General features: G+C 45.7%; 1 protein-coding gene across 1 annotated transcript; it reads left to right on the forward strand.

Annotated features, from left to right (window-relative positions):
* The first annotated feature begins 65,402 nt into the window (after positions 1-65,402).
* KHDRBS3 (KH RNA binding domain containing, signal transduction associated 3) lies at positions 65,403-237,872 on the forward strand. The gene is made up of 11 exons (XM_079118540.1): positions 65,403-65,631; positions 118,114-118,232; positions 147,527-147,643; positions 152,244-152,390; positions 162,750-162,889; positions 166,720-166,915; positions 189,307-189,389; positions 227,998-228,056; positions 229,898-231,018; positions 231,436-231,493; positions 237,476-237,872. The coding sequence occupies exons 1-9, from the start codon at positions 65,544-65,546 to the stop codon at positions 229,987-229,989; spliced, it is 1,041 nt and encodes a 346-aa protein (XP_078974666.1). The 5' UTR covers positions 65,403-65,543; the 3' UTR covers positions 229,990-231,018; positions 231,436-231,493; positions 237,476-237,872.
* The last annotated feature ends 50,486 nt before the right edge of the window (positions 237,873-288,358 follow it).

Below are 288,358 nucleotides of genomic sequence, written 5' to 3' on the forward strand. Positions count from 1 at the left end.
AATGCTCTGTCCAGGAAATATTTCTCTCTTCTAATAGATGTCACCTTCAACTACAACTGTCTACGTAACAAAATGTGCTGGGAGTCCTCTGTCACTCTCCCTGCTCTGACCTGTTCAGACTCAAAGACTGAGACTCAGGAAGACGGAAAGGGGGAGCTGAAAGCAGAGCCCCTGGTGGACCCAGATTGATGGCCAGAACGGTGACATGGAAAGCACAGTTCATCTCGTGGCGACGGATAAGTCCTGTGCTCAGCCGGGTTCCACGCTCCTAGTCAGCGCCGACTCCCAGAGACACTGCTTCTGGGGCTCCTTGCTAAACAGCACAGTGCAGCACAGTGTGCAAGAAGATATGGTTTAGACTCACCAGTGAGGCAAGTGGTTGAACTTATTTTCTCATCTGCTAAATCACTTAAAATTGCCAGGGGGCTCAAAAAGTTCAGGAAAAACACTAAGAAAAGTATCTTGCATATAGTAAACATGCTGTTATTAAAATATACAAGCATGAAATAAGGAGTATACAATGAGACAATGGTTTATAGCAAGAGAAAGACCAACAGAACCATCATTTAGTTCTTAGTAGCGATCGAACTCTCACTCAGTAAGATCAATTACTTGACTGAGTGACTGAAAAACGGAAAATGCAGGATCCTACAGACACACATACCTGTGTCAGAGCCACATATATTGACAATTTAGTTTTGGAAACTGTCCCATCTTTGTACTCAGCCTTTTAAACAGGTTTTTTAAAGTCCTCTTTATGGGGTTCATATGATAATCAAAGTAAAAATATAGAGTAAGTGCCAAGCCTAGAGCTAGGTACATGATCACTGGAGTCATGGGTATTAACATCAATCCTTCTTGGGTTCTGCCAAAGTTACCCTAGGGAAAGCACTGCACTGGGAGAGGAATCCTGAGTTTGATGTGTTAGCCTCAGGACCACCAAGATGGCAGAAGTCCATTTTATCAGAATATACCCTGATAAAGTGCACCAGAGCCTCCCTTTTATGAGATTCATAAAAGCATGTGCCATGTTAATAGCCCCACACCAAGTGTGAGGGTTGCCGTGTTCCAGTACGGATACCATGCCTGGTTTGGTAGCTGAAACTGGGACTGTCTTGGTCAAATTTAGGGCCCTTTTCTCCCACAGAAATCTTACTAGTAAGTCAAATGTGGGACACAAGGTACAGAAGACTACATCTGCCTCCTCTGTGCTGGTGGCGGCACACATGTTGCCATTCACTTGGAAGGGGTTATGATTTTAAAACCTTCATTACTCGTCTTCCATGAGCCTCCAATTTAACAAGGGAGCAGGTATGACAGAATTTTGGTTCTCCTGAAATGACTGCCAGTTCTTAACAATAACTCAAAACTGCTGGGTATTTTCTATCCCCTGTGCATGTACTCTGGTAGGAATCCCTCTGAGGAAGGCTCGTGGGCTTGTTCCTTCTGTTTACTTGCAATGACATTGCAGAATGAGAGAGGGAGAGATATCTTGAAGTCATGAACTGACTGAGCTCTGGAAACTGGATGAGAGATGGTGCTTTTTCCATTGTACTTGCCAACATTCAATTTCTTCTGGCCCTGTGAATCAAGCAACCATCTCTCTTGCTCCCAGGAATATCTCAGTTGATTAGCCATTGTCCCATGTCCCCCAGAGCCAGTGATCCCTGGTTGTACTCTGCCAGTGGCAATGGTTGGAACTGCTTTGTCTCTGATGTCTTAGTGCTGCTGTTTGATCTCTGCTGTTCCAGAATTTGACCTTCTTCATTAATGCAAGAGAACTCATGCATTAATGAAGAACATCTTCATGGTGGACCCAGCCTGGAGTGTAGCCACCACAGAGATTCTCAATAAAACCATTGTCCCATTTCTTGTTTAAATAAAAGGTATCCCCTGGGTTCTCTAGAGGAATGCAGTCAGATGGTGGGTTCCACATTCCTGCAAAATAACCCATTCCAATACTCCCACTCGGTGAGCTGTCTGTCTCCTTCCTCAATATTCTCTACCTGTTTACTAGAGCTCCTGTGGTGTCCAACTTGACAGCACCATCCCAGCTGTGTGTTAGGACCAGCTCCGAGCATCTTCTGGGATGCTGAGTCCTGAGTCACAAGGGTTCCTCCATTTCAATGCACTTTCTCTGTCCAGCTTCACAATCTGCACCCACCCCAAGCCCATCCTAATTGCCTTCCCCCTTTCTGTCAATTGATATACATTGGCTAGCTCTTCCCCTTCTTTTTGCATGTATGAGATTTCCACCTGACTTATTAATTAGACTCAATTCTTCGAGTTATTAATTGGGAGGCAACAATGAGAGCCACATGGATCATGAAGAAAACAGCTGTCATTTTGTGAGATACCCTTCTCAAGTGTAATTTTTCCAGGGTCTCTAGAGAAAAAGAGAGATTTTTCTCTTCTAACAAGGAGAGGGGGCTGCTTCAGCCTGCTCAGAACCTTCATGGAAATCCAGAGGTTTGAAGTTCCCGGATTCATCCTCCTGACTTAGGTCTCAAGGTTATTAAATCAGTACAGGAGCACTCTTAAGGCTGAGTGGGGCTTTACCTAAAGACTAGCACCCTTAGAATTAAATCCTGAGTCTAATTTTCATTTCAATGTCCCTTACAGATGCAAGAGATAAGGGTGTCTTTCAATGGAAGTAGAGACTTTCTTGTTTTCACAGTGAGCCGCAGGGTATTAAATGGCTGTCCAGAGCCTGTCATTTCCTTTTTTCCAGGTTACAAAGTCATTTTAAAAAGTAACCAATTCCCAGCTCTTAAAATTACCATTGCTTCATCGCCTCACAGTCCACAGCCCAGCTTCCTTCTGTCCCTCATTGCTGTCCACCACCAGAGCAAGTCTCTGGAATCAGATGCTACTGCAGACCAGTGGCCATGGCCACCCAGGCACCCCCTGCATTTCCTGTCCACCAGTGAGCTACCCAGTTCAAGGCTCTTGTCCCCAGAGACTGCTTCTAAGGCCACTCCGGCGACCCACTCTTTTAGTTTAGCCTCCTCTGCCGAAAACCAGAGCCTGAGACAGGACAGGTGAGCAGGCAGTGTGAGCGAATCCAGGGGAGGTGGCTGGAGATTAGTACTAAAGAGGGCTGTGCTCAGGGCTCTCAGAGAAGGCTAGAGCAGCTGAGGACCTGAGTTCAACAGGACCTGAAGCACAAGCACAGGGACATTCTGTCACTCTTGCACTGTCCACCTCACCATAGCCAGGGCCAAGGAGGACTCAGCCAGGTTCAGGAGACTCTGAGCCATTATGTCAGGAATCATCTTGGATTGACATGGAGCATTTGAACCCACACATTCCCTTCCAGTTCTAAAACTTTGATTTTCTTACCCTGAGTTGAAACAACAAAAACCAGGTGCTGAGTGAAAATATCTTTCAATCAAGTATGTGATGACAGATTTCTGAAAACATCTGGGTGCTTGATGAAATTTATATTCAGTTTGCCCGGGCGCTCACACACACATACACGCTGGGGCAGCAAGGGGCAAGGGAGGGCAGCAAGGGGCAAGGGAGGGCAGCAGGAGCTGAGAGCAGGACCAGGGAAGGGGAAGTGCCTCCCTCACCCCCCACCCGCTCCTGCCAACTCCCAGGCCAGTGCTCTTGAGTGTCCATGGCACTGGGGCAGAGCAGAGGGGCATCCAGGCATTGACTCTGACTAAGTCATTGTCCTGAGCCTTTGAAATCTCTTTCTTCCAAGCTTCTAAGAAGTGTTCACTATGAGAGAGAAACAGCTGAATTGACCTCTGCAGACTGCCTTCGTCACAGGGAAACGGCTCCGCAGGTCGAGGAGAGGAGCACAGCCTTCAAGCCTCCCTTCCCTGTGGCCCACAGCTGTGCAGGGAGACCCTCCTCTCGGTGCACAGTTTTACAATGCTCTGCACCCCAGCAGTACAATGAATCCGACCTGGGAAGAGTCAAGTGCATGTAACCTGTGTTTTCCAGACAAAGGTGTTGCTCCTTTCTTTTCTTTCTTTCTTTTTTTAAATTCTTCTTTTCTTTTTGGTTCTATTTAGTTATAAATGACAGCAGAATCCACAGCGATACAATTATACAAGCATGGAATGTATCTTATTCTAGTAAGGATCCCATTCTTATATATGTACATGGTGGTGGGATTTGCTTTGTTGTTCTCATATATGTACATGGGGAAATTATGTCAGATCTATTCCGCTGTCTTTCTTTTGCTTATTCCCCCTCTCTTCCCTCCATTCCCCATTGTCTAATCCAATGGACTTCTGTTCTTCCCCTCACCCCCACCCCTTATTGTGTGTTAGCTTCCACCTATCAGAGAGAACATTTGACCTTTGTTTTTATGGGGACTGACTTACTTCACTTAGCATGATAGTTTCCAGATCCATCCATTTGCTAGCAAATGTCATAAAGTCAGTCTTCTTGATGGCTGAGCAATATTCCACTGTGTATATATATCACATTTTCTTTATCCATTCATCTATTGAAGGGCACCTACATTGATTTCATAGCTTAACTATTGTAAATTGAGCTTCTATAAACATTGATGTGGCTGTGTCACTGCAGTATGCTGATTTTAAGTCCTTTGGGTATAAACTGAGAAGTGGGATAGCTGAGTCAAATGGTGGCTTCATTCCAAGTTTTATGAGGAATCTCCATATCACTTTACAGAGTGGATGCACCAATTTTCAGTCCTACGAACAATTTATGGGCATACCTTTTTCCCCACATCCTTGCCAACATTAATTGTTGCTTGTATTCTTGATAATTGCCATTCTGACTGGAGTGAGATGAAATCTCAGAGAGTTTTGATTTGCATTTCTGTAATTGCTAGAAATGTTGAACATTTTTTCATATACTTCTTGATCATTCATATTTCTTCTTCTGTAAAGTGCCTGCTCAGTTCCTTTGTCCATTTATTGACTGTGTTGTCTGCTCTTTTTTTTTTTTGGTGTTTAGTATTTTTAGTTCTTTATATATCTTTGAAACTAATGCTCTATCTGAGGTATAGGTGGCAAAGATTTCTCCCATTCTGTAGGCTCTCTCTTCATGTTCTTGATTACTCCCTTTGCTATGAAAAAGCTTTATAGTTTTATGCCATCCCATTTAATGATTATTGATTTTGCTTCCTGTGCTTTAGGGATCTTATTAAGGAAGTCAGTTCCTGAGCTGATATGTGGGGTGCTAGGCCTACATTTTTTTCTAGTATGTGGAGGATCTCTGGCCTAAGGCCTAGGTCCTTGATCCACTCTGAGCTGAGTTTTGTGCAGGGTGAGAGACAGGGTTCTAATTTCATTTTGTTACGTGTGAATTTCCAGTTTTCTCAGCAGCATTTATTGAAGAGGTTATATTTTCTCCAATGTATGTTTCTGGCTTCTTTGTCTAGTGTGAGGTAACTGTGTTTGTGGGTTTGTCTCTGTGTTTTTGCTTTTGTTCCACTGGTCTTCTTGCCTATTTTGGTGCCAATACCATGCTGTTTTGTTACTATAGATCTATAGTATAATTTTAGGCCTGGTATTGTGATGCCTTCTGCTTCACTTTTCTTTTTAAGGATTGTTTTGGCTATTCTGGACTTCTTGTTTTTTCAGATGAATTTCATGATTGCTTTTTCTATTTTCATGAAGAACATCATTGGAATTTTGATGGGAATTGCATTGAATCTGTATGTTGCTTTTGGAAGTATGGCCATTTTGAGAATCTTAATTCTGGCTATCCAAGAACACGGGAGGTCTTTCCATCTTCTAAGATCTTTCTCAATTTCTTTTGTCAGTTTTCTGTAATTTTCATTGTAGAGGTCTTTCACCTCTTTTTTTTAGATTGATTCTCAAGTTTGTTTTTTGAGGCTATTGCAAATATAATGGTTTTCCTAATTTCTCTTTCAGTTGATTCACCATTGAAGAATAGGAATTCAATTGATTTATGAGTATTAATTTTGTACCCTGCCTCTTTGCTGAATTCATTTATGAGTTCTAGAAATTTCCTGGAGGAGTTTTTGTTTTGTTTTGTTTTGTTTTTTGTCTTCTAAAGATAGAATTATGTCATTGGCCAACAGTGTTAGGTTTAGCTCTTCTTTTTCCATTTGAATCTCTTTTTTTGTCTTTCTATGGAACCTGTTTATCTGGTTCTTGGCATGTGCATGTTTGTGTATGTAAGGAAGTGAGACCCTGAAGATCTAGGAGGGACAGGTGCCCTGGGGCCTCATCACCATCTCCACCTACCAGAGAACCTGCAGTCCACCAGGCTTAGCTTGCTGAGGCCTCACCTTAGTACCAGAGCCAGCCAGCTCCAGGAGGATGGCCGAAAAGCTGCCTGTACTGCTTTGGAGTGAGTGTATTCTGGTGGGATCATCCTGCCTGGAAGACAGCAGTACAAGTCCAGCTCATGAGAAATGGGTCAGGACTGCTAGGAGCAGGCCTGAAGTCAGAGGAGAGGCATCGGCAGGCAGACCTGAGATGAAGAAGAGAGGAACATGGTCCCAAGAAGGAACAGAGATGTTCTTGATGTCTCTCTTAGGTGGTGTAAAGAGGAAGGTGGACTTAAGCTAAAGAGAGGGGCCAGGATTAGTCACAAGGCCTTAGTACAGGACAGGATGGTGAGGCAGGGGCAAGGGTCAGGCATCAGTGGAGGTGATGAGTGAGGGGAATCAACTGGTCATCAAGGAGAGAATGTGTTGCTGATGGCGAACTTCTGAGACTCAATCCTCGCACTCTGGGTTGCTAACAATTAACCTCCACACTCCTGCTCCTGGTCACATACAGGAGGAAGAAAGAGAAGAAAATGCTTAAAGAGGAGGTTCTGGGGTCTCTAAGAAAGCAAGTCACAGCCCTCCCATGGACTTTTGGCATTGAGGCCCCCTCCTCTCCAGAGGAGTCTGTTCTCTATCACTATTTTAATAAAGCTTGCTTGCTTGGCTTGCTGTGGCATTCCCTGGGTGTCCATTCCTCAACACAGGGGCACAAGAACCCGTTCTCAATCCGTGCCAAACCAGAAGCAATGGGAGCTGGGGAGAGGCGCTATCAGCGGAATGTCAAAGCGGTTCATGGGGCGTCCGTGCCTCTGAGTTGCAATCATTCTGTTTTGCTCAAGCCTGCAGACAGGTCTGCTAAGCAACACAGGACCACACATCTTGGGACGATGGGGACGATGGATTAAAGAGAGCAGTGTCCCTCCTTTGCCCTGAGAAGCCCTGGGTCAAGAAGGCTGTTGCTTCCAGAACCGCAAAGACGTCTTCAGGGAAAGCCAAGGGCATGGAGGGGACCATCCCAGTGGCAATGAGAGACACAAGTGCTGCAGCGGGACGCACAGGAGGGCAGCGGGTGGGCAGGAGGGACTTCCTGCTGTACTGTGACGAGGGATTCTGGGAGCTGCAGGACTGGGATGTTCCTCTTTTCCTTTCGAAGTATTCACAGTTCCGCTCAACTCGTTACCAGCCGAGTCTCCTGTAAGCCACCTGAAGCACTAAAGCGGAGCTCCTCGAGCTGGCTGACTACCTGCCTGGTCACCACCTTTAGCCGACGTTGAAGTAGTCAAGGAAAACCACATCTCCATCCCCAGAAGGCAGCCGCTTCCCCCTTCTCAGCTCCCTGTCCCCATTTAACAGAGAAGTTGAATCTGAGATGAGCTTTTAATTAAAATTCTCATGATACATAAAATCCAGAAGATAAGGATGATCATTTTAAATATGCATTTTCCCTTCTTCCTTCCTCTCTCTTCCTGTTGTTTGCCTTGTACAAAGTTCATTAGAGCAAATGAGATGGAAATCTTTCGGTGTAATGAAGGTCATTGCTGCAGGAGGTTACGGGGTGCAGCAGAAGTCCCCTTGCTTATTCACAGAACCAACCCAGGGCCGGGCATACCCTCCTATACCCTGGGGCTGTGGAGACGGGACCCAATCTCAGCTTGCTGAATGACCATCCCCGCCTGCAGGGATGGGGTGACGGAGGTGAAATGGACCAAAGAGTCGGGGAGACTGCGGGAAAGAGACACTCGCCAGACAGGAAAAGAACCGGCCCTGAAGCTTAAGAGGAACGCCGATTATGGACACGCTACCTTTTCTTCCAGGATAGGGGATACAAGACTGCAGCTGCCAAAGTAACAGTAAAACTAATCTTAGAAGATTTGACTTTTATGAATAACATTTGTTACCTCAGTTCTGAAGAAATTTCCACAAAGAGAAAAATAAGATATCTTTGCTTTGTGGAAAATACTGATAAATTATGGAATTATCATTGAATCCAAGGTTTTGTCTTCTTAGTAAAAGAATTACTGATGAATAAAAGCCCCTGAGTTTGCATTTATGGCTGAGTAATTTCTTCAGGGTTCTGGGACTAGAAGCCTGGAAGTCGGGAACCTGAACCACTTTGTGGTGTGGTGCAGAGCCAGTTCATGGCTGGTGTAAAGTCGCAGGAACTTCCACTCTACAGTGACCATCACTGGTGTCAAGAAGCACCAGGAGCTCAAGGGCAGGTAAGTCATGTCCTCCAGGGGTGGGGAGGGGACCATGGCAAGAAAGGCTGAGGAGCACAGTGGCCCTCGGCTTGTGTGAATCCGGGAGGACACATTTGTTTATTGTGTTTGTTTAAACTCAACCTAGTTCTGAAAATAATTTGAGGAAGTTCTTACACATAGCACAGCAAGATAAAAAATAAAAATAAATTAGAAAACTGGGGCAAGGAGAAAATAAACTGGAATAACAAGATGAAAACTAAATAACAAAGTCATCAAGCAGCCAACATGCTGTGAAGTCTGCGTGATTATTCCAGTTGGGCCACAGACTTATTTCTTAGCAGGACGCACTAATTTTTTTTTTTTAAACAGGTAGAGGCACATAGGCCAGTCCCAAAATTAGCATGTGGATTCATTTCCATGCAGGATATGAAGCTAGACGGAGACTTTATTTAGATGAGTAGAGATCTGTCTCTGGGGAGGAGGGGGAGCCATATATATTCTTCCTCTTAAAAATGCATCTTTGAAGCCTTGGTTTTCATTCAGTCTGGGAGAGTGTTCCAGAAGAAACCTGAAAGCCAGTTGATGTGTTGTAGATGGCGCGTTCATTCCCTCATGCCACAGTGATGGGTGGAATCCAATGGTGCGTGGAATCCAACGGTGTGTGGAATTTGTTTCCATTGTGTGCCAAGCAGAGCGAAGGAGAGGAGGAAGAGAAATGCACAGCCCTGCCTCCTGGAGGCCTGGCCCAGTGGAACCTATCTCCCCGCTCACAGGACCCGGGACCTGGTTCCTGACTGCCCAGTGAAAGTCGTTCCCCATGTGAAAATCCTCCCGACTCCCTCCTGCCGGGGCTGCCAGACACGGTCATTGCCCTAGGAGACAGTGAGTCTCCAAAGAGGGTCCCCAGTGAGCACTGGTCCCAGCATCCCCACCACTGTGGAATCCCCTTCAGACCTTGCACCGCGGCTGACCAGAGCCTGCGGGCATGTGATGCCTTCCCAGGCTGGGCTTCCAGAGCCTTCGGTTTCCCTCCTGCCACCTGGGAGTTCTTTTAGGACTCAGCTACCATCCTGTGAGGAGCCCAGGTCACATGCGGAAGCCACATGGCAGAGGACCAAGGCCCTGCCGTCACTGGCCCAGCTGAGCTCCCTGTCAGTGTGCACACCAGCTGCTGAGCCCATGAGGGACATCTTGGGTATTCTGTCCCCCATGAGCTGAGCCCTCCTGTGACTGTAACCCAGCTGCTATCATAGGAAGAACTGTCTCGCTGAGTTCAATCCAGTCAAAGAAGTGAGAGAGAAGGGGACGGTGGTTGTTCTAAGCTTCTGTGTCTAGGGAGGGGTTTGTTACAGCCACAGATTATTGAAATAGCTAGTGTTGGTGGTGGTCTACGTCTACGTTTGACCCAGGGGCACCCAAGTGGCTCTCTCAGAAACCCAGTGTCCACAGCAAGTGCTGGCTGTTAAAGGTCCCAACCCTGCCAATGTCCTGCCTCCTGGGCAGAGGTAGGACGGTTACGTCTGCCTTTGACATTAGGGGTGCACAGCAGTTATTCCTGAGCTGAGTCTCAGAGCCCCTCACCAAAGGACTCAAAATCAGTTCAAGTGGCTGTAGTGGGAACTGCCAGTGCCTTGCTTGTAGGCCTCGGGTCATACTGGGCACCTCCTGGGACCTGCACCTAAACACCCTGGTGGCCGCTCCTGTGGAGGAATATTATGGAGGTGTGCATTCTGCACCATTTTATCCATGGGAGGAGGATTCAGGGCCTGGTATGGTAGCTGGTTTAAAACACACCATTGGGTGCCTTCCTTCTCTGGGGAAACTCAAATTAAGTCCCTTGGGTGACAAAGATAACTTCTAAGACTTTTGCAGATCTTAGCACATATGAATTCAATTTAAAGTAAGCTAACAGATACTCACCTAAAGGTAAGGTACAATCTCAGCAAACTCAAGAACTGGGCTGCAGTTTTCTTATCTGTTCAAGGTATGTCATAATAGCTACCATGCAGGCTTCTCTGAGGTCACTTAGTCTCAGCAAGGGTGTCTGTAAAACCCCTGAGCTAGCCCATTTTCCACTGCTATAACAAACTAACTGGGAGTGGGTGATTTGTAAAGTAAAAGGGTTTATTTAGCTAACAGATCTGGAGGTCCAGAGCACAACCCCATCCTCAGCCTGGCTCTGGGGACGGTCTCAGGGTGGATGGCAGCACAGTGGCAGGAGTAAGACCTGAAGTCAGACTGGGGAGGGGCCAGTCCTCCTCCTTTCATAACAACCGCCCTCTTGGAAACCAAATGATGTCCCACAGGAACTGCCTGAGTCCCTTTAGAGGGTAGCACCTTTCCATGGCCTAAGCCCCACCTCTTATCTGGGGAGGGAGAGGCAGGTGGTGGAGAGTCCACACGACTGAAAAGCACTTAGATGACTTCAGTGCTGCTGCCCTCACTCCGGTAGGCACATTGTAACTTATACTCAGGCAAACTCAGCCAGAGAGCCTATCATTCAGGGTGTTAGTCAACTTTCTGTTACTGTAACAAAATACCTGAAATAATTTACTTAAAGAGAAGAAACATTTATTTTGGCTCACAGTTTTAGAGGATGCAGTCCAGGACTCTTTGGGCCATTGTTTTTGGACACGTGGTGAGGCAGCCAATCATGATGGGAATGTGTGGCTGAGGAAGTTGCTCACCCCATGCAGCTTGGAAATGAGAGAGAGGAAGGTCTGGAATGCCACATTCCCTTTACCCCACACCCCAGGGGACATAACTTTCTCCCACTAGGCCCCACCTCTTAAAGAGTCCACCACCAAGAGCACTGCAGTCTGGAAACCAAGCCTTTCACACATGGGCCTTTGGGGGACACTTACCCAAATCACAGAATCCAGGATGTGTTCCCCAACCTCTCTCCCCACTCCACCTGGGCTAACAGCCGGCCCTGCTTACTGTTTCCATAGTAACCACCATCCTAAAGCAATCATCTGTCCCACTGCCCCAAACACAGAGCTCTCAAGGACAAGAACCGGACCTTCTAGCTCTCACCTTCTGGCTGCAGGCCCACTTGAGAGCAGGCTCTCAGTGCGCATGTGCTGCGTGAGTGTCTGACAGCATATCAGCAGGTGAACCTGAGTGCATCCAATGCCTGGAGCAGTCCACACATCTGAACTGTGGGAGCTCAGTGGTGCATTTTGAGGCCTTGCAGCCACGTGGTCTCTGCCACAGAGGCTCATCAGCCAGGGTAACACATGAGCAGTCAGAGCCAGTTCATGAGTGAGTGGCGTGGCTGGGTTCCAATCACACCATTCACAAAGCCAGCCATGGTCTGAGTTTGCCCACCCCCGACCTAACAAGTTGTCTTGTTAACTCGGACAGACTGTCAGGCTTGGTTTTTTGTCTTTCGTATTTACATGTCAACAGCTATTTTGCTGGATCATTTCAGACCTGCACGGTTCCTGGACAGGAGTTTAACTTTCTTGATCCTCTGTGATCAGGGCCGAGGCAGTCAACTTCCAGCCTCCTAATGCAGCCTCCTAATGCAGCCTCAGACACACCCACCTCAAAAGAGTGGTGTTCCTCTGCACATAACCAAGGCCGAGACCTTGGCCTTCCCCTCCGATGTGGCCTTGGTTCAGGCCAGTCGCACTCTCAGCTTTCCAATGACTCCAGGATGAGCCTTCATCTCAGAGAAGCCAAATCCCTGTGAGGAGTCCCCAGCCTCAGCCTCTTCTCCTTTGCTAGGATAGCTCAGCGAGTACAGGGCAGATAGTAAACAGACTGCGCCTGGCAGGCATGCTGTCCTCCTTCACGTCTCCTCCTGCTTCCTCAGCTGCAGGATCCCCTCGCCTGCTGGGTGGAGAACAGGGAGGTGCTAGGCCAGGTGTCTTGGCTTCCCTGGGAGAGAGAGGGAAAGGGTGATGAGAAGCGTGACAAGCCCACAGATGGCACCCTCTTCTCCAGCTGCTCCCACCCGGGTCCTCAGCAGGCTGCGCATGACAGGAGGTGCTCCATGTTAATCAGTCAGCTTCAGTCTCACACCCACATCTCATCTAACACTTGGCACTGTGCATTGTCCTACGGCCTTCTTGCCCACTCCTGTGTTCCCAGCTCTGGAACAGAGAGCATCTGTGAAGTTTTCACCTGTCCCAGGTGAAATGGGAGAAAGTCTCCAAGAGCCGTGTCCTGTTTCCACCATTGAAATGTACCCATTTATTCCAATTCTCGTGGCTCAGGGACCTTGTCAGAATCTTTGGTTATGGATTCATGTGTTAGTTCTCTCATTTCACAATCTTCCCACCCTAGGAGACTGTCCTTTCCATGGGGAAAGGCCTACATTTAGTTTATCTGTTTCTCTGAGTCCAGTGTGAAAGGCAAGTTTCAAGATACTTCACAGCAGGCGTGGCGGGACAGGCCCCGATGATGTGTCCCATCGTCATGGTCAGCACACTGTCCCCATGGAGTCCAGCTCTCCCCAGCCTTGCCCAAAGCCAAGCCTGACACATGATAAACACTTGAGCAATGTGTCCGGAATGAATAAATCAATGCAGAAAGTTTTTCATCAAACTAAGTTCAGTCAATTTAAAAACTTTATTCTGAAAGTATGTCCTTCCCACTTTCTGATGCCAAAACACTCAAAAATTGATGGTGCCAATAGATACTGAGATTTTTCCTGTTAACATCTTATTTATATAGAAAAAAATGCTGACACTATTTAAATAATCTTGAAACATTGAAAAGTCATCAAATACAAGATTAAGGGAGACTCTGTCCTACAATATCTTTCACTATCACTTATTAAAATATAATTCTCATAACACAAAAATTCGCCCTTTAATACAAGGTTTACTGGGTTTTAGTGTCTTCATGGAGTTGTGCAACCATCACTACTACTAATGTCTGCACCCCCAAAAAACCTCGGTGCCTGTTGGTAGCCCCAGTTTCTCCCTCTCCCTTTGCCCCAGGCAACCTCTAATCTACATTATACTTCTATAAGTTTGCTTAGTATGGACATTTTAGATAAATGAAATTATAGACTCTCTGGTCTTTTGTTTTGGCTTCTCTCAGTTAGTATAATGTTTTCAAAGTTCATTCATGTCATACCATGTGCCAGAAGTTCATTATTTCACTGTGTAAATATAACATATTTGTTTATCTGTTTACACATTGTTTTGTTTTCACCTTTTGGTCATCATACACAATGCTCCTGTGAACATTCACGTATAGATTTTCGTTGGACAACTTCTTTTAAATCCTTTTGAGTGGGTACTGAGTATGTATTTAGGAATAGAATTGTTGAGTCATCTTAAACAATTTATGTTTAATTATTTGGAGAACTGCCAAACTTTCTTCCAAAATGAAGGCACCCTTTCACATTCCCACCAGCAATGTATGATATTCCAATTTGTATACATCCTCACCAATATTTGTTATTATCTTTTGTGTGTGTGTGTGATTCTACATTGTGTACAACCAGAGAAATGAAAAGTTGTGCTCCATTTGTGTACAAAAAAATTAAATAATTAAATATTTTTTCACCCCAAAATATCTTGGCATTTAGGCATTGGGTAAAAATTTACATATATTTATCTTTTTTTTTTTTTTTTTACCTTTTTTTTAATTGTAAGCAAATGGGATACATGTTGTTTCTCTGTTTGTACATGGAGTAACGGCATACCATTTGTGTAATCATAGATTTACATAGGGTAATGTTGTTTGATTCATTCTGTTGTTTTTTTTTCCTTCCCCCCACCCCTCCCACCCCTCTTTTCCCTCTATACAGTCTTTCCTTCATCCATTCTTGCCACCCTCCCTAACTCTAACCCTAAACCTAACCCTAACCCTAACATTAACCCTTCCTACCCCCCATTATGTGTCATCATCCACTTATCAGCGAGATCATTCATCCTTTAGTTTTTTGAGATTGGCTTATCTCATTTAGCAAGATATTCTCCAATTTCATCCATTTGCCTGCAAATGCCATAATTTTATCATTCTTTATGGCTGAATAATATTCCATTGTATATATATGCCACAGTTTCTTTATTCATTCATCAATTGAAGGACATCTAGGTTGGTTCCACAATCTGGCTATGGTGAATTGAGCAGCTATGAACATTGATGTGGCTGTATCTCTGTAGTATGCTGATTTTAAGCCCTTTGGGTATAGGCCAAGGAGTGGGATAGCTGGGTCAAATGGTGGTTCCATTCCAAGCTTTCTGAAGAATCTCCATACTGCTTTCCAGAGTGGCTGCACTAATTTGCAACCCCACCAGCAATGTATGAGTGTACCTTTTTCCCCATATATTATCTATTATAACCACCCAATGAATGGGTACGCAGTATTTCATGATGAATTTGATGTACATTTCCCTAATGGCTAATTTATGGTAAGCATCTTTTCGTGTGTGTGTGTGTGTGTGTGTGTGTGTGTGTGTGTGTGTGTGTGTGTGGTGGGGGGCAGGGACTAGGGATTGAACCCAGGGGCACTATACCACTGAACTACTTCCCCGGACCTTTTTACTTTTTACTTTGAGGTAGCATCTCACTAAGTTGCTTAGGGCCACCTCAACCTTGCGATCCTGCCTGTGCCTCCCCGGTTGCTGAGATCACACACGTGTGCCACCACTTCAGGTTTCAAGTGCTTTTTGATGACCTGAATGTCTTCTTTGGAGAAATACCTATTTAAATTGCTTGCCAAATTTTTCTTTGTCATCTTTTTGTTCACTCGTAAGAGTTCTTTATGTATTCCTGACACTAGTTCCTCATCAGATGTGAGATTTGCAAATATTTTCTTTCTTTCTGTTGCCTTCTAATTTTATTGACAATGCCCCTTGATATACAAAAGTCTTTTATTTTGATGGAGCTTAATTTATCCATTTAATTTACTTAAATTTATCTATTTAATTTAATTTATCTTATTTTCTTATTGTGATTTTGGTACATATTTAAGAAATCATTGCCTAATGCAACATAACAAATATTTACACCCATGTTTTCTCCTAAAATTTTTATAGTTTTAGCTCTTGCATTTGGATCTTTGATTTATCTTTGTCTATGACCCATTATGAGTTAATTTTCTATGTGGTGTGAAGGACTTAACTCTTTTCCATATGAATTTAATGTTGTCCCAGCATCATTGTTTTTAAAAAATTATTCTTTCCCTCATTAAATTTTTTGGCATTCTTGTTAATAATCAATTGAGCATAAATATATTGGTTTACTTCTGACTCCCAATTCTATTCTATTCATCTATATGTTATCTTTACTCTTTATAGCACCTGGTCTTAACTACCATACATTTGTAGCTAAGTTTTGAGATCAGAGTGTGTGATCTTGGAGACTGTTTCTCTTAGAGATTGTTCTGGATAGTCTTTATATTTCCGTATGATTATTCTGGATAGACATTTTATTTCCTTGTGAATTTTAGATTCGGCTCATTAATTTCTACCTGGCACTATCTTACTGAAGCTTTGCCATAAGTGTGGATATTTCTGAATCGGAATTTATTCAGGTCTTGAACTGTAGTAGTGTGTTAGGGGGCCCAATCGGAGCCTTGTGTTGTTCTGAAGCCAGTTATTTCTCTAGAAAAGTGACAGAAAGGCTGGGGAGGCTGCGTGGACGGGCCCCCACACAGTTAATACACAGCTCCTTACCTTGAATTCCACATTAAGGGCCTCTGATTCCTCAGTTTCCAAGGCTTCTCTGCCCTTCCTGCATCTCTGTCCAAAGAGAGATGCCAGTGACTATAGACGCGTCTCACTGTTGTGGGTGCCCAGAGCACACATGCCTGTCATGTCCCTCCTTGCACTATTATTATGGGTTAATCTTTTCCGCATTTACCACAAGCCCCATGAGGGCAGAGGGCCTGTCAAGTATCCTCTGGATGGTTCCTGGCTCTCTCTAACCCAGATTGATCCCACTTGCTCCAAGTACTCACTGGTCCACACAGGTGAGACAGTGCTCCACACAATCTGCCCCGAACCTTCAGCTGGCACCCAGTCAGCTTGCACTTATCCTGGTTCCTTGATGGAATTAGACGTCTGATTGTAACCACAGCCTCAATCCCCGCTCCTCATCCTGAAAAGCAGTTTGAGCCTGTGCACCCCAACTCCAGGCCTCACCTGGCCACTGCACCCTGGCAGCTCCCAGGTCACCCTCTGACTCAGCCAAGCTAAGGGACAACAATCCCACTCCCAGCTCCTCGGCTCATATCCTGCTAGATCAGCCCGAATTTTCAATGCTTCTCCACAATGGGGTCACCGCAGACTACTGTTATCAGGTGAACTTGGGTGGAGGGACAGTGGGAGAGGGGAGAAGAGGGAGGGACCTTGGAGGGAGCACAAGTGGGCACTAATGAGAGCTGCCTCACTCAGCAGGGAATAAGGAGATTGTGGAATCTGAAAATGAGCCAACTTGGAAAGTGCCCAGTACGTCTGAGACGACGTTCATTAACCACGTAATTTGACCATGCACTGTGCTAGGAAGTGTGTATGTGTGGAGTCAGTTTTGCCCTCATGGAGCATTTAAAAACTTAAATTCACCATTTGGAACATTAACACAGTCAGCTCTAAATTCTTTTGTAGTAGGTGTGCAGAGGAATGGCTCAGAAGTGTTTAGAGCACACAGATGGCTCTGTGGCCTGGCTGGCCCACAGCTACTCGCAGCCACCTTTCCCTCTCCATCTTCCAATCTGGAAGCTGGAAAGCCAGGTATTTTCTCAGCCTCCCTTTCAGTGAGGAGTGACAGCAAGATGAGGTGCTGGTCAACAGGGTACAAAGGGAAGGCTGCGGGGGCCCCTGGAATAGCTCATGCTTTCCTGATGAAAAGGATCTCGCCATTTGGAACTGATCCCGCTTCCTCCTTATTTCCTCCAACAAAGGTGCAAGTCCTGGCAGCCACATTGCAACCACGAAAAGACCAGCACAGAGTGGAGACGGATGGTGGGACGGAGAGGCAGAGGAGCCTGTGGCTCTGACGGCTTCTTTGAGGAACCACGCCATGTCAGCATCCTCCACCCAACACTGCTAGCTGATCAACGAGTCCTAGCAGGAGACCTGGGAAGAGACCCCAAATGGCGCCATCTGTGATTCCCCCAGTGCTCTGTGTTCCGCTGGTCAGTGGCCCTGCCATTCCACACCACACCCAAGGCTCACGGAAAACACAAACCTCCCAGGCACTGAGAGGTGAGGGGCTGCTTGAAGAGTGGATGGCAAAGCTGAAGTCAAAGCCCTTTGTATTAGCCATGACTGTCTTTCCAAGCCACATCCTGGGCTCTGACTGGTAAACAGCAGTCAGTCAACGCTCAGCTTTGCCCAAAGCCCCAGGCAGGATGCCTGGGAGGAGCTTCCCTTGGACTCTCAGGGAGCCTGTGCGTTTCTGTGCTTTCTCCCAAGAACTGCTCAGATATATATTCATTGAGTCCAGGTATGCTTGTGGAGTTCCCACTGCTTTCCAGACATTGCACCAGGCCTGGGGGTTCAGAAATACATGGTCTCCACTCTCAGGGTATTTGGGGTTTGGTGGTGAGTAGCTCTAAAACCCTTACTGTGTTCCAGGCACTGTTTAAAGTGCTTTACAGAAACAACTCCATTGAATTCCCACAGCATTATCAACCCCAGTTTACAGATGAAAAAAAAGAAATCAAGGCAAAGAGATTGAGATACACTTCCAAGATCGCCCAGCCAGCACAGGTTAGTCAGTATCTGAACTCAGGGAGTGTGGCTCCAGGGTCTACCCATGGCATCATAGCCCCAGGAACGTACCCAGAAAAAGATCTGCGAGAAGCAGGGCGTGGGGTGGGGAATATCCAGGGGACCTGAGTGGGGGAAGTGACTTGTGGACAGTCCTGACACTATTAAACCTCAGCCAGGTGAACTGGACAGTCCTTCCCCAGCATAAAGGGCGAGCCCATGCAAAGACCTCAGGGAAGGCAGGAAGCACCTTCAGAGCACCGTGCGCTGTGCACGGAGGCCAGACCAGGAGGACTCGGGGAGGAAAGTGCTAACAACCAGGCAGACAGCCTACGAGGGACTGAGCATTTCCAAAGGGTGGGGAAGGGGCATGGGAGTAGGAAGGACTTTGTTACGTCAGGTACACATGTGACTGCTCAGCCGATGTGATCCTACAACCAAGAAAACGAGAAACTCTCCTCCAGGTACGTATGATTTACCAAAATGCACAAATGCATTCTACTGTCATGTATAACTAATTAGAACAAATAAAAAGTCAATTAAAAAAAAAACTAAAAAAGAAAAATTCCTGGACTTTCCTTTGTAGGGCAGCTTAACACAGCTTAGGAGCTTTTTGTCCAGGTTCTGGGTCAAGGACTACTGGGCTCAAATCGCAGCCCTGAAGCTGCTGAGCCATGAACCTGATCTCACCACGTCTCCTCTCCTCATCTGCACAATGGGGTGAACCGTGCGCCAGCCTCGGAGGGCTGTGGAGCTTCAGAACGGTGCTGGACGTGGGAGGCGCTCTTCACCCGCCCCGCCGCCCACCATTGGTTCATTCATTTGCTTTGCAGGCCAGTGTGTCCTTCACCCTGGGACTGAAGGATGGAGGAGGTGAGCCCTGAGCTCTTATTCTGAGCTGTTCTTGCTAGAAAGTGAACCCAAGGCTAGTGAAGGGAGGAATGTGCTTCCAGTCTGTCACTTGGAGTAATGCAAAACGAACCCACATGTCCCTTCTGATGACAGCAAGGCCACTGCTGAAAGACAAGGACTTCTGTTAACAAGGAGCACAAAGGAGCTCGGCATATTAACATTTGACTTTGCAGAAGGAGAGACAAGGGCGTGGAGTAGGTTTTGGAGTCAGATTCGGTTTCAGAGGACCCTGGTGGGATCACGGGAGATAGAGGGTTGCAGGTGACCCTGAAATCCACAGGAAAGCCCCTGGTAGCAATGAGCACATTATCATCGTTGCTACTTTTGACAATTTGCATTTCTAGGTTGCTTTACATCTGGTGGGAACCTACATCACCTAGTTTATCTGAACCTCACCAAGGCCTTGTGGAAGCTGTTCTGATTTTTTGTCTTATTGACAGGCTTAGTATCAAATTCAGAATCCTAATCAAAACTTTTTTCTGCTCAGACCGAAGATCTTTCTCCGATTGTTCCCGAACTGCAGACAGGAACCAGGCGAGTTCAGGTTCAACTTGCAAAGGAGAGTTCCCCCTCCATGCCACGGAAGTAGCTGGAGCCCACACATGGGTTGCACTAGATCAGGGGACCCAATACTCTGGGATTTGATGGATCAGCAACTTTCCAAAGTATATTTTTAAAGCAAACATAGGATTGCCAGCATTGTGCTTTGCAAAGTGATAACATAAAAATCAAACAGTGAGGAAAAACTCTGCTATGTAATATTACAAAGAGGATCTTTCAGAATATCCACCCCCAACCCCTAAAAAGTAGAAAGACTCAATTTGGGATACAGAATGTTTTTTGTAAGAAAAGCAAGGTGAGGACTTAAACCTGATGCATATCCCATTCAGGGCTGCTGTGTGTGACTCTCCAGGTTGCACACTGCACAAGGCCAGTGTTGGGGTGTGGTTCACAGGAACTGCTTTGATTTTTCCCTTACCTTCTCATTTTCACAGAAGCCAGAAGAAAATGCTTTTAGGAGGTTAACTGGCAGACTGAAGTTCTTTCTAACAAGTCAGTCCTATAGTCTGTAGGGCTCCGAGGGAATAAAGAGACCATCTGGACCAGCATCTTCAAGGAATCCACTGAGCCTTCCCCAGGAGCACGCCTTAGCTCCTTTTAACGCACTATCCTCTGTGCTGTCATCTCAGAAGGAAGGTTTTGCAGCGATACGTGGCATTAGCTGGGGTCCCTGTGCTTCCCAAATTTCCGTGTCTTCACCCAGCGGCCCTCTTCTCTGCCAGGACTCCCTGCAGGATGCCAAGGGACCTTTACTCCTCAGGTCTCCCCGGCTCCTCAGCTGTGACCGTTTCTTCCACTTGCCTTGTGTTTGAAGATTCGACAGTTCTGAAGAGGACTGGTCGGGTACTTTGCAGAAGTTCTTCTGTGTGCGTGAGAGTGTGGCACGGGCACTGCAGCCAGCACCTGCTGCATGCTCAGCTGGTGCTCTGCTGCTGAGCCACACCCCGCCCTGTTATTTATGTATTTTAAAATTTGGAGCCAAGGTCTTGGTACATTGTCCAGGTTGACCTTGAACTTGTGATCCTCCAGTCTGGGCCTCCCGAGATGCTGGGATGACAGGAGTGTGCCACTACACCCCAAAAGAGTCTCTTTAATTTGGATTTCTTTGATATTTGCTTCATGATCAGCCCAGAGCCGTGACGCGGGGACTACAGAGAGAGAGAGGCCATCATATGCCAGGGTGTGCATTACCCACAGGACACCACTGTGGGGCTGACCAGGGTCACCTGGCTGAGGTGGTGTTAGAAGAGCTCTCTACTGCAGGGTTATCTCTTCCCCTTCCATGCACTCTCCATACACTATCCTTCCATACACTATCCTTCCATGCACTCTCCATACACTATCCTTCCATACACTACCCTTCCATACACTCTCTTCCATACACTATCCTTCCATGCACTCTCCATACACTACCCTTCCATGCACTACCCTTCCATGCACTCCCTTCCATACACTATCCTTCCATGCACTCTCCATACACTATCCTTCCATACACTACCCTTCCATACACTACCCTTCCATTCGCTATCCTTCCATACACTACCCTTCCATACACTCTCTTCCATACACTACCCTTCCATACACTCCCTTCCATACACTCTCCTTCCATACACTATCCTTCCGTACAATGTCCTTTGGAAGGAAGTCCACGCCTGAGGAATGGGACTGTGCTCTGCTTCCTCGAGGGCAAGTTCATGTACACAAATGGTTCACAGTTTTCACCTTCTGCCTGCACCTAAATCTAATCCCTCATTTATGTTAGTATTAGCTTGTGGACATTTAGTTTACCTTTAGGTTTATACCTCAAGCTAGGTTTGTACCAACATTTCTTTCCTGATCGTTAAATCCCAGTATTCCGGTGGTGGTATGGGAAATTTAGCCTGTGTCCCTATAGAAAACAACACCTCCACTGAAGTGCAGTGCTTTTGTGCTGCTTATTTAGCCTTCGGCCTTACAGACTCCACGCGTTTCTAAAGCTCAAAGTCAGCAACTTTCCCCTAACCCCTTCGGGAGGTTGTTTCCTATGTTTGTAAGACAGTTTCTCTGTGTTAGTTGGCTTTTTGGCATTGTGACAAATGCCTGAGAAAGATAACTTAGAGGAGGGAAGATTTACTGGACTCATGATTCACAGGTTTAGGTTGTCCATGGTCTGCTGGCTCCAGGGCAGAAACATCATGGCAGAAGGGCTGGTGGAGGAAAGCCGCTCAGCTCATGGCAGACAGGCTGGTGGAGGAAAGCCGCTCGGCTCATGGCAGACAGGAAGCAGAGAGAGGAAAGGGGCCAGGGACAGGAAATGCCCTTCCAGGGCACGTCCCCAGTGACCTGCTTCCTCCAACCAGGATCCCCTCCCAGTCCCCACCACCTCTCAATAGTCCATTCAAGTTATTAATCCCTTGAATGAACCCCTCCAGTGCTAAGGTCAGCCCTCACGAGCCCGTGCTTTCCCCAGGTCACCTCAGAACACTGCTGTGCTGGCACCAAGCCTGCAGCGGGAGTCTTGGGAATACCTCATCTCCATAGCACAGTGAGATGCCGATCACACTCTTTACTCCCTTCTATCCTCTGCTGACCTCCTAAACGACTTCCAGTTGCATATGTTAAGGTCTACTTTTTGTGCTGTAAAATTCTGTGAGTTTTGAAAAATGCATAGTGTTATGTGTTCACCATGACGATACCACAGAGTAGCACCTCTCGCCAAATTTCTGTTTTCCTTATGTGAACCCTCTCTTTTCCCTGCCTCCCAACATTCCTGGCAACCATTGGTCATTTAAGCTTCCCTCTACATGGAACCATATAATATTTAGACTTTTCAGACTACTTTCGCTTATCAAAATATATTTAAGTTTACTCCATTTCTTTCCTTGCCTTCATGTTCATTTCTGGTCCATTTCTGTTCATTGCTAGATAATATTCCACATCATTGCTGTATCCCAGTTTGATTATTCATCTACCTATTGAAGAATATCATGGCCGCTTTCAGCTTCTGGTGAATATGGGTATAGGTGCCGTGAACCTCCATGTGTGGGCTACTATGTGCACAAACATTTTCAGATAATTTTGTTACTTACCTATGAGCACAATTGCTAGATCATGTGGTAAGAATGACTTTCACTTTGTAAGAAACTGAAGAGTAGTTGTATCACTTTGCATTCCAGTCAGCAATGAAGAATTCCTGTGTCTCCACATGTCTGCCAAAAATTGGTGTTCAGTTTTTTTTTAAACCACTGTACTAGGCAAATAGTGATAACTGATTATTTGAATTTGTAATTTCCCGAAGACAAGTGATGCTGAACATTTTTTCATATTAATTCCCATTTGTGTATTTTCTTCTGCGATGTGTTTGTTCAGACCTTTTGCTCATATGTTATTGTAGTAAAAAACACATGGTATAAAATTGACCTTTCCAACCATTTTAAGCATGCATTCAGTGGCATTGACTGCATGCATGTCATCGTGCAACCAACATCTAACTCCCGTACTCTTTAGCATTGCCAAACTGAGACTCTCTACCCATTTGTTTTAGTCTGCTTTTTCACTGCTGTGACTAAAAGATCTGACAGGAACAATTTTAAAGGAGGAAAAGTTTGTTTGGGGGCTCACGGTTTCAAAGGCTGTCCATAGACAGCCAGCTCCACTCCTCAGGGCTCAAGGTAAGGCAGGACACCATGGTGGAGGAGTGTGGTGGAGGGAAGTGGCTCACATGATGGTCAGGACACAGGGAGACTCCACTCACCAGATACCAAATATACACCCCAGAGGCACACCCCAATGCCCACCTCCTCCTGCCACACCCGCCTGCCTTCAGTTACCACTCAGTTACTCCCGCCAGGGGATTAACTCGCTGATTTCATTAAGACTTTCACAACCCAGTCATTTCTCCTCTGAACCTTCCTGCATTGTCTCACATGTGAGCTTTTGGGGCACACCTCACATCCAGACCTTAACACCATTTAACAATAACTTCCCTTTCCCTCCTGCTCCCCACTTCTGATAACTGCCATTCACTTTCTCTGTGAATCTTACTAGTCTAGAAACAGATGAGTCCACTATTGTGCTCTGTGTCTGGCTTATTTCACTAAAGCATGATGTCTTCAAGGTTCATCTTGTTGTGGCAGATGTCAGAATTTCCTTCATGTTCAAGGCTGAGTGATATTCCATTGCATGTATGTGCCACAGTTTGTTTATCCAATGTTGATGAACACGTGAGTTGTTTTCTCATTTTGACTATTGCCAATAGTAGTGCTGTGTACATAGGTGCACAGAGATCTCTTCCGGGCTCTGTTTGCAGTTGCCTTGTGTATACACTCAGGAGTGGAATTGCTAGATACTAAGGTAATTCTGTTTAACTTTTTGAGAATCCACCCTACTGTTTTTCATGGTATTTGTGCCATTTTACATCCTCAACAACAATGAACAAGTTTCCCCCCCACATCTTCACCAACACTTGTTAGTGTGTGTGTGTGTGTGTGTGTGTGTGTGGTAGTAAATGATCAAATGGGTGAGAGGTAAAATCTCATTGTTTACATTTCCCTGATGGTTAGTGATTCTGAACATTTTTTAATATGCTTCTTGACACTTATATACCTTCTTTGGAGACATCTATTCACATCCTTTACCCATTTTTAATGGGTTGTTCATTGTTGAGTTATTGGCCCATTGTTGTCTGCTGAGTTAAAGATCTCTTCATCTATTTTGGACACAAGGGTTTTTTTTAATTAAATATGTGTTTTGTACATATTTTCTTTCATTCTATAGCTTTACAATTTCCTTAGCAGTATCGTACAAGTAGCAGGAATGTTTAATTTTAATAAAGTTCCATTCATCCATTGTTTCTTTCCTGGATCATTTTTTTGGAGTACTACATTGAAAAAGTCATCCACAGGAAAGTACATCTTGAAATTGGACACTATTTGCCCTCCAACTTTCTTTTCTTTCTTCTTCAGTATTATGCTGACTCTTACTCGTCTTTTGCCTTTTCACGTAAACATTGGAATCATTTTGTCGACATCTACAAAATGCCTTTGTGGGATTTTGATTAGGTTGCACTAAATCATTAGATGAGGCTGGGAAGGACTGACACTTCACCAACATGGAGTTCTCCGTCTTGGGAACTGAATATTTCTCTTATGGTGTGGACATTCATCCAGGAGTGTTCCGAAGGGAAATGATTGGATTGCGAGAGCCATAGCCTGGTCAGCCCACCTAAGGTAGGTGGGTGAGGCTGGAGCAGGTGGGGCCCCGAGAGCTGCCCGGAGAGCTGCCCCGGACGTGCCCCTTTCCTGTGGCCCTTCCCGTCTCTGCTTCCTGGCTGCGGTGAGTGGAGCAGTACCACGCCACCCCAGCCTTCCAACTGATGCTCTGCTTCCCCTGGGCTCCGAGCAATGGATTCCACCTCCAAACCATGAGCCCCAAGAAAGTTCCCTCCAATAAGCTGTTCTTGTGGTGTATTTTGGTCCCAGCAGCAAAAAGCTGACTAACCCAATCTCTTCATTTAATTTAGATTGTTTTATTCCTCTCATTAAAATTTTGTCATTTTCATTATAAACTGTGGTCCTGTAGGTATTTTGTTGGTTTTTTTACCTAATGATTTCATTTTGGGGGTGCTACTGAAATGGCGTTTAATTTTTAAATTTCAAAGTTTAATTGTTCACTATTGCGATACAGGAAAGCAACTGACTTTTTGTATTTACCTGTTGTCCTGCAACCTTTCTATAATCACTGATGATTTCCAGGAATTGTTTGGCTATTCTCTACCTGTGAACAAAGAGAGTTTTGGTTCTCCTTTCTCAGTTTGTACCCCCTTTATGCCCTTTTCTTTATCTTTCTTCTGTAATAACATTTATTATTATTTATTAATTATTATTATTATTTGTCTGTTGCACTACCTCTGACTTCTGGTGTGAAGCTGAATGGTGTTGACAGAGGATGTCCTCACCTGCGTCCTCACCTTAGCAGGAAAAACACCAAGCTCCACTCCATAAAGTACCATGTTGGCTGCAGGCCTTTTGTAGCTACTCTTCTTAAGTTGAGAAGTTTCTTTTAATTCCTGGCTTACTGAGAGTTTTATCATGAATGGGTTTTGTCAAAAGCTTTTCCTGCATCAATTGATAAGATCGTATGATCTTCTTTAACCTATTGATATGGTAGTTTCTTTTTTTTTCTTTTTTTTGACATGGTAGTTATTAATGACATTTTTTCAAATGTGGAACTATCCTAAATACCCAGAATAAATCTCCCTTGGTCAAGCTCTCTAACTCTGTATGATTCTGCTTATACATGTTTGAACTGTATTTGCTAATTTTTCGTTGAGGATTTCTGTGTGTGTGTAGAGTCTGCACTTTTGTTGTAAATTCTTAATCTAGTTTTGGTTTGGGGTAATGCTGGACTCATGGAATGAATTAGACAGTAGTCATTACGATTCTGTTTTCTGGAAGAGGTCATGGAGAACCGGCGTCAACATTTGTAGAATTCACCAGTGAAGTCTGACGGTGGTGTTTTTATTTCCTTGAAGGTTATTAGTTATTGATTCAAATTCAGATTATCTATTTCTCTTTGTGTGAATTTGGGTAGCTTATGCATTTTTAAGAAGTTGGTCTATTTGATCTTAATCATCAAATAAAAGTATTCACAATAGTTCTTTCTATCCTTTGGCATTCATCAGATCAGTAGCAACGACCTCTCGTTTCTGATACTGATAATTTGTATTCTCTCTCTGTCTTTCTGGCTCCCTCTCTCTCTCTCTCTCTCTCTCTCTGGCTCTCTCTCTCTCTCTCTCCATTTCACTCCTCTCTTTTTCTTTTGGTTAGTATGAATAGAGACGTTCATCAGTTTTATTGATCTTTCCAAAGAACTAAAATTTCCCCATTTGTTTCCTGCTTTCTATTTCCTTGATTTTTGCACTGTTTCATTATTTCTTCTTTTCCAATATAAAAACATAATTCTATAAATGTCTTATAGTGATGCTTTCACCATATTAAAACATTCCTGATAAGTTGGAATTTCACTTTTATTTAGTTCAAAATATATTTTACATTTTGTTCAGATGAGGAAAGCTCTCAATGCAAGGGCTTTTGGGGCCATCAACAACCAGGAAAGGAGTGAACCATGTGTGAAAAACACAGATTAACTTTGTCCGAGAGTTTCCGACCGGAGAGGCTGAAGAGGTAAAAGGCAGACCACAAAGAGCCAACCTCATGTGCCATGCAAAGGCTGCAGGGTTCACTTCAAAGCAATGGAAAAGGAGACGTTCTGCTTATGCGCTCTGGATCCAGATGCTGAACTTCAATCTGAACACTGTTGCTACCTGTAAGTTTTGCTGGCCTGCAGAGGCCAGCCTTCACAATACCCAGGTGCCTGGCGCTGTGTAGTACTCATGCGATGGCACTTGGAAGTTTGTGTTGAGGAAAGAGTGAAGAGAGCTCCCTTCCCGTTCCCTGGATCACACCAAGCTGTGCGGTTGTGCACATGGTGTGCTCAGAACCTCTCCTGGGAGAACGTGCATAGCAGTTTCTGTGTGGCCTCCATCTCTGAGTGTTCAACGAAGGATACCTTTTCTCCTCAGCACTTCCAATGAATGAGTGAGATTCCAATTGCTTGTATTAAATACCTTACTGCTCAGAGTATCTGGAGGGATTTCTCTTCTCTTGAAACCCCAGTTTCATTATTCAGTGTAGAAATAGATCCAAGAAGCAGGACATCTCGTGTGGGCTAGACTGGAAATAATAATGTCCTCCTCTTCCGTAGAAAATGAAGTGTTGGGAGTGCTTGACTGATATTGGCTACTTGACAAGGCATTGCAAAACCAAGATGTACTCAGGGGACCATAAGCTGGCTTAAGGGCAAAAATGAAAAGGAGTAGAGAGAATCCAGAAATGTGGGACTTCAGAGGATCCAAAGAGCTGATTCTAGACACTCCAAATGGCAGAAATAAAACTGAGAAAATCTTTGATCTAAATAAGCAATCAGAACAAACTCTACCACGAAAATCAGATTAGTAATGTGGCCACTTCTCTTAACCCTGACAGCTTCAATGTGCCATGAAGTTGAGAGAGAAAGGAAGTGGGATAAGGAAGCAAAGAAATAAAATAGATTGAAAACATGTCCCAGAAAGAGCTTGAGTTATGGTTATTGGTACATGGAACTGACTGAAAGCAAAAAGATCAGAAGTCCACTGAGGTTTGCAGAGGATTATATCACCAAAAATACCACAAGCTCAGACTAAGGGGTCCTGGACGACCATTGGTCCTCCTATGGTCCAGTGGCAAAGGGCAGGCTCCAAACACTGTACAGCTCCCAAGAAGAGCTTCTCCCCAATGCCATTGTAGATGTCTTCATGGACGATCAAGAAACACCCTCCCGAAGAGGTTGGAGCCTGGGCCATCAAGGAGAACGGGAGCAGTACCTCGGCCCAAAGAGTAGAAGGAAGTCTGAGGAGCCTCCACTCTGCCGGGTGAGGAAGCTCCACAGTGTCAGCCCTGCAGAGTTTCCCGTCACCACGAATCACCATGCACAATGTTCTCCCTTCTCTTCATGAGAGCTCTTACAGTGGAATTTTTGCCCCTTTTCCATATTTGCACATCAGAAGGAAAGAATAATTGATAATTTTAGTTTCTAAGTCCTTGGGTCCCTAAGCTGTCCCTAAGCTGTCCCTTGTGCTCCCCCATGTTCTCTCCCTCTTTCCCACTGCAGATTGGAGCGTGATACCCAAGATAACCTTGAGAGTCATGCACCAGAGATGGAAGCACCCATTGATGAGGCCTGATGCGCATGGGGAGAGCCCTCTGCTGACCTACCTTGTTAGTATGCCAGTATCATGGAACCCTTTGTTACAGCAACTAGTTAATCACTAACTCACTGAGTGACTATCTCAAGCCATTCAGCAACTCAGATAAAACAGGCCACGAGCTCAGGTCTCTTGACGATCGTCCAGCAAGTTTTCTACTCTTGAACTGTGTCTTGTGCTGAATCTAAAATGACAGGTCACTTCCCCAAGGCCAGCCTTTATTCTCTAGAATAATGACATGGTCCTGTTGTTTTTCAGCCAAGTGATCTTGTCCGGGTTAGCAAGCACGCCGGTGGTACTGCCCGCTGACCCACTTTCTCTCCCTCTGCTGTGCTGAAGGATTTTTATGAAGGACTGTAACTACACAATCACCCGCCTCCTTTATGGGCTCAGACAACGTGCCCCCTTTTATTACACTGGCTGTCCTCCCTTGCTAAGGCACTTTTATGGCTGTGGGGACGATTGCCTCACTCCTGAGAACTCGGGAGTGTCCCTCGGTGCACCACATAACTTGTCACAATATTTTTAACAGCAATTCTTCTTGCGCGTTTCTGTGGGGGCCTCTCAGCAGCAGCTCCCCTGACGACACCGTGAGGGATGGCAAGCTCTGGCAGCAGGACCCACCTTCCCGCAGCCACAAAGCTCTTTCCCAGAGCAAGATCCTCAGCAGCTCCTCTGCCCTTTTAAACTCACCACCCGGGATCTCCATGTGAATACAGAGGTTCAAATTTGGAGTTTGAAGGCCTGGGGCTTTCTTTGCATGAGTAGAGAAAAGAACCAGCCTGACACAGGCTTTGAGGTTCAGAGGAACAAGAGCAAATGTATACCCTTATCCAGAGACGTGGTACAGCAAGAATAATGACATGGGTTACAAAGCGCTTTCATATGCAACCCATTTCTACCGGGTACAACAGAGTGGGGAGGTGGCATTGTGATTTGGTATGTTGTTTTCGAGATCCAGCTTCTACTGGCCGCTCTGTCGTGCCCCACCACATCCTCTCCATTTTATTTAGGTGTCTTCGCTCTCCTTTGTTCTCCTGTAATATGCAAAGCTTATCTCTCTTGCAATATTTATCTGCTCTGAGAACAAAACAGCCATTCATCTCTGAATCCCAGACACCTAAACCAGTGCCCCACACATAGCAAGCAATCAATGTTCATTAATCCAACATCGACTGAGCACCTGCCATATGCCAGGGCCTGTACTAGGCATGGATGATACAAGGTTGAATGATCCGTGCAAAGCCCCTCATCTCACAGTGGTTTAATTTGAGGAGAGGGAGACAGACAAGAGACACACTTAAAAATGAAAAGGAGAGCATCCAGGAGTGACGACTGCCATGGAGACCAGAATGTGGTAATGGTCAAAGGGGTCAGGGTGGCGGGGACAGCCTGTGGCCCAGGAGCCTCTCTGAGAAGACGTGCGCGTGGAAAGCTGGATGAAGAGAAAAGGGGAGCAGGTAAGACCTGATGAAGGAATGCCCAGGCAGGGAGACAAGAAGACAAAGGCGTTAGAGAACAGCAAGTGCCGTGGTGCCATCAGATGACTGGGGGAGAAAGGCAGAGGGCCAGGCCAGCCAGGCCAAAGGCAGGCCAGGCTGGGAGCCACAGGTCCGTTCTGAGACAGGGAAGCCACAGGAGGGTCCACGCAGGAAGCCACTGATTTGACTCCTATTTATCAGACAGTCCAGACTGCAGGGTGGGGAATGGCTGGTGGCATTCAGAGTGGCCACAGGACACCAGAGAGGAATTTGCTGCTCCCAGCAGGGCTGAGGGCTGGATGAGGGCACAGCTGGGGTGTGCTTTTGAGTAGAGCTGACCAAAGCGCCCTTTCCATGGAGATGGAAATTGTCCAGCCCAAACACTGGATGGCCGTTGAGCATCCGCTCCACGTCACGTGCTATACATTTGTTATCTCATCCTTGCTCTCATTAGACATTACGATCCTCCACAGGTCAGGCCCCAGGAAGCAGAAGTGTCATCTCCACTTCAGTACTTGAGAAACTCCACGTCACAAGGGGGTTTAGGCCAAGTCTCCCCACCAGGACAGGATACAAGCCCAACACTAATAACCATGCCATTTCGATTGCACTAAACTACATTCCTTGTGAGGACTCTCAGTGAGATAGAAACTCCTGGGTTTTTCTCTCTTTCTTAAAAGTACTAAAACTGCAAGTAATAACCAGACCTGACATTTCCTGAACACTTACTAAGTCCCAGACACTGGGCCCAGGGAATTATATACATCATCTCTTGACAACTCTTGGCATCTACCCTGTGTAGTATATGCCAAAGCTGAGGCTCAGTGAACTAATTAACTTGCCCAAGGTCACTTCAACTGACATTGCATGATACAAAGTATACAGAACAATAATCTAGGTAGTAGAAGCAGGTTTCCAAACCCAGCTCTGTTGGACTTTGCGCTATCATAGTTTTCTGTCTTCCAGTGATAACACAAATAAAATGTGCATTGCTCTTTATAAGGGTACAGAACTTTTACAGAAGCCACATCAGCTCCTGGAGGATTTGGACTGTGGACCAGTACAGGCTCAGGAACCAAATGCCCTGTGGCCAGGAGCAGGTAATGCTGACACTCATATTTGCTGAGATCTGTCTCGTCCTGCACCTTGCTCTCCAGGAGGAACACAGCCCAGGGTTCACTGTGCAAGACAACCTTCAATAAGTACATCAAAGCGCCTGAAAATATAACCCAGACAGATCCTTTTAGACTAACATAGCAGACCCACCCCAGAATGATATTGAAAACATTGCCAATAAAAGTGATGAACCACTTTTGCAAGTGACCCAAGACTAAAACTTTTTTTCTTTGCCTCGAACAGCATCCCCTTCATCTGTCTTACATTGTAATCAGATACAACCTTGATAGAATGAAAGCGGAGGTCACACTGAACAAACTGGCACTTTACGTGCTTGGAAAAAGGCTCCTTTGTAACAGGGAAATTACAGCATTTCTAGAGAGGGGTTTTTCTTAAAAGGACAGGCTGCTTTGTTCAAATGCTGCTGATTTCAGCGCTCCAAGGAGATAGCCCTTTCAGACTGTCGACCTGCTGAAATTTGTGGGGTTCCTTTTGTTGGTAGAAACCTGCATATATTACAGGGGGTATATTAAAATAGAAATGGTAAACCATTGCCAGGAAGTCTCTTGATTGTCCAAAAATGTCAGATAAGACATAAAACGACTCCCAGCTTGCATTTTGTTTAGTATACCTGTACGTGGGTGTAGGACATAGGGTTCAGCTAATCTCAATGGGTCCCAGTCTCACTTTCTGTTCTTAACATGATTCTCCTGGGCAAAGAGCTGACACTAGTAAGCAATAGTTTTTCAGATCACAGCATTAGACTTGCTTTCAAGAGGAAAGCAACAATAACAGCAAAACCAAACTCTTGAATTTAGGTAATACACAGGGAAAACCGGAAGGTAACTTCAGCCTGTGAAGCTTTGCAAACCACCTGGAGTCAGGTCAAAATTTGTGAAATCATATTGCAAAGCAGAGTGTGAAAGCATAAGATGTGTTTGAGTGAAAAAAAAACAAGGTTTGTGTCAATCGAAATGCCAGGCATGTCAGGTCTCAACATGTAATGTTATCAAAAATTAAGCAAAGTGTTTCATTTTCCTGGTGTCAGATTTAACACTTAGCAATATTTTTGGCATTGTGATTACTGTTTTCATTCCATTAGGCCTTCTGTGCGAAGGAATGTTTTGTCTACAATTCTAATAATCACTTATATTTTTGCAAGGAGATGTATTGCTTCATTAAACCTGATTGTTGTGGCTAATAATGAAAGTTTTACCAAACCTACTAAGCCTCTTAATTTGTGTGTCAAGTGTTTGTTTCTCGCTCCCTTAGTTTGTCGGGAATGAAATCAGCATTGTCACTGTTCACAAAGCAGTTGTACTTGTGGTTGGGCAAAAGAAGGTGTTAAGAAGAAGAAATGCCCTGATATTCTTTAACTCCAGTCACATTGCAGAATGCTTCCTAATCTCAGTCTGGGCTGGAGGGGGCTGCATTCCCCTAAGACCATCATATTACTTCCCAAGAATTTGGGCAAAAGTTGGATTAATAAGAAAATTATGACTATCCTGTGTGCACAGGACCATGGGAAGGAGGGATGAATCAGTCCTAGATTCAGCAAGATGAGTCTGGTTTTAGACGTCAAGAGAGCCCTGGACTAATAAAGTCACCTCTGGACTACGGGGTCAGAGAGCCTTTTGATGCAACTGTGTGAAGAGGGGTTTCTCTCCGCTCCTCAGTCCTGCATCTGAGATAAGCAGCTCCTGAGATAGCCTGGTCCTGGCCCAGGGCCCTTAATCAGAAAAAGCTTTCATGGGAGGTGGAGTGGCTGTGGGCAGGGACAGCTGTGAGGTCTTAGCAAACCACTTGCTCAACTCAGGAAATGACTTCATAAAGGATCAGGAAGGGACTCAGCCGTTTGTTCCCTTCTGAACGCTAAGGGTGGGGCTCTGGGTTCAAGTCTCCCTTCTGCCTTGGAGCAGCTTCTGCCCTGGGAGGTTCTGCCCTCCCTAGGCCTTCCTTCCTCACACACTGGCAGAGGGAAGCAGAGGGAGCTTTGAACATTTCATGCAGCCGTGACTCTAGTAACTTTGCAAGTGAAATCTTGTGCAGAAACCCAACAGGAAAAGTCTAAAAGTAGAAATGACGAGGTTGAAACAGGACTGGGAGACCGGCTGACAGTCACCCACTGGCCCCCAGGCAGCTCCGCAGCGCCCTTGCTGTGCAGTTTTGTTTGGGCACAGATGTGTCAGGTCCTTGGAAGGCTGCTCTTCTGTGACATCCTACCAAAAACCGCCGCTTCCTAGCCCGGGTTGCTTCAAGCGGCTCCGCAGCTGCTTCTCTTATGGAAAACCGCGGCTTCTTTGCCCGGCTGCTCCAAGGGGCTCGGCGCCACAGCTTCTCACTCTTACCGCCCCACCAGCGGGAGGAAAGACACGTACACTTCAGAGGTTCATGAAGCAGCTTCCCATTTATTCAGATAACACACCCTCAATATATAAGCAGTCTCATGCATAAGCAATTGTAACCAGATATGTCCATCCAATCCTGTTAAAGGTCAAGCGATCACTCCCTCGAGCATACATGTGAAGTATATCTGTCCACGCGCTAGGCGGCTGAACTGATTATCATACAGCCAATTGTAAACGCTTCCTGCTGATCTCCATGCATAATAAGGACGCCGTTTGCTCTCTGCCAGTCGCCATCTTTAGATGCACGTGGCGTAACCCTGGGCCCCAGGTTTCGCCCGCCACAACATCCGCAGTCCCTTTAATGTGCATTTTCCACCAGTGGCAGCCTGGAGCTACCGGCTCACGAGGCTCTTGTTTGCAATGGTCAGTTCGTCTCTGGCTTTACTCACATCAAAAGATGGGATCCTTTTCTTTGAAGAGACTGGAAATGGACCATTTTAACAACTCTGAACCAGTCCGGGCCCTGAGGACGGACCCCACTTTGCAGAAAGGAAGGAGATAATAATGGAGCCACTCCCTGAATGGAATCAACATAAGCTCAGAGCCTTTGCTCAGCTTAGGATATGGAAAAGAAGGAGGAAGGCGAGTCTCTCTCTTACTGTGGGGAGCTGCGCAGGTGCCCCTGGGAGAACACCTGGGGCTCCTGAGCCTGAGGAGGCTCTAATCTGCGCCTCTGTCTCTTCCCTGAGTCTCCTCTCTGGCTGCTGCTTCAGAGAGGAGTGCCAGTGTTTTCGCAGAGAATGAGCCAGATCTTGCCCTGGTCTTCCTGAGACAGCGAGACTCACCCCATGCTCATCCTGGCTCCATGTAAGCTGGCGTTGGGTAACTGCTCACAGGCACCCCGACCCAGGCACCAGCCCCTGCCAGGCTCTGAGCTTCCCTGGCTACCGAAGCTCTGCCCCATCCTTCCTGCACCTACAGTACAGGAAGGTGCTGTGCCACGGTGACCTTGACTTCTGGGAACAGTAGCTTCATTCTCTAGTCTGTAATAAGCCTTTGAAAAGTGTCAGGTCACCTCCAGTTCCAACTGTGATGCCTGAGGTGAGGCTGATTCTGTTTGGAAGACATGGGAGAATAGGAGGAGAGACAGGAAAAGGCTGCTTTAAAGTGCCAAGCTGCAGAAGACATGTTTGGGTAACCCTAAGATGGCGGCTGGCGTTGAGCTAAGAGGTGTGGCGCATAATTAGTGTTAACACAGCGTGATCTACTTTTGCCTAATTAGTTAATGTCTCCTTTGTGCTAGTGGTCAACAGATGTTCCTCATTCTTAATTAGTACCGTAGCACATGCTCCAATCATGCTACTTAATCCTAAGCTGATTGGCTGCCTTAGGTATAAGACACGCTTATAGGAAGCACCATCGTATAAGCAGAACCTCTGATAGATCGCAGAACACAGGACTAAGCCACACCTCTAGATCGCTGGGCGGAGGATAAGCAGCACCTCTGAATGATGGCAGAACGCAGGTTGCAGATTGCAGAACGGAGAAGTAAAGCCACACCTCTAGATAGCAGAGTGAAGGACGCAGGATGCAGGATGCACCTTTAAGAAGAAAAAGCAGAACTAAGAAGATATAGATCTCTGAATAGTCTTTCTCTCTCTTAAGCAAAGATTCTCCTTTAAGCAAAGCCTTTTCTTCCTCTCTCTCTCTTCTTCTAAAACTTCCTCTATAAGCTAGGGAACAAGTAAATAAGCAAGAAAGCAGCCCACTAAAGAGAAAGATAGTAGAAGTAGCTCAGTTTCCAGTCCACCTCCAATAAATACTCACGCAATCATTGCTGCAGGCGGTAACAATATCCGTGCGACTGTTGCCATGGGCGGCGACACCAAGCATGGTTCTGTCCACATGTGTTCACTGCGCGTATCCTCTGAGGACACTATGAGGCAGGCACTGCTATGATCCCAAACACATTCTTCTCCCAAGGTCATGTATGGGACCTTCCTTTTGTAAGACAAATGTTGACTCAAGTTCAGCTCTGTCATTTTTTGCCCCTTTTACCCTGGATAAGTCACTTCACTTCTCTAAGCCTCTGTTTTCTTGCATTCACGATGGGAATCAGTGTTAAAAAAGAACTCATAAGGTAGTTGTAAGGGTTAAAAGAGATATTCACATAAATAATTGGCACAGTATAAGACATAATGAATAAGCACTGGTATTTCTTTTGTTCATAAGTTTATTAAATATTTGAGTACTTCAGAAATTAATAAAACCAATGTGTTAGTCAACCTTTTATTACTGTGATAAAAATACTTGACAAGAACAATTTAAAGGAAGAAAAGACTTTTTCAGGCTCATGGTTTCAGAGGACCCGTCCATAGTCAGCTGACTCCATCACTCTCTGCCGAGGGTGAAGCAGGACAACATGGCTGAAGGGTGTGTTGGAAGAAAACTTCAGCTTATGGCAACCAGGAAGCAGAGAAAAAAGGGAAGAAGCCAGGGGCAAAACATATAATCTCCAAGACAAACCCCTAGGGATACAGTTCTCCCAGCCATGCTGAAACCTGCCTATAATTACCACCTAGTAATTATTTTATTAATCCATCAAATGGGTGAATCCTCTGACAGGTTACAACTCTTCTCATAATATAATCATTTCTGCTTCCAATATTCCTGCTCCCACATGAGCTTTCTGTGGGGATACCTCATCTCCAAACCATAACATTTCAACCCTGGTGCCCAAAAACTCATGACCATGTCACAGTACAAAAGACGTTTACTCTATTTCTAAGAGTTCCCAAAATCTTAACAGATCCAGCACTGCTCAAGAGTCCAAGTTTAAAGTCTCATCTGAGTCTCAGGGCAAACTCCAGGCTGTAAGTCCCTGTAAAAATCAACAGCAAGTTACAAATATCTCATATCAAAAAGCACAGAGTAGGGCTGAGGATATAGCTCAGTTGGTAGAGTGCTTGCCTTGCATGCACAAGGCCCTGAGTTCAATCCCCAGTACCAAAAATAAATAAATAAATAAATAAATAAAAAGTCACAGAGTGAACATTTTCATTAGAAAAGAGGAATAGGAGCATAGAAAGAAGGGATGGAACCAAAGCAAGGCCAAAATCCAGCTAGGCAAAGTTCTGTAACTCCACGTTCAGTGTCTAGAGCACATGGTGTTGAGATGTGATTTCCAAAAGGATTGGGAAGGCTCCCATCATTGGCCTCTCTCTTAGGCTGGCTCTGTCTGTAATCAGCAGCTTTCCTTGGCAGAAATTCCACATTACTGGCATTTCTCAATTCCTGGGACCTCCATTCCAGCTTCAGCTTCATCATCCCAGCTTTATTCAGCACAGTCTCAGAGTTGGTATGAACAAGCTACAACTCTGCTACACTTTGCCTGGCCTCACAGGCCTTTCTTAGGAATCCCCAAGGAAGTCACTGTGACTCCTTAACTCCAGCATCCTGCATTTCTGCAGAACCAGCACCACTTGGACAATGCCAAGGTCTACTGCCAGCTTGATCGGTAAGTAGGCCCTCTTGAACTATGGTCACAGTGGCCTCTGAGTGCTTGGGAGGCTGAGCATAGTGAAACAAATTCTGGGGGAAATGTTTTCTAAGCACCCTTGGACAAGCAGGATACCTCCATGATCTCTTAAGGCTTTTACTTCTACACCCTTGAGCCCATGATGCGTGTGGTCTGACTGATTCCTGAGATGTCCTCAAGGCATCTCTCCTATTGTCTGTCTGCAAAGTACTTAGCTTCTCTTTAATGGTGATGATCTATTCAGAAACCACAAATTCCTTGGTTTCAATATTACACGTGCCTCTACTTTAGCCAAACTACAATTTTTTCAGATATTCCTTTCTGCTTTTTGTTCCTGATTCCCACAGTTAACCTTACTAAAAGTTGTCAGCAATACCCATGCCATCACCTGAGTGCTGTGCTGTTTTGAAATTTCCTCCACCAGATTAATTAGCCCAACACCTCTAAATTCAACCTTCCAAAGTCTCAGAATAGCCAAATATAGACAACTTCTTTGCCAGAATATAGCATAGATGTTTCTAGTCCAGTTTTCGATAGAGTCCCTGTTGCCCTCTGAAACCCCACAAACACAGTTTTTACCATCAGCATTCCTATCAGCATTCTGGTCTTCTGAACATCCACCAGAATTGTCCATTTTGCTTACAACATTCTATGACTTTTCCAGCCTGCATCTCCAAACTTTTCCAAACTTCTTCCACAAACTAGTTCCAAAGGCTTCTGAGCCACATGGTCAAGTTAGCCACAGCAACTTGACCCCACTTCTCAGTACCAATTTCTATGTTGGTCAGCTTTTCATTGCTGTGACCAAATTACCTGACAATAACAATTTAGAGGAAGAAAAGTTTCTTTTGGCTTATAGTTTAAATGATTAGGTCCATGTTTGGATGGCTTTATTGCTCTGAACCTAAGGTAAGGCAGAACATCATGGAGGAAAGGTGTGGTAGAGGAAGGTTATTCAGCTCATGGTAACTGGAAGTTGAGAAAAGGCAAGGTACCCAGGGGTGAAATATAAATCCCAAAGCCATGCCCCTAGTGACCTACTTCCTCCAGCCATTTCCCACCAGCATACATGTATACCAGTAGTCCATTCAGATTATTAATTCATCAAATGGAATAATCCACTAATTGGGTTACAGATCTTATAATTCAATTATTTCATTGTGAACATCCCTACATTAACAGGAGCATTTAGAGGATACCTCATATTCAAACCATAACACCCAAGTAACCCAGTGGTAAAATATATACATTAAATGAAATGCTCCAAATTATCTTGGAGCTATATGAATCCAGAATTGTTCATTCCTTAAATAGATACTTTCTGAGCACCATTGACAGATTGGGTACTGTCTCAGGCAATAGGAATATAGCTATACACAAGACAGAATCATGTTAAGTGTTTTGAAGTGGATACAGCAGGGACAATTTATGCATCTCCATATGTCAATACACACACGTATACATGAACACACATACACAGGCACAGTTACACACACACTCACAAACTCACGTTCCTTCACATGTGAACTGAAAGAAAATTCCTTTGTTGATCTTTACGGTGTTCATCCCAGAGGAACTCATTGCCTTAGGGAAGATTAAAACACTGAAAACAGGAACACTGAGAAAGAATCCAGAAGGAACTCATGATTTCCAAAAGGCACCAAGAATATGAAGAGCCTGGAGGTAGTCAGGCAAGGGATGTGCCCACTGGAGAAGAAGCCAGACACTTGCTTTCTGTAGCAGAGGCAAGAAAGAGATCTGGAGGATCCTCACCTGGGATGGAGATACTGCGAAGCGCTCATTTTGGTTCCTCTGTGAAGTCCAGGCAGAATTAGTCATAACTTAGAGGACACAAAGATTGGTAACCCAGTTCTGGACCAAACTGACCACACCATGGTGGAGATGCCAAGTTAGGAAGTCCACAGAGGTTCCTTCTAGTATTAGGGAAGACAAAAATTCCTTCAGTACCTAGATAGTATATAAGCAAATAATGGAGAAAGGAGACAACTAAAAGAAGAAAGGGATTATTCAGATGGTTAGTTTGGACTTAGAATGAATGGAGTATTTTCACAAAAGGTACAGAATTTGCCTAAAATAGGATATCTTGGACTTTTTTTTACATGGGAAGACACTGAGTTTGTATCTTCCACATGATGACATCTATTATTACCTCCAACATTTGGAACAGGAGGGTTATAAGGACAACATGGTATTATCTACAGATAAAAAAATTATGAAATCATTTTGTGCATCTGAGATACAGTGTGTAAATTTTAATTACATTGTAATTACATTGTATAAACAATAGCAAGAACAAGATTTGAGGGAGAGAATAATGAGGAAAAAAAAAACGGCAGATATTAGCTAGTGTGTTCAGGACAGTTCTCACTGAGATGGGAACATTGAAGCTCTGACCTAAAGGTCAAAAAGTATCCAGATACACAAAGAATCTAATATAAAGGAATTTCAGGCAAAAAGAATAACATGCAAAATGGCCCTGGGGTGGGAAAGAGCTTGATATGAGAGACAGGAGATGAAAGGAAGACAGTGGGAAACAAGTAGTGAGCATTTAAGTCCTTGTAAGCCACAGTGAGCTCAGAGGGCCTCTCTTGGAGTGGAAAGGCCATGAAGGACACAATTAGTATTTTTAAAGATGTCCCCTGGTGCTGTGTGGTTGGTACTGTTGGGGAAGGAGAGGAGCAGAAGGTCTATCAGGAGGCAATGACAGTACACCATGCAAGAGGCAACAGTGGCTCTGACCAGGGAAGTAGGAAAGAAAGGAAGATGTGGATGGATTTGCCAAAGCTTTGAAGGAAATTCACCAAGGCTTGCTGATTGTGATGGATTGGATGTGGGGACGAGGGAGAGGGGGCACTGAAGAGTGGTACCCAGGCTTCTGGCTTGAATAGCTGCTGTCCTGGCCATGAGGATCTGAAAACATGGCCGCAAACTCTTACCTCCCCCACAGAAAGAGGTGGATTCTCTCTCATCTCCCCCTTGACTCTTGTCACCGATAAAGTGCAGCAGAAGTGACGGACTTCCAAGGCCAGGTCATAGCAGACTTGGAAAACTCACTCTTCTTCGCAGGAGAGCACATGCCTGGATTTCTGACTCGCCACTCTTCTACTAGTTATGGCTACAAAGCAAATGACACAGAATTTTAGTTGTGTCAAGGAACGATATGTGATGCTTATGAATTCTGAATGTCAGAAATACACAGAGGGCACAGTGGAGAGTTCTCACCACTACTGGGCCATCCTGATGGCTCAGATGCTGGAGGCTGGGCTGATCTTTCTTACTCATGGCTCATACCCAGACTGGGAAGACTGCAACATCTGGGGCTCAAGCAGCTGGGGTCCTCTGGGCATGGCTAAAATTCGGTGTAGTCTCTTCAAATGTTTTCTCCAGCATGACAGCTTCAGTGTCACCAAACGTGTGTACAAGTCCAGGACTCCAAGTTGTGCTCTGGGAGAGCAAATTAGGCCTTAATTGTGTTACTGTTTCTAATCTAGCCCTGGAAGTCACAGAGCATCACTTGTATTCATTAGAAGTGAGGCATAAGGCCAGCCCATATGTGAGGGGAGCGTCTGAGTCTATTTGTGTTACCTTGGAATGAGTAATTGGTAGACAATAGACAACTATTTCTTACAGCTCTGGAAGCTGGGCAGACTAAGATCCAGGTGTTATCTGAGACAGGTCTACTGAGGGATTGTCCTCTGATTCCAAGATGGTACCCTTGCTGCATCCTCACATGGCAGAAGTGCAGAAGGGGAATAGGTGGTTCTCCTAAGCCTCTTTAACAAGGAGCTAATATCATTCTTGGGGATGAGCCTTCAAGACTAAACCTCTGAATACAGTTGTCTTGGGTGTTAAGTTTAAAGCTCTTGAGGCCTTTAGTTAGGAGGACACAGCTGTGGCCAGGTAAGAAGGCTGAAGACCTTCATAGAGCCCTGCTCGAGACGCCAAGCATCAATACTCCCGTCTTTCCACTATCCCCACCACAGCACCAGACATGGGAGCGGTCCCTGTCCCTGTCCAGTCATCTGGGACCCTCAGGACAGTCCATCCAACTGAATACCACCTATGACCTCCATCAGAGCCCATGAAGGGAGAATGGCTCATCTGAGTCTGCCTGAGTTCCTGGGCCACACGGTGATATGACATAATGGAATGATGGTTATTTTAAGTCACTAAATTTTTGGATGGTTTGTTATTCAGTGATAGATAACTGGGGCAGTGGAGAAATCGACGCTTGGAGACAAGACGACTGGGGAGAGAAAATCAAGTCACTTGTGGGCCAGTTAAACTTGAAGTTGATGTTCAACTTGACGTTGATGAAGGAGATTAGAGAAGAGAAGCTGCAGCCAGCTGGCTTGCACAGGGGACTGACACTTCAGCATCCGGATTACCCATCCACCCTGTCCCTCATTCATGCATTCACAGGTGGGCCCAGGTGAGAGAGAGAACCTCTCTGAGAGCCACACTCCTCTCTTAGACACCTGGGAGGGTTTGTGCACAGAGAGCCAGTGCCAGCAACGGAGAGCTGGCACCAGCCTCCTTTACCCACCTCCCTCCAGGACACAGCAAACAGCACAACAGGCGACGGGAAGACCCTCCTTCCCAGGGGTGCTAATGAAGCAGAGAAGACGGCTGTTTACGTTAACCTTGTCCAAATAATACCTTGAAAAGGACTACGTCCTAAAATAATATGCAATTTCTAAATAAAATTTAAAACATCCAGGTCTCAGGTGATTTCTCCATCTTACATAAACGACTAGGCAGCACAGGTTAATTCCTTTTTCTTTTTTTCCCCTCAAAACATCTAGGAGAAAAAAAATCTCCTTTCCTTTCCTTTGTATTCCCAAACCATATTCACATCCCTCCCCATCAGGACTTTTCTTTCTCTTTTTTTCAGTTGCAATTTACAAATGTGAAAAATGCCCCACCCCACTCTCCACCAGAGACTTTGTTTAGGAACAAGAGGGAACCAGGGCCCCGCTGTGTCCTCCTTCTGTCTCTGTCTTCTTTCCTCTTGCACAGGCGACAAAAAAGAGAAGAAAGAAAATTACACATGGAGAAAGGCCCCAAATGCAGAAAACAGAAAACAGACACACTGAAACCAAACCAGGGTCAACGGCCTTCCCTGAAAACTGGGCCTTTGAAGGAAGGTGCAGATCAAGGCAGCTGCCTCATTCAAATGTGCGCTGGCCTCTGGGTGCCAGAGATGAATACAGAACCCCTGCCCAGCCTTCCCACCACCCTACAAAAGAATTTCTGGTGTAGAAAAACAAGATGATATGGCCATAGTTGTTATTTTTCTGTGGTAAGGAAAACGTGAAATACATTAGTGGTATCCGAGGCACAGGGAGATTTGGCTGGAGGCTTGTGTTAATTGGATGTTCTGGGTTCATCCTCCAGGTCCCAGAACACCCCTGCCCTGCAAAACATCAGGGAGGTCTCCCAGGTGGCTGTGAGGCTTTTGCAGAGGTGTGGAGATGAGCCCGTGGAGCCAGGGTCTGAGGATTGCTGAGGTTTGTGCCCTCGCCACGCTCACAGGGCCATGGAGCCTTTCTTCTGCAGGAGAGAAAAGTGTTGAGGACAGGGCAGGGTGGGGACAGCACAGCGGAAGCCACAGTGACTCCGGCTGGGGCCAGCGAGCAGACCTGAACCTTAGAGAGGGCTGCTCGTAAATGAGCTCAGCCCTGGCATGATGTCCGTTGCCCAAAAGCCGCCAGCCGCCAAGGGCCTTTGAAGTGAGACAAATATATCTCCCGGTGGCCTGGAATGAAGAAGGAAAAGGTTCAAAGACAGAAGCAACAGGCACAAAGTTGAGACCTCATCCTGCTGGTCTGGCAAAAGCGAGGGTGGGGAGGTTTGGGGAAAGAGGCAACCCTGGGCTTTAAAGACCCATCGGGGAGGCTGACCTTCCTGCACCCCGGTTCACCTGTAGGTGAGGGTTGGGAACCTCGAGTCGCTGGCAAGCCTCATCTCACCCGCCTGCCACAGCCCTGCTGGAGTCCTTACAGAGGGACAGCTTGCCTCTGGTATCTCCAAGGCTCCCAGCGAATGTGCAGAGCCCTTCCGACAGATGAAGGCAGTGTCCCCACGGCCCCGCCTGCCCCCGGCACTCTGTGGCCTCCAGAGGACCAGCTCCTGTGCACCATACTTGGCCTGGAAGGGAAAGCTGCTGGAGGGCCCAAGTTGGGCTTGCAGGCCATTTATGAGGAGGGCACGTCTGTCTGGTGTCCAGTGGAGACTCAACTCTGCCACTGTAGGAAAGCTCCTCCCCTCTCTGAACCTCTGAACCCTCCTTGCCCATCTGTGAGATGGGAGGGGCTGGGTGATCCTGGTTGTTCTCAGCCCTCTCACTCCAACAAGTCTCTTTTTGCAGGAGGGGTTATTGAGCTCAGGGGCACTCGACCACTGAGCCACATCCCCAGCTCTATTTTGTGTTTTATTTAGAGACAGGGTCTCACTGAGTTGATTAGCGCCTTGCCGTTGCTGAGGCTGACTTTGAACTTGCGATCCTCCTGCCTTAGTCTCCCTAGCCCCTGGGATCACAGGCGTGCACCACCCGGCCCAGCCCAATGAGTCTCTCTTGCTGCTCCCATTTCCAATAACTGGGCATTGAGCTGGTGGGGTCCAGCCAGCGTGGCTCCTCTGTACCAGTAGGCTTGTTGTTCGTATTAAATCATGACTCTGGAAGGACTGAGAGCAAATTGTAGAGAAAACAGGAAGCATTTTCTCAAACACCCCAAGCAAGGAGCTGTGGAGATAGAGGTGGACTGTGTTATTTGCTATTGCTGCTGTAATGAGGTGCCACAGACTTCATGGCCTAAAACAACAAAATTTATTATTTTACTAACTTGGAAAGGTCAGAAATCCAGCAAGGGTCTCAGGGGCTGAGGTGAAGGTGCTGGCAGAGCTGAGCTCCCGAGGCTCCTGGGGAGCCACCGCCCTTTCCTCATTCTTCAGCTTCTCTGGGGGCTCCTGCATTCCTGGGCTTGTGCTTCTTCCTCATTTTCAAAGCCAGCAGTGTGGTGTCTCCCATTCTCTCCAGACTCTGCTGCCACCCGGGCCCCCTCTCCTGCTTTACAGCATGCCGTGACCACACCGGGCCCACCCAGCGGATCCGGGGCTATTTCTCTAAGGTCAGCTGATGAACAGTTCCAGAGACCTGCATACTCCATTCCCTTGCCCTGTAACGTAATGCAGCATCAGATTACAGAAACTAGATGTGGGCATCTGGCAGGGGTCGCTGTTCTACCCACGTGCAGATCCCAGCTCAGCCCCACAGGCTGTGTGTTGGACAGGTCGAGAGCAGCCTGCAGCCTCACGTGTGGCCACTGACCCGCCCCTCATGGAACCCCGTGACTGGTCAGTTCATGTGTTGACTTGGCGGGACCATGGGGCCCAATATCTGGTCCAACATTAACTTAGATGTTCCTGTAGGGCTGTTTTTGGGTGAGATTTACATTGAAGTCAATGAATTCTGACTAGGACAGATTGGCCTCATCAGGTCACTTGAAGGTTTGAGTAGAATAAAAGGCAAGAGGGGATTCTCCAGCAATCTACCCTCTGACTCCAGCTGCAATGCCAGCTCTTCCTTGTCCACTAGCAGGTCACCATTAGACTGAACTTCAGTTCTTTCCTGAGTCTCCAGACTGCAGGCCTCCCCCCTGGATTTTGGACTTACCAAGTCTCTCCATGAGCCAATACCTTAAAATAAATTTCTTAATTTATTACACACATGCATAAAAACACATACCCATCCTATTGCTTTTATTTCTGTAGACAATTTCTGTCTCACATAAACCACAAATAATTAACGATAATTAATTGTCTACTATCTGTGTTCTTCATTTCATTGTAGCTTTCACAAAACAGAAAATGTATTCATCTGCATCTGCCATGGTATCAACAAGCTCCACACCTCAGTGAGGTACAACACTTTAATGCATGTTGCAGATTGGACTGAGGCCCTCTCCACATGTTTTCATATTCAAAGTTCCAGACAAGGGTAAGACAGACTTCTTTAGCCTAGTGCAGTGTAATACACCCATAATCCAGCAACTTGGGAGGCTGAGGCAGGAGGATTACAAATTTGAGGTCAGCCTCTGCAACTTGGTAAAGCCCTCAGCAACTTAGCAAGACACTGTCTTAAAAAAACAAAAAGGTCTGGGAATGTGGCTCAGTGGTAAAATACCCCAGGGTTCAGTCCCCAGTGTGATGAAAAAAAACAAAAAAAAATGATGTATAATCCTTTCAAAGGAAAAAAGCAAATAATTGAGAATCATCTGATCTATTCCACTAGGCTAATGCCTGATGTGGATGTCGTTTATTGAAGAGATGAGTTGCATCTGCACATGAAGGAAGAGTTGAAGGGACTGGACAGCCTCCATCCATGGCAACCTCTTTCCATCTTCATATCTAGTTTGCCAGGAAGTCTGTAGCCTCCATTTTACAAATGAAGCAACTGTGTGCTGAAGTGAAAATTAAATCCAGCTCTCCCTGGTGTTCAGATAGTCACTCTTCTGATCCTGGGGAATTACAGGTAAGATAAAATGTCATCTTAAAGGATTGACATTCATATGAACACACACATTATCATTAGTGGTAGGAAGTTTGATTTGTATGACTATCTACTGGAAAAACAATGAAAAGCTGATTTATAAAACCCTCGTTTTTTAAGTCTCAAGAACATAAAGTGACCTGTGAAGCGCGGGCTGGACTCAGGGATCCCTTCCTGTGGCACCGCTCTAAGCCAGAGCCGCTTCTCCTCGTGGCGACACTGAGGAGTTGACACACTACTGTGAAACTGCATTTACCTTTCACTGTCTACCAGGACACAAGTAATCCAATTGCCTTGTGCTGATTTCATCTGAAATAATCGCTGATAAAATCAGAAAGAAAACTTCAGCAGATCTGAAAGCGGATTACGGCAGAACTCAGTGGCACAATGGGCTGATATTAAATATTGTTTCAGTGCTTGGGATCGAACTTCACACTGAATCTAGATGAAGGGTGGGTCACGGGATTTGGATGAAAGCCAGGCAAAGTCCAGGCTCCGATCATCCGTGGTGCTTGGATTCTGAGGAGGGAGCTGATTCCAAACACAACTGGTCTGTCTCCGCCTCAAGTTCACCACTTGTAAAGACTCGGGTTCCAGAGCAGCACTACCTGAATAGAGAATTCTTAGGACTTTCTCACATTCATGCTCAGCTCACTCTTCTGCCTCACCTCCTAGGAAGATTCCTCATGTAACAAGGGAGAATTTGTTTCAAGTTCAGGAAGGTAGTAAAGCCAGAACGAGGATCCAAACTGAGTAGTTTGCTCTGAGGGACTTGATTCTCCCGCTGAAGCACAGCACCTTTTAATATGTTTTGAAGGATGGCAGTCATGTCATATAATTCAGGGTCAAAATCTACCTTGGATGACCCTTTTAAGCTTTTTACTCTAATTAGTCTAATTATATTAACTGCCACCATTCGCTTCATAATGCTGCAAGAGAAAGCCAAATGTAATTAAAATAGCCAACTACTGAAACAGATGTGCATCTGCAAAGCTGAGCACAAATTGAATTTTTAAGAAACATATCTTGTTTTATATGCAAAAACATCTCCATTAATTTGTTCATTCCACAAACACTTATTAGTATCTCAATACCAGACGGCATCCTAATAGACCCCAGCAGCACAGAGATGAATGTGATCCAGTAGTTTTGAGAAGCAGAGATCTCTGTGAGGGGTGATGACCAAGGAAATCAAGTAATGGGGAGGCACCTCCTCATTCTCTCCACACCCTCAGCTACACCTCTCACCAGGCTCCTACCCCAGAGCCATGCGCAGTGCTTTCAGGTTCCCCGGCTCTGTCCATTCAGCCCACTCTGTCCTGAGACTGTGGCTTACTGAGGTCCTGACCTATTCAGATGCCCTCTGCTCCATCCTGACCCTAATAATCAGTGCTGGATTCTCTACTCCAGTAAGCCAGATGTCAGCTGTGGTCGCCTGCACCTCGGAGACCCAGATGCAATGGTGTCAGACACGTCACTGCTGCTTTCTTGAAATTCAGCACCTGCCTGTGCAACTTTGGTGAAGTTCAGGGTGCCCCCTCCTGAGTTGCTTCATCCTCTTAGGCTTCACTTTGTGTGTGGAGCCTGTTCCACACCAGGCAGACCTGGCAAGCTGCTCCTCGCGCCTACGTGTGTGCACACCAGTACTGCCATGGCTTGAAAGTTCCCCCCAAAATTCGTGTGTAAGTTTAATCCTGCTTAATTGCCATTGCAGCAAAATTGAGAGTGGAGCTTTGATGATGTGATCAGATCGTGGCAGCTCTGCCTCGCACATGCTGTGATCATAGGGGAGCCCCCGCCGCAGTGACTTCTTTCCTCTTTTGCACATGCTCACCCGCCCTCTGCCACATTATGAGGCTAGGCCCCCGCCCGGTGCTTTTGGTGTCATGCTTTTGGACTTTCCAGCCTCCAGAACTGTGAAACAAAGTTCTATTATTTATAAATTACCCAGCCTGTGGGGTTCTGTTGTAGCAACAAAGAACAGACTAAGGCAGGTAAGCAGACACTGGTGGTTTCTGTAAGGGTCAACTTGACTGGTTTAAAGGATGCTCAGTTGCTGGCAAAATATTATTTCTGGCATGTCTCTGAGAGTGTTTTTGGAAGAGATCATTGTCTGAGTCAGTAGAGTGCAGAAGTCCCACCCTCACCAACATTGGAGGGCATCCCTCAACCCCTTGAGGGCCCTTTGAGAGCACAAAGGAGGAAGAAGGGGAAGCTCTCTTTAGCTTCTTGTGCTGGAGCCTCCCTTTCTTGCCCCTGGGCCTCACAGCTCCTAGTCTCTGACCTTTGGACACTGAGATTTATACCAGTGGCTCCCAATTTCTCAGGCCTTCGGCCTCAGATTGAGTGATACCACCAGCTTTCCTGCCTGCAGCTGCGTAAAGTGTGTCTTCTGGGCCTCCATTACTGCATGTGCCACCTCCACACTACAGGTTCCGTTGCCTGTAGAACCCTGACTAATACACACACACCCCCATTCTGCTCACAGTTGCCTTTCATGGGCTTGGTAGATTTGGCGGCTACATGGGGATTGCACCACACCGCACAGCTCCCTGCTCTCTTACTTCCCCATCACCCTTCCTTTCTGCATCTCTCTTCCCTACATATCCTCCAGGATGGCCCTGGGGCCCTTCAGATTCTCCTTATGCTGTTATGCAGAGCACCTCAGCCTCCATCCCTACATGTCCTCACCAAGCTGCACCCTCAAACCCAGGTAGCAGAGTGCAAGGGTCTCCCACCTGAGTCTCACCTTCCATACACTGCCCTGAGAAATGTTTCTCCCTGCTGTCTTCATTGATTCATTCATTGACAGATTCAGGGAACACCAATGCACATTAGCATATTGTGAGCATTAATCCATCTAATACAATAACCTAAGAGGCTGCTGGAGATACGCATTCAAAGGAAATACCCCCCTTTCTCCTCCTGTCCTAGTCTGTCATCACAAGGGGCAGTACTTAGTGTATGCCCTCCCTGGTCACAAGCTCAAGCTCGGTCCAGAAACCTGTCTCAAAGAGCTTCCAGATCCAGTACCAGGTACGGGCTGGCCTCAGGAGACTGACCAGAGAGGCAGCTCTGGAGGCCCTGGAAGCAGAGCTCAAGAGGGAGTATGGACAGGGAACTCCAGAGACGATGTGACCCAGAACATGATCTGGAAGAGGTGTGGCAGATTCCTTTGATTCCCTGGGAAGGTTGTGGCAGGAGGAGGCCAGCATAGAGCTCTCTGGAGCCCAGGGCCCACACTGCCCTGGTATAAATCAGTACAGGTCACTATCATTGTCTCCTTTCTCCCAGATGAGCAAACCGAAACACAGAAAGGTTAAGTAACTTGCCCAATCTCTCAAAGCAAAGGCAGCAGTAGCATTTGAACCCAGATGGTCTTTTCCCCAAGACTGTTCACCATTATACTAGACTCACTCTCCAAGACTGAGCCCCCTGCCTCCCAAAGCTCAAGTATTCAAGGTGTGTGTGTGTGTGTGTGTGTGTGTGTGTGTGTGTGCGCGCGCGCATGCGCGCGCGGGTGTGATTTGAAGCAATTACTTCTCTGAGTTTGGTGGGCTGCATGCTAGGAGAGAAGGAAGCAGAGGGCTGCCAAGAGAATCCCTGACTTAAATGTGACCAGGGAGGTAGGTCATACAGCAGGATGTTAGACCAACCTTCCCAGGGTTGTGACAGGGAGACTGAGTTTTAAGGGAAGGTTAGTGGCCCTGTAGGGAAATGAGTGTAGACAGAAAACTAGCATGCTCAAAGACTCAGAGACATGAGAGCAAAATGCTGTATTCCAAGATGATAATAAAGCTAGTTGATATGTATGGAGCCACTTACTTTCAGTCTTCGTTACGACCTATGAAAGAGCTACTGGTGTTGACCCTAGTTTAGGAAAGATGGAGACTCAAACTGGAGCTTAGAGACTACAATTAAGCCAGCCAGAAGTGGCCACTCCAAAGTCACTTAGCTAGTAAAGGAGGCAGCCCAGAGCCTGTGCTCCTACCCACTTTCAGTCCTGCCTCCAGCCAGTCACAAAACGTTTGCAGAAGCGAAATGGCTTGGTTGAGTGAGGCTAGGAAGTAAGTAGCAGCCAGGGAACCATCAGCCAAGGAGTTAGGCTTGACCAGACACAATGACCCACTGAAGAGGGAACCATCTTTGAACTGTTAAGTTTATGTTAAAAATTCAGTTTGCACACTAGACAAGAACATCTCAGAGTTTGGTTTAACAGTTATGCTAGATTCACTCATGTCAAACACAACTGTACCCCTGGAGGATGCCCGGTGTCCTGCCCTGCCCATGCTGAGTTCTCCCAGAGGAGAGCAGCCACATGTGGACAAAGGCTCACTGGACATGTGATTACCTCTTGAATAAGTGTCTTTTCCTTGGGTTACCTGCACGGATCAAACTAGCCATTGGCCTCCTAAATTTTGAGGGGTGTATTCCAACAGGCTTCTGCCCACAGATGTCCCTTTATTCTTCAGTCTTGCAAGAAGCTACCTCAGTGAACTGTGGTCGAAACCCGTCAGAATCAAGCTTGCGCTGGAGCTGTGAGTTCATTCTACCCTGCCCCCTACCATTTTAGCAACAGATGAGTGCAAAGCCCCGGCAACTGGACTGGAGGCATAGGAGCCCAATCCCCCATCTCATGATGTGCCTGGTGCCCCAGCCTCAGCTGGGTTCCTGTTACACCTGCCTCTCCTGACTCACTGCCTTAACACGAAGGCCCAGTTATATTTTCTCCCAGAGATTTAAATATTTGATGTTACCCTCTTCCTGGGCTGTAGGACCCTGTCTGTGCAAGGACATGCTGCATGTATTTTTTTAAATCATCCAGGAGCACTATCTGTGACGGTCTGCATCAGTTCCTTCCCTCCCTGTCTATGAAGTGCCCTTCCATCACAATGTTCTGCCTCACCTTGGTCCCGGAATAATGGACTCTGTTGACCCTGGACTAAACCTCTGAAACTATCAGCCAAAATAAACTTCCCCTCCTCTAAGTTGTTCTTGTCAGTCTTTTGATCACAGCAGTGAAAAGATGACTAACACATTTATCATCTTTCCAAGCTGAAACTCTGTCCCCTTTGCACATGAACACCTCATTTCCTCCTCCCTATGCTCCTGGCAGCCACCACCCTGTCTTCCGTCCCTAGGAGCGTGCGTACTCCAGGGCCGGGCGTGTGGAGTCAACAGTGCTTGCCCTGGTGTGTCTGACTTCACTCACTTACCACGATGTCTTCCGTGCCCGTCCAAGGTATGGTAAGTGCTTGAGAGGTGGAGTACAGGCCACGTGGGTTCTAGCAAAGGAGACTTGGGGACAGAAGGACAAACCCAGGCAAAGGCTAGGGCAGGACGGCCTGATGATAGGAGCGTGGACCAGAGAGGACCTGTAGGCCTTGTCAGGACTGACCTGTATTCTGACTGAGGTGGGGGACTTTGGAGATGGCTGCAGAGTTGAGAACATGCTCTAGGGAGCACAGGCCAGAGCAGAGGCCAGAGCAGGGAGATGACAGACTGGCAGCAACTGTCGAGTCAGTGGTGAGGTCAGGAGGCGGCCTCAACTCTGGACTTAATTAGAAGGCCAAGGCCACGTGATCTTATGAAAGACTGGGTGGAAAGAATGACAGAAAACAACTTGCATCTGGACTCAGATGGGAACAACTGTAGGACTTGTAGGTGTCACCTAAACAAGCCAGTGGTTTGTTTGTGTGTGTGCCGTACTGAGATTGAACCCAGGGTGCTCTGCCACTGAGCTGGAGCCCAGCCCCTCACTGTTCATTTTGAGACAAAGTCTCATGGAGTTGCTGAGACAGGCCTTGAACTTTTGCTCCTCCTGAGCAGCTGGGATAACAGGTGTGCGCTACCCGACTTGAGGAAGCAAGTTGTGATTTACAGGGGTATTACTTTGGAATCACAATAGGGCTCTGCTTCTTACTCATGGTATAGATCTGGTCCGATCATCTAACCTCCCGAGACTCATTTCTTCGTCTGCACGGTGGGAGTGACAGCAACGATCTTACAGGTTTGCTGTCTGGATTGACAGTGATTTGGTGAAGCATCTTGAATGGCACCTGGCACAGGAGAGAAGCTGATTAACGTCAGCTGAATGAGTGCGTCAATCAAAGTGTGAGTGAAAAAGTGAACGAGGGGAATATCGGCAGACATGACGACGAAGTGGGAAGCACAGAGCTGTCACACTGTGGGTTCGCTCTTTATGCATTCAGAAACGTGACGTAGGCAGGAAGCTGTGACTCTTCTTCAGCCAACACTCTGCACATGGGTGCACTGCTTTGATGGTAGATTTTAAATCTGTAAGAAAATGGGAAAAAGAGTTGCTAAGCTTCCTCTCTCACCTTGTATGGTGGTGGCCCATGAAGATGAGGCAGCAAGTGTTCTCATTTCTTAATCGATGTTCCGGAAAGAGAAGGCAGGCTGTTGAACTAAACCATTTCTACCCTTCTTTTCATTGGCATCCAGGGGAGCTTGCAGCTGGCCCAGTTTGTTATCAGATAATGAGATGGCTTAAATGATCTATTCAAACATAATGGTTACTTCCTGTTGTAGATCGTTCTTGCGTCCCGTGGAGCAGCGCATTTGTAGGTGGGGCAGGTGCTTACCAAACGCCAGGGCAGGAACTCATCGGGGGTGCTGCAAGTTCCCACCCACAGCCTCCTCTTCCAGGTGGAGGCCACGCAGCACTCGCAGCTGGCAAGACCTGATGGGTCAGAGCCCAGGGAGACCTGGGTGTGAGCCATCTCCATCCTCACAGCGATCCAATGAGGTATTGGCACCCCTGCTTTGAGACAAGACATGGAGGAATGAGCCTGGGAGATTTGCCCAAAGCCTCTCCATTCCTGTGAATGAGAAGTCAGGATTTGAGCCACGTCTGCCTGATACTTTTCACTGTATCATAACAGGAAAAACCTTATCCCCACCAGAATGAGTGTTTCCTCAGCAGCTAGAGGAGAACAGCAGGAACAGATCAAACTCCTAACTCCCAGCCAGCAAGCTGGCTCAGATTCGGCTCCCCTGGCATCATTGCGTAACAGCTGGAGGACACCAGGAGCTGCTGCAGGCACCCTGCGGAGGCCAGGGACAGGGGAAGACAGCCTCTGTGGCTCTCTACTGTCTGGGTGAGTGGAGCTCAAGAGCTGTCCTGTCCAGAGTCCTGTAGGCCCCTGCCAGCTCTGAGAAGAGGAAAGGAGAGAAGTAGCAATGCTCCTTTCCCCCCGCTTCAGCCTGACATGCTGAGGGGTTCTGCTATTTGGGGTCGAAGGGAGCTGAGAATGGGCAAGGGTAGAGATAGAGGGAAGGGACAACGGAAAGAGCTATGGAAAGAGAGAGAATGGACGGAAAAGTGGAAAGAAAGAAAAGGCGAGTGAGGGAGGGAAACATGAATTACCCCGGCAGGAATTTCTGTTCAATTTAAAACAAAGTATTAGATACAAATAATGAGACCTCCATGGGAAATCCCAGAAAATAGTCAGTGAAAGGAGATAGTGTTTGGGGATCCAAGGCACAATCCAGAGATGGCTACAATTGTGGCACAAGGACTCTGCCATTGTGGGACTCTGTGCAGTCACAGGGGGTTGGGGTGGAGAGAACAGAGGGATCAGATGCATTGTGAGAAAAGTGCCTCATATGAGAAGAATAATGGTGTTGAGACTCTGTTAGATCTTCAAGTGTAATTTGTCCCTTTGCTTAATTAATTGCAGACTGCAGAGAACTTACTCTGGGACCAGACCATTGACAATACCATTCTATTGCTACCTGGTGAAATATGGATAGTTTTAGACTATTTCAGAAACCTCTTCTGCATATAGATGCTGGTTATATAGATAACTAAAAAATTTTTTTAGTTGTAGATGGACACCATACTTTTATTGATTTATTTATTTTATGTGGTGCTGAGGATCAAACCCAGTGCCTCCCACGTGCTAGGTAAGTGCTCCACCACTGAGCTGCAGCCGGGGCCCTGATCATATAGATATTAAAACAAGCATGACTCACCTGGCTGTACTTTTCTTTTGCACAATTTCAACCCCATGGGTCTTCAATCAGTTGTTTTGTGGTGCATCTGCACCTGTTAACATGACGTGCTATTTCAGGGACAAATCATGCTGTAGAACAATGCAGTTTTATAAATATTACAAGAAAACATGTATGTGTGTACCTATACACACAGATGGATAGATGGCTATAAAGGATAAAAGTAATTCCCCCAAGGAAGTCACCATGATTTATAATTGCTTCAGAACAAAAGGAAAATATTGGAGGGGTGTGCATTTGAGTGAATTTAAAAAACAAGTCCATACACTGCAGGAGGTGGAAAGACCTCAGCACCAACCTAGCGTAGCCTGTCTTTGTGAAGGTGAGCTGGCTAAGTGAGGCAGGTGCGTGGCACACGTGGCAGGTGAGCGGAGCAGCCTCTGCTGGGGCAGGGGGACTGCACCTGCTGTCTGTTCCCAGCCTCCCTCCAAGGGCCACGAGCACCAGCTGCCCCTGCCACCCATGCAATGAGGACTCAGAACCACGTCACCTCTCTCTAGCCCCTCACTTTCCTGACCACCTGACAGAAGCGGTCACTGACAGCATTTATTTGTCCCCATTAGTAACTTCCATACTGGCACATGAGCTCAGTTGCTTACCATATGTCTTCCCCAGAGGAAGAGAAGAGGCAATGCATGTGCTCCTCAGTGCTCGGCACATGGCCCTCAGTAATCTGTAAATGACTAAAATTCTAAACTCATAGTAGAGGAAGAGACAATGTCCTGAGCTCCTAAGTATCAGCTGCTAGAGGAGGAAAAACACCGCCACTTTTCAACTCACATGGATTTCGATTTCACTCAAATAGATGTGGGTTCTTTAAAATGTGACTGCCTTTCTGGACCTGACATCTATGACAAACTACTAAGTATGTCAACACCTGTTTTCACACTGGTGGTTGCTGAAGCCCCGAAACTTGATGCTTCTCTTGAGCTCAGGGAAAGGATGCTATGTTGATAAAGCCTGCCCCACGCCCACCTCCTTAAATGTTCTCTTGGTGATAGTTATAAAGCACTTTCTCTAAATGCTGAAACTAGTTACCTATAACTAGTTTTCCTCTGCTTGGCATTTGAAACTACCAGAGCTCAGAAAATATCAGTCCAGTATACACATGGTGGACATGAAAGGATGAAGATGGTTTAAATAGCACAGGTTTAAATGTACATTCTTAATGCATGAGAAACTGACACTAGTTCATGGCTAGGCGAGTGACAAGTCATTTGTTTAGTTATCCAAGTAACACTTACTGCATACCTGTGGCCTCTGGCTCCAGCATAGCATAGCCCTGCGGTGGGATGGACACGATGTGCAGGCTGCCATGCATGAGGACACCCAGCACTCTTGGAGCCCTGTAGAGGCCACCTCACCCAGGGCAGGAAAATGTGGCTGTGCCAGATTGTAGAGTGACACTCCAGGCAGACACACATTCACGCAGCTCCCAGTCCCTAGGCTAGGGACAAGGAAACAAGATGAATGTTTTACCAGGAAAGCTTTAAGGACTCAGGATAATTGAGAAAAGCAAATATGAGACAAGTGTGATGGCCGATGCCTATGATCACAGCAGCTTGGGAGACTGAGGCAGGAGGATCACAAGTTCAAAGCCAGCTCCAGCGATTTAGCAAGGCCTGAAGCAACTAAGTGAGACTGACTCAAAATAAAAAAAAAAATTAAAAGGGTGCGGACATGGCTCAGTGGTTAAGCATCCCTGGTTCAATCTCTGGTACCAAAAAACAAAAGCAAATACAGTGTCTGGGAGAAACTATTCTGTGACCAGCAATAATCCCTTACCTCGCACCTCAGTCTCGGCTCACTTTAAGGCCTGTTTAGTAGCAACTTCCACAGCACTGGGGTTTTGCTTGGACTTCACTTGAAGTAAATTGCCCTCAGGTCATTAAAACTTAAAAGCTCTTCAACAGAAGTGCCATTATTTCTTTGAAGTAGAATGTTTTATTCCTCCCTATGTTTTAGGAAATCTAGAAAATAAATCATCAATGTAAGAGCAATTTATATGGCTTTTCTAAACTCACTCTACATGGCTATTTGATTTGACAAGAAGCCTACTTTTTCTCAAGGAGTACATGAACACATAGCACTTATCATTTGCTAAGCACTTACTGCACGCAAGCGATTATGTACACAATGTTAGTTAATCTCTATATTTTTGTAGCGTAGGTATTTACAGTTGAGGAAACTGAGGCTGAGTAAAGTGAAGTCACATGATAAAGGCTATCACACATCTTGGAAAAGCTGGCTCTAAAGTCTTGTTTTTTCTGCTATGCCTCTACTGCGGTTTGGATATAGTTTGAGTGTGTCAAACCATGTGTTAGTAGCTTGGTCCCTGGTCTAGTGATAGTAAGAGGTGGTGGGACCTTTAGAAAGTGGGGCCCAGTGGGCAGCCTTTAAGTCACTGTGGGCACAACCCTTGGAAGGGGTTCTTAAGGAACCCTGGTTAGTTCCTACAAGGTGGTTGCTATAAAAGAACAAAACTGTCTCTCCCTGTCCTGACTTTCTATATGCTTTTGATCTCTTTCGCGTGCACACGTGACAGGTGACATCTGTTGCTGGGCCCTCGCCAGAAGCTGAACTGGTGGGACCACCTGATCTTGAACTTCTAGTTTCCAAATTTGTGAACTAAATAAGACTCTTTTATTTATAAACCCTCAGGTATTAGATCCAGCAATGGAAAAAAAAAAGTTCTAATACAGGCTCCTAGGTAATAGCCCCTCTATTCAAGTAGAGCAAAAGCCTTCTTGCTTGCACGTACAAGAAGCATCATTGCACATTGCTTGGTTAAGAAAAAGAAAAACCTGCTGGACACTTGGTTTCAAATTCGTTGATGCTTCATTAACTAATGATGCTATCATGAAATCCAGTCCCCAGATTAGTCTGTTCCTGGACTTCCTTATTATTCATTGACTCTCAGGATGAAAGTCAGGAGGAAACCACTCCACTTACTGAGAGGCTGGTATGTGGCTGTAGGAATATCAAAAACAGGAATTGCCCCCACTTCATAGGTGAGAAATGGAAAGGTGACCCAAGGAAAGGTGAAATAACCTAGCAAAGTCACATGGTAAGGGGAGGCACGAATTCCACTTCCAGTATACACAGGCTGTTGTGCATGATCTGAGATAAAAAGAAAAAAAAATATTCTTAGGCTATGGAATGCTAAATAGTGGATCTGAGTGACTTGTATCAATAAATGACCTCTTGATTTTGCTGACTTAAACTCTTTCTCTTTCTCTGACAAACAGTTTTTATTTGATCTTGTCTCATAAGGGAGGATAGCGTCTCAGATCAGAACCAGACTCTAAGAAAATCAATCAATTGGGAAAAATTGTTTACTGAATTAAGATTACTCTATATATTTTATAAAAAAACCTTTATAAAGCACTTCCTAGGTGCCTGGCCCTATCCTAAACACTTTCAAATATTAACTAAATCATCCTCGTAGTAACCCAGTGAGGTTGGTACACAGTTATCCTCATTTTAAAATTGAGGAAACCGAGGTGTGGAGACATTAAGTAACTAGCTCAAGGTCACACAGCCAGGAAGCTTGCTTTTAGGCTGTGAACCATGAAGTGGCTTGATCCCTGGACTAAGCTCCATTATTTCTTGGGTAAAGCATGGGGATGTGGTTTCCGTGATTTCCTTCTTCAGTGTGGATGCTGTTGTGTCCTCTGTACCTGCTCCTACGTCCAAAGTACTTGCATCTCACATATGACGGGGGAAAAGGAAGAAAGGCCTAGCCTGGCTCTGGAGAGGCTGGGAGGGCGCTGTCCACATGCTTGGTGCTGACCATTCCTGCAAGTTGCTCAGGGGAAGGAGGAAGGGATCCAGCACTGACTGCGCTCGCCTGTGCCATTCAGGCTTCACCACAGTGGGGGCAGTGAGTGCCTTTCATGTCACATCTCATTCAGCTCTCATAACTGCCTTACACGATAGGGATCGTTTTCTCCCATTTGTGGATAAGGAAACCAAGATACTGGGAAGTTAAGTAATGAGTGTGGGGACATAAAAATCAAGTGTCAGAGCTGAGATTTAAACCCACACATGCTAAAGTTTCTGCTCGGTGTCTACAGTTCCCAGAGGGTGGCAAAGGCACAGGAAACATGCCATTTCCTTCAATGTTCTCCACCACTGAGGTGGCCACCTCTCCCCCCAGAACAGTGCTTAGGGAGCAGGTTCAGAGCGGCCGGCTAGCTTGCCTATGTCACATGCCATTAGTGAGCCAAGAGGCATGGTGTGAAATTCTGGGCCAGGTGAGGCTTTTCTTGTTTTTCTGTTTTTGTTTTTGTTTTGTTTTGGGGATTTTTTTGTTTTGTTTGTTTGTTTTTGTGCTGGGGCCTGAACCCAGGGGTGTTTTATCACTGAGCTACATCTTTAAACCTTTTTAATTTTTTTTTTTTTTTTGAGACAGAGTCTGTCTGTTACATAAGTTCTCACTACGTTGTCCAGGCTGGCCTCAAACTTGCAATCCTCCTGCCTCAGCCTCCCTTGTTGCTGGGAATATAGTTGTGTACCACTGCACCCTGTGAGAATCTATGTGCTTTCTATGGCACATGATGCCTCTCTGTCTCTGCACTCTTGGCAGAAGCCATGTGCATATGACTTCAAACATGAAAAGGAGAAAAGAGAACTATGTCTGCAATCCAGAAAGTCAGTGATGGGCATTTAAGGAGACATTGTTTTCTGGGGCACACTGCACAGTGACATGGCTGCTGAGCTCTTGCCCCTCTGAATTCACCTTCCATCTTTTCGTCTCCCAGCCTCTGGTCTGGGAGATTAACCTCGATGGAACACTTCAGTTGGGCTCCCCTGACTTTTGGCTTTCCTTAGACTAGACAATGGGAGGCACCTGAACATAGCCAGAGGGTGGAAGAGTGAGGTTGGGCATTTAGTCCCTGGCTTCTTCCTGGGCACGCCTCCATTGGGTGGGGCTGTACTCCCACATCTACCACTAACTTGAGCCACAGCCTCTGCCTCCCTCCCACAAAGTCCACGGCTCATGCAGGAAGGCAATCCAGTCCTCCTGTCCTCCTGTCCCCATCTGTCTTATTCCATGGGTCATAGTCAGCTGGATTCTGAGATGTGGTGCCACAGGGAGTTTAGGGTTCTTTAACAAGCAAAACGTGCACAGCACCGTTATTTTAGTTTTTGAAGATTACGAGAGTCTCCTTGGAGACTGAGAGGCCAGTGAAGGTAGTTCAGTGGTAGTTGCAGCCGCGGTAGAAAAGAAAGCATCTTAACAGCTCAGTAGAATCAACTGGCACTTCCTGCCTGGAGGGAGGCCATGGCACTCATCCTGTAAAGAGGCAACCCATTTTGCCACCCTCAGTTCGTGAGGCAGAAAGATCAAAGGAGTCTGGCACAATAATGACATCTTGCAGCCACTGCACCAGCCCTGGGCACACACTTTTGGGGTAAGACATTCAGTGAAGCGCCGACAGCTGGTGTTCCCATGCCACATCCCTGAATCTTTTCATCTCAAGTACTACCCAATACAATGGCCATTGGCCACACATGGCTAGTAAGTGTTTTAATTGGGAGTAGCATTAGTGAGGTTTCAATGTTATTTAATTTTAGTCAATTGAATTTAAATTTTAAAATAGAAGCAGCATCAGATTTTTTTTTCCAATAAACAAAATGTTACTGTTTTGGTCAGACCACATTTTACTTTAACTGTTGAAAACTTTTGCATTGGGTTAAGAAGTGTTATAGGTACAAAATGCCAGTCTTCAAAGATGTGGCAAAAAATGAAAAAAAAGAAAGTAAGATCTCATTCATACTTTAAAATTATGATTGCATGTCGAAGTAACATTCTGGATATATTGGGTTAAATAAATGACAGTACAAAAATCACCTTTCGCCTGTCTCTCTTCATGGTGTTAACTGGCATCTAAAAGATCTAGTCACCCAAGTAGCTCACGCTATCTTTCTTTGGGACAGTGCTGCCTACTGTCACTCTTCCTGTGCTGTGCCCAGTCATGCCAGGCTCTTCATGGACTTCTGAGGAAACTATCAATGGGGAGCGACCCTGCTTTCACTTTATCAGAGGGGAAAGAGGCCTGAAAGACAGGCCTTGCCCCAGAGCACCCAGCTGACTAGGGACAGGCTGTGTGGCTCCTCAGTTGGTGGCCTTAGCCCTATGTGCCCAAAGGAACTTTCCCTATGTTCAGGAATAACTTCCTGTGTGGAACTGTGCACAAGGTCACTGGAGTTTTCATAATGGAAGTTGCTGCTGTTTGTAGACAGCTGTTCCCAGTGAGAATGCCTAGGGAGAACTAGAGGGGTGGATTCTGAGGATAAGGTTTACCAAAGGGAGCTGGTATGTTCCTGCATTCCTTCATCTGAGACAGGAAGAAGTTGGCCAGGTTGCCTGAATATACCAAGTACCTTCCCTCTCTCCCCACTAACAAGCAGCAATGGATTATATATCACCCCCGTATAAATCCAGGCAGGGTAGGGAAAATGACTGAGATTAATGAGAAGGCTAGAGTCATGTTAGAGAACAAAAAGAATGAAATCTACAGAGAAAGGTAGGGAGTCTATAAACGGTCACTGACAGCTTCATTTTTGTTTTGGAATACTGTTTTGTAATTCAATGATCTTGCAAGAGTACACAACTTCAATTTTATGTCTGTTTTTCCACAGCCAGTTTTGTTGGGTTTATCTTTTCATGTTTTAACTAAAGAAAAATACAAGCACAATCCCGCATTTTTATATGAGACCTGGATGTGTTCACTTTTGCAGTGGACTTTAAAAACTTCATCACCCCCTTGGTAGCTGTTCAAATGTGGAGGGTAACTTGATACTGCCAGAAATATTTTGTTTCTGATTATTTTGTCAAACTCAGATATGTGCCGTTTTACTGTTAAAAAAAAAAAAAAAAAGCTACTAATGTAGACGGAATTGTATTGTGTACCTCTCCATGCTTCTTGACAAGAAATAGTGGGTTAGGAGATGGACATGGGTATTTTTACTACTGTAGCAATAATGTTTTACATTTCAACAGTGCTTTTCAAATCACAGCACCATACAAAGCACCGGAGGTGGTGATAACTTGATGCATTGTTGAAATACAGCAAGTGCTTCGGCAGTCCAGTGGCTCATATCAACTTTTAGACTAGGAAGCCAAGGACAGGGGCAGCTGCTGCATCAAGGAAAACAATAAAACACGTTTCTATGATGGTTATTTCTGAGAGCTCAGAGCAATTTTCAGGGCTTTCTCTGCAAGTCTTTATTGTTCTCATCAGATCTCAATAAAACAGGAAGAGAGCTATCCTTCACAAGTTCAGAAATAGAGACAGGGAGAGATTTGGAATCTGAAAAGATCACCAGGTCAGGCAGTGATGGGGTCAAATATGGGGTCCCTGTCCCCTCTCCTGCCTGACTCATCTGTGCCCACCTGCCTGCTCAGGGCAGTCAGGTGACACTGGACATGTCAGTTCTTCCTTCCCATTACTATTTTTGTGTGTTTATCTTTGAAACAGAAAAAGGCTAACCCCTGAGAAACAGTTCTCCTTTAAATTCTCCTTATTCTCTTGATCTTGTTACTCCTATGTATCTTCAAATTCTTTTATTCTTTTTTTCTTCTAGTTTTTTCTTTACTTTTCCATTTTGTCTTTACCATCTCCCTTTTCACTCTCTTTGACTTAATATCACATTTCACTATCCTTCCTGCTGGGGGTTGGGGTATCACAGTCCTACCTGGGGCTTCTTTTCATTAGAGAACAAACTGCCCAAACCCAGAGGTTCTCCATTGATACTTTCGGGGACATGCGCTTCCAAATTTGGCCACAAGGGGGTGTGTGCGCAATACCTGTGGTTTCTTAGTGCTGAACAGAAGGATAGCTCTTGCTTTGGTCAGAGTTCTAAGAGAAGCTGGACCTGCCATCCACCAAATGACCAGAGGAGGGTATAGACTTACAAGGCACATGAGACACAGGAGGCTAGGTGACTCCAGGTGTGTGAGTGACTAGGCCCGACGATCTGATTCTACCTATCTTTAGACTGAGAGGAATATGGAAGTCGTGTGTGTGTGTGTGTGTGTGTGTGTGTGTGTGTGTGTGTGTGTATGGCATAGGTGGGGAAAACTGGCTCCCAAGTTTCCTACCAGATATATTTCTGTATTTTGGATGTAGGAGGTTTACAGAGGTTGTTGAGTCAAGAGGAAGGAAAGTGGAAAAGCTTTATAAAAACTTAGAGCCTATGACAAGTTTTCTGTTTCAGCTTAAAACTCATAGTGATCCTACAAGATAGGCATCAGCCTCTCCCTGTGCTCAGAGATGTGAGGGCTAATGCAAGCTTGCACAGCCAGGAAGCAAGATGAACTAAGTCTCTTGGGCCCTTGGCATGGTAAGAATTGAACTTCCCCACCTGTGGTGCTGAAGGTGTTGACGTATTGGGGTCAGGTTCACAAGAGGAATGGGAAGCTTGTGGTGTGAGCAGCAACCTGTACAATCAGGAAAAGTCTCTAATAGGCACATGCCCTACATTCAGTGTACCCTCTGATCCCACTAGCTGTTGCTGCAGTGGGCGACTTATTGTGCTTGGTGTCCTTCCCTGCGAGTGGGGGAGGTGGAGGCAGCTGGGAATTCTGAAGGACAACTCTGTGGTGGTTGCTGGTTAGGGCTGGGGTTTTACTGTGGTCCCTGAGATGAACTGAAGATGAGGAGTGAGTTTGGTTTGGGAGGTGTCCCTTCTCTCGAAGGGACTGAGAGGCTTCTGCTGACCTGGCTCTGGGGACAAAGCAGCCAGAGTTACTTATGGCAGTTTAGGGTCTCCAGTTCAGGGCACACACCAGCTATGCACACACAAGCTGCAATGGCCCAGTGCCCCTGGCCTGAAGTGGCTTTGAAGAAGTCTGTTTTGTTCATGCTACACCCCCTGTTCTCAGAGCAGACTTTGAAGACTGTAGGTGCTCAGTGAGCGCTGGTATGTTCTAGACAAATCTCCGGCCCGGAAGCCAAGGACCTGCATTTGAGGACTATCAACAGCTGCTCATAGGAAAATCACTTTTCCCAAGACCCAATTTTCTCATTTTCCAAAGGACCCCAGGCTGGAGCCTGCAGGATGGCAATCTAACACCAGCAGAGTGTGCCGCAAGGCACACAGGTACCCTGCATCTAATGGTTCAACCAGGTTGGAAGGTGGAGACAATTTCCTGATCATCTCACAGAGACATCCGTCTCCTTCCTCCCTGGAGGATCTGGTATGGGCACTCACAGTGCTGGGCACCTGCCCTTTTGGAAGGTTCTGTGAGAAGGAGGGTCTGGAGCAAAAGATTCAATGCCTTTGCTGTCAGCTTCCTGGTGTACAGCCCTCCTCCCCAGCTGCTGGCGGGACATCTCTGCCAACTGCTTGCATGGGGGCGGGATGGAAAGCCAGTCTCAGGAGTCCCTGATCGCTACCTGGGAAGGCAGAACCAGGAAGGGAGAGGAGGAGGGATTTAGAATCAGGCAGTCCTGGGATCACCCACTGACAGCTGTGGGACATTAAGCAAAATATTAAACTTCTCCCAGCCTTGGTTCCTTGATTTGTAAGTAGTGATAAATAGAACCTTTCCTGCAGGATGTAGAGAGAACTGTATGCAAAGCCGCTAGCCCAGTGCCTGGCACTTAGTAAATGCTTGATAAAAACAGTGATTACTCAAGGTTTGTACTGTCACTGGGGCAGAAGGTCTAATTGGAAGATGTAGAGGGAGAAGAGCTGTTTGCAAAGAGAGTCTAAGACCAAGTGTTCACAGGGGAGAGGCTGAGCATCTGGTCCCCATTTTCCTCTCCTGGGGCTCATCCCAGACACTTTCCATCCCCCTTCCTCCCTTTCCAAGCAGCTGTCAGGGAATCGAATTCTAGAATGCAAGTTCTGTGAGAGTAATATAAGCCAGAGGTATGCCATTCCATTCAGTTGTAAAAAGAGAAAACATTTCCCTTTGAATCTTCCAGGTGCCCTCCAGGACTCCTGGCATAACCTATTGGAGGTGCACATCTGAAGCTCTGACCTCAAGCTAATCAACCAAGCTGGCATAGTTTCAGGGTGGAGCTGGTGGCAGTCACCCACCCTCCTGCCTGACCAGCCTCTAGGCTCAGGGACAGATAAAGGTGTCTGGTCACAAAGTTCTCCCTTAGTTTGCTGGGGTCATGCACCACATCCAGCAGTCCAGCAGTGAGGATACCACAAGAGGTGTTTGCCCAGTGCCTCTGGGAGATTCAACTGGAGGAAAGATGTGGCTCAGACCCAGAAAGCAGTCATTAAGGGGAAAAGAAAAGAACAGCTAAACATTCATTGGATAGTGGGGTATTTCATGATGAGTTAACTAACATATGTGATTCTCATGATCCTCTTGTTAAATAGGTTGTCCCCACTTGACAGATGAGGAAACAGGCACAGGTGACATATCTTGCCCAAGAATCAGCCAGTAGGCAGCACACCATGCATTTAACCATCTGACTGCCCCTTGAAGTTCAGACCAAAGAGAGGCATGAGGCTGATTCTTACTAGGGACTTTGAAGTGGCACTTCACCGGGAATCAGGTCAGACCAGGGCTGGAGCAGTTTGTGGGCTGCTAGAAACGCCATTGCTGGTTGGGGGTGTCGGCTTGAGGTCCAGGGCACAGGGGCTGCCTCAGGACTGTGAGGATTTGACTCCAGGCCACTGACTAGAGCAGTATGCTCCTGCCTCACTTCTTCAACAAACATTTGTGGTGCCCTCTCACCTGTCTCGAGCACCAGGCATTGAGGACCTTCAACAAAAAAAAAAAAAAAAAAAAAAAAAAAAACCCAAAACTCTAGCTCTGCCCCTGAGATGTTCATGGTCTAATGAAAGTAGAGAATTTGTAGAGCTCTGTGAAATGACCTCTGACTGTAGGGACAGAGAAGTGACCAGCTGTGCTGGGGAAGTCCTGGAATGCTGTCCAGAGAAGATGACATTGAGGCCTTAGTCTTGAGTGGGGATTTCAGGGCAAGAACAATGTCTGGACAAGGACTCTGGAGTCCTTGACCGGCTGCAGACATACATCCTGGACATACATCTGCAGCGGGCTGGGGGAGCTTTTGCTGGGGGGTGGGTGGGGGAGCAGAGGGGGCTGAGGACTCCAGCACCCACATGTAACGCGTCCACTTGGGGACGGACGGTTCGGCGATGCGCTCTCAACCAAGTCCAGCCACAGCTGTTTTGGGGGAAGAGAATGACAATGCCGAGCAAGTGGTGGATGACAAAGGCGCACTGAAGGGCGCGCGCCTTTATGTAACCGACCTCGGCGGGCGCTCGGGTCTCAGGAGGATGGGGCTCAGAGCCCGGGCAAGGGGGAAGGACGGGGCGTCGTTTTCCGGCAAACACGCGTGGGCAGCACAGCGACATAAGTTGGGGAAGTCCAGCGAGCTGTAAAGCGCAGGGTGTCCGCTGCCTTTCCTCAGAGCCGCTGCGGCCGACCCGGGCTCCCCTCCCGGCTCGGCCCTCGTCCCGCCTGCGGGATAGCTGGCTGGGTGACCTTGGCGCGCCACCCGACCTCTCCGGGCCTCGGTCTCCCGGCCTGTGCGGCTGGCGAGACCTTGAGAGTGTCGAGCGGCTCCGCGCGGCCACGGCCGGAGGCGGGCGGCGGCCCTGCGCGCCCCCCCGCCGGTCCCGCCAGCCGGTGCAGCCCGGGCGGCCCGCGAGGCGGCGCGCGCCGGGCGGTTGGGCAGCAGCGCGCAGGCGCGGCGCGGCGGGCGGGGCGCGGGCGCGGGGCACTCTTGTGGCGCCTCAAAGTGCGAGGGGAGGCACTCGGAGCAGGTCGCGGCGGAGCTCTGGGCGGGCGCCGCTGGGTGGCTAGCCGGGCTGCCTACATCTGGGTCTTGGCGCTCACCACGCGCCCAGCCCGAGGCCCGCCTGACAGATCCAGCGCGCGCAGCGCGGGGCGCGTCCCCGAGGCGGCTGCCGCCTGCGCGGTCTCTTGGGCGCCAGGGACTAGGCTGAGCGGCCGGTGCCAGCCCTGCGCCGCCGCCCGCCCGCCCGGTTCGGCCGCCGCCGCGGTGTCTGGCCCGGTCCGCGCCGCTGGGGCGCGCGCGGGTCGGGCTGCGGGGCCGCGTCCGGGGCCCGGGCGGCCGGCGAGCATGGAGGAGAAGTACCTGCCGGAGCTGATGGCGGAGAAGGACTCGCTGGACCCCTCCTTCACGCACGCCCTGCGCCTGGTGAACCAAGGTGAGGGCGCCGGCCGAGAGCTGCCCGCGGGGCCAGTCGCGCTGGGCAGAGGCCGGGGCTGCCGCGCGAGGACTCGGGGCGCCGCGGTGACCCGGTCGGCGCCGGGCGTTTGGGCGGGGCCCGGGGCGAAGGTGGGACGCCTGGGGAAGACGGGCAGGCGCACCTGGGGCTCGGGAAGGACGCGGGAGGCCGGGGCGTTGGGACAGGACTTGCAGGGAATCTTTGGGGACTCGGGGATACCCAGGGGAAACTTCTGGGTGGGGGCTCCGTGGGGAGGAGGTTGAATGATCTCATTGGAGGGGAGGGGGACTCGGGAACCGGGTGCTCGGTGTGTCTGGGAGCTGAAGAAAGAGCTGCAGGAAAATGGAAGGACGTGCGGGGATCAAATACGGACGAGTGAAGGGAACAGGTGCTTGGGTTGTTGGTGAAGTTTGGGGACCTCGGAAGAGGCTTCTGGTCAGACCTGAAGCGCCTTAGAGGAGAGCGGCCGGGTCCCAGGGGAAGCCCAGTGCCCGGCTCACCCTCCGGCTGCCCGGGGCATGTGGCTGCCCTGGTGGGTCAGGCTGCGCTCCCGAGCCGGGCTCGCAGGCGGCCCTTGGCTGGCAGGAGCGAGAGCAGGCGGGCGGAGAGCCCTTCTGGGCTTGTCCCCCTGTCTTTGGGAAGCTCCTGGTGGGCGACCCTTGGCGGCTGGCTTGGGGTTCAGGCGGAGGAGCCTGTGCCGCCAGTGCCCTTTGCACACTCCTCCAGCCTGCGCGGTGTGCTGGCACCGAAAGTGCGGAGCGTGGGATCGGGGTTCATGGGGCACGCCTACCCGGGACAGGTGCCCCTGTGGTGCCCTGCTGGGCGCCCTGCCTCGTCCGCGGGTGGACGGTGAATCAGCCCTCCTTGCCGGGGGCAGCACTACTCCTGTATCCAGCATGTGTGCTTCACACGAATTCGGGCTGGGGACACAGGGCTGCTTTTCTCTGGGAAATGACAGAAATATTATCTGGTCAGATCTGTCACCATTTGCACGAATCACTCTGTGCTGTGACAGTCTGTGGTTCCCTATTTAAATTGGGGCAGCTGCTCCTAATGTTGGCCCTGGCTCTTTTATTGTTGGAAGTGAAAGACGAGGCAGACATATTCTATTTGTGTATGGGCTCTATATTTTGAAACTACGACCTCCGGTACCTGTCGAAACCAGTTCTACGAAGTAGCGCTTGTGTTGACTGGTGGGGATGGTGGAGAGACTCGGGCTGTCTCCAAGCACTTAAGCATATTTGGATTGTTGAACAGAAATAGGTTCACAGAGATCTCCCGTTTTATTTTAATTGCATGCTTATTTTTATATCTTTAATAAAGAGGGCTTGTGAAAAAGTAATAGGCATACATTCCGGAATTAAAGAAAAAGAATTGTGAGTTTTATTCCGGTGCCCTTCTGAGCAGTTCTGCAATTAGGTTTGTACTCCTTGCTCTTTATGATTTACGATATATCTTTTGTTGCCTGTTGGGCTGTCAGCCTTGTGAAAGAAATTTCTTTGTATGTTGTATGAGATCATGATCATTAGAAATATTCTGGACTGTGGCAGCAAGTGCACTTTTCCCAATAAAGAAGCTGAATCAAAGTTGCAGGGTACTCGATTGAGGAATAGGTTTAACTAAATGTGTAATGAGTTATCTTATTTCATAAGTCAGCATTGTTTTCTGTGTCATGTTGCCCCAGTATTGCGTTGATAATACATTCACACTTCTTTTGGTTTTCGTGTTTCATTTTAGTGATAATGGCTTCCAGTTCCTTTAGACAGATATTGGGGAAATGTTGCCATTTAGTGATTTTGGGGTGTTAAGCTTGATTACCCTACTTTTCATGCCAAGTGTAATTCTTGTAAGAAGTGCATTTCTCCCATGTGAAAGGAGAGGTGTTCCTCAGATGCTCCCATTAATGCTGTTAATTTAGATGGCTTCGCACTAAATGTTTTCCTTTAAATTCTAGGCTGCTATCCAGAATGCAAAGCTCTGTCATTTAAAATATTAATTATACTCTGTTACATAACTCCAAAATTACAAGTGCCTTTCTAAAGCATCGTGTCTGAAGTCAGACTTTGAATGTTAGTTAGGAAAGTTTGATTTTTAGATCTGATGACCCTCCTTGTTATTGCCTGTTTAAAAGCATTTTTATTCTCATTAAGCTTTGTTTTTAACTGTTTGCCTCTAAGAAAAGTATTGTTTTCAGAAGTCATTCTTATCCTGGCACTAAATCTTAACCTGGTACTAAATCTTGAAGGATGGTTGGTCAGCATTGTGAACTTTTATTTTACTGTGTTGTGACATGCAATAGATATATTTTATAATTAACCTCTCCAAATGGTAACAATACCTTATGCTTGCTTAGTGTTTTAAAATTTCCAAGACACCTTGACATGTAAATGTAGTTCTGTCTCATACGTGCATCTCTGTTAGTCAAGATATTGGTGTCTTTTCTGGGAGGGAGCCGAGGACCCCAGCTATATAGACTTTAGACAGCCCCCAATTTGATCCCAATCATCTTTCTTTAAGGTCATTGTGCTTGTGCCTTCCCCCAAAGATGGAATGAAGCTGTTTGCACATGCTAACTTAAAACCCTGCAGGAATCAACGTAATTAATATGATTGTTTCTGGTTGACTTAAACATAAGGTAAATAGCGTGGGTCCTTAGGAAGACTTATCCTGAGTTTTTAAAAAGTTTTTTTGTACTTGTCTTCTTTGACAAAACAAATGTTCATTGGAGTACAGGATTTTAATGCCAGGTCAACAGGCACTTTTGAATTAAAACCTTCCTGTGACCAGTTTTTTGTTTACTAATCAGCAAATTATTAAAATGAAAATAATAAATGAGATGTAATGAGATAACAGATGAGATTTCATGTTTTAGAAATTCAGTATTCATAAACATCGATCAACTTTGTGGCTGAATTATTTTTTCCTAATAATCATTAACTAAGAACTTGAGCTGAATGACATCCAGAGATGTGCTCTTATCCAGTACAGATTAACCTTTTTACTTTTTCCTGATTTGTGTCCTCATGATGGGCGTTAGTTACTGACTTTATTTTTGTTTCTCAGGATAACTGAATCTCTTCCCCCTCCCTCAAATATTGAATTTGTTTCTCTAACAAAAGGGTAATGCTTACCTGGTGCTAAAATGGAATCAAAGCAAATAGACTTTGATATATTCTCTCCACTGCCTGCCCCCCAGGGTGCCCCTGCCCCACGTGCCTGTAGGGTGAATTGTATTGTATCTCTTGCTAGGAGGTTAATTGGAGATGAGAGTAGTGTTGCATGTTTTATACTGTGTTTGCTAGTAGGGTTGTGCTGACTCTTACTAAAAAAAATCTTAAGAAATGTCTAGCATTGTAATTTAATCCAACTCTCCAGTGTTGGTTTGGATGGTTTTCAATCCAAGCCAAGTAACCACTAAATAAGATGACATAACGCTGTTTTAATTATCTGATGTAATATATGGTTGGTGGCTCATTCCCTGCCAAGGCACATTTACTTGTTGGTTACAGGAGGAAGTGTGGTTTGTTTGTGTTCAGATTCACAAATTTCTTGTTGGGATTTCAAAATAAGTATTTTTTATATTACATCAATTTCTCAAGTATTAGGATGCTTAGCATTACCTAGGATATATGTGGGGCATTCAGATGTATAAAGGGGAATATATAAACATAGGAATGCAAGTCCTATGTGCATTTCTATGTAATGCACGAGACACAGTAGCCTAACATTTTATTTTGGGGATTCCTTTAGGAAAACAGTTTTGATTTGCCTGAATGCTGTCAACCTGGTAAATGAGGGAGCAAGAAGGAGAATTGCCAAATTTTATTTGGGTGGGATGCCTTCATGCTATGATGTGTGAGTTTGTGCTGCATCCAGAGGAGGATGTGGTGAAGTGTTCATTGTTTTTATTGTTTTATCAGTTTTTTTTATTTGTAACTTTTTTGGTATGTTTTTGTAAGAAAATGGATGTGATGACTCAGTTTTAGGTAGTCTATTTCTGAGTTTTATGTAGTGTATTATGACCCAAAGTGATCCAGTGATTGCATCAGTGTTTTGGCATTTGGACATTAATCAGGTGTTTAATGACAGCCTTCCACGCTCGGCTTTTGGGCTGGTCTAGAGGTAGAGAGGAAAAAGCAGTCTCTGCTTGGAGACTGTACTGTCCCGCCTGTGATAGAGGAGGAGCTTCAGGTTTACAGGTGCTCTTTCCTAAGGAGCATCTTACTGATCCTTCGACTGCTCTTCTGAAATATCTAGAGGCCAGATAGTTTGGATCTAACTGAGACAGCGTGTGGACATTCTGAGGCACTTCCCTGCCCCGTCATCTTTGTAATCTTAATACCGGCAACATCCCCACATATTGCCAGTGTTTCAGTGGTAGGAAACGAGACCGACAAAGTGACTTGCCCAAGGGACGTGCTTATAAAACATCAGCGCACGAGTTCGGTCTCCGTTGTGTGTCTCACATGCCCTCCAGACGCTCGGAGGGCTGCTTGTGAAGTTCCTGGTCAGAGCTTGGTGATAGAGTGCGGGGGCAAGAGGAGGAGAGGGAAAACCTTGGGCTTCCTAGGAGCAGCTTGTTCTTTGCTCCTTGGTCTTGCAGGATTGCAAGATACTTGATACAGCATCCACATTTACGCTTGGCCCCCCAAATTGCGCTGTTTCCTCTGACCCCTTTTCTCTCTAGTGGTTCCCCTGCCCATGTTCTGGGGCCCCATGGCACCGAGTGCTTAAGTCTCCTGGGCACGCTGGTTGCATCTCTCTGTGCTGGGAGGAAGAGTCTGGTCTGAACATCTCTGTGTGAAAGCACCTAATATTCCTGGTATATAGCCTCGTGCCTGGAACTCCAGTCTGCATTTCATTGTTGTTTTTAATTATGAAAATAGAGGAATTAGAGAGTCTGTATGGAATTCAGCACAGTCAAGAGCCCTTTGCCAAGAGCATTTTAGAGCCCCGGCACTGGGGCTGGGATCAGTCTGTAACAGGCACGCTTCGTGACAGGGTCTGCGTGAGAGGTGTGTTAAGACAAGTGGGTCTTGCGGGCTCTTTAACTGTGGTACAGCCATAGGGGTTCTTCTCTAGGAGATGATGGGAAGATGTTGTCGGATCTCTTTGAATAGGATGTTTATTTACTTTTATTTTTTCTTGAGAAACTTATTAAGCCATTGCTCTCTAGTACAATTAGTTCTCCTTTCCTAAACCTAGAATGAGATTTTTTTTTTTTTTTTGACAGAGTAAAACCAGAATTTTGGAAACCCTTGTCACATGCCAGATAAGCCTTGTTATGAATTGAAGGAGTTAAACTGCAATGTCAAATGCGAAACAGAAACCCGAAGCCAGAGAGACAACTGAAATTAGAAATTGAATGCCAAGGGCAACGTGGATGTCCAAAGACCCCTTTGCCTGTTGTGTGGTCCCCACTGAGTAAAGAGAGAACAGCTCCCACTTTTTAGTAAAGCAGTAAAAGCAGGGGTCTTTCTCAGCATTGGGGATAATGATCATAATAAAAGCTGCCCCAGGGAGAGCCTCCCTGTGCCAGGTGTTGTGGAGGCATCTCTGGGGTCCACAGGAGGGCTTGCAGGCAGGTGGTTTCGTCCCTGCCAGCTTCTTTTATTTTTTTCAGATGAGGCATCTAAGGCTCAGAAATGTAAGGTAACGTGCTCAGTGAAGGCACACAGCTTGTAAGTAGCGAGGCTGAGATTTTATCAGTCTAGAGTGCTCTGATAGGCTACTTTAACAAAAGAGATGAAAGGACATTGCTCAACATTGTTTGTTTTTAAATAAAAGTTTCATTACAGTAAAAACCATTAGGAATTGCCACTGGTGGTGATGAATTTTTTAAAAAAAGGTTTCTGAAAATGCATTTTACCAAGAAAGACAAGCTCACTGTTTTTCCTGTGCTCTCCAGCAATATTTTTCAGTTTTCAGCAGGAGTGCCAGGTAAGGGTTTTTAATTATGTATATATTTCAGTGGTCAAAGAGAAAATAGGAAAACATCCTGTATAGAAAGTTTGTAAATGAAATTCTTGCTAAGGTTCTGGTTACCTTGAGGGAACCTCTTGGAGGCACAGAGCCTTTTGTAGTTTAATACTTTATCACAGAAATGGTTGAGGAGTATATCAGAGATTTATAGTCAGTTTATGGTATATTTAGAAATTCTTCATCCTCTAAAAATAGACTCAAAAAAGAAAAAAAAATCAACGTACAAGGCAAATAATTCCTGCAAATAGTGGTTTTGGTTCTCTGGAAGGGGCGTTAGGTTTAAGTGTACTTGCTTTGTAATTGCTAGTAATAGTGTCTACCATTTATCAAGAGCCTTTCTAGGGCTAGGGTGTGGCTCAGTGGAAGAGCACTTGCCTGGCATATGTGAGACACTGGGTTCAATCCTCAGCACCACATATAAATAAATAAAATAAAGGTCCATTGACAACTGAAAAAACAAAAGAGCCTTTCTAGTTTACATGCCTTATCTATATTATTTCATTTAATTCCTCTAGCACTCTTAAAAGAGTAAATCCTTTTATCTTATTTTGCAGAAAAGAGAACTGAGGTCAGAAAGATCAAATAATTCACCCAAGGGCACACAGCTAGTAAGGGGTGAACCAGGATTCAGATCGTCATCTGCTTAACTTTATGCAGTTCACTTGTGAGTACCAGGTAGCTGTAGAAACTTTCTGATTTTGTGTTTGATTTTCATGGGGGCTTTTGATAACACAACTCTTCAGGTTAACTGGTGATGAACTGGTGATCTGGTGAGCAAGGAAGATTGCATACTGTACAGAGGGACAGAGCCTCACATGGCAAGGGACAGAAACTTTTTGACCAGAGCCGTCATGGAGAGTCTGGTGAATGGTATTTACTTGGGGGAACAGCCTTGCTTACCAAGGGACAAGTACTGTAAAAAGTGTCACATGATTTCAGGAGGTGACAGCTTTCTAGTCTGTGCAGCTTAGTTTCTTGGAGCCTTAGTTTCACTATGAGTAAGATTGCGGGTCTGGTGCCTCTTTCTAAGGCTGCTGTTTTAGACATTTGTATAGCATCTAACACATAATAGGTATTTAATAAACAGCTATTTTTATATAGTGCCCTGAGGCAGGTATTATAAATACTGGCATCACCTTCCAGACATAAAGCATATTTTATTAATACATAAATCATCTAGTTGTAATTCTTGGAGTAATTTTATGATATTAGAATAATTTTAGTTTTCCAGTCCTAGAAATATTGAATAAGAAAGCCCTTCTTTAGGAAGCTTCTTTCATTAGTATCAAAATTAGCAGCATCTCTGGTTTTTATTATGCTACTCAAGACGCAGCACCCGAAGCTTCAATTAACACGTGAAGTTTCATCAGCAGTCTTCTAATTGTAGAACTTAAAGCATTAAATCAGATCTGGACACTTAGCAGCCTCCAGAAGCACAGGATGTGTAAGCTGTCGATTTCTCTACTTTTTTACATTCCTTGATTTTTCACCAATCAGCCTCTGCTACTTTTTTTAAGGATTTGAAAGGGGTACCTAGCACACTATTGATGTTCTTCCTTAGTTTGATAAAGGCATGAATATGTGACAGCAACCTCTGTGACCTCTTTTTGGTATAAATCTTACACTTGGGGTCACTGTTGGTTCGAGTGCCCACTGAGCAATTGTTTGGGAAGGAAAGGAGAAGGGTAAGTTTCATACATTCCTGCTTTGCTTCCAATACCTTTCGCACCCTGGTGCTCTACCTTTCCTCCACTAGATGGCACTCCACATAGCCGGGATACCCTCTCCACCCACATCCGGAGCTACTCCTGAAGGGAAGCTGGTCTCCTGAGCCAGCTTGCCTTGCTTCTGAGTTTCATGCATTGTTACTCTCTAACCGTTGTTGTGGAAAACCATGACGTTTTTGTGCTGTAAGCAATGACTTGAGTTCCTGAGTTGTGCTGTGCCCTGTTGCTAGATTCCTTTTCACACGTTTCTGTCTTTAGTTCTGATGACAACTATGTGAATGAAGTTAGTTTGGTTGTTTTCATTCTGCAGATAAAGACATGGTGCTTAGATGGTTATATAACTCATTCAAGATCATGGAGCTAACCTGATAGGGATCACTGTGACCTAAAGAAAAAACATCCTCAAAGATGTTAGGGTAGTCTGACTTATGGCTACCCGCTTTGTAATATGATGTTTTGGGGGAAAATTATAATCTTCACTGTTAAATTGCATTGGACTGTCTGTCAAAATCTCTGATTTGTGTAAGGAAGCAAACAGCAATGACAAAAGATCTTGTCAGCTGGTGTGGAAAGTCCTGCTTCCTGCCTTCTGTTGTCTGCTGACTCGACTCCTGGTGGGCTGAGGGACTTGTCAGCATCAGGCACTAAACCCAGGAAGAAGTTTGGACAGAACCATGATTCTATTTTTAGTAATTTTTACCACGGCAGAATATGGGGTCACTGGATCAAGAATCCACAAGATTTCAAAAGTTTCACTTATTTATTCAACTGTTACTTGTTGAACTTGAATATTTAGCACTTCTGACTTTGTTGCTTTACTTCTGAGCCAGTTACTTTACTTTTCTGAGCCACTTTTCGCACTGCTGCACGTGGCAGTGATGCCCGTCTCATCGTGGCTTGTCACTGAGGTGAAGTGACATTAATGCTGATGAGAATATGAGATCATTACGCGCCTCTCTTCCTCAGGTCCTCTTCATATCTGAATTTCATACTTCAGCTCACCGTTATCCACCAGTACAGTAGATGACCTGCTTTGTTGTCTGCTCTTTTCTTTTTTTTTTTCTTTAGGTCTGGTTTCTCTTACCGTCTGTTGTGCCTCCTCTGTCCTCGGTACTTTGCTCTCAGTTTGAGTGGCTCAGAATACAAACAGAAGTCTAACACTTAGAAAAATTCCTTTTATCACTTGCTTGCCTACTATGTGCAAGCCATGTTTAATAGAAAATGACACTGAAATCAGATTCAGACTGTTTGCTAAGAAGAAAAATGAAGAATACAGATTTATGACAAAGCATGAGTTCCTATCTCAGCTCTGCTAATTCTTGGTATTGTGATGTTGATCCCTTTCAGCCTGTTTCATGTCTGCAAAATAGTGATAAAAAATCAAAGACAAACAGCTAAATTCCTGGGGGATTTCCATGCCGTTCAGCTGTGAAGGGTGGTGTGGTGACGTGCCTGGTGTGGAATCAGTACGTGTGAACAGTGGCTGCTGCTGTTGTCTTCGTCCTGTTCGTGACCCGCGGTGGAGGTAGACCTGTCTACAGGAGGGTTTTGCCATGCCATGCTAGAAGAAAGCATGGAGATTTGGGGGTGAAGGAATGATGTCTGGCATCTCTCAGAAGCAAGATGGCTTTCTTGTTCAAAAAGTGACCTGGATGCGGGAAGGCAGGTGGACCACCTGGGCAGCAGCGTGTTGTTCCTGGCTCCTGCAGAGTGCTGGCTCGTCGCCTCTGCCTCCATGGCATCTTCGTGGTCCTCCTGTGGCGTTTTGTAGGTATTTATATGTTTCCTTCCTTCCTCTCCCACTTTTAATTTAAGCCCTTTATTCTTTATTTTTTCTTGGAAGAATTATTATTATTATTATTATTATTATTGGTAGGAGGGATTGAGCCCAGGGGCTCTTAACCACTGAGGCACAACCTCAGCCCTTTTTATTTTTAAATTTTGAGACAGGGTCTCACTGAGTTTTTGAGGACCTTGCTCAGTGCTGAGGCTGGTTTGAACTTGTGATCCTCCTGCCTCAGCCTCCAGAGCTGCTGGGATTACAGGAGTGTGCCAGCATACCCGATGGCATTGAAAGGTTTCTTTTGAGGTAATTTTAAACTTACAGAAGAGTTAGAAGAGCAGTAGTAAGCACCCCTAGACAGCACTCTTGTCTGGATTTACCAGTTCACACTGCCACATCTGCCACAGCTCTGTGTGTGTGTGTGTGTTTATGACTTGCATGGGAGGAGGGTACCTATTTCAGGTTTCTTTATTCACTATATATTTAAATACCATGGTGTTTATTTCCTAAAAATAAGGGCCTTCTCCTCCATAACCACGGTTTGGTTATCAAAATTAAGAAGTTTAGCAGCAGCAAAGCACTAGTAGCTGCTGCCCGCAGGCTGGTGTTGCCCGCGGTCGCATTGTTGCCTGTTGAGCCAGCTCAGGTTGTGTTGCCTGGAGTTGTCAGGGCCCCTTGGGTATTCTGTGAGCAACTCCTCTGTTGTCCACTGCCTTTCACGATAGGGGTTTCAGAAGAACACAGGCCAGTTTTTGCAGAATGTCTTTCCATTTGGGTGGCCTGATGTTTCCTGAAAGGTGGACTCATGTTCTGCACTCTTGGCAGGAATGCTGCAGAGAAGGTGGTCTTCTCAGAAGACCCACCAGGGCACATGATGTCAGTGTCACTCTCCCTGTTACTGGGGATCAGTTTGGTCACTGGGTTACTGTGTGCCAAGGTATCTCCATTGTAACGTAACTGGTTTCTTTTGTGGTGAATCAGTACTTTCTTGGGGAGGTACCTTGAGACATAAATATTCTGCGCCTCATATTGCTTTCCTGAAACATTGCTGTTACCATGATGTGTATAAAATGGCAATTTGCCAACTCATTCACTTCACCTTCATTTATTTTTGTTGGCTGGCTTTCTGCTGACAGTAGATCTCTTTCTCTTCTCTTTTCTTTTCTTTCTCTCCTTTCTTCCCTCCCTCCTGTTTATCTATTGATCCATCTGCCTTTCTTGTCTATAAGATATTCATGGGTTCTTTTTTTAATACAATGGGTTATAATCTTTTATTATCACTATATAAATTGATACTCAAATTATCCCAGATTTGGCCATTGAGAGCCCTTAGCCCTGGCCCCTGGGTCCTTTGACAGGATTATCCCACACACTTGAGCACATTTAGTCTTTTGTATGCCTGGGCTCTGCATCTGTGTATTCAACCAATGATAGATCCAAAATATTTTGGGAAAAATCTGAGTCTTTATTAAACATGTACAGACTTCTTATCTTGTTCTGTAAACGACACAGTATAACAACTGTTTACATAATGTTTGCATTTTACTTATTTATTTAGAGGAGTGGTTTTATAAATAGTAGAGAGATGATTTAAAGAATATGGGAGGTATGCATAGGTTTCGTGTAAATATGGTACCATGTTATATCAAGAACCGGAGCATCTGTGGAGGCTGGTGTTTGAGGCTGTGCAGGAAGCCATCTTTCAGGTATACCAGAGAGTTCTGTATTTTTAATTTTTCAAGTTTTGTTTTACTTTCTAAGAACATTTTGTTCTGGTGCTCTGTGCTCTGCCTGCACTAGAATCACCTGTGTCTTCCTTGATGGATACTTGTTTTCTTTTAGACAGGAATATTGTTTGTATACCGAGGTCTGAGTGGCTGAGTTATGTCTACTTCTAGACCTTTTCTCCAGACATCTGGGAAGCAGAGGTGTGACTGGCAGATCTCCACTCTCCAGGCTCATCTCTTAGCCTAGGGCCAGAAATCTTTCTCTGTAAAGGCTAAGGAGTAAATATTTGGGGGGTGTACATTGTATTCAGTCTCTGCCTGTATAGTGGAAAAGCAGTTCTAGACAGTATGTAAATGAATGAGAGTGTTTGTGTTCTGATAAATCTTTATAAAAAACAAGCAGCATGCTAGCTTTAGCTAGCTTTAGAACTAAGTCTGCTTATCCCACCCTGCTCTTAGAGACTAAGAACCAGGCTTGATTACCAAATTCTGTTTCACCAGTGCTATCTACAATTAGTGCATAATAAAAATACCATAATGGTAATTGTGAGCTCTTTGTATTGCAGACCATTCATTTCTCTTATATAGGTTTTCTGGACATCAGTTTCCTGTGACTTTTCAATTCTCTAAGATCCTTATTTGTAACATAAAAGTCTTTTATAGTATACAAAGTAATACTGAGAAAATAAGTTTATAAGCTCATGAGGGCATTTTTGTTACACGATAGAGCAGTTGCCTGAGTTTAGGAAGGCCTGTGTGGAGCAGAGCTGAGTGCAGGCTGGCACCTGCATCTGCCCTGGTCTGGTATCAGGCACTGTCCTGCAGCCTCAGCCGAAAGACAGGCCTCCAGCGTCAGTCTCAAAATCATACTCCTTTTATTGTCACAGGGTAGATTTGTTTCTTCACGATTTTCCTAATGTAATTTATTGCTCTAACTCATTCAAGAAAAGGATCCTTTACAGCAGCGACAGATGGAGTTCATCAGGAAGCACTCAGGTTCTCAGAGGAGAGTGTGCCCCCGGGGAAAGGCCACCTCTTGGCAGTGCCTGCTGCCTGCCCTCGAGGTGCTGATGGACACGGAAAACGAAACGAGGCTCCTGGTGCTTTGCAGCAGAGGCTGCGTCACAGCGTCAAGGTGTGTTGTGCTGCTGTGCCAACTCGGGGTCTGCGGTGACTAGAGCAAGTTAGGCATGTAACAGTCACTTCCATGTTCTTTAAATTCCAGAAATCTGAATCCGTCTGAAACGTGCTGGTGAGCAGCATTTCTGTGTCAGACTGTAGTGTGGCCCTTCCACTAGAATCCAGAGAAGTGCTCTCAGAGGTCTGTGCTTCGTCTTCCTGGGGAGACGAAGCAGCCTCCTTCCTCAGCTTTGATTTTGTCCTCTAGGTCTTGAGGTGCCCCATGAGATTTTGCCTTTTTTACTGTTTTTTGTTTTCTTGTGTTTATATGAAAAATACTAAGGAACTTACTCCTCAGCATGTGTCTCTTTATGACAGAGAGACATGGAGAAAGGACTTTGTGCACTTCTGGACGAAAGGCTTACCAGTTAGCATACCCCAAATTCAGGCAAGAGGAAACCATAATCCCCCACCCTTCATGCAGTCTGCAATAGTTTAGAAGAACAGGGGCAAGAAGAATGAATTCAGCTACATAATTTGGCAGTGCTCTGTAGCATTCCGGATGGTTCTGTTGCGTCTTCCTTTTCTGCCCTGGGCAGGCTCCCCATCCTTGAGTGGTGTGTGACTTCGGTGACAAGCTCCGTGAGCATCAGCTCCTTCGCCTGCACACATCACAGGGAGTGTGTGAAGCGCCTGACTTACTGATTGGTACTCAAAAGTCGGTCACCTCCGTCCCCAGGTCATTGGTCCAGAGGACACAAGTCTTGCTGCCTTCCTCACGGAGCCCAGCACGGAGCACTGGCCACAGAGGAGACACGCCTCAGGTTCGTCCACGCTTAGGAGAGTCTTGTGAATTCCCAACTCATCCCACAGTTTTACTCCCAGGAAAGGGCTGGTGACCGACCAGAGTTTGGTGGGGTCCAGAGTGAGCTCGTGGTGGAAGGCGAGCATGATCTGCCATTAGGACTTTGGACTTGTGTTGTGCTTCTAGGGAGGAAAGTGTAGGGTGGGTGTTTCTCCAGGCTTCTCCAGACTGGAGCAGTTTCTGGTTCTTAGTGAGGACCATGTGCTTATCCTGGGTAGTGCTGGAACCCGGGCTGGGTAATCCTTTATCCCTGCATAAAGTGTTTTCAGCTCAGTAGGAAGCAGCCAAATTAAAAGACATTTATATTGCAGGGTGGTAAGTGCTATCCAAAGACAAGTGCGGGCACTGTGTGTGCATTATCCCAGTTGGGGGAGGGGGAAGAGACTTAGGAATGGCTCCTGATGTGTTAGTGAAACATCCTGGGCACCAGAGTGGCGGGCGCAGCTGTGACCCAAGCGGTTCACTTCTCGGAGCCCTCTCTCCTGGCATCACCTCTCTCCTGGCATCACCGAGACTGCAGGACTGCAGGGTCCTGGTGCAGAATGTGCGGTGTCTGCGCTGCTGTTCTCCCTCTCTGCACTCCCGGGGCCTGGTGCGGTGCCCTCCTCTTCACCTCCACCTTTGCATTTGTCCCACTCGACCGCGGTGCTTCGTTGGGAGTTGTTTCTATCCTGGAAACCCAGGCCCCTGTCAGGCTGGAAATCTGACTTTGGTTCACTCTGCAGTACTCAGTACCCAGAACTCAGCCCAGCAGCTAGTGGGCACTCCCTAAGTGTTTGTGGAACAAATAGCTAACTGGTCCAAGTTTCTTCCTTTGGATCAAGGCAGTGAATTCATTCTCTTCGTATGGTTTGGTGAAGGAAGACTGAAAAAGGATATTTCCCTTTTATTTGAGTTTTCACTTATTGATTTTGAGGAGGGATCTGCCATTTCTCAGACACGTGTGCTGGGCTTTGTGGGAGACCTTGTGGGAGATCACCCTGACACTTTTTTGAGCTCGGGTGTCTCAGCTTATAAAGCAGGCATGATTCTGACTACCTCCCAGACCTATGGTGAGCATTTAGTGACATGCATTAAGACTGTGCATAATTGTACTCCAGCTCCTGAGAGTTGGAACTTTGGCTGCTGGGTCTCCAGTGCCCAGAACTGTGCCCAGCTTATGAGAAATGCTCAGTATTTGTTGAATGAATGATGTATGTGAGGGCACCTTCCTCTGCTCCCTTTGGAGTATGACGTGAAAGCAGGAAGTGTTGAAAAATGGGCAAGAGAGGTAGGGAGGGGCCAGAATGCAGAGGGCCTTGTGGATGGCTGAGGAATGTGTGCATTTTAAGATCCGGGAACATGGTGGAAGATCAAATGCAAGAGATTGACATGGTCAGCTTTGTGCCTTTGAAATACCATTTGGGATGCTGAACAATGCAAGTTGAAAAGGTTTTAAATTGTGTGAGTTCAGTTACATATGTAGTCTTTCTGGAGTTTACTTTCATTGAAAGGCACCACCCCCTATATGAAGCCCAGGTTGAGGATGAGCTTGCCCAGGGTGCACATTGGGTCAAGAGAGAAAGGGACAAGGGAAAGAATCCTCACCGCCACGTGAACACTGAAGGGCTGGGCAAAGGAAAAGAAACCCAGCCGTTTCCTTAGTTAAGTGACTTCGTAAAGAGTGTGTGACCCCAGTGTGGTAGCACACACCTGGGCCTCAGCTACTTGGGAGGCTAAGGCAGAGGATGCAGATTTGAGGCAGCCTCAGCAATTTAGTGAAACCCTGTCTCAATTTAGTAAAATAGCGAGCGCTGGGAATGTAGCTCAGTGGTGAAGTGCTAGTATAGCATATGTGAGGCTCTGGGTTGAGTCCTTAGTACTGCAGAACAAAAATTGAACAAAAGTGTGTGCTCCTGTTAAATTACACTAAAAATTGTTCGTTTTAAAAGTTTTTCTTCTTTTTCTTTTGGTGATGTATTTCTCTTTCTAAGTACGACACTTGAACTTTACAAGCTGATACTGAGGCAAAATAGGATCCCGGTATGCTCTCCTTTATTATGACTACCAGTCACATAAATTGTGCAATTGGTGGGTTTCACTGTGTCCTCTCCGTGCACACGTGCATCATGCACTGAATTGTGTCTGCTCTCGATCGCCTCCCCATCCCTTACTACAAAGAGCACAGGACGTGTGGGAGACTTCTCGTAGGCTTAATGGCTCCTGACAGCTTCTCTTCACCAGTGACCACAGGCCTTCCAAATTGACCTGGAGTTGGGTTCATGCTTTCCCAGGAAACTAAATTTAAATGTCGTGACTTCCTGTCCTCACCAGCATGTCCCTGGGGAAATTGCTACTTTTCACGTGGATGTTGTTGATTGATTGACTACAGCTCGGCTAGTCCTGTTGGCCCCGTATTTCCAGGCCCTGGAACAAGGGCCATGTCCTGACCAAGAGGGTCCTTGGCAGTGTGTGTTGAGTGCAGGGACTGCATTCTAGGCAGGCAGACCCCCGTGGTCATGGAAGGACTTTGCCGTGGACCTTTCAATGTTGAGTTGCAGCAGGTGTCTCTCCAGCTCCCTTGGGCCGGGGCTCAGCGTGGGAGCAGACCCTGCTCTCTGCTTCGTGCTGTGGCTCCCTTGGGTCGCACCCTCGTCCTGGGTCACCTTTTTGAGCAAATGGTAGGAGCCTCATCCAAAATCGGTGGTGCTCTGGGTCTAATTGCATCAGCCACATGATAAAAGTGGGCCAAAAAGGAGTTTTGGAGACAGCCCGGAAAAGAATCCCCTTTTCAGAAGACAGCTTTTTAGCCTCTTGCCTACTCCACGTGGGAGCCACCTTGTAGTATCTGACCCAACATGGAGTCCCAGAAGAGTCCAAGAGCGTAGCCTCAGCTCTGTCTCATTTGTGGTGAGGTTAGGATTTGGGGTGGCAGGGCCAGCAGGGATCCTTGACCAAACGGCTGATGGGTTTTTAACCCTTTTGCCTACAGAACATTTGAATTAGTGAATTGTTAGTTCATAGTTCACAGTCTCATAGTTCATTTAATTCACTTTCAAGTTGCCAGTGTCTGCTTGAGTAACTTGTAGAAGTTGCGTTTCCAAGCTACTCTTGCCATCTGTTTGAAAAATATCAGTAATAAACTTTTCTACCTATCTTGACTTGGAGTCCTTATTCAGAGAGAAAATACTGGTCTCAACTGCTATCACATATATATATAAAGGAAACAGTGTGTTTTCTGAGTAAAGTCATGATATTCAGAATAGATTTTGAATTACAGACTTTGCTTTGAGTTCTTTCATGGTCATTTTGTGCTGCTATATCAAAATACCTGAGACTGAGTGACCTATCAAACAAAAAGGTGTGTGTGGCTCATGGCTCTGGTGGCTGGAGAGCCTAACCAGCCTGGTGCCAGCATCCTGCTGAGGGTCTCTTGACTAGGTCACAATATGGGAAAGGAAGGGAATCTGGTGCATGCCACAGGGCTCAGTGCTTGCAATGGCCTTCCTTTGAAGAGCCTGTGCTTAAGAGAACTAATCTAATCACATGTTGTCTAACCCACTCCAGACAGGTGGCATGAATCCATCCATGGCAGAGCCTGACCCAGTCAATCACCTTCTGCTGCCCCCCAGCAAAAACAAAAACAAAAATGAAAGAGGTGTCCTACAGTATCAACATTGCCACACTGGGGCCTTAGTTCTGGAACTCGAGCCTTTGGAAGACAAGCCATATCCAGGCTGTAGTAGAAGCTGACATGCAGTGTGCTTCAGGCTGCCTGACGTCCATGCTGGTGGCCCATGTGGCTTCTGGTAACCTGTAGTACCAGGAACTTCTGTGCAATGAATTATTTCACACGGTCGGTCCAGAATTTAGTGACTCAGTTTATATATCATGTTACATCCTCTAATGTTTATGGCAAAGACCTGGAATCAAGCCCTGTTAAGAAAAAAATCACAACTTAATTTCAGTTGAGTAAGAAGGGATGTCAAGAGATTTCATTTTAGCATCTATGTAGAGAGAACCTTCTTTTTCTTTTTAAAATATTTTTGTATTCAGATGTTCTTTGGGATCCATTTAAATAAATGGAACTGAAGTCAGGTGTGTGCTACACACTTGTAATCCCAGTGACTTCAGGAGGCTGAGACAGGAGGACAGGAAGCTTGAGGCCAGTCTGGGCAACCTGGCAAGACCCTGTTTCAAAAGAAAAAGAAAAAGGGCCCAGAATAAAACTCAGTCATAGAGCAAACCTGAGTTCATCCGCAGTACCAGAAATAAGTGAATAGAGCCTGGAAAGCTGGAGAGCAGGTTAGGCTCCTTCGAATGCCATTACAAATTGTCTCAAGTCTTGTACCTTATCGTCTCACAGTCCTGGAGGTGAGAAGTCTCGGGGAGCAGCAGCGTGCAGACACAGCTCGCTCCTCTCTGGAGGCTCTGGGCTGTCCCTGCTTCTGGAAGCTGCCCCAGGAGTGGGCAGCGCCTGCAGCACAGACTGCGTCCTTCCCAGGCTGCCACCCTCCATTCCTTCTGTTCTTTCTCTTCCATTTGTGAGGTCCTGTGACCACACTGAGCTCACCTGGAAAATCTCGTGTGATCTCTCCATTTCAGGGCAGCTGACTAGCAACTGTGACTCTCCTTTGCCATGTAACTTGATAGTCCCAGACTCTGGAGGTCAGGGTACACGTGTCTTTGAGGGGAGACATTGTTCTGCTGACCACAGAGACTTGGGGCCTGCAGCAGGAACCCATGTTTATCCAGTGTCTGGTGTATCTGCAGCCTGGTTTTAAGGATGCACTATGTCATTATCTCAAATTACACATCAGGGGTCCTGGAGACATTAAATGATTTGCCACTGTCACATAATCACTACTAATAACAAGATATGATTTGTGGAGTTCTTGTTAAGCATCATACTTTCTGCCAGGGCATTTATAGACCATAGTTTTTCCAATAGTCAGAATAGCTGTCTGAGATGATTGACATAAACTCCATTTTACAGGTGCGAAAACAGGCTCCCCTAGAAGTTGTGACTGGCCTGATGTCACTGGGCTAACTTGGAACCAAATGCTTTGGACTTCATCAGTCCTACTTCCAGATCCATATTCTTTCTGTTAAATCATAGGGGATTAAGAGGTCATTTCTCTTGCCTCCTGCACAGTGAGGCCTTGTCTGGGTAATATTCAGAGTATCTGTCAGAGTATTTGTAGAAGGGTGTTTAGTATCAAATGTAAAATGTCAGGTAGTTAATCAGCCAACTTGATTGCTTTTCTCCTTTTTTTCTTCCCTCTACCATTCTACTTTTTAGATGCTGGTAGACCATATCAGCCTTAGTAAATATTTATAGTGCTTGTCCTTAAAACTGCTCTTGTTTTCCCCAAAATAGTCTTACCTACTCTTAATGTGCTGCCGTCTGTGAAGTGGAAATGAGCATCCTTAACTTCAAGGAGAACCCGATCTATGAACTACTGCAAGTTCAAAGCTTCCCTATCAGACCAGCTGTGCATTTCTGCCCTGCTCTCTGCGTGGCCTTTTGTGGGTTTGTGTGGTGCGGGGATTTGGCACATGGCTTCCTCAGTCCCTCTAGGTAGCATCACTGTCTCCGCTGAGTAGTTAGGGACAGTGAGCATCACAAGTGCTAAGGATGTCCTCGGGCTACCTCGTGTAACAGTGGAGTGAGAACTTCAATTTGTGTTCCTTTTGTTTTAAAGCTGCGTGGTTCATGGCACTAGGTGGGTAAGCGAGGTATAAAAGGAATAAGAATGAAATGGTGGGTGACAGTGGAGCAGGTGTCGGAAGGCAGGGACTATTGCCCGGTGACTTACACCAGCAGTCAGTACGGGGGACGCCTTAGGCCATGCAGAGGTGATGGCTTACCAAGGAGAAGGCATTGCTTACCAACGTCATGTCGCTTGTCCTGGGATATTCCACCATCAGATACAAAACATGCAGTCATGACGTTGGTAGCCGCTGTTTATCACACATATAATTCCAAAGTCTATTTCCAGTCTTTTTACGCATAATTTTATTTAATATATGTCAAGGTTTATTCAGATATCAGTACCCCCATTTGCTAGGTAATGAATCTGAAATTCTAGGGTTTACTAATGTGCAGCAGGGCAAGATTAAAACCAAACTATTTTGACTTCAGGACTTGGGTTCTTTTGCCCTGAAGGGTGCACCTTACGCCCCGATTTTTGCTTCACTTTTACATATTCAGCATTACCAATTGAATTAATTCCATAAATCTTGGGGAAAGTATTGAGAGAGTGGCGGGGCTTTGTTACTATACCAGCTTGTTCATGTCTGGTGAGTCCTCCTTTCTCATAGCACTTTTAGACACCAAGTCTTTCTCTGCTCTCCCCCTCTTGGTGAAGAAGGGTCAAACTTGGTGGGTTTTCTCTATTGCAGTGTTGTATTTACTAACTAAGCATCTTGGCCCCAGCCCGTGTCTGCAAGTTGCTGGCTCTTCCTTTATAGTTAAGTATGTGGTACAGCGGGCAGACCTGCCTGCAAACACCGTCTGAAGCCAGTGATCCTTGTCATTGCCTTGCTGTGCAGCAGGAATCTCAGCCGTTGATGGATGGTGGTGGGAAAGGCAGTGCGAGGTGGGGCTGAGCTTGCCTGGCCCTGGGGTGGTAAAGCGCGGTCGTGGCTCTGGGGTAGAGGGCATTTTTTGGACTTTGGTTTCTTTGAAACTAGTCAGTCTTTGGAAGTGAGTCCTCTGGAGCACTGAGTGGCAGTCACACTCTCAATTCAGACACTGCTTGACTTTTCCCCTGCCCTGCCTCTGCCTCTCACCTGTGACTGCCTCATGCTGCCTCCAGAGCTGGGTGTGCTCTTCTAGATGCCTGAGGCCCTGTCATTGTCTTCATTTCCTCATTTAAGGTAAAATATGGCCGATAGTGTAAATAATCACCTCAAGAGTTGCTGCAAAGGTTAAGTGCGCCGGAAGCGTGAAACACATTAATGACGGGGAGTAGCATTCAGTCAAAGTTGGCCATGACCACTGTTTTCCAGTTGTGGTTTGTTAATGCTGTGCTGACTGCTGGGCACATGAAATGAGCAACAGGCAGCTCTTGACCCGAGACACTTGTCACTAGGATGTGTGCAGAAGACTTGCATGTGCAGTGTAGAGAGTGCCGTGCACACAGCACCCCTGCTCTCCCCCTGAGCTGCCCTCTGTGCCAGTTCACTTCTGCTCAGAATGGATCTGGGGTTCTGACATATAATCTATTAATCTTCTGTCCCTGGAGAACATCCACCCCATGTAAACAGCACCTTTCTCATTGCTGTCCCCCCAGCAACTAAAACAGTGACTAACATGTAACAGGTGTTTTAAAAAATGCTGCACGAGGCAGTGCTGGAGGTGCTCTGGAAGTCATGGAAGAGACAAAGTGTGACCTCCGGGGAGAGGATGCCCCTCACCTTGGACCATGAAGGAAGAGGGAGAGCCTGCCATTATCTGCACAGCACAGAAGGACGTTCCAGCCAGGGGAGCAGAGGGAGGCAAGAAGTCTGGCGTGCCTACGGGAAGGGCCACGCCTGCCCACACATGTGCGAGGAGGGCTCATTTACACGGAGGTCGTAGGAACTCGCTTTCTGTTTTGTCTAATTACTTTTACTCCATTAAAGACTGTGGCTTCGCTTTGTTACTGACCTAGCTGGGCCTGGGTACAGAGGATACGGAGCGGCAACCTTGGAGCCAGGCCTGTGCCCTCTTAGCTTTCTGAGAGGAGCAGTGCTCATGGGCAGGGGTGCCCTTAGCCTGTCGCCCTCAAGGTCTGAGAAGCAGAGTTGAAAACAGGTCAGTGGAATGGTGGTCTGTGAGTCCAAGTCCCTTTCCAGGACCGTTTGTCATACTTCGCTTTTCTTTCTTCAGGCACCGTCCGTTCTCCAGATGGAAGCTCTATGAGGACTCAGTCCTTGTGCTACTTGGATCTCAGACTGCCAAAACATCGCTTGACATGTCCAAAATGCTCGACAAAACATTTTGCGTGAAAGGATTAAATAGGTCTGATTTTATTCATGGTAGTTCATTTTGCCCTTGGCCCTTAAATGAGTTCCTGCTTGCGGATAGAGGGGAGATGAAGGAGGTTTATCCACATCTCCAGAAATCAGGACTCAGTAGTAGGCAGGGCAGAAATTGCCTTCATTTTCTAAATCAAAAGAACAGGGTTCAGAGAGGCAGGCAAGTGGCAGAAACGCTTTAAGAACCCATGTCTGTAGAATCCTGTTGAGTGTCTTCCTCATGTCCATCAGAAGGGACTGCTGGTAATTGTTGTTTCTATGGAAGCTTGCACATTTAGATATGCAGGTCTCCTGTGTTGTCTTCTGGATGCTTTCAATATACATTAACACAGTTTGAATAATAATAGTAGTGTTTACCTGTGTGGCAAATCCCATTCCTTTATATTGCATGCATTGATCTAAAATTTGTGAGCTTAATTGTGACAGAAATTGACTTGCAGAAATAGTGTTATCAGATCTGAGCAAACATGAGTCATACCTTAACACAGTTACTTATTTTCAGAGTATCTCTGAGGAGGGAAAATCAAAGTGACTTCTCTCCTACCTATGGATTTTTTTTTTTTTTTTCTTTTTGTGGTACTGGAGGTTGAACCTAGAGGAGCTCCACCTTTGGGCTACATCCCTAGCCTTTTTTTTTTTTTTTAAAGACAAGGTATTGCTAAGTAGCTGAGACTGGATTCCAACTTGCAATCCTCCTGCTTCAGCCTCTCAAATAGCTGGGGCTTTGATTTTGAACCTTCAAGACCTTTTTAAAACAGATTTTATTACTATAGTCTTTCCTTTATATTTCTTAAAATTTTTCTCATTATTTAAATATTAAATCATTTAAATATCATACATGAAGTGTCTAAGTATACATTTTTAACTTTGATATCATGTGCCAATGTTGTTAACATATTCGACATTAATATTTAAGATCCAGGAGGGTCCTGTTGTCTTTCTTGATTTTCTAACATGTAGTGGGCTTCAGATGGCTGGAATAAGTTATCGCTTGAACATTATGTTAAACATCACGGCAGATAGAGGGGAATCACGATGATATCCTCTGCTTTCAAGATGTCATACTCACAAATAAACCACTAAGAAGTAAGGTGACGCCGTCCTGGTGGGAGTGGGCCTGGGTGCTGGAAGCGTCTTTGCAGGGTGGGACTCGCGGCCTGTGGTGCAGCCTTGGCGGGAGTGCACTGAGGTGGGGGCAGGGCTTCATGAGGTCGGGGTGGAGGGCAGCGGTCACAGCTCCTAGAGTCAAGGAGCCCTGGCAGACAGGTGGATTCCAGAATGATGAGGCGTTGAACTCGTTAAGGTCGGGCTGACAGGATCCTGACGTCAGTGGTCCTTAGCGCACATGGCAGTGCTGCAGAAGTTACATGTCTTTGAGACTTTGTGATCACGATTTCGGTTTGAATGTATCAAACTTTTTCCAGAAATCGTTAGTGTGTGTACATAGGCTGATCCACTCATGTAGAGGCTGTCGATCTTCAGAAGGGACATGTCTCTGTGGCACATGAATATGTTTACATAGAAGTGGCATATGTGCTTCTAGGGTATGTTTATCACGGTTGGTTGTATTTGATTTTAAACTTATTTGCATTCATGTCCATATGATTTTAACCTATTTTAACCTATTCACATGCTGATGCTGCTCCTTAAAGAAGGGGAGATTAGTACTGTGTTGGTCTTAGAAACAGAATTAAAGGGATAATTAAAAACTTTTAGATCACTTAATTGTTCTTACCCAATTATTGAACATATAGCTTTATCAAGTACAAATGATAGGGTTCAGGAGGACCCATGTTTATTTCAATTAATGAGCAGTTAAAAGAACTTTCTTTCTGTGAATAGACACTGTAGCCTGGCAGAGATAAGGAATTTGGAGACCTACTCCAAATGCAGCTTGTTAGGAAAAACACTTTTCACAAAAGCTTAATTTATACCTTTATCTGTACTAGTATTTGGATTGAGCATATAGAGATTAGAGAAAGTTGAGGATGGCAGGTCTCATCAGTCTGATACCAGGTCTCCTTTTGAAAAATCATGGTATTCTCCACATCAGGTATAGTTGAGAAGTACACCAAGAAGAGAAAGCAGAGTTATATTTATAGTATGGGTTTCATATTTGATTGGGAGCCTGGCTATACCCAGAAACAGAAAGAGCCTGCGTTCAATTTGAGACTGCTCAACAGCGTTTCGTTCTGCATATTGTATCAGTGTAAAGTAGATGGGAAAAGGACACGTCTTGATTGTTACTGCGGACTCAGCATATCGGTAGTTCCTGCTCAGAGCTGACACTTAATAAACATCTCCTCAGTGGATGCTACTGAGTGTTCTGCCTGGCAAACCCTGTGTTCAGAACCTAGCAGTGGTGATTACTAGCTGTGACTTCCTGTGTACCCATCTCCCGTCTGGCAGAGGGAAGCTCCTGCAGTGGAGTCTCTGTGGTTCCAAAGCCACTTTTGCCATGTTTCCAGGTGCTTGTGCATATTAAAGGTTGGAACAAGGTTTTGTCCTCACGTTTAGAATTCAGTAGGAAACAGTAGGATGATACAGTGTGGACAATATTAATAACTAGGCTCTGACTTAATATAAAATTCTTTTTCAGAAAAACTAATAAAAAATGAAAATAATGACTTATAAAAGAGAAACTAAGTTTCTTTTTGTACTTTAAGCATAGTTTTCTTTGTTTCCTAAGCTCTCATCTGTGCTGTGAATCACAAGACCAGTTTGTTTTTTTTTTTTTTTTTTTTTTTTTTTTTTTTTGGTAATTGCAAGGACACCACAAGAGTTAAATGCCAAAGCACAGGGGAGAGCATTTTGAATAGGGAGTCACAGAGCAACCTGCTTGTAAAATGTTTCTGGCCAGATTTGAAGCAGCTGTGGGTAGAACTTCCAGGCTCCATTGGGTACTCCATTTCTAAATTTTAATACATTTAACTCAGAAACCAGGAATTCCTATCTGGTGTTATTTTCTTTGGCTCTGCTGTTTATTAGTCATAGCTGCAGTAGTCAATTTCTTTGTGTTTGTTTGTTGGTTAGAGATTTAGATGTCTGTATCTTTGTGTTGCTGAAAACGTGAATTTGACCTTCTTGCTCATTTAGTTTTAGTACTGTCTTCCTTGCATCGACAGGGTAACATTTATACCAAGGATCTTTCTTCCCTTTGCACCTTTCTCCAGTAGGCTGTGAGCTCTGGGAGTCTGGGTTTTTGAGTGTGTGTCTCTGTATCTGTCTGGTTTCCTCTTGCCTTTATTTAGAGGAAGATTAATAGGTGGTATCTGCAATTTTATTTTATATCCCTAAATATAAGATATCTATTTTCGTGTGAATGACCTCTTGTTCTCTGACCACTGTTAATGCACCTAGGAGGACTCTTTAGATTTTAAGAAAAACAAAAACGTCGTCTTCTCATCAAATAAAGAAAAGAAAAAAGTCAGAGATGAAGAAGATAATCTGAAACTTGTACATTCGTTAGATAAGGTTTATTCCACTTGAGTAAATAAGTAGTACTTGGTAAAGGCAAACATATTGTGTGTGTGTGTGTGTGTGTGTATGTGTTGAGAGAGAGAGAGAGAGAGAGAGAGAGAGAATTTTATTTTGAGCCTTTGAATTTTTTTTTTTTCTTTTTGACATAAACACAAAAGCATGGAGCCCAACATGCTCCCACTTCACCTGAACTTGGGTAGGAGGAAACTGCTTTGGTTTATAAAGCTGAGGTCCCCAGAGCCCCATCAGATAAGGGGCTCTCATTGCCTTGGCTGGTGAGTCAGGGAGAGTTGACAGGGTTGCACAAGTGCATCAGTGCAGTAGGTCAGTGAGGGCCATGAACCCTCACAGCCAACCTGATGTTTTCTAAGATGCTGGTGTTTTTGCCATTTTGTCTGTGTTGACATTTTTATTGATAATGCAAAAGCCAATGGCAAGTAAAACTTCTGAACCCTAAGCAGAAATCAAGGCAGTAAGCGATTGTGTCTTTCACTGCCAGGTGCTGGTAGCTTAAACAAACAAAAAACCAGTTTTGGAAGCACCGGAAACCACTTCAGATGTGAAAACTCACACAAGAGTTTTTATTAAGCAAACAGGCAGAGTGTCTCCCTGCAGGGAGAGAGAGAGAAAATGAGAGAGAGAGAGAAAGCCAGGAGGAGAGAGAGAGAATGGGGGGAGCCATTCTTAAGTAGTTCGCAGGCTAATAACAGACCAGTGACTGATGAGAATGTTCATAGGCTGACGAGTGGACCAGTAGCTGGCTGGGATGTTCACAGACTGACAGTCTGGGTTGTGAAATGGCGTGGGGGAAGGAGAATAATAGCAGATCTGATGACAAATTTCACTTAAGAATATATTTCATACAGCAGTTGAAATCATTGATGTTATTGAATCTCACTCTTTCAGTGCGTTCTTAAAAAAATATTTTTGTGACCAAAAGGGAAGTCCATATACAGTACCTATTCTGGATGCCTCTTCTGTTAGTTGTCTCAAGGAAAGTACCAGCCTTGATGGTCAGGCCCTGACATTCGGTACTATGACTCAGCGGTGTTCTTTTTCATGTAAGTTCTGCATGCATATATGGATTAGAAGCAGCTTACACCTTTCTATAAAAATCTGGACCTTTAGGGGTTGTAAATCAGTTCTGGGAGAGTTGTTATCTTAACAGTATTGAGTTTCTGATTGATGGACAGTGTTATGCATCACCATTACTCAGGTCTTAGAAGTTTTGTTCAGCAGGTTTGGCAGTTGCCAGTGTATAGGGTTTGCACATATTTTGTTAAACTTACCCTTATTTCTTATTTTTAATACTATTGAAATGTTATTGTTTAAGTTTCTGTTTCTAATTCTTTGTTGTTAGTACATAGAAATACAGGTGATTGTTGTCTACTACCCTTTTATATTCAGCAATTTTGCCCCTCTTTGTTCCTTCTGGTGGCTTTGCTCTATATTACTTGGGATTTTCTGACTTTATCTGGTCGAAGACAGTTTGTTTTTTCTTCTGTGATCTGAATTACTTTTCTGTTTCCTTGTCACCTCTTACAGTGCTGCTTGGGACACTATAGTGTAGGGTAGATGTGGTGAAAGAGGACATTTCTGTCTGTCCCTGACTGTGCAGGTCATCCTGTGCTTCACCATCAGTCGCGATGCTGCCTGTAGGTTTTTCGTAGATGGGCTGCATCAGTGGAGGAAGTTTCCTTTACTCCTATTTTGCTGCAAGTTTTTAGTTATAATAAATGTTTACTATTTTAAAATGCTATTCTGCATCTATTCAGAAGATCTTACTCTTTTTAGGTCATTAATATAGTGAACTGCTTTGAATTGTTTTCAAATGTTAGATGAACTTAGCTTAAGGAAATAATCCATACTTGGTGATCATGTATCACCCTGTTTGGATATTACAAGATTCCATTTGCTAGAATTTTGTTAAGACTTTTTCATCATGTTCATAAGGAATGTTGGTGGATAGTTTTCTTGTAACTCTTTGATTGGGTATTAGGCTAATGAAATGAGCTGCGATTGCTCACCCTTCTCTCTTTTGGGACACTGTGGAACTGGTGTGGTTCTGCCCTCCAAGACTGGTGGAATTCGCCAGTGAAGTCACGTTGGCCTGAGATTTTCCTTGAGAGTTTTTGAACTATAAATTCAGTTATCAATTAAGAACAGGGGACTGTCTATGACATCTTCTTCTACCTGAATGGCCTTTGGTAGTTTTTTTCTATGAAGAAAATCATGTCTCACCTGAATTCCATAATTTATTGGTGTGAAAATGTCAATACTACTGTTATGGTAAGATATGTGTTGCTCTCCTCTTATTCTGATATTAATACCTTTGTTTTCCTGATCGGTCTTGCTGTGTTGGGCTTTGACCAGCTTTTGGTTTTATTGTTCATTTCTCTATTTTTTATGTTTATAATTTCATCGATATCTGCTCTTTCTTCTTGTGCTGAATTTGCTCTTTGGTAGTTTCTGCAACTGAAAGCTTTGGTTATTGGATGGAGACCTTTCTTCTTTCTAATACTAGCATTTGCATTGGTGAGGGATCTGAGCAACCTCCTCTCTGCCCTTTCTCCATTAGCAGATGCATTTTTGCCTCGTTAGTGGAATGTGTGCATGAGCTTGGAGGTTTCTTTCTTTCCCAGCGGGCCCAGGGGTCTCTGTTCTCCTCATACCTATCACCAAAGCACCCTCTAGTAACCTTCCACCTTGACTTTGCTTCCATCCATCTGCTGGAACCAGGGAAGATGGAGGAGGACATTGGTGAGGACTGATTATTCTGCTGGTTTTCTTTTCTTTTTTTTTTTTTTTTTTCAAGACACATCATTAGCATTATTTTTATTTTTTTAAAATTTTTATTGTAAATAAATACAAATGGGATACATGTTGTTTCTCTGGTTGTACATGGTGTAAAGGCATACCATTTGTGTAATCATAAATTTACATAGGGAAATGTTGTTTGATTCATTCTGTTATTTTTCCCTTCCCCCCACCCCTCCCACCCCTCTTTTCCCTCTATACAGTCCTTCCTTCCTCCATTCTTGTCCCCCTCCCTAACCCTAACTCTAACCCTAACACTAACCCCTCCCTCCCCCCATTATGTGTCATCATCCACTTATTAGCGATATCATTCGTCCTTTGGTTTTTTGACATTGGCTTATCTCACTTAGCATATTCTCCAATTTCATCCATTTGCCTGCAAATGCCATAATTTTATCATTCTTTGTGGCTGAATAATATTCCATTGTATATATATACCACAGTTTCTTTATCCATTCATCAATTGAAGGACATCTAGGTTGGTTCCACAGTCTGGCTATTGTGAATTGAGCAGCTAAGAACATTGATGTGGCTGTATCTCTGTAGTATGCTGATTTTAAGTCCTTTGGGTATAGGCCAAGGAGTGGGATAGCTAGGTCAAATGGTGGTTCCATTCCAAGTTTTCTAAGGAATCTCCACACTGCTTTCCAGAGTGGCTGCACTACTTTGCAGCCCCACCAGCAATGTATGAGTGTACCTTTCTCCCCACATCCTCGCCAACACCTGTTGTTGCTTGTATTCTTTATAATCGCCATTCTAATTGGGGTGAGATGGAATCTTAGGGTGGTTTTGATTTGCATTTCTCTTATTACTAGAGATGTTGAACATTTTTCCATATGTTTGTTGATTGCTTGTAGATCTTCTTCTGTGAAGTGTCTATTCATTTCCTTAGCCCATTTGTTGATTGATTTATTTGCATTCTTGGTGTAGAGTTTTTTGAGTTCTTTATAGATTCTGGAGATTAGTGCTCTATCTGAAGTATGATTGGCAAAGATTTTCTCCCACTCTGTAGGCTCTTTCTTCACATTGCTGATAGTTTCCTTTGCTGAGAGAAATCTTTTTACTTTGAATCTATCCCAGTTATTGATTCTTGCTTTTATTTCTTGTGCTATGGGAGTCCTGTTATGGAAGTCTGGACCTACGCTGACGTGTTGAAGATCTGGACCTACTTTTTGTTCTATAAGACGCAGGGTCTCTGGTCTGATTCCGAGGTCCTTAATCCATTTTGAGTTTAGTTCCGTGCATGGTGAGAGATATGGGTTTAGTTTCATTCTGTTGCATATGGATTTCCAATTCTCCCAGCACCATTTGTTGAAGAGGCTATCTTTTCTCCATTGCATATTTTTGGCCCCTTTGTCTAGTATGAGAAAATTGTATTTATTTGGGTTTGTGTCCGTGTCCTCTATTCTGTACCATTGAGCTACCTTTCTATTTTGGTACCAATACCATGCCGTTTTTGTTACTATTGCTTTGTAGTAGAGTTGAAGATCTGATATTGCGATACCCCCTGTTTCACTCTTCCTGCTAAGGATTGCTTTAGCTATTCTGGGTTTTTTATTCTTCCAGATGAATTTCATAATTGCTTGCTCTATTTCTGTAAGGTACGTCATTGGGATTTTAATTGGAATTGCATTGAATCTGTATAGCACTTTAGGTAGTATGGCCATTTTGACAATATTAATTCTTCCTATCCAAGAACATGGGAGATCTTTCCATCTTCTAAGGTTTTCTTTAATTTCTTTCTTTAGTGTTCTGTAGTTCTCATTGTAGACGTCTTTCACCTCTTTTGTGAGATTGATTCCCAAGTATTTTACTTTTTTCGAGGCTGTTGTGAATGGGGTAGTTTTCCTGATTATTCTTTCCAAGGATTCATCACTTATGTATAGAAATGCATTAGATTTATGTGCATTGATCTTATATCCCGCTACTTTACTGAATTCACTTATGAGTTCTAAAAGTTTTCTAGTGGAATTTCCTGGTTCCTCTAAGTATATAATCATATCATCAGCAAATAGGGATAGTTTGAGTTCTTCTTTTCCTATTCGTATCCCTTTAATTTCTTTGGTCTGTCTAATTGCTCTGGCTAAAGTTTCAAGGACGATATTGAATAGAAGTGGTGAAAGAGGGCATCCCTGCCTTGCTCCAGTTCTTAGGGGGAATGCTTTCAGTTTTTCACCATTTAGAATGATATTAGCCATGGGCTTAGCATAGATGGCCTTTACAATATTAAGGAATGTTCCCACTATCCCTATTTTTTCTAGTGTTTTGAGCATGAAGGGGTGCTGTATTTTATCAAATGCTTTTTCTGCATCTATTGAAATAATCATGTGATTCTTGACTTTAAGTCTATTGATATGGTGAATTATATTTATTGATTTCCTGATGTTGAACCAGCCTTGCATCCCTGGGATGAAACCCACTTGATCTTGGTGCACTATCTTTTTAATATGTTTTTGTATGCGATTTGCTAAAATTTTGTTGAGAATTTTTGCGTCAATGTTCATTAAGGATATTGGTCTGAAATTTTCTTTCCTCGATGTGTCTGTGTCTGGTTTAGGTATCAGTGTGATATTGGCTTCATAGAATGACTTTGGGAGGGTTCCCTCCTCTTCTATTTTATGGAATACTTTGAGAAGTATTGGAATGAGCTCTTCTTTAAAGGTTTTGTAGAACTCCCAAATGGCAGCTGGTTTTGCTTTGTATAGGAGAGGGTCTGGGATGAAGTAGGATTTTTATTCATTCTGTCTCCCACTGGCCTCTAATATGCCTAAAGGAGCTCTCCTTGTTCTCCTGCTCCTCCCCCAGAGTGAGCATCTAAGTGGGGGTTGTGGAGAAGAGTTGATGAGGAGCGTGACTGCCAGGACACATTCGAAGTCTAGGAATGTGTTAAAATTTCAGCTGTTTCCTTCTTCCTTTTATGGCTGCCACATCTGTGCTCTGCTAAAGGTGAAGTGTTATTTGCATCCCTATTGTCTTTGGGGGGGGGGGCATATCTCCCTCTAGAGTTCAGTTCACCTTGTTTTGTGACCTCAGGTTTTGGTTTTGGGCTCAGAAGACTATTTTGTCGATTATCTGTTTTCATTGTCAAGGGACAAGCAATACTCCGTTGTTGTTTGCTGGATCCTAAGTAGAAGTTGAATCTCAGCCTGCTAAGCTTCTGAGTGCCAGAAGTTAAGCTGGCTTATAGGAGTGGAGGTACCTCATGGAGCATTTGAGTGTGGTGTACCACCTGAGTCAGAAAGGTGAGCTTGCCTGAATTTCCGTCAGTGAAGAGCAGATTTGCTCCCTGTCTCCATGGTATGTGTTTGCATTTCTTATGCCATTGGTCATATAATTTCATGATTTTTTTTCTTGGTAAGTTTGTTTATTCTACTAAAATGTGACTTTCTTGAGGGCAGGGGTGGTCTAGATCATTGTTCCAATGGCTGCAAGGTAGTGGGGCATCTGGTGCAGCCACTGGAGGTAGGTGAATAGATGATTAAAGGTGTGAGAAGAACAGTTTCCAAGGCGATGCTTAGAATTTGGAGATGATTCTCTGAGATACAGAAGTAGATTACTGTGTTTTAAGTGTAGATGTGTGATATTTTTAACATTTTGCTAAGTGCAGCTTAACCAAGTAAAATTTGTTGGGACATGTAGGTATGTGCCATAGAGAAATGAGTGAAGTAGCCTCTGCAGAGGAGCTGAGGGCCAGGATGAGGCTGAGCTGGCATTTAACCTTGAGCATGGGGCCCATCTAACTGCAGTCAGAGAACCATATGGACAGCATGAGGTAGTAGGGGGCAAAAATAGGAAGAAAAACTGTAGAGCAATGGGCAGGCTCTGAAGATAAATGAGTGCATACATACATACATAGAACCTCGCAAGTAGGTAGATGGTAAATTAAAGAAACCGCGTTAGAAGCGTCTTTTAAAACAAGCACCTGGTTTGATCAGAAAGTAAATATTCACCTTGAACCTGGGGAGGATGGGTAATGCTGAGGCAAGTGACCAGCTTGGCACTTAAATACACATACCACATACTGAAATCCATGTTTTGTCTACCCCAACTCAAAATGCCTGAGTAAGTGTGTAGTTGACGTGCACAGTTCTGTGGCTGACAGGACGCCCCCAGAGGTTCTCATGTGGAGTCTCTGATGTGTGCTAGTCAGCGTCTGATGCTCAGCAAGGCCCACGTCCGTGGCTGCCAGGTGATGCTGGCTCTTAGTGCCTAGCAACTCATCTGGGCCTAGTTCGATTTGTGGGCCAGGTGGTCTCCCCATAGCCTCATCTTGGCTCTGGCCTCTTAAAGCCAGAGGGACAGCTTTCCAGAGAGATTGACCTGGGAGTGAGTACTTGAAGAGGTGAGAGGGACTGAAATCCTTCTTAAGGCTTTGTCTGGAAAGTCCTGGGATGCCACTGTCACCATGTTCTGTGATGGTAAAATGGGAAGCAGACCTGCACATTTGCACTAAATCATCATGACATGATTGTGACTTCCTTCCCTTTCTTTATGCTACCCTGGGCTCTGAAGTGAGCCCAGATTGAAGGGAAGTGAATCAGATGCTTGGAAGAAGCAGCAGAGAAATTGCAGCTATCTTATTTGAATTGTGATGAACTCAAGTGAGGTTTTCTTGTTTTATAAGCCCCCCTGGCCTTTAGACATAGTGGGTTATCCACTTTGCAAATTCCATGCTTCACTCCTAGACTTAGCTCTGAGTGCCATTTGGGGGCTTCAGAAATTTAACTGATATGTCAGCAGTAGATGCACCAGAAATCTCCACAGGGCCTATAGGGGGGTTTAGGAGGATATGTCTGAAAAAAAAGGGATTACTATGTCAGCACCCCTTCTCCTACATGTTGTTTTCTCTTTTTTATTGCTACATTTTAATGGATGTTTTCAAGTCTTCCAGGGTTTGTAAATGTTGACTTTCTGCATGAATTCAACTTTATTACCTTTTAACACAAGCATCTCTTGTGGCCTGTTACTAGTAGGAAGTGACATACCTGAAAGCTTTTCTACTGGGCAGGAGGAGAATTCATAGGCATAGCTTATAGGGTCATCAGGACAAATACAGTACCATAACAAAATAAATCAAGTCTGCTAATGCATCTAGAGGAGCAGTCATTGATCAGTGTCTGCTATGTGGCCAGTACCATGCTTAGCTGCTGCTCTTTATGCACCTAACTTATTTTTTTCAGTAACTATGAGAAGTAAATAGTATTTTCTCTCCTTTTACTGATGAGGAAAGTGTGAACCAAATGTGTAAGTTGCTTTGTGAGATCATAAAGCTAGAAATTGGACACTTTTTTTGTCCTTTCCCATCTGACTTATCAAGAAGGTATTCTTATTCTGCTAATAACTGAAAAAATCTGAGAGAGGTTATATGTGGTGATAAAACAGCAAGCAGTATTGACCGTTGGCACTGAGTCACCATGGCTCGATTGCAGCGTACTCCTTGGCTTTACACTGCCCTGGGAACCTAGGTTTGTAGTTTGATTCTTATGCTCACTGTTCATTTAAGGATATTTCATATCTGCATGAAAGGAATGGATGGGAGGAAAAAAGTCAGTTATTTCTACCAGTTTTGCACTGCTTCCTGGGATTGAAGCTGTTGTGCATGAGACTTTCTTTGGGGAAATGGTTGGGTGGCAGGTAGGAGGGCTGTCTCTCAGCAGCAGGCTCTTAGTGGCATGCCACCCTCTTGGGGTGTTCGTGTGGCCACCAGCTGGAGGTGATCACCTCTTTCCCCTGTGGGAAGCCTTGCCGTGTCCCTTTTGGCCTGGAGGGCATGGTTTGTGCCCTCCTGCTTATTCCCTTCAAAGGCCTGTGTGCCCTCCTGTCGGCATTCTCCACCCATGGCTCTGCTCCCTGATGTCTGACCTCCCTGCTCTACTTTCGTTTCTTGATCACCAAAATTGTGCCTTTCTTGTTTCTGGAAGAACTCTGGTTCCATCGTCAGTCACTGACAAATTTGGAGGCAGTCAGTTAATGGACACATGCAAATGGCTTTCAAATAATGACCAGGGTTAGCTGCTTCCTTGGTTTGTTTATTTTTTTTTTTATTTAATTTAATTTTTTTTTTTTTTTTTTTTGTGGTGCTGAGGATTGAACCCAGGGCCTTGTGCTTGTGAGGCAAGCACCCTACCAACTGAGCTATCTCCCCAGCCCGGTTTGTTTATTTTTAATAAATACACGTAGGGTGATCATGATCAGTCATGTAAAGTGTGTTGAGTCTGTACTCTGAAGCACACAGGGTATGGAAGTCATAAGGCTCACAGCCGGTGCATGGAGAAGACAGTATTACTTGTGGTGAATGCTGTCAAAGCACTGGACTAGTGCACCAGTCCTGGACAGAGCTGGATAGCACCATGTTTTAAAACAGTTTTCATCATGTTGTATTTGGTTAAATCTATTTTAGAGTGATTCTGCTCATTATATATATGCTAAGAATTGATTTTCTTTTCATGATTCTCTTACCCTACAATCACAGGCACTTTGGTGTCTATTCTAGTGGGTAAGCATCCGGTCATACAGGTAAGAGAGGAGGACAGTAGTTGAGAAGACAGGAGAGGGCGCTTACGGGAGTGGAGAGTAGTTTCTTTCAGGGATCACCCTCCCCTTCCTCCTTTCTTTTCTTTTTTCCAGCACTTTAAAATGTGTACATGAAATATAATGACGACATTAATTGTTAATACCAGTATCTACTAGCTACCAGGCATTGCATATATACTTCGTTTTAGTTCCTTGAAACAGCCTTGCACATTAGACATTATAATCTGTATTTTGTCAATAAAGAAATGGAGCGCCAGAGGTTAAGTAGTTTGGTCAAAGTCATACAGCTGCTAAGTAACAGGGCAGTGATTTGGATTCACTTCTGCCTATTCTTTTTTTTTTTTTTTTTTTGCCGTGCTGGGGATTGAACCCAGGGCCTTGTGCTTGCGAGGCAAACACTCTAACAACTGAGCTATCTCCCCAGCCCTACTTCTGCCTATTCTTAATCTTTCTAGTGATTCATCTTGAAGCTACTAAAACTAATAACTTCCAGACCTAGCTACATGTATTTGTGTTCTTTTATCTATACAAAATACAAATTGCAACTCTTTTCTCATCTGGAATTTGATCTCTCAATATAGTCTCCTCTTTCTGAAGATATAAAATCTTAGGTATGGGATATAGGCAGCAGGTCTTATTTTTGTTATGTTATATTTTCTGCATTTCTTAGTTTCTTCTTTTATTGCAATTTTTAAAAGTTATTAAACATCAGCATGTTTTGTATTCATTTATCATATTTATATTCTTTCTGAATTTTTAACTTTGCCAGGAAGAAAGAGATTTGTTCTGAATGTTTATTTGATCAAAGAGACTTTGTATTAAGTAGTAGTGAAAGATTATTTTTTAACAGTTTCCCTTTCCTTTTATGTGGTCCTCCTTAGGCTACAGTTTCTTACTACTTTTACCAAAAAATTTGAAATAAAGTATAAAAGTACTTGCTTTGATACATTAAGAGTGACATTTACTATTAGTCCTGTCATGGAGATAAAGTTATGTAATGGCTACAATTAAAACCTTCAGAATTTTAAAATAGAAAATCAAATTCTCTAGGGAAATCAGAGAAACATTATTATGAGTACAGACATGCCTCTTCCTAAGTGCCTCGCACAGCCGTTCACCTTCAGTGTCTCAGTTCTTTGTAGAGCAGTGTAAGAATGGTATCCCAAAGGGACATGAGAGGGTGGGTGGCAACAAGGCTTGTAGGACAGAGGGTCTGGCATGACCTCTCCATTGCCCAATCCCCAGTCCATTCCCTTCAAGCTCCTCAGCCCCCTCTGCCGCTTTGGGTGCTGAAGATGTTTGCCTTTTCCCGAATCCTGTGTTAAAATGCTCATGTTCAACCCTTCAGTTAAGCATTGGCCACCTGACAGTGTCTGGGTGTGAAATGGCCTCAGCTGAGAGCAGGGGCTGTGTTAAGAAGACACACTGGAGAATTAGGAGTCTGAGCAAGTGGGAAACAGGAGAGGACTGTGAGGGGCCTCGGAAGCCAGACTTCCCTGTGGGAGCCAAGAGGGGCACACCCCAGGAGCCTTCGCGCCTGTGCCAGCAGAGGTGGCAATGTCAGTATCGAGGCGGTGGAGCCAGCTTTAGCCACCCTGCAGAGCACTCGCCAGAAACTGAAGAAACCCTGTGCCAGGCTGGGGTGCTGCTCAGTCTCGGGGTGCTTGCTTAGCCTGTTCGAGCCCTGGGTTCCAGCCCGAGGATGGCGGAGGAGGAAAAGAAGGGGGAGAGAGAGGCGAGCAACCCCACGTTCCTCTGTGATTTTCATGCCTGTGTTTGCACAGTCCACATCTGACACTCTCCTAATGGCCAGCTCTGGACAGCCAGTTTATAGGAGCTGTGCTGGTGTCTGTCTGTGCCTCTCTCTAACCTCCTGAGAAGAGGAACATGGCTCCTCCAAATGAGTTTTGCTCCCTCCACAGAGAAGCCTGACTGGGCCACTGCTTCTCCTCTCACATGTTTGCCCACACAGTTTCCCCAGCCTTAAACACAGGTCTTTTCACCTCGTTCTTTAGACCTTGACTGGTGACATCTGCATTCACAACCCCTGGTTCCCACCTTTTTCATGGGTAGGGTTTGAAATGCCATGCAGAATATCCTGTCTTTCACTTGGAAGATGTCTCCACTTTCACTGGTTGGTTTTGCGTGAGTCCAGATACTCTCTGGAAACTGAAAGACTAAAACCACATGGAACAGAGCATGAGGAGCAGAAATACCAGCCACATTCCTGAAGGATGCCTTTGTTGCAATTGTTTTCTCAGGTGCAAAGTGAGATTGTTTGCATTGACACCCAATTCATATGCATGTATTTGTAATACACTTACATGTGTGTACATTTATCCGTATGTTTATGTATGTGTGTAATATTCATGCCTTTAAACTAATATTGTATGTAAATAAAGACATGCAAATAAAGACATGCAAATAAAGACATGATTCATTTTTTTTAAGGAAATCATGTTCTGTATTTTCTGATGCTGCATCTCATTTCTGAATTGAAGAAAGTACGTCACTGATCTCAGAAAATCACTGCAACCGCTGACAGGCTGTCTTAGCACTAAGAGGATTTCAGAATGAGATGAATGTTTAGTGGAGTAGCCAGTGAGAAAACTCAGGTCGTTGTGAGGTGCTGTGAGTCAGGGCATGGTAGTCTGGCTATATATTTTTTTTAATCATTATTATTTTAAAGGGGTTAGAAGTAATAGTGGAGCAGTTCCTGTGTGGCAGAAGCTGTGCTCCATGTTGTGAGTCCTTTGTTTCCAAAGAATAGAAACTGCTTTGGCTGCAGGAATAAAACTTGGCTTTCTTAGCAGGGAGGTTTATAATGGGCAGAAGCAAGGGCCCCTTGGCAGGGCAGTTCTCCACCTTTCTCTTTCCTTAGGCGGCAGCTGGCTGGCAACGTATGCCCTGGCTGGCTGCAGGTAAGAAGATGTGGGAAGCCTGGGAAATATCTCTGAGTAAGCATCACAAACCTTGTGATTTAGTTAAGATTGCTAGTCAAGTTCATGGTGAACCAAAAAATGAACGCTTGTGATGGTTTCAGATATTTTTCTGTATCATTTGTTCATTTAATGCTCACTATACTCAAGGCACTCACCTGAGAGCAGAGTAAGACAATCTGGATAATTTGTGGTAAATGCTACAAAGTAGCATGGGGTGAATGCTTTTGAAAGAGGAGTGACATGACTAGCTAGGAATTAGCAGGAGCTTGCGTTAAGTATATTGTACTTGTATTAAATATTCCCACCTAAGATTGTAGTAACCATAAAAATATGTACTTTTAATCAGATATCAATTGGGTACCTACTCCTTTCACCCTTTAGCTTGTTAGGCAAGAAAAGACCCTCCTGCATTTGTCTGCCTCCCTGTAAGATTGTGACAATATGTATAAAAGTGAGTGAAATGTGTTTGTGTGCTATTCCGTAAGCCCTTAGTAAGTGTTGGTCTCCATCTCTTCCGGTCCTTCAACTATATCCAGTTCAATTTATGACTGAACAGACATTTAATTTATAAAACAAACAAAAGCAAAGCTGACTAGATTCTGAACTCTTTTCCCTGATTCTGTAATGTAGTCTTTCGTAGAATTCAGGGTCTTTGAATTTACCTGGCTGTTGACACATGAGCATACATAAATGTGATGTCTTGGCATTCAAATCTTTTAAAGCCCACATAAAATGCCACCATGATGTGATTCTTGTTTTACTAAGTTTTTTCTTTTAACATATTGTTTCTTAGAGTTGTAAATTTTTTTTCTGAAGGGTCAAATATAGCTATTGAACAAGAAACTTAAGTATTAAAGAATACTTAAGATTTGTTAATGCATTTGATGGAAGCGAATAAGTTGAAAATATTTGAACTGGAAGTAAGATATAGAAAAAGAAATGTGAAGTCATATATTTTTACCTATACCTGAGTAAGATTTTTAACTTTTATCAATTGTCCAAAAATGTAGCTTGTCAATCCTTTTCTTTTAGAAATATTGGAATATAGGGATTGTTTTGTTCTTGGTTCATAGAGATCACATAAGGAGATTTTCTTCTTAAGGGAATTGACTATTAGTTTCAGTATTTTTGTCCTTGTAAAGCAACCTTGTAATCATAGGGAGCCATTGTGGGTCACTGTTCTGTAACAGTCCTTACCTTTTGGAGTTTCTGGCCCTTTGGTGTTAAATTTAATACAGGATGGGTGGAGTTTCTTTTTTTTATTTTTCTTGTCACATGAATTTCATGCTAGCACATCTTGCATTTTGTACATATTATTGAAGTTTTTTAATTTGCTTCACTCTTCTGATGTAAATAATTACAAGCGCCTATAGAGGGTCTTAAAACCACTTTTAAATTTTTTTAAGATTTTTAAATTTTATTTCTTTATAACCTTTTGTGACATCTTTGTTTATTAAAGTAGTCTAACCTTAATATAAATAGCATGGGCACTCACTCATTAGAGCAGAACGGTAAGGACCTTGCTATACGGTGAAGTTCTTTGTTTCTGAGCCTTCAGTTTCTTCCTGCCATTGCTTTGTGGAGAGGCACGGTCTTAAAAGGCCTTTGCAGTATGTCCTCAGTTTTTATGCCTTTCCCCTTTGTCCCTGGATCCTGATCCCCAGACTTGTGTTACCCTGTGTTGCTTCCATATTACAGTGAGCATGTCCAGTCTCACCCTTGCTGTTCCCTGTGTGGGATGCCCTTTCCGCACATCCAGGCCGTTTATTCTTCTTAGCTAAAATGCTACTCCTTCTGAAGTTCCCTTTGATTGTTTGACCTAGGACTGTCTGCTCTCTCCTGTGTGTTTTGTAGTATTTCATTTGTACTTAATGTGACAACTTACACCTTGTATTGTGAGTATGCACCTGCCGTCTTGGCTGCACACACTTTCTGGAGATAGGGCCCCTGCAGGCCTTATACATAACTGCTCTTTTGGGCCCAGGACTGCCTGTCCCTTGCATCTACATGTGCATGTGGAAACCACCTCATCAAGATGCTGCTGGGAATCCTTATGCATCAGGAATGCTGATGCTGAGAGCATGCTGCAGGGACTTGGAACATTGTTGTTGAACCAGGGAATCAGTGTCTGAACTTCATGGTGTCTCTTCCTGCTGGTCACATGCCTTTTTCACTTCCTGTTTTTTAACTGCAGTCTAGATGTATGCTGGGGAAGCTCCCAGCCATTGGACATGATTTTAATTTAAATTGCTCATAATGAAGTAAAACTAAAACTTCTGTTCTTTGCTCACACTTGTCATGTTTCTAGAGCTCAGTGACCGTGTGTGGCTGGTGACACTGTTTTGAACTGCCCAGTAGAGGATATTTCTGTCACCACAGACAGTTCTGGACAGTGCTGGTCCAGATGGTTTTGACTGCATCTGGTAGCTAATTCCAGAAGCACTCTTCCGTGTACAGTGTGCACAGGTCTGGTTCTCTCAGGTGCCCCAGCACAGGGGCTGGTCCAGCTTGCCAGCACGGCTCATCTGTGAAGGGAGCAGGCCTCTTTCTCCTCGGAAGCTGGGAGCTCGGAGAGCGAGCCCTGCCATTACTGCCAGCGCAAGGCCGCAGGCAGTGCCTGGTTGACTACGGTTGCCGAGGTTCCCGGCAAGGACAGATCTTTCTGTCATGTCCTGCTGTTGCTCAGGTTTCCCTCCTGAGACCCGTGCTGGGGCCACACGGATATTCGAGGATTTCATTTAGGTTCTGAACATTTTCTTTACATGGTCTAATTTAATTTCCACCTCAACTAAATTGAGGTAGTAGATGATTGCCGTGTTATGCATAATGAAACTGATATTCAGAGGATAAATAACTTACGAAACAAACCCTTAGAGGGGAGTGAGTTACAACAGAAGCATCTGGAACTTTCATCTTCGTGACAGAGTTCTAATTTTACCATGCTGATGTCCTTATCAGTAATAGGGTTGCAGTTGGTTGGTTTTCTGAGTTCCAGAAAATTTGGACTTTCTATGATTCTACCTTGATCTGTGTCAGGGATTTTTGTTGTCAATTCTAATTAGACTAGTATTTAAAGTTTTAATTAAATATCATTAACTTTTTATATATGCTTTTCTTATTAATGTGAAGAAACATTGGGTGCAGGAGGTTCGAGTTATGGTGTGTGGTTCTGGGGCTTGTCACTTGAGGTGTTCCAATAAGCCTCATGACTTCAGAGGTATATATCAACATGTTGAATGAGAGTGAAGGTGGCCAAGCATCCTCTGGCTTCTCTTTTTGTTTCATTGTCATACGGTAAGTTCTGGTCTCTGATTTGAACACACTTTTATTACTTCAAATCTTGCAAAATTAAACTCCTCTTTCCATATTATTCTTAATTTATACTTGCTTATTGCAGGTGTCAAGAAGCCAGACAGTTGTGCCTGCCTGGAGGCTGTAGGTTAATATGCTGTTCTGGGAATGCCACGAGCAAAAACAGGTGACAAAACACAAGATTTAGCATTCACGTAGGGCTATTTTTGCATGTTTCTCTCAGCAAGTTAATTTTACATTCATCTTATGCTCGTGTTTTGGCTTCATTTGTTCTGGAGCTTGAGATGGTGGAATTTAGAGGACTTGGCTTTTGGAGCATTTGTATGTGATACCTGCAGTACAGTTTCTTTGTCAGAGGCATAATTAACAATATGATTTGTACATCTACTGCCTTCTGGTATTCACAACACAGTTTGTAAACTTAATTAGTTCTTGGAATAGCAAATGTTTTGAAGATGATAAACACTTTTCCTTTGAGTAATGTGTTGAATGGTTATATATTTATAGAAATTTACTCTATGCTACTCGAATTAGAATGCCGATAGGTACGCTTCTAAAGGTAAACATCACCTGCAGTTTCATATTTCCAGATTATATTGTCTTCCTGTGCCTTTCACACAGGAAATCAGAAATTTAGCTTAGATATTCAGCCTCCAGGAATGTTCATTATGGTCCATTGTGTCGTGGACACCTATCTGCCTGTGCCAATGTCATTACACAGTCACCATTTTCCAGTGCTGGTGATCACTGTGACGTGTGATAGGGTGGAGTAGGTGACAAGCAGATGCACTCTGAGCAGCACTTCGTGGACCCCGCTCCTGTCCATCCAAGGTGTGGTCGAGACTGAGGACTTAGGAGGAAAGCACTCAGCTGCTCAGAGAGATGCTGCAAAAACAGGCTGTCTGCCCAGGAACACCTGTCTGGCCTTTCCTTTAGATCTTTATTACCATTAATAAATCATAGGTCTAAAAAAGTTTAATTATTTGGTGTTCCAAGCAGTATTGAACTGAAAGAAACAAATTAGGAGGGCCTTGATGTCATTAGATTAGTGACTCCCGCCCTGCAAGGTGAAAGGGTCACAGTGCGTGGGCTTCCTCCCCTTTTTACGCAGGAAGAATCTAGGACTCATCGAGGCAAAGTGATTTGCCAGCTGTTGTCTGGGCTCCCTCCTGCTTAAACTCAGTCTGCCTTCCCATGCCTGTGTCCTCTCGGCCACTGTAATGTCCTTCTTGTAGACGTTGGGATCCTTGAGTGTCCTCTATAATGTTAGCATCATGCCCAGCACAAAACATTGAAGTCCTGCAAACTATGAGTTCCCTCAGGAATTTACTGAGAAGGCATATGAGTCAGGGTCTAGTCAGGTAAACAGAAATGGCACCAGCTGGGAGGATTGGTTAGGTGGGCACAGGGTGACGGGAATGCTAAGGTTTGATTTGAAACATAAAAAGTAGTGCCATAGGACTCCAGCAAGCCATCCTCCTTGACTTGGATAGCAAGTGATTAGCAGGAAATGTTCCACACCCTCTTAGGAACCTTAGGTATTGTTACTTTAGGAGCTTGAAGGGAGACCTCACAAGGCTCTGATGAGACCTCTGAGCAAAAGGGTTCTGTTTTCCTGAGGAGGTACAATGATTGTGGCTCTGGAAATGTAGGGCAAAATCACCGTTACTGCCAGAATTTAGAACCATGGTTCGGGTGTGCTGTTTTGTTTGGAAACAAAACAGGAAGGAACCAGTCCATCCGTCTCCCTGCCCTAGCATTTCCAGCCTCGGAACCTGGGAGGGAACCAGGGATGGAAAGCAGGTGTTCAGAATCCCGCCAGCATTCTAGAGCCCAGTGCAGAAGGGTAGGCATGGAGCTCAGCGGCCGTGGTTTCATAACTGGTGGAGGTCTTGGTTTGTGGCCATGAAAGAAACAGGTGATTTCCATTTTTGTTGATTCAGACCTTAACTAGTCTTAGAATGTTATCAGGCCTCACGGTGCCTTCTCTAGGAGGACCGTCACTCATTCACTCATTCACTCGGCAAGTGTCTTTTGAAGTGCGTATTATGCTCAGGATACAGAACCAGCTGCTGGGCTTCCAGTGATGACAACGGCTTTATATGTCTAAGAACAGGCCAGTGAGGCAGATGATGAAGCTGTGGGTAAAGCTCAGGGTTGAAAGGAGCCTTAAATTAAGCCATTCCTGCCAGATTGCTGGTCAGGCTCTACTGATGAACAGTCAGGTCCAGCTTTGGCAGATCCTGCTGCATATGGGAACCTTCATCTGTGTAATTGTGAGTGGGAGCTCCTTTTTCCGTCCTTTTTCCGTGCTTTCCTCCTTTGGTCCTAATTTTGCCCTGGCTTTTTCACTGGCTGGATTTAATTCCATTACATGATGTACAGAAATGTTTGTGTGTTTCGTTTCTCCTTTAAGATGAGCCTTTTCAGATATTTCAGCTGGCTTTGCTAGGCAGGGCTGACCGACTTTTCTATCATACTCCCCTCCAGAGTCTGTCGACAGTGTTCCCTCCCTGTCACTCCCTCAGTTCCTCCCTTACGAAAAGGAGTGATACCTCAGACAGTGTCCGTCCGAGGCATGTCGTAAGCTTTGGTGAGCCAGCAGTGATGGTTGCTGCAAGGATCAGTGAACTCTTAGACCTGATCTCATGGAGTTCTCTGGATTCCTGGCCATGTCGATAATCTTAGCAAAGGCATCTTGGTTGGCCACCCATTCAGAGCTCAGATCCAGTCACCTCACCTCCTGCGTTTAAGACAAGAGCACAGAAGACAGTCAGATACCCACCCAAGGTATGCAGTGTCTGTTTCAGTAGAACCAAAGCTCTGCTTGTGTCTGTGGTTCTGTCTCATTTGCCCAGACAGGCCACATGGGACCATTCTGTAAAGCAACTAGCAGTCTGTATTCAGCCTGAAAGCCAGTCAGTCCATCGTCAGTAGATGTGGAAAGTGGAACCCCTAGCCTGCACACTCGCTGAACTACTAATTCAAGGTCGAAGGACACATGGAAGCAAAGGAGTGCTGCTGACTGGCCTTGGTGTGGTTACTTTCTTATAGCATCCCTAGATAATATCAGTGTATGAGTTGGTCTAGAATGTGCAGATCTGTACCTAACCTGATATGGGAAAATATTCTTCACTTTCTTTATATAGGTCTGTGATGAGATACTTCATGTCCTCAGAAGCTGTGACTATAAATAGAAATTTATTTTTCGTCCAAGTCTTAATTTTACATCATGATTAAATGTGAGTGACAGTATGTATGTACCTGCTGCAATTGCATTTTGCTTTTTAAAAATGCTTTATGCATGCTTGGCAGTTTTCAGGTGACTAAGAAGAACATTGAGTAGTAGAGAAATATGGTATTTTTGGGCATTTGTGTATGTTTTGTATTAACACTAAGCTGTGTTTCTGGTTGAGTGGTTTAGCTGTTTTTATTGTGCTGGCATATCTCCTGTGGTTTCATTGAAGTCATTTAAACAGCACCAGAGATGTGGTTTTTGGGATATAATTGCAGTCCTTGATCATGCTGTTTGTCTTTAGAAGTTTTTTTTTTGTTTTTTTAATGACCTTTTAAATAATCATTCAGAAATATGTCTTGGTGCCTCAAACTTCCTGCCCCTGCCCATTTGTTCTTTCTCTTTGCTATATAAACAGGGACTGATAGCCAGGCATGGTGGTGCACACCTGTAATCCCAGTGCTCAGGAGGATCCCGAGTTCAATGCCAGCCTCAACAACAGTGAGGTGCTTAGCAATTCAGTGAGACCCTGTCTCTAAATAAAACACAAAAAAAGGGGCTGGGGATGTGGCTCAGTAGTAGAGTGCCCCTGAGTTCAGTCCCCAGTAACCACCCCCTGCAATAGAGACTGATTATGAAATTGACCTAAAAATGTATTGCAGTTCTACTTCTATATTTTCAGTCTGTTACTGTTTTATTGTACATCTCACCAATAGAAAGTGTTCACTTATAATCTTATTGGTTAAGACAGTAGTAGAGAGCGAGATGCTCCTGTTTTCTGTTTGTTGTAGAGTGCCTTGAGTGCAGCCCATTTCTCACAGGGTGGCGATGCCGGGGGAATGGAGGAAGACAGAGGAAATGGGTTTCATAACGAGTGCAGCCTGAGCAGAGCTGAGCTCTTTCCTGGGTCATTACCTCACCTAATCATAAAACCTTTTTACAGTCAGATTCTTGCAGGGTTCTAATTGGTGACCTCTGGAGCCTGATAATTGTTTAAGATAGCTGGTCTTCTGCAGTATATTAATTGTGTTTGCAATTAAAAGTGAGAAATGTGGTTTAACCCTTAGGTACAACTGAAAAGTGGATTTTCTGTTTTTCAATCTAATAGTTACTCTCTTCGACTCTCTTCCCAGTAGTTACTTTCTTAAGTCCTTATTAGCTTGAATGAACCCAGTGTCTCAGTTACTTCATGTAGTGTGTGGGTTCGTGGGAAATTTATTTGAGCAGGGCATTGGACTTTTTAAGGAACTGTCCTCAATCATTAGGAATAGGGATTGTTTCCTTTAGGAGGACAAAATGTCCCATCCTTTTTAAACCTGTTGTCTGGGTCCAGCTTCCTGTATGTCCTTTAGAGTTATTTAAGCAGACGCTGCACCAGTCTTCCCAGGTGTGTCAGTAAATATTAATTTCAGAGCATTTCTTAGGAGCATGTGAAAATGGGCCAATGGAAGAGGAAAGTGCTGGTGTTCACCACTGGGTCCCAAAAGCCGTAGGTAGACTGAGGTCAGTCATTCCTCCTCCTCCCCACAGCGTGTAACACGGAGGAAACTCATCTGCTCTTTTCTACATTTACCGTGTTCTTAACTTCCTCCCTTGCTCCTGTTACACTTCTCAGCAAACAGTACATGCAGTTGCCCATCCCCATGGATGTCCTCATACTTGTTGGAGGTGACACTTAACCTGTTTTGTTTGCTTTTTGCTTGGAAGGTTTCGTTTTTGTCTTGAAGCCAACATTTTTTTGGCTGGTGATTTGGGAAGCAAGCATAACTTTGAGTCCCACAATCCTGGAGTCCACCTTTGAACCATGTCAATTATTAGGTATGAGAAAACGTGCATTGATACTTCCTGTCCTGTCTGAGAAGTTGCAAGAACTGAATGTATGGAGAGCCCTCAGAGGAGTGTCTGGGAGACCATGCTTTCTTACTGAACTGATTAGATTTCTTCTGCAGTTTTATGGATCATCTCATCTCTAATTTCTGGTTTTTGGTCTTTCTTGTTTTAAAATGCCAACCAACCTTTTCAATTTGTCTATATTAAAATGGTTAGCATTCCACTCCAGAATTTAGTGACCTGCTCACTGAAGGCCTTGGAGTATTTGCCCTTATTAAGGGGACACATTCACATTTCACTGAGGCCTCAGATGACAACAGCACATCCTTGTGTTTCTGCCATGGTGTCTGTTGTTTGGTCAATAACTGCATATGGTCAGGAGAAATTGAGGTGAAAGTACAAAAGACTGAAGACTTAAGTGTTGGCAAGGATGTGGGGAACAGAAAGGAAACCCTGACACTCTGTTGGTGGGAGTGGAAATTAGGATAGCCATTTTGGAAAGCGGGAGGGAGGTACCTCAGAGAATTAAAAATAGCCCTACCGTGTGATGTGACCCAGCAGTCCCCAGTGCTTGCTGTTTATCTGAAGGAAGTGAGGTCAGCCTGTGAGAGGGATGGCAGCGTGCCAGCGTTGGCCGCAGGACTGGTCCTAGCAGCTGGGTTTGGGCTCACACATCCAGCAACTGATGAGTGTGTGCTTAGGGGCCCTCCAGCTGTTCAGGCTCCAGACCCCACGACACGACCTTGAGTGGCTGGAGGCAGCCTGGTAGGAAAGCACTGCACTGGCTGGGTGGGGTGTCCCAGCCGAGGGCCGTTCCCTCCACTTGGGCCAGGACCTCCCTGTCCAGCTGGGCTGTTTTCTCCTGTAAGGCCCAAGGCTCTGGAGCCATGTCAGAAAATGGCTGAGCAGTTAATTTCTTTTTCTTTTTTTTTTTTTTTTTTTTGTTGAGAGAATACATAAACCAGTGCAAATTAGGTATTTTATTAAGTGAACAATAACAACCTATATTCGCATTATGTGTTGTAGTTTTCAAAGCACTTTGACAAACATTTGTTTTAGTATTTGTAATAACTTTGTGAGTTTTCCCCAAATATTATAATAATCCAAAGCCCTTTTTTTTTTTTTTTTTATTAACTCAAAAATTACCATTCCTCTTATACAGTAATTCCAAGAAAGTGGAAGTAACAAGGACGTAAGGAATCAGATAATCACAGGTTAGAATCCTGGATCCTGGTTGTTTGGGAATTCAGCTGAGGTACTGGGTGTATTTACGTGAGGACTTACTGTCTATGCAATGAAGATCATATCTACGTGGTGACACCAGTCAGGATTAATACCTGAACGGTCATTGAATAAGTTCCAGTTGCCATTACCATTGTTATATTTCCATTAATGATTCATCATGTTAATTATTCATCTCTCCTGAAGGAATTTGTCATTTACTTGTATGTGTTTCAATATGTTGTATGTATAATGATATTTACCGTGTTTATAAAAATATTTACTTCCAAGAATTCTTAATATTTAGAGTATTATTTTGTTCTCCCTTGATGGGTGTGTGTGTGTGTGTGTGTGTGTGTACACATGTATGTATGTATGTGTTCATGATGAGTTTATTCTTATTAGACACGATAGGTCTCTCTCCTCTGCTGGGCCATTTACTTCTGCTTGCGAACACTGTTTGCAAGATTATGAGCTTAATGACTCAAATCTAGTTTGGGCAGGTTTTAGTGTATTCATTTCTGGTTTGAATGTAATAGGTGCCAGGTTGGATTGCTTAAATAAAATAATTTCTTAGTGAAAGCATTTTTCATGTTGGAAGTTAAAATTTTTTTTATACCAGTAGCTACAATAACATTTTAGCAGTCTGTAATAGAGTTTATGAAGGCTGTGAGTGCTGTTTATGTATCTTTCAGATCTGTTCTCCCCTGCAGCTGAACTGTTGCAGGATTTTGACACGATGTGCAGCATGGAGGTATCACCATTCACTGTTGTAGACCGGCCAAGCCTGTCTTCTGTTAAAACTGGGAAGAGCCAAGGCGCCTGGCGAAGGGTCTCTGAGTCGGGAGGCCCTTCGCAGTGGTGCTTCATGGTGCAGCCTGGTCTCCGTCAGTCAACTACCCTTTTTGGGCCCTTTTATGAATTTCAATCAGAGTTTTTTAGAGAACGAGTTATGACTTCTAGAAGATCACTTTCCAGCAGTGACAATTAACTCTTTATAAACTTTATAAAATTGGAGTCATTCCAGTTATGTTAGAGCATTCATTCTTTCTTTGACTTACTCAACGGTTTAGTGGCCGTTTTGGGGTCTCTTCCTGTGTCAGTGCTAGGACCTCTATTTACCTCTCCTTGTTTCTCCTCCCGTTGGCCTGATTGCATGGCCCTTCTCCTCTGAGTCTGTCCAGGCTTTCTGCAAGAGCCCAGAACTCAGGGTCAAGAAATGAGTTCATGCGTGAACCCGTCCACTTACTGCCTTTGTGAGTGAAGATTTTGTCATGACTACTGCCTCTTTCCACCTTGTCTTGATAGAAGAGTAAAGGGACAAAAGGTAGATGATGACAGCTTAGTTCAGCTCCAGGTAGTACCTGTGGATGAGCGAGGTGAAGTGGTGCTGCAGAGCACTGCTTTAGGTCCCTGAGCCTGGCGGTCTTCAGTCCTTACCCCTGAAGGCTTTAGCGCGTACTTCAAATTTGCCAGCTTTTAAAGTAATATTAAAACTCTGGATCTATTATTCCCTTTTCTGCAGCACTCTGTACATAATACTACATTTGTTTATGGGTTCACATTCTGTTTCAGCTCTAGTATAATTTCTTTATGTATCAGAACTCACTCTTTTGGGTAGATACTAATTCCCCCACCACAGGTAAACCTCATTGTATTTGAATATTATTGGATTCTCAAAATGTTTTATATCTAATTTTCAAACATATTTGTTCTTTAAGTGAGACATGCATGCCAGATAAATTCTCCAAAAATGTGTTGGAATAAGCCTGGCTATTTTAGTATAAATTTTTATTTTATGTAGTTTCAGTATTTAAAAAAATTCTTTAAAAATTAAAAAAAAATCAGTTTAATTTAAATGCACATCAAAACTACACTGAAATTTCACTCCAGTCAGAATGGCAGCTGTCAAGAATACAAACAATATTCAGTGCTGGAGAGGATGTGGGGGAAAAGGACACCCCTGTTTGTAGGATTGTAAATTGGCACAACCACTATGGAAATCAGTATGGAGGTTCCTAAAACGATCAGGAATGGAACCACCGAATGACCCAGCTATACCATTCCTCAGTATTTTTCCTAAAGAATGAAAGTCAGCACAGTATAGAGATCAATGAATATCCTTGTTTATACTGCAGGATTCACAATGGAACCAGCCTAGGTGTCTGTCAAGGAATGAATGGATAAAGAAAACATGGTATGGTATATATACACAATGGAGTTTTTATTCAGTCATAAACAAGAATGAAATTTTGTTATTTGCAGGAATATGGATGAAACTTGAGAATATAACCTTAAGCAAAATAAGCCATACTCAGAAGATCAAGGGTCATATGTTTTCTTTTAAATGTGGAAGCTAGAAAGGAAAAAGGAAAAGAAAGGTGTGTGTGTGTGTGTGTGTGTGTGTGTGTGTGTGTGTGGCAGAGGGTCTCAGGAAAAACAGTAGGGTAGAGAAAAGGGACCATGGGGAGGGAGGAGAAAAGGAAATGATAATAGCCAAATTATGCTGTTTATAGCGTGTGCAGATATAAATGTGAACAGTGAATCCCATCATTATGAACAATTATAGTGAACTAATAAAAATATGGAAAAACCCAGAAAACAAAATGTACTAACTATAAAAAAATACTAAAGATAATGTAAAATTTTTGATTGAATAGCACCTATAAAATGTTTGATCAGTTTTGACTTCAATAATGGAAAAGACCCAAGGGCCTAAGAGAAGTAGAGCAGTCTTGGTTTGAAGGAGGGCTGTTTGACTCCAGTGGTGGGACATGGGCTCATGGCCTTGTGCTGCCTGAGGTGCAGCATGAGGCCCCCAGACTCAAATCATGTTTTAAAAATGAATCTTAAGAAGTGAAATATTGATTCCACTTTAATTCAAAGCTTATTTAAGCCAAAACAGTGATTTGTAGACTGTGTGTGTATCAAGAGGAAAAAGATATTTATTTTAGATATTCTTTTATTTTTCTCTTTAAAATCATTGGTATGCTCAAATATTAATATAAAGTAGAATAATTTTCTAATTTTTACAACTTGCCTATGTGACTATTTATTATTCCAAAATGTTAAATGTCAATAATGTAAGGAGGAGTTCTTGAAATTCTGATTTTTTTTAGATTTGAATGTTATATTGTGCATCTGTTGTGATTTCTAAAAAATCTTAAATTTTTTTGTTATTTGAAAAGAAAATAGGCACTTAAAACCATGTTGCTGTATGTCCATATATATAAAATTCTTTTTTCTTTTTTTTGAAGTAGTAGTTTTGGTGTCCCTAATGTCATTGAATCTTTTAACTGTGCCAAAAGTATCTCCAGGTATTTCATAAGAAGATAATACAAGATAGAATTTATTTTCTTTTACTAATTGAAACTGAAGTCATGAATTATTATAATTGCCAAAGCAACTGCTGTTTGACTTTTGGTTTTTACTGAGAAAATCAAAATCTTTGGCTCACTTATACCATTAGTTCTACAGTTTTCAAACTGCATGTATTAGTTTATAGAAAACTTCTGAAATCACGTGTGTGGATCTGCCCGTGTATGTGCACATGAACACGTGAGTGAGTCTACCTCAGGAGTGTGGGAGGCGGGAGGCAAGGTGCTCCTTTAAGTCCATCCTGTCGTACTGTTTTAAATTCTCACCATGTGCACTTATACCTACGTTCATAGAAAAAACGGCAATACGTTAAAGGGGCTTTTCTTTTTCCCTGCGTGTCGTTGCTGTGCAGTCTCTACTTAGAATCTGTGTTCTGGGATGAACCCCTGGCGTGGCTCTTGCTGTCGGGGAGGGCTGTGGTCAGGAGCTGCGGGTGCAGGGTGCTGCTACCTTTGCTGGGCAGGCTTTCCCTCCTCCAGGTCCTTTCCTCCTCCTTGTCCCCTCCACTTTTCGTCCCCTTTGTGTTTTCTGACACCGTCCCTTCCTTCAGTGCCAGCTGCACATCCAGCAGTCTACCCCACTCCTTGCACTGCCACACACACAGTCTGAGGCTCAGCCCCAGAGGTCTCTCTCCACTTCACTGTGCCCCCTGCCACCCACAGTTCAGCCCACTGACCACACACCTGGGCCTTGCATCCTCCACCACCTCAGGTTTGGCGGTTTGCTGTGGGGACGCACAGAAGTCAGGAAGACTGCGTGGTCACTGTGACCCACATTTGTCCAGGAGAGTCTCTTTGAGCCTCCGTGAGTCACAGAGGATCCTGGTGTTCCAGAGCCAAGTCCTACATACTCTGTTTTTACGCACATAGAACCCGAGTCCTAAGAGGTGTCCTTTGGTAGAATCACAGACAATTACATTAGCAGATCTAGGATCAGGATCCTGAAATCTTTGTGTCCTATTTAGCGTCTTTGGAATTGCTTCTTTCTCACTGAGAATCATTTTATCATAGACAGCAGACAGGTATTACATGGGAGGCAACAGTGAGTAGCAGACATTCCTCCAGTGGTTTTATGAGGCCCATTGACTTCTTAGTGGTGACAGGAGCCCCAAATCTGAAACATGTCCTCCATTTATCCCAGGATGCCCCCGGGAATCTTACGTTCTTTCCTACACTAAAAGAGCATGCAGGAGACTGGAGTGGCACGTGGTATTCGGCGTCAGACAGAACTGGGGTGTAGATCCTGCCTTTGCTTTGGTCACCCAGGAACGCTTAGCCACTGAGCCACACCCTTAGCCCTTTTTTATATTTTATAATGTAACAGGGTTTTGCTGAGTTTTTTAGGGCCTCACTAAGTTGCCGAGGCTGGCTTTGAACTCACAACCCTCCTGCCTCAGCCTCCTGAGCTGCTGGGATTACAGGTGTGCCCACTGCTCCTGGCTGCCTTGGTCAAGTCACCCCTCTGAACCTCTTGTCCTGAGGATGGAATCATATCAGAGTCCGAGGTGCCAGGACCGGAGGTGGTATGTGTGGGTCTCTGAACTCTTCTAGCCTGACAGGCTAAATGGATCCGTGTGAGAACTGTTTTCTTCAGTTAATGCCACCTTTGGGTCTTTCTCCAGGATGCCATGACCCTTCTTTGCACCCGGTGTTGTGCAGTTGTGGTTTGGAGGTAGCAGCCCACACACCCATTCAGCAGTCACTCAAGCACCTGATGGGTGCCTCTTGTACCACGTGCTCCAGACTGTGTGCTGATATATACTGTAGACTCTGAAACTCACACAGACCAAGTCCTTGGTATAGACGTTTGTTGAAGGAAGGAAGATCCCACTGAGAAGTCTGTTCTGGTGGGAGAGGTATGACGTTCTCATTCACGTAAGGTGAACACGTGCGCTGTGAGCATCAAGGTGGGAATGATCCACTCTCGCCTTCTTGCTGCTACGCTGAAGGAAAGAAAAAGTGGGGTTTAGTGAGATGAGTGTGGGGAGAGCCTGCAGGTGCAGTCGTGAGTGTCACAGTGAGCACAGCAGGCGGGCTTGCCCTGTGAGGCCCTCAGCCTGGGCTGGGGAGGCAGGCTGATGCAGCTTGTCAAGGCCATCGCACAGCCCAGCTGCACAGGCCAGGCAGGCCTGCTAAATAGGAATGCCAGTTTTGTAGTGCTGACCTCAGAATGTGTTCTCCCTTTTCCTTGTTTGATCAGCTTTTCTCTGAATTCCAGAAAGCCCCAGGGGTTCCTTTGTTTTTTTGTTTGTTACCCAGCTTGTTATTCCCCTCCATTAGCACAGGCAGTTGAGATTTGACTTTGCCAAACTGAAACGTGGTATGTGAATGGTTTCTGTCTATGAAGATTCAGTGATAAAATAGGGAATGTGTCAGTCCTTGGAAAAATCATGGGGTTTAAGTGCCTACATTTTGCACTTATTTTCATGTCACATTTTTGAACCAAAACTTCCAGCCTCTGTAGTTCCGGGTCATACACTTCATGGTTATCTTTTTGCCTCCACAGAAATAGAAAAGTTTCAAAAAGGAGAAGGCAAGGATGAAGAAAAGTACATTGACGTGGTGATTAATAAGAACATGAAGCTGGGACAGAAGGTGTTAATTCCTGTAAAACAGTTTCCTAAGGTAAGACGCCAAGGTCTACACTGCAGATGTGTCGACCTCAACCACAGGGAGCAGGTGGTTGATTTATATGCTGTTTGGTGTTTTCTAGAGATGTTTCTCTTAGCATCTCCATGTGTATGTTATTAAAAACTTGGTTTTAAGTTAATTAGTACTGTAACAGCAGACTTGGTGGGTTTAGTGATTCTCTCCTTTCTGTCTGACTCCCATGTGGGTTGTGGAGTTCCCATCGATGTGGGCAGCCAAGCTCATACTTGTTTCCTCGTTGCTAACACGGAGCTGGATGGTAAGAATGGAGAACAGCCATCTGTGTCGAATGCTTAGAACAGTGCTTAGTGCATATATGTTCAATGTCATGTGTTCTGATTTTGTTTTAGTTTTTATTTTGTCGTTTTCTGTATGTGATTGGTACATGCTGTCCCACCTGCCAGTAGTTTATTTCCTTTTATTGCTGAGTAATAATCCATTATCTGAATTACTGCAGTTTTATTTTTCTGTTTGCCTAGACAGTTTTCAGTTTGGGGTTGTTAAAAGTTGAATCACTATGGCATTTCTGTACAAATAATTTTAAGGCACAACTTCTCATTTCTCCTGGGTGTGAATATCTAGTGTCCTCACTGCTGTGTATTTATTTTTGAAAGAAACTCCCATGTTTGTCTGCTTTTTTTACCCCACAGTGGCCATACTTTGTCTCATGTCCACAAATAAAACCTGCACATTGTGATTGCCCTATCTATACTTTATTGCTATTTGGTGCTGTCATTTTAAAATTTATTTTAGTTATTTTGATGTTATGTCATTATCCTCTTTTAATGTCAACAGGAAACTAATAATTTTGTGCAACTTTTCATACACTAATTGACCATTCACATATCTTCTTTTGTGAGGTTTATACCTTTTACCTGTGTGTGTGTCTTCATCATTGATTGGTAGGAGTAGATACAAGTCTTTTGTTAGATATGCTCTTAGCACATATTTGGCTCAGTCCATGGCTCACCTGTTATTTTCTTGATGCCTTTTTGATAAACCCACGTTTTCAATTTTGATTGGGCCAAATTCATCAGTATTTTCTTTTATGGTCATTGCCTTCTGTGAACTAAAAAATCTTGGCAAACCTTATGGCACTATCAGAGTCCTTGGTAAGTTATGATTATATTCTGTTTTCTCTGAAAGATTTTTTTTATCATTTAGCTCTTACTTTAAGGTTTGTGGTGCATTTCATATGAAGTTTTTTATATGGCATGATAGAATTTTTCCATGGTTTGAATGCATCCTCCAAAAATTCATGGATTGTAAATTTAGTCCCTCTGTTTATTAATTAATGGTGTTTGAAGGTCAGGCCCTTGGGAGGTAATCAGGATTAGATGAGTATATGAGGATGGAGCACCCTGAATGGCGCGAGTGACTTTATAAGAAGTGGAAGAGAGACCCAAACTAGTGTGCTTGCTGTCTATTCATGTAGTGTCTTCTTCCATGTTTTGAGGCAGCGTGAAAGCCCTCGATGAATTCCAAGCAGATGCTGGTATCATGCTCTTTGACTTTTTGGTCTCCAGAACTATTAGCCAAATAAACTTCTTCTTCTTCTTCTTTTTTTAAAATAAACCATCCAGTTTCAGTTATTTTGTTATAGCAACAGGAAGTGTACTAAGACAAGGAGACAAAGTTCAGGTTCTTTTTTTTTTTTTTTTTTTTTTTTTTTTTGCTTTTTTCTTTTAGGTACCAGTGATTAACCCCAGAAGCGCTTAATGACTGAGTCACATTCACAGCACTTTTTTTTTTTTTTTTTTTTTTTAATTTTGAAACAGGGTCTTACTAAGCTGCTTAGGGCCTTGCTAAGTTGCTGAGTCTGGCTTTGAACTTGCAGTCTTCCTGCCTCAGCCTCCTGAGTTGCTGGGATCACAGGTGGTTGAGTTTCACCCCCCAACCCCCACCCGCCCCGCTGAGTATCTACTTTTCTTAGCACTGCTTACTGAAAGGCGTTTTCTCTCCTCTGATTATTTTGGCACCTTTGATGACAATCAGATGGCTGTGTAAATTCTTGACCTTTTTATTCTGTTTCATTGATCTATTCATGGATCCTTACACAGGTGCCACTGTGTCTTGGTTACTGCAGCTTTTTATAGTGAAGCATGAAGTTAGATAATGTGGTACCCCTCCAGTTTTGTCCTCCTTTTTCACAGTTGCTTAGATATTCTAGGTCCTTTACAATTCCAATGAAGTTAAGAATCCATTTGTTGATTTCCACCCAGTGAGTAGCTAGAATTCTGATGGCAGCTGCGGAGAGTCTCTTGAGCATTTTCCTGAATATGACATTGCTCTCCATTTATTTAGATATTCTTTGATCTCTGTTAGGAGCATTGTGTACCCATCAGGGAATGGGTCTCGTGTGTCTTCTGTTAAGCTCACCCTAGTTATCATTTCATGTATTAACACTATTGCATGATGAATATTTTTGAATTTTCATTTTCCAAGTGTTCATTTTCAATATAAAACTTTGCACATTGTCATTATCTGCGGCTTTGTCAAGTCATTAGTCTTAGTAAGTTTTTGTAGACTTAGGATTTCTGTGTACATAATCTTATCATCTGCTTTAAAAGTTTTCATTCTTCATTCCAGTTTTCATGCCTTTTGTATTCGATTTGCTGACATCGATGTCAGCAAATTGGTGGCATCTCCAGCGTGATGCTGAATACAGTGGTGAGAGTAGGCGCCCTCCCCTCGTTCCCATCGAGGAGGAGGGCTTGCAGGAGCTTGTCGTTGAATTTACCCCAGCTGCATGCTTTTTATAGATGCCATTCTCGGTGGAAGTTCCCTGTTTCAGGCTCTGAGCCCTTTATCCAAATGGACGGGAAAGTCTTCTGACTCTTTCTCTGCAGTCAGGGGCACACAGGTGTTGCTTCCTTTTACTGAGGGAGTCTTGGCCGTGATCTTCTGGATGACAGCTTTGTGCCACTCCGTCCAGGCTGATCGCTGGCAGCACGTTGTCCTCCGTGGAGCTGGTCATTCGCATCCCAGGCCTGCCTGGCATGGGTACAGGGCTCTCTGTGACATTTGTGATATGAGAGTTAGGTGGGTGGCATACGCTGAGGGGAGGAGTACTCCTTTCCTTTTTCTCAAACAGTGTGTGTCAGATCAGTGTTTTTTCCCTCAAAATATTTCATAGACTTCGCCAGTGAAACCATCTGGAATTTGATGATGCATTCAGTGTCTTTGATTGATGGAGCACTAGTCAGGTTTTCAATTTCAATTTTTATGCAAATTTTATTTTTTTAAAGGATTTGTCAGTTCTTCACAAGATTTCAGCAGTTTCTTCAAATATGTCTTCTGACCCTTTTTTTTTTTTCTTTTCTTCTGTTTAGAAAACTTTAATTATACACACTTTTGAACTTTTGAAGTTCTCACTTAGGTTTCTGTGCCTGTTTCTTTACTGGTTTTTGTTTTTTATTTATACATTTTGGTTCTTCAAATTAGATGATTTCTATTGCTGCTCTGCTGCTATAGTTTTTATTCATTCGTTTTTGCTGTGCAGATAGTAAACCCAGACCTTCCCCCATGCTAAGCAAGAGCTCAACTACCTCCAGCAACATTGTTACAAATTTTATATCGAGATAGGGTTTCCCTAGGTTGTCTAGGCTGACCTTGAGCTTGAGATTCCTGTTCCTTAACCTGCAATCTGCTGGGATATAGGCATGTACCACCATGCCCGCTTCCTACTGCTGGATCTTAAACTTGATTTTTTCGAATGTTATGTTCATTTTGTTATTAGTTCTATCAGTGAAATTTTTTTATGTCATGTTTCATAATTATTGTAATTATGTTTCAGTATTGAAATTTGATTTGTGTGGGTGGGGTTGAGGTAAGGGGTATGTTTTCCTTCTGTTTGGGATTTCTCTTTTTTCTCATTTGTTGTGAATTTGCCTTTCTTTCATTGAGTACAGTTAAAGTGGCTGTTTGAAAGTCTGTCCTTCAGTTCTGAGGTCCTGGTCATGTTTTGCTAGGCGCTGACATTCTCCTGCCTTGACAGGAAGCCTTTCTCTTCTAGTTCTTCACACACAGGGTCATTTTGGATTGTGTTACTGGATATTGTGAATGTACACTGTGGAAGCCCTGGATTCTGTTTTAATTCTCTGAAGGTTGTGGTATCTTTGCTTTAACAACTGCTTAACCTTGTGAAGCAGACTTTGGACTTTGTTTTTTGATAGGAAATTGAATCTTTCCTTAGTCTCAAAAGTCTAACTTTTGCATTTAATTTTTGGCATACATAATTCTGGGGTCAGCTGAATATTTTAGTAAATTTTCTTTATAAAATTCAGGAATCCCCAACTCTTTCTTTTCTAGGATTTCTTTCTCAAATATTAGCACTCCGTTTGCTTCAAATGCTGATACTTAGGCTCTTTTAAAAAACTCAGAAATTAGTTTGTCTTAGGATATTTGTTTTAAGTCTTGACTTTCAGAGTCTATTTTTGACCACTCCAAGGTTTCAGATTGTCTGCTTTCATATTTTGTTTGGAGTATAAGAGTTTATGGTTGACACCTCTGGGTGGTCAATCTGTTAGATTACTCACCCTAACCTACAGAAATGGTCATACACGTTTTTGGAAGCAGAAAACTAGTTATGAACATTTTATAGAATCATTATTAAACAAAGCATGGTCCATGGAAACCTTCACAAATTGATTCTGTATGCTCAGTAGGCTCTGTATATTCATTGTGCGGTAGGTAGAAAAATCTACAGATGTAGCCCCTCTTTAATTGTTTTAATCTACTAGATGATGATTAACCTGAAATTAACACTTTTTTGTATATGAGCTACTTTATGAAATAAAATAGATGGATGCAGTGTGTGAAGTAAAAAAATACAGTTTTTTAGTGTTGACTTTGATGCAGTAGAGGAAGACAGAGGATCATGTCTGTGTGTAGCAGGAGCAGAGTCCATTTCAATACTGGAGATACCTGAGGCAGTTCACGTAGGAGTCCACTGCTTTCAGAACACTGAGAAAAGGACAGTTCTGTTCAGAATGGTAAGACACATAAGTGTCCAGCCAACTTTGTGTGCAAGCTCCTGTAGCTCGGCTCAGTTCCAGGGGAGAGCGTTCCTGCTTGTCAGTTGACAGGCTGGGCTGTGGAGGCTGCGCTGGCCTCCGCAGTGGCTGCTTGGAGTGCAGCTGGCTGTGGTGTCTGTGCTGGCCACATGTGTTCAGCTTCTGGGAGGAGAATTTGTAATACTCCACTGAATAGTGATCTCCATTCATTGAATGATTTCCCTCCTTCCCTTTCTCCTGCCCTCTCTCTCGCTCTTTGGTACTGGGGATTGAACCACAGGGCACTTAACCGCTGTGCCACATCCCCAGCCCTTTTTATTATTGTTTTTTAAAATCTGAGACAGGGTTTCACTAAGTTACTTAGAGTGCTTTGCTGTCTTATGTGTCTGAGCTGGAAGGTGTGAAACTCGAAGTGAGCACATGGCACTATGTTCTACACCCTTGTTTGTTTCCTTCCGGTTTCTAGACTATGGGATTGTTGCTCGTAGTTTTCCTGAGGATCAGCCCTCCTCCCTGCTGAGCAGTGTCTAGATGGAACAGCGTTCCACAGAGCCCGTCAGCTCTGGGCCGGGCTGTCTGTGAGGCACTGAGGTGCACCGCGCTCAGGCTTGGGTTTCTTTCTTCACTTGCCGGTTCGTCCATCCATTCACGTACCTGATGAGGACTGACTGAGGGTCTTGCCTGGCCAGGCGTCATTGCAGGCAAAGCAGAGTGATTAAGATTCAGTCTTTGGTTTTCAGAAACTCTCAGCATTGTGGGGAATGGGAACAGTAATATTATAGGGTGTTCTGGAAAGTCAGGGAGGAAGATGGTTTCGCGCTACGGAGGAATGCTGCTCGGAGGAGGCTGTCTCTGAAGCGGCCTCTGGGTAAGGCCGGAGGAAAACAGGAAGAGGCCGAGGAATTCCTCACAACAGAGCACCGTACCTGTGCCAGAGGCACTGCAGAGATTAAAACCATTTCATTTGGCTAAACAGATGAATTTCAGTAAATTATGCGAGTTTGATAACAGCTGTGCGTGACAGTGTCAGGAAAGCTTGGGTGGGTTTGCCAGCGCGGGCGCCGGTTAGAATGGAGAGGCCGTCTGAGCTCTCTGGAGGAGGTGTGGGTTCTCCAGTCAGCTGGTGACCTGCTTCAGGAGAAGCAGTGGCACCCGAGTCGTGTGTTGGGGCAAAGGAATGCTTAGCAGGGTTGTAAAAGCTGAGGGGCAGCATCAGATGACGCGGTCCTGTGTTCTCACCATGCTGGTTAGATCGTGTGCACGTGGTCCTCAGGCGTGAGGCATGTGTTCCAGGTGTCCTGGAGATGCCCGAAGACACGTGGAGTGCTGAACCTTGTGTAAAAGGCACTATTATAAAGATGTTTTTCCTGTGTGTGCATATATATGCCTATGACGAAGCTTGATGTATAAATTAAGCACAGAGAATAATAAGAACAGCTAAAGAAATGGAATAATTATAACAATATACTGTGATAAAAGTTACTTAAGACTTATGAACTGTTTATTTCTGGAATTTTTCAGCTTCTGTTTTGGTCCAGGATTGACTGTAGGCAACTGACCTCTCAGAAAGAGAAACTGAGGATAAATGGGTGGTGTTGCTTTATAATATTAAGTGAAATAAAGGAAAAAGAAGGTTGTTTGTCAACATTTCATTGCTGTGACCAAAATGCCTGACAGAAGCAACGTAGAGGAGGAATGATTTATGTCTGCTTCTGGTCACAGATACTGTAGTCCATAGCCTGCTGGCTCCATTGCTCTGGGCCTGCGACGAGGGAGAACATCGTGGCAGGAGAATGTGGCAGAGGAAGGCAGCTCAGCTCCTGGCAGCCAAGAAGGGGAAAGGGAGGAAGAAACCAGGGATAAGAAATCGTCCAGCGTCCCTAGTGACCTGCCTCCTCCAGCCATGACCACCTGCCCACAGCTCCCGCCGCCTCTCTAGTACATTCCCAGTATTGACCCGTTCAGTGGGTGAGTCCGCGGAAGCCTCAGAGCCCCCGATCCAGTCACTTCCCCAAATTCCCCCTGTGGACATTGCTGCTTTGAGGATTCAGTCTTCAACACGGGAGCTTTTGGGGACACTCAATATCTAAACCATATCAGAAGACATAAAACACAATTAGAAGAGTTCCTGGAAAAAACTGACTTGCAGATTCTTAATAGCAGTTATCTTCTGGAGAATTGTTTTATACAGGATTTTCTACTTTGCATGTTTCTGCACTTCAGTTTTTAAACAATTACGTAGTACAACTTTAGAATAACAAACGTTTTCATTTTTGTGAAAAAATCTGTGTGTAAATTGAGATGTTGTAGTATGGCTGGATTTTCAAGGTTTAGTGTACAATGCAGAGTTAAAAGCTGTAGGTGTAATTTAGTTTATTGCATTTCTTGTTTCGGTGGTGGTTCTTGTGACTTCCAAGCATTCTGGCATGTGCACAACTGCTGTGTGCAGTGGCTTTGTCTTTGCAAGCGTGGCTCCGCCTGCAAGCTTTCTGCTGGGTGAGGGTTGAAAGGCGGGTGTCTGCTCTCATCGCAGAGCTCCTGGGCTTTCCTCGGAGAGCAGAGAGGAGGCTGCGGAGCCACGGCTCCTGGAGTACAGGGGAGCTTCCTTTCTGAGGGCTGCCTCGCATTTTCTTTTCTTTTCTAGCATGTTGCAGGCAATTTAAAATCCATTAATCTGCTACTTGATAGAAACCTATTCCTTGGAAATCATGGGCTTAAAGAGTCCCTATGATATTAAGTGTTCACAGACATACAGGTGTGTTAAAATGCCTTTTCTATTAGTTACTACTTGATTTTTAGAGATATACAAAAATGTTTTTCTGGAGGATTTGTGTGCAAATGGTTATTATTTTAAGTGTTCACTTGTTAATTTGTTTATTTTTAATTGACAAATGGCAATTCTCTATATTTATGTGGTACAAAGTGATCTTTTTTTTCTGGTACTGGGTTTTGGGCCCAGGACTTCACACAGGATAAGAGCGGCTCTACTGCTGAGCTGCACCCCAGCCCCACAATGTGACGTCACGGCGCAGCACACGCAGATGTTACTGAATGGTCAGTCAGGCCGCTCAGCAGCTCTTCACTTCACATGTCCATGTTTATTAGTGGTAAGAACATTAAAAACCTCCTGCTCAGCTATTTTGAAATATGCATTATTAGCTGTCATTCATTCCACGGAGTAGATCACAAAAACTTACTGCCCTCTTCTAACCAAGCTTTGCAGCCTGTGGTCAGCATCCCTCTTCCCCACCTGCCTTCCCTGACTCCAGCCAGACTCTGGCGGGCACCATGGTACTCCTCACTTCTGAGTTGCATTTGTCCGTGCTGCTCTCCTGCGTGTGCTTCTACCTGACCTGTTCCATTAGTATGACGTCCTCCAGCTCATTCACGTTGTCACAGCAGCTGGATTCCCTGCTTCTTCAATGCTGCATAGTATTTCATTCTGCACATATATCACATTTTTAAAATTCTGTGGTGGGTTGATGGGCCTTTTCGTCATTTTCATGTCTTGGTGCTGTGGATAAAGCTGCATTGAGCGTGGGCGTGCGACATCTCTTCAGCACTCCTGTTTCTTTTCTCTGGATGTGCACTTTGGTGAAGTTGCTGTAGGCATGAAGAGCAGTACCCTGTTTCCTTCAGTTCGGGAAGCTGGGAGGTTCAAGGTCCGGGAGCCAGCATGGGCTCCCGTGAGGACTTGGCTGCTGTCACATTCTCATGGCAGAGGTAGAAGGTCAGATAGGGGCACTGACAGCGCCCTCCAGCCTTTTAAAATGTCACTAACACATTTTGGACACTTGCCCAAAGGGGCCCCACCTCTTAACACCACCACAGTGCCAGGTACACATTCAAACCACAGCAGCTGCCCGTCGGGGGACTTGAAGCGTGTTGAGGTCAAGGAGGCTCAACACCAAAGCCAGAAGTCACTGCTGAGGGTCTCTGAATACATCTTTTGCCGCCACTTGCAGCACCTGGAGTGGCTTTCCTGGTGTTCACTGAATCTCAGCACCCTCAGGTGAAGTCGGAAGGTCATCCTGGGTTACAGGAATTCTGGGACACTCTTGGCCCATGATGGCCACTGTTCTATGACGCATGGCCCCCTGGCACGTTAACCCTCGCTCATTTTGCCGGCCCTCATGCAGGCACTGAGCGGGCGATGTGAGGAGGCATTTTCAGAAGTCGATCTCCTTCCTCCTCACCAGTCTCTTGGCTCTTGGGTTCTTGTGCACATGGCGCCTGTCATAGTAATGAGAAAGTTGGATCTGCAAATTGGATTGCATTTGAGAAATACTTTGGTGGCATTTCAAATGTTACTTTATATTTGAGTTTTCCCTTATTCTCTTTAAAATGTTTGGCTGAACCAGAAATCACCTTTAGAACTTAGATTTATTAAGTGGAATCCCAAAAGAGCCAGGCATTTATTAGCAAGGCACTCCTGAAAAAAATCTATTCATGTTGCTTTGAAGATTTATTATTACATTGCAATAATTTTTCTGAACGAAATGAGAAATTATAAAATTTGGTTACATGTAATCCTCCTATGTGTCCTCTAGAGTCTTCATATATTCAAAAAACTAAAAATCCTCCGTAGATATACTTTGATTACAAAGAACTAAATTTAGAAATTAGTAACTTCTTTAATAAATATTGTTGTATATAACTGTAATTCATGTCTGCTTACTTTTTTGGGGAACATAGTAGAGAAAATGACTGAGTGTGTTGTTGCGCTCAGAAGTAAACACACTTTTAGTGTTCTACCCGTGCATTATTGACTTAAATATCTTTAACCGTTGCCATACTTTTGTTTTGGCTCTAGACCTTATAAATACCATCTACGTGGATCAACTGAAATTTGCATGTCTGTGCTAATGTCGGAGATGGAAAATATGAACAGAACTCAATCCTTCCTGCTGCGGTTTGAATGTGTACTCCCAAATTTAATTTACTCCCCAAATTCATATGTTACATTAGGGCTTCTGAGAAGAGGATGCGGGACCTGAGCTGGTGCCCTGGCCGTGGCTCCCACGTCCTGCACTTCTGGTACCATGTCATGGTGCAGCCAGCAGGAAGGCTGGTGCCAGATGCCATGCAGATGTTGGTGCTACACCCTCGAACTTCTCAGCCTCCAAAATGATGAGCGGGTAAATCCATTCTTTATAAATTACCCTGGCTCAGATTATGCTCCTGTAGCTGCAAAAAATGTGTCAAAGCACTTCTCTTCTAGGACTCAGTCTTCTGGAAGAAAATGAGAGAATTTCATACCATGGACAAATAACTGACCCGTGAAACAAGGGCCGCACCCTGTAAAGGGCACTGGAGAAGTGTGGTGGCAGATGGGGACCAAAGCCACCTGCCTGCGCGTGGTGTTCAGCTCTTCTGTTGACCGGCATTGTGTGTCTCCTTCCCTTGGCTCAGTGCCAGGCCACACCACTACTGGGCACTTCTGCTTGGATGCCGCACGGGCATCTAGATTTGACGTTTCTGTAACTGTGCTTCGTGCCTGTCATTTTGGGCCTGTCCGGACCTTTTCCTGTGCTTCTTCCTTCAGCAAGTGATGAGTAGCACAGTATACTATGTGTCTGTCTGTTAAATGTTACCATTGTTTGGCGTCCTGGCTGCGCCCTGGTCACTGCTCCCCGCTGTCCTTCAGAGACCACGCGTTGGCTTCCTCAGTGGTCTCAGCCCCTCTGCGTTCCAGGGTCACACTGCAGAGCCCTTCATCCCTTCCCAGTCTATCCTAGGAGCTCGTTCACGTGTGAATTCTTCCCTTTGGTTTTAACTGTCCAGTTCACTCTCTGCATTCTTACCATTCTGTTGTTATCTGGGATTTTCTGGATTAACAATTCTAATTTTTTTGTCTTCCTTTTTTCTCTACTGGCATATCCAGTTTTAGCAAATGGAGATATAAACTAAGATTGTGTATTACGTGTGTGTGTGTGTGTGTGTGTGTGTGCGTGTGTTTTGCCTATATTATCTCTCCTGAAAAAAAGATGCTTGTCCACTTCATTGATTTTTTTTTTAAATTGATAATGCCTAAATTACTTGGCCTGTTCATCACTTAAAACACAAACTATGCTAAAATCACACTCAGATGAGGAGCTCTGTAATTTCAGCCACCAATAATACTTAGTGATTTGTGGCTGGAAAATTAATACAATTAAATAATAGTATTTGTTGCTGTAATATATACAGTAATCTCTGCAGCAAAGAAAATTAATGGGAACTTTGTCGAATAGTGCTATTTGGGAGAGATGATTTTAATTCCACAAGTATTTACTGAGAAACCATTATATAGGAAAAATGATAAATCATGTGTATCTGTTTATTCCCAAAGAATTTATAAATAAGGGAAGCCATAACTTAGTTACTAAATGATATAGGATAAAGAATGAATTAGAGTAAGAGAATCAGGCAGAATTTAAGGGAACAGGGAGAGTTATTTCTAGGGGAAAAATTATAAGTGTAATCACAAATATGATGAGAACTGTATCTCTACACCCCATGTGTTCATGGGGTGTCTCTTGCCTTCGGGAGGTGGTGCTTTATTTATTAACCTTTGATTGAACGGGTTAGAATTTTTAGATAGGCAAATAGATCATACATATGCTCATACACTTTAGGTGCCAAGGTCCAGTGTGGTGAGGTTTTTTTGTTTTGTTTTGTTTTTTGTTTTTGTACTGGGGATTGACCTCAGGGGCACTGGTCCACTGAGCTTCATCCCAGCCCTATTTTATATTTTATTTAGAGACAGGGTCTCACTGAGTTGCTTAGCACCTCACTTTTGCTGAGGCTGGTTTTGAACTCGTGATCCTTCTGTCTCAGTCTCCCAAGCTGCTGCGATTACAGGCATGTGCCACCAATGTTTTTTATACAAATATTTTAATTCTTACCCAGTCATGGTGACACATACCTGTTATTCCAGGGACTTGGGAAGCTGAGGCAGGAGGATCATATGTTTGAGGCCAGCCTCAGCAACTTAGCAGGACCCTGTCACAAAATAAAAAGGCAAGGAAGGTGGCTCAGTGGTAAAGCATTCCTGGGTTCAGTACAAACACTAAAAAAATTTTTTAAACAATTTTTATACTCTCTATTTTTAACAATCTACTTCAGACCATCTGTAGAGAAATTTGACATTATCTAATACATTACCCCATGATTTTACAGTTGTTCTTGGATGTCTTTTTAAGCATATATTGATATATATTTCTTTAATTCATTTTTAATTATAGAATGCATTTTAACATTTCTCTCCATGAACTTTGTATCAGTTCAGAAATCCTTAAGTCAGTAAGTATTGCACAGGTTTTTTTTTTTTTTTTCATTTTTTATTTGTGCATTCTAGTTATAAATAATATTGGGGTTCATTTTGACGTAGTTAGTTATATAAGCATGGAGTGTAATTTGCTCCAATTCAGCACCCATTATGTACCCTTTCCTCCTCTCTCCCCCATTCTCTTTCTTCTACTCCACTGGTCTTCTGTTTGTTTATAGTTTTGTTTTTCAGCGAGTGCAGTATGGATATACATAAAGGTGAAATTCACTCTGGTATATGTGTATATGCACATAGGATAGTTGGGTCAGATTCATCCATCATTTCCCCCTTTACCCACCTCCCTCCCTTGATTCACTTACTCTACTCCACTAATCTCTCTTCTGTTTTCATAAGATTTACCCCATCTCCCATATCAATTCCTCTCCCTTTTAATTTGGCCTAGCTTCTGTTTATGTCAGAAACCATTCCACCCTTGACTTCTTGGGTCTGGTTTATTTTAATTAGAATGATATTTTCCAGTTCCATCCATTTACCACCAAATGCCATGATTTCATTTTATGGCTGAATAAAATTCCATTCACTATGGGTATTGGCCTTGGGTTTGTCATATATATATATAGCTTTTGCAATGTTGAGATAAGTTCCTTCTATCCATAGTTTCTCCAGTGTTTTAAACCTGAACGGGCACTGAACTTTGTCAAGTGCATATTCCGCATCTATTCTTGTAATCAGGTGATTTTTGTCCCTGCCCTACCACTACTAATGTGGTGAATTGAGTTGATTGCTTTCTGTATGTTAAACCAACCTAGCATCCCTGAGATCAAACTCACTTGATCATGGTGTACATATCTTCTTCATGTGTTTTCCAATGTAGTTTGCCAATTTTTTATTAAGTTTTTTTGCATCTGTGTCGATCAGTGATAAGTGGCCTGAAGTTTTCTTTCCTTGATGTTTTTGTCTGATTTTGTTATCAGGGTGACTGACTTCATAACATGAATTTGTGTTCCTACTCTTCTATTTAATGGAATAGTTTGAGGAGGATGGGCATTGTTTCTTCTTTAAAAGTCTACTATAACTTGGGTGAGAATTTATCTAGTCCTGGGTTTTCTTTGTGGGAGGCTTTTAATAGCTGTTTCAATTTCATTGCTTGATATTGGTCTGCTTAAGTTTCTATATTGTCCTGGTTCAATTTGAGTAGATCATCTGTCTAGGAATTTGTCAGTGTCTTTAAGATTTTCTAGCTTTTTGGAATATAAATTTTCAAACCAGTTTCTAATGATCCTTCAGATTTCAGAAGTAGCTGTGGTGATATCTCCTTTTTCTCATCTTTAATTTTGTTGATTTAGGTTTTCTATTTCTTTAGATAGTTTGGATAAGGGCTTATTTATCTTGTTTATTTTTTTAAAAAAACCAACTGTTTTATTGATCATTTGTACTTTTATTATTTTCAGTTTCATTGATTATAACTCCATTCTTAATTATCCCTTGCCTTCTACTGATTTTGGTGTCAGTTCTTTTTTTTCTAGGACTTTGAGGTGTAACATTAGTTTATTTATTTAGTATCTTTCTGTTTTTAGTGTGAGAATTTAGTGCTATAAACTTTCCTCTTAGGAAAGCCTATATACTGTCTCAGAGATTTGGTTAAGTTTTATCTCCATTCTCGTTTGTTTCTAAGATTTTTAATAAATTTCTCCTCTTATTTCTTCTGCCATCCATTCCCCATTAAAAAATGTGTTATATAGTGTTCAGGTGTTAGAATTTTTTTTGTCTTATTAATTTCTAATTTCATTCTATTATGATTTGATAGGATGCAAGGAATTATCTTTTTCCCCCCTCCTCTCTCTTTTTTGTATTTGCTAAGATTTTCTTTGTGCTCTAAAATGTGATGTATTTTAGAGAAAGCTCCATGTGCCACAGAGAATAAAGTGAATTCTCTTGACAATAGGTGGAATATTATAGGGATATCTGTTAGGTCTTTGTTTACTTTATGCGTATATGACCTATGTAATAGTGAGAGAGATGCGTTGAAGTTGCCCTGTAGTATGGTATTGTGGTCTATTTGATTCTTTATATTGAGAAGACATTGTTTCATGTAGGTAAATGCACTCCTGTTTTGGGCACAAATATATAATCATTATATCTTGTTTTTAGATGATACTAGTGTGAAGTTATCTTCTCTTTTCTGATTACTTGTAGCACAAAGTCTACTTTTCTGCTCCAAGAGTAGCTATTCCTGCTTGCTTTTGGTTTCCATTTTCATGGTATATCTTTTCTCATCCTTTCACTTTCAGGCTTTGCATGTCTTTGCCTCTAACATGAGACTTTGATAAACAACATGTGGTTGAGTTCTGTTTTTTTAATCTAATATGCCAATCTATATCTTCTGTTTGACGTTTAAACCATTTACATTGAGTGTGGTTCTAGAAAGGTGATTTTTATTTCTTGACATTTTGATTTGTTTTTAATGCTCAATTCAATCTTGATTCTCCTTTAATTGACTATTGTTGTTCTAGTTCAATTCATCCCTGTGCTGGTTCTCATTTTTATTTTTTATTTCTTTTCTATGAAATACTTCATTGAGTATGTTTTGTAGTACAAACATGGTAGTTATGAATTCTCTTAGTTTCTGTTTATCATGTTATGTTTTTATTTCCACTATAATTCAGAACGATAGTTTTGCTGGGCATCATCATCACATCATCATCATCAACAACATCATCTTGGTTGGTACCTATTTTCTGTCAGAGCTGACTTTTAAGGTCAGAATTAAGAAATCCTTTGAAATTTGAATTAGCTTACTTCTAAATGTGACCTTCCAGTTTTCTCTTATAGCTTTTAAAACTCTTTTCTCATTCTGTATATTAGGCATTTTCATTGTAATGAGTCTTGGTGAGTATCCTTTTTGATCTTATCTATTTAGTGATCATTATGCCTTCGATATTTTAATTTCCATCTCATTCCAAGATTTGGAAAAAGTTATATTATTTCATTGTCAAAAAATTTCTCATTCCTTAAGTTTGTATTTCACAATCCTCTTCTACCCCAGTGATATGTAAATTTGGTCTCTTAATGTTATCCTAGATTTCTTGAATATTATGATCATAGTCTCTCAAAATGTTTTCTTTATGGTTAACTTATTTTCAAGATTATATAATTTGACTTCAGGGTCCCAGAATCTATCTTTAAAGTGGTTGAATCTATTGGTGATGCTTTTCATTGAATTTTAATTTGATTCATTGAGTAATTCATTTCCAACATTTTTATTTGGTTCCTTTTCAAAATCTCTATCTCTTTATTTAAATGATATTTCACTTCCTGTATGTTATCTCTAAGATCATTTCTGACAGTTTCTTTTAGCTTATTGAACATTTTAACTATGAACTTTCTTAATTCTTTCTTTCTCCAACATTTATCTCCTCCACTGTGGTGTCAGTGGAGTCCCTTGTTGATGTCCCTTGTGGACTGTTTTGGGTCTTTTGTTCACTTGCTTTTTCATATGGTTTGTATGTTTATCCATCTCTTGGGATGATTATCACTTCTTTATGCGACAGACTGTTTAGTGAGCTTCTTTCACTTAAAAGCCATGGAATGAGTGAATATCCAGGTATTGATACTTTAGTCAGTGTTGTGTATCCTCTGCCATTCCCGTTATCTGTCCCACTTCGAGAAAAGACACTAAACCTTCTTTACTACAATGATTTTAAAGCAAAGCCACATGTTATTCAGTCCTAGGAAACCCCAAAAACTTTTTGATTCTCTTTTCCACAGGTATAAACTTAATGAAGTTCTACAATAGTTTGAAAAGTTAATTATTAGATAAATAAAATTGCCATAACATTAGATAGGAACTGAGAAGAAGCAAGATGAAAGAAAGGAAAGGAAAGGTAGAAAAGAATAATGCACACCAGGGTGAGTGAGGAAAAAGGTGGATGGGGGTTGTTTGAGGCAGTAGCAGGGAATGTGAGTTAGAAGAGGAGGTAAGAGGAGCACATAGAAGCCAGGCTAGGGAAACAGAGAGCATGATTCCAAGTCATGCCTTGAAACAGTACCAGAAATACAAGTGGATGGGTTGAGAGCAGCACAGTATGGAATACTAGGGTCACAACTATGGAATAAAAATGAAGGCAACATGTACCATCATAGTTGACTTCAGAGCTGTATATAGTAAACCATGCCAAGTTGAAGGAAATTTTTGTTGAGTCTCGGTTTGGATTTCATCAGGATTTGGAGCCTTGAGAAGATGTCCATCACTCTTCACTCTTAGCCCTGCTGCAGTTGAGTCACAGGCACCTCTGCCCTCTGTTGACTGGGACAGACACAGCTGCCCTGCCCTTTTCCCAGCTCTGGGTCCCCTCAGAGGTGCTGGGCCACAGAAGCCACTTCCCTGGTTGCTATGGACTTCCCACCAGTTGACTCTCAGTTAGTAAGCACAAGAGCCTGAGGCTGGATACTCGAGGGTATGGTTCAGTGTCTGCTGGTTGTCTCTGTTAGTACAGGAGCACAGGATGTAGACTCTGGGTTATCACTGACTGCTCCTGCTCCTTCCATAGGGTCTTCTTCAAAATGGCAGAGAGCCTAGTGGCTGTCTGCATGTGTGGGACTGGTGTTTGTGGGCTCTCTGTGAGTGGTCCGTGGAGCCAGAGCATCCTCGACCTATCCAGATCACTGGCCCACCTCCCTGTGACTGGGAAGGAGCCTTAGCCCTGCTGCAGTTGAGTCACAGGCACCTCTGCCCTCTGTTGACTGGGACAGACACAGCTGCCCTCCCCTCTTCCCAGCTTTTGCTTCCCACCTCTGTGAACCACAGGCGTACTCTTGGTCTCTGGGTCTTTGCCTGGGCTCCGGTAGAGGCCGTGGCCCAGCATCAGGCTGGCACTTCCTGGAGTGGCAGCTGACTGTGCTCCAACCCATTTCTTCCCTAGTGCAGGGAAGCACTTGGGCACCTTGTTGCTGCCAGCGCGCCCCCTGCAGGTGCCTTCTAGGTGGGTCAGGAGACATCTGTTGCAGGGCACTCCCTATGGTCTTATCTGTTGCTGTCTGCAGGTGGGGTCATGCCTGCGGTGCCCATTGTGGGTTTCTGTTCACCATGGGGGTTAAACTGCTTGATCTCCACTGAACTCTAGGCCTGTTGTGGTTTCGCCTGGTCTGGTCTCCTCCTAGCGGTGGTAGAGGAACTGAGTACTGTGCTTCTCCCTCTTTCCCTGGCAAGCTTTGGGGTGGAGGAACTCTGCCTTCATCTTCTGTTCCGCTTACCAAATGTCAAGTCTCTCTAGGCCTCAGACTGTCCAGTGGTGAGTCTTAGAGCATTTACTCTGTCCCCCATTTTGGGGTTAGCTGTTCCTTCACTACCTCCTTTCTGGGCTCTAGAGGGGTTGGCGGGTTGCCATGTAGCTGCAGTTCACCACTATCTTTTGATTTCAGATCTCTAAGTATTTTTAATAAGTGTTCAGATTTTGTAAGATGCTCAATTGGAAGACATCGTTGGCCAGTTAAGACCCATATACCAGAAATCTACTTACTTCTTCTATGTCTACTTGGTGTATTCTATGCTTTGTTTCAAATAATGCCTTGGGTATTGATTGACATGTTTGGGGCATTAATTTTGGTTGGCATTAGTCATTCCATTTCATATGCATGATGCTTGGCTGCCTCTTAGAAGCTGGGTGTTGTTGTTGCAGAGATGAAAAAGACAGGACCTTTGACCTCAGTGAGATCGGTCACCAGCCACCCCCCGACTGAGGGGAAAGAAGGCAGGCAGGTAGACAACCAGGTGTGAGAAGCAGCCGTGATGTTTGAGGCCATGGAACTGTAACTGTGGATGGATGACTGCTTTACCGTCATATCTGTGGTGTCTTGTGCTCGCTCCCCTGTGGCTGCACAGCCACACACTCGCTCTTTGCACAGTGCCCCTCCCTGGAGTCTCTTCCTACCCTACAGCTCACTTCACCCTCGTAGAGGCAGGACTGATGCTCCGTAGGATTTAGGTCTGAGCTTTACAGGGGACTGACTGCTTTTCTGATCTTGAAATCAAACAACATGCAGAAGCCCTGTCATCCTGAGACCACCCTTGTAAGTAGAAGTCCTGGACACACAGCTAGTGGAGAATCAGTGCACCCAGTGAGAACTGTGGTTTCCAGCTCGCAGCCCCCACTGAAAGACCAGCCATGTGAACAAGCCATCTAGACATGGGACCCTCCAGCTCCAGTCCATCTGGCTGCTGCCATACAGAACAAAGGAAGCTTTGCACTGCACGCTCCCACCTCCCATTTTTTGAATATGGTTTTTCTTTTCCGGGACTCATGCTGATTTGGTTGCCACTGTGGGTGAGTTCTTGCTCTCCATTTACTGGATTGGTTGTGGAGGGGGGTGACTGTTACAAAACAAGACTGTCCTGTGTCTGTCTTTCCCGCCTGCTCTTACTGCTTCCTCTGTGGTTCTACTCTGTGACCATGCAGCATGAGGCCCTCTGCTGAGGCACCTGCCTCATCCTGGGCTTCCCGCCTTTAGAACAGTGAGCTAGGTAAACTTCTTTCCTTTGATGAGTTTCCAGGCTTGTGTATTTTTTTTATAGCAAAAATTGGACTAAATCACTGTCCCAACCCAGATTACTAAATTGTGAGAAGTAAGTAAAATTGCTGTTGAAGATTGTTTTTTGGTAGTCTGTTACCCAAAAGTAGATATTTGATGTGATACTAAAGTGGAACTCTTCTGTCACTAATTTTTTCATTGCCAAGTCAGATGAGGCTGTGTGGAAATTCTGTGTTTTCCATCTGTTTGCAAGTAGGTAGTCACTGTTTTCTCTAGAATATAGCTTGTATAAAATCCTGAAGAAAGTTTGAACATTATCATGATATTCCATTTTTATATGTGTATTGCCCGAAAATGTTGCAAAATGCTATATTAGAAATTATCTTTTATCCTTTGATATAATATGACAGATAATAGTAGAATAGGACACCCTTTTGTTTATTACTTAATTAGAAAATGAGGCAAACCCAAAGAAAGAATTGTGGGAACCCGAGTTTATGGCCAGTTGGTCAGAAGCACAGACCACAACCTGGGGCTTGTGATTGGCATCTAAGCTGTGGCAGTCTGGTGGAAGGACCTGTGCTCAACCTGTGGGATTTGAAACTGTAGGTAGGTAGTGTCAGAATTCACTGAATCCTGGGGCACTCAGTGGGTGTTACTGGAGGATTGGTTGTCCTGGACATGGAAGTGTCCTGTAGTGCATATAGGAAGGAAAAAAATGTACATATTTTTCTCTCACAGAGAGATGCAGGCAGAGGAGAGTGAGTGCAGGATCAAAATGTGAGCAGAGGTGTGTGAAGAAGGTCACGGGTAGTGAGATGGGCAGGAGCTGAGGAAGGAGCTGCACGTGAATTTTTAGAGTTGATTTTGTTCTTGTTTTTCAGTGTAGATTTCTGTCACTGTTAAAATGGTGAGTTATTATCAGTGTGGAGCATGTGAGCTGTGACCAAGTACACAGAGAGTGGAACACCTGGACTGCATCTGCTTTAAGGCCAGGCTCTGACCCTGGTACTGCACAGCCCCTGCTGTATGTCTCCTCTCTTCCCTAGTCTCTGCTCCTCTGCCCTCCTCCTCCAGTCAGTCCAGTCTGGCTGCTGTGTTTCTCAGAAAGTCCTTATTGTGTGAGGGCTTTCGCCCCTGCCTTCACCTTGCAGGACATTCCTGCTTTCAGATCCTGGTGTGGGCACCACTTCTGCACAGCCTCAGAGGCCAGCCTCGCCTGACTGTCCCTGCAGTCAGGGGCCTGCGTTCTATAGTTGCTTCCTGTCTCTCAGTCAGCAGGCACCGTTACTGCACGCATGTTTCATGCATCATCTGCCTTCTCTCACTGGAGCCTACGTTCTGGTAAGAACAGGGTCTTGTCTGTCTCCGTTTCCACCCAGCACCTGGAACATGTTCGCCTGTGGCTATAATGACACTTGCTGAGGGCTGGGCACTGGCCCAGCACATGTTTTGCTGAATTTGTTAATATTACAAAGAATAAAACAAAACAGTCGTTGCCCTTGTCGACTAAGGGCCTTTTTTTCAGGGGGAAGGCAGAATAGATGGGTTCAGGGGAGTATCAGCAGTGGTGCTTGCCTTGGGCCCACCAGCTCACAGGAAGTGGTTTCAGTGTGCTCCCTGACCTTTCTTGTGAGCCTCTGTGGCTTGGGGAAGCCCTGTGAAGAACACCTTAAAAAGGATTCGGCCCTCCTAATGCAGGGCCCTCAGGACTCCAAGCTCTCTTGCTAGCCCACCCCAGATGTCTTTTGGAGCTCTGTGGGTTAGTGTTTGCCCTGAGACGTAGCATCAATTTGCATTCTGTGCAGTTTTTTTTTTTTTTTTTTTTTTTTTTTTTTTTTTGTACTGTTTTAAGGTTGGGAGTGACTTGATATTCTTTCCAGTCCTCTACATGTGCTCTTTTTGGAGAAACTGAAAACAATCCAGAAAGGCTCAGGTCAGAGGCAGGAGCAGTGGCTAGAAGGTGAGCAGGCTTGCTCAGGGAGGACTTTCAGCCAGGACAGGACATCAAATAGCAGGACAGAAGTGGTCTATGTAGAGAGAATGCGGTCAGCCTGGTGTTTCAGAAAGACATCGCTGTTAGGAGGAGACAGAAGTGGGTGCAGAGAGAATTCTTCAGTGGTCTGCCTGAGAGGAGATGATGGTCTGGACTAGGGTGGTAGTTGTAGGCAGGAGAAAAATGGAGTTTTAAGTGATAATTCAGAGGTAAAATTGTTAAGATTTAAAACAATTAGTTCGTTAAGCATTCATTAGTACCCTTCCTGCCAGGTGTTAGAGTGGAGCATGAACAGAGAAGACCTGGCCAGTGCCTCGGAGGACAGTGGTGAGTGTGTGGATCACTGTGTGGAGGCCACCTTGCCGGCGGCAGACTCTGAAAGAACAGGTTTGAAGCTGTGGTGGAGAGGGCTAGCAGTTGCCTCGAGTGTTGAGTTAGAGATCAGTCAAACATCTTTTTGTTCAACTCTCAGTTTTTTGATGAGTACCCAGTTAAGGGAAAGGGGAACCTTTTAATGGAGACCATGCCATGTTCTTCAGGTTGAGTTGTTTGTGAAATGACAGCTTAACTTAATTGTTCCCCAGGGAACATGTCAAGCCACAAATAGACTTTAGCTCAATTAGGACTAGGTCAGAAAGGCACTTGGTCTTTGCCAATGAAAAATATAGCTGTTGTAACTTATACAAACATTTCGTAGTGAAACTCAAATATTCTCACTGTTGTTGGTTTGACACTTTCATAAAGACTTAAATTTGTTTCTATTTACAATTTCAGTTTTTGTTGTATATGAGAAAACCATTGGTCTTAGAAATGAGAACATTTCACCTTCAATGCAGATGAACAAATGAAATTACTAGTAAGTGCATATTGATTAATGGAGTAATGAATTTACTTAGATGTGAAATTTTTTATAAAATGAATATCGAAATGTATTGCTGTTACAATCTATCTTGCAGATATAGTTGTTAAATAAAAAACAAATCTGTAATTAAATAGGAGAGGCTTTATTTGAAAGGATTATTGCTGTAATTCAGAGAGGATCTGCTGCAGCAGGGGAAGATCTGGCTGAGTGTGAGGCTGTCGGTACCTCTTAGGGGCAAGCAGACAGGGCTTTTATGGCGGAAGTGAGGAGGCGGCCATGCATGGGCAGGTGGGAGGAATGGATAGCTATGGCAGGACGCAGCAGCAGCAGTCTTTTATCTGAACTTGGCGCCTTTTCCAAGGGGCTTCTCTTCTGGCTCAGGTTGTAGGAAAATCATATTTCAGGGAACCAGACAGAGAAGCCAAACTAAAGTTTAGTCATCTTGGGGCATATGGCCTTTTCTGATTGATCTGTGGACAGAATGTGTCTACTCTTTTACGGGACAAAGAACAGGAACTTAGAGGGTCTGTGTCTGGCCTTGTCGTAAGCAAATCCATGGTTGTCTGTGGGCCTTGTCGTCATCATCTGGGAGGAGAGGTCCTTTGCAGAGCTCTGAGCCATCACTGCTGTTCTTGAACACAGACAACTCCCAAGTGACATTCAGCATCACGGCGGTGCTCAGCCTGTTGCAGGCTGTCTTCATCTCCCCACAACCTGGAGTCTAAAGGCTTTCAGGAGCCACCGCAGTGGTAGATGTGGTCAAACTGAGGCCTGGGGCTGCTGTGCTCTGGCTGGTTAGAGGAGCACATCCCCGTGACTTCCTCAGAAGTCCAGAACAGCAGCAGACCCTGTGGAGAGCTTGCAGGACCATGGCTGGGACAATGTCGCCTAAAGGGTTCAGATATGCTCTTGGTTCAGCTATCACTTGTGACTTTTCTTGAAAGTACTGACTTTGGCGAACTCAAGAGATTTTTTTTTTTTTTTTTTTTTTTAATTCTTAGGATTTTTGTTTGTTTGGTTTTTGGTGTTTGTTTTGCAGTACTGGGGATTATACCCGGTATTCTTTGTCACTGAGCTCCATCCCCTGCCCTTTTTATGACAGGGTCTTGCTAAGTCGATTAGACTGCCTTCAAACTTGGGATCCTCCTGCCTTAGCCTCTTAAGTCACTGAGTTTACAGGCTTGCTTCACCAGACCCAGCTTAATCTTGTTTTTTAACTACGTTAGGGTATTTTATAGAATCCACAGAGGAACTGAACTTATGAACCAAGAGGACAGTAATGAGGGCTTCCAGGCTAATAGAAGACCACCCGTATTGGTGAGTCTTCTGCTGAGTAGAATCTCTTAACAGGCACAGGTGACACACAGGGCGCTTCTTCCTTGTGCAGGCCAGCTCATCGTTTCTGATGTGTGACATCGAGGCCTTTGTCATGGAGTACACGAAATCCCACTAGCGACCCAGTCATTGTCAGCCAAACAACTTTGCTAGATATTTGCAAATGCCCGAGGGAGGTGACGCAACCTGCAGCTTGAGAGCCGAAGAACAGCTAAGAATGTTGCCGTCGGCTTGGCCCAGCTCTGAGGACAGGTGCACAGTTAGGTCTGAGCCTCACCATCCCCAGCGTCCAAGCAGGCGTCCAGTCCTTGGCCCGCCTGAGTGGCTTGGGCCTGGTCCTGTCTTGTCAGTGTGTTGCCTCCCATAGTAACTTTGTGAATGAAGGGAAGTCAGTTCCTGTGTTAGGTGGGTGTCTTTCAGAGGGAAAGCCATATCCCCACAGTAGTTGAATTCATTGGTCTTTTACTTAGTAATTTGGCATCAAGTGTAGATGATCTGCTGAAGGCTCTCGTAGGCATCTTTTATGTGTCTTCTTATTCAGTTCAGACACAGACACCCGTGGGAGGGCCACCATCCCTGTGCTGGAGACTAAGAATCTGGTGTTCAGGAAGGCTAATTGGATTAGAGAGCACCTAGTGACACATAGTGTAGGGCTGAGTAGAGTCAAGAACAAAGAAAGGACTAGTGTTTCTGGTTGTGAAAGTGTTCATACAGATACTTTTTGTGAACAAAAGGCTAGTTGTTAAATGGAGAAAGAAACCTAAGGGTTTATAAAGTCACATAGAATGATCTTATGCCCTTAATACATAGACTCCTATGGCTTCTTTTTTCTTGATTATATAAACAGTTGATCACAGCAGCAAATAGAATGTCCTTGGTGCATCTCGGCTCAGCCCAGCGTTTTCCCTACTCTCTGCTCCTTCATTTTTTGACTTTGTTCACTAAAACTTTTGTAGACATCTTGACAGTGGCCCAAACTTCCCAAAGTGGACAACAATCAATTTTTGAAACCTATTTTAAAAAATTAAATTATTTGTTGATAGTAAAGACCTAACAGTGGTATGTATTTTTGGGGTACCAAGTGATATATTGATACATTATATGTTTAAATGTAATATATATGATATATATTATAATATGTAATAAATATAATGTATATATATACATTATATAATATTCAAATCAGGTTTAAAATATCTCTTCAAACACTTATTGTTTGTTATGGTTAAAATTACAAAAGTCATTTCTTCTGGCTTTTTTAAAACATCCATCCCAACAGGTGCATTGGCGCACATCTGTAATCCCAGCTGCTCAGGAGGCCGAGACAGGAAGACTGTGAATTCAAAACCAGCCTCAGCAACTTAGCAAGGCCCTAAGCAGCTCAATGAGCCCCTGCTTTTAAATAAAATGTGGAAAAGTGTTGGGGATGTGTCCAGTGTTTATGCATTCCTCGGTTTAATTCCTGGTACCAAAACCAAAATCAAAACACATAATTGCCTTGCTCCTAACTTAGTACAGTTAATGAACCTTTCCCATCCCTGGGCCTCCGCTCCTCGGGAGTGAGCACATGAAGCATTGTCTTCCTGTGCCTGGCTTACTTCGCCTAACAGAATGCACTGCATTCCATGCATGTTGACGGAACAGCAGCCTTTTTTTTCTTTGTGATGGTTCATTGGTATTTCTTCGTATAAATGTACGATATTTATCCACTCATCAGTTGATGTACACATAGGTTGTTGTGAATGGTGCTGCAATAAACGTGGAAGTACAGATGCCTTCTCTGTGTACTGATTTCATTTCCTTTGGATGTGAACCCAGTAGGGGGATCTTATGTAGTGTATTTTAGTATCTCGAGGACCCTCGGTACCCTTCCCCATGACTGTGCCAGTTTGCATTTCCACCAACAGTGTGCAATGTCATTCTTACCAAAGTGAGCCGATAACCTCATTGTGATTTTGATTTGACTTTGATCAGCCATGTTGATTATTTTTCATTTTCTTGTTAGCCATTTTTTGTCTTTTTGTTTTTTTTGAGAAATGTTTTCTAATCAGGTGTTTTTGCCATTAAGTTTTCTGAATTCCTTATGGATTCTTGGTATTAACCCTTATCAGAGGTATTGTTTGCAAATATTTTCTTCCATTCTTTAGGTTGTCTCTGCATTCCGATTATCCTTTCCTTTACTGTGCAGGTCTTCAATGTAATTCCATTGTCTGTTTTGCTTTTGCCTTCTGTGCCATTCCAATGTCCCTGAGGCATTTCCCTGTTTTCACCTATTGCTTTCCTAGTTCAAGGTCCTTCACTCCTCTCTGCATTCAATCTGAGTTGGTTTTGTGCCTGGTAAAGGGTAGGGGTCTACTTTCTTCCTCTGCAGCTAGGCATCCAACTTTCCCAGCACCATTTATTAGAAAGACTGCCCTTCCTCTGTGGGGCGATGTGCGTGCCTGGTTGAGGATCAGTTGGCTGAGATGTGTGGGTGTACTTCCAGCCTCTCTGTTCTGCTCCTCTGTCCCTGTTTCTGCTTTTGTTCCACAGCCGTGCTGTTTGATCACTATAACTTTGTAGTAAATTATGAAGGCAGGCAGTGTAATGCCTCATGCTTCGGTTCTTCTTGCTCAAGATGACTTTGGCTGTTTGGGGATGTTTGAAGTTCCACACAAGTTTTGGGATTTTTTTTTTTTTTTTTTTTTTTTTTTTTTTCTGTCAAGCATGTCATTGGTGTTTTAACAGGGATTGCCTTGAATCTGCTCTGGTCGTATGGACATTTTAATAATATTGTTTCTTGAATCCATAAACAGGATGCCTTTTTGGTTTTATGTGTCTTCTTTGGATTCTTTCACCCAAGTTTTGCAGTTTCATTGTGGACACCATTCTCTTCTTTGCTTAAATTCATTCTTAGGCATTTTATTTATTTATCATAGCTATTATAAATGAGATTGCTCTTCTGATTTTTGTTTCAGATAATTGGCTATTGGAATTTGGCAACACTACTGATTTTGGTATGGTGATTTTGTATGCTCAGCTTTGCTGAATCCTTTATTCATTCTAATAGCTTTTTGCTTTGGGATTTGCTACGTAAGATCATGTCATCTGCACTGGCACTTTGACACTTTCTCTTACCCGCTTGCTCCGGCAAGGATTTCCATTCAGTGTTGAATGAAAGTGGCAAAAGTGAGCCTCCTTGTCTTATTCTAGATCTGAGAGAAAGCATTTAGCTTTTTTCAGTCCAGTGTAAGGTTGGCTTCTCGTAGATGGCCTCTGTTATGTTCAGACGTTCTTTCTGCTCCTGGTTTCTTCAGTGATTTTGTCATGAAGGATGCTGGATTTCATTGAATGCCTTTCTGCATCTTTGAGGGTGATCTTATTGTTCTGTCCTTCCTTCTGTTGATGCAGTGTGTCACATTTACTGCTGTGTGTTCAGCCAGAATCCTGTTTTATCAAGTTACCTTGATTACATCATACTCTTTTGTGGACGTCAGTTTCTTCTTTATAAATTTGGGTATTTAGACTGAATGTTTTCTAACGCCTCTTAATTTTTATCAGTTGGGAAATGTTTGACACAATGCAAATATGACTATATAATCACAAAAATTCATTTTTGCTCCATCATCGAGCCTTCTAAAATTAATAGAAATGAATAAAGACGTCTGCAAAGATAGAAAGGAAGAGTGAAACAACAAAAGATAAAGTCAGTAAAATTTTGGTACCTGCAAACCTGTGGGTGGGTGGTCATGTCTCAAAATTGGAGAATGTGGTGCCCTCAGCTTGCTGTGTTCACCCAGAGCATGCTTCTTGGTTTGGGGAACCTTGCAGAATCTTAGGAATTATAGATTTCAGTTTCTGAAAAGTGGATTTAGAGGATACTACTGGAACAAGAAGGTGTGGTTGCAAGTTCCTGCAAGTTGTTGTATTGCCAGACATTTTCCCATCTGAGAAGCCAGTCATCTGCCCTTCCACACCCTGGTGAAAGACAGAGTGGGTTTCCCGAAGAGATCAAGAAAGAGAAGGCTTCCACCCTAAAACGACGGAGCGCTTGGATGCAATGTCACGAGGAGCACAAGGGGATTGCATCCTGAACAGTGTGCAGGCTGAACAGTGGGTTCCCAGGATCTGGTAGCCAGGTGAATGTCTCTTCTCAGAAGACTAGGAGATCCCCTTCAGTGAAATGAAATACCCAAGAGAGAGGAAGTATAGGTACGGAATTTGAGCAGCGCTTAATGAAAAAGTGGGCTTGCGTGTTCACAGCGCACTCTACCAGTGATCAGCCCTGCCAGAGAAAGCACAACTCCAGTCAGCATTCTAGAGCCACAGTCTGATTGGAAGAGCAGGTAGCAGAGGATTACCCAGCATCTCAGAGCAGTCCAGAAGGTGCAAAGAGCCGGCTCTCAAAATGAAGGAGGCAGCCTTTGGAAGAAGCACGTGCTGTGAATTCCAAAGCATGAGGGGCCACTGCCATTTACTTCTGCAGAAAGAAAATAAGCTCTGTTTTTTTTCCACAAAATAAAAACAAAATACCAAAAAAAGGAAGCAACTACAGCAGCGCCCTCTTATTGATTTAATATTTGAGTGCAGAAATGAAAGAATCTATAGATACATAAGAAATGGAGTCAGATCTTCCAGAAAGTAAAATAGAATTGGGAAAAATAAGAAAGAATCTTCGAGATTCAACTCAGGAGGTCTAGTATCTAAATAATTGAAATTCCAAAGAGGTGAAACGAGGATGGGGACAAGAATAAGGTGTGTGGGTGGGTCACCACGCGCGGACCCACTCCACAACTTGCAGTAGTAGTTCTTCACTTTAAAACTGTGGGATATGACTTTTGTATTGAAGCACATTTAAATATTGAAAAGCAAAAAATAATTACATGTGAAGGTTAAAAATATATATTTGAGTTTTGTTTGAAGACCAGAAAAGTAAAAGTGGGCAAGGAAAAATAGCATTTTGATTTTTTAAAGAATTGATTTCAAGAAAATTATTTCAGTTGCTGTAATTAGATAAAGCAGGGAATGATTTCTTTTAAAAACAGTAAAACACAACAGAGGCACAGGTAGATCACTGAAGAAGTGGCAACTGTATGAGTTTATAATCAAGAATATTGCAGAGAGAGCAGTTTGTTCCTGGTGAACAGGTTGAGCTTCTGTTTAGTAAACAGAAGCATTTGTGATTTACCTTAATTATAGTAAAGCACTTAAAATTTGTATGGAATTTCTAGTAAAATTATTTTATTCAAGATATATTAATTGAAGCAGGGGTAGTGACTCATGCTTGTAATCCCAGTGGCTCTGACAACTGAGGTAGGATTGCAAGTTCATGGCCAACCGCAGTAACTTAGTGAGGCCCTAAGCAACTTAGAGAGACCCTGTCTCAAACTAAACAAATAAAAAGGGCCAAGGATGTGGCTCACAGTGGTTAAATCCCTGGTTAAAAACAACAACAACAACAACAACAAAACCCACAACAACAAAAAACCAACGATATGTTCATTTATCATTGAGCATCTATTTTCTGCCAAGCATTGTTCTAAGTGAAATTGATTTATTTATATTGACCCACTTAGTCCTCAGCACAGCCCTAGGAGGATAAGTCAGTTCTCTTGTTATTCCTTTTTTCACAGATGAGAGAACTGACATAGACAGAGGGTGAGGTAACTTGCCCAGGGTTACTCAGCTGGTAAGTGGAAAACCTGGCTTTTAAGGCATCACATTCTAACCTCAGATCCTCTTAATTTATTTCTGCTCTGCTTATTAAATAAACTGCAGGCATCCAGGTTAAATAATGCTACATTCTCATATCTGATTATTTTGGAAGAGGTTAATGGATTTTGTTGTAAAGCTTCTGTCTCCACTGAGTGCCCAAGAACTCATCCAGGTCTGTCCACAAGTTGTCTGGAGAACTGAATTTTGGGTGCTGATGGTGCAGAGGAGTCCAGGCAAGGATAGTGGCCAGCCTAGTGCACGTCCAGTGAATCTGATAGCGTATTCTTCATCTGCATTCCTAGCACTGCTCATTGTTGATAGGATAGAGGTCAGAAATTATGGGGAATTAAGTCTACTCACAATTTAAAGGGATGGGCATAAGGCATAAAGTATATCTCTTAGAATCTTCTGGTCGTTAGTTCCACTTCACATGGTTTGTGGAAGGCCTCGCAGTATGTGCACAGAGCGGGATGGTGGATTCTGGTTTTCATTGAGCGATGTTGCATGCTACAGTGTCACTGCTTTAAGACAGACTGTTACAAATGTGGTTGGTTGGTTTGTTTTTCCTAGTTCAACTTTGTGGGGAAGCTTTTGGGTCCACGTGGCAATTCCCTGAAGCGGTTACAAGAAGAAACCTTGACAAAAATGTCCATCCTGGGAAAAGGCTCCATGAGAGACAAGGCAAAGGTAATGTGCATCGTACTCAGTGGCCGCTTTCCTGGGCGGGTGTCGTGGGTCTTCAGATCATCCTTCCTGTTAATACCTGGGCCACAAAATCTAACCAGGGGTCTCAGATGGAACTGTATGAAATGTGATGTGAGGTGATTTATCTGTGTGCTGTTTAGAAAGAGAAGTCACTGACCAGTTTCAACATTCATAGTATCATAACCTGCATCTGAAACAATGCTAATGCTTCTATTGTTTGTTCCAGAGTAATACGTCACCCTGTAGGTAGTGTGACAGTACTAAAATGAGGATGAAGAGACATAAATGTTACCATATGGTCTCTCTTCACTGCGTTTAGACCAGTCCTTTAGGCTCTTTTACAGTCCTGTACTGCATGATGGTGTTTTGGCAGTGATGCACCACATACGTGACCGTGGTCCTGCGAGGTTGAATTGCTTAGTGATGTTGTGGTTGACTTTTTGGACTTACACTGGTGGAACAAGTGTAAGGAACAAGCCTAAGTGTGCATTTATTTGAATGTATCCCTGGGGTTAAGTGATGCATGACTGTAGTTGAGTTTATAATGTGTATACATTTAAGTTTTCTTTTTGACCTTTAATTGATATTATATGCATTTTGTGAAGTTATTAAAATTGATTTGAAGTGTTTCCATTATTGTTTACTATTCTAAAACATAATTGTTTTCCTTGATGTATTCACATTAAATGTTCTGCTTTTTGACAGGCTAAAAATTACCACGTTATTTTTATTGATCACTTTCTTAAATCTTTGAAAGATATTTCCACAAATCATAATCTGTGCCACTTACATTGATCTCTCTTGTCACTTGTTTTCTTATTCAAAGATTTGCATTACTGAAAACCAAATCCACATTCCATGATTACCTACCATGAAATGTTAGGCAAGGAGAGTTTTAGTTGTGGAAGTTTTTTAGATGAAATCCAGTCTCTTCACAAAAAAAGTCCACCTAAAGCAATAGTTTTTATAATAAAAATAACCACTATTAGCTTTTCAAACAGCCACTGAGGGTCAGGCACAGCACAAGATATTTTCTACATTGTTTTCCTTGAGGAAAATGGAAGAAGACAATATTTTCCTTATTTTACATATAAGAAAACAGATTCAGTGAGCTTGAGTCATTATCTAGCTTAATCAGAGACATTACATTCATTGTATTATTTGGCTCAAAGGTAATAAAATCAGTTTTCTGACACTATTATGCTAGGTTTTCCACTATAGCAAGGGTAAATGTAGCCTGTGTCAGATGTATAGGAAAACAGTTTAAAAGTAAAGATTCCCAGACATATTTAGGGTAGAAACTCCAAATCGTTCAAAATGATCCTAATGCATGCCCACTACTCACTGGGCATTGCTCTCCCAAATGATGATAGTCCAATCCCCTAAATCATCTTTTCTTGCAATAGAAGAAAATGGAACCATATTTTGGCCGGTTGATGAGAAATTGTGTGTATCTTATAGCAGAACACTCCACCCTTGCTGCTACCCCGATTCAGATTTTATCAGATTTTATCAGATTTTCACCGTTTCTTCTCACAATAAGAGAAGGGATAGGTCCCTGTGTCGTCTTTCAGCAGTACACAAGATTGAACTCTGCATTGATGGCCCCATCAGCCTTCAGCTATGAATACGAAAACCTTCTAGGAATCTTCTGATCTTGGGCTGACAACTTGAAGCCCTGTACTCGTCAGCTTTCCATTCAATGATGATGAGTACTTAAAATTATCAATGTAAAAAGAGAAAAGGTTTATTTTGACTCATAGTTTTGGAGGTATTGACCCATGATTAATTGGCCTGGTTGTTCAGGGCCTGTGCCCAGACAGCACATCATGGCTGGAGGTGGTAGCAGGGCAGAATCAGTCACCTCATGACCAGGAAACCAAAGAGTAGAAGTGCCTGGATTCTGTTCTGTCCTTCGAGGAGGCACCCCAGTCACCTGAAGATGTCCCACCAGGCCTCCCTTCTAGAGGTTTCACTGCTTCTCAGTAGTGTCTCCCTGGAGATGAAGCCATTAATGCACAGGCTTTTGGGGACACTCAAGATCCAAATCGTACCAAGCCCAAGTCTCTCATTTCCTTCTTTAAACTCTGAATTCAGTAAGAAACATGCCACTTCACTCATCCCAGCAGCTTTTCCTCTCACCTGTCACACTCTACAGTTGCACATTATTTAAACCTTTGAACGCATTTCACTGAATATGACCACAGGTGTTAACTTAAGTAACAGGTGTGCTACTTAAATGGATACTACCTGTATCCCATCTGCTATGTTATAATGAGACGCTTACTGCTTGGACACTTTAATATTGATATCAGTTTGTCCTTTTCACTGGTTTAATTGTAGTCTGCAGAAATTCTCAGTTAATAATGCTTATTTCTAATGAGATTCACATAAATATCAAATCCTCATTCTAAAAGTATCTCCTCTCTTTAAATTCTGAGAGTGTTTTTAAAAAGTCTAAACAGAACTTAATTCAATTTCCACTTTGTTTGCTGCATTGATAAAATTGCATGACTCTCAACTGATACGCAGCAGCTGACTGTAGCCTAAGGTGCATAGTAGTGCTGTGGTCTGTTGAGGATACTGTCTGCATCATGCTAGATGTTCTGCCCACATCACCTGCATTAGGGTGCCGAGGTGCTAGGCAGAATTCTCAGTTTCTTTTGCATTTGCTCCTTATTTTAACAAGCTTATGAGATAGATACTATATTATGTTTACCCACATTAAAAATGACCCCCTCCAGAAGCGGATAAAGTAACTGACCAAAGTCACATAGTGAATGTTGTATTGGGTCTTTCAATGCAGATCTTCAGAGTCTGTGTTCTTCCCCAAACAACACGATGCTTCTCGCCCACTGCATGTCTGAGAATCTTCACTGTGGGATGGCATAGTGGCTACAGCTGTAAGATATCCTCCTTGTTCCAGCTTGAGTGTGTGATAGAAATGAGAATACATGAACCAACAAGTATAACCTCAAGTTAAAATCATTATTTTGCTACCATATTAGGAAAAGATAATCAGGATCAAGGAACAAAGATAATATTCCTAATTGATAGCAAAGTTTTTTTTTTCAGAAATTTGTGCTATGAGAGATGAACTGCAGTGGACAGAATCCAAGTTTAAACTTTCAGCTATGAAACAAGGAGTTTCTGATCAAATGTTTGGAATGTTTGATCAAAACAACCAACAGTTGACACAAAAGAATATACTTTTCGTGACACTGAAGACAGAATTTCTCAGGAGGTGTTTAGAATATTATGGTAGCTGATATTTATTCTCTCATATTTTTTCTTTTTTCCTTTCAACTTTTAATTCACTTTCCATAAATGTGAAGGAAACAAGCATTTATTGAGTGCCCACTGTACGTTGTGCAGTGTATTGGATAGTACATACACTATCTTCTTTATCAGGCATTTGTATAAACAATCCCTTGCATCCTCAGTGGCCATGCATTAATGCACTGATTCTTTGAATCAGCTGTTGGATTACATGTAGTCTGACTAACCTCACACAGCTGGTAACTGAGACAGCAAAGACTCAGGAGCATCTGATTGAGTCCCATGTCCTTTCATACTCTAATTGTTAATCTTTCCTTTCTTCATAATAATTTGAATTAGTTAAGAAGCCAAGTTACAGCCTTAAAAGTCAGAATCAAGGAACAAAATCATGTTCCTCTTGCATTCACATTGTTGGCCTCTGGGCCACTGTTGGAGTTAAAAGGAGCCGTTGCAGGAATTCCTGGGATTCTCTTATGGGATAGACTTTGAAAAGGAAGATACACTAGAACAAAGACTAATGGGATCCTGGAAATCAGGAAGTGTAATTCTAAAATCAGGAACTGTAATAGATAGTTAGGAAAAGCTGGGTCGTAGAACCAAATCAGTAGACCCCTAACTAGCTGTTTTTGCCCCCTTAATATCCCTTGAATTTTATTAAGTAAACAAAAATTTAAGAAGACCTTGTCATAATTGTGTGAAATTTTAAATGTTTTCAGACCTCCTCATAATTGTATAAAATTGCGTTTCCTACATTTTACTGTTTTCTTCCCATCGTGCCTGGCACGTAGATGAACGTGCACGTGAAGGCAGCATGAATGAACAGTGTTAGTCATTCACTCAGCAGCTGTTTGTGGAGCACCTCCTGATACACACACTCTTCTGGACATGGGAAAGTCATCACCAGTCAGTCAGTTTCTGCCTCACAGTGATCACCCTCCAGGGAGGGGAGAGAGAAAAGAGTGAAGGATCGTGAAGGTGTTTGGGATGCGGGGGTAGTGCTTCGGATCAACACCAGTGGCACACACAGAGCTTGTCTGTGCAGCAGTGGAGGGGTGGGCAAGGAGACAGAAGGCCAGAGCCAGAGCAGGCACAGAGAGCAGAGGGCACTCCTGCCCCCGGAGGGCCAGCATCAGCCGCCGGGAAGCCTGGAATGGCAGGATCAGGCCTTTGTGTCTCAGGGTCATTGTTTGCTGTCGAGTGAATTCTCTGTGACAGCCATTTGCACGTACGCTTTGGGGAGCTTCCACTTGGTTCTTCTTTTCTTATAATGACACATGTTTAAACCTGACATTTCTTTCTTCAGGAGGAAGAGCTGAGGAAGAGTGGAGAAGCTAAGTACTTTCACCTCAATGATGATCTCCATGTTCTCATTGAAGTCTTCGCCCCACCAGCAGAAGCCTATGCCCGGATGGGCCATGCCTTGGAAGAGATCAAAAAGTTCCTCATCCCCGTTAGTACAACTTTGATTGATAGTTAACTGGTACTTTAAAGTTGATTTTTTTATTATAGTCCTTGTTAATTCTTGCTAGTGATTGTTATTTGCATAGGTATTCATCTGTTAGAAAACTTCATATTGGTCGTGTAACGTAGGTGTCACAGTGCCCTTGTGAATTGCTTGGCACTATCTCTTCTTTATACGTGAGCTGTGGTTTGTGAGAATAACACTGCTAAGTTTCTATGGCTGGAGAGTTTGAAGAGCACAGTCATGAGTTCAGTTTAAGCACTCGAATTTGTGAGCTTTGACATGACTCTGAAACCACCTCCCAAGGGCATTGCTGTCCCCAGGCCCATTGGTACCTGCCATGGGCATAGAACCATGGATTTATATTCCCGTCCTTATCACAGCAGCATACTTTTTTTTTTTTTTGCAGTCCTCGGGATTGAACCTAGGGGTGCTCTACTTCCGAGCTACATTCCTAGCCTTTTCTTTTGTCTTTTATTTTGAGACAGGGTCTCACTAGGTTGCCCAGGCGGCCCTCAAATTTCCGGTCCTCCTCATCATCCTGCGTCCCTGGGATTACAGGAGTGCACCACCATGCTGGACTTGATAGTACTTATGTTCAGTTACTTTATACTTCTGTCATATCTGGAATCCAGTTTGTATATGTTTTCCATCTTTTTGTTTTTCTGTTTCAAATTTGTTTTGTCTGTTCTGGTTCCTTTGCATTTCTATATATATTTTAGGATCAGCTTGTCAATTTCTATTTAAAGGGGTGCTATGATTTTAATAGATGCTGTGTTCAATATGTAGATCAAGTTATCTTCAAGTCTTCAAATCCATGAATATGAAACGTTTCTCTACCTTTTTTTAAAGATTGTGTTAATCAGCTTTTCCTTGTTGGGACAAGTACCTGAGAAAACAACTTAGAGGAGACAAGACTTGTTTTGGCTCAGTGTTGCAGTCCTTGTTTGTCTGCCTCCAGTGCTTTGTGCCCAAGGCCAGGCAGAACATCCTCCTGAAAGGGTGGGGGCAGAGGCCAGCTGCTCACCTCTGTGTCCAGGAAGCAAAGAGCAGTCGGGATGGGAAACATCTTCCGGGGGCACACTCCTGGGCCCTGTTTCCTCCAAGTAGGCCCACCTTCAGTTTCTGCCACCTCCCAATAATGCCATCAGCTAAGAAGCCCTCGATAGCTGAATCTCCTGATGAGTGCAGAGCCTTCAGGGTCTAGTCATGTCCCAAGAGTCCGCCTCTGAACACTGCTGCATTGGGGACCAGACCTTCAACACATGGAACTTTTGACAACATTCCAAACCCAAACCATATTACAAGCATTTAATTTCTCAGCAATGCTTTGATTTTCAGGGTACCAGTCTTGTATTTAGTTTCTAAAATTTATTTCTGAATATTTTATGTTTTATGATGTTACTATGAGTAGAATTCTCTTCCTCCTCCTCTTTTTTTTTTTTTTGCTAACAGGGATTGAACTCAGGGTAGCTTAACCACTGAGCCACATCATCAGCCCTTTGTTTTTTATTTTCAGACAGAGTCTCAGTTGCACAGGGCCTCCCTAAGTTGCTGAGACTGGCCTTGATAACTTGTGATCCTCCCACTTCACAGCCTGCCACGTCGCTGGGATTACAGGCATGTGCCACCATGTCTGCCAGTAGAATTGTTCTTAGATTTGATTTTCAGATGGCCATGTGTATGTACAAATGCAGGTGATTTTTACATATTGATCTTCTGTCTTGTGACCTTGCCAAACATGTTTATTAGTTCGAATGCATTGTTTTATAATACAGTTATTAGCATGATTAAGTGGAATCCTAATTAGCATAATTATTAGGATTCCATGACATACAGAATCATGTCCTCTGATAATGAAGATGGTTTTACTTCTCTACAGGCATATCCAGGCTGCATGCCTTTGGTATTTCCCTTCCCTTCCCATTATCCTAACTGGAACCTTCCATCTTTGCACTGACTAAAACCTTCCTTGCACTGACTGGAACTTTCCATGAGATGATATTGCTGAAATCAAAAGGATAGCATTCAGTCTTTTAGCATTAACTGCTAGATTTTTATTGCTACTCTTTATCCTGTTAAAGAACTTATTTTTTTATTCCTAGTTTTGAGTTTTTAATCATGAATAAATATAAATGGGGGTGTTGAATTTTGCCAGATGCTTTCTCCTCCCATTAAGACGATCATGTATTTTTTCCTTCTTCATTTCTATCACTAATTGTGTTTTACATTAGTTGATTTTTATATGTGAATTCAAACTTGCATTTCACTTCGTCATGTTATATAATACTCCTTATTTGTTGCTGGATATAATTTGCCAATAGTTTGTTAAGGACTTTTGCATCTATAATCTTGAGAAAAAAATGGTTTATAGTAGTTTTTATTTTTCATTTTTACATTAATCCATACCTTTGCAATTCCTGTTGTTAAAATAGTACTATTTCTTTTGAAAGCTGAAAGACTCCCTTTTGTATTTCTTGTAAACTAGAGCTGCTGACAGAATTGTTTGGTCTGTTTTTCTGAGAACGACTGTATTCCACCTAACAGTAGGCTGTGCAGTTCTAGGTTGACAGTCCTCAGCACTTGGAAAGTGTCCTCTGCTGCCTTCTGGCTCCATGACTTTGGAGGAGAGTCACTAACCACTTCATTGTGTTTCTGTACATGATCTCTTGTTATCTTTTGTCACTGTCAAGATTTTCTGTTTTTGGTTTTGGGCAACTGGATTTTGATGTATAAGTTTATCCTACTTTTTGGCTAGGTTTGTGGATTTATTGATTTAGGACTTTCTTTAAATGTGGGAGTCTTTTAGCCATTATTTCTTTAAAATTTTCTGTCTTTCCCACCCTTCCACCCTGGCTTCCCGTGATGTACTATTGGCACCCCTGCTGCTGTCTCCTAAGTCTCAGGCTCACTTTTCTTCACCCTGTTTTCTCTATATTCTTAGGATCATTCTGATCGACTATCTTCAAGATCACTGGTGTCCCACCCTCTCAAATCTGCCATTGAGCTCTTCAGCTGAGTTGGAAATTGAATTATTGCACTTTGCTTTCTCCTCTTTTGCAAATCCAATATCTGGGCCTCTCCAAGATGGTTTCTTTTTAGTGGCCTCACGGGATGAGTCACATTTCCCATGTCCCTCATTTTTCCGATGAAAACTGGATTTTACACAACATATTATAGCAAATTTGAATTCTGATATATTTTCTTCCCAGAGCTTGTTATTGCTTCTTTTTTGTCTACCATTTCTTTAATAATTTAGTTGGGCCAGGTGTGATGGTACATGCCTGTAATCCCAGCAACTCAGGAGACTGAGAAAGGAGGATCACCCATTCAAGGCCAGCCTCACACCTTAGTGAGACCCTGCCTCAAAATGAAAAGAGTTGAGGATGTAGCCCAGTGGTAAAGCACCCCTGGATTAAATCCCCAGTACCGAAAAAAAATTTTGTTTTCAGTTGAACGAATTCTGTGGGGCCTGTCTGTTTATCCTCTTTCTTCCTGCATGTATTTTTAAGCCTGTTTGGCTAGGTCAGCCAGCGGTCTGTCAGAGGTTGTACTTGGACCCTTCCCTGCTCTGTGAGAGAGCCTTGCAGGTGGGGTAGTGCTCCACAGTGGCCCGTTTCATGTCCACCATGGCTTTTACTTTGTGCTGGATTCCCGTGTTTCTCCATGTGCTCCCACTGACCGTCAAGCCAGGGCGTGTGGAGAACTGACCAAGACCTCCATTGCTATCTCCTTTCCTGGTCCTCTCATTTCTGACTCGTAAGCTGATGACAGCATTAGGCTGACTGATTTGCTAGTCTTCCCTGTTTATTTGCTACTTAAATTGATAAAGCAGTTATGAATTGTTAATTTATTGATAGTGGTGCTGGACATTTATTCCAAATTAAGTGAGTTTCGTCCTCCAACAAAACTGTGCATTTTCAGGGCTTTACTCATGGTTGGGGACCTAATGTGCCATCCAAACTAGGGATGAGGGGTGGTAACATCCCCAGTCAAGGATGGCACAAGCTAGGGATGAGGAGTGGTAACATCCCCAGTCAAGAATGACACAAGCTAGGGATGAGGAGTGGTAACATCCCCAGTCAAGGATGGTACAAGCCTGGGATGAGAGGTGGTAACATCCCCAGTCAAGGATGGCACAAGCCTGGGATGAGGGGTGGTAACATCCCCAGTCAAGGATGGCACAAGCTAGGGATGAGGAGTGGTAACATCCCTAGTCAAGAATGGCACAAGCTAGGGATGAGGAGTGGTAACATCCCCAGTCAAGGATGGCACAAGCCTGGGATGAGGGGTGGTAACATCCCCAGTCAAGGATGGCACAAGCTAGGGATGAGGAGTGGTAACATCCCTAGTCAAGAATGACACAAGCTAGGGATGAGGAGTGGTAACATCCCCAGTCAAGAATGACACAAGCTAGGGATGAGGAGTGGTAACATCCCCAGTCAAGAATGGCACAAGCTAGGGATAAGGAGTGGTAACATCCCCAGTCAAGAATGGCACAAGCTAGGGATGAGGGGTGGTAACATCCCCAGTCAAGAATGGCACAAGCTAGGGATGAGGGGTGGTAACATCCCCAGTCAAGGATGGCACAAGCTAGGGATAAGGAGTGGTAACATCCCCAGTCAAGGATGGCACAAGCTAGGGATGAGGGGTGGTAACATCCCCAGTCAAGCATGGCACAGACTCTTACTTTTGTTACTTTCACTTCAGCTACTTTTCATGAGTAAATTTATTTTTTTGGTTCATTGTGTACCTTCAGTGGGGTTCCAGACTCCTGGTTTCTTTGAACCATTTCATCAGCTTTTGTTGTTTGTCTTATTTTGTTGTTGTTTTGGTACCAAGGATTGAACCCAGGAGCGCTTAACCACTGAGGCACATCCCCAACCCTTTTTCTTCTTCTTCTTTTTTTAAAATATTTTATTTAGAGACAGGGTCTTGCTGAGTTGCTTAGGGCCTCGCTAAATTGCTGAAACTAGATTTGAACTCTCCATCCTCCTGCCTAGACCTCCAGAGCCAGTGGATTCCAGGCATGCTCCACCATGCCTGACTGTTACTGGTCTTCATAGGAGGCTGTCCCCACTTTTCCAAAAATACCATGTTCAGTCTTTTCCCATATTTTTTAAGACTTATGTAGTGTTTAACTTTTGTCCTTATGTACATATACAAAATTTTATTTAATTCTTTTTAATATTTGCATAATATCATATGCCCATTCCAGAATTTATTTAGCCACACCTCCAAATTATGAACATTGTGGTTTTTTATATATATTATAATGTAAACAGAGACCACTACATTTTCCTTAAATATTGGCATATTTTGGAAAATATATCTGAAGTGTAAAGTTCTAGCAGAGAACCCATTGATTTTCAATAAGTTACTTTTGATGACCTCATTTAAAAACTTTTTTGCATTCTCCACACTAACATACAGTTAAATAGATTCTAAACTCAATAGGAAAATCCTACATGTATGTATTTAATTAGAATTGTTGCATCTTTGCTCTCCACAGTTGATGAGAATGTCGATGTCATAATAGTTTTGTTTTCAATGGGGAAATTAGTCTGTAAGCCATCATGCATGATTTGGTTTCTATTGATTTAAAAGCATTATTTCTAAGACCAAGAATATTGTACCAACAATGATAATGTCAGTAGCACTTCTCTGATATTAGGAGAAACTGTCACCTAAAATCTTAAATAATTGTCTAAAACCATATAGCTGGTTAAGTTCAGTTGGTTGAATTCAGGCTACTTCAAATTCCTTTTTTTTTCTATTGCAGCATTTCTGTATTTTAATACAATTTTGCAAAGACGATATTTAAAATGAACTTTAATTGGAGGTTCATGACACCATTATAGTGACCTGACCCTTACTTAAAAGCAGTGCTTTCATTTCTAATTTTAAATTTTTTAATGTGCTTTGGGACAGGGCCTCAGCCACATTTCCCCCATCTGTGTTTAGCTGCATATGACTGTCACTTTTCTCAATAGATTTCAACTGGACAGATATTTAGCATTTATCTAGTGCATTTTATTATGTGGTTTACAAATGACTTAGTATCATTAAGAACCTATTAGTAGGCTTCTGATGGAGAAATTGAAATTGCGATAGAAAGGTTTGGAGGACTCCTGAGGTTAGGGGAAGAGTCTATATTTACAGTAAAATATAGACTTCCTAATCCCTAAGTTTTTTGGCTAATCAAAATAACTTGAATTATTAGTCATCATTTGCTTTTGCAAGTGTTAGACTTCAACCTCCTTTTTGATTGGTATTCATATGAGTTTTTCTTATTTCATAATGCCTTCCATAAGTTTCACTTTTTTTTCCTTTGGACTTTTGAATAGTAAGAACAGACAGTGTACCTTTTGTTATAGATTTGCTAAATGTCTTTCACATTTTAATTCTAAATTATAAATAATTCAGGAAACTCCTCTGAACCTTCTGTTCATGCACAAATACGCTTCTTTGTACACTGTGACGTACTCGCATTCACCCTTTATTCTACTGAAATGGACTCAAACTCTGCCCTTCACCAGAACTACAGTTTCTGATGTCAGTGGTGTCTTTATTGTTAGTAAATCCTGCAGACATGGATGAGTAAGGGAATGTAAATGCAATACTCACTTTCTTTGGCTTTATTATATAATCATCTCCTTGTTGCTCTCAGCTTCTTACTACATCTTTGCTGTCTACTCTGAAAATTTACTTCTTGTGTTTGCATCTAACAGTTTTATAATTTTAGCCCTCACCTTTAGGTTTCTGATCCACTTTGATCTAATTTTTACATATGATATTGAAGGAAGGGTCCCACTTTTTAAAAAATATGGATATAAGTTGCTTCAGCACCACTTGTAAAAGAGACTACTTGGAGATCAGTTCCCTGCGGCTTATGTATGAGCTTGCAGTTCCGTTCCGTTGACCCTGATGTCAGTGCCGTTACCACATAGTTGTACTGCTTGTAGCTTTGTAGTGAGTCTTGAAATGGGAATATATCATTCCTCGAGTTGCTTTTTCTTTTAAAGATTGTTCTAGCTATTCCTGTACTCCTGGTTTTAGCCTCAACTTTTCCATTTTTTAAGAAGTCAGCTGGGATTATTTTTTTCAATAGAAAGATCAATTTAGAAAGTATGGTCATCGTAACAATACTGAGTCTATCCATGAGCATTGGCTATCATTCCATTTATTTTTATCTTTTGAAATTTATGTCAAAGTGTTTTATAGTTTTCACTGTATACTTCTTTTGTTCATTTATTCCCAAGTATATTGTTGTTTTTGATATTAGTGTAAATGGAATTGTTTTCCTAATTTCTAGTCTTTCATTATTGCTCTCTAAAGACATGGAAATGATTTTCATATATCGATCTTGTATTCTGTAACCTTGTTAAAACTCATTTATTAACTCTATTAATTGTGTGTGTGTGTGTTATTCTTTATGATTTTCTGTATAAAGATGTAAGCCATCTCTGAACAGTTTTATTTAGTTCCTCCTTTCCAGTCTGGATGCTTCTTCTTTTATTTTTGGCTAATATAGCATAATTGTCCTGGCCAAAACCTCAAGTAAAATGGTAAGAGAATCAGCATGGTCTTATTCCTGACCTTCAGATGACACTTTCCATCTTTTACCTTAAAACATAATGTTAGCTGTGGGTTTTCCTACTTGAGCGTTTTTATCATTAAAGTTTGATGGATTTTTCTGTCACCTGTTTTCTCTATCTGTTGAAATGATGTGGTTTTGTCCTTTTTTTGTGATGTTGTGTTAATTGATTTTCAGATGTTTAATCAGCTTTGCACTTCTGGAATACATCATACTTGGTTCTTTTATGTGAATTCTTTTACTAGGTTTGGCTTCTTTTTTGAAAGCTTTTCCCTCACATCAGTATTGATAAATGTGTTTGTAGTTTTTGCTTATTTTTATCTCATTATCTTATGTTCTCTTTCTGTGGTTCTGTTATCAGGGTAATACTGATCCCTTCTCATGCATTTGGAGACTGGATTAGGTCGCCATTACTGATTGAATCACCAGCCCTTGGTGGTTGGGGCTGTCTCTACATCCTCTCTCCTCCCCTGCAGTCCCGCCTTGGTCTCTCCAACACTCAGCCCCCATTCTCCTAGAGTTCTCTCATTAGCACAGAATCTGGAATCCTTGAGAGGCTTATTAGGAAAAAGGAAAGCTGTTCCTCACACCTCTGGGGCTCAGTAAGTTCTGAGTGATAGGCTAGGTGTCAGGAATCAGGCCAAGTCAAGTATGTATTTCGTAAGGACACGTCCTTTCTTCCCCAGCCGGTTTCTGTAGTGCTGGTCCTTTGAGAGACTTACCCATGCTGTCCAAGGCCTCTGGTTTGTATGCACACGGTTTTCATAGCATTCCCTTCTGATCCTGTGTCATCCTTTTAATCCATGTGAGGCCCCTTTTTCATTTTTGTTGTTGCACTTAGTTTGCACTGGGGACAGAACCCAGGGGCACTCCCCCATGACCTTGTGCCACAGTCATATTTATTTTTTATTTTGAGAGAGGGTCTCCCTAAGTTGCTGAGGGTCTCTCTGAATTTCTGAGGTGTCCTTCAACTTTGATCCTCCTTCCTCAGCCTCCCCAGTGGCTGGTTTTTGTGTCATTATTGATGCCAGGCGATGCTCCATTTTCATTCCTCGTTTCAGTAACCTGAGTCTTCTCTTACTGTTGGTTAATGTAGCTAAAAGTTTATCATTTGGTTAATCTAATCTAAACAAATCAGCTTTTGAGTTTGTTGATTTTACTCTTTTTTTCTTTTATTCTGCTCTAGTTTTTCTTATTTTGGGTTTGTTTCTTTTATATTTATAAAGGTGAAAGCTTAGGTTATTGATTTGAAATCTTGTATTTTTAATATAATCATTTAAGGCTATAGATGTTCTTCATAGTACTGCCTTTCATGTCCCTGTACATTTTAATATGCTGTGCTTTCATTTGTATTGATCTTAAGAGTATTTTCTATTTTTCCTCATCATTTCTAGTTTGATTATGGTTATTTTAATTATGTTCTTTAATTTCTTCATATTGGTGAATTTCCCAAATTTCTTTCTTCAGTGGGTTCTAGTTTATTCCATATCATCAAGAAATACACTTGAATGATTTTAGCTCTTTTAAAATTATCACGGCCTGTGAGATGGCCTAGCTTACAGTCTGCCTTTGGGAATATTCCATTTGCACTTAAAGGCATGCTCCTTTTGCAGTGTATAGTGTTTTATTCATCTGTGCTTTCTAAGTTTATGTCGTCTTTGCTCACTAATACTAGAATAATCTTTATAAAACTCAAACCTGAATATGCAGTTTACCTCCTTAAGATGATTAAGGACTTCTCAGCCCCCTTTAATTCCAAGCATCCAAAGTTACCTTTAAAGCAACTTAAGGCTTCATGGGATGTGGCATCTGCTCTCCCTTTCCCTTTCAGCCCCACCTCTACCCCAGATTGTTTTTATGTTCCAGCCAAATAGTACTCACAGCATTCTTTTGATTTTCTGGATTTCATGTTACTGGAGTCTTAAGTACGTTTTCCTCCTCTGTATGGCCTCTTTTGGTTCAGTCTCACTGGTCCTGAGATTACACCTCTTACTCACAACAGCTGCCTTCCATGACTTTTCTTTTTCAACTTCTGAACCGGAATTCTCCTTTTATTGTAAAACACACGGACAATTTATTTGTTCTGTGCTACTGCTGGTTATTGTGTGGAGTGGAGGGTGGTCAGAGAGGGAGGAACCAAGGCTCACTCCCATAGTTTCCAAGTGGAGTGTTCGACAGTGACGTAAGCTGCAGGAAAGTGCAGGTTTTCAGGAATAAGACCGTCATCACATTTTCAAAACGTCGACTCTCACAGCTCACGCAGCATCCCGGGGGAATGTACAAAAGGAACGCGCACCAGAGAAGCCGCTGTGCTGGCGTCTCTCTCCTTTGCTGGCGTGAGTCCTTGGCTGTTGGACGGTGGTGACTCTTCTTTGTTTTCCTGTCACTCGGGCATCTCAGATGCTCACGGACTGCGGTGGATTTGAGCTGTAAGGAGCAGTGCTGTCAGATAGTGATTTAACTCTGCTTTCATCTTATCAAAAGTGCTCACCTGGAAACTTGCCTAGGGAAGCAGAGGAAAGATGGTTGATTGTAGGAAATTTTAGGTTGGGGATAGTACTGTGGTTTTTCTCTTTCCCTTCTTACAGAAGTTTATTAATATGTTTTCGTTTTAATAAAGTCATATCTTGTTTAGTGAATTCAGCTATTTTCCCAATCCTTTTTTCTTTAAAATATTTTTCATTATTTGTTCTAAATACTTCTGAACTTTTACATGAGTCAGCTCGTGCTGCCTTCTCTCTCCTTTACAGGACTACAATGATGAGATCAGACAAGCACAGCTCCAGGAGTTAACGTATTTGAATGGTGGTTCAGAAAATGCAGATGTCCCAGTGGTTCGGGGGAAACCCACCCTGCGGACAAGAGGTGTGCCAGCCCCAGCCATAACCAGGTAGGTGCTTATTAATAGGCTTACTTTTCTTTAAGGTTTGTGTGCCTTGGCAATAGTTTTGAGCTTTCTCATATCAGTGGCCAGAAACTGTTCTATCAGTGAACCTGTAGGAAGCCTGTGTTCAGACGTTGCTGAGTCAGATGTAGAGAATTTACCTGGGAGTAAGATATTCCTGGGCTTAACCATTACCACCCTTCCACTTACTCGCTGATCACTTCAGGCAGATTCTCACTCACTCTGAGGTCAATTCTTTAAAATCGTAGTTCTTTTCTGTGAAAGGGTTTGCATCGATGTGCAGATTGAACTGATGGTGCCTGTGTCTGCCCCTGGTCCTGCTTCCTGAGGCTGGTTCTTGGCCACATGACCAGAGCTCAAAGACGGGGGGCATCGCGTGGGTGCCCACACGTCTGTTGTCAGCCTGCTCTTTGCAGGTTCTTCTGTGGCATGGGGAAATCCTTGGGCCAGTCCAGGCACACAATTTTTGGTTTTTTTTAGCTTCTGTCTCTGGTTTGTCATTACATTTGTTTGTTTTTTGTTTTCGTACCAGGGATTGAACCCAGCATCACTGAACCACTGAACCACATCCCCAGCCACCCTCCCCTTTTTTAAATTGTTTTTTTATTTTTAGATTTTGAGACAGGGTCTTGTTAAATTGCTTAAGGGCCCACTAAGTTGCTGAGGGTGGCCTCGATCTTGTGATCTTCCTGCCTCAGTCTCCCAAGATGCTGGGATTACAGGTGTGTACCACCATACCAGACTATGATTACTTTTAAAAGGAAATGTTTTATAGAGAATCAAAAATTTGATGACTATGTCAAATTTATTTGGAAATTATTTTTAATTTTTTCATTTTTGTTCCAAAAGGAATCAGTGGTAAAAAGTACAGATTTTTCTTTTAATCACCTGACTACATTGATTTATTTTCAGGTAGAAGTTTGGATGAAACCATTTAAAATAGTGTTCTTATAGGTCTCTTAACTTCCTTTGAGAGAATGAGAATTTTCTTCCTCTGTTGAGAGTTGCTAATGGGAGCAATGTTAGAGAAGTTGTATGCTACTGCGATATAAAGTAGACAGCAGTCAGGACCTGGAGCAGGTGGGGTTTCTATACCAGAAAGAAGGTTTCATTGACGATTTCATGGAATGATACATGCAGGTGCTCAGCAAACCCTAACTGCCTCTTTCATTTCTATGTCTTCCAACATTAAATGTACCTAAAATTACTTATGTGCTGTATCAGTTTACTGCTAGATGCTATGACAGATCACCACAAATTTGGTAACTGAAAACAACAAAAATTTATCCTTGTCCTATAAATTTATTTATAGTCATGGAGGCCACATCACTAAAATCAGTATCAGCAGTTCAAAGGCAGGGTGGGCAGGGCTGTGTTCCCTCTGGAGGCTCTGCGGGCAAGTTCTTTCCTTGTCCCTTCAGTTTCTGGTGACTGCCAGCATGCCCGGACTTGTGGCCACATCACAGCGATCCCTCCCACGTCTTCACCCTGCCTTCTCCTTTTCTGTCTCTGCCCTGCCTCTGCCCTTTTGTAGGATTCATGTGGTTGTATAGGGTAGTCCAAGACAGGATAATGCAGGGTAATCTCCATCTAAAGGTTCTTATCACAGCTGTGAGGGTCCTTTCTCTAATGCAAGGAACCTGTGCAGGTCACCAGAACTGGGACAACGTAATGCTGGGAGGCCTGATATCATTCAGCCTACACGTTTGCCTCCTTAGTCTCAGTTTTGTTATGATGGAAACTTGAACGTTTTCCCAAAATATGTAATGTGTCAAATAATGCATTTAAAAATATCCTCAAAAGTTTTCGGACTTGACCTTCCCCTTCGTTACTGCCTCTGCTCGTTAGTTTGTGTGTGGAGCCTGTGTTTGTACTCGTGGGCTAGGGACTTTCACATATGGTGTAGCACATGCAAACACCCAGCCAGGCAGCTACCTTTGCATCCCTCTGAGGTCGTCAGACTCAAATCATTCATCGTATTCAGATCTTCTCTGAAAGAGAACAGAAAATACATGTAGATCCATACAAAGAGAATACAGCCTTCCAGACTTGGCGCTTACATAATGCCAGCATTCTTCTCTTTTTATTGACATAGGTAGGTAGGTAAGTAGGTAGGTAATGCAGAGATAGTCTCTCAGCACAGACCTCTTCAGTCAGTGACTGACCACGTATGCAATGGTGGTCATTAGCCTGTAATACAGCTGGAAAATGCCTGAAGCTGTCAATGTAGTAGCCATGGTAACAGTGCAACATACTGCTCCTCTGTTTGGCAGTGCTGATCTAAACAGCCCTATTGCACTGCCCATTCTACACCATTCTACAGGTTTGTTGTAGGCCTTGCCATCCAAGTTCATGTGCCTGTGTTCTTTGGTATGTGAACAGTGACACAACCTCCTACATATGAATTGCTCGGAATACATCTGTCATTAATTGACATGTGGCTGTAGATAGATGGGTAGATATGTCTATATCTGTGTGAATGTATATAACTTTCATTTTCATGACGTATAGCTTGTTTAAGTAAATCTAGTATATAAAAATGTTCTATGGCCAGGTACAGTGGTGCACAGCTATTATCCCAGCAACTTGGGAGACTGAGACAGGAAGATAGCAAGTTTGAGGCAAGACTGGGCAACTTAGTGAGATCCCCAGCAACTTGGTGAGACCCTATTTCAAAATAAAAGGATAAAAGTGCTGGAGATGTAGCTCAGCAGTAAAATGTCCCTGAGTTCAACCTCCAGTACCAAAAAAAAAAGAGTTCTCCAGTATTTATATAGCTCGTCTTTATATAGAAATATAGTAAAATCAGCCGTGTTACCTGTTTCACTTAAATTGCTTTTGCCCATTCCTTCTTCAAAATTCAAGTGCAGAATGACTGTCCTCCCAGAGTTCTGGAGTGGAGCGTGCCAGTGCCATCGTTCAGGGCGGCTCTGCTCCTGAAGTCGGGTCCTGACTGAGTTGTCAGTTTCTGTCAAGTTGAGAATACCGTCAAGAGATGAGGCCACGGGGGTTTTCCTCATTTTGGAATGTGAGCCTGGAGAAAGGCCTTCCACCTGCCACCTCGAGGAACCATTCCTTGATTGTGGCCTTACCTCACTTGTGCTTAAAGCTGCTAAAATTCCTGATAGACTGTTTCAAGTTCACCTCTGACTGTAGTTTTCTGTCATGGGGTGCTGGCTGGTTGAGCTCGCGGCCAGGGTCTTCGTGTACATAAGGCGGCTTGTTTGCTGGACACCGTGGTGGCTTGTCCGCTGGGCACCCTCAGGACACACTCTCCTGCTGTGCGGTGGTCTGCACCAGGTGGTTTTCACCCGAGGGACACCCCCTCCTGTTTCTCCCTTAGAAACCGTTGGTCTGTTTTGTGTTCTCCCTGGTGCTACTGTGGCTTATGTCTTGACTCCTAACTTTGCTACCTGCTATCAGGCACTTTAAAAAACTCTCTAAGCCTCAGTTTCCTTGTCCAAAGATCAGTAAGGTATGGCTCATCTTGTGTTGGAGTGACATTTGGTTCAGCCTTGGCATGGGATCAAACTGAAGTTGTGACCTCCCCTGAGGTCTCAGCAGCCTGCTCCTTCTGTGACCAGATGCCGCGTCTCCATCTCTGATGTGACCATGTCGTGCTGGACTGCCTAAGTAGCTGGATTTCCTTTTGGTGGATACCTGCTTTGTATTTGCTTAGGTTCTTTCTTTCCTATGGTTTCCTTTTTGCTTTTTATGGAAATATGGAACAGTGATTTATTTGAGCTATAAACATATGTGAAGAATGGACTCAGAAAATATACTAAGTGCTGCTAATCTGACCCTCTCATTTGCAGGGGAAGAGGAGGAGTCGCCGCCCGGCCAGTCGGCGTTGGCGTGCCCCGTGGCACTCCAGCTCCCAGAGGAGTCCTGTCCACCCGGGGGCCAGTGAGTCGGGGAAGAGGCCTTCTCACTCCCAGAGCAAGAGGGGTGCCCCCCACTGGGTACAGACCTCCACCACCACCCCCGACACAAGAGACCTACGGAGAGTATGTAAGTGGCAGTGTTGCTTGGCAGCTTTGTTGGTCAGGGTGACTTGGTCTAGACACGGCTCTGGGTAGCACAACCCAGCGTAGCCCCTCACCTTGTTTAGTTCTGGAATGTCGTGCCTCAGTGCTGCGAACAGTCATGGAGGCTGAGTAGGCCCCTGGTACTAGAGGTGTAGACAGGGCCTGGCCTCTGCCTCACCCTGAGGCTGGGCAGGAACGAGTGTGGGAGCTGCAGCACTGGTGTCCAGCAGCGGGCCCTCGGCCCTCTCTGGAGTTGCAGGAAACAGGCCTTCCTGTCCTACCATGACTGTGCCTGGGAGCAGGTCAGTCATTTGAAAGAAGATTGCCCAAAGACTCTCTGAAGGGTCCTGCTCAGGGCTCTCTGAGATGTGCTGGTAGGTAGATACTTTCAGTGCAACTTGTTTTCCATGATACAAATGATACAAAAGTGCAACTTGTTTTTTAATTGATGCAAATGATTATTATTTTAACTTATCATCTATTAATTCTTTACTATGGTTCATAGTAAACCTAAGAGAAAAATATATAACCATGAAAAAAACAAAACCATGAAAAGCAAGGAAACGGGAAAGGCTCTTTTTGGTACTGGGGATTGAACCTGGGTGCATTTAACCACTGAGCCACGTCCCCAGCCCTTTTTATTTTTTATTCTGAGACAGGTCTTGCTGAGTTATCCACACTGGCCTTAACTTGCAGTCTTGCCTCAGCCTCCCCAGGAGCTAGGGTTACAGATATGAGCCACCATATCTGATAGAAATTCTTGAAGAATGTAGATTCCCTGGAATTTTTACTGTAGCATCCTAGTTTCTCATAAACGGGGAATTGGAAAGAGAGGGATGACTGATACTGTTAATGGAAGGTATTGAAGAGAGGGGCTGTGAACTGGTGGCACTGAGAAGGAAGTAGTGACAGTAACAGGCAAGACCCGACAGGTGCGCCTGGTTCACGCTTTGGAGATCTCTTCCTAGGTATGGAGCACCTCTTGCATGGCTTCTAGAACATTTTTGTGATCCTCTGTCCTTCAGCAACCTCTCGAGCTTCATCTGTGGCCACTTGTCTTACGCATACTGAAGGTATTGTGATTCTCTGAGCGTGCTGTCTAGCCTTCCAGAACTTGGCTCTGCTGCCTGCTCAGCCTAGAAGATTCTCCTGTTCTAACTGTCTCTTCTTCTGCCTCTGGACTTAGGCCAGCTGTTGCTAGAGAAACTCAAAAGTGGTAGTAGCTGACCTGCTGGGCATCCAACAGCGGCCACATGTCTCTCACACCTAGACTGGACTTCTGGTGGGGCAGGGGTGGATAGCTTTCATTTCTTCATACTTAACGAATGGCATACCGAGAGCTTGTGAATTATTTGTAACAAATTCCATAATAAACAATTTCACCATTTTGTTATTTAGTTGTAGAAGAATGTGGTTCCTATGTCTTCTCTTTTTATTTCTTATAATGGAACGCGTTCTGCTTCCTAATATTCTTATCTAACTGACACTAATTGTTCTTCACATTCTTCCCCAAACATTGAGTTTCCTGAAAGTTAATAGGTGTACTGAGAAGAGGGAGGCTACTTGAAGATCCCTTCATGCAGATGCAGTGTCATTTTATGTCCACCTTGGCTTACCTGCTTCTACCAGGGTTAGGTTTAATGTAGAAGTGTCAGGTCTCATTTTACCATGAATTTGGAGTGAGGAAATTTGATTGAACACGTGGCTTCATACTCCTCTTGCTGCCGAAGAAGTAGCCGTTGCCGCCTGTGCGTGGATTAACTGACCTTTTGCTCAGTGATGATTCCTGGCCTTGTGCCTGGACCAAGCAGGCACTCATGTTCTGTGTCTCAGCCTGTGTACTCAGTCGGTTTAGAATAAATTAGATGAGTAAATTAAAACTTTCACTGTCCAGGAAAGGAAGAGCAAATGAAACCTTAAGAGACTTGGTTTTGCTGTTGATTTTAAATAATCTCCAATTTTTAAATATTTATTTATTTATTTGCAGTATTAGGGATTGAACGCAGGAACTTGGGCATGCTAGGCAAATGCTCGACCATGAGCCACATCCCCAGTTTTTCATTTTATTTTAAGACAGGGTCTCACTGAATTGCTCCGCCTGGCCTTGGACTTATATCCTTTGCCCCAGCCTCCTGAGCAGTTAGGGTGACAGGCGTACACCACCACACCTGTTGTGATTTTGTTCATTTTCTTTTTTTGATAGAAAATAGGAAAGACCTTGAAACAGATACCTTGCAAAATACCCGCTGAGTTGCTGTGTCCCCCTTCCCACCCACCACCCGGGACTTGCCCTGTAGAAGAGGGCCGGAGCCGGGCAGGCAAAGACAGAGCGCTCTGAGGAGGGAAGTCCTCACTGCGAGTCCCAGACTCTCAGCTGACACTTCCAGGCACTGGTTGTCACTGCAACTGCAACTTCAGCCCAAGGCCGGCACTCCTGCTGCCCCACCACGGTGTTCCTTGATTAACGGGCCACCACATCACCCCTCTTTGCCTTAACTTGGTGGAGGGCTGCCTGAGCAGCTTCACCAACTCTCACAACTGATCGTGTTTGCACTCTTAGAACCAAGCTGTGCTTTTCCAGGTGTGCCTTAGGTGGCGTTGTGGGTCCCAGCCCGCCCTCATGGGTTCAGGTGGTAGACATTATCACTGATGCACACAATGTAGCGTCTGGTGTTCCTGAGAACCTTTTTGAGATTCATAGCCAAGAAGAAGGGTTTTCGCCAGTCTGGCATTTTGAAAAAACCTTTTTGCACATTTGTAGAAGCTTGGAGAGCTGAACGCTGCACGTCAGGAACTTTGTGTCAGAAGTAGACCCTCAGCAGCACTGCCCTCACCTGTGCTCTACTGGCTTCACTTTCCTCTCCTGACCAAACGTTGGTAGGATCTGCTCCTCTCAGCTCTTCAGTCTCTGCCGTATCTCCAGACATTGGCCATTGGTCTTGACTGTTTGAAATCCTGGAGGTACTGAGGCAACATGCTTAGCTTTGCAGCATGGAAAGGTGGGCAGGGGCAGGAAGAATAGTTGGAAAGGCATTTATTTTGTTTCTCTCTGTTTTCTTTAGACAGGGTGGGAATGCAACAAGATACTAATTTGGAAAGCCAAGGAACCTAGCCAGGCGTGGTGGTGCACACCTGTAATCCCAGCAACTGAGGAGGCTGAGGCAGGAGGATCACAAATTTGAGGGCAGCCTTAGCAACTTTGTAAATGTAAAATAGAAAGGGGTGTGGGTGTAGCACAGTGGTTAAGTCCCCCAGGGTTCAATCCCCAGTACCAAGAGAAAAAGGAAAGAAAGCCAAGGATCCCATGACACAGAGAATTGATTACATCAAGTGGAAAAGTTAGTCATAGAATTTACTAAAGTATTACGTTGAACCAGACTCATCATAAATTAGATTCTAAACTCTGTTGGAGTTGAGCCTTCTCCCCCTCACTCACTTTTCATTCACAGCAGCTAATACAATGTCTGGCACACCATTTAAGCTGAGAATTCTTGGATTGCAAGGGGCACAAAGAACACTGAATCTTGTAGGTCTTTAGTGTGTGTTGAGTGAAGGATGGAGTGTCCTCAGCTCTAAGCTTCAGGACATTGCTGCTGCAGAGCCAGCCAGGAGCCTGCTGCATGAGTCCCTTTTCCTCCAAGTGTCTTCTGTGCGTAGTCCGGCATGTGGCTGTGTGGTACAGTGACTACGTTTGCCCATCCTGGGGAGCATCAGCTGGAGTCCCTCAGCTCAGCAGCTCTGAGCAGTTCCTGGCACACTAGTAAATGTCTTTTGGTCTAAACAGCTCCGCACAGAGACAGTACATTTTTCTCATGGATGTCAGCGATAGTTCTCTGCTAAGACTAATTGAGCACATAGATGAGAGAACTCTTAGAAAGAATGGGATGGGGTTAGGACTGAAAAAAAAGAAAAAACTACTGCTCCTACTACACTTGTCAGAAGAATTTCAGCCAGTAGATTACACGTCTGTAATCCCAAGTACTCGGGAAGCTGAGGCAGGAGGATCACAAGTTCAAGGCCAGGTTGAGCAACTTAGCAAGACCCTGTTGCAGAAGTAGAATTAAAAATGAAAAGGGACTGAAATGTAGCTCAGTTGGCAAACTCTCACATAGCATGTGCAAGGCCCTAAGTTTGATCCTAGTACTACAAAGAAAAAAAAAAATTTTCAGAGCATCCTCATTTCTGAGAAGGGCTTGTTATTTCTTTTGTAACTCAAAAATACAAATTTTAAAAACATCCTTGAAGCTCGGGGCTTAGTTCAGTGGTGGAACCACACTAGTGCTATGCACTTAGTTCAGTGCATAGCTGTGGCAGGTCCTGGGTTAGATTCTAACTCTAGCACTGCCAAAAAAATAAAAAAAAGTCCTTGAAATACATTCATAGTGATAAAAATTTTACTTCTATAGAACTTAGAAAAGTATATTTAACAACTCTGTTTGCTGTCCATTTTAACATTGATATAACACTTGTCCAAAGCCATTATTTCCAGACTAAAAGACGAAAAATACATCTCATAGTTGCTTATTTAAACCAGAAAAGTGGGGGAGGAATTCTGTTCTTTGAATTTGTGGCACAAGTACTGCTTGATGAGGAAGCGTACATGTCAAGGCCTCAGTTACTGTTCTTCACGTCACGTGTCCTGAAGCAAAAAGCATCTTCATGCAGGCACAGGCCCGAGAAAGACATGTTCTAGTTATTTTTGGTAAGCAGTTAACACCATACGAAAGCATGTACTTTGGTAGCCCAGCTGAGACACCCAGCCATTCCCAGCTAGTGAGCCTTTGAAGTTGAACTGATTTTCCTCCAAGTGAGTTGGTGAAGATATGTGATCATTTTTAATGTCATCCGAGCCAGCTGATCTCTGTCAGAGTCACTGTCATGAAAGACTCCCTGAGTGCTGGTCATGGAGAAGAACACCGGTTGGCAGATGAACCCATCTGACCACAGGACGCTTGCTCTGAGGGTACGTTTGGCATACAGTCCTCGTTTGACTAGAACAGGCTAGCCATTGCAAGACCAAATCCTCTTGGTGGACACTTGTCATCTAGAATAAGAAAACAAGGCAAGTCAGCATGATTAGTTTTTTTTTTCCCCAAAAGAAGAAAATAGACAATGGGTGTGTTTTTAAGCATTTGAGTACAAATTGGAACCTTGGAAAAATTGGACATAATCACAGTAACTCATCTCTTTTGAGAACAAGAAGTACCTATTTCCCATAATGACCCTGATTTATTACTTTTGTATAAATAATTGAATAACTGGAAAATTAGCATAGCCCAGAACGCACTCACTAAGAGCACTTCACAAGTTAAGCAGTGGTGAGATTGTGGAGAAAGACGCGTAGAGATGTCTAAAGTGAAGCCATTTTTGATGGCTGCTGCAGGGTCAGCACGTGTAGAGATGTGCAGCCAGGGTGAACGTGTGTCCGTCTGACGCAGCTCTGTGAACCTTGCCAGTCGGTTAAAATCCAAACTGCAGAAGTGCAGGGACCTCACTGGGGCCTTCAGGGTGGCTCTAGTTGTCATTCACAGGAGGGCAGGAAATGTGGGAGCTTGCATGGTGAGAAGGAGCAGAGGCCACGACACCATGGAGGCCAGGAGGAGGGCGCGAGCAGGACAGAAGGGTCCCGCCACCTCACATGCAGTGTGATTGTAGACGTGCTAGGTTGCTGCAGGTGTCCCAGGTCACAGGCGAAGGGCCCAGAGTGCGCATTCCAGGCAGCAGCTAGAAATCACACAAAGGCCCTTCCCAGTGGCCCCCCACCTCCATTTTGAAAGGTGATTTTTCTTCTGTTTTTATAACCCAAACACAGGTATGTTGATCACAACTGCAGGGAAAACTCCCATTTTCTCTCTACTCCTCTGTGACCCTCAGAACTTCACTTTTGTACTGTGTGTGTGGACAGTGGCAGACAGTGACAGGGTGCTCTCCAGTTTAACTCAGTTGTGACACTAGCTACGTGGAGAGAGCTCAGCCCACAACTGTGCCCTCTTCAGAAACCAACCATAATGGGGGGTCCCTGGTTACCCACGATTGCTGTCCAGCTTGGCCACAAATTGGAAGTCTCCCCCACCTCCTCCTCATATTTGATAATTTGCTGGGTTGACTTGGAACTAGGTCAACAATTTACTTACTATGACCACCTCACTATCATAGACATAAAATCACAACTCTGCTTTAAAGAAATAAGAAATAGTTCATTCTCAGCTGAGTCTGAGTGGCTGTAGCCCAGGGATGATACCGTTGGCCCTGAGAGTCGGAGTCGTGGTGTGGAAGGCCACACCCGAGCCTCGCAGCCGCCCTGCGCCCGCTGCACTCCTCCCCTCAGGAGAGAGCTCCGTTCGCTTTCACCCGTGGTCTCCTTGGGTAGAGCCGAGGACCTCCTGGCGTCCTGCTCAGCTGCCCAGCCACCTGGTCTCTTGCTGTCCCCACTCTGGTTCCACGTTTCATCTGTACAGCCGTTCTTCACACAGGAGTGGGGCTTGCTCCAACGCTTTGTTTCTCTCCATGTGCTCTTAGGTTTCCTTGAATTACCTCCCTTCTTGGGTCCATGACCATAAGCCAGCTATGCCTTTAACAGACTAGACATGTTTGGGTGCGTCTTTCCACATTGTCAGGATTTATTGACTAAAAATTCACAAGCTACATTTCTTTCATTCACTTTAATTCACTAAAACTACACATGACTCACTTGCTGTTGTGACTGAGGTGCGTGCGAGTTCCTTATCTCACTCCACTCACAAGCACCGGGGTCTGCATGCTTCAGGTCTCACGTCGTGCCTTACGCTCCGGAGTGTGCCTTAGGAGAAGCCAGGAACAGGCTTCGAGAGGCAGCCCTGGGAGCAAAGGCGGAGAGCAGACAGAGGGCAGGGTCACCGCAGTGGTCCCTGCGGTTATGGCATCGAGGATGCTTCCAGGCTTGGAGCCGTTCAGGACATGGAGCTCCCTCTGCAGTCTTCACGTGCGCCAGGTCAAGCAGGAGATCTCGCGGTGAAGCCTGGAGGGGACAGTTGAGGCTGGTTGCCTGTGGACCTCAGTGTGTTCACCAGATGGTCTGCTGGGACCACAGGCCGGTGTGTGCCACCAGGCCACTGTCTGAGGTGCTGTCCTTGGTTGCGTCCCAGGTGTGGGGTGCAGCAGTCTGTGACGGGTGTGTCTGATGAACTCATGGGCCTGGAATCCCTGATGAGCCTGGTACCCCTGGGCTTGCACGCCCTTCTGATTGAAGCCGGTCAGTTCACAGATGGCCATCTTTTATAGCACAGTTTACCTATCACTTTGTGCCTCGTGATTGTGCTTTGCACCTGGGGGCTGTGCTTTTAATACATTTGGTTTCTGTGTTTTGTTTTATATTTGTAGATGGACACAGTACCTATATTTCTTTTTTTTTTAACATTTTTATCATATATATATATGTATTTTTTTTAGTTGTAGGTGAACACAGTACCTTTATTTTTAAATTTTTTTTTTATGTGATGCTGAGGATTGAACCTAGGGCCTCGTGCATGCTAGGCCTACAGAGGCAGAGGAGACTGCACTAGGACTTCCAGGCTCTTGATCCCCAGGAGAGAGTTTAAAGACACCTCTGGTCTGAGGAATAGACAGAGCTTCTCCATAAAGGGACGGTACATCCTTGAGACTGGAATGTGGCGATCTGACTTCATCAGAGGCCATTTAGAACAGAGGCAGAGCTCTGAGCCTCGTGCACTGGGGACCGGAGAGCTTCCCTGCGCCTTCCAGCTTCACGATGCCTTGGGCGTGAGAGGTGAAAGTCATCAGGGGCCCTTGCCTGTGGGAACACGGGGGCCATCACTTCCTCCATTGTGATTCCGAAATGTTGATGCCAAGGAACATGGGGTTTGGCCTTCTGGGAAAACCAAGTGTCCTTTTAAAATGTGCGTGTTATTCTTTAATACAAATTTTGTTTAGACTCAGCGAGGTCATAATCCTCCTCATTCTTTTTACAAAGCAAGAGCTCACCTGAAATTTTAATTATGTGACTGTTCAGGAATTTTTGTACAGATGAGGGTTGTACCCCCAGCTGACTCTCCCAGTACAGTGGCTACTGGCATAATGTTTGACAGTTAACTAATCTCTAAACTGCTTCAATTATCTTGTTTTCCATAGTGAGAAATTTAATTAAAACAGAGTGCAGATTGTGAAAAGGTTATTTATGAAAATGCATTTTAAATGTGAATTGAAAAGCCTAGGGACACCTTTTTATTTTAGATAAAAAGATGAAGGTTTTACAATTTTTTAATTTCACTTTACTAAAAGCAAGGGTAAGAGCAGCAGGATGCAGTTTACTGGTAATGTCTGATCAAAAGCCTCATGAGTCAGTCTTCTTCCTAAATTTCTTGAATGGTCGACTTATTTTGGAAACATAAGACAGCAAAAAGCATCTGCTATAGGGAGCAAGTGCAGGGCTCTAAAGTGACTTTGTAACTGCAGCCTGGACACACTTGTTGTCCTCATAATTAGGCTTCCCATTCCCAGCTAGCACAGTGGTTGCAGAGCATTTGAGCTACGTGGGGATGTCTCACACCCTTCAGTAAGGCTGGCCTGGGCAGGGAGCGGCACTTGAAAACCACTAGATTAGTTCTTTGTCCTTGTGGTCTTCTACAAGAACCAGGCACCTGATTTTATCATTTTTCTTGAGCATTTAACTAATGTTCATAGAACTCTTTCTATGCCCTCAAGGAAAACAGAGTCTGGGAAGGAACAGAGTGTAAGGAAGGAACGATTATTTTCTCTCCCGCTCTGAGTTCTTAGCTGGGATGGACCTGTGTAACAAAAGAAGAACTTCTTGTATACATAGGAGATGCCCAGGAAATGAGTGCCTGTCAAGGAGATGGTTTATGTATAGCATCTTCAACAAGCAACAGTGCATTTTTAGGGAAGTGACTAGACAAACAAGGACTTTGAGTCTTGCGGGCAGCAACTTGAGGCAAGGCAAGTAAGTGGGAGTTAGTTAATGTGAATTCCTCCAGTTCCATTTCAGGCTCAGAAGGGTCTGAGTTGTCTATAGTGATCAGCCTTTGTCCCTGCTGGTGGAGAGAGGAGGGACACATGTAAACACATGTCTAAGTTCTAGACAGGGTAGGGCAGAGCATTTTTCTCATATCTTCTTGTTCTCATTTGCCCACAGCTCAAAATAATCCTTATGATAACATGGTGACATATCTGGTTTCCTGCCACAGTCTTCCTCCTTCCTTCCTCCTTCCTCTGAATCCTTCCAGAGCCCCCTGTTGGTTTTAGGTGGGTAGTCCATTTTCTGGGTCCAGGCGTACATATCTTCCTCTGGGTACTTGTCTTAGAGCAGTGTGATTCCTCCTTGTCTCATTGTTTCCCCTTGGGTTCTAAGTCGTTGATGGTACAGGGTATGCCTTTTTATCTGCAGGGCCCCACGTGCAGGATGAACTCAGTGTTTGATGTCTTGACACAGAGGCAGAACACACTTACCCTTCAAGATGAAAACACACATAGTTGACGTATGTGCAAAGAATACATAGAGGGACCAAAGAGCATGTGATATTGAGCCCAGCAGGCGAGACTGGTGGCACTGGGGCAGGAAGGGCTGAGGACAGCCCTTAAAAGATCCTTAGGAGCCACAGCAGTTTAAAATGAACAGAGTAAAATCAAAGTGTGAAACGCAGGCACCTCACCAGTTGTGCAGTAACCATGGAAGATCAACTGACCAGCAGTGTGACCTTGTGGCTTGGCATAACCCTGAGGTCACTACAGCACAGGCCCAAGTCTGCTTCATGTAGACAGGCTGTTAATCATGGTGGTTACCAGCAATTGGAGACCCAAAACGACTAGTCTCAAGTCTTTGCCCTGCCTTTAATTGCTGTGTAACCTTAGTCAAGTTGTATAACTGTCCTGTGCTTTAGTTTCTAGTCTACAAGTGGAAATGTCATGCTTATCTCATGGGGTTGTTATGAAGTTAGATGCATTGACAGATGAAAAGCACTTAGAATAGTACTTGACCCATAAAAAGTAATAAATGAGGAATATGAGTATTTTAGTTATCATTGGCTGAGAAATCAAATTCTGCGTGCTGGGGTGTAGCACAATGGTAGAGTACTTACCTAGCATGTGTGAGGCCCTGGGTTTAATTCCCAGTACCACAAAAATATTTAAAAAGCAAACCCAGGAATCTAATTCTGTTCACCAGTGGAGCAGTGATTTCAGGGAGGACCCTTATGTTGTGCAGACATTGGCATGTGAGAAGCATGACGTCCAGGACCAGCACCCCAGCGGCATGGCTGATGTCGGAGAGAGGATTTCAGGTGTGGGCTGGGAGAAAGCCCAGGAGGCTCTGCACCGTACCCTCTGTATGAATTCAAGACCACACAGCACTTGGGAAGAGTGCCACTGTCCCTTACAAACCAGCACCTCCTTTCCCAGGGCCTCACAGAGCAGCACAGGGAGGCGTACCAGGGCACTCGGGTCAGCCTGCTGTGGGCAAAATATCTGTCAACAAAAGATGGGATACAAAATACCATAGGCAGCAAATAAAAAGCAGTTGTTTCTGTATGTGGTGAAATGTATGAATTCCACAAACAAGGCTGAATGAGAGATCTGACACAGAATAGTAGGCAGCCTGGTTCCATTTACATAAAACTCAAGCAAGTAGAACTCACCAGTGCCGTTGACAACATAGTGCTTCTTTTGGGAGCAGATGATAATGGGAAAGATGCGCTTTGTGTGCTTTGGGGACTGTGAGTGGTCTATTCTTGATCCTGGTGTTGGTCACACCTGGTGGTAACCATCTGTGCTCACTTGGTGAGAACCTCTAAACTGTGAGCTTTGAATTCATACCTGTTTCTGACTTACTTTATGTTTGAATGAGAAGTTTAACAAAATCAGTTTGCAAGTTAAAAGAATTATTCTGGTGGACCAGATACTCTCATTTTATACACAGGCTGTCGTTCAACATCAGGCTGCTGTTCCTTTTGAACCCTGGTTGAGGATGGTGGCTGTGGGCCTCTACCAACTCGTAAAGGAGGTTAGCAGGGAAGCAGAATGTACGCTTGAAAGATCAGGACTTGGGAAAGTCTAGAAGAAAAATGATGTTTAAAGTCCAGCATGTCTGGTCTAAGTGGTTGGTGAATCCCCTAGACTTTGGATTGGAATCCAAAACACTGTCCTCCCAGAGGAAGCCACTGGTCTGCTTCCAGTTCTCTCCTGTGTGGGATGAAGGGTCGTCTGGAAGTGTTATTTATCTGACACTTAAAGCAAATATAGATTCACTCTGGTGAAATGTAACTATGTATATCTAAAATAATTTTTATGCATAACTGTAAATAATCCAAATTTAAAGGCATGTAAGAAGTCATTATAATAAAGAAAAGAAAAATAATATAAGACCACAGTAGATTCAGATAGCAAATAGTCTTTTAACTGTGCTTATTATAAGTAAGAAAGTAAAAGTTAGGATAGATTATTTAGGAGAGAATTGTAAAATACAGAAAAAATAGACATTTTCTCTGGAGGCTAAAGCAGGAGAATTGCAAGTTTGAGGCCAACCTCGGCAGCCTGACAAAAGACCTTGTCTCCAGAGGAAGAAAAAAAAAAAAAAAAAAAAAAAAGGTCTGGGGATGTAGCTTAATGGTGAAGCACCTGTAGGTTCAGTTCTCAGTACTGACAAAAGAAAAAAAATTTTTCAACTAAAAAGTTAAAAAACCTGAAAAGAAAACTAAATAGATGAGTTTAATAGCAGATTAGACACAGCTGAAGAAAGAAATATTTTACTAAAGGTAGAACAATGAAATGCAAACCCAAAACACTGCAAAACAGAATAGCATGAGGCCTCAAAGTCCCAAAGGCCCCCATGGTCTGGCCTCTGTTCCTCTTCCCAGCCCACCCCTTTACCACTCATCCTTGTCCGTTCCTGCTGCATAGCAAATGCCTTGGCTGGAGCGGCCTCTGGATAGCAGACATTCATGTCTGCCTTTCCTGGGGGTGTGTAGTTGAAGCGTCAGTGTCTGGTGAAGGCTTACTTCTTGGATACTTCTTGCTGTGTCCTCACATGGCACGAGGGCAAGAGGGAGGTGCAGGACTGAAAGCTGGGCACCCTGAAGCTGCTTCTTTAAGGGCATTGGTCTTATTCCCTGGACAGTACTCCTGGACTCAGTCACGCCCAGAGGCACCAGCTCTCAGTACACCACTGCAGTGTCCCTGTCCCTGATGCTCTTCACACCTTCTTTTTACTGAATGGAATGCTCTATCCCCCAGCCTGCAGTCTGCGTGGCCGGTTCCTTTTCTTCTTTCACATTTGCTCTCCCGTCTCTGGAAGACCTGCCCTGGCTCCTGCATGCTCTCACTATCTAACATATGATATATTCTGAAATTCATTTTGTCTGCGTGCTTCCCTACTAGAACATAAACCCCATGAGGACACAGGCTTGTGTTATGCTTTGTGTGTTTCAGGCTGATCCCTGGTGCTCAAATCAGTGCCTGTGCCCGGCACTTGGCAGGCATTCAGCTGTGTGCCCCGGGTGTGAAAAGCTTCATTTAGCATGGTACCACCTTGGTATGGACTCTAAAATTCACTTATTCCCTGTTTTCCCCGTCTTTACAGGATTCTGATTAAATATCATATTCTTTAGTTGCTGTTCACAGTTTTTCCTTCCCTGGTTTGTGGGATTTCTGGGTTAGCTTCATTGTTGTTTCATTCTTTTTTTACTGTTTATTGAGCAAGTTGGAAAAATCCAAACAAATGTGATTCTGCCTCAGATATGTCCTGAGAGAGGAGATGCTGTTTTATGAATAATTAACACAGGTGTATTTTTAAGACTGTATTCAAATGTGAATAAGATGGCAGCTAATCTTGGTCAGTAAGTTCTTTATCTAAACCTCACAGTAGTAAGTTCTATTATATGCAGAATGGACATACAGATACTGAGTTTTAGACAAATTTTAAGAATTCATCACCTTCTATAAGATAAATACCTGGGTAGCTTTGATTTTTTTTTTTTTTTTCTGAACATAAGAGTGCTATAAGGAATAGGTCTTAAATAAAACAGACCTACCTTCATTGAACAAGAACTGCGCAAATGATTTTTACATTTTTTTGTTAATCTTCCCACAACCATTTGAAGCATCCAGAAGTTGTATTATGATTCCCATTTTAAAAATTGTAAAATCGTGGTTCAGAAAGGTTAGTAATTTTCTCAAAGTTGCACAGCTATTAAGTGGACAGAGCTGGACTTAGGCCACATCACCATACTCTATAAAGACCGACGTGAAAAAGTGACATCCATTCAAAAGCCATGTAGCATGCTCCTGACAGCCAAGAAATAAGCTACTGGGCAAGTGATTCAACAAAGTAAATCATGTTTAATTAGAATGACTTGGGAAAGATTTCTTATTTAGAATTATTAATATAATGATTTTTAAATTATTAAAATAGCTTGGTTTATATATTGATAGTCATTAATAATATTAATAATTTATACTGCATTAACAAAGATATTACCCAGAACCCCATCTAAAATGAATTTCTGAAGACTTTTTTAGCTTTTTGTTTTGTAAACTCAAAATAATCTTTGTAAGACTTAACTAAGCTTTTAAGAGTATATTATATATAAAAACTTGTTATATTTTGAAATGACCACTTATTACCCTAATTAAAGTTTTATATTGCATAGTATAATTATTTCCTTTGAAAAGGGCTCAAAACTGAAATCATATTTTAAATATGATTTTAAAATATATGAAAACAATTTTTCCTGGGTAAAATGGTTATACTTGATTTTACTTGTAACTGAAATAGAATTAAATAGGTCATGCTGTTCCCTTCAACCAGAAGAGCTCTTCTTTTCAACACGAGATTTCTCTGGTGCTTAGAAGTAGACCGGTTTAGGTTTAAGATCAGGAGTGGCACCTGCAGGCTCTGCGTATATTAGAACATTTGCCCTTCCTGTAGCCTGGCTTCCACCCTCTGTCCAGGTGATGAACTGCCAGTTTAGTATCATTTATAAGCTAAAAACTTAGATGTGTAGCTTCTTCTCAAGCTTGGTCCTTTTAATGAGGCAAGAAAATGTAGTACTCATTCCTGGTGCCCATTTATTTTGTATTTTATGTGTTCAAGGGTAGTAGTACTAGGAATGAAACTCAGGGCACTTTACCACTTTTTATTTTCATTTTTAAATTTGAAACAGTCTTGCTAAGTTACTGAAGCTGGTCTTGATCTTGCAGTCCTCCTGCCTCAGCCTCCTGAGTCACTGGGGTTACAGGTGTGCGCCACTGCATCTGACTCTTCTCTGTTTAATAATGGGTTCTGACTCTTGGAAATAGAGTATAGAGTTCCAAAGGGAATTTTTTTCCTCAGGGAAGGGAATGTAAGATTAATATTTAATGTTTCACAGGAGAGATCTCCTTACCATAATGTATAATAATTTAATATATACTGATCATCTGTAGCAGCTCCTTAGTTCACACTCGTCTCTAAGAATAGTTTCCTGCCATTGGGTTGTTAATTAGTTCCTCTCTGTATTCACTCAGCAGACATGACTGTGTGCTTTCTGTGGCCAGAGAGTAGAACACAGTCTGGTCCCTACCTGTAAGGACCTGGAAGAGTAGTGAGATGGAGAGGCGCCACGAAACAACTGCAGGTGCCTTGCAGATGCACGTCAGCAGCTATTAGAAGGCCACAGAGGAGGAGTCTGCTTCAGCCTTGACTCCTGGTGGGCCTACCACAAGTGACCTGGGAGGGCAGAGGGGAGGAGGGGGGTATGGCAGGCAGAGCTTTCCAGGGCCTGGGCGAGGTGCTGTCTCATGGCAGGCAGGCAGAGAGCCAGCCCTGGCCCTGGGTGGTCAGGAACAAAAGGGACGATCAGCCAGAAAATGACTCAGCCGAGTCTTGGTTAAAATGAGAAAGGGCCACAGAAGCGGGAGCAGGGTAGTCTGGGACTAGGCACTTGGGGCTTAGCAGCCTCTTCTCTCCACTCTTCTTATCTTCCAGAGTTCTGAAATGGTTGCTCATTTTTTCTTATTTACATCATTTAACATTATAAAAATTCGCCTTTAGATTCTTATGAGGCTAAAGTAAGAATTTTTACAAAAATAGTGAAAGTATTATTATGATTCAACATATAACGAAGTGGAATAATAAAATAGAGTATAGAAGTGATGTTAAAGATTTAGTTCAAACATACATCTGAGTTTAGAATCTATCCGTCAAGAAGCTTGCCAGAACCTGGGCTGGAACTCACTGCGTTTCCCTGTTGACACTGCTCCAGTGTGCTGACAGATTCTCTTTACACTGGAAATCTTGTATGATTTCTTGCATTTCCGTATGTTCTCGTAGAGAACATTCCAATTGTGACGTGGTGACCCGTCTGCATGGCAGCTTCATTTTTGCCCCCTGTTCTGTGCCTCTTTCAGTTCACGTGCTGCTTCCTTCTGTACTCATCCTGTCTGCCTAGTGAACTTTTTGGGATGAAGCTCAAATGAGCCTTCAATTCTGTCATAGCTTCCCAGTCCCTGCAGACAGGCTGTGGCACCTGCGTGGTGTGTAGACCTTGTCAGTGGACCCAACACACGTGCCTGCCTCCCTCTGCTGCACGTACCTGGCTGGCTTGTTGTCCCTGCTCCAGGAGGAAGTGGGCTGTCTCATAGATGCCTTTGCCCAGCACAGTCACGCACATGGGGACGCTTTTCCAGGCTGCAGCTTGCCCGTCTCCATGGTCTCTTCCCACCGGTCTTCCCCTCTGTCCTGAGTGCTGCTTTGCTTCTTCAGAGCTCCAGCCATCCTCAGGTGATGGAAACTGAGGAAACCAGGCATGTCCATTACTGGAAGCCACTACCCAGCTTCCCTGGAAGAAGCCTCCAGAGGTGTCCTGCTGTAGGATGCAGCCGTCCTCGTTCCCCCTGCTTGCACTCCTGAAACAGTGTGGGACCTGTGAGCAAAGCACTGCCCAGGATGTGTGGCCAACCCGAGGCCCTTCCGTCTGGACAGGATCAGCACTCACTTCCTCCACACCCCATTATCCTTCCAACCAGCTCAGAAGTATCCCTTTCACCTCTGAAGTCTGTCACACCTGTCCCTTCCTCTTCGTGCCCAAGGTGAGGAATTATCAGGCTCTTCAGTGTCCTTCAGAGCTTCTCCCCTGGACCACCATGGCATCCCAGCTATCACGTTGGCCATCTGGTGTGTCCCATCCGAACATCCCTCCAGCTCACCTACCCCCGGTGAAATCTGAGCCTGTTGCTCTGTGCTTAAACTATGCACTCTTTCCTCCTGGCTTCTGCAGGGTAAAGACCAAGTTCCTGCCCTTCTCTTAGCCTTGCCCTTTTGTTCTCTGCCAATGACCTCATCTCCTACCTTGCAGTAACAACAGGAGAAGGTGAAGAAAAATTTCCTCTTCCTCCTGCCTACGCACTTACACATTTATTTGCAGTCTGATAACTTTTGTTCCTTTTCTCCTGTCACAGTCTTCTTGATGCTTACCTGAATTTCTCCTGTGTTTTCCTTTGAACAAATGATACTTGTAATAATGGAAGGAATTGCAACATATTCACCTCCCATAGCCAAGTCCAGCTGCAAAATCATTATGAAAGAAATTCAGTGAGAACTGCAGATTCAATCTTTCAGTCTTCAGTATGAAACACTAAAGTTAGTAATTTGGTGACAAATTGAAAATTGAAACAAATTGCTAGCATCATAACTAGCCAAATAATTGAGGCGATACTAAATGATGTAACCATAGAGTTAAAAAAGTGGATAGTTGGTATTTTAGTGAATTTTTGAAATTGTAGTCATTTACGATCTTAATTCTTTAAATAAGCACATTCTTTCCAAACTACCAACAAATTACCAAAGAAGCCATTATCTAACATTTTGCCAATTCGGAGGCAGGGTGCGGTGGCCTCTTTGTGAGTCTGCTTCTAGATGGCCATTCTGCTGCAGGCCCACATGCCTTTGAGGGAAGTTTCTAACACAGGTGAATTGTGTGGCTGGGAATCCCACCCTGTATTCTCTGATGGGTCCTTCATGTCCTGGTCTGTGGCTTCTCAGTCCCCTCTTCCTGCTGTCCTCCACTTGCATTCACCGGATACCTGCAGGCTGTGTGCCTCCCTGTTTGAGAAGGGCTTGTCTGTACTGCCGTTGTTTTACACCTGCTGTTCCTTCTACTTGACTTTGATCTTTAATGACTTTCCCCTGCAGCTTTTGCTTTTCTGTACTTTGAAACTAAACTCTAGCATTGACATTTCCGGGAGACTTTCTTCCCATTCCCCTTTTCCGCCAACTGGGCTGGTCCGTCCCACCTCAGTGCTTACCTGGGACGTTTGAATTTTAGTTGTCTCTTCACTTGTGTGTTATCTCTGTTCCACCCCATCTCATGCCAGCTAACCCACTAGACTGCAGATCCTTTCCATCCAGGGCATGTAGCTGACTGCCAGAAACTGGGGAGGGGGCAACATGAGGACTTTTAAATTGTTTTTATAAACAGAAATGTTCCTTTTGTTAGGAGATACCAGCTTCCTTTAATTTTATTCATTTGCCTGAATTTGTGTTTACATTTTGCTGCTTCCCTGGTAACCAGAATCATCTCAGAATACTTGTCTGTTACTGCACAGCTTTCTTCACTCATGGGCCACTGGCAGAGCAAGCCAGCTTAGGGATTGACCTCTGGCTTCCTTGGGAAACCTGGTGGCTGGCATTTATATCGTAACCTCATCCCTAACTTGTATTGTTGCCCTTCCCCATTTAAAGAGTACTCATTTCTTATTCTATGTTGTTTCTAAAGCTCAGAACAAATACTCAGTTCATCTTTTGTAATAAAATGTTTTTAAAATATAGGCACACATTTATGTATCATGTCTTAAGCCTACAAAACTAGTACTAGTACTTGTACAAAATCAGAAGCATTCCACTTTGACTTTCTGTTTAGATGTTTGTCTTCCTAAGACACATGATGAATTCAGTTCTCTTATTTAATAATGTTTTTAAAGGAGAATATGTGTAATGGTCAAATCAGAGCAATTAGCATTTCCATCTCCTTAAACATATAGCAAACAATTACATGGTATCCTAAAATATGTACCATATGTACGATTTTTAAAGTTGACGAGAGTAAGGCAGTCCCTTCAGAACCAGTCCTTGGGCTCTGACCCTCACAGCAGTGGCTGCTGATGTTCTTCGTGACCTGTACGAGGAATCCCGGGGAGAGATCTGCCTGGGTAACCCTGCACGGAATGAGCAGTAACTCTCCTTACAGACTCTTCACAGGTGTCAGGCATTGTGCTGGAATGTGTTCACTCATGTGTGTCTATCATTTCTCATTCCTTCAAAATACTTTTAAGAAGCCAGGCAGTGGCACACGCCTGCAGTCCCAGCTACTTTGGAGTCTTGAGGCACACAGATCATAAGTTGGAAGCCAGCCCTGCAACTCAGTGAGAGATCCCCTTTCAAAAAGGAATGGAAGAAGGATGGATTGTGTAGAGGGAAATGAGGGGTGGGGAGGGGCCGGGGGAAGGAAAGATAATAGAATGAGACAAACATCATTACCCTGTGTACTTGTATGATTATGCAAATGGCATGACTCTACTTCATGTACAACCAGAGAAACAGTAGTTGTACCCCATTTGTGTACAATGAATCCAAAAAAAGGGGGTGGGAAGTGTAGTTCAATGGCGATGTGCTTATACAGCTGTGGGAAAGCCCTGGATTCTACTGACAGTATCACACCCACAAAAAAGTATTTATAATACTTCGCATTTTAAAGGTAAAAAAGCAGATTCCGGTAAATGGATGAGCTTGGAAAAATTGAGACCAAATTGCAGAATCTCATCTGACCCTAGGTGCTCTCTCTTATAACTAGACTACATTTCCCTCTTGAAGAAGTCTCATGTATCCTCCCTCTTCAATCAATTCAGTTTACATTGGTAATATTGATTTTCCAAGATGTTATTTCTAAGTTCATTTTAATTTTAAGAAAATACTAATAAATCCAAGGTCACTGCGTAATTAACCCTGGGAACTCAGATCAGTCATACACATTTACACATTCATGGACTTAAATGTCATCCAGGGACACACATCTTATTTGAGCTTACAGAAAAATCATTTTTCTAGAATTTTTAAAATTCTACTGTACTTTTAAAATAACCATAGCATGCTTTTTTATGTCTTCAGCTTGTGCTCAGTTTGAAATGTGCCCGCAGTGGAACTAGGTGTTTCTCTTAGGTTTGAGTCGTGATTGTTGAGTCATAAGAGTTCTTTATATTTTCTAGATACTAGACCATTATCGGAAATATGGTTTGTGGATATTTTCTCCAATACTATTAGATTTTTTAACTTTCTTATCAGTGTCCATTGAAAGATAAAGATTTATTTTGATTAACTGTTTTATCTATATTTTCTTCAGCCATTTGTACTTTTGGCAGCATATCTAAGGAATTAGTGCCTGATTATGATCACAGAGATTTATACCTATGCTTTTTTTTCCTAATAATTTTATAATTTTGGTTCATATCCTTAGATATGTGATGTGCTTTGTATGATTTTTGTATGTGTTATGAGGTAAGAATCCAACTTTATTCTTTTACATGTGGACATCCAGTTGTTCCAGCAGTGTTTGTTGAAAAGACTATTCCATCCTCCAGTGAATGTATTGGTACCTGTGTTGAAAAAGAATTGAGTGCAAAGATCAAAGGCTTATTTCTGAATTCTCAATTTTATTCTATTGATCTGTGTGTCTCTGCCAGTAGTACCTTGTTTTTACTAATTTAACTTTGCTGTAAATTTTAAAAATGGGAAAACGTATGATCTTCCCTAGAGAGTGTTCCATGTACATTTGAGATGAATGCATAATCTGCTTTGATTGGGTGAAGTATTCTATAGATGCCTATCAGGTGTGATGGTTTCTTTTGTTATTCAGAACTGCTAGGTTTTGCCGCCTGCATTTTGAACTGCTGGGTTTTGCCTCATGTTATTAGGAATGTGTGCCAATAGTTTTGGGTTAACTTTTCTAGGCAAATTTAATGAGAAATTTTATCTTAAAATCTGTTCTGTCTGATGTTTAGGATTATAGCTACTCAAGCTCTTTTGGGAAGTTACTATTTTCATGGTATATCTTCTTCCACCCTTCTTCTTTAAAACTGTTTTTATCTCTGAATCCAAAATGTACCTTTTGTGGGCAGCCTATCCTTGGATAATGCCTGTTAGCTTATCTAATCCTTTTTTTTTTTTTTTTTTCTGCTGTAATTACTAATAAGGCAGGATTTATATCTCTCATCTTGCTCTTTGTTTTTTGTGTCTTTGTAATTATTGCCTTTTTTATGCTAGTTGGTGTTTTTATTTTTATTTGTTTTGTTCTTCTACTGTATCACTTGACTTTCCTTGTTACTTTTCTAAATTTTTGTTTTTGGATTATTTCCTAAACATACATTGGGGATTACAATTTACATCTGAATTTACAGAGTGATGGAGATTTTAGAATTGTACCCACTTAATTTTTTTAATTTTTTAAATTTGTTCTAATTAGTTTTACATGACAGCAGAATACATGTATACATTTTGATAGATCATACATCAATGGAGTGTAATTTCTCATTTTTCTGATTGTACATATTGTAGGATCACATTGGTCATGTAGTCATCCATGTACATGAGGTAATACTGCCTGTTTCACTCTACTATCCTTCCTACCCCCATACCCCTTCCCCTCCCTTCACTCCCCTCTACCTAATATAAAGTATTATAAAGTATTTTTTAACAGTACATAAAAACTTTCCTCCCTACAGCTGCATTCTCTCCCACCATTGTGTTGGTGTCATGCCCTTATGTCTTCATACATTTATAATTATGTCTTCTTGCAGGTATACTTTAAATCATATAGAAGAATTATAAACAAGAATTCATTTATATTCCTTTTATTTTTTTGATACCAGGGATTGAACTCAGGGGTACTGGACCACCCCCATCCCCAGCCCTATTTTGTATTTTATTTAGAGACAGGGTCTCCGGGGGTTGCTTAGCTTCTTTCTTTGGCAGAGGCTGGCTTTGAACTCACGATCCTCCTGTCTCAGCCTCCTGAGCCACTGGGATTATAGGAGTGTGCCACTGCACCTAGCTTTTATTCTCTTTTTTATTTACCTAAATATTTACCTCTCCCAGTATTCTTTATTTTTTTCATGTCGATTCACACTACTGACCTTTCCTTTGCCTGAAAGGACTCCTCACAGTGGTTTTTTAAAAGCATATCTGCAAGTGATACATTTTCTCAATTTAAGATAGCTACATTAAATTCTTTGGTGAATTCAGTCTGAGCTTTTCAGGGGACAATTTGTATTGAATTTTTTTATAGAAAACATTTTTCATGTTTCTTTGCATGTCTTTTTTTGTTAAAACTTTAATATAATTTATCAACTATAAAATCAAGTTTTTACAGGATTTGTTATTTTTGTTATGTGTTACTGATTTCTCGAAACCAATTCTGCAACGTCTTTATTTATCACGTATTAACACTGAAGTTTAGTGTTCAACTGCTGTGTGGACAGAGATTTCATTAAATGCCTAAAAACCTAGATTTGCCCAGCGCCTATGGATCTATATTGGCACTCACATCCACTTCTCACCCAGTCTGCAGCTAGCTCTGGGAGAGCCTCCACTTCCTGCGGTGCTGAGTCTCAGGAGAGAGCTCTCTGGGTCTCCTCAGGTCCCAGGCCTTCCCTGGTGTGGATGTGGCCTTCTAGATTTCAGAGTTCTTCAAAGTTTGTGAGGATATTTCATCCCCCTCTTTTCCTTTTAAGTGTTTTGATCAGCCTGTTTTTCCAGTTCTTCTACGCCGCCTTAGACATTTAAAATTGTAAAACAATTGCTTCTAACCCTTTTCTTGAGACACCCTAAGGATAGATAGGCTTTGCGCCCAGGGTGAGCCCAGAGCTGGGTCACCTAAGGTAGTTCTGGGTTTGGTTGGAGGAGTTCCAGCCCAGCTCTGAGCACCGCCCTCCCCGACCTCCACACTGCTGCCTCTTCTGCTGTTGGTGCACAAGCTCCTGCCTAGTGGGGCTGCAGGTAGCAGCAGGCCAAGTTAGAGATCACAAAGCTCACTGCTGCTCTTACCAAGATTCAGCCATTTGTTAAAAAAGAAAGTGCACCCTAAATCTCTGCAGTCCATTGTTAAATTTTCATCATCCTGAAAATGGTGAGCTTAGCGGTTTTTGTTTTTTCGATATCTCTTTGCTTTGGTGCTTTGGAGTTTCTTACTCTACCATCTGTGCTGAAGTCACTCCTGTATTTTTCTTTATACTATAATTAGACATGAATTAGCTGATTTAACAAAAATGTACTAAAAGTATAATGATTTTTTTTCCAGAATATTTTTCTCTGAATGTCTTTGTGTCTCTATTGTGTTTTAGGACTACGACGATGGATACAGCACTGCGTATGATGAACAGAATTATGATTCCTACGAGAACAGCTACAGTGCTCCAGCTCAGAGGTAAGTCCGTCCTCGCTGCCAGTCCCGTGGACTCCTGCCTTCTGCCTGGGTGTACTCTGGGCCATGGGACAGGCAGCAGGTGAGAGTGATTTGACTTAACCTGTTTTGTTTTTGTTTCTTCTCATCAGATAATCACTGTCTGTTTTACCAACTCACATATATTAACCCACCCAGATGTACTTTTCTGTTAAAGCATTCATGCTTGGGAAACAAAAATTTTATTTATCATAAAAATTTGACTTCAGCGTTCAATGTATTCTGAACAAGAAGGAACAGCCTCAAAGGATGTGACTATTCAGCCTTAAGGCCAAAATAATGTGAGAAACGTAGAAATGCCCTGTCTTAGTGCCTGAAGATTTAGGTGCCAGACGTTTTGTTTCCTGCTCATAGAACTTCCTGATTTCTTAGCAGCAATGTTCCTGTTTCCTAATGACTTCAGATTCCTCATGCATAGTGAGTTGGTTCTGATTGCTTTTCTAAAGCAGTGTTTACCCAGAAATAAGTTTCATCAGAATCAGAACAGGCTTTGTAGTTGCCTCTCGTGGAGACGTCCCTCGATGTTGATTGGTTGGTGAAACGAGTGTTTATTCTGCATAGAACATTCCCTAAATGCCTGGAAACCTTTTGCTTTATGTTTACAATTTTGAGTGGAGGGCAGAGATAGGCACGCATAAAACAGAGTGCTGGTTTGCAGCGGTTATGAAGTGTAGAGAACATGGCCTCTGTGCTCACGTTGATGGATGATAGATTCCCACTTGAACTTGCACGGTGGCACTCAAGCTGGGACTACCTAGGTTCTCTTACTTGTTCACTGTGATGCCTAGGCAGACAAGGGTACTTATAATTTTTCATTTTTCCTCCCAACAAAACATTTCCTTTTTAACTTATAATAATTAAGCAGCCTTCAGGCTTCAACTGACAGCTGCTCTTTCTGATGCAAGTCTGGGCATCATGTTTGTGTCCTGTGGAGTGTGAGGTAGCAGCCCTCCCAGCGTTGTGGAGCCCGGAGGAGACGTTTGTAGAGGTGCGGTGCTGCTCCTGTTGTATAGAGGAGGAAAGGCAGCACAGCACTGTATCATCTGCTAAAAATCACACAGTAAGTGGAACGATGAAATTCCAGGTCGGATCTTCTGACTGGAAGCTCCGTACTCTTTGTAGATAACTAGGTCTTTCTCAGATTTTGTTTAATAACATAAACAAAATATTTCAGTTTTTGTCTAAATATCTTGGCAAAGCAAGTTGTCACCTCCAGACCATTTGCCAAGTGCATGGTGCACTTCTGGCATGTCACTGGTTGAACTGCATGTGTGGTTTAAGGACCTGGTGTGTTCCAGACACTGTGCTGGTGCATTTGTATTTGATTTGTTTGACCCTTGTGGGCTCCAGTCCTGTCCCATGCACTAGCTGTGGTCATCTGTGGTTGAGAGGCCAAGAACTGAGGGCAGCTCTAATGAAGTGCATGTGCGGTGCAGGAGTGTAGCTCCTCCTGGCCTCTTGCTTTTCTGATGCTTGACATGAAGAACCAGGTTCACGCGTTTGCCCTGTTGAGTGCTGTGGTCTGTGGAGGAGGGCGATGCCACAGCGTCAACACTGGTGAGCGAACAGACCACGGGAAGGAGCCTGCGTGGACTTAGGGCCTGTTCTCAGGCATGGAATTGACCATGTTTTGTTCAGTCCAAAAGACGGTAGCAAGAATTACTGTGCATGAGAAGTTGAGGCTCAGGCAAGTAGATGACTAACCCCAATGGGAACCCGACCTGCAGAGCCTGTGGTCTTTTCACTTTAAGCGGTGACGATATGGTAGTATGACTGACTGTAGCATCCTTTCCCATTCCTTCAGTCATTCATTCCGTCACTGTTTGTTGAATGTGTATTTTGTGTTAGGCACTGTGCTAGATGATTGCAGAGGAAAGATCAAGACAGAGACCTTATCCCTGAAAGGCTCCCTGGCTGGGAGGAAATGAGCACAAATATTTAAATGCAATTTAGTATGATAATCCCCGAGGAGAAATTCAGTATTCCCAATTAAAGACAGTGCTGAATTCTGATTTGGAACCTGGAGGCATATCCCTGAGAAGGTGAAGGATAAGTAGAAGTCCCCAGGTGACAAACAGAGAAGCAGGTTCCACAGAGCAAGCCTAGGCAGACACAGAGACATGGAGCAAAAGCCTCATCGTTTCAGTGCGGCTCTGGTGTGTGTGCTCGGGAGGAGCAGCAGGATGTCCCCTAGAGCATGTGGTGCCCAGGAGTGAGGAGAAGGCGAGGAGACGGAGGGGGCACGTGCCTCCTCAAGGCCATCATAAGAAGCCCTGAAGAGTTACACACAAGCAAATGATGTGCATAGACTCGAATTTAGAGAAATTAATTAGCTGACATTGTAGAGCCTGGATTGGCAGATGGCGAGCCCAGGGGCAGACCAGTAAAGAAGCGTGTGCATTATAAATTATAAGCCCTTAAATGTCAGGAAAGACTCACTAGGGGAAGCATCCTGCATGACAGCCAAGTGCCTTTTCAGACTGATCTTTCCAGAGCTGCAGCTTGTCCTACCTGAAGAAGTAGGAAATCACATGGTCACTGCAGTGTGGTCAGTGCAGAGGCCACTGTTGGCTGGGCATGCCAGTCACTCAGTAATCCAAGTAATATTCACAGTAAACATCTCTTTTTGGAAAAGTTGCATGATTTGCTTGAAACCATACACTGAGAATCAAAGGAGCAGCTCGGAGCCTCCACTGCTGAGCCCACCACTCTTCACAGCGCTCCCGGCTGCTCCACACCGTCAAGTGGCGACCGAAGCAAGGGCCCTTGTCGTGGAGTTGGGTGCGGAAAAGGGTCCCGTGCTGTTACTAGCTTGCCAGTGTTGCTGTGACAGAAGTGCCGAGTCTGGGGCTTCAGTAACAGAAATCTATTTCCCATGGTTCTTGAGCTGAGAGGTCAAAATCAAAGTGCTGCCGGTGTGTTTCTGTGGAGGTTTTTCTCCTTGGCTTACACACAGCCACCTTTGCCCTGTGTCCTCACATGATCGTCCTCTGTGTGCGCACCCCTAGCGTCTTTGTGTTTCCCTGTTTTCTCTAAGAACTCCAGTCAGAAATGGGTGTGATGGCTCACACCTGTGATCCCAGCTCTGGAGAGACGGAGGCCGAGTCAGGAGGAATGCAGGTTCAAGGCCCACCTAGGCATCATGGTGAGATCCTAATCTCAAAAAAAAAAGTGGACATTAGTTAGAATCCACCCCTAAGGGCCTCATTTCAATGCAAATCACCTCGTAAATGCCTCATATAAACCAAGTTGAATTAGCTCTAGTATTTACCAGTGGGCGCTAACAAGGAATTCAGCCTCACTATCCTCTTCAGTTATGGAGTGACTGCTTTGTGACTGGCACTGTTTCATGGACTTTAGTAAATTGTCTCTCCCTTCAGTCTGAACATGTCTCCATTGAATGAAGTTAAGAGAGGTCATGTTGCTTATAAACACTCTCGAGGCCGAGCAGAGGTGCAGCTCCTCCTGTCCCCACGCGTTCTCTTGAGTGCTGTTCTCCTTTGCCTCCTCTCTCCCTCGCCATAGTTTTTATTTCAGTTGCTGCAACTAATTCTTACTTGTATTTCTCTTATACAGTATTAAAATGCCTAATATTTATGATGCTTTTTAATCTTTTAGGCATTATGCTTAAATCCAAACTGGATTTAAGTTTTATCAGGCCTGGGCTGTCTTAAACAGAATTTCATTCACACTACATAGTAAAGTTGTAGACTTAACTACTGAAATTAAGAACTTTGCTTTTCCCACTTTATATTAAATCCTTTCAGCAGGTATCATTCCGTGCTCTAAGGAACATACAGTCTCAGGTGTTGAGTGGTAGATAATACTGTGTAATATCTATGGTCTTGATTTTGACACTTCAGTGTCTATAAAATTACTTTCATGCTTTAATAATTCTGTGTTCAAAATTTGAAAGTGCCTCCTGTGTCACAGGTGTAGTTGAGGACTTCCTAGTTAGTCCTGCCTCTTGGAGACAAGGCTGTTGGTGTCACCTGACGCATCCTGATGTAGGACAGCACTGAACAGAGATTGACCCCACACTGTCCACTATGGGTGCCACTATCATGGACATGGGGCATCAGGCATGTGGCCTAGACGTGTAGCAAGTGTAAAACCACACCAGGTTCTAGAGACTTCATATGAAGAAAAAGAATGTAAAATAGGTGCATCGTTAAAATTAATTTTACCCATTTATTTTTACTGTTTCTTAAATGTGGCAACTAGAAGGTTTTCAGTGAAAGATGTGGCTGTTACTTTTTCTTAGGACTGGGTTGAGCAGTGCTGGCAGAGCCCGTCTCCGGCTCCACAGCACAGGGAGCGCTCCCCAGGCTGGGCACATTCACCTGGAGTAGGTAGAGACCTGCTGGGAACAGAGAGCAGTGGAGAGTCTCCACTCATGTTCGTGTCCTTCAAATTTCCATTTTAGTTTTTATACCTCAAGATGTAGCCATAACATTGCAGTGCACGTAAGCACAGTACAGTTACAAGTTCAGAGATGCTTTTCTTGTATAGGTGCATTGTAACAACGTCTGGAGATGAATATCTGTAGACTCCAGCAGACTCGACTTCAGACCCCAGCTTTAACATTTACTGGCTGTGGATTTGGGGCAAGCTATTTTTGATCTTTCTGCCTCAATTTATATGGCATTAAGCTGTTAGTTTTTTGTTTTGTTTTGGGGGGATATTTAGGGTGCTGAGGACTGAACCTGGGGTCTTGTGCATGCCTGTGAGCACTTTGCCACGAGCTACACACCAGCAGTAACTTCTGGTTTCTATTTGAACGTTGGCCCAGGGATGGAAAGAGACAGGAAAGCTCGTAGGTAACTGGAAAGAATGTCACCTGTTCTCCTGCCTCTGCTCGAGGTCGAGTGCCAGGAGTCAGGTAAAGTCAGTAGCACAGGGAGGCCACGTGGCCCGGCCTTGAGTCCTGCCGCAGGGCTTCATAGCTTCCGCCTCCCACTTCACAGGGGTGGCTACAAAGAGCAAGCACTCGGGTGATGGTAGAGGGCTGCCGAGGGCCCGGGGAGCAGCGTACCTTGCAGAAGACTTCTCCCTGCGCTGTGGTCAGTCTCTGTATCTGCTATAACCTGGGAGTCAGGATCGCTCACCTGAAAACAAAGCAAAAGGAGACAGCAGGGGACAGGGCTGCCTCTTGTATCTTACCTGCTGGGTGGAAGTGCTCCTTTCAGAAGTGACTGTTTTTGGTACTGGGGATGGAACCTGGGGTGTTTAACTACTGAGCTACATCCCAGCCATTTTTTTATTTTGAGACAGGGTTTCACTAAATTGCCCAGTCTGGCCTTGAACTTGTGATCCTCCTGCCTCAGCCTCCTGAATTTCTGGGGTTGCAGGCTTGCATCACCATGCTCAACCAGAAATGGCTTTTAAGCTTCCTAGTTGCTGATCATTTCATGACACTGGACATTGCCGAAAGTTTCTTCAGGTAGTTTTACAAATTTGAATTCTCTTCTCCGAATTTTCCATGCCCTGTGTTAGAGTACATTTGACAGTACTACCAAGGAATCAAAGTCCACTGCTTTTCAGCTGCACTTCCCCATTGATTTTTTGTAATGATCTTAACAATGCTGATATTGTTGTATAAAATACAACATTGTTTATCTAATTTCACACAATTACTGGATAGCAAGATGTCGACAGGATTACTATGAATAGAAATATAAATTAGTCTTTACGATATTGGAATTGTTCTAATATACACTGGCTCAAAAGCAATCATCGATCACTTCCTGTGGACACCCAGCTTCAGTGGATGAGGAGCAGGTGGTAATGTCCTCAGCCCTCAGGCCCTGCCCTGGCCTGCCTCCTTGACCAAACCTTTGCAGGTACCATGACTTTGATGCCTAGAAAGGGCTTATAAATGCTTCCATCTCATTCTAAACTCGGTGGAATTCGTTTACACTCTATGTCTCCTTTGTATTTCTGTTAACAGTCAACATTATTTTAGTCAGTTTCTGAATGATTGTAAAGTCTCCAAAGAAGTGTTTGACTCCTGTAATGATCATAAAGTAAGTGAAATTCTCCTCATCCCTGAGGGTATGTGGGTGTAGTACATTCAGCTTCAGGACCAATTTACTTCTACACTCACGTGTTAATTTTCCTTAGCACTCTGTGGTTCCACAGGATCTCCAAATATGTTTCGTTCTTCCAAATCTCTGTGATTTTCATGAGAATACTTTTTTGTTGTTTCATTTTTGTTGTTGTTGTCTCATTTTGTTGGTGCATTACAGTAGTACATACTGATGGGATTTTTCGTCACATATTTGTACATACATGTAGTACACAATACAGTGGCCACTGTCACTCCCCAGCACTTCCCTCCGTGAAAATACTTCAAATTCCTGAAAAAATAATCTAGAATAGCAGCTGCTATGTTGGAGGACACACTAAACTTACCACAGTTAGGTCGCAGCCGTCTCACCTCCTTCGTACGTGTCATCCGCAGTTGTCATGATGACCCTGCGTGGTGGGTTTTTCTTTACCAGGAAACCGAGAACCGAGCAGTTTGGCGACTTCCCCAACACACAGCAGGAAAGTACTTGAGTCTGTGTTTTTGTCTGATCAGCCATCTAAGAAAAATTCTATATTATAAAATAATTGGCTCTTTTTATGACAAAGCAACACCCTTTTTTGGATAAAGTGCCTTCATCCAAATAGAATAGAAAGAGCGATGGAAGTTGTCAGAAGCTGAGAATGCTCCTAGTGTATTTTCCGACGTCGAATCCGGAGAGCAGTGAGACAGAGATCAATGTCACCTTGCGCCTGCTCTCTCATTTATGGCTGTGTCTGTTGGCAGCTGTAGCAGTATAGATCCAATTAATTCTTCTCCAGAGCTGACCTGTGGAGGTCTGAAAAAATTTAGAATTTTTACTTAGGAAGCAATGACCTATTGTTTAACTGAAGATGTTACAATTTAAGTATCAGTAAAACTGTCTTTTGGAAAATAACACTTTGTATTAGGGATTAGCTGTTTGGGACTTCTGAAATCAGCATGTAATGATTTGGTCTAGTTTAAAAGGTTTGTCAATCATCCTTGTAAACTTTTTGTCAAACATGCTTCTTTTTCCTTTGAGGCAGCCATCCCAGGCCTCCCGCATGTCAAGTGCATACTGCACCGCAGGGGCGTCCCCAGCCTGTCAGGTGTGCTTTCACATAGTCTGGCCCTTTTGGATCTTTGGCAGCTTGCTGCACAACTCCTGAAGGAACCTCTTAGTTCAAACTGAGCCTTATAAGCTATCAACAAACATGTTCCTAACACAATACTAGTTAGTTAGTGTCAAAAAGCAGAGATAACCCCAAATTATACCGCATACCTGTAAATTCCTTCTCAGTAGAAGACCTGAGGAGAGTGAAAAGGGAGGTCAGCGGTGGAAACCTGACGCTTCGTTGCTGTTGAGGAGGGAAGCGTCCGGTGACACTGTCAAAGCACAGCTAGAAGACTGTTAGCTCCCTGGTGATGGATGTGGGGACCCGGTGAAGGAGACAGACGGGCTCAAGTGCAAGCAACACGGGCACGAGGAAGTTCCCAGCCCCGGAGCCAGCGGGTGTCCGTGGATGGAAGCATCACAGTGCACAGGACCTGCTCTGTCCTGCCTCGGCAGGGCTGGGGCTGAGGGCATGCCAGGCCAGCAGATGGCCCTGGGGAGGGTGGGCACAGGGAGCCCAGCCACTGTCAGAATGTGCAGAGCTTGCTGAACTGAGAGCAGAATTCTTCCCTGATCCTGAGATTACAAGGAACTCTGCAGATGGGCTTAGGAGATGCTAAGGACTGACAGGGAAAAGCGAGGAAGCAGCCCAAGGCCAAGGTGATAACAAGTATTGATATTGATAGTTATTACCATGCATTGACCAGCTACTGTAACGTATTAGTCACCACCAAGAATGAAGCTTCTCCTCTGATCTTAATTTTAACATGAAAAGGTGGATATTATCATCACATTTTATTTTTGAGAAAATAGAGATTATGTAAGTTGCTCAGGTCACACACTTAGTGACACTATGAACTTCAAGCTTCTCTTTCTTTCCATTATGCTAGTGTTTTTCTTCTATTTATAAGGGTGCAGGGTGGGGCAGGGTGGAGGTACTAGGAATTGAACCCAGGTTGCTTTACCTCTGAGCTTCATCCCCAGCTCTTTATATGTATGTAGTTTTTTACTTTGAGACAGGGTTTCACTCAGTTGTCGAGGATCTGAGTCACTGAGGCTGACCTCAGACTTGCAGTCTCCTTCAGCCTCCTGAGTTGCTGGGATTGCAGGCGTGCGCCACCACACCTGCTATGGCAGGGTTTTCCAAAGACCCGTGAACACATCACTGCTGTGATTTTAGACGTTCGTGGTCACATTCTTTTAAATATCAGATTTTTTATTGAAAAAGTAAATTTGGTTCTTGCATGTGTGATTTTTATGAATATTATTGCTATGATTGAATCATAGTAAATTCATTAAAATTAAAATCAAGTCAGTATAGAGAGTGATACTCAGTTTCTCATAGAATAGGTGTACACAGGGGTGGCCGAGGTCCTGGAGCGTGCGTGAATGCAAACACAGGTCCACGTGGGACGGCTGCTCCTCCTGGAAGTTGGCTGAATCAGTCTGAGGACCACCGTGTTGCCCAAGTGCACGCCGTCCCTCCCTTGAACTGGAAATGAACCCAGAGGCTTTGTAGCTTCGTCAGGAAGTTCCTCAGAATCAGTCTTGTGGGAAACAAAGGGATTTTTTTTTTCAAGATTTGTTAATAAATGTTGACAGAATCAAATACCTGTGAGTACTCACCAGGCGCTCTCATGCCTGTCCTTCCCGACCCCTCAGGAAGACTGTCAGTCCTTAGTTTTATGATCAAGGAGACCGATGAATTTGCACTCGACCAAGCCCGGCAGCTGAGAAGAGGGGCTTCATGCCCAGCTCTCCTCACGAGCAAGTCCCCGTTCTTCTCTTCTCTGGAAGGAAAGCAGTGCAACATGAAGAACAGGGATGCTGTCGATGTAGAGAGCACCGGAAGTGCTGGCCTCCCTGCCGGAGTCTGTGCTGGACCTCCAGGCGTGTCCGGAGGCACCGCTGGGCGGAGACATGCTAGTGGCAGTACGTCAGCTGCCTCTGTCAGCGCGCCCCTTAATGTTCCTGAGAGTACATGAGATCTGTCACTGAGGGATTGCAGAGTAATGGCAGTGTGTGAAAACAGAGTCCACCGGGGGTGTACTACATCACTTGGATTTAGCGCTGCCATCTGCTTAATAGCATGGAGAAGACTACAGTGGCACTTGTGATCAGCCACTCACAGCAGTGACAGATGCTGTGCAGAGCGAGCACCAGGAAAAGAGGCTTGTTACCAAATGCAGATTGTGTGACAAGTCTTCTGAGGAGAGTGCACGTGCTGGTTATCAGACTCTGGTTTAGCCCTAAGATAAAGTTCACTCAGTGCTTCTCTCCATGTTTCTTCCTCTGTTTTTCAAGCCTTCTTAAAATGTATATTGCTTTTTAACAGAATCTTTCCAACAAATCTTCATATATATTCTTTGGTGAAAGAATTACTTTATTTATAACTTTCTAAGAATTTCTGAGTCTTCGGTGTAGGTGGTGTGACTTTGTAAAGAAAGCAGCAGCTATAAATTCTTGCAGACCTGAGCTTGAATCCCTGTCCCGTTAGTTCCTTGGCTTTGTGATCTTTTTTAACTCAGTTATACAATTTTTTATTTCTTTTCAGATATACATGACAGTATGATTAATCAGGTTGCTTGAGTCTTTTCCTCATCTGTAGACGTGGAAAATCGTGATTGAGGTAGCAAGTGTAATGAACACAACAGCAGGTCAGCGGTGCGCTGCGGTAACACGCAGTAGGTTCTACACACTGCTGCAGGCTATTCCCAGCCTCCTGCATGTTATTGATCCTGCCATGTTACAGTGAGGAAATCCACGCACCAGCCACTCTCACAGCATGACCAGGAGCCTCAGCACTCTACTACCCTGCCTCTGGGAGACTCTTGCACCTAGAAACTACTAGTCTTCCTGAGAAAGATTCCAGTTGGTAAAAATCCCAACAAATAATCTGAAGAAACTAATGCATGCCATTTTGATCCCCATTTGTGAAATAAAAAGGGATCAAAGACTTATTTAAATTAAATTGTTTAGCCTGGCACAATGGCACATGCCTGTACTCCCAGCCACTCAGGAGACTGAGGCAGTAGGATCGCAAGTTTGAGGGCAGCGTGAAAAGTTTAGCAAGGCCCTGTCTCAAAACTAAGAATCAAACAGCACTGGGAAGGTAGCCCAGTGGTAAAGCACACTTACATCCAGTCCACAGTAAATAGCAAAAATGAACTATTCAGAGTCCCAAAAGGTGTTGGAAGCACAGATGTCGAAGCCTGAAGTTACTTTTGAGGGATGGTTCCTGATGGAGAATTCCAGTGCTTGAAGGGTTAGTCTGTTCGTACCTCATTTATTGGGCTCACAGCTTTAGAAGCAAATAACTCCACCATGGTACAGATCATGTTCTCCCCTTTTACTTTTCATTGTGAAGGGACCTTTCTTTTGGAAGGTGATTTATGGATCTACCCTAGGGACCTTAAAATGTCATTAACCTGTGACTCGCTTTCCACCGGAAGTGTCTGGATTCACAGTACTGCAGTGAGTGTTAAGAGTGAGTGCATTAAGAGCTCTTAAAGACAGAAAAGGCTCCTGAGATTTGAAGACAAGGGAAATAGGTGTTGGGCTGAGTTTCTTACTTACCTTTGAGTAGATTGTGATATGATCAATTAAATGGATAATGAGATGGGGAAAAGTAACTGGGGCATGTCGATGTGGGGATGTCTATGGAATTGGTTACATTAAATGATTAATGTGGAAATGTTGACATACTGCTAAGTGGCTATCCAAATGGTAGCTGCTATTCTATCCCCATTTTTCTCATTAGTTACCAATGTGTTATCATGGTTAAATGTTTACCTCCAAGTTTTTAGTATAACCAAGTTGTTGTACATTTATTTTTGCTAGTCTCTCTTGTTAGTTTCCTAAAGTGTGTGTACCCAGTGTTTTTACCCATCTGATCTCCTGAGAGTTAGGGTAGGATGCTCTGTCTCCCACATGTACGTAACAAGGTAGAACGAAAATGCATACACTCGGGAGTCAGGCAGACCAGACCTCGCAAGTTAGTAGCTGTGCTTGGGATATTTCACCAACCCTCAGTTTCTCATCTACAAAGTGGGAATAGTAACAGTGCCTGTTGCCTCACAGGATGTGTGTAAGGCTTAAATGAGAGAATACAGCTAAACAGCTTAGGACAGAGGCTGGCACATCACACCCAGTGTTAAGGTGTCTTCCTTCACTCACCTGTTGACTGTGGGCATTTCTGGGGCTCAGCATAGTGACTGTGGCAGATGCATCCACCATGTCTGGCCCTGCTCCACAGTACCACCAGCCTGACTCAGCACACTGCGTGCTTAAAAGCAGTAATGGTTTCTCCTTTTATGTTGGTCATTTCTTTCTCTAATGCTTTTGTGTAATGTTCTGTGAAGGATCAAAAAGTAGACATATACATGGGAAAGTAGGGAATCAATCATCAAAACTTCATGTGTTCCTTAAACCTACCATTTACAGGGAGTGCCGCACCACATGAAGATGAATGTTTGTTGATTAGGAAGTTTGCAAAGTTGAAGGATTTCTCAAATTCAGTTGCAGTCTACATTGGATATAGTCTTAGGCATTACTAAATTTTAGAGACAGTTGATATAAAATCACAAAGAGCAAATGTCAATAGATAGCCTGATAATACAGTTTGGGTGTAGGAAAAACTTAGCTATAGTATTGGAAATAAAAGAGTGCCTCAGTTAAGACTGAATGAAGGTGGAGTTGATGGACATGAAGAGCTCTACTGTCTCGGCTGGTCTGCCTGGATTGACTCAGCTTCTGCTCTGCCACTGTGGCAACTCACTTCACCTGGGATGTGCAAGCCTCTCACGTAAACTGCATGTTAATAGTAGTGACCAGGTCACAGGTTGTCACGCGTTTAAAGGAGTTCATACACAGAGAGCCCGTTGGTGCCTCACACGCTGTAGCTGCTATAGTAGCTGACATTAAAGTTCTGTGACCTCCATCTAAAACCCTCCTAGGAAAATGTCTTAGATTCAGAATTTCGAGGCAGTTGGTGCACATATCACGTGGTCATACAACTCCAGGGGAGTCTGTTTGTACTTCTCCATGACAGTGATTGGCCCCTTAGATGATTTGCAGTTATGGTCATGAAAAATTTGATTTTAAAGAGATGCAAGCATGTGTGGTGATTCAAAAACAAGGAGATTGGGTGTGGGGGAGTGACCTGCAGTCTTGGAGGGGTCATACCGTGTGACAGTATTGCTGATGCAAGCAGCTAACGGGGTAAATCCAGGACCCCTTCTTCAGAGGCATTTCTGGTTGGCCACAGTTCTGTGTAGCCTCATCGCAAGGCCCTCATTCATGCATCCCTCCTTGCTCCCAGTTGTTCAGCTGTAGTTCATTTATACTTTGATGGATTCCATAAAAAATTAGAGCATAACTTATGAGAGTAAATTTAATGCATTCAAAATCTTCATGGATCCTCCTGTTATTTTCTTCACATATCTTATTTATTAGTTATTTATTTAGTAAGTAAGTACTGGGGAATTGAATCCAGGATACATTGCTGCTGAGCTACCTGCCTTTTGTATATTTTATTGGGAGACAGGGTTCGCTGAGTTCCTGAGGGTCACACTTAGTTGTTGAGGTCAGCCTTGAACTTGAGACCCCCTGCCTCAACCTCCCAAGTCACTGGGATTATAAGCATGTGCTCCTGCACCTGGCTCAGATGCCATTTTTAAAGTTAACGTGGCATTTAGAATTCCCCAGAATGGTATATGCAAGTCAGTACGCTTTCCTCCACGTTTCAGCCCCTGCCAGATTGCTTGCAGCAGAGCTGGAGTTCCTAGTGTCAGAGTGGGGTCATCCAGAACCCTCCTGATCTTCCTCACCTCACATCCCCTCGACCATGTCGCATAAGCCCGTCTTTACAGTGAGCTTGCCACAGTAAAGTACCTCCTAGATTACTGAGAATGTGTCGTCTTTGAGTGAATAGCCCCTCAGTGACAGGGTGCCTTCTCTACTTCCTCCTCTGTCCCCAACACCTGGTGTAGTGCTGATCAGGAAAGCAATTTGTGTTTCAGTTGAATTGATGATGTCTGGGTCTGTGTTTGTTGTTGAATCCTCTGTAGGAAGCGGCAGGGAGAAGTCGGCCAGGTTGACAATGCGGGTGTCCTCCTGGGCTGCGTGGAAACTTTGCAACCTTTAAAGCATCCTATGCCCGGGCTTCTTGTTTTCCAGGCTGAGTCTTGACCAGCTGTCTGTTGACTTTTTTAAAACTCTACAATAATTTTGATAAGCAGCCAGAGTTGAGAACTGTTCCTCTTGACTAGTAAGTACTGTATAAATGAGGGAACATGTAGAACACCTAGCAGATAGTTGCGAAATATTTGTTTTCTGAAACAAACAAATAAATACATTAATGACATTTCTGACCTAACAGCTATGAATACCTACTGTGTACCAAAAATTATCCTAGCTGCTTAGGAAGTACTGGTGAACAAATACTTCAAGCTTTCCTAAGGAAGCTTAAATTCGGATGCTGACGGTGGTAAGCATGTTGGGCACGGTCAGCTGCGTGAGAAGCTGACCTGAGGTTTGGAGGAGTTTTCGGAGGGAGCAGGAGTGCCTGCAGAGCCCTTTGATGGAGTCTGTCTCCAGTGCCTCTCCTCCTGACAGGTGCAGCTTCCTTCTGCTTCAACTCATAAGTTCAGATCTGCTGAATAGAAATCTTTTGTTTCCCTTTAGAATAAATATTCTAATAATTTTTAGTAAAAAATTAACTTCTTAAAGAATATATCATAATAATTTTCTACCTGACATTAATACTAGCACCATTGGAAGAATTTGCACACTTAAAGCAGTGACGTTGCACAAGACTGCTGCCTGCACGTGCCGTCGTGCCCTGTAAGCCACCGTGGTAGCTCCATAATGGTTGTCAGAGCTGTCCTCACCCTGATTCCCAGACCTGTGGATATGTCACCTTGCTTTGTAGATGAAACGTCACAGGTGTGTTTAAGTAAGGACATACGTTGGGCAGATTATCCTGGAATATCTGACAGGCCATTTATAATCACAAAAGTGAAAAGGAAGTGAAAAAAAAAAAAAAGAGAGAGAGCGAGAGCGAGAACTCCCAGAACCCTCATACTGAGAGTGAAGATGCCGCTAGCCCCTGGGTAGGGTGGGCCATTCCTGCTGACCAGATCTACACGTCTATGGCACCTGACTTCTCTTTCTGTAAGTTGAAACCTCTGCTTCTGTAGGACTAAAAGAGATATAATCTAACTGTTTGATAAAATACATGAACTTCATTTTTCTTTTGGGTACCCTTATTTCTTCTGGGGACGGGCGTCCAAAACTGACAAGCCAGATCCAGGCAGGTTCTCTGGCTTGGCTGCTTGTGACCGGAGGAGGACAGTCAGAAAATATGTGGCTGTGCAAAAAAAGTTCCAGAGAAATTCAGTCCCGTTGGCTCTGAAGATGGAGGGAGTGGCCACAGATTGGCTTTGTCCGGAGGTGCTGGAGAGGGCAGGGAAATAGGCTCTTTTGTGTGGCCTCCAGGAAGGTGTACAGCCCTGCTCACAACTAAACTGTGACCTAGTGAACTGACCTACAGAACTGAAGATCAGTAATGTGTATTAAATTGCTAAACTTTTTAATGTGTTATAGCAAAAATTGAAAGTACTGCAGCTAACAGGCAGAAGAGATACATCGTTTGCAGGTGTAAATATCTTCTTAAATTCTTTTTGTTTTCATAAAATATTCAATATTCAATAAAAATTATGAGATAAGAAAATGTGATAGTTGAGTGAGAAAATAATCAATAGAATTAGACAGCTAGGCACGGTGGTGCCATCTGTAAGCCCAGCAGCTTGGGAGGCTGAGGCAGGAAGATCACAAGTTCAAATCCAGCCTTAGCAACTTAACAAGACCCTAAACAAGTTAGTGAGATCCTGTCTCAAAATAAAAAATAAAAAGGACTAGTGATGTGGCTCAGATAAGCATCCCTGGGTTCAATACCTGATACCAAAAAAAAAAAGAAAGAACTAGATGGAGGGAGCCTAGATATTAGAATTTCCAGCCAAGACTTTAAAAAGTGATATAATAGATATGTTCAAAGATATTGCACAATGGATAGACATCATAAGTGAACTAATGGGTATATTGCTGAGATGGAACCTCTCAAAAAGAGCCAAGTAGATGAAAAAGTACCAGAAATATATGTGGGAGAAACGATAGCCTTTTTAACAAATGGTGCTTAGAAAACTGGAAATCCATATGTTGAAGAATAAAATTAGATCCCTATCTCTCACTCTGTACAAATGACAAATAAAATGTACCAAAGATTTAAGAACTAGAACAGAAACCTTGCAACTGCTAGCAAAAAATGTAGGGTGGAAGGATCATCATATTGGGGTAGGCACCAGCTTCCTCAGCAAGACTGCTAAAGCGCAAGAAGAGACAAGCATCAACAAGTGGATGCCATCAAATTAAAAATCTTCACACAGCAAAGGAAGTCATTAAGAGCTTGAAGAGAGTCTACAGAAAAGGAGAAAATCTGGCCAGCTGCTCCTCTGACCAGGGATTAATATCCAGAATGTGTACAGAAAAAAAAAAAAAAAAAAAAAAACCTCAAAAAACACTAAAAACAAATCAATAAGAACTCAACAGACATTTCTCGAAAGAAGAAACACAAATGGCCAAAAAATATATGAACAAATGCTCAACGTCTCTAGCAACAAGAAAATGCAAATCAAAAGAGCACTAAGATTTTATTTTACTCTAGTAAGAATGGCAATTATTAAGAATCTACATCATGCACAATCATAGAAATGAAAAGTTGTACCCCATTTGTGTACAGTGAATCAAAATGCAGTCTGTAAAAATAAAAAATAAAAAAATGCTAATCTATGGTAATTTCAAAATAATGAGAACAGCCCAGAAGTTCCCAGCAGATAGAACTGATGAATGTTTGAGGAAATGGTAGTGGTTATTACCTTGATTGGATCTTTATACATTGTATACATGTATATTGTACCCCACGAAGATGTATAGATATTCTGACTCAATAAAAAAGTGGGAGAAATAATAAAAAAGAACACAGATAATAATAAATGCTGTAGAGGGTATGGCAGAAAAGGTACATCCACACATTATTTGCTGAACTGCAAAACCAGTCTGGAAAGCATGGAAATTACTTGCAAAGCTAGGAATGGAACCACCCATCATATGACCCAGCTCCTTGGTATTCATCCAGATAATGAAAATCAGCATACTATAGCAATACTGCAACTTCAGTGTTTGTGGCAGCACAGTTTCACAAAAATCTGGAATCAGCCCAGATGCCCATCAATAGATGAAAGAATTCAGAAAATGTGGTATAGATACAAAAAGGAGTTTTACTCAGTCATAAAGGAAAATGAAATTATGGCATTTGCCGGTAAATGGATGGAAATGGACAACATAGTGCTATGTAAAAAAAGCAGACTCAGAAAATCAAGGGTTGAAATTTTTTTCTCTCCTATATGGAAGCTAGAGCAAAATAAGGGAAAGAATGTGAGGGAGCTATCAGATACCCCAAAGACAGGGAAAATCAGTGTAGTAAGAGAACAAGAGGAAGGGAAGAGGAACTGGAGAGAGGAGGAAATATGGAATGAATTAAAGTCACATAATATGCACATATGAATATGCCACAGGGAATTTCACCTTTTTGTATATGTGGAAGGTACCTTTCAAAAATAAATAAACGAGTGAAAGGAAGACGGATAGAAAAAGCAGAATAGGGAGAGGAAACAGGAATCAATTTCCACACGTGTGGTTTTGTCAAAATGAACCCAATTACTATGTATAATTGTAATGGTATAATAAAAAAGTGAATTAGAGCCAAGTAGAAGTGCTAGAGGTGAAAACATTATATCATAGATGAATAATTACTGCATATGAACTTCTTAGCAGATTGCACTAGAGGAAATTTTAAAAATTGAAAATAGACCAATAGAAATCATCCAAAAAGACAAGAGAAAAAGGAACACTGAGTGTGAGCTCTGTGAGACGATGTGAAATAGCTGTAGCTTGTGTGTTATTGGAATCTCATGGTGAGAAGAGAGAAATCTTGGAATAGAAGAGATACATGATCATTTTCCAAAATTAATACAAATCTGATTCCTAAGCAGGATAAAGACAAAGAAAAATACACTCAGGCAGAACATATGCCAACTGCTTTAAAAGAAAAAGGCACCTAGAAAGAAAGTCCTGAGAGCAGTCAAAGGGAGCAGAGCTGCTCCGTGCAGACGAGTAATGGGGGACAGCAGGCTTTTGCTGGACGCCAGGCCAGGAGACACTGGACTGCTGTCTTTAAAGGGATGAAAGACATACTTGTCATCTAAGAATTTTATGTGGAGAAGATATCCTTCAAAAAAGAAAGTGAAATTAAGACTTGCTCACACCAAATCAAAAGTTGAAGTGCGTATCCAGCTGACCTGCACTGTCATGGAATAATACAAGGTGGAGGCTCATCCCAGCCGAAGGAATGAAGGGCACCTGGCGAAGTAAGTACAGAAAACAGGAGACCTTCTTAGGAAGTGTTCCTATGCATTTATTTATATTTAAACCTCTCAGACCATTAACTGTTGAAAGTAAACATGATAGTGATTTATGTGGAATTCACAGTGTATTTATTGATATGAGGATAAAATAGGAAAGCTTTGTAAGGTAGTAGAGATGGGGTAATTGACAGCACACTTCTGAAAATTCTTGCAGTGTTTGTGAAGCATTTAAATATGCATTGAAGACAAGCTGGGTGCAGGACACATGCCTGAATTTCTGGCAACCTGGGGCTGAGGCAGGAGAATCACAAGTTCAGTGCCAGCCTGGGCAACTTAGTGAGACCCTGTCTCAATATAAAAAATGAAAAGGGCTAGGGATTTAGCCCAGTGAAAGACTGCCCCTGTTTGAACTGGGTTCAAACACCAGTTGCAAAAAATAATAATAACAAATATGTATTGAAGATAGAATAAGTTAAAGATACACACTGTAACTTTTAGAGTAAACAATGAAAAAAATCAATAGAAGAGATAAAAAATAAAATACTACCTGGGAATGTAGTCAGTGGTAGAGTCCTTGCTTGGCATGCATGAGGCCCTGGGTTTGATTCCCAGCACTGAGAAAAATTTAAAAATAAATATAAAATACTAAAAATTATTCAGCTAACCTCCACCAAAAAAACAGGGATAGAATGAGAAACAGAGCAAGACAGAGCAGTTTAGAGCTTTAAAAATCTAATACTAAGAAGGTAGACGTGGATAAAAATGTACCAATAATTAATGAAGTAAAAATCAAAACTGAAAAGCAGATTCTGTCAAACTGATTAAAAGGAAGTAACCACCTAAATATATATTGTTTAAAATATATACACTTGGCTGGGTACAGGGGTGGTGACCAGTGATGGCCCCTCATCTGTGGATCAGAACCACAAGCCAGACCACACTTTTTATTTATTTCTCTTCCAGTCTGTGGCACTGTGTCATCAGCAACTAAAACCGAATTGATAAAATGTATATGTGCTTAATATCAAACCACAAAATTGAGTAAGTGGAAGAGCAAAAGGCGAAATATAGACAAATTCACAGTAGTAGTTGGTTTCAAGACCTCCCTCTGTCAGAGACTGATTTAAGTCATCAGTAAGTAAGCATATGAAAGAAAATAACAAATCATAAGCTTAAAGATGTTGAAAGGCACTCTCTGTCCCTGACCTAATGGCAGTAGACCTCTGCAGTCAAGAAGAGTGGAGTGTGTCCAGTGCCACCCATGGGAAAGCGCCGGGCAGTAAAACCAGTCTCAGAAAACTTGTGTGAATCACAATAAGGAAGCACCTAGAGCCCAGTCTGTGGCTCTGTCAGTAAAGGATGCTGGTTCCCAGTGCGGGCAGGAAATAGGCAAGGCGAGCGAAAGCCCCGCACAGGGCCAGAGATCAGGATGTGCCCAGTAAAGGAACAAATGCCGACAGCATTTCAGCTCAGCATGGAGCCTACTGAAAGTGCTCCCCACGGCCACAGCTGGAACTCTGGAGCAACAACAGAAGCAACACTTGACTGCCAGTACCAGTCATGATCCTACACAACACAGTCCACAGCACCATGATCCCAAGGGTTGTGATCCCAACAAAAGCAAAAGATCAAAATCTTGGATGATGAAACCCTGAACGCTGAAATTCCAAAAACTGCATTTCCCCGAAAGCCTACGTAAGAGGGGTAGAGATCGCCAGCATTTTCTGTTGTGATTCAGTTGTGTATAGTAACACCAGGTTTGCTTTCAGAAAACAGCCTTGGTCAGAGAATAATAAGAATTCAGCCCAGCCCAGCAACCTGAAACACACACTTGCTGAGGTAGGTTCCTCGTGTTGCAGAACACATTAGGTAGTGAACTAATCTGACTAGAGATTTGGCTCTCTGAGAACATAGAATTCTCGTATTTGCCACAACATGGAAAAACCTGTGTGCTTCACTGTTTTTTCCCATGCTTCGCTCTGGCTGCTCAATGACAGTTTTGCTACTGTCCCCATTGTTTTTTACCAAATTACATAAGCCACATGCTTGTCAGGTCTGTATTCTCTTACCTTTGTATTAATGACTGGTAAAAATATCCTGTAAATTCTTATTTGAAGATTTATTGGACTTTCCCGAATTAAATGGATTTCAGTCAAATCCCCAAACCATAATGATGGATTTGGGATTAGGTGTGATCAATCTAAAAATGAGTTTCAAGTTGTTACCAGTTAAGTTTGTTTTATCCATTCAGCCCAGAGCTTTTGGCAGAAAATTATCATCTGTCTGCACTGACGTTCTTCTAACTGAAGAAATTCCAGGAGGCATATTGCTGAGGAAGCCCTCCTAGTTTCTAGGTGGACAAGTTCATGATGCACAGGGCAGAATGAGACAACTCACAGGGGCATCTGCATTGTTCCCGGCACACTGAGGCCTGCACAGGAGTGGGTGCGGGCTGATTTCTGCCTCTGGATGACATGGAAGCTCAGCACAGAAGATGGGAGGCACTCACAGCAGTGCAGGTTGAATCTTAGGAGAATTTCAAAATGAGTACCACCTAGGAAATGAATATGAATCTACCCTCTGAGGAAAGCCATGCCCTCAAAGAAAGAGAGAAAAGCAATAAAACTCATCATGATGCGGTACGTCAAAAATGCTTATTGGCCATGAAAGCCAGCCATCTCTGGGGACCACTCTGCAGCACCCATACTCCATCCCTGTGTTACGCAGTCACATGCGTTTTCTCTCCGTGGTGTTGTTTGTCACCTTTCCCCACTGTTCTGAACTGTCAGCATTAGGTTGTACACTGTGCTCTGTACTTTATCTTCACGTCTTTTCCAGTCCAGGAAGGCCCTTCAGAGAGTCCTTGTGCATTCTATGCATTGTTTGCAAACATACTCCATGAAAGGGACGTCACTGCCTTCATGCGCTAGTGCATAAAAACGTGGCAACCTCCTCTGGAAGTGGAGAGATGTCCTTTTGTAGTCTGTACGTGTGGATTTTCTCCAGACCTCCCCTCTTCAGGCAGCCGCATTTGCAGGTTTTGATCCGTCTTGCTGAAGGACTTAGGGTGCCCATCATGCTATCACCTGTAACCGCAGTTATAAAGCTGTGTTGCCAACCATGTCACAGTCGTGGAGAAATGTGTCCAGACATTTTGCTTTTGACCAATTTCATTATGCATATGGTTCACCTACTAATGCAAGTGTTCATATAGCTGAGTGTTGTGAAGTTTCTCATCGCCTGTCTTACTGTGTGAAGTAGCCTAATATGTGTTTGTCAATTTTTGTTTCTCAAATCCTCTTTCAAAAATGCAAATAAATGTCTTTTACAGAATACTTTCAATTTTTTTTTCCACAATTACAGTTTTGGTATTTTGATGCTTAAGACTTTTTAGACTATGGGGGAGATATTGATCTTTTGGAATTTCAACATTTGGAATTATGGCACTTGGAATTTCTGTCTTTTGGAGCTTATGACCTATTGATTATAATGCAATTTACAAAATAAATATCCATGAGATTCTACTGATAAATATAAATGATTTATTAAGAAAATAAAGGCATACTGACAGATCTCCCATGTAGAAAAAATCCAAATAATTTACTTATTCCCTCAAGGAGTATCCTGCATAAATTTTTTTGAAGGGTTATTAGAGATTGAACCCAGGAGTGCTTTACTACTGAGTCACATCCCCTGTCCTTTGTATTTTTTATTTTGAGGTCCTAAGTTGCTTAGGGCCTCATTAAGTTGCTGAGGCTGGCCTCAACATATAATCCTTCTGTTTCAGCCTCCTGAGTTGCTAGGCTTACAGGTGTGTACCACCAGACTCAGCTGGAGGAATTATTTTGAATTTTTCTCACTTCAAGGAATTAGAGCATTTCTCCTTTCAAGGAATACAGTGTATTAAATATGAGGAAACAAACATCTCTACAATGGAGAAGGCCAACAGGCAGAACCTCAGCCAGTGAGCAGGCTAACATGAGCATGCACACCTCACCTTGATGGCTGCCGATGCGTTCTGAGGGAGAAGCTGCTTTCTCTGAAGTTTTCCTCCAGAGCGCCCATCAGCCCAGTGGTTTCCTTGGTGACATCCAGGAACAGAAAAAAACAATTAGATAAAAACTAAAGAAATCTGAACAGAATTCAGATAATAATAATAATGATAATAATAATAATACAGAGTATGATCTTTACAGCAGATTAAATATTCATAGAAAAATCTCATTTTTAAGGAATACACTATTAAATGAAGAAATCCCAAGGAAAATTAGGGAGTATTTTGCTTACTAAGTAGTGGTATAAGCACAAAATACCTGGCTTTGTAGGATACAGCCAAACAGTGCCTAGAAGGGAAATTTCAGCATTTAGTGAGGAAAGAGGGAAACTGTTCAATCCTGAGCCTGCTTTTCCATCTTAAAAAGTTTCCACAGCTGATCAAATTAAACCAAAATCAGTATCAGAAACAAGATAATAAAGATAGGACTATAAGTTAATGAAATAGAAAAGTAACCGGAAAGAAATTCATGAAAGCAAAATGTTGACTTTTTAAACAGATGACTGTAATTAATAAACTGAGTAAGACAGACCAAGAAAGGAAACACTCAGATTATCAGTATCAGGAATTAGAGGGAGCATCACTGCAGATCCCTCTCCCAACTAGACGTGACAGAGAACCCTGTGAGCAGCTCTGTGTCTGCATAACTGGCAACTGGGGAGAAGCCGGCTCGTTCCTTTAAAAGCATCGTTCAGGAAAACCTTCACAAGAATGAATGGAATACCTGCACAGTTCAGTGGAAGTAAGAATCTTCCACTAAAGAAAACCACAGACTTTTTGTTAGTAGATGCCGTCCTGCTCTGAGGGAAGCAGGGATGCCAGCAGTATCACACACATGGTCTTTGTTGAAATAGAGGAGGAAGACACTCCCTGATCCTTGACAGGACCATCAGGACGTAGACATGGCAAGAAGGAGACAGCCCAGAGACCTCCAGATCAGAGCCCTGACAACCACAGACGCACAACTGCACCAAAATATCAGATCAAATGCAGTGGCGTAGGAAAAGGACATATTGTCATTATTAGATACAGTTTGTCTCAATGAAAGGTTTATGTAACAAGAAAGTTAATACAATTGACCACATTGAAACCAAGTGTCAAATGCATGTATTTATCAGAAATCTCCAAAAGGTTCTTCAGTATAGCAGAAGGAAGGATTGGCTGTAAAAACAAATTCAAGATTAACCAACAAACCAATGACATGCTGCATACCAGCTCATAAAATATCAATGGACCACTTGTGATGCTATCGGAAGAACCAAAGAATCCAACATGAAAAGGTCATGTACCAGTTCGGTTGGACTTGGGAAACACACCAGACATACAAGTCAGCAGGCTCTCTGAACCCTGACCCTCTCTCCCCCCAAATGTTTTTATACTCTTTGGGCTTGAGCTGTGTTTATTTCTCCTGACACTTGTTCAGAACAGTGTCCCAGCTCCTCTGCCCTTGGGAACTACTTCCCAACCCTTTCCAGTCTATGCCATGGTTCTCATTCCATCTTCCTCTTGTCCCACCTGAAAATTCTAGTATGCAGTTTCAACACTTTGTGCAAGGAATTCTTAGTAAAGTTCATTGTCTAATGACAATGAAGGTACTTAATAGTATTTCTTAAATCAATCTTTGCCTGAAAAATCGGTTATAATCAGTGGATCTCTTATATTTTAAGAAATCTTAGTTATGATGATAGGGTTTTTGAGAAATGAATTCATTGCTGAAATTAACAAGCAGCTATAGAAGAAATAAAGGAGCTTGAACCAAAAGCCAGATCTGGACGTGAATCCCACCTCGGCCATTTGTTGGGTGACCTTGAGCAGCCATGGTTACCCTGTGAAACCTTGTTTGATTGATGGAGAAGACAGAATATTGCCCACCTCCTGGCATTCTGTGAAATCACGAGATTGCAGAGTACTGTGTAGACAAGGAAGCTCTTGCTGTCTTTCGTTAGGCGAGTGCCACTGAGCGGAAGGGCCTTCTCTTCAGGCAAGACTGCGTGCTGGCTGAGTGAGCACACTGGGGGCCTCTGCTCCCGCCGTCACCATCAGCCGCTGTCCTCAGGTACGAGCTTGGCGTACGGATGTAGCACACCGTTTCTCTTAAACCTTACAGCAGTCTTAAGAACAATGTCTTCTAGAACAATTTTACAGACGAGAACATGGAATTAGCTTTGCCTGAGGTAGCCCAGAGTGAGTGCGGAAGGCTGGATTCCGACGTGTGTGTTTGGCTCCCAGGCCTGTCTTCTGAGATGGTCGCAGTGAGATGGGGAAACCTGCTTAGATGAAGGCAGAGCGTAGGAGGGAGGGAGGCGTGGCGTCGGGCGTGCAGCATGGGCCGCGCCAGCACCAGCTTGCCGAGCATCACCAAGGCTGCTTGGCGCAGGTGACCAGGCATCAGGGGAAGGAGAAAGGCTCGCTGCGCACTAGGAAGGTTCTTGTAAACAAGACGTTCCTTTCCTTTGGCTCTGGGTTTTCTTAGAATCTAATAAAAATGCATAGTTTCTTTTCCTTTAATTACATAGAACCATCTGCAGCTTTTCAGTGGGAAGGAGTAGCAGGACAGCCATCCTTCTTTTCCAATAAGAAAGCATGGTTAGAGGTCTCTCAGAAAAATACAGCCACCCAGCACCCCTTAGCTCATAGTGCAGCATCTTTTAGGACTGGGTTAGACTCTGAATAAGCCTGAAATCAGTTCAAGTAGGAAGCTTCTTTTTCTTTCTCGCAGCAACATAAGCAGCTCTGGGCCCGTATGCTGAGCCTGGGTGGATCAGTGACCAGGCCTCTCCTGCCCAGAACAGTAAACTGTTCAGGCTCATCTCAGTCACACTGACTATTGCGCCAGCTGCTGATTTGGAGTTCAGGCTGGAGGGAAGAGGAAGACTGGAAAGCTGTGCCTCCTAGGTGCCTGGTCTTCTGCTAGGAAATTACTTGGAAGTTCACTCCTTAAGTTTTCCTGCATCTCATTGACTGCCTCGTCTGCAAAACTGGCTAAGAAACAGAGTGTTTTGAATTCATATATTATCCCTGGCACTCCTCCCTGTTGTGAGGGATATGTTGGTAGAGAAAAGAAGAAAGTGCATGCTAAATAGGCAGCAAATGCCTGTTGTTTGTTCTCCCTGTTACATATAAGTAACAGGGTTTTTTTTTTTTTTTTTTCATTTTACTAAAATATATTGTACATACAGCAAAGAAATTCACACCTCTGAAACAAATAGTTCAGCATCCTTACATACACATACACCCACATGTATATACCCACGTGAGCAGGAGAACATTGCCAACTTCAGAAGGTTCTCTCTTTTTCCTTAGATCTTGATTATGAGGTATGTTAGTTCCAATGATCTCCTTTTGTCTCCCTGAATTACATGGCTTTTTGAAAAGTGCCTAGACATACCTCTCATTAGTCTGAGATCGTAGTGATGGATAGTTAAATTAGACGATAGTGAAAAGCGGTGGATGGAAAGAACCTTTGGTAGGAAGTCAGAGTGAGTTGACTTTTGTCCTCACCCTCAACAGCCTAGCCACCTGTCTTTAGAAGAATCATTTTGTGTCTCTGGTTAGCTACTTTCTTTTTACCAAGTCAGATGGAATGTTGTTCTGTTGCATGCTTTTCTTTTTTGATTTGTCTGGTTTTTCTCTTAGTTGTCAGATTAGATTTCTCTTCTTCCCGGAAACCTTCCCTGTCCCTTCAAGCTGATCCAGCACCCCATCTCTGGGTTCCCTGGACTCAGGTCCTCAGCGTCATCCCACGCCACTCACTTGCTCCCTTGGGCCGACTTGCACACAAGACCGACCAGGTTTCATTGCAAAGACCACACTTTGATTGCTGCCACACTCCCAAGGCCACATTCTAGGTACTTTATAAATACCTGTTGAATATATTGAATGAAGAAAGGGGTAGGTAAGTTCCTACCATGGTCCCTTCACAAAGGATGATGTAAGAGGAGAGTTTTTCCAACCTGCATTTATAAAATAGATGTAATAGCTTCATTGCAAATTTGTTTTAAACATGAAAGATAATTTGTGTAGTACACTTAGCACAATACATGACTCAGGAGAGGCAGTGGATAACTGTCAAATGAGGTATTAAATCTTCAAATCCCAAGTGACCCTGAACTTGTAGCCTGAAGGCCAGCAGACAGGCCACATGACCTCTCAAGATGGATTTCTTCCCTTTGATGCAGCAAAGTACTAGTAAGTTCTGCACTTAGTCATGGAGGTAAAATTTAGAAGCAATTTATAGTAGACAGGAAAAAACAGCTGTAAGAGGCAAACATGTCTCCAATTCTCTGGCCAACCGGTGTCCACATTTAAAACACCTTATGGACAAAGAGATTGTTACATCTGAAATTGGGTTTTTGCAAAATAATAACAATAGAGTTGAGAATAATAGATGTCATTTATTTTGCATTAAAAGGCAGGCCAGTGAAAGTGTTTCGTGTATGTGAACTCATTGAATTATCACTCATTCATCATCACCCTGTTTCATAAGACACAGCTGCAGGAATTATCAAGCAGTAACTGTAAGCCAGATACTTCATTTATTCATTCCTTCTTTTAGTGTTTTTATTGATCACCACTTATGTCTGAGATACTTCTGAAAGTAAGAACTCAAGATTTAACTGCCTGCCCAAGATTACATTGCTTTTAAAGGGAGGAACAGGACTCCAAACTAATTGACCTTTAATCCAAACTCTGGGCTCTTAATCATTAGCTCTACTGCGTGTCCATAATGATAATTGATTCTGTTCATAAAATGCTTTCATATAGTCTTACCTGATCCTCCAACAGCCATTTGAAACAGATGGCATGTGAGAGGAGAGTCATCTGTTTGAAGCACAAGGGGGCAGGGGACTGGCTGAAATAGGCCTTTGGCATGCCTGGGCCACATGAGCCCATGCGGTGTCTGAGCTTGGGTCCCGAAGGTGCTGTGAGAGCAGGTGCTAGCCCCCATGTAGCACTGTGTCCCTCCCTCCCTCCTGTCAGGCTTCTGACCACGCACAGCAGCACACCTACCTAGATGACCACTATGGGGAAGGTTTTGGGAAAGGTCTCAGGTGAGACCGGGAAAGGTAACAGTAATGGTAAGGACTTGCAGCTGTGATTGGGTAAAAGCGTGCCATTGTTACCAGAGCACCGCAGAGCATGTGGCACAGAGCTGGCTGTGCTTCCCTTTCCCAGGAAGACCCTGGGTGTTAGGAAACTCACTTCCAGGAGTGTCTGACTGGTTGCTCGTTGCTGATTTGGGGAACAAGGAACCTTAACCTCAGAGGAATTGAGAGCATGCATGCTTGGCTTTGATGCAGATTTTGTTCTCATCTTGCCTTTGCCATTTGCCACCCTTCTGACTTTGAGGACATTTCTTAACCTATCAGATCTGGGATTTTTCTCATTTGTGAAATAGGAATTATAAAATCTGCTTCAAAATCATGAGGTGTAATATGTGTGCATATGTACGTCTTTGCTTGTGTGTGTCCAGTGTCACTTTATGCATTTTTAGTTACCTGCTATCAGCCACGGTCTGAAAATATTGAATGAAAAGTTGCATAAGTGAGCAATTCATACATTTCAGATTGTGCACTGTTGTGTGTGGTGCAGTCTCATGCAGTTCTGTCTCCTGTGCCTTTGCCTGGTGCTGTGCACTGTCCGTGCTGTCTGTCCCTCCGTGGCTGTCTCTGTTGTCAGATCCACTGTGCTTGTGTCTCAGTGATCCTTACTGTACTTAACAGTGACACTGAAGTGCAAGAGTAGTGATGCTGGCCATTCAGATATGCCCTAGAGAAGACATAAAGTGGTTCCTTTTAGTGAAAAGGTGAGAGTGCAAAAGTAATGAGGAAAGAAAATAAATGCACGTGCCAAGGTTGCCAAACCCCAGCAAGACTGCGTCTTTAGTCCATGAAACTCTACTTCCACAGCTGCATCCCAGACTTCAGAGATGATGGTCACAGGTTATGATGATGGTGCTCAGGTAAGATAGAAAGGGGGTGCCAGAGGACTTGGAACTGTCCACAGTCCAAGCATCTGCTAGGGGCCTCAGAACCCACCCCACAGGTCAGGGGCAGCCCCTGCGTCTGCATCCTTTCTCTTACCATAGAACCTAAAAGACCATGTATGTTTCTCTTAGAGAAATTTACACAGGAAAACTAATATTAATGCTACGATAAAATTCAGATTATAATACCCCTTAGTTTTACAAACTAACATGGCTATTAATTATTTAAATATATTTGGCCGATTTATTAAAGAGAAAGGAATGGTCCTGTTTCTCATTGGTCATTTTAAAATTGTTTTGTTTCTAAAAAAAAAAAAAAAAAAAATGAAGTCTAACTTTTTAAAGACTTTACATTTGTAGAAGTTTTAATTCACAGAAAAATTAAGAAAAAAGTACAAAGAATTCCTTTACATGTCCTGTCCTGCAGTGAACCAGAATTTTTGTTAATTCCTAATTATGTTAATGGAGAGGAGAAAAAATTCCTCATTGTTTTAAGCCATACGTTTACATATTCCTTTTGCTGAATCTTATTTCATAGCTCAGGAAACATGGCAGAATTATTTTACTGGTTTCCTGCTTTCTCTCTGCCCGACAGCCTTATGATGGGTGTTCCCCCACCATGCAGCCTCACGGTCATGGCCAGGCTTGCGGTGCCAACTGGAAAGGTCTGTGACTGGAACATCAGACCACCCTGCCTGTGCCCAGTAGAGACAGGGATCTCCTGATTGAAGTACAAATCTGGTCTGGCCTTTTAAATTGAAAAAAATATTTAAATATTCCAATTGTAGGCATACCTTGGAGATACTGTGGGCTTAGTTCCCCAATACCCCAGCAACATGAATACTGAAATAAAGAAAAGCTATGTTTACACTATTCTGTAGTCTATTAAGTGTTCAATAGCACCATGCCTAAAAAAGCAGCATACACTCCTTAATTAAAAAATATTGCTAAAAAATGCTGGCAATCATCTGAACCATCAGTGCGTCATGATTCTTCGCTGGTGGAAGCTTCTGGCTGCCCAGGGTGGTGGTTGCTGAGGGGTGGGGTAGCCATGGCAGTTTCCTCAAATGAGACAGCATGCAGTTTGCATCCACAAGAAGCAGTGCCTTATCTGTGGCAACCGTAGCCTTCCAAAATGGATTTCTTGAGTAGTAAGATTTGAAATCTCCATGGAAGAGTGCTCTGTATCACATGATGCTGCTTGATGGCATAACCACAGAAGAACATCTTCCAAAATCGCAATTAATATTCTCAAACTCTACTACTCTATCAAACAAGTTCATATAATATTCTGAGTCCATTATTGTCATTTTAACTTTGTCCGAAGCATCTTCTCCAGAACTAAATTCAAGAAACTGTTTCTTTGCTTGTCCATAGGAGTGACTCCTGGTCCATTGTGTCGTGTCATGAGAGGGTAGCCCCTCGGCCACGTCCCTTGGCCCCTCTCCTATTCTAATTCTCTTCACCACATTTGCAGTTAGTCATCCTCTGAAGTCTTGAGCCCTCAAATTCGTCCACCCGTATTAAAATGTGGATATCTTTCCTCCTCCTCCCAGACATTCTTAGTGGCATTAGAATGGTGACTCCTTTGTGGTTTTCATTTTACTTTGTCCGAATCCATCAGAGGACTCTCTATGGCAGAACAAAATGAATTTCTTAACCAGTCAGACTTGAAAGTTGAAATTACTCCATGATCCCTGGTGCGGAACAGATGCCACATTAGCAGGCATGGCAACGTTAATCTTGCACATCTCCATCTGGGCTCTTAGGTGACCAGGAGCAATGTCAGTGAGCAGTGGTGTTGGAACGAATCTCTTTTTCAGTAACAGGTCTCAAGGGTGGTCTTCGGATACTCAGTAAACCAAGCCCTAAGCAGATGTGCTGCCATCCAGGCTTTGGCATCGGCTGACGGAGCACAGGCAGAGTAGGTGTAGAGAAGTCCTGAAGGGCCCTCGGGTCTGGGGAACGGCCTGTGAGCACTGACTTCAGCCTGCTGCCCTGCCCCTAGCGAAACTCCTGTGAAGCTCTGAAGCTGGCACTGACTTCTGCTCTCCAGCTGTGGAAGTCCAGGTGCATCTTCTGACAGAGGCAGCTGCGTCTGCATAGGGAGCACACCACACAGCGCGGCCGCCCCACTGACTCCTGGGCTGGATCTCCTGGTGACGAGCTGCAGCTCCACTCCAGCACCTGCTGCTTCCCCCTGCACTTCTGTGGAGCTGCCCTCTGCCGTCTCCGGGCTTTCTTCTGCAGCTTCTTGTCTCTCTCAGCCTTCACAGAACTGAAGAGAGGGCCTTGCTCTGGGTAGGATTAGCTTGTGGGATGCCCTGGTGGTTGGATGCCCTGGCGAGACCACCAAGCTACCCCACTCAGCACTAAGGTGTCTCACTTTCTTGTCATTCACGCACTCACTGGAGCTGTGCTTTTAATGTCCTTTTCCTTTGCATCATTACAACTTGGCTGTTTGGCAAAAGAGGCCTCACTTTTGACCTGTCTCGACATTCCACATTCCTTCCTTGAGAAGCTTGCTCTTTGCTACCTTCCAATTTAAGCTAAGAGACCTGTGGCTCTTCCTTTCAGTTGAACACTTAGCAGCCATGATTTCAATAATGTCGTGTCTCAGAGACTGAGGAGGCCTGAGAGCTGGTTGGGCAGCCAGAACACAGCATTTGCCCATGAATTTTGCCCTCTTACACAAGCAGAGTCCATGGTGTCCCAAATAATCATAGCCATAGAACACAATAATAGACATAATAGTAAAGAAAAGTTCAAAATATGGTGCATATTACTAGCACATGACCATAGCCACGAATCTCTGTTACTAGACTGTTTGTGGAGGCATGGACAGAGCTTTCGATTGGTGCACGTGATCGCCTTCTGTCTTGTTTTTAGAGTGCTGCTCTGTGTCAGGTGTTAAGTACTGAAGATCAAGCATGAAGTAGTGTGGTTCCTGTCTCATGCTCTATGGCCCTTACTACAAAATAATGTGTCTGCTTCAGACGGAGGTGTTGAGAATCAAAGGATCATCCACATGCGTTGCAAACTAGAACAGCCTTTTAAAAAGAAAGGAAGATAAGTCAAGAGAAGGGACGAAGAGTGCACACCTGCTCCAACACCCTCCTCCTCAAAATCACAGGGCATATCAAGAAAAAAATTTGAAAGATTCCCGAGAAAAAGAAAAGTGACAAAGCCAGATCTATGAAGAAACAAAATCAGACAGAGCGCCTTCCGGAGGAGGCTGCGCAGTTGAGGGAAGAGCGTCACAGTGCGAGTGGCTCAGCGTGGAGAGCTGCCGCGGGGGCAGTGTGCAGTGTGCAGGCCACCTCGGTGCCTGGCAGTGCAGTGTGCCCAGGCAAGAGCTGTGGCCAGGTGAGGCCACGCCTCCCGTGGCACCGCCCTCTAGCGGGAGCCAGGAGCCCCAGATACAGACTTCAGTCACTTGCGTCTCCCACCCTGTGGTACACTCTGTCCCCTTCCATAGCCACCAAAACAAAGCACTTAAAACAAGGTATAGCATCCAGAAACAAGCAGAGGAGAATCTCGGAAGCAAGAATTAATATATATCTAGAATTTACAAAGTATTTAAAGAATTAATACCTAGAGTGAACAGATCTCAGAGTAGAAGATTTTAAAAACAAAAACAAATGACTGACTACAAAATAAGTCATGCTCCAGATGGATGAGAAGACAGAGCAGCCTGTTAGGAACTCGGGGATTCAGAAGTCAGCACGTGACTGAGGACGGAGAGCCGGGAGAGCCGGAGCAGGCAGGGCTGGCACTCCAGCAGGGAGCCCCGGGGGCGCCAGAACAGGAGGGCAAAGCCAGCCCTGGGGAGGAGAGAGGACGTGGATGAAGGAAGAGAGTCTGCCCGTCACGTTGAAGAGCACAGTGTATGCCACAGAGTGCTGCAGTAGCCACACCAGCGGTGAGGGCGGGGAGGTGGGAGGAAACCAGCCCTGTGAATAAACACAGCTTCTCCTCAAGAGGATAACCGTGCCTGATGGGTGGCGCACACCTGTGATCCCAGCCATTCAGGAGGCTGAGGCAGGAGGATCACAAGTTCAAGGCCAGCCTCAGCAGCTTAGCAAGACCAGGTCTCAAAAGTAAGAGGACTGGGGCTGTGGCTCAGTGGTAAAGCACCCCTGGGTTGAATTCCTAGGATCAAAAAAACAAAAAAGCTAATCCTCTGACTCCTTAACATTCCAGTGAGAAGGAGGCAGCCTGGTATGGGCGTCAGACAGGCCTGATTGCCCTATGGCCTTGGTCCCCACAGATCGTCTGTGGAGAGTCCTCAGACCTCTGAGGGCTTTGTTTTCTTGTGTGTAAAGAAGATAGAATAATATCCACCTCAGAGAATTGTCCTGAGTTTAAATGAGATTTTTGCATATAAAATATTTGCATTATTAGGATGTAATAATTATGGGCTAGAGGTGTGATCATATACTAGTGCCTTTGTGTGTCAAGTGAGTGAAATATGCCTCCTTTAAGAGTTCTTGAGACACTCTGCAGTGTGACCTCTTACCTCTTGGAGCTCTCCTCCTCTTTCAGTTGCTTAACTACTCTGGCACCTTGGATAAGAAGCCTCCTCTTTCATACCTTCTTCCTGCCTCCCTACAGAACCAGACTCTGACCCCAGGCACACCTGGGTGCTGGGCATGCCTCTGCACTCAGCTTATATCTGTCCTACTGAAGTGTGTTTGCACACCTTCCCTGGCTTCTCAATACCAGAGATCAACATGTACTGGTTTATGCATCTGCATTTTTCAACACCATTTTTGGACATAGTAAGAACCCAGAAATGTCTGCTGAACACATGACTGCACCTTAGCTTGGGACTTCATTATGCTTTTTTATTCCAAGTCTATTCAGCATTCCAAGAGTAACTGCTGGTAAGTGCCCCCATCTTAGGCCCTTTAGAATTGAAGGAGAGGGAGATGCTTCTTATTCAACGTGGCCCACTAATATCACTTTGTCTTTTCTCAATTGTACCAGGTGCACAGTTTTTCAACAATTGTGTTGTAATCCGGTCAGTCAGTGTAGTAAACCAGTGTTTACAGAGTGTGCCTGCTGTAGTCCAGGCTGCTCTGAGGGAGTTAAGGTTTGTCTGCGAATACAGCAGACACAAACCCCTCCCTTAGAGAACACACACCATAAACAGATGTGTGGTATGTTTGGAAAGGGGCACATGCAGAGGATCAGAATCTCCAGGGTAGGGGACTGACCGCAGTCTTCATCCAAGCAGACCTTGCTGAAGTGGGATCTTTTGAACACCGATGAGAAAGGTGAAGTTTGCCATGGAGATATTTGCAGGTTAGAGTATTCCTAGCAAAGGAAACAGCCTGTAACAGGAATAGCTCCACACCTTTTGTCCTCAGCACACAAGATAAATTTGTTGTGAACTGAAATTGAAGAAGCTTCAGTGGAACAGATTTAGGGATAAGGTCAGAGGCTTAGTGTAGTTTTGGCCTTGTTAAATTTGAGCTGTTTGTTAGACTTAGAAGTTGAGATGTCAAGTAGGCAGTTTGAACATAAATGTAAAGCTTAGGAGAAATAACTAGACAGAAGCCATAAATTTGGGAGTTTGTGCTATTTGTATTTATTTAAAGCCAAGGAATTTGTTTGTATACAAAGAAGGAAAAGGGCCAGGGTCTGAACTCCAGAGCACTCCAACTCCCAGGGAGAAGAGGAAGGAGCAGATTGACTGATTACAAGCAGCTAGTGACAAGGAAAGAAAGCCAGGAGCTGTACTGTCCTGGAGGCCACATGTCTAAAGGAGTTATCACGTCTGTCTTAAAATTACCAATTAGTCCTGTGACCTGAGCACTAGGAATTTGTTATCTTGACAAGGGATAGAAAATGTGAGGGGAGTAGTAAGTATGATTGCAGTGGATTTGAAAAGATCAAATAATACTAGAAACTAAAAGAAAATCACAGGAAGTAACACATGAAATTGAAAATTCAAGTTTTTGCTAATGATATGATCCTAGGGTTTACCATGGGAGCAGATGGAGACAGGAAGCAAGATCAATGAACAAGAAGAGTACAGGGGATTAAGAGGCCTGCTTGCTGGAAGGATCCTCTGCCCATATGCCAAACTCCCGAGACTCAGGATGGTGCTGCTGGCAGATTGACAGCTAGGTGTTGCCAGAGACATGAAGCTTGGTGGTCTGGAAGTGGTGGTGGTTTACGTGGATGTGGGAGTGGGGCTCAGTGAGGAGAATACGCACCTTTCTCTAGGCCCAGAGGTACCTTGGCTTTGGGAGGTAGAGACCTAGAGAGGGCTGCCAGAAAGAGTGGTCACTAGAGAAATCAAGTTTGTCCATTGAGCAAGAAGATTTCAGAGACAGAATTTATAAGGGACTTAGCATTAATGAGCCATAAATCCCAGAGGGCATGGTAGAAAGAGCTGCAGAGTTGGGCAGAGGATAAGGTCAGCCAGGGGGTGTGGAGAACCATAGGCAGGCTGGCCATAGAGTGACGTCATGGTCTGGAGCTTCCTGAGCTGCCATGAGTACAAGCAAGGTGCCTGCTGAGATTGGGTCCACTGGCCCTAAGGTAGAAGTTGGTGGGCGGTGTGAAGAGGTCGAGGAGCAGAGGGGAATACCCGTCAGAAGTTCTTTGCTGACACACTGAACGGTGATCTGGGAGAAGGGCTTCATCCTACTTGGAGTCCTTGCTCAGTTTGTGGTCCTCCTGTTTCCTCCCTGATGGCAGGCAGAAGACCTCAGGAGATGTGGACTTGGTGCCAGGGCTACAGCTGCACCTTGGCTCCTTTCGGGGAGGACCAGAGGGACACATCCTCTTCCCATGTTCAGGGCTGTTTCTTGATCCTGGTTGATGGAATCAAGAGCCACTGCAGCCTGGAATCGTGCTGAGCCCTTGGGCTTCCCTTGATCACTGGTCATGTTGGACATGTGGAGGGAGGCTGGAAGGTTTGGAATGTGGCCATAGCACTTGTCCACCCTTGACCTCTTGAGGGAGGGGATGCCCCTCAGTACCTTCTGATAGAGTTGAGGAATATTCAGCCTCACGTTTTTTTTTACCTATTGTTAATATTACAAGTACTATCCATAAATGAAGAGATTTTTAGAGTTTTTCCCCGTTTGCCATAGCTTGGATTTTTAGTTTATCCTTGGGAAATAGGACACATCTTTGGTTAATAGACATTTGAGGTGCAGGAAATGAAATGCTGTGAAAGCAATTCAGATGGAACTGACAGGTGGGAGAATGGGGCTCAGCTGCTCCCAGCTTCTTGGCTTGATGACAGTCTTGCAATAAATAATCAGAAACTGGGTGAAATGATAGCAAATGTCAGTTTCAAGTTTTCACTTGTCAAAACTAAGATTGTCTTATCACCGAACCATTGCTGGACCAGATTACACTACCTTTTATCTTCCTGTTCATTGGAAAAACATGTTTCATCTCCCCCACTTTTTTATGCTGAGCTGTGGTAAAGCACTTCACAGACAAATTTTCAGTGTATGCAGATGTTCATTACTGCTCACTTCATTTATGAAAGGAGGCTTAGTTAAGTCTGCAAGTAATTGTTAGACACTTCTGTTTGTTGATCTCAGTAACTTACATTCACAGTTCTGGGCTAAACATTCAAGAACTTAGTAAAAGAATTTCTTTTCAGCTTTCTGAAGAGGTTATTCTCAAATCTGCAACAGAGATAAAAATCTCAAGAATATCAGTTTTCTTTGCCTAAGGTGCCATTTATGTTGTTATATCTGACCTTTGGAAAGAATACCAAGCTTCATTTAATTTAGTATTGAGTTTCTAAAAAGCATTAGCCAGTTTATTTTCAACAAAGTTAGATGTTATTTGACTACTTCTAGGACAGATGCAGTGGATGAACCATGGAAGATGCTTGAGCTGTGGGGGATGAGAGGCATCTAGATGGCCCTTTGCCTGGACGGGCAGACACAGGACCCAGTGAGCAGGAGCCTCCTTCCCCGGGTGGCCCTGCAGACAGAGGCCTACGCTTAGACTCAGGTGTTTTGACTGATGTTTACCACCGACGTTGCATCAAAAGACTTGACAGAATCTGAATTTCTGTCTTCAGGACAAAAAAAGTATTCTATAAAAGCATGTGTAAAACTGCTTATGTGTAAAACTGTGGTGTCTTGCATAGGAAAGCCATATTGTTGTTGTTTATGTTGGATTCGTTATCTCTTTGACTAGGAAAATTTATTCGCTCTTTTTTCGACTGGTCCTTTTTTCTCACTTCTGTTTCTTATCCTTTAAAGAAAAATTGGGACCTCAGAAGGGGAGAGGAGGGATTTCAGGCCAGAGAGAACTGATACAAGTTGCTCTAATGGTGTAACAGTGTTTCCTGTGAACCTGACTTCTGCTGTGAGCATGAGGAGGGGTCATGTGAGACCCAAAGGAGCAAAGAAGAAACTTCTGGAAGAGTGACAGGGCAGGGCAGAGGATGGTAGGACCTCTCATATGTTGGCCACCATGTGAACAGCAGCCCCCTCCAGCACGTGTCCAGCACAAGGCAGTGGCTGCCTCCCCAGCGTGGGGAGCTGTGTGCCTGAGTCTCAGGGCCCAGTCTGTACAGACGTTCTTATGAAGTTAATGAATGAATTCTGTAAAGGGCCCGTAAGTCCCCCATCATTCTTTTCTCAAGTACATAGCGTTGCATCATCTGTTGCAAGAAAAAGTCTTGAATTCTTTTTCATCTCTAATATTTATTTGGTCACCAAGTCCTGGCAGCTTGACCTCAAAAATAACTCAAGTCCATCTCCTCCTTCACCGCTGTCATTTTACTGCACAGACCAAGCCCTGCTTGTGGATGGAGTGAAGACCTGCCCACTAGAGGCTGTGGGCACAGTGCATTCCAGGTCCTCTCACACTCCCCTCCTTGCTTCTGGGAATGCCACCCTCAATTTGAAGACCATTTTTTAAAAACTCTGTAGCTTCATGTGGCTCTGTTGAAAAATTGCGCATTGCCATTCAGTGTGATGATCAGCAGTAATGGTGACTGTTCTGTGCCTGGGCAACTTTAAGAGCCAGCGGCACTGAGCACAGCACATTCCAGCAAGCTTCTGTTAGCGGGACACAGGACTTTGTAGCTCATGCATTACGATATATGAACTTAATTAACTGGTAAGGGTGTAGTTCAATCAGGATAACAAGGTGTGCCCTGTATGCTCCACATGGAAGAAACGCATTGTATGAGGAATATTCCGGCCTAGGCACTCTATCAACTTATCGGCTCCATCGACAGAACTACTCTGAGACAGACGTCTTGCCCTATTTCCAGCCTTGGCTCTCTGTGCATACTGTTGCTTCTGCCTAGCAGGCCCTTGCTGCCATTGCCTCTTCGCTTCCTTCCCTTCTGCTTGGCCTCTTCACCTCTGCCTTTCTGGCTTTTCAGAACACTGCTCCACCACTGCTTTCTCTAAGCAGCTGTCCAGGGCACGTGGAGTGGTGGAAGAGTCCCTTCTTTATGCAGCAGTCCCTCCACACATGCCAGGCCTGGGGGATCAGAACCAGGGAAGGCGTGCTTTGGGAGAGCCAGCCAGCCCTGACGGGGAGGCTTCAGGTAGCATGAGGCTTCTCTTCAGGTAGCATGAGGCCGAAGTCTGAGCATGAGGCAGCCTGGAGGAAGGAGGAAGGAGCCCTACTGGCAGAAGAGGCCTCATGTGGGAGGACCTCTCCCCTTGCTTGTGGGAATCCCACACCGTACCACAGCTGTTGGGATTGGTGACTGTGTTCTCATTTACCTGAGAAGGGACGCTTGAGCCAGGACCAGGTTAGGTATAACCCAAAGTCGGCGTGTTTGCCATCAAGCTGTGCCGCCTTCCAGCTGTGGAGTATCTGAGCTGTAAGGTAGACGGAGGTCCTCTGTGGCTGGGCTGCTCAGTGGACCCAGCGGCTCTCACCACTGCCCAGGGGAGCACTCAGCATAGAGTGCATCTTCACACCCCAGCTGCCCCAGGTGCAGAACAACTGGATCACTTTCCATTTTGGACACTTCTCTTTTGATTTTTTGAAGCTGAAATGGTGGAAATAGTGTTTTTCTACAGAATTGAGTAGAAAAGAATGAAGCCTGAGAATGTGAGTGGAAGCTTTTCCTCTGTACCCAAAATGCTTACAGTACTTTATCCTAGCTTTCCCATGAATCTATTCCTGTCAAAATATGCACAGCTCAAATACGTTACGTGTATGCATTTTTGCATTATCTGCGGAATGGCAGTGATAACAGGCTTCCTCCCTCTTGCGATCTCAAGGACATTGTAGATAAGAACGTAGATTTGCCTGTACTTGGAAAAGATTGTCGACCTGTGTGACCCCAGTTTTGTGACTACACTGCTCTCCTACTGCACATAGGCATTGGTACCCAAGCACCTTTTGTCCGCCATTATGGTGATAATGCAATATTGCTGATGAAATAAAATATTTAATCTTGGCCCTCGTGTGTATCTTACAAAGTGAAGTGCTCACAGTTCATGCAACACCAAGTTGTAGAGTAGGAACCTAAGGATGAAAGGAAAACTGCAGTTTCCACCTGTGGAGAGAAGAGGTGCTGGCTGCCTGCCCTGCCCCGGCAGCGCCTGGCACAGGGGCCCAGAGCTGCCCACACAACCAGCACTTCCCGGGAAGGCACTCCCTCTGCGGCTTCGCATGCACTCAGGGCACTTCTCTGTGTTGATTGGCCAGATATCATAGTTGAGACGCCAAACACTCGTATAGATGTTAAAATTGGGGAACTCAGAGAGGGAACTTCGATGATCCTAAAGCTTCTGTCCTGGGACTGTCATCTTGGGGAATTTCTTTGACTTTTCACCCTGGCCTTTATTAGTTTTTACAGTACTTCATTGGTCATGACTTAAAGCTGCCAAATCATTTGTACTAACTATGTGTTCTTTTGTTCGTGCAGTGGGGCTGATTATTATGATTATGGACACGGACTCAGCGAGGAGACCTACGATTCCTATGGTGAGTGAGGGGCCAGAGTAGCAGCATAGAGGTAGGCAAGTGGCTGTCAGAAGACCTTAGAGATCCTAACTAGAGGGTGAATTCCTGTTTGTTCTGACTGTGAAACAACAGCCTCCTCTCAGTTCCTCTATGCATATCTATTTTCAGAGGCTCCTTTAGTATTTAAATGTAATATTTAAGGAGAACTAAAGACTTGCAGAAAGTTGCATGAATTCAGATTCCAAGCTTAGGTTTCTGTAGGGTCGATAGCCAAGTGCTAACCTAATGTAGTATTATAGTGGACTGAACTGTGGACACTTGATAGCGTGGGTCTTTTTGAAGTATCTCTGCTTCTTGACAGTAAAGGGAAATGAAGCAGTTGAGACTACATCTCTAGGTGATTCTCCCACCCCATCTATATGTTTTAAATCATTTGTAGTCTCAAGTCCTCAGAAAATTACACTGGGAGTTGTTCCATAAAGATTACGAAAGCCCTGGACCAGGGAGAAGAGAGGAGGGTCATCAGGCTCATAGGGAGACAACTGAAATCCTTCTATTCAGTGGGAGCTGGTAGAGGTGCTGGGGAATTCTTGTCCTAAGTCTCAATATGCAGAAAGAAGACAGGAGTAATTAAAAGAATTGGTGGCAGCAACAAAATGATAGTGAGAAGCGCCTTTGCTGCAGGGCAGAGAGATGGGGGAAGCCAAGCTTTCTCAGCTGCAGGGCTCTGAGAAGGCTGTACCCAGTACAGGTGAGTCAGAATCCTGGCTAATGGGTGTTATGACATTTCTCCAAACATAACTAAAAATCCATTTTTCAGTGTTCCTTTTGAAGTACATTTTGTTGTATCATCTGCCTGGAGCTGATGACCGCACCTTGGCTTTCTTCTTTCTTTCTTTCTTTTTTTTTTTTTGTTTTTTGTTATTCATAACAAACACTTAAGAGAAACACATTGCTTCTGACTGCTGTCTACTTAAATTGATGCAGGTTAGCTGGAGGGAATGGCGTCGATTGCATGTTCGTATCAAAAGAAGAGGTCATTTTAAGCATTTTTCTTTCACAGCTTTTTAAATTGGTCTCTGTGGACACATGGCTTTTAAATTGCTGTATGTTGCAGCAGGAAGTTAACTGTTTGATGTCAAAGACCTGCAGATAATTTGCTAAAAATCCTGAGGCTGAGCATGTCTTTATTTTCAGGAGATAAGATGATAGAATGTCCTTTGTTATTCATGGTGGTCCAGTGTGAGTTCAATACAAGAAAGAGAGGAATTTCCTGGGTGTCCAGCCTGTCCCATCCCCAGGACGTGCTGGGGAGGCCTACCTCCTGCCCAGGGCAGCTTCTCCTTAGTCTTTCAATGAAAGGGCCAAAGAGGAGTGAGACTCCCTTTCTCTCTCTCTCAATCTTCCTGCTCCCATTTCAGTCTCTGGTTTTTCTCTTCTGTTTTCATAGATTATCTGTGTTCTCTTTCCTCATTTTCACTATAAGAAGAAACTGAAATGATCCTTTACCCTCCTGTTTCCCACTCATAAATGTCTTGATGTTTCGCCAAAGGCAGTTGAGTTCGTGCATGAGTTTGTCAGCTGTGGTTGTGTGACTAGTGACAGGAGGTTCTCACAGAGCTGGTTGGCAGTGCAGGTGCAAGCCAGTTTCTTCCCACGTTGATGGTTTTCTAGTGAGATGGTTGTTTCCCAGCGTGTGTGGCTTTTCTAAAGTGAGCCTCTCGTGCTGCTTTTAGGTGCATCAGAAGTGTGTTTCTTGAATGTGACATCTGCCATTGGTGTAGGGCGAAGTGGGATTCTGACAGACGAGGCTGCGGGGTCCATGGCTATCATCTAATTGTGACTCATCTTCCCGATTACAGGGCAAGAGGAGTGGACGAACTCAAGACACAAGGCACCTTCAGCGAGGACAGCGAAGGGCATCTACAGAGACCAGCCATATGGCAGATACTGATTGTACTGTCTGATGTTGTGAAATAGCCAATCTCCACCCGTCCTGTATACTGTTCAAAGTAATTTTTTTCTATGAACAATCCCTTTTTAAATAAATCAAAATGCTTAAAATATGAATGGATGGAACTTAAAACTACTTTGTTGAAACATCAACCTGGGCAGGAAAAAAAAGACATGTAAAATTTTGTTATTTCCAGTCTGTATATGAAAAAATAGGTCATCAAAAGGAAAAAAATAACTTTGATTAACTAGTGTTAAAACAAATAGGTTTACTAAATATGTTAATCCATTATTTTAACATAAGCCTCACCTTTCATTTTAAAGGTTTCCATAGAATTTAGTTATTTTATCTTTCAGCCATATGCTAGTTCTTTTTTTTTTCTCTTGCCAACATGCGTAAAAAGGGAAGCCAATTATAAGTGCAAATAATGTGGTATTCTTTTGTAACTCAAGTCTTGAAATGTTCTGTAGTGTTAAGCAAAGTCTCCTCTTGCTTGATACTAAATAAACTTTTGAAAGAAATTTCGTGTGTGTGAGCTAACAATTTCATGTTTTTCTTATTTAAAAAGGCCTTCATAAATAGTTGTAAACAGGGAAAGAATTCCTTTAACAATGCTTGTCATAAAAGGGTCACACTAAATATTGTACAACTTATTTTAAAAGTGGTATAAAATTAAATGTACCATTATATGCTCACAGTAGGTCTAAATGCTGTTTAAAGAGTCCACATGGTATCAAGCTGCTTGAGCAGCACGTTAAAACTACGCAGAACCAAATCTTGTTTTAAAACTGGTTTTAAAATAACTACTGGATTTTCTGGAAAAGATGTGATCAGTTTTCATCTTGTTGAGCGTTTTTTCACTAGTGCAACTTTGGATTTTTTATGAGACTTTTGGTTCCTTAATGAACACCTCGCTCCATGCTGGAAGCAATAAGCACAAAGCTTTTAAAGACTTTCTGACTTGACTAATTGAGGTCCACTCGCCAAGGCTGAGGATGTGTAACCCTTAAACGGTCTTCATTTTCAAAGGTAAATAAATCAAATAAGATTTTAATCTCACTTAATTTATCTTAATATAACTAATAAAACCAGGGAGATTACAACTTAGCAAGTTTCATTATCCATTTTAGAAAGGCTTTAAGATCACCTAAATTCTCATTTTAAAAAGTTTAATTTGTTTCAGTAATCTAAAAATCCTTAGTTTAGTCAGTTTAATTGGGGCCAATTATTCCCTATTAAATAAATGTAAAACCTCATAACTAGTTATTTGTAATACATTATTTGGTTAGTAGTTGAGGGCATTCTTAAAACTGACAAAGATTTATAAAGTTATTCTTTAATCGTTTGACTTAAGTTTTGTTTTGTAGATTATATAAAATGTTAATTTTTATTTTCAAGAGGTTTTCTTTTCTTTATTTTGAGTAAAAAGATCTTTTCTTTTGTTAGGAAATGTCAGCCACCTTGGAATGTCGGAGGGACTGGCCATGACCTGGAGCAAACCTAGGTAAGAGTCCTACACCGCCATGATCCTGAGCTGCAAGGAAGGGCTGTCTTCCCCATATTGGCTCACAGGGCCACACCAGTGACCCAGCAGATTGACTCTGTAGGCCAGAAAGAAGCTGCCTGCATGTAAACCAGTCAGGCCCAGGAAGCTGCATGGTAAACTACAGGCCCTTGAAGTATTTAGATATTCAGATCACTTTCTTCAGTAAACAGCAGCAGCCTGGCCAACAACATGAAAAGGTTTTCCAAATTATTAATCTGTACAGAAACTGTTCGCCAAACCTAATGAATAATATGATCCCATTTTTGTTTTTGTACATACATATGCACATGCAAAAAATTTAGATCTGCGGAAAGTTTTTGACAATAATCATCCTAGTCTTATGAAAGTACTTTTTGTGCTACTGAGTTTTGCAAAACAAAGTATTACTTTCATAAGATGAGTGTTATAAAAGGTGCTTTATAAAGTTATTTCACAATTCTTTAACAGAATCCAAAGATACGTAAAGGAAAGGTTGATAAGGAAAGGATCTTATCAGACTTTCTCGCTTGGTTCTGAACCATTATTATCAGTTCTCAGGCCCTGATCTTGTTGAGAGTTTTGCTTTCTAAGTATTGCTCTTTGAACTCTGCATGTCCTGCACAGCTCTTGCTAAGTTCTACCTCAGTGCAGTACAGGGGTGCTTGCTTCTCACGTCATCCGCATGAGTTTACGTGAGATGACTCGGGAGAGCTAGGCCACCTGAAACGATGCAGCCCGAAGTCCACGCTCAGGTCGAATTCACACATTTAGTATCAGTGAGAAAGACATCGGCCCAAATTAACTGAAGCAGTTAGATGAACTTCAAAATGGAAATGATCCTCTTCATCTTTCTCATATAAGTTCACTGTCCCTGTTGGGTTTTGGCTTCTTTCCTCACAGCCTGTGCCACATCTCCTTAGCGTGGGATGGGATTGAAATGTTCTGTTTCCTTTCTTGAGTAGTTTTTGTTCTTCTTGTTGCTTTAGGAATTGGCATAACAGATAATCAAAGGAGGCATCTCTTTTGGTGGTTTGTACAGTGAAAATTATATCTTAAAAAATCTGTGGCTCAGAAATATAACCCTGACTACAATCAAAATACCATCAGGGCCCAATTCTTACCTCTGGAGGCTGTGGCCAATGCCAGCTTCTGAGGCCACCTTCATTCCTTGGCTTTTGACCCTCCTCCACCATGTAAGTCAGCCAATACTGATCTGATCCTTTTCTCCTCGCCACCTCGGTTGTTCCCTGCATGTAGGTTTCTTAAGTCAGGGATAAGCAGAGGGTCAGTGCCCGATGGTCTTTAGGTCTAATTCACAGGAATCATCGTACAGCTTTGTGTTCATTCTCATTTGTCAGAAGACTCCACAGCTTCCTTGGCTGGTCAGGATCTCCTCTTATTTCACCTGTTCTCTGCCTCGCCTGACTTCTCCCTCAGGAAGACCCTCCGTGGGAGCCAGTCTTCTCAGGCCCCTGAGGGAGCATTGTGCTCCTCCCAGGTCTCCTTCTCACCTTTGCCTCCCACCTCAAACCCATTTTTCTCATATGATAGCAATTATTGAGTCACATATACCATGTACACGTGTACGTGAATTCAAAACTAGATGCAAAGGAGGCATTGGGGATGCAGAGATGTGTAATCAGTGGGACCTCCAGTTCAGTAATTCATGACCTCATGAAGGGGAGGTACTGACACTTCCTTTGCTGGTAGAAGCCACCGCGTCCTGGAGGGGTCTTCAGTCCAGTGCCCTTTCTTCCAAGGTGTAAGCTTCAGAAAGCAAAATCACCCTCTCAGCTCTCATTACCTGATAGCTCGGGGAGCCCAGTCCCGAGTCCTTGAACTCCACTCTGGTGTCGGGCTGCACTGGCCCCACTCCATCAAAGGCTTCTTAAGAGGAGGTGCTTTCTTTCCTGTTAGCTGGCATCCCTGGGAGTCAACACGCTGCATCTGCTGACATCATGACTGATAACTCTCCCTCTCTGCCCCGTCCCACCGCTGGCCCAGGTCCTTTCATGAGAGTCTTTGGTTTAAGTTTGTTTGCATCTGTATTCAAGGTACTCCGAGGCAAATCAGTAGTGTCAGCACTCACTGAGAACGTTGCTGAGCACCTGCTCTGCTGCAGGTAGTAAGAGTGCAGTGAGACGTGGCTCCTGTCCTTGAAGGTGCCAGTCTGCTATGAACATGTGCAGGGAAGGTGCCAATAGGGCTGGGACAGATACACCTTTGGTGCTTTGTGGGTGCATGGAAGAGGGCGGCAGCCCAGGCAGGGTGGCTCGAGGTCGGGAAGGTGCCAACCAGGTATGAGGACCCATGGAGAAGATGACCACAGGGGAGCATTGGGGGAGCATACACACCCCAGCGGTCAGTCCTCGGCCTCAGAGTCCTGGGTGACTCTACTTCCCTAACTGCAGTCTCCCACTCAGAGTGGCACAGTGGTGGCACCTGCTTCAGCACTGCCGTGAAGATCAGAGGCACGCCTGGCAGAAAGTAAACATGTCTGCTTTAATTCGTTGCTCTAAGTTTTTTTGAATTAAAAGAAAACACGGTCATCTAGGAAACTTCAGTTACACTAGATAATTAGAGACGGTAAGAGATGCTGGGTTGACAAGGGACACAGTGTAGGATCTCGCAGGTCCTGCTAAGAAGCGTAAATAACAAGCAGCTGTTTGCATGTGTGATGTTCACTTCACCCTTACACCTGCCCTGCTCTCTTCCTTCCGGCAGAGGCAGAGCCTTCTTAGACTGAATGCCTTCCAAAAGTAACTGCAAACCCCCGGTTACTTTGTTTGGTGGTCCTGTAGCCAGTCAGTCTGTGAGTGACTGGAAAGACAAAGGCAGGGGCCCTAACCGCCCCACGGGGAGTACGTCCCTGAGAGGAGAACGCATGGTCATAGGACCAGTGCAGTTCCTGGTGGGCAGCGCGTGGTGGACTCACACAGCCATGCTGCCATGTCCCAGTTCAGAAGGTCTAGCTCCCTCGTTTCACCTCAAGGTTACACATTCTGGTCGTGTGTGGAGGTGGGTTCCATAGAGAAGTGATGATTTAAAGAAAAATTGTAGAATTAACAGTCAACCACAATAAAAGCCATTTTATAGAATAGATGTGATGAATATAAATAATAAAATGTCACTTTCTATGCAAATAATATCTACTGTTTATATAGCTGATCCGTGTTTAGAGGATAAAAAGGAATAAATCCATCATTATATGTAAAATAGCGTGTTTACTTCTTGACTGTTTCCGTCTTTGACTGGGAAAGGCTCTGGGTCATCTTCCAATCTGAATTTCGCCCTCCCTTATCTAATGGAAAACCCTATCCAGTTGAAGTTGATCCTGACTCAGATCCTCTGTCAAGAACCTCAGCTGTTCCTTCCAGTGATCAGCCCGCACTGCTGACTTCATCTTCCGTGTCTTATGTGGCGAGCCTCCGTGGCTCTGCGCGGAGGCCCCGTGTGCCCTGGCTGCCTGCCTCCCGGGCCTCCCCGCCGCACTCCAGGCTGCTGTAGGAAGGCCACCCAGCACTTCCACGTCCTGTGTCCCAGGCCTCACCTGCTCCCTCCGAGTCAGGCTGGTCATTTGGCCCGTCCACACTTGCAAGTGAATCTGGAAGCATCCCTCGCCCGGGAGATCGTCCCCGGCCCATTGTCTCCACACGGAGTCCCTACTCGGGGACCCTCAGCATCACGTGAATTCTACTCTCAGGGCCCCACCGGCTCCTTTCCCGCCTCTCCCCCCACCAGAATCTGAACGTTTTATGTGATATGAACATACTTTGCCATGTGTCTGTTAAGTGGGAGTGAGACCACAACTGAAGTGGCGAGTGAGGTGCCGCAGCGAGGTGACGCAGCGTTTCACGGTGCAGAGCAGACTGGGCGTCTCTGTCCCTACCAGATCAGGTCGGCCATTCTTGTGGTCTTCCACGTCGGGGTGTTAAGTGCCGTCACGTGTGTGCACGTGCATGTGTACGTGGTGTGTGTGACATTTGACCACGTGTCTGCTACCTAGCACGGTTCTGGTGTCCGACAGCCACAGCCGGGAGGTGGGGCGATGAGCCAGGGAGGTGCGCAGGCTGGAGTCGTGCTGAAGCAGACCTCTGCCTGCCTGCCTGCCTTTCTCCTCGAGGAGCAACCACGTCTTGTTTGATATGACCGCTGAATTCTCGCGTGGTGCCCCGACACCAACAGACGAGCCCACCAGGTGTTCCTAAAACACCATCAGGGGTGCTTCTTGGGCTTAGTTTGCTTTCTCTGTGGAAACGAGCTATTTACTTCTACAGCCATTGACTTTTTCAGTGGAAAAAGGAGAAAACCAAAATATGCCCCTTGTTTAAGGTAGTAAATATGGTTGGTATGAAATTCAAAACTTCCAGAAGAGGCTTTAAGCCAAGGAAAGTTAGTTTTAACCCCACTCACCTCCAAACACCCACAGCTGGCTGTTCATACCTTTTTTTTCTTTTTCTTTTTTTTTTCTTTTCATATGGAAAGGCAAAGCATGTGTGTATATCACAGGGACTGGCACCTATGGCCATCGGAAAATTCCTCTGCTCCAAACCAGGTTCAGATGGGCAAGTAGCATCCCGGTACCTGGGAGACTGAGCAAGGAGAGGCAGGGCGTCGGATGCGGCACAGGGAGAGCTCAAGCCCTCTCTCCTGGGACGCACGTCCTCTCCTGGGCCTGTTCACACTAGCTCAGTGTTGGAAGAGCTGGCCTGTGGAGTGGCCGGCTTCCTGAAGGTGAAGGAGGCGGCCTCTGACAAGTCTCCCGGAGGAGACAGACAAGCCCCCCAGGACACTTCCCTCCCCAGTGTCTTTGTCACCTTCTCTGCCTTTCTACCTATCTGAATCCTGCTGGCTCTCAAAGGTCTTTCCTCTCTTCCTTCAGCCGAAATAGCCCGCAATCTCCGCCTGTATGTGCAGGCTGACAGCACTCAGCTGCGGACTGCCTGAGGTTGAGCTGCTAGTTGTGTGAGTTGTCCCTTCTTTTCCCAGTAAGGTCACAAAGGAGTCTGTTACATTTTGTGGACCTTAAAGAACGTAGCCACAGCCATTCAAGAAGTCGTCATTGATTAAGGATCAATCAACTTACTCTCCTAGGGGTTTGACTTTTTAAAGGATCAGCCTTTAAAATAACAGTTCGCATCAGATTCGTCATATATGTAGTATTGCTTTCTGCTTGTTGGTCCAAGGTGCTCGTGGTGTCTACAGAAATAAAGGGTTAGATGAAGGCAGTGTGGTGCCGAGGGAAGTGATGAGCCCGGCCTGGGAAGGGCAAGATGAACCCAGGTGGTGTTTTGGAAGTGAGCGTCTTTTGAGCAGTCAGGGAAGAGAAACGCTGGATGTGACAGCCTGGCTGTGGGTGTGAGGGGCGGCGTCCAGGACAGGCAGGGTCCTGCTGGACTACAAGGTACGGGAGATGTGGGAAGGGCTGCATCTGGAGAGCCAGGAACGCTGGCAACGGGTGGCCAGAGGCCCAGCGTGGTGTCTGGGAGCAGGGACACTTCTCCAGGTGGTGAGCTTCAATGGCCACCTTGTTTTCAAAATAATGGAATTTTTCTCTGTATGGTACGTCAAAATAGGTGCTGCAGTGCCTGAAAGTTTAGCCCCTTCACAGACGACAGGGCTGGGAGGGTCTTGCCAGGTGCACTCAGGAGAGCTTATTTCTAATTTTGTATCTGAGGTTCCATGTGACAGGCACTACTGTCCCCAAGTCAGGCCCCACATGTCACGGGGTGAGCGCTCGTCACCATGCTGCAGGCCACCCACACATCCTCACCGAGAACAAGGATTCTGTGTCCTTGATTCTAATGATTCTGACTTGCATTGCTTTCCTTAAATATCCTTCTTTCTATTAAATTTCTACTTACCTAGTTTCTCTGCCTAAATTCTGCAGTTCCAACACAGCATATAATTACTAGTAGTTTTTTCATATATAAAAATAAATTTTGTTTTCCTCTCTTTCAGGAGCTTCCCTTCTGTTTACGGACTGCTTAAGAATAGTCAGCTCACCACCGTGCCTAGTCAGTAAATGAATCCACTTGGAAACTTGAAAATCGTCCTGGTTTATCATGATTTTTTTTATGTGTTCCGTTAAATGTTTTTAATGAAATAGTATGCTTTTTAATTTGGAAGGCCTGTTTTTTTAAGAAAAGAAAAGAAAATCTTATTTTGTGGTCTCTTCAAAAAAACAACAAAAAAATGATTTGTATAGTGATTAATAAAGGCTCCCCTGCGACGTCTCTCCTGCTTTCCTGTGTACCTAGAAGACTGCCTTGTCGTTTCAGCTCAGCTCTCAGCTGCGCACAGGAGGACCACGAACAGCTGCAACCCCTGCACGAGGCAAGAGTGGACATACATTCCAGATTTGAAAATGACTGGTCCACCTCAGTTATGAGCCAATAAACATGAAAGCATTTGGTCAGAACCTCCTGTCACACAAAAGGTCAATCGCAGAGGCTGCCGTGGGATCAGAGTGGCAGGGACGGAGCCGGAGCCTGGTTCCCAAGCCTCTCGTTTGTTAGGGACGCAGAGCTGGCAGCCACTCCGTGCTCCTCCATCCTTCACTGGCGTGTCGTGGCTTGAACTCGGCAGGCCCAGGAGAGAGAGCTCGATCTGCCTTGCCGGAGGTTCACACGCCACGTCCTGATCTTGGAATTCCGAGAGCAGTCTTGTGCATCATGACAGTGTCACTTTCTGGCCTCTTCACAGTGAGCCACATTGCCACCTTCTGTCAACCACAGGGTCACTTTGAATGGTTTCCTTTTCTTATTCTCTGGCGATGCATCCGGGGAGGGCTGCGAGCTGGAGAGGGCACCTTGGTTGCCCAGCGAGCCTGTGGGAGGGCTGGCCCAGGAGGGCTGCAGGAGGACGGCCCCCTCCGGCTTAGATCAGTTTTTGACCACTGGGCCCTGCAGGGTGGACCATGGTGAGTGCACCCTTTTCACCTGCCCAGTCAGCCGACGAGAAGGCCCGTGGACTTGGAGTGCCAACGCACCTGTGTCCTCAGCCACTCTCCATACCCAGATCATGGCCCCTTATTTTACTGCCCACACAACCTCACTGAACACATTTTTCAAGAGCCTTTCTTATGTTGGGTGATGTCCTGCATACTGGCGAGAAAGCAGAGAGCACGCAGAAGGAGTTCCTCCTGGAGAAGCGTGTGTGCCTAGGGTAGGACAGGTCATCGGCCTCAAAGGCAGGCAGGTGGCAGTCGAGCTGAGGAGGGCATCAGGACAAACAATTGGGGTGGCTGAAGAATAAGGTGACACTTTTAGCAGGGACCTAAAAGAGTAAAGAAGTGAGCTGTGTCCAGACAATGGCAAGTACCAAGGTCCTGAGGTAGCAGTGTGCTTGAGAAACAGCAAGGTAAGGCCAATGCAGGAGGAGCGGAATGAGCAGGGGACCAAGAAGATCAAAGGGAGTGGAGATGCTAGCTGTGGCTCAGCCCTGAGGGTTCTGGGGCTTTCGTGGCACCCGCCGGTGCATGGAGGAGCTGGAGAGAAGAGTAAAAGACCCAGGACCCAGAATCACTGCAGTGGCACTGGGACAGGCTGTGGTGGAGCCAGCGGGGAGAGACCGGTTAGGAGGCCACAGAGGGAAGGGAACCCGGGGAGCAGCACACATGGCAACTGGCCAGACTTCAGGGGGACTTTGAAAGTAGAGGTGATAAAACTGAGTGCACAGACCAGCTGTGAGATGCAGACAATAGCAACTTGAATGACACAGAGCTTTTAGTTCAGAGCTCTGAAATTGTAGAATTGCCTCTTTCTGATGACGGGGAGGAGGCGATAGGTTGAGTGTGAGGTGCACCTCTGGAGGGTTGCATCTCCGCTGGAGATTGAAGTCTGAGAGCCATCAGAATATCGGTGTCCTTTGAAGGTCTTCTGAGCGTGGAGATCAGAGAATGGACCCATGGAACACGTTACAGCACTCACCAGTCGGGGGCATGCAGGGAACCCAAAAGGAGACCAGGCAGGAGCTGCCACGGTGAGGGCAGGACCAAGGAGTGTCCTGACGGAGGCTTCTGCGGAAGGTCTCTGGGGGAGGACGTGACCCTGTGCCGCAGGTGGGTCCCGTGAGCGGGGACCGAGATCTCCGGCCTTGGTTGGGTGCTGGAGGGAGGCTTGCCGCAGCGTGGAGAGAGGTTGAGAAGAGTTGTTCACACGCCCTCCCAAGGTCCTGATCTAAAGTTGCTGGGGGCTGCTGAGCTGAGTGGGACCCACTAGGCACGGCAGGGCCAGGAGGTGCGGGTTCGGAGGCAGCAGATGGGCACGCTCTGCCAGCAGGCCCCTTGCCCTGGAAGGTTTTAGCCAGCCTCCGCAGCATTGCTTCAGTGAGGGAAGGAGGTGCTCCTTTGTTACTGGTGGGATGCAGATTCGGGGGAAGCTGGTTCAGGTTGCACACTGGGCTCTGCTGGTACTGTTGCTGGGGAGGGGCCCCCGCTGCTGCTGGGCGAGTTGCCATGGCTCCTGAGCCTCTGCTGATCCTGCCCTGACTCCACGGGCACCGTGCGGCCTGAGCCTGTGTTCAGCTGAGTGGTGGTGGATAACCAGGCCCCAGAGGGGGTGGTGGGGCGCCTCTCCCCCGCTCCCTGTGAGCTCCACTACCACCACAGGGTTGTCGAAGCTGCCACATGAACAGGAAATTCCTGGCTCTCCATGTGCCCAGCACCTTCCCCGGAGCCCAGGAGCTGCACATAGCTCTTCACACAGACTGGCTCTTCTTCCTAGGTACCTCTTCACATGCACCCAGTCAGGACAGGACAAGCCACACAGGAAGTGAAGGTGCAGCTCACTGAGTTAAGTGGAGGAGGCCCAGGGCTCTCCAGCCGTGCAGGGCTGCACCCGAGCTGGAGGGATCAGTCTCTGTGCACCTGTGACCCACCCACAGCACAGTAGCTCTGTCTTGGAACACTCCAAGATTCCAGGCAATCCATGACCTTTCCCACACCCAGCCCTGGCGGACGCCCCGTGCTGTTGGAGTCAGGCTCTTAACGCACCTGCCGCACCCCACACCATCATGCTGTTGGTTTTCTTTTTCTTCTGTGTCCCACCACTGACATTCACAGTCTGTGCACATCCTCTCCTGCTACTGTAACAGAATCGCTATCAGCTAGCAATTTATTGATTATTGTTCACCTTCCAGGAGACAGGGAAGTCCAGAGTGCAGTGAGGTGCAGCTTTGGTGCCTGGGGCTCTGTGTGCTTCCTAGACAGCCCTTCTGTGTCCTCACGTGGTGGAAGAGGACGAGGAGCCTCCTCTAGCACCTCATTCGAGCAGAAACCCCACTGATGAGGTGGGGCCCCCCAGCCTCACTTCCCAAGGGCCCCACCTCTTACTGCTGTCTCCCTGAGTCCTGGGATCCAGAAAGTGAGTTTTGAAGGAACAACGATACCCAGGCCATAGCAGCCTTCAGGACAAACTGCCTTAGGCAACTGCATCCCCAGCTCTCAGCTCAGCCTGCTCCCTGGCAAGCGCTCTGAACAGCTGCAGAAGCACACTGGAGTTGTTCAGCAAGAGTAACCTTGGAAAGAAGCCTAAGAATTGTGACACACCGACTTCCTGGCTCAGTTGGTCTGTGGGTCCAAGAGTACCAGGGTGCTTCCTTGACGTCCTCTCTCCTCATTAAAGGTTTTCAATCTCAGCAGGCTGAAAATAACCACTCCAGTGTTTGGTTTTAAAGGATCCAAGTGACCCATGTTTTTAAAAGTAGCAGCTAAAGGCTTTCAGTGTCTACAGCCCCATGCTTAAGGTGATGCCTTGGTGCGGTGTGGAATTATTGTTGCTCCACACCAAGAGCTCTTCTCCTTACTGGCAATCTGAGGATTCTGGCTCAGCACGACCACAATCTGCAGAGTGAGCAGGCCGGTCTGAGCAAGTGGGACCTCTGCCCGAGCCACGCTCTGGCTGGACCTGCAGCTCCTCTCCTGCCTCCTTGCTCCCTGCTGGCTTGCAGTGCATGTGCTCTGGCAGCCCCGCACCAGCGGCCTGCTTCTGAGCTCTTCCCCAGTGGCCCATCTGTCCCCGCTACCTGCCCACAGACCGTACCTAAACGTGTAGTCTCAGTGCCCCTCCAGGCTGCCCCTGGCTGCTCATGCTGTCCCTGTTCTGCCCCAGCCCCAAAGTGCTCATCCTCAAAATGTGCTCCTCACCTTAGCTCCGTGAGGTCACAGGGACAGTGCTTCAAAGGCAGCTCTGGAGCCACTGGTACTCACTGAGGCTGTGCCTGCTGTGAGCCACCAGTGCTCTGTAACAGATGGCTGCAGAACTCCGGTTCCTTACGGCATCTACTTCCTGAGGGCCAGGAACCTGGCCAGTCTCAGGAGCAGATTCAGGCTGTCGCCGGGGCTGCTGTCACTGTGGCTGGCCCAGGGCAGGGGTGCACTGGCAAGCTCACCCATGGCTCCTGCCCACAGCTCTCCACTCCTTGTCTTGAGGGCCTCTCCAAGCCCAGCCCACCTGACTGTCCTCACAGCAGGCTGGTGGCCTCCCTGGAGTCATTGGTCCAAGAGGAATCCGTGAGTGGCAGAAGCCCCAGACCTTCATACCCCGGCTGCAGAAGCACGCCTCACTTCTACCACTAGCAAGAGGAGCGCAGCCTGGGGGGCCGTCCTGGAGGGTGGGTGGGTCCTCCACACCTCCGTGCCTTAGAGTCCTCACCTACCAACGTGGGTGGCTGAGCCTCATCACAGGGGCTGGGAATTCATGGCACACGTGTCAGGCCCTCAGATGGGGCCTCTCCTCACACCACACTTCAGTGTGGAACGCAGGAGCCACCCTGCCCCTGCCACAGCCCCCCGCTCCACAGATCCTGGGTCTTCCCATCGTGTCCTCCTCCTCTCGTCTGTTTCAGCGAGAGGACAGCTGCAGAAGCTTTGTTGCCGATGCTCCTGGGTTCCCAGCCCAGTCTTAACCTTTCCCTTCACCTGCACTGGAGTGAGCTCCCTGAGGAGCTGGTCAACTCCCTCACCCGGCACCCCCTCGGCTGCTGTCTGGTTGCCTCCCGGTTGTGTCCAGGCTCTGTACATAGCAAAGCCCTCGACCTTCCCCTGCAGGCCGGTCTCCCTCTCCTGCACTGGTCCACTCTGCACCCGCACCTGGGCTCGCCTTGGGCAGGTGCAACCTGCTCTTGTCAAAACACACCTCCGTGCTCTGCCCGCTGCGGTCCGAGTCCCTCACCCCCTTAGAGGTGCGCCTTCCTCTGCTCCCCACACGTTGGCAGCACCATCTAGCGGGGCTTTCCTCTGCATGGGGTGCTTGCCGCGCTGCTCTGCTCCTGCCCCAGCCAAGCACCTGGGCTGCCTTGGCAGGTGACTCCCCTGGTCCAGGTAGGGAGAGCTGACTGCAGGGTGTGGCGAGCAGAAGGGATTTATGTTTGATAAGCTCCTTCTAAACCCACTGAAGCAGGAACATCTTCCCTAGAACCACACTGGGAAGGCCTGAACTTGAAGAAGGAAAAATCGATGGGGCCAACTCCCTCCTGCAGAGCCCAGTGACTGAACGTGGGGTGAGGTGGAGCCAGGACCAGGCTGATGACCATGCAGCGTTTGGGGTGTCAACAACCGTGCAGACTAGATGCATTTTTAGAGCACAAAGAAGTACTCTTTCAATAGAATCAGCTAGGCTTTTAATTTTTTAAATTTTATTTGTTCTAATCAGTTGCACTTGACAGTAGAATGCACTTATAGATTTTGATAGCTCATACATAAATGGAGTGTAATCTCTCGTTTCTCTGATCGTCCATTTTGGGAGATCACATCAGTCAGGCAGTCGTACATGAGGTCGTGATGTCTGCTTCACTCTACTGTCCTTCCCGACAAAAAAAAAGTGCTTCCTGTGTTCCCGGGGTCATTCGGATCATTTTAAACCAGGAATGTGTTGCAGCTTCAGAGACGGGTGCTTGGGCTGCTCGGAACCCCCTTCAACCTCCCACACGCCAGCAGCCAGCGCAGGGGCTGCTTAGGATGCCTTGACAGACAGTTAACCTGCAGCAAAGCTCGGACACCTGCGGGCGGTGTAGGGAGTCAGCAGTCTGTTCTTCAGGAGGCATTACTGGTGTGTGGATCCTATGGGGATAATAGGCAAACGGGGGGGGGGGGGGGTTAAAAAAGTTACGAACGTGCCGGGCGTCTCTGTGCCACACTGCCAGGGGTTTTCTCCAAAGCCACTTATAAGAGGCATTTGCATTTTAGTAGCTAGGTCTTCATGGTCAGGGCTTTTGTGGACCCAGCAGCCAGGCAGGGTGGAATGGGGAGATCTGCTCTCCCATGCTGTGGTGGCTGCTGTGGCAGCTGCTGTCTGTCCAGGAGGCAGAGCAGGCAGGGCCACCGGCTGCCATTCTGTAGAGGGGCTCTTTTCCTCCTCGTCCTATGGTGTGAATGGATCCCTTTGCCTTCCCAGGAGTCTTGTGCTTTTGGAAACTGCCCCTGCGTCCCTCCTAGGGGGCTCTCTGTGTCCCATGCTCCCCTCCTGTGGAGTAGCCCGTAGCACCTGCACGCACACCTCTGCCTTACGCTGCTTGCTCCGCATCCAGGTGGCCTCCCGAGCTGAACACTGTCCCCGGAACCTGCCCAACCTCTGTGGTCCAGGCTGCTCAGCAACCTCCCAGCTCCAGCAGGTGTAGCCCAGCGTCTGCCCCACGTCCGTCCGCCTGCCTTTCACTGGTGTGGCCGGTGCAGCCTTGGCCACTGGCCACGGCACACCATGTGACTCCCAGCCTCCCCCGAGGCTCGCATCCTCTTGGGGTTGGGCCGGGGGTCCTCACTGTCTCCGCCTCCCCTGCTGCTGGTTGTGAGCCCTCCCCCGGGTCTGGTCCTTGTCCTGCCTTTCTCCTTCCTGGGGTCCCTCCCTGCTCTTCTGTGCCCCCCAGGCCCTCCTGAGACTCTCTGACCAACAGCAGCCCTGTGGCCACCCGAAAGCTCTTCTGCATTGGATTCTGACACTGAGTGTGACTTGGCCCCTGGTGTCCTTCTTCTGGATGGTTCTGCAGAACTAGGTTTTCTTCAACTCTCATTCCTCATCCACTAAGCAACGCAGAAGTTCCACCTCTGAGCCTCAGTTTTTCCATCCATGAAATGGGCATTCCTCACTAGTGACCCTAGAACACCATGGAGAGACTCTCGGACGGCTGATATGGACAGAGGGGACAGCATCACTTTACTCAGTTGTTTACCAACTGCTGCTTGAGCACCTTCCCTGAGCAGGGAAGACTGGGTAGGGCAGAAGGTGGATCAGAAGATCACAAACACACACTTTCCAAAGCCAGAAATCAGACAAAGAGCATTTAGGTGTCTAGTCTAATGGGATATCTCAGCTGAACAAACTTCAGGGCCACCTCAAACAAATGCTATGACTTACTAGTTAACTTTCCACCCCGACTTCCAAAACCATGCCCAGGGAGCAACCCACAGGGTCCAGGGGAGACCGGTGTCCACGTGCAGGGACAGCTCATTTCTGTGAGGGGTTGCCCCGACTCCCTGAACAGGCAGGACATGTGACTGTGAACCTGTGCTTTTGGTGGTGCTGAAGACGACCACAGAACACAGGTCTTCAGAGGACAGGAGTGAGGGCAGCAAGGCCAGGCTGCTGGACCCGCTGCCTTGTGTGGGGATGCGGTGCTGGCAGTGAAGGCCAGGGTGAGGTGGCTTTGAATCCCGCAGGGCACTCCACCTGGGCACTCCTGGGCTGGGGAGTTCCGGCATTCTGGATGGAAAGCACAAGCTATCTCCCATTTGAAAACCTGTGACAGGAGTCACCCCGTAGGCCAGGCGGGCTTGGCGCAGGCAAGCTGCCCTTTCCATCCTTAGCGCCTCTGTCTCAGCCCAGGGCTGCAGCCGCGTTACAGATTGGTCATTTCCCTCCGAGCCTTTTCCTACTAATCTATTACACTGAGCAACTGAGGTCAAACTGTAGATACTTTAGAAGGAAATTTTCTTTTCCATTAGACAGTGTTAAACAAGGTGCCTGTTTCTCCTTCCACACGTGTGTCGGGTTTCCTTGGCCCACAGTGCACTTTAGCTTATTTCACTTATTGCCCCAAACCCCACACAGACAACTGGACTCCTGTCTCTCTTGTTAAAGCAGATGATCTGCAGCAGCAGGCCGCTTTCAGCATGAGCTGGTCTGCTGGGTGGCACCTTACAGGGGCCCTGCTGTCTTAACTGCCCTCAACTCAGCCTGCCTTACTCGCTTGCTGGCAGCTCTGCGGCCACACCGGCACTTGCATCTTCTTGGGCCCGAGCAGTGAGGCCTGTCCCACTCTTTCTGTTTTGCAGCATGGGGGTGGGGGGCAACTAGCCAGGAGAGGTCGCACCCCGAGTTCCAACTGCTGCGGCAGATCGTCACTGCCTCCAGCTGGGTCGGAGGCACCGTGAGCCCATGAGTAGCTTGGCCTGCAGTGGGCCATTCCAGAACATAGGCAGCTGCTCAGTGGGAAGAGGCCAGTGGGAAACAGAAGGGAAGAGTCAAGATGGGCCCGGGAGCTTCCAGAGGGAGCCTCAGCATGGTTCCGATCCAGACCCGAGCTGTGCCAGGCCCAGGCTGATGCCCACTCATGTTCTGGGTGGCCCCTATGCCATCTCCAGGCACTCGGACGTGCTTCTGCCAAGAGTGGGACCCCATGGGTGCTGGCTGTGCGGTGGCGTCGCGTCTCAGCACAGGTAGCACTGGGTCAGCGCCACCTCGGGACCAGCGTTACGGGACAGGGACCGGATGGGCCCCTCACTCCTGACCTGGTGCTCTGGTGGACGTGACGCCAAGTGCCATGGTGTGGTGAGCCTGCCACTGTCATCCCGCTGGGCTCTGCCTCCGGGGTTTGGGGCCTGACCCACAGCTTGGGTTTCCTCAACTGAGAAGGTGGGATATTAGCAGTGACCTAGCGGGGTTTGTGCAAAGAATGAAAGGAAATGTGGGGGAGGCAGGCGCAGGCCCTCCCATGGGCAGGCTCGGGAAGGGGGCACTACCGTGTGGGCAAGACCCGTCTCTGAATAGTGCCCCTTGGTCCCCTCGAGCTATTGGCAGTGGAGGCAGAAGAGACCTGGTGGAGTGCAGGGAAGCAGGAAGGGAAGGAGGGAAGCAGCCTCGCAGCGCGCAGGCAAGTGCGGGCCTCTGCTCTGAAATGACTTTCTATCTTGAGACAGCAGCTCTCTTTTTGTGACCTGCTTGTAAATAGATGGAGCCATCCAGGGGGACCCGAGGAGAGGCGGAGCGGGGGTGGGTGAGGAACCAGGGCCTCCGCCTCCTGTCTCCAGAGGAGAACTCAGCCTCGAGTGTGGAGCTGGAGAAAACCAGCTGAAGGAGGTGTGTTGGGGGTGACAGCCCAGGTCTGTCTCCTTTCCTAGACGTCTCCTTTTGAAGACGTCTCTGCATAAAAGCTATTTGCTCCGTTTAGTCAAAATTGCAGTAAACATAGCCAAAAAAGAGGAAAGAAGCTGGTCACGTCCAGCTCAACAGGATAGCAAGAGATTAGACCAGATCCAAGAGGAGAGAAAAGGACCTAGTCTCTGTGGACGCCTCCTAAGGGCAAGTGCTGTGCTGGCCACCTGCTGCCACACTGCTCTTAGATGTGATCTGCAGTAACCCGGAAGCCTGAGCACGTTCACGTATGACTAGTCCAAGATCCCAGGGAGAGAAGAGGGAGGGAGGGATTGGAGACCCCTCTGTCTGGCCCCAAGCTGGGATGGGTGCTTCACCTCCTTGAACCCTCTTATTCCTGACGCATTATGTCTGTCCCTGGCACCTGACTGTCACCATGGCCAGTGAGGGGCAGTGACAGGGCCAAAGACAAGGCACTTCAGGAGGATGTGCCATCTCGGCCCTCTTTCCTCGCAGTCCGTGGAAGAGGCCAGGAGGACAGAGCCACACGCCTGCACACACCTTGCCAGGAGCACCCACCAACCCATCTTCAACCACAGTGCGAGTGAAGATGACTTCCTGAGGACTTGGTGCCTGGTGCGTCTCTTCAGGGGGCCTGTCCTCTGTGGTCTGGGGCTCACTCCCCTGAGTGGCACGGCGCAGTTTCTAAGAAAGGCCTAAAGAGCCAGGTCCACTCTGAGCTCAACTGTCTTGCAGAGACTGGAGGGATTGCTACGAGCCCGTCCAAGTCTATTGCACCGCAGGCTCTGGGAGCCTCAGGGCCCTCAGGAGGTGGGCTGGGAGCAGGCGGGGCCACAGGGCTGGGTCCCCTCCGCACCGCACAGCATCTCTGCCTCCCCGTTCTCACACCCTCTCCCTCACCTTTTGCGGCACTCACCGAACCTCTTCAGGTCAGACCTCACAGTGCAATCCCGACAGGCACTGCAGGGGCCCCACCCGACAGTCCCCCGTCACTCGAGGTCTGCAGAAGTTCCCGTGGATCACCCCTTTACACCGTGAGCTTTCTGTGGCTCAGCAGAGTGCCAATGCCATGCACCCCAGCTGAAGTTCTCAGCCAAGAAGGGAGAGCAGCTGCCAGGTGAGTTCACCAAGTTCCTTGCCTCTTGCTACAGAAATCCAGAAGCATGATTTTCCAGCTTTTTGGAGGGACCCAGCGGGCTGAGCTCAGGTGCCTCCACAGACACAGCTCGTGAGCACACCTCTCCTCAGCTCGGCTCTTGTCCCAGGCACGCCCTGCTTCTCTCACCATGCAACCTGTCCGCACCTCCCAAATCAGCTGTCTGCATCCCAGTCCTTGTCTTAGGCTGCTTCTGGGGGAATGCAAACCATTGTAGACAGAAAAATGCTCCCTAAAATTGTCCATGCCCTAATTTCTAGAAGCTGCAAATATTTTGTTTTCACATCAAAAGGGATTTTGCAGATATGGGTGAATTAAGGATTTTGCCATGGAGAAATTGTTCAGGATTATCTTTGTGGACCAGTGTTATAAACAAGGTCTCCTAAGAGGAAGGCAAGAGAGTCCAAGTCAGAGCAGGGAGACGTAAGGTCTCATCCGGAGATGGCGGTGATCTGCTGTAATGAGGGACCCAAGCCAAGGAATGTGGACAGCCTCCGGAAGCTGGCACAGGCTAGGAAACCAGTCTCCCCGGAGCCTCAGGAAGCAGCAGAACTTACCCGCACCATGATTCTAGAACTTGAGACCCGCATGAACGCCTAGCATATGCCACTAAGCATGTGCTAATTTGTTACAGCAGCAGTGGGAAGCTAAGATGCATGTCTGAGACCACATGGGCAGTCCTTGGGTGTGAGAAGGAGAGGTCAAGTTTGGGAGTTAGTCTGTCCTGCTTTGAATTTCCTGGCTTTGCCAACTAGTTGGAAGACTGAGCTTTATTACACAACCTCTCTGTTGATTTTCTGACGCACATTTCATGGTGACTCCTAAGGTGGCTTAAGAGAAAACTAGTAGGAGTGAGTGGTAGGAAGAAGCCAGTGAGATTCATTTCTCATTTCCCTTAAACACTAACAACATTTTACATTCTGAGTGAAGGCAGCATACCTTCTCTGAGCCTCTTAGGAGAATGTAGGGTTCTTGTTAGTCACATAATTCATAGAAGTTGGTGGATTTTTATCATTTTGATTTACTTCTTTTTGTGCTTAGTCTCACCTAAATAGGCCCTTGAGCATCCCAGCAGCCAAGGCAAAAAGGACTGAGAATAATTGCAAGGCTTGGTCTCCACAAGTTACATCCTTCTAAGTGGAAAGAAGAACACACAGGAGGACACATGGCCCTGGAGGCTAGGGCAGGAGGGTGGACACTGGAAAGCTTCCTGGAGGCAATGCCAGAGCCTCAGCTAGCAGCCTAAGGAGAATGAGCAAGGAAGATGGAGCAGAGGGAGCAGTGGGAGCAAGTCAGGTGCAGACAGGGCATTGGCAGGGCAACGGCAGAGCCACACAGTGGCAGAGGGTAGGGCGAGGCCCAGGAGTCATCCAGCAGCACCTCGCCATCTTGTCCAGGAGCTATAATGGAGGCCTGCTGGTGGCGAAGGGCCTTTGGGGTTCGGTCTGGGGAATGAGAGTGTGGACTTGTGTCTTAGGGGGCTAGCTGGGAGGCAGCACGGGCTTCAGCACGTTCACCAGAATCCGCAGCTCATTCCTGTCCCACTGCCCCAGGCCTTGTGAAAGCTGTCTCCTGCATAAGCTGGAGGACAGAAGCCAGGGAGGCACAAGATTCTCCTGAGCCCCGGTGTCAACCCTCCTGACTCCCCTGGTGCCCAGCGCCCAGCCCAAGGCAGCAGGCACATGTTCCCCACAACATGGAGGGACGCTTTGTCCAGCAATAGTCAGTTCAGAAAGCCCAGGATGAGACCCCAAACCGAAACCAGAGCCACATCATCCCCGGGAAGCACGGTATCCACGCTCCCCAGCTCCTGGGACAGCCATGGCCCTGCTGCAAGACCGTCCAGGCTGCTGGCTGGCTCTTCTACTGCCCATTCTCTGCCCACCTTCCTTCCCCTGAGCATCAGCAGCATGACGCACCCATCATCCCTAGCTGCTGACAGCCCTCGGCCTCTTCCTCACCTCTTCCTTCCCAGGGTGCTGCTGACCCAGCGAAAACAGGTCTCGGGCCCCTAACAGGTGAGCACACTGGGGTGAGGAGAGGGGGCTGAGCTGGCTCTTCCTTCCCAGGCAAGTGTGGGAGGGGCCAAGGTCTGACCTAACTTCCGGAGCGAGTTCTCTTTGCCGCTTGCAGCTGACAGCCTCTCTACTGTCCCAATCAGCCCTGGCACCCAAACACGCACCCCTTTTGAGGAAGAGCACAGGCCCTGGGACTAGACTGCTCAGGCGCCAGCCCCACTTCAGCTCAGGGGTAGCCAGGGTGCTTGACTGGTTCTGTCATGGCCAGTGACCTCCATGTCCTCATCTGTAGTGCAGATGGAATAGCAGCAAACGCAGAGCCAGTGTGAGGACCGAGTGAGACCACAAGCAGCAGATGCTCAGCCTTGATCCTGGCACAGAAGCTGGGGCTGATGAGGGCGCTCATTGTGTCCTGGTCTGCTTAACTCCAGTGAGAGCTGTGGCCAGGCTGAAGTGGACACACCCTGGGGACCGCCTGAAACAGGCCAGCGGAGCCAGCGTCTTTGGGGGCTGACAATGTACCCAGTGTCCGGCATGTGGTGGGGTGGGGCAGGCTTTCTTGCCTCCTTCATTTTCAGCCCCAGTTTTTCAGATTCCTGTCAGTCAACTGTCTTTTGTTTGCAAGTGTTCTAACAACCCAGAACGAGCTGGCTTCCAGCCAGAGGGGAAATATTGATTCAAGTAAGCAGAAAAGTGCAGAGGATATAGCGAGCGTGTCTCTTGGATCTGGCCCCGGGAGACAAGCACCTTTCCTGAACTAGCTGACCCCTCCGGGTCCCAAGACAGCTGTGTCCTTCCAGGGTGAGATCCGGACATCTTTACCAGCCCACTCTGAGATCCATTCTGATTGGGCAGATTTGGGTCACATGCCAGGCTCCCAGCCAATCAGTGTTGTCGGAGAGCTGAGACTGATGGGCTCAGCCCAGTTCCCCTCCAGCCTGGGTTGGGGGCGCTCGTGCCCTGGAGCCAGAAGTGAGGCACGTCAGGGACGACTGTGGACTCGAGTCCACAGGGAAAGCTTGGTGGAGGCCGGGACTCCTGAGCAAGGTGGAGTTAGAATTAGGCCGGAGGATAGGTGCAGGAGCGGGGAGAGCATCACCGGTGGAAGTGGCAGATAAGCCACTTCCGCATTCACCCCGCCTCACACTCTTTCTCAACAATGAGTGCAGCTCATCTGGGAGTGGAAATCCTGTGCCTCCAGGCTAGGATTGCCAGATTTAGCAAATAAAAACACAAGATGCCCAGTTTAATTTGAATTTCAGATAGGCAGCAAATAAGTCATTAAGCATAAATATCTCCTTTGCAATTTTTGGGACACATTTTACAAAAAAAAAAAAAATTTCACGGTTTATCTAAAACTAAGATTTAACAGGAGGCGCTCTCTGGACAGCTCTACCATCTAGACTCTCCCTTAGTTTTGAGGCCTGCTCAGACCCTTCAAAGGGAGAGAGGACCTGTTCTGGGTGGAGCCCCTGGGCATCGCCTCCTGGACAGAGATTCTCCAGCTTGGGGTGATGAGCAACCTTACTGCAGTCAGGGTTGTCCAGGGTCTGAATGAGCCCATCCCCCATGGGGTGGGGACCCAAGTCACAGTGGAACACAGTGTCCTCCTGAAACCCCAGGAGAAGGGTCCCTTCTGCACCTTCTCAGTTGGAGCCCTCTGTCTTTTCTCCTCTTTTGGTCAGAATGCAAGGGGAGCTGTGGTCTGGAAGGACAAGCTGTCTGTCTCCAGTTGGGCATGGGGAAGGCCAGAGTGTTATAGAATTCTTTTAGACTCATACCTAAGAAAGTCACATGTTCTTCTAAGCATGTCTATCAAAGAGGACAGACTTGGTTACATATGCCAGAAAACCCTGAATAATTATGATCTAAGCTGATAGAATTTTGTTTCTCTCATAAAGAATGCCCACAAATAAGTTAGATATCACAGGACCAGTATCATGCTTCTACAAGGCCCCAGGCACCTAGCCTCCCTCTATCACCCAAAAGGTAGGCTTTCATCTTGAAAGTCACCTCACAGGCCAAGATGTCTGCTGGAGTTCTAGCCATTGCTTCTGCATTCCTCGCTGGCTTTGTGAAGGTCAAATGTGATACCCATCCTAGCAAAGTCCTCTTGCAACTCCCTTAGAAATCTGGCATAATATTTTCATTTAGATCTTCTTGACCAACACTTAACAACCACTCCTGGCTGCCAGGGAGGCTGGGCAATGTAGTCTTTCAATGGAGTAATTTGCATGAAATCATGTTTTATTGGCAGGAAGGGGAAGTTGCTGCATGGCCACCAGCAGCTCTGGGGCAGGTGACAGAAGGTGCATCTAGGTCTCCATGCAATGGCTCCTGAGTCCTCCATGAGCTCTGATCATGGATGAGGTGAGCTGAGGGTTTTGTATCAACTCCTGATCACCTTGGAGTGAGGCAGGAGCCAGATGTGCCCTCTGGCAGGGAAGGGATTCCTGCTCTCAAGCCAGCTGCCCAAGGCCAGCAGTTTTCTAACTCTTTCTCCTAAAAAGTCTTGCCAATATGAACACTGTGAACTGGGTCACTCTGGGTAGGGCGTGCTCCGTAGCTCAGCAGGACGCCTTCCTGCACCCACCCTGGCAGATCCCGGCTATGAGGAGCAGTCAGCCAGCTACTGGACAAGCCTGCTTGTGGTCTCTTCCTGCTCTGTGGCCACATGGCCGTCAGGCTTGAGACCACAGGGGCTCCCTTCCCCAATGTTACCTCAGAGGCAGGTCTACCAACTTTCTGGAAGGTTCTCTCTCTTCTTGGAGTTAAAGGACAATACAGTTTCTGCTTTGGACTTGGAAAATCACTATCACCTAACAATGTCCTTAAAGACAGACTCCAGGGGCCACTCAGGACATCCTCCCCTCATCCAGAGGCTGTGTCAAGGCCAAAGACAAGGAGCACAGTCCTGGGGAGAGACGGCCATGGGCAGGGGCCCTCTTCATGGTGACACCGGAGCAGGCTGTGAGCCACGCTCACTCAGAGGCCCCTCTGTCACCTTCCCTCCTGCCCCTGTTGGCCACCAGTCTCTACAGTCCCCTGGGCTTTCAAGCAGGCCTCCTCACTGCCCCCACCGTGGGAGGCCGCCAGGGGAGGGTGAAACCCACACAGCCCCCACGCCTGCCTCTGGGCGGTCGCAGCTCTGGGTGGCCGCACGGGTGGGAGCAGGGGTCATGTCAGTCTTTGTCTGCTTTCCTGTGGACCGTGCAGGAGGCTGTGGCACACAGACTTGGGGATCCTGGGGCCTCCGCCCTCTCGGACCTTTTCAGGAGTTAAAAACTTGGCAGAAGGGACCGTCAGGAGGGACTGGCCCCGACCGTCAGGAGAGGGTTCGCCACTCGCCCAGTCTCCCTCCCATCTCACCTGGCTGCTGCTTTCTCTGGGCACTGGACACCACTGTGCCCCAGGTCCCGGCACATCAGAACATAGTAGGTGCTTCTTGCACATTGGGTGAGTGGGGACCTGGGAGGGCTGAGTAGCTGGGGCCGGGCGATGAGCCTGGCCTTTGCCTTCGGTGCCTGACACCATGAAGGAATGAAAAAGCTCCAGAAAAGATGTTCGCATTGTCCTTATTTATTTACGTGTTTACTGATTTATCATTCGCAGTCTGTCTACCCTTAGAAAGGATCCGAGAAATCTTTCAATATTAAAACACATATAAAAGAAGTGGGAAAAAACTGCACAAAATAAAGATCACTCTAAAGCTGAGAAAAGACACACGCACCCGGCACTGGGGCTGCAGTCGCTCCTCCTCTGAGCCACCCGTGCAGCCGCCAGGTGCCTGGAGAGGAGGCAGTCAGTCGCCAGGGCAGCAACTGCCGGGGCCCCTGAGCTCTGGGGCCCCCTCCTCGCTCCACTGGGGGTCCCTGCCCACAACAAGGATTGCCAGGAGAGACCCAAGGTTGGCGCTCATAGCAGCACGTGGGAAATGCTTGGTTATGGTGATTGAGAATGGTTTCAGGACTGTCACCCGCAGGGCGCGAGCGAGAGCAGATGGCTCTTCGTGTGGAGGAGCCAGGGGGAGGGTGGAGGGTGCCCAAGGCTTCGGGCCTGGGAGATGTTCCCCTCCCAGCACCCCAGGTCTGCTGGCCACTGGAGGGCTGTCAGAGTGGCCCGCTGCAAGCACAGGCTTCAATCCTGAGCCAAGAAGGGTGGGCGTGGGTGGCTCGGTTATGTGGAGCAGGGAGGGTGGGGAGTGCGGAGAAGGAGCCCCTTGAGGAATGGCCCTTCCGCAGGTCTCAGGCACATGGCCAAGAGAAGGTAGGTGACCCCCAGGAGCCAGGAAGATGGGAGGAAGGTCCCCAGGCAAGGAGCAGGAGGGGCTCTCTGGGCCTGTGGTGGGGACTGCTCGCCATGGCTGGCTCCGCCAGAATGATGGCCCGTGAGGCGCAGGGAACGCTGCCCACCTCCAGCCATGGCCCTGCCCAGAGTGGCCATCCTGTCCTTCCCTAAGTCAGCACCATGAAGTCTCTGCCTTTGCTTCCACTGTCTGTGGAGGGGGAGATCGCCAACTGCCCGAGGTACCCGGGCCTTCTTGGGCAGCTCTGGCAGGGCAGTGTGAACAGCATTAAGACGGAGGCTGACGTCATGCTGGGGGCCCAGAGCAAGGGCTCCCTCAGCTCTGCCTCCCTCTGCTGGACCGTGGCAGCTTGAGCACAGGTGTGCATTTGGCACGGTGCTGGCCTGCGGTCCAGGCCCCTCGGTGTGTGGCTGGAGCGGGTGGGGACGGGAAGAAGCCGGGACGGAAGAAGACAAGTGCATCTCATGTGCCACTTGCTTTCCTGTTGCCCCACCCCTTGGCCTTTGCGCGGTATGTTAGGCCAACATCCCTTCCACCCGACAACCATCCCAGGATCTGAAGTGAGTCTCCCTCACCCCCGGAATATGTTCCAGGTGCGGTATCCGCAGGCCCTTGTTGTCCTTGTGTGTGGAGCTCTGCCTGTGCTCCTTCTGGCCAGGGGGTGTGGGCACAGCAGCAGCAGCACCAGCTGACACCCCTCCCTGTGTTGGTCTGAGCTCTACAGAATGAAATAGTGGGACTTTCTGTATGCAGGCTGGGTGTCCTATACACTGCCATTTAACGGAGGAGACAATGAGACACAGAGAGTGTGGGCAGTGCGCTGGTCACAGCAAGTGTGTGTCCAGCCAGCCAGGCTAGGGAAGGGGCAGGCAGGTGGCATTCCTGGGGCCAGGCACTCAGCTGGTTCCTTCCACACTTGACAGCTTGGGGTGAGTGGGGGACTGTCATTTAGAAGGTGAGGAGTGCAGGGTCTAACCTCCCAGCTCTTCCCAAGCCCCTACTTGGCAGCCAGTTCCGTAGGGCTGGGGTAAGGCCCTGCCATCTGTAATCTTAAAAGTCTCCTAAACGATTCTGGTGTGCTGTAAACTTGAGAACCCATCTAACTGGGCTGGGAATCCCCCAGTGGCAGCCCCTGTGTGTCCCTCCAGTCTGCACCAGGACCTCCAGCGGCAGGGACCTTGCTTCCTCCCAGACTGCAGAACCTCCATCCCTGAGGGTCTAGCCCCACTGATCCCGCATGTTAGCTACGCACCTTCTGCCCTGGATCCCCCCCCTGCCCTCCTCGCCTCCACTTGTTCCCTGGAAGGCTCAGCTCTAGGGCTCCTGGTTGAATCCCTTGGGAGTCCCTTCTCCCTCTGGGCTGCTGTCCCCCACCTTCACCTGCTCCTGCCTGGCTCACCTCCTCTAAGGCTGTGACTACCTCCCAGGTCTGCGCAGCCCTTCACTAATCTTCTCAGGCTGGAATGGCAGCACCTTCCCTACCACTGGCCTCCAGAGCTTTGTGGCCCATGCCAGTGTCTCTATTGTGCCCATGTATCTGCTCACACTTCTTTATTTTAGACTAGGCCATTTGAGTGTCACCAGCAGAGAACCTGGTCCTGTCTCCTTGGGGCTCATGTCCCACAGTCCTGCTGGGAGGCTAAAGTGTCCTCCATCTGCAGACCCACGGGTGTTGGAGGGTGGCCACTGTGCACCTGGACAGGCTTCTGCCCACAAGGAGCCTGCCCTTCCATCTGCACTCTGCCTTGCGACCTCAGGAAGGCCATGGCAACTCGGGTTTGACAGACAGCTCGGAGTCCCGCCCTCTGGAAGATGAACATGCAATGGTAACTTCAAAACCTGGAGCTCAGAAGGTGCTGGAGGAGGAGTGCATTGTCCTTTTCCTGGAACGGGTAGGCTCCTGTGAGAAGTGGGAGCACGTGTTGTATCCGTTAGCTTTGCAGAAACCTCGGCAATGGATTTAGACAAGCTAGTCCTTTGTTGTCTCCTAGTTCTGGTCCTGGTGGTTGCTGGTCCTGAGGTGGGAGGACAGTGTCAATGGTAAGTCCTTGCCAGCACCGACTGTGCCCAGCCTGGGTGCAGCACCTGAGGTCTAATCACTGCTTTTAATTCTCAGAACAATTCTCTGAGGAAGGAGCTGCCTCCAGTGCGCAGATGAGGAAAGGGAGCCGCAGAGTTCCAGGAACGCTCCAGCATTTCGCAGCAGAACTGAGGTTCTCGCCACAGGCCGTGGGTTTCCAGCGTCCAGAATGCACTCTGTGGTGCAGCAGCCCCACCCCACTTGAGGGACCTCAGCTTCTCCTCCTTTCTGCTCTGCAGCCCTCGGCCTCTCAGCAGATGGCTCCCATTTCCAAGCTGCCTTCTCGGTCCCACGAGCCCACAGCAGCTTTGGCCCTCATAAGCCTGTGGCTTAATAGTTGTGTGCAGAATAAGAACAGCACAGATAGGCCACTGAGCTGGGCATGTGCAGTGGCTCCTGTGCCCCTGGTCAGGAGCATGAGCTCCTCCAAACACCGGACTTTGGACACACCTGTCAGATAGGCCCAGAGAGCTGGCCAGGACACATCTGACACAGCTGCCAGGGAAACCCAAGAACCCTGGTCAGGAGGGGTCCTCAGCCCCTAGCTGCAGCAGCATTATCTCAGCTCCTGATCACAGGGGCTGTGAGAGCTTCAGATTCAGTGGGTCAGGGGCGGGCTGAGCATCCCAATTCCTGACAAACCCAGGGACACTGAGGCGGCAGATCCAGAGCCGATATTTTGTAAAGCATTGGAAGGAGGGTGTGAATCCTGGACAGACAGTGGGTCAGCTGTGTGCCCACTAATTGTGTGAGTTTATGTTTGTGAATGCATTTAAGAAAGAGGAGAGAGAGAGACAGGGAGAGGGAAAGAAGGGCTGAGCAGCCTGGTCTATCAGGAACTAAATAGAAGCATGTTCCCTCACCTCAGCCTCAGTTTCCTCACCTGCAAAGTAAGGCTGGACTTCAAGTAAGGCCCAGGTTCTGTGAACCCTGACTGGGTGAGCATGTGCCAGAGGACAGAGCTCAAAACCTGCCTCAGCAATACGCTGACACCTGAGGCAGCTCATTTCCCACCTTCACACTGAAATTGGCTCCTGGGATTTCTTAAAGGAGCTTAGAGAGTAAGAAAAGGAGAGGAAAATGGGAATTTGCCCAATACGGGACAATTCCTGCAGGTTTTTCTGCAGATAAGTTCCACATGTTCCCACAGAGAGCTGCCCCCTCTCCAAAATAGCCGCAGAGCGGTGGGGGTGGGCATCTCCTCAGACGTGGACAAGGTCAGTAGTGCTCAGCACCAAGACCAACTGCTGGTACTCCTTAAAACAGAAGTGCAACACGGCCACAAGCCCCAGGGCCCCCCACCGCAGCTCAGCTGGATCCTTCTCATGAACGTGGGTGTGGAACCCACAGAGCTGCCTCCCACACTCAGTGGCCAGGTGACCGAGGCCTCCCAGACTCAGGTCCTGCCCACATGTACACCAGGAATCCTCTCAGAGCCTCAGGTTGACTTTACCCAATAAGCATTTGTGCGCATCTAACATGGCAATCATAATTATCTTGTTGGAAGCACGTGGTCTATGATAACTACGGTCACAGATTTTTACTGTTGTATATTTTCAACAAGACACCTGAACAGGGGACATGTAGACTCAGAGGGCATGTGCCACAGGCCTGTTGCCTGTGTGGGGCTTGTTTCTTGTTTCCCCTTGTTTCTTCTTTCTCAGATTAAGCATGTTCGGTCCTGACTGTCAGACACTGAGCTAAGGGCTGTCCTTGATCACCTTGCTCCATCCTGATCCTTCTATGGCTTAAGCTGAATTTCTATCACCCTTTTCATGTGAGAGGAAGCCACTGTTTCAAAATTGGCAAACAGGGAGCCCAGAGTCACACTCAGGGCCCATCCATGCAACACCCCAGTGGCCCCACCCTCCTGGCTGGCTCTGCACTGGGGCCCGTGCAGGAGACTTCTCACCCAAGTCCCAGCTGTGAGCTCAGTGCGGAGCAGAACAGATGGACCTGACTCTCGGCACATAGCCATGCTCCTGCCCCATCCTCTCTGCAGCCGCTGCTCCGTTACTAGGTTATGAAGATGCATGGGCTTGATTAGGCTGGGCCCAAGCCCCGATTCATCATCATCTGCACACCTTTCAGAAAGCCCCCGGTGTTTTAAGAAGAGTGGACTTAGTGTAAGGCAGTACTGCTCTGATTAGAAAGAACAGGCAAGGCTGTAGGATCGATCCAGGAGTCAGAGTCTGGCTCTGTTCAGAAGCTTCCCAGGCAGGGTCTCGAGGGCAGGACAACCAGGCTGTAACGATGAAGGATGACCTGGCCTGCGGCACTGAGCTGGGGCGGTGTGGGGTCTGCCCTGAGGTTCAGTGAGATGCTGGCTGCAGCGCTCTATCCCAGGTGGCATCTGTACAAGGGAGGCTTTGTGGAGCCTAGGGTGAAGAGTCAGACTCTGAGCAACAGCAAGGACCCCTGGATCACTCCCTGTCCAGCAGCTATGCACCTACCTGCATCCAGCAGGGTGGTGGTCAGGCACAGACATGGCCATGGCATGGCTGCTCAGCAGTGGTCCCTGGTGGAGAGGAAAAGACTGGTCTGTGACACTGCAGCAGGTGAGTGGGAATGGCCTCCTCCCTCCAATGCCTGCTGGAAACCCACCTTCCCCTTTCCCAGGCAGGGTACACCACCTGCTCAGGTACATGGCCCTGCCCCACTTCACTTGACTGACCCACTGCTCTCCCAGAATAGTAAGCAGGTACTGACCCTTCTGAGGTCTCAGAGCACTCAGTCACTGTGACAGTCCTCTGAAGCAGGTTGTGCTATCAGCACATTGTATGGACGAGGCAACTGAAGCTCAGAGATGAGGCACCAGACCAGCCCCCCTTTCTCTCCACACTTAGCCCAGGACTCCCTGCTCCAGGAAGGCCTCTTGCACCCACAGGGTCTCTCCTCAGTTCCAATGAGATGACAGGAACCCCCCAGGTGTCCGTTTCTGCCATCCAGCTGAGGACTCCTCTGTGGGAGCCCTGTGTCTGGTGCCAGGCTGTGTGCTGTGAAGCTGGTCTCTGTGGTGTTTATTATAACAGGGCAAGTTGTGGGCCTCTCTAATCTGACCCGATAGGGCAGAGAGAAAACCATAGATAGATGGTTTTATAGAAAGAGATGAAAGAAGGACAAGAGAGGATTCAGGGTGGAATTGTTAATGTGATTATGGAGGCTGAGAAGTACCATGACCAGCCATCCAAAGCATGAGAACCAAGGAGGCTGGGAGATCAGCTCCTTCCAAGTCCAGAGGCCCCAGAACCAGGGAGGTGTAACTTTTAGTTCAAGACTGGAGGCCTGGGGACCTAAGGGTCACTGGTATGAATCCCGGAGCTCAAAGTCAGGGGAGGCTGGAGTTCTGAAGGACAGCAGGAGAGGAGAGGTCACCACTTAGGAAGAAAGAGACCAAGAATTCACCTCCCTCTGCCGTTGTTCCTTCTGGGCCCCTGGCAGATTAACTGATGCCACTGGGGGAGGCAGGTCTTCCCCATTTACCACCAACTCACAGGTCAATCTCCTCTGGAAACAGCTGCAAAGACACTCTCACAAACCTTGCTTCACCAGCTAGCTAAGTATCCCTTAATCCAGCCAGGTTGACACCTAAGCTTAACCACCACACTGACCCTTAGGGGCGGAGGAGGGCCATGGGGGATAATGTTTGCAAAACTCTCAGCCCACGGAAGGCACCTAGGAGCTGCCCAAAGCCAGCCCAAGAGAGATGAGTGAAGTCCTTCCAGGCTGAGCCCCAGCCCCAGCTGATGCCAGTGGCCTGGCACCAATGCCCACACCACACAAGCACACCCTGTGGGTGCAATCTGACAGAGCACAGCCAACTGTGGGGACTCTGAGCCAGGCTGACATTCAACCAGCATGCCGTGAAGAATTTCATGGATGAAGAGAGACGTCCTTAATCACTCAGCTAAGACGGAGTTGAGCTCCTGAAGGCTCAGACTCACACTGGACGTTTCCTGTGAGCTCCAGTTGTTAATCTCTCCAGAACCATCATGGGTGCTGGAGAGCCAGCAAGGCTGTGACCAGGCTCCATCCCCAGATGACTGTTTCCAGAGTGTCAGGCCTAGCAGGAGAGACCTGTGCAATGACCTTCTTTAACTGTCAGAGCAAGGGGGCATGACAAGCACCATTATCCTCAGTTAGCAGAAGAAGGGCATTTGGCTGACAGAGGGTAAGTGACTTACTGAGGGTCATACACCCAGGAAATGTCAGAACTAGGATGATGAAATGGACACGAGTGGCCTTGGGGTCCCCTCTCCGAGCACTAGCTTGAGGAGAGGCAGTGCCATGGGAATGGGTTGAGATGATGTTTCTATAGCACCCACCCAGTCCCTGGCCCAGGTGGGCCTTCTACCAACACAAGCTTGGTTGGCCCAATGATGTGTGTTCCCTGCCAGTTCTGTGGCCTAGGATGTCCTTTCACCTCTCTGGTTTCCTCATCTTTAAAACAGACGAGACTGTACAACTCACACATTGCTCTGGCCCCAACATTTGACGGTTCTGGTCTGTCCAGTGAGACTCCATCATCCCTGAGAGAACGCAAGTCCAGCAGGGTGAGATGGAGTTGTCCTAGGTGATTGCAGTCACCGCAGTTGAAAATCATAAAGCCACTAGCGGCTTGCAGGGTGTTCAGGTAAATGCCACTGATTGCCACAAGTTGGGGCCTCACAGAGGATCCAAAGCCCCCACATAATTGGACACTTCTAGAACAGAGGTCAGCCAACAACAGTCTGCCTTGAACTAGTCCACAGCGTGTTTGTTGGTGTGCGCTGGCCCCGTAGCCACGTGGGTCTGTACTGTCAGTAGCTGCCTTTGTACTGCCCCCTCAGTGGCTGAGACCAAGCTGGGGCTGCAACATCTAAAATGCTTACTATCTTGAAATATTACAGTCGCCCACCTTTATCCTTTTAGCTTTCACAGTTTCAGTTGCATGTGGTAACAGCAGTTTGAAAATATTAAGTTGAAAATTCTAGAAATAAACAATTTTTGTTTTTTGGCGTACTGGGGATTGAACTCAGGGGTACTCGACCACTGAGCCACATACTCGGTCCTGTTTTGTATTTTATTTAAAGACAGGGTCTCATTGAGTTGCTTAGTGCCTTGCTTTTGTTGAGGCTGGCTTTGAACTGGAGAGTCTCCTGTCTCCGTCTCCTGAGCGGCTGGGATTACAGGAGTGTGCCATTGCGCTTGACAGAAATAAACAATTCTGAGGTGTGGAATTGTGCACCTTTCTGAGTAACGTGATGAAACTTTCCACCATCCCAGTCCATCCCACCCCGGACGTGGCTCATCCCTTTCTGCAGCGAATCCACCCTGTCTGCCCGGTAGTCACTTGGTAAACGTCTCAGGTTAAGAGAGATGATGCTGGCCATTTTATTACAGTATATCACTATAATTGTTCTATTTTGTTGTTGCTAATCTCATCTTCTGGCTAATTTACAAATTAAAGTTTTTCATAGGTGTCTACATAGAAGAAAAACAGCAGAGCCACACATTGCTTAATGACAGGGATATGATCTGAGAAGTGTCGTTAGGTGATTTTGTCCTTGTGAGTTCATCGTGGAGTATACACACACACACGAAGATGGCTACAACATCCTCAGGTGACCCAGTCCTAAGGGACACGATGGTGTGTGTGGTGCATCTCTGACCAAATCATGGTTATGTAGGGCATAGCTGTAGATGTAGGGCTCAGTACTATCTGTAGTTTCAGGCCTTCGTAAGGGTCTTGGAACATATTCCCTGTGGATAAGGGGGCACTAGTGTACTCGTTTACAGAAAAAGTTTGCTGACCCTCGTCCTAGAAGACACAGCTAATTTAGCCATATGTACATCTCATAGGTGATTGTTCGTCACCTCCCTGGTCTCTTCTGAGGTTCTCTGACCTTGAGTTTCAGGCCTTCAAACATGCATACTTGTTCTCTGAACACTGAAATCTTTGCACCTTCTGGCCTTTGCCAAAGCTTAGCCTCTCCTCACCTCCTTCCCCAGCTCTCCTCCCACTGGGTCTCTGTGAAGCCTCCCTTCACACCATTGAGGCTATTTCAAATCTTGGGACCCATTGTGCTTGTCATTCTTTGGTTTTTAATGTCCTGCATTGAGGATGTTAAATTACTTCTCTCTCTTGTGTTGGCCTGTGGGATCTTGGAGGGCCAGAACATTGTGTTTTGGGATGACTGAGATTTTCCTATGCCCCAGATGGTGTCTAGCAAGTGGTAGGTGCTTTGTGATCACGACTGAGAATATGAATAACATCACCCACCCAGGCATGAGCACTGGCTGAATTCTGACATTTCTGTAGATACTTAAGTCAGATCTTCACAAAGGACTTGTTTTACTTTTAAAAAGTTAAAAATAAGATTGCCAGCAGGTTAATGCAAACCTGTGAATAGCATTTCAAAGCATACAGTGGCCGTCTGGGACAATCACACCCACAATTCCACAGCATGTCACAAACTGGAAATAGCCCAGCCTTTGCTTGGCACCAGGAGAACCTCAGCGTGTTCTCCGAAGCAGCACCTGGGCCATCTTAGAAGTCAGTCTACCACAAGAAGAGGGAGGAGGACTCCCAGTTAATCTCAAGGAAACTCGAGGTGTTTTGCTCCAATAACTGATGACATGTTTGAGAATTTTAGAATCTTAGAACAGAAGGGAACTTGGAGATTTTGCAGTAGTTCTGAGTGGTATCATCCACCCCTCCTTCCCAGCCCTTGATGGAGTGATGGAGCCATCCTGGCTGCCAGGCCCTTGCCAGCCATCCAATTGACACTCCATGCCTTGTGCCCAGAGGAGGCTTTTATCGTGAGTAAGTGTGTGTGTGTGTGTGTGTGTGTGTGTGTGTGTGTGTGTGTATGAGAAACACCTCCTTCCTTGACTCTGTACTTTCTAGAACTTATTCATACATCTCCTAGCAATGCACTGCTTGGTCTTGCCTTTTAAAAGCCTTACATCACTGTGCCCACCCGAGATGGGCCATTCGGTCACTGTCTTCTTGGACTCAGCAATTCATTCTTGGGACTCAGCTGAGTTTATGTGTTTCACTGTTCTACCCTCATTGTCTCTTCTGGAGTATCTTTTAATTGTTATTTATTGTGTGAGTAAACCACGATGCCTTTATCTAAGAAAGAAAGTAAAACAACTGTGGTTTCCATTGTTCTCTACAGGTCTCTCTAGGGAGTCTGGTGGCAGTCACTCTGGTCAAAGACAGGACTTGGAACTCTGTTCCCTTGGTCCTTCTTGCTCCATGGCATCTGTCTCACCAGAAGCCATTTTAGTCACATTCAAGGGAAGAGAAATCACTTATGAGGGACACCCTCTCACATCTCTGAAATGGGAAAAGACCAGCAGCTGAGGCCAGCCTGCGTTCCCTAGTCTCAATCTGTGTTAGGACGTCTCCCCCAGGCCTGCCCCACAGGAACTTAAGGTCTAGGACACATCATCAGCTCCTCTGTGGCCCCAGATGAATGTGGGTCCTCTCTGAATTGGAGGGTATCAGGGTTTTAGCAAACACTTGGAAAGAGCTCACAGAGAAGGGTCACAAGCCCCCCCTGGAAGATAACGGGTGTTCTCCAAGAAGTCCACAGCCAACAGCAGCCACCTAGTCCCTTGCTTCAGCTTGTTTTGGTACAATCCTTGACCATCCCTCTGCGAATGCACGCGTCTCCCCACCAGAGCTTGCTGAGGTGCTGAGAACTTCGCAGTCTCTCGTCTTGGCTGGAAATTCACTTTGGCACTGGAGTGGCCCCCACGGAGTCCTACCTGCTGTGTCTGCGAGGGTATCCAGTGTCACCTTTCAGCTGTCTGGCGGTGGAGAAGAGTGGGACGGGGAGCGGGGAGCCCTCAAATGCTGTTTGAGGGTCAGGAGAAAGTCCCATCAGCAGGGCCTGCCCAGTACCCTGGGCAATTTCTTTATTTTCTCTTTTGCTCAGCCCTGGTTTGAATTTCCAAAGTGTCTTTTCAGTTTCAATCTCAGCGTTGGTTGCGACATACGGATTGTGGGTAAGTAAAGGGATCGAAAGTCAATGTTCAGTCCAGGTTTCATGGGAACATATGACTTTATTTTTAAAAACGACAAAGGTACAAATGAAAAAAAAAAAAAAAAAAACCAGGGTAGGACTTGCGGATTGAGCACTGGGCACCTGTGTTGTTAATGAACGGAGTGAAGTCTTAGTATGGGTTTTTGCTTATGCTGGGCAAGTCGGATATGGGGCTTTATCATATTGATGCTTTTTAACTTGAACAAATGGAAGTGTGGACCTAATATTGGCATTTTCCTATGATTCAAACTATTCTACTTTGATTTGTGAGAGCACTTGATTAATGTCTATTTCCTGTGCTAATCTGAAGCTCCACCATGACAAGACCAACGTCTGTCCTTTCTTTCCTGCAACTAGCAGGGCATCTGGTACACCAAACATATTGCTGAAGAGGCCATCAGAAGAGTCCAGAACCACCCAAGGAAGGGGAGCCAGAGGCCAGGGGCTGCAGGGCCCACAGCCTGCCTGGGTGGGGCTCCTGGATAAGGGGGCAACAGGCAGTGGGTGGGTGTAAGGAGGGCCCAGCATCCCAGAGGGACATGTGGGGACTCTGAGTACAGCTCTCGTGGGAAGCATACCTAGAGGTGGACACAAGCAGGCAGGAGCTTTATTAGGGAGTGTCCCCAGGACGGCATCCCAGGAGTAAGGTCAGGAAGAGGACTGGTGGTACAGTGACGGTGAGCCTGGGTCTGTCTGCTGCCAGGCCCCCAGTAGCAGAAGAGGGGTGGGTGGGTGGCTGGGCATCACCCATGAGAAGCAGGGGGCTTTGTGGAGAAGAGCTGATTCCTGCCTGGTCCTGGTCACATTCCGAGCTGTTCCCAGCTGGACTCATCCCCGCTGCTGACTTCACCACCTCTGCTCATAAGCAACACAGAGGGTCAAGGGGAGCTGAGGGACAGTTGGCGACCAGCTGCCCCTGAGCTCCCGAGTGCAGCTCTGCTGCCAGCCTGTGGTCTCACACTTCTGCTTTCCTATGATGTATGATTTTTAATGCATAAAACATCTCCAGCTTTATTGCAACATAATTGACAAAAAACCTTTGGATATCTAAGGTGTACAATGTGTTTTGATATCTGGAAACGTGGTGAAGCGATTGCCAATTAATCACTAATTAACGGGTCCCTGACCTCATGTAGGTACCTTTGTTTTGAGTGAGACACTTAAAATCTACTCTTCAAGCAAAATGTGGTTACAAAGTGCAAGGCGTGTTAGTAACCGTGGTCACGGTGCTGAGCACCTAATCTGAGAGGTTACTCGCCTCGCAGGGGCAAGTTCACACCCTTTGACCAGAATCCTTTCACTTCCTCACCCCTGGCCCTGGTGCCCCCTTCTTCCTGTTTCTGTGGGTGTGACTGCTTTAGATTCCACCTGCAAGCACCACCATGTCCTCCTGGGTCTATGTCTTTACCTTAATGCAATGTCTTCCAGGTTCATCCATGTTGTCACAAATGACAGGATATTTTTTTCTTTTTCTAAGATGATCAATATTCTGTTGCGTGTATACTGTAATTTTCTTATCCATTTCCTAATGGACACATGATTGTTTCCATATCTTAGTTATTACAAATAATGCTGCAATGGCCAAAGTTTATAAGGAACTCATGCAAATCAGCAAAATAAAAATAAAATGAACCATTCAATCAAAAATAGGCAATATTTCTATCCTTAAACATATTTTGTAGACAAGAGAGGTGCTCAGAACGAGCAAGCGCCTTCTGGGGGTGAATGAAGCAGCTGAGTCCGTTCCCGAGCTTTCCGGCTGTGCAGCCGCAGGCGGGAGAGGACTTGGTGTATTTCTCACCTGACTTTGCTCCCTCTGGGAGGGCAAACCCTGCAATCACTGCTGCAGGTGGAGATGTTGTTTCTTAGCCCATGTCAAGAAGATCAATTAGCCCATCTCCATAGCTCCTGCTCTCCACAAACGTCAGTCACCTGGCAATTATCCATTCTTTGCCTGGCAATTATTTCTTTGCTGGCCTCTGTGATGTCTCTGTTCCCCTGTGACCTTGTTTGAGGGAGAGACCAGATGACTTACAGTGATAAGTTATGTGTCTCAGGGGCCCTGGGAGCTGGATTGGGATACGGATGGATCCACAGTGGAGCTTTCTGAACCTCCCAGAGGGAAGGGCAGGCCAAGGTGGGCCAGGGGCCTGTGTGACAGGCAGGAGTCCCAGATCTGAGTCCCTGCTCCACCCCTTGGACTCAGTGGCCTTTTCCCTAGCCTTAAGGTGGTGATGACAATTGCTACCCCTGCTGCCCTGCAGGGAGCTGGGTGTTTATGAAGTGACGGCTGAAGAGCAGCTGTAAAGTGTGCAGGCTTCTCAACTGTCAGCATGCACATGATCACAGGGATCTTGTCACCATGATTCTGAGCCAGGAGGTCTGGTGGGCCTGAGATCCTGCATCTCTACCAGTCTTCCAAGTGAGGCCGATGCTTTGGCCAGGGAATGACACTGCGTAGCCAGGCGTGAAGCCTGGTGTGGATGGCAGGGAGGAAGGTGAGATTTGGTGAGACTGTGGGACCCCAAGACAGCCAAAATTTACCAGCAAAAGAGCAAAAGCACAAAGTAGGGCCCACAGTGGGAGAGAGAGGAGACAGAAGTGGGGCCCCGGGCTCACTGCAGTGACCAGACAGGCCCACGGGCTGGGCCTGGTGTCCTAGAACTATGGCCAGTGATGCTCAGCAGACCCGAGAGGGAGATGATTCTGTCCTATCTCACCTTGACAAAATTGGTCCCAGAGAGGTGAGGCACCTGACCCAGGATCATACAGTAAGGAAGAGAAGGGCCTGGACAGGGTGGGAGCCCAGGCTGTCTGGCCCCAAGCCCATGGCATCTCCTCATGGAGGGTGGAGGAAGGAGGATGCGTGTGACAGGAGCTCCCACGCCCCCAGGGAACTGGGGTGGAGCTCTGCGTCTCCAGTCCTGCCACACTGCCACTCTCCTCTTCGCTCCTGCTGGTGCTGTGCTCACAGCAGCCCCCAACCCTCTGACGACAAGGCCTGGCGGCAGGGTAGTGTAGCCTCCCAGCAGGACATGGCCCATATCAGCGTAACCTTCCTGCTGCCTCCCTGGAAACAGCCCAGAAACCAGACTCACGGAGCCCCCCGCTCCCCACTGTGTCTCATTTCCCATGGGCCACAGGACAGAGCAAGTCAGTGGGCATGAGTGGACTATGTGACCACTGGGGTACAGAGTTTCCTTTAAACAGCTTGCCTTCTGAGAGCTCTGTCCTCTAGCTGGGACTCAGGTGGCAGAGTGAGCTGTCTTCCACCAGGTGGGTGATGGCAATAGTTGGAAAGAAGGCTAAGCAAGAGGAGGGATGGGCCCTGGGCCCTGGAATTCTGTGTGGAGCTGAGCAACGGCTGCCCTGGGCCACTCGCCTCCAGGCCAGGAGAGGAACACAGTCCCGTTTGACTTCTGTGTCTCTGGGCCTTTGTGTTATCCTGGCTCAGCCTGCCCCTGACCAGTTGATATTAGGGGCATCAGACCTTCTCTTGAAATCCTCTGAGCTAAGTTGACTCACCGAAGTCTTCCTCTCCTCTGTGTTCTGCTGTCACCCTCCTGACCAAGTCTATTCTTTACCATGCCTGCTCTTGTCTCCACACCCCTCTCTTTGGTGCTCTCATTTTCATGATTCTGTAATCGACATTGAGCTTCCCCACTGGCCTTGAAGATGTGGAGGTCACTGGTCATCACCTGGCTCAGCACCTAATGCAGTGCTGGCATGACCACTTAGGGCATGAGTAAAAGAATGAATGGAAGAGGGAGGGGAGGAGTGTTTGGAGGACAGGAGGGAAAGTGGGGAGGTGTGTACAGATCCCAGGGGTCCAAGCACACAAGCACCTGGAGAGGTGAGGCCTGGCTGGAGTCACTGAGGTAGGTAAGCTGCCGTGTGGCCAAGGAAGACGGCTCCATGGTGTGCTCATGCCCACGCTGTCCCTGTTGACTCACCTTCTCAGGCCTCGGGCCTTCGGGACCCAGAGAAAGGAAGGGGGCTGAGCCTAAAGGCAAGGAGCTGGTGCACCTTCCTGGGGTCCTAGGAAGCTGAAGGAGGCAGTGGGCCCATGGTGGCCATCTCAGACCCTCCCGGTCACTCTGTGGGCGGTACTTCAGGCCTTGCCTCCCACCAGGCTCTGTGGGAGCCTCCCTGAGACCCCACTGCCCAGCCCCATTGGTGCAGCTCTTCTGGCTTCTTTCCAGTCACTGCAAGCCCACAGAAGGTTGAGAGTCCAGGATACGCTTCTGGAACCAGTCGGGATCTGTTTTAGAAGAGCCATCACCACCTGTGAGTACTGGAGCATGTACTCCCTGCAAACCAGGTTCCCCTGCAGAACCACAAGACTCCCCTCAAAATCAGCGCCTGGGCCCTGATGCCCACCTTGGTTTTGTCATCCCGGTACATCCTTGGTAGAAAAAGCGTCCCTCATTGCTTCAGTGCCATGTCCCTTTAGTTCCTTCTTTCCCAGACATTGGTGGCCTTCAGTGTCAGGCCACCCCTTCTGTGGCCTGAGGTTTCCTCAGTGTTTTTCCAAGGTCACATCCAGGCCATGCGCGTTGGGCAGCAGGATCCCGGAGGTAATGCTGTGCTCAGGACCTCAATGTGCCCCATCACCTTTGAGTAAGGTTGTGTGTCCCACGCGGCCTGTTCCACTGTGAAACGTCTTTCCTTTGCGAGCAGGGGCACACGCACAATGATCTTCCTGGAGAAGCTTATGCGTTCTTTCATTCACAGGTCAGTTAGACTTGAGGGTCTGCTTTACGCCCTGGGTGGTGGTCGACACTGGTCTGAATGTGCTGGTTCTCTGATCTGCCCAGAAGGCCCCTTTCTGCAGGCTTCTGTGCCTTTTGGATGTGTCCCTATCATCCTTCCGTCCCTGCCTGACTGGGTCTCTGGCACAAGTGTCCCACACTCCCCTCATGTGTCCCCTGTCTCATCCCTGGAGACAGAAGATCGTTAAGGAGAAGACAGTGTTCTGGGGGGCAAGTCAGGGTGCTCGGTGCTCGGGATGGATCGAGAGTGGTGACACCTCTGCTTCTTTCTGTATCTCTGTGTTGGAACCATGAGTTTGTGCTGATATGTCCCTTTCCAGTCCACAGAGGGCTTATTCTAGACATCATACCTTCTGCACTTGTGAGTCCTTCTCTGACGGTGAACACTCTGGCTTCCACCCCCAAAACACACCCATCTATTGGATCAACCCTTCTGCATGCAAAGTCTCCCATGTCAGGAGCCACCCGAGACACCTTCATAATCTCTGTGGCTCTGACTCCCCCAGCCTGTCCCCATGTGTGGCTGCCCCCCTATCCCTGCCTGGGCTTCAGGTCCCCACTCCAGGCTCCCTCCAAACAGGCCCTCCTGTGCATGTGGACTTTTGATGGTCTCTATGTACTTTTCCCCCTGGGTTGAACTCTTTTTCAAAGATTGGAGAGTGTCTAAACTTTCTTATTACATACACTTACCTACTCCTGGACTAGGTACACAGAGGTCACTCAATAAATGCTTGCTGTGTGAGTTAAGAAAGGACAGCACGGGGAAGGCACAGAGGAGGGAGGAAGGAGGACGGGAGCTGGAGGGAGTCAGCACTGATGGGCAGAAGTGAGCCAGTGGGAGGATGCCAGAGATGAGGCCAAGCTCAGGGCCCACATTGTCCTTGGGACAATGGGGGGCTAACAGCTGGCCTTCAGCCTGATGGATGGGCAGGACCTGTGTGTTGGAAGCAGCACCTGGAGCAGGGAACAGAAAACCAGAAGGCCACAGAGGAGCCTAGGAGTCAGGCAATACCCGTGAGAGTGTGTGTGTGTGTGTGTGTGTGTGTGTGTGTACGCATGCACGTGGGCACCCCTGAAGAGTGGCCCGGGTCACACATCATTGGTGTCCTCGTGACCTTCTGTCCCTGACTTTTAGTCTTGCAGTTACTTGTGCAAATGGAAATGTGGCCTCTTTCTGAAGTGATATTTTGATGTTCTCATGTATAAATGCATAAAAAAGAGAGATTCCTTTCATACTTCATCTACTTTCTTGTCAGTCTCGGTTTCGTTTTCAATTCCCTACTTCAGTGTCCTAATTTCCTCCTTGATGGATTGCTTGATTCTCTCCTTGTGGGCTCGCTGCTGAGGGAAAGCAGCGAGGGGCTGGGCTTCCCCCTCTCTTCTCGCTCTCTCTCCCTCTCTCCTTTTTGAAACCCTAGCCGCATCTGGGGAATGTGCTACTGCAGGTGGATGCAGACCCGGGGTCTGTTCTGGGTACCAGCACAGTGTCCTGGCTCGTCATGACAAGCTGACCTTGGTGCTGACCATGGAAGCTGAACAGGTCCACAGTGAGCTGGCACTGTGGACTTGTGCACATCCATGTGCTGTGGACCTTGTTCCCTCCGATAGTCCCATGTCCCTTCTTCTGCAGAGCAGGGGCCATTGTGATTTTTTCTTTGCAACCTCCCAGTCTTGCCTTGCCATCCAGGTTGCCCTGGACCAGGTCACTGCTCTCTGGCATCCCCCCCGCACTTCATGGGACAGGAGGCTGAGACACGAGGCGACGGCCTCAAAACAGGCGATAGGTCAGACCCGGGCTGGAGCCAATGCGCCGCTGCCGCATCATCCTGCGGAGCAGTAGATTCCACATTTAGAGTCACGAGAGGGAATCCGGATCCCAGAGACGCTGATGTGGTATTTCGGGAGGAGGCCGGAGCTCTCCAGGGTTCTGCAAGCAGCTCTGCGCTTACTAGCCAGTGAGACAGGGAGGGAGAGGAGAAATGGCCGCGCCCCCAAGCATCAGCCTGCTCATTTGTGAAATGGGAAAATGAGTCCTGACTCGCTAGCGTCTCCTCTGCCAGAACACTTTCCCTCGCATATGCACGCAGCTCCAAGTCACCTTCCATGAGACCCCAACCCAGTGCCACACTGCCACCTGTGCCCCCTCACCGCCAGTTCCCTGACTTCCACCCGGCACCTCCCGATGGCACTGACGACAGCCGGACGGGCTTCAGAAGCGCTTAGCTGTGTCCCTCTGGGATGTCTGCTCTATTGGGTGGTTTCCTTAGTGATGTGACCTAGGCACCATGAGACGACGGCTTCGCTTGGTTGCCTGAAGATCAGACGTGATATTGTCTCCATGAACTTAGCACGGTTCACACTCCGTGCCAGGCCCCCCGGGGGCTGTGGTCCTTACCAAGTCCCTTTTCCCCCAGCTTTGTCCAGCAGCCTGCTTCCACCCCGTCACCAGGGCAGTCCCCAAGCACATTTCTAAGCCTGGCCCCACCTGTGCCAGGACCTGTCACTATTTCAGTGCCATACCCGATGGGTGGCACAGCCAGACCCATCCTTCTTGTTGGGTGAGTGGACAATCTCTGCTGGAGAAGTTTCAGAGAGAGAAGTGGCCCCACCCACCTCCTGCCCATCTCTAGTCCCAGCTGTCCATCTCCCTGTGTCCAAAGCTGAGTGTACGTCAGGGACTGGGCTTCCCAGCTGGACAGGAGCACCTGGGCCATGTGAGGGAGCCCCCTCCATCTCCCAGGGGCTGGAAAACTGGGGTGTGTGAGCTGCAGAGACTGAGGCCCTGCAGGGCTGTCTCAGTGACCTGAGCGGAAGGGAACATGCCCCCAGCTGTGCTGAAGCCCTGTTCTCCTGCGTGCTGGTGTTTGGAGATGGAGCCTGGGGAGGAGATGAGGTCTTGGGGTAGCACCCTCATAGTAGGCGACGTGGCCTGGTGGCTTCTTCCCCTCTCTGGCCTCTGCCACGTGAGGTGCAGCACAGCCATGTGCAGAACCACTAAGACCTACCACACTGGCTGCCAGAGCCCAGACTTCCAGTCCCCAGACCTGTGAGGAATAGACGTGTGGAGCTTAGTCCACCCACCTGTGGAGATTTGTTACGAGGGCCTGAGCAGTGAAGGCCGAGTCCCTGGGGCTGGGCCACATGCCGTTCTCCACCCAGCCAGCTCCCAGCCCGTGTCCAGGCAGGTTGGAAGTGCCTCCCCCTGTACAGGCCTGACTGTGAGCTGCTGCTCACCCCGGGCTGAGGAGCTAAGAGGGAGATCGCTTGAAACTGCCTATGGGAGGTTTCTGGGCTCCTGTTGCAGGTGCCCTAACTGAGTGGCTTAAGACAGCAGAAGCCAGACACGCCTCAGGTCTGGAGGTTAGAGGTCCAAAATCAAGCTGCCTCCGAGACCTGGAAAGGTCCTTCCTGGCCTCTCACTGGCTCCTGCTGGCTTGCTGGCGATCGTTGGTGTTCCTTGATCTGTAGGGGCCTCACTCCACCCTCCCACCCATATGTGGCTTCTTTCTTCTGGGTATGTCTGTGTCTAGATCCCCTTTATAAGGACATCAGTCACATTGAGTAAGAGCCACCTCGATGATGCAAGTCCAACCTGATTTCCTATGTAAAGACCCTATTTTGACATTCTGAGGTGCTGAGCGTTGCAATATCAGTATATCCTTGAGGGGGACACGTTCAACCTGTACCCACACCCTCGGTGAAGACTTAAGAAGTCCAGAGACACTACAGCAGGAGAAGAGAGAGCGAGCGAGAGAGAGCATTTGACCAGCTATGGGGATGCTGTGGCATTTCCACCCCTTTCCAGAATAAAGGGAAGAAGAGCAGGAGGACTCCCTTCCCTTCCCCTTGACTCTGGTGAGAGGGACTGTAAGAGGCCCCTTGGGGAGCTTGACATTTGTTCCTGTTGGGCTGGTGGGACTGATGGTTCGTGTCCCCCTCCCCCACAGTGCTGGGCGAGGAGAAAGCCTTGCAGCAAGAGCAGCTGATTCCCGTTGTTTGTGCGGCAAAGGCATGTGAAGTCCCACGGCAGTGGCCACCCCAGGAGGTAAGTGAGTCAAAACTGTTCTGAGCAGACTCTCCTTCCAGGGTGGCCTCCGGTTGCTCTGCTTTTTTTAGTCTCTTCAATAAATGCTGCCGTGGACATGCTCAGAATGATGTTTTAGCAGTAACCTGGGCACCCCTTAACCCAGTCAAGCAGACATATAAAATTAACCATGACAAACGTACAGCGGGGTGCCAAAGCAGGAGCCTTACCAAATCGTCCGTGAAATCTGTAGCAATAGGGGGTTGCTGGGTGCAGGACCAGCTGAGGGGAGTCCGGGGTTTCCCATTATACCCACGGCACCTTAGCATATTAGTAAACATGTCAACCTTGAAATCTAACTTACGTGAACATAGTGGAGAGTGGAGAGTTGAGTTTAAATCCGGCTGTGTGACCGTGGATGAACCACTGACCCCTTCTGAGCACAAGGGTCATCACCAATAAGTTGAGGAAAATAGTAGCCTGGCTTTCAGAGTGGTATGAAATGTAGAGGAGCGAGCTGTATGAAGTGATCGGGACACCACGTAGGCACTCAGTAAATTATAGTGCTAATAATCACACTAATAATAATGGCTATCATTATTATTATTCATTCTTAGAAAGCAAACTCGGATTTAATAAGTGCTCAATAAATCATTCTGCTTGAGTTAATTTCCTTTTGATACTTAAAAACACAGGAATGTCCTGACTAGGCAAAGGGCTCACTCAATTAACTCTGTGTTTTGAAGTGTCAATAAGGGCAGGAAAGAGGCATTTCTTTGCTTCAGGTTTTTATGATCTCATCATCTGCTATGGTTTTTAGATGAGAAAATGTGATTGTCAATTAAGAATCTGAAAAAGAATTCCCTTTATTAAAACACACACACAACATAAGCACCATAATTCATGCTGAATCGGAGCTGCTGCGGGCGAGCTGAAATTTACCACCTCTTGTCCCAGCAGAGAGAATTTGCAGCTGGATTAATGCCCCTGTCTCTGGTAGTAAATCAATTCCATACATAGGGCCATATTTTCACACAAGTGACAGGCGCAATGGCTGCTATTTTGTAGGCGCCATAGGGGAACCCAGTGATATTTCCCAGGGTACTTGGAGCCTCTTCTGAGTAGTGTAGAGCCATGGGATTTTCCTGGGGAGAGGCATTACAGAAAGCTTAGTCCGGTCATTTCAAAGATGGGAAAACTAAGCTTTTAGGGTCTCAGGGGAGCAACCAGATTTCTTTGGCTGGATTCTCCTGTGACCTCCGAGGCCTCCCAGGGTGGTTCAGAGAGCCTCCTGGGCCACGCCCCTCTTTGCTTCCTAGACTTTTCCCATCTGTCCTTGTGCATTCCTGTCCTCTGCCTGGCCAGTGTCTTCTCTGCCTGCCCCTCTCACACCTCCTCAGCAGAGGTGTGCTATAGGGAAGGGACCTGGAAGTATGTTATCATCACCTGGAATGTCTTCACAGCATGTGCTCAAGAGTGATTGGTTTGCGCAATGAATCAATTAATGTGCGTCTTCCTGTGTGGGTCCTTAAGGATGGACACCCCACTCTGAGCCCAGAGCATCCCTGTGGAAGGAATGGATGGATCCAGCTGAGTGAATGAGAGGGCCCAATATGGAGACAGGTAGAAGAGGTAAGCAGCTCACTGTTTGGAGAGAGTGGAGGGAGAAGAGATTGGAGAGCAGGTGCGTGGACTGGGGGTCTCGTGCAGTGTCTGGGCTCCAGCCCTTGAGGCTGGGGAGGCATGACCTGGTTGGCTGGGTGAGGGTCATGTTCCTCCAGGTCAGCTGTATGTGGAAACCCCTGGGGACAGTGTAGTTTCAGCTGGAGATTGACTCCCCGGGATCTGGCTCAAGGTTCTGCGTCTTTGACAAGTTCCCAGGAGTTGCCGATTCCGTTGGCTTCAGGGCATCCATTTGGAGGATCACCTGGAGGGTTAGGAAGAGGGCAGCAGGGCGGTGGGAGGCAGTAGGTATGGCCCAGAGACACAGAAACCAGGGCACACCAAGACGGAGCAGGCGGGATGCAGGAGGAGTTTGAACTATGTGTATTTTTTCATCCAGGTTTCTGACGCTTTGATTTCCTTTAAGAATGTGGCATTTAGTGGCATCTACCTGGTTCAGCTGTGCTTATGTTTAGTTTATTTCAAAATGCAGGGACTCTCTCTGGTTGAAAACACTGGAGTGTAAAGCATGCTGCTTTCTGTCCCTGGCACAGGGGCTCTCTGGGCTCCGGCCACCCTGCCCCTGTGCTGGGCCTAGGGCTGAGCCATCCCAGCATGGACACGCATCCTCCAGCTGTGGGGTCAGCTCTGTCTGAACCCAGCTCTGTGTTGGGGCTCTAGTTCTGCGAGCCCCTCCCTGCAGTGGGATTGCTGTCTCCCTAGCCCCCTTTCTAGTAAGTTGTTCCTACCAGTGTGCTGCTGTTGCACAGGGCTGTCTCTCCCTCAGTTGCAGTTCAGCCCCTCTGGGGTCCTGCACAGGCCTCCACTGGCCCAGATGGCAGCCCCTCTTAGGCACTGGACTAATTGTGCGGGTCACCCCAGCCCTGCCTAGGCTCCACCTAGGCCTGGTGCCTTTCTTCCTTCCCCAGGAGTCGTGGTCATCTTTGACCCTGCTCGTCAGAGGTGGGATGGCAACTGGCAAGATCTGCCTGGGCAGGAGCTGCCCAGGACACAGTCTGCTGGTCACTCACCATGTCCATTCTTCCCTTCTTCCCTAGTGACAAAACCATAAAATCCTCATTTTGTTAAAGGGAGGCATGACCTGCTAGGAGATTCCGTTTCCCGACACCCTGTGTGGGGCTCGGCCATGTGACCGCGTTCAGCCAAGGAGACACTGGCTGAAGTCATCCCATGGGACTTCCTGAAGGTCTCCTGCAAAGGACCAGATCCAGCTGGGGAATCTCCATGGACTTCTCCCACCCTCCTCCCTGCTCCCTGGAGCGAGGGTGTTGTGGGGAGTGGATAAGTGATTCCCAACCCGCCGCCAGTGTCAGCGTGTGCTCCTTGGACAGGGCATGGCACTCCCAGCTTCCCTCTTGGGTCTCCTGTGTGCTGTCAGACATCTTGGCAGTTTTCTGGGTTTCTTTCCCTGAGAGTCCTGCTTCTCTCTCCACAGGCTCCTGACTGGTTCCAAACGTGCAGGCGAAGCCTTGGCCGTCTGCTTTGCTCTGAGGTCATTGGTCTCAGCTCCCGTTACCGTCCACAGTTGACGGCCTCCTTCCCGGACTGGCAGCCAGAAGGAGCAGGCTGAGGGTGTGCTGGCTCTGTGCTTTGGGTTTTACCACGACAGGTCAGTCAGAAAAGGAGTCCTGGAAATAAGCTTATTGCATTTCCTTGCAAATGAGAATGTGGCCTCAGAGAGCCCATAGGCTCCCCAGAATCATTCATGTTTCCACCACTTGATAATCGATGGGTGAATTTGCTGCTCCCCTACTATGTACCATATACGTTCCTCAGTGATGGAGAGACTGATGTGCACCACTTAGAGAATACCCCTAGTATTTTCAAGTTCATGTTCTAGGGAAGAGAGGTAAATAGCTGATGAGTTAACAGCATAGAAGTAGTATGACCCAGATAATTACAATTGGTTGATGGGACACGGAATGGTAAGCAGTGGGGGATCAGTGCTGTGGGGGGGCCTATGGTTGAGTGCATGCCCTGGGGACTCGTGTGCTGGAAGCATGGGGTGTTGAGGTGGTGGAAACTTTAAGGTCACAGGAGATGCTGCCCTTGGAAGACACGAAGATGGTTCTTGTGGGATGCTAGTCAGTTCTCGAGGGAGCAAGGTGTGAGCAGAATGAGACTGTTTCTTTGCCCATTCTGGTTTTCTGTCCCACTATTGATCTCTCCCTCTCACACATGCTTCCACACGATTCCTTCCTCCAGTGGTACAGCCAAGGAGGCCCTCAGCAGAGCTGAGCAGATATCAGCACCCTACTCTTGAACATCCACATTTGAGCTAAGAACCTCTTTTCTTTACACATTACCCTGCTTTGGGAATTTTGTTATAGTGATGTGGAACACAGTTAGAAGCATTTAGTTGAGTAACAGAAAGGCAGCAGTCCTTTGCAAGTCTGAAGGGTGAGCACTTGGGTTAGAAGGAACAGGCAGCCTGGGGATCCTCATGTGGGAATTGGCGTTGATGCTTGGAGAACAGGGCTTCCTTCCACGTGGCACCATGGATGGGTGCGTGGAGCCACACGAGGGAGGAAGAGGCTGGGGAGGTGCCTGGGCTCTGTCGGCCAGGGCTAGGAGTTTTGGTTATATTTCAGTGCAACAGGAAGATCTTGATATTGGAAAAATCCTTACTTTGAAATAAGCTTGGGTTTACGGAGAAGTCAAAACAATGGTGCAGAGTCCCACCTGCCCTTCCTCAGTGCTGTTCCTGTGACATCTCTCCTAACCACGGCCTGTCTAGCCAATGGGAAAACCGACATGCTTACCAGCTGTGGGTTGCATTCAGAGCTGGCTAGCTTGTCCACTGATGTCCTTTCCCCCCCAGGACCCCACACTCTGCTTGTCTTCATGCCTCCTTAGGCCCTTGTAGCTGTGGTAGTTTCTGGGTCCATTCTTGTTTTCCACAGCCTGATGCTTTTGAAGAGTGGCAGTCAGTTATTTCACAGAATGTCCCCAACTCGGGTTTATCATGGTTTCTCATGGGTTCAGGGGAAGCAGATCACAGAGGTGACGTGGGCTCTTCTCCTCGTATCTCATGGGAGAGGATGTGATTTTGGTGAGACCTGCCACTGGTGATGTCGCCTTCCTGTCTTCAAGGATGTGGCGGCATCTGAATTTTCTAGTGGGAAGTCATTCTTTTCCCATCCGTCTTAGCTTCTTGGGCTGCTGTAACAAATCACCACAGGCTGGAAGATTAGGACAATGGAAATTGATGTTCTCAGAGGCCGGAGCCTGGAAGACTGAGGTCGAGGTGTCAGCTGGAATCTACAGGCTCTGGGACCCTTGCTGCCTCCTCCAGCAGTTGCTGCTGGCCAGTAGTCCTGGTGACCTGTCACTCCATCAGTCTGTGTCTCCATGTGGCCTTCTGTGCCCCTGTGTCTCCCTGCCTAGGGACATGGATTGTACTGGAGGTGGTCCACTCTCATCTCAACTCTGTGTGGCAGGCCAAATAAGGTCACATTCACAGGTGTGGGCTGGGACTTCAGCGTTTTTTCAGGAGTCACCGTTCAGCTGAGAGCATCATCTTCAGCGGGTGTTCAGCAGTGGTCACTGTGGCTGCAGGAGGGAGTGTGCTCTGTGATAAAACAAAGCAGGGACAGAGGTAGGGCTGGGGGCCTGGATCAGTGTGGGGAAAAGACTGCAGAGAGCAGAGGCTACCTGCAGGGTACCTTCTAGAGGCAGAGCCAACAGGACCTCCTGGGCAGGTAGGTGTGGGTGGGTGGAGAAGTATGCAAGATGGCTCCCACACATTGGCCTGAGCCACAGTGAGCTGCTGCTCGCTGAGGTGGGGGAGGCCAGGGGAGGGGTGGGCTCAGGGGTGCTTTGTCTGAGTCCCATTAGGACGTCCAAGGAGCGGTGGGTGCTGAGTATGTATATGAGTTCTCCCAGCAGAGTAAGGGCAGTACCAGGGGCAGATGTAGCTCTCCTCCAGGGAGGGCTCTCCAGAATCCCACAGGGCTGCAGGGGACACAATGCAAAGACCCTTGAGATTGGCTCACTTCGAAGATAAACAAGTTTCCAAAGGGGACAAAAGGCAGAAACTTTCCAACCACCTAAAATGAAAGATCTTAATCTAATTCTGTGCTCTCCTGACAGCTGCGGCCGCATTGGCTGGCCTCATCAGTGGCCACACTGCCAACTTAAAGAGATTTCTGTTCTCCTTTCAGAAAACGAAGTCTCCTCGGGCATCATGTGAGCTCTGTGTGGGGAGCAGGGGCTGCTTCTATTGAGCGTGCAGAGTCTTAATGGCCCGGCATTGATCCGAGCTATCGACCTCTTGGTTTCAAATAACTGACACGGTTTCCAATGGATCCAGATAATTAAGACTTCTCAAATGGCAACTAATAATTTGCATTTGCAGCGAGGCTGTCCTTGGGAGCTTGGGGAACCCACACGGGTGAGAAATGGAAGGAAAAGCTCATCCTGCTGGTCGTCTGATTCTCGCTAATGGAGTCTTAGAAAAATCATTCCGCCCTTCTGACCTATCTCTCCGATGCTCTCAAGGGACCTTGGGAGTTACTTTTATTGAAAAACACGTGGGACCATCTCATAGCATTAGGGAGTGCAGTCTGGTTCTCAAGTTCATCTGTCTCTATCTTCACTCCTGCTCACTCCCAGGGCCAGTTTAAAGCACCCAGAGGGTCAATTATCAGAGCTCCCTGCTGCAGCCACTCCCTCAGATCCAGCGTGACACCCTAACAGGCATGATCCTCGTGCATCCAAGCCTTCATCTCTCTGTTCCCACACCCCCTTGATCCAGAACTGAAGTCCACACTCCCACTGAAGCAGTCTCAGCACATGCACACTCCATATCCACACCTGTCTAGGCCTGAGTGGACGTGGCGCATGTCATCCTACACCTGGAATCTGGGCTTGACATGTCACTCAGCAGATGAGTCCTGTGTGAAGTCCTGAAATGTGCCTGCCAGGCTGGGCACAGCCCCTTGAGCTCTGGCCATCTACCAAAGTGAAGAACTTGTCCCAGGCAGTTGCTGGCTCAAGGAGGACAAGCGACATGAGTGGACTGGGGCCCAGCCTGCAGCAGAGCCTGGCCCAGCCACAACCAGTGGAGATCAGCTGCCCTGCTACTGCCGTGCCAAGCACGGGGGAACCAGTGCTGATCCATGGGGTTGGAGGGTGCTCGTTGGGCAGCCTGTTAGGGCGATAGCTGGCAGATGCTGACCACCTCCAAGATGGTTATCTGTGCATTTGTTTCCCTTCTAGAATTGCGACGCTAAAGGCAAAGACCACATCGCTCCTCATTCCAAAGACATCTCAGGATCTGCTGTGCAGTAGGTGCTCAGAAATCGTAGAATGGAAACGTCACGTGAGAAGCAAGTAAGGAAAGGAGAACTAACTGGAACTAGAGGGCCGACAGCACGGTGCGCTGACGACGACAGGCACCCAGCCCAAGCTGCGTTCCAGGCAGGGTCCTCACACTCCCAAGATCCACTTCCTCGTCCACCGAGGAGTGTCAGGCAAGGAACTGGGTCTCTGAGGGGCTGGGGAGTGTTTCAGCCACCCTCTCCTCCTGCGATTTCCCAGCCCTGCGTGGTGGAGGACCGAGGTGAAGGACTGTGCGGCAGTCCCGAGCTGGAGGTGGGAGCCAGGATTTGCAGTGGTTCCCGTTTGCTCCCAAACCATGCTGGGACGAGGGCAACTCTCCCCAGGGACAGAGGGAGAGAAGGCACTGAGTGGGGGACAGTGAGCCCTGGGATTGCTGAGACCAGGCCTGTGGAGGGGCCAGGAGGCAACGGCCCTGGCGGGGCATGGTAAGCAGGTGGGTTCCACTCTGAGGGGTGCCAAGGTGCAGAGCTCAGGAGTCAGCACAACCTCGTGGTCAGCTTGTCCCAGGGGCCCTGGGTCTGGGCTGGCCTGGCCTCCTGGATTTTCTTGGGGCTCCTGCAGCACCTGAGGTCCATCTTTGCCAATTAGGCTTCCTGTGGACTCCCTGTCTTGTCCATTGTCAGGTGCCAGGGCCACACACTATGTCACAACAGCACATAGTTACTGAGCGCATGCCAGAAAGTGAGATGGGAGGAGGGAGGCTCTGGTCTGCCTTATGTTGGAGAGAGACCAGCCCCTCTCCTGGCCCAAGCAGCACCCTTTAGAAACCAAGAAAGTGCTGACCCCTCCTGAAGACTGGTCACTGCTGTCTGCTGGTGATGGTGACAAAGGTCAGTGCACCCCCAGTACTGGGCTGTGCGTCACTTGTACAAAGGTGTGTGGAGGCCCTGCTGCGACCTGTTTGAAGCTTCATTATCAACCCCTGAAGTGGGGTTTTGCAGTAAAGCAAGTTTTTTCATCACCATGACCAAAGACCCAACAAACAACGTAGAGGAGGGAACACTGATCTGGGGCTCATGGTTTCAGAGGTCTCAGTCCATAGACAGCTGCCTCCTTTGCTCTGGACCTACAGGAACGGATGCCGCTATCCTGGGGCTCACCCTCCAGTGCCCAGTGACCACTCAGTGTGTCCCTTCCAACTGGGGTGGATGGCTCAGGGTACAGCTCTCAAATCCAATCATTTCACCTCTGCACATTCCTGCACAAACAGGAGCTTTTATATAAAAATTGATTTTATATAAATTTTATTATAAATATTGATTTTTAAGTATTAACAGCTTTTATTACCATTGCTATAATCAGGTTTCAAGTCAATGAAAATGATTATAATATTGATAAAAGCACTGGGCATTTATAGTGGATTTATAATCTTCCAGTGGGGTTTCAAAATTGTTTTTTGATTGTCTGGTACAACACAGCAGTCATCATTGTATCCATTTTACAGATCAGAAAATTGACTCACACATTATTCAATGACTCAGGCAAGTCCAGAGCGACATTTCAAGTCCCAGGGTTCTCGCCCAGTGTGTCAGGGCTCTCCCCGCCCTGCTGAAGCAGAAGGGATATAGGCAACAGGGAGAGAGAAAGAGAGAGAGAGACAGAGAGCGTGTGTGTGAGCTTGCTACGCATGTGATGCGTGTGTGTGTGGCACACGCGTATGTGGTGCATGTGTCTCATTTCAGAATGTACCTTGGCTGGGAGTCTTTTTAAGTCGCCCTTCGTCGCTGTCTCAGATTTATTGCTTTCATTTGCTTTGGCTTTGATACACAGGTGCTGCATTTCTTTCGTTCTACCTCAGTTTGAACCTGCCCATGGGGTACAAGAATATCTTTTTCTATTTCATCCTCTACAGTTTCCTTCTCTGGTGATCAATGTTAAGCCAGACAATGATTTACTTGGACTCGTGGGTCCGCATGCTATTAAGACAGTCGCGTCTGTGGCACTCACACATTTATGGCTCAAAGCCTGTGGACTGAGCCAGCATTGAAGGCCACTGCTGTCCTGTGGACTGGCCGGTGTCTCCAGAGGACTCCTGGCCTCTCTGTTGCACTCACCATCGCCTTGGGATCTGTCCTCTTCTCTGGGAAGACTCCCACAATGCCCACTCCCTGGTGGCCTCTGGGGCTGCTGCAGAACCCTCTGGGCTTGTGCCCCATCCCTGCCATGTTCTCACCTGACCTGCTATGAGCTGGCCATGCAGAGCCATGTCTGGACCCCCGTCCTTCCTCACACGGCTCACATAGCTGCACTGACCCACCCTGCTGCCTCTGGAAAGGAAACATGGGGCCTGGGGACTGTTCACTCAAAACCCTTGTAAAACATAAGAAATAAAAGTACTTGGGAAGGAAGGGAGGAGGGGAGGAGGGAGGGAGGGACAGGAGCCAGAGGTCTGACCATGAGTTTGGCTTCTTCCTTTCCTTCAATCCTTCTCTGCAGATTCAGATTCCCAGTTTTTCTCTCTTCCAGACAACAGTCCCCAAGCAATCAAGTCCTCTGTGACTTGCTTCTGCTCCTCAGTGTCACTCCTCTTGTCTGCCACCCCCTGCCCTGCCACGCATGTCAGACTTCACAGCATCCCTGCCAACCATGCAAACCTCATGACTTTCCAATCCATGCAAACCTCATGACTTTCCTGCCATTGTGTCACATCCCTGTCTCTATGACAACTGCCACCAAGGCGAAGTTCCTGGCGTCTCCCCAGTTCCATGCTCCACTCCCACTGTGTGCGCTGCACGCAGACCTCAGGGCCCCCACCACTTCAGCCACCCTGTCCCCAGAGCTCCAGGGTGCCCGTGGCTCTGGGGTGGTACTAACCATGGTCTCCAAAGCTCTGGACCAGGTTCTTAGTTGCAAACCAAGAATGCGCTCTACAGAAGAGGAATCTACTGATGAGTGGCAGGTAGCTCTCAGTGTCTCTTAGAGGTGAGAATTAGGTGGGGGCTCCACTGAAGGGACAATGCGGTGCTCACTGGCACGACAGCACTTCTGGGAGAGGCCACCTCCCGTGACTGCTGTGCTGGGCATTTTCCCCACGGCCCCCCTTTCTGAGTCACCCCAGCACATGTGGTGGGGAGAGCTGGGGCCATATACCTACTTCCCTCTGTAGGGAGGGCCAGCCAGTTCCTGACTTCCAACCTGGGAGCTGCAGGTGGGACCAGCTTGGGGCAGCGGCTGTCCAGTCTGCATTTTGCCTGTCCGTCTCCAGTCCCCTCCCCTGTGGTCTTTTGCCCTGTCCTCCCTTCCTTCTCTTTCCAGCTCATATCCTCCTCTTCTTTCAGATGTCTCCCAGGGACTCTGCCAGAGTCACATCTTTGTTGACCACAGGGAGACCAGGCCATCTCCCTCACTGCCTTCTGCCTTTGCCTTCACAGTGCCTCTGGGAACGCCATCGCATGGCCAGGACCACCTCCAATTTCAACTGCAGTCTGGGGGACACTTCACAGCACTCAGATGCGGCTCATCCTGATGGGCTGGCTCAGCGGGACCGGGTCCCTGTCTTGTCTGTCATGGAGAGCCCACTGGGAGCGTTCTGTCTGCTGCTCAGTTGTCCCAGCTGCACTGGGCCCTGGTGGTCAGCGGAACCTGGCAGAGGCCTCCCTGTGCTGACCTTTCTGCCCTCCCTGCTCCAGTCTCCGTCCCCTGCCTCCTGAGATCATCTACCAGATCCAGTCTGTACACAGGAGTCCTAGCTCTGGTCTGCTTTGGGAGAAATTGAAACCAAGTTGACTCTGTTCTTTGGTTGTGGTTTGATGTCTGGGGATGATTGCTCAATGCGTGCTTCCCCATGAGTCTGTGAGCTACATGGGGACTCCACGTACCACCTTATCCTGAACACGCTTCCTGGCACACGTGGGTGTTCAGAAGACACCTAGCAGATGAAAGAACGATGGTTGTTTATGCTGCGGCACACATCAAAGAGGTGCTGAGTGCCCCACTTCTGAGAGCGAGAGGCACCTGTGGATGTGTCGGGCACAGCTTCCACTGGATAAGTCTGCAAGTCATGGGCTTCAGGTGACCCTCATCCAGCCACTCTGGGCTAACAAAGGGGAGCCAGAGGGCTAGGGTTATGGCCAATAGAACCACCCCATTCTCGGGCACAGGGCTCCCAGGGGAAAGTCAGGGTCTTGGAGGAGGGTGGGCAGGCAGAGACACAGAGATGGTGGAGCTGACAAGGTTGCTGCAAGCTCCATGTCCTGCCTCACCCCGGAAAGGACAAAACCAAGTGCCTGGGCTGCTTGCAGGCCCCTGCTGGATGGAGCCGCAGGACCTGAGAGGAGGTCTCCTCAGCCTGAATTGTGTGAGCCCTGCCTGAGGGTGACAGGATGCAGGGATGCAGGGAAGGCTCTCCTGCCTGCAGGTGCTAGCTTGGGAGGTGTTCCTGCCTGAGGGGGACAGGCTGGGGACATGCTCTCGCCTGAGGGTGGAGAGTCCATGGGAGTTCCTGCCTGAAGGAGTGGACGGGAGGGATGTTCGCTTTTATTCTAAACCCGGAGCTGCAAACACTTTCCAGAAAGGGCCAGATAGAAAACATTTCGGGTTTGAGGGCTGGTCGGAAGGCTCCCGTTCACAACTACGAGGCTCAGCCACAGAAGCAGGGCCGCGGCCACAGTTCTGTAATCCAGTGGACCTGGCTTGTCCCAGTGGAAGCATGCACAGGTGAGCAGGCCGCGCTCGCTGGCCCTTGTTTGCAGTCCCTGGTTTAGAGTGACCTCAAGGCTCCATTCTGCCCTGTGACAGGCAGGCCAGTGTCCCTGTGCCCTGGCACTCATGGCATCTCACTTACAGCAGCAGGAGTCTGGACTCAGCTGAGCCCTCTGAGGGCTTCTGACAAGTCACCTGGACTTGATCTCCACACCTTTCTGGCTCCTTCCTTCCCACAGCAGAGCACGAGCATGGGAGGCGTACACATGTCTTGTGGAGCATGGTAATTGGTCTTAATCGCCTACAATGGGCTGTGTGCCTCTGGCCAAAGGACTCAGCCTCTCTGAGCGGAGTTCACCTGTCAACAGGAAACACTGCAGGGAGGCACTAAAGCCAGCCAAGGAGTACAGAGGTTTAGCAGGGAATGGTGCAAAGGAAGGCAGGGGAACGAAGAGGAAGAGGAGGAGGGGCGCCAGGGCCGCAGGGGCTGCCAGGCCTTTTCTGGGGGATGCGACTCTCTTCATGGAGCACTGAACAAGCAGACATGCCTCTTCCCTGGCAGCTGTTGGTATCCTGCCCACCTCTCCAGGTACATGTGAGGCTCCAAAGAGGTGGAATGTGTATGGCTGGGACCCTGGCTGAGCAGCAGCCTGGATTCGGCAGCTGGTGCTGCCTGTGGAATCCAGGGCTCTTTGCCCCCTGGGCATTGGGTTTGCTTGAGCTCATCTGTCTGGGAAGCAGGAGGGATGTCCAGGTTTGCACTGGGGCCTGAGCTGGAGGCCAAGCCCACACAGTGCTATCTCCTCCAGCTATGAACCAGGGCTGAATCCTGAGTCCTTTTCTTCACGAACTTCAGAGGGGCCCTCAGAGACAGGATAGAGGGCTTGCTCGTGGGCTGGGGAGGTGCGAGTCTGGGTCCCATTCTCATGACAGAAGAAGCTGTGTCCAAGCAGGTAGGAGCAAGAGGGGCAGGCTCCTGAGCCCCTGTGTGGCAGTCCTGCAGCACCCAGACCTGCAGGGATGTGTGTGTGTGTGTGCACGCGCACACTGTGTTCTGGCCACACAGTCAAGGAACTTATGGAATTTATTACGGAAGGGCCAACACCCTTCATTCCTCTCTGAGAGTGAGGCCCTGGGGAGCCAACAGGAGGCTGGATGCAGACCTGGGGTGCACCTGGCTGCAGGCCTTGGGTGGGTGTAGGTGTCCTGGGGCAGAGGCAATGCATCACCATGAGGTGGCTTAAATAACAGGGATCCATTCTCTCATAGTTGGGGAAAGGCAGAAGTCCAAAGCCAAGGCAGGACAGGGGCTCTGAGGGAGAATCCATACCATGCCTCTTCCCCCAGCCTCCGGAAGAAGCAGGCGATTCTTGGTGTCCCTCAGGCTCACTCCAACTCCTGCCTCCGTCTTCACATGACTCCTCTCTGTCTCAAATTCCCCTTTCCTTTCTCTTATAAGGACAAATGTCATTGGATTATGATCCGCCTTAAATCTTATTGATCTCATCTTGAGATCCTTAATTTAATTTTACTGGCAAAACCCCTATTTTGAAATAAATTCATGTTCATAGGTAGCCTGGAGTTAGGACTTCGAAGTGTCTTCTCAGGGGCACAGTCCAGTCCACGGGAGTGGGCATGAGCCGCTTGGGCCCCTCCTCGCCTGCCCTCCCTTCCCCTCCTTTGGGGTCTCCATGCAGGTCTCTCGTTCTCCCCAGTCAGTCAACCCTGGCCCTAACCCTCCATTCAGCTCTTCCTCAGGGTCTTGCTTCCTGGGTTTCCACTGGGACAGCAAAGGGCAAAGGTGACATCCCTTTAGTAGACACATGACAATCCAGGCACAGGAACATTCTTAATGAGGATTGGGGGCTGAGAGGCCATCACAGAGGCAGTCCCTGAGGCTGATGAGATCAGAGTCCATTACTGCCCTGCACTTCTCTGACTCTGAGGAAAGACATTTTCTCTGGGAGTGAGTTTTCCTGGAAAAGATTTTTAAAACAATGTCCTAAAAGCTCTTCTCAAAAACCACACCTAAAAACAGAAGCCTTGCCTCTCAGCATCTGAACTCCTGGCAAAGAAAGAAATTGAAAAGACACAGGAAATTGGCACAAGTCAAGGAGGGAGCCTCTGAAGAAGCTGATTCTGCGGCCCAGCATCCTGGGAGGGAAGGTTCTCTGCTTCTCTGCTGCTTGTCAGAAGTGGCTTCAACCTCTTCGGGACTTTGTGAAAGAGAAGGGAGTGTTAACTTTATCAGAGTCCCCAAGTCCTGCAGCACAGCAGGTGGTTTAGACCCCTGCCATCAACTTCAGACAAGTTATCACAGCTGCTCTGGACCTTAGATTCCTTGTCTGAAAAATAGGGGTAGTAAAACCTGCTCTCAGGACATTCCAGAGGAAAAATAAAACAGGAAAGGAAAGGGTGGAGACCATGCTTGGCACAGAAGTGCCTAGTAGGCTTGTCCCATGGGGTGCCCTGGGACACTTGATGGATGCTTGATGGGGTCAGCAGGATTCTCTTTCCACAGACTGGAACATCATCTCACAGAGCTTCTGTCACTTGTCCAAACTCTCCAGCTGGGCAGGACAGAATCCAGAGAGACCCCAGGTCTACGTGATTCCAGAGGTGCCAAGTTCTGTCTTCTCACTCTCTTCTGGTTCATTCTGTAGACTTACACCCTGTCACCTCTTCTCTTAATCCACTAAGCCAGGGTCTACTATCAGGATTGGGGCTGAGATGAGGCAGAGAAGGTATAGCAGGGACAGGTGGGCTTTGGACTCAGGTGATTGAAGCCTGAACCTAGACTTGGTGTGTGGAGAGCCAGGTTGGCATCTTCCCCCTTGGACCGCCATCCTCATCCAGCAGCATGGAGTGGCATGGGGCAGCACCTGCCCTCACCCTCTCTGGGTACAATGTTATGGTTTGGATATGGAATAGCTCCTCCAAAAACTCATGTATTGAAAACATGGTCCCCAATGTGGCAAGGTTCTTGGTGGAACTTTTAGACATTGATTAGATCATGGGCACTTTGACCTCACCAGTGGATTCATGCATGGATAGCTGAATGGACTCCTGGGAGGTGGGACCCAGTTGGAGAAGGTAGGTTACCAGGTCGTGCCCTGGAAGGGTTTGTCTTCTCCCTGTCTCTCTTTGTTTCTGCTTCCTGGCTGCCATGAGCTTTATCAACTAAGCCCTTACCCCATGACGTTTCTGCAGTGGCGTTAGCTGAGCGAGGACTGAAACTTCTGAAACTGAGAGCCAAAATAAATTTTTCCTCATCCAAGTTGTCCTTGTCTAGAATTTCCGTCACGGCAATGAGAAGCTGCTACGACAAACTCGTGGAGGAAGGTGGCGGAACCTCTCTGTGTGCACAGAACGTCAGATGCAGTTCCTCATTTCAAGCCGTGACAGGGCTGGTAAACACACGGTGTAGGACACGAGGAAGTCAGGAGAAGGCCCCCG

This window comes from Sciurus vulgaris (genome assembly GCF_902686455.1).
Source record: "Sciurus vulgaris genome assembly, chromosome: 1".
In the NCBI taxonomy this organism is placed as follows: Eukaryota; Metazoa; Chordata; class Mammalia; order Rodentia; family Sciuridae; genus Sciurus; species Sciurus vulgaris.

Coding starts and splice junctions, on each gene's coding strand:
- KHDRBS3 (XM_079118540.1), top strand. CDS start 65,544: ATGGAGGAGAAGTACCTGCCGGAGCTGATGGCGGAGAAGGACTCGCTG. Junction 147,644..152,243: donor CCATGAGAGACAAGGCAAAG/GTAATGTGCATC, acceptor TTCTTTCTTCAG/GAGGAAGAGCTGAGGAAGAG. Junction 152,391..162,749: donor TCAAAAAGTTCCTCATCCCC/GTTAGTACAACT, acceptor TCTCCTTTACAG/GACTACAATGATGAGATCAG.